Here is a 255,901-nt window from a genome sequence, read left to right as displayed (position 1 = left end):
GACCCAGGGAGAAAAAAAATAAGGACATAGGACAATATGATAGCATTTTGTCCTTAAAATGCGTATAGTTTTGGCCAGATTATTTGACCAAAGCTGAAAACCAGCTAGGGGTTGTAATTCCCTTTTCAAATATATATGATTTTCTAAACAAACTTACTCTTTCTCAGGAAGTAGACTGTCTAGATTACATTTTTTTCTTAAAGTAAGTATTTCTGGTGGAAAACACCACAACCAATCCATATAGAAAAATAGTTTCAAATTCACTATCCTAGGAGAAAAACTAGAATTGTAATTAAAAGTTTTATGGTTCAGCTGTTAAAAGAACAGTACCACAATCACATGGCTAATGTCAAATAAACTATTACCTCCTCTAGAAGCAGTGTCAAAAGGAATTTATAGTTCAAAGTTACTCAGGGTATCGTTCTAAATAACAAATATGTTTGGAAAAAAAACACTGCTAATCTCAAAACAGAAAGAAAAATTGAATTTCTCAAATACATTTTCTGCTATTGCTTACTTACCATAACACACCATTATTCAGTATGCAGTTGCTAGGCTTACAAAACTGGGCTAACAGATGAAAGAGAATGATGATGATAAAGCAATACATGAAAGGCTTGATTTTTTCCTGTTGTAACAGGAAAAATTATTTACAGGCATTTACTCTGGGGACAATTTACATAGGATCAGTTCCGAATCTTGCTTTTTCCCCCCTCTCTTGGTAGGGAGTCTTTTTTGACATTGTAGAGGCCAAACAGACACAAGGCCAGTGGATGAGGCCAAAGTCAAAGAGGAAGCAGTAGGTAATGATTTTGCAGAATGTCTTTACCTAGAATCTTTCACCAGGGTTCACCCTGCCCAGGTCGCCAAAGTTTGTGAGGATGATGATAAAGAGCACGGACCTGCACACGCCACCAGGATGGTTAGCCACTCGGAGGAAATCTGCTGTTTGCAGTACATTCATATACTGATAAACAAAAGCAGGCAGAAGACCAAGGATGAGCCATGGTTGCAGTCGCGATATCTCTGGGGTCCCTTTGTTCCATGTACCCTGACACTTCATCCAGCAACATTTGGAAATAGGAGAGTGAATAACAAGTCCCTGGGCTGAACCAGCATAGCTGTTTTTATAATCTCACATCTCCTGAACAGAACTCACATTTCTTCTGCAAAGGGAAAGAAGACAATCTTGCCTTTACCGGGATGCCTGTATGTATTTTTCTGAAAGCATATACTGCATAGCAGATTTTTCATCTGTAATAATCAATGGCCTAATATTTTTGTGTAGACTAAAAAGAAATCAATAGCCAAGGTTTTACTGGAAAAAATATCTAGCCCACATTTATATGGCAGCAGAATATATTAAAAGGCAGTATATTTGTGAAGCGAAACAACCACAGGTAAAATGTTCCTGGTCTAGCAGCTGACACAGATTGTAGTCTAAGGGAAAGTTTTATGGTTTATTAAGTCCTTGCACAGTGGGGACTCACAAAGCAAATATCAACACAATCTTTGCTGAGAACCAATCTTTTTTCACTCTCAACAACTCTTAAAATCTGTGGTCTCATTAGCTTGCATGCAGCAGGCTTCTTTCTTGTATGACTTTATTTATTTAAGCAGAACATTGTTTTCTAGTGCCAAGATACTGGGTATTGTCCAAACTGCTGGGTTCTGCTGAAGCTGTGTGACCTCTTCACAGGCACTTGTCTCCATATCTAGCTGGTACAGTGATTGATAGTCACTCTCTCATCACAAGCAGACTATCACCCACAGATGAATGATCACAGCCAGGTCTCCTTAACATACTCCAAGGTTACCTTGGCATTTAGATGAAACTTAAAATCCTTAGCAGTCCAAAATAACCTTCGACACTGGCTGTGGAGGAGTGACATTCTACAAGTCTTTCCTGTAAGTGCATTGAAGAGGGTACTATAGGATGTTGCCAGGACCCTTATCAACATGAGTGCTTATTCACTCCAGTGTTGATAGACATTATCGATAGCTCCTTCTAAGCAGCCTGCATTTCATATTTACAGCTAATGCATTCATAATGGAGCTATCAAATATTTTATTGTTACTTTTATTTACTTTCATACCAGTTTGGATAAAACTTGGGATTTTCCCCTGCAGCTTCCATCCCTTCTTTTACCAAATTCCTTTCTGCTTCAGAATATTTTAACTTTCTGTGGTTCTGAACTGAAGCTAGTGAGACTTGCTGATCTGGCAAGCGAACAGACTAGTGCTGCATTTCTAGATATGGACAGAACATCTCACACTATGGCAGTCTTCAAGAGAGTGCTCCTCACTCCCAGACCTCTTGAGTTTCTGCAGTCACTCACAGCCCTACCCAGGAATTTGCTTTCCTGTTAGGAAATTCTTCACAGTTTTTGATGTTGGGGATGATTCACAGACGGCATTGCTTGGCCTTGACATCAGAATGTAGCAGCTTCAGCAGACCATTGCCACTGGAGCTAATTTAAAAGGCACAAGGCAATTATGGTTTGCCTACATGTCTGCACACTTACTTCTATGCTCATTTGAAGAGTGTTTGTAATACAAGATCGCTATGAGAAGATATTTCTCTATTTCACATATACTTGGCTATTTCAGATTAACTTGCAACCCCCTGGAATAGCATTCCTAGATAAAATATGGTCTTTGAAGATGCTCATGGTGCCCACAACCCAGTAGGTCTTCAGAAATTACTAAATGGGTGAAGACTGCATGGGTTATTTCAGAAACTGGGTAGCAGGCAGGGTCTCTGTGAAAGAGAGAGATGTCTTCTAGTAACTGTTGTCACAGGGAAGTAGTGGCTTTTCTGTAGTTTATCTCTCTTTATAGAGGTGCAGGAAGATCACACAAATCCACACCCAGTTAGGTTAGCTTCATAAAACCCTTATCCTTAAACAGGGAAACCATTCTGGTTTCTCTGCTTCCATGCTCTTCTGCAAAGTAAAAGATTTACCCTGGAGGAACCACTGGACAACAGAAGTAACAACTGTACATACAGCTGGAAAAAACATCCTATTTTTCTAACTGGAGTATGGTCATAAAAATATCTACAAGCAAGTCATACTTTATAGTATGATGTTGATATAAAACCCTAACTTTTTAACACTGAAAAAAAAGGAGTGAAAATGGTATGGAAGAAAAACCGTATATCATCAACACTGCCCCCCCAACCCCCCGAAAAGTCACTAGCAATAATCATGATCATAATTTCCTTCTTCCTTTACATTAATATTTGTCTTTTTTGGCTATCATATGCTTACTAAACCCCCAAATTTAACAGCACATACAAAGAACATCTGGGACATCCCCTTCTCTGAGGATTGTCTCACAAAGAAGTAGGTGAAGTGATTATTAAGACCTTACTAGAGGTTCTTCCATTTAAGGCTGTAAACAGTAGAGTTGACTGCAATTGTAGGAGGTACATGCTTCATTGCTATGACAGATTCACTACAAATGTTAATTACTCCCAGTCTGCTAACAGAGCATGCATGTATGCAACTGATCAGATGGGAGCCTGCTCTCCTACTATTTAGCCTACTTCACACACACCAATTAGTTTCTAAAAATATTCTCTCATGTAAACCATGTTCTCTCATGGATTTTGCTCCTGAAAATGTAGCATTCTCCTTATTCCCAGGCCTGCTGTGATTTTCGTCTAGCTTAACTTGATAAAGCAATCTCCAGACTAGTTTCAGACTAGGGACTAGAATAGTTTTAGATTTATTGACACCATTGTTATTAAGCTAGACAATAAAAGGACAATGAGGGGTGGTAGCACTGTGTTATTAAAATTATTTCAGCTTCTTTTCTTATGGCCTTGGATTTTGTTGCTGAAGTCAGGATATGGACAAAAGACAAAAATCTTAAAAATAAAGAACAGCAACTGTTTTAAACAAATATTAATAATATCTTTTATCTGTCCAGCCACTTCCTGGAGGAGTTTATAAATTAACATTCTTGGTTTCCTGAGTCAGGAGGCTGACAAGGAAATGCAGGTCCTTGAATCTATGAGGTGCTGGTTCACATTCAGTCTAAGAATGGTAAAACTTAAAATTATCCCCATAGAACACTGTTCATATTAAATGACCTTGTTGAGGTACCCCCTCAAAAAAAAAAAAAGTTTCCACAAGGTAGAAATGCCAAGCTTCTCATCACAACTGGCATGCTTTAACCCCTTTTAGAAGAGATCTGATTAAAATTAAATCTAGAGATATCCCCAGCTAGAAGCTGAGACACACTGCTGGAGAAGCTTATTCTCTAGATCAATATAAAATTAGCAGTTTCTTGGCTTCTAATTGTTGAGTGTGTACTCCCTCTGAAGTCAGTAATAAAGTACATATTGACTACAACAACACAGAGCTAACTGGACTACAGCACTGCTCTTTAGCAAATACTACTCATACGTTATAAAACAACAAAGGATAATTTTACAGCTCAGACCTGGACTAGGACACAGAAAAACTAGATTAATCTCCTGTTCTACCTTAAAGTTCCTGTGTGACTGAAAAAAAGTCATGCCATCCTTCTGTATCAGAGCTGCCAGTTCAAAACCAGAGCAAAGCAGCCTTCCATCTCTTGCTTTGTGTCTCGGTCTAGATGGGTTAAGGAAGATTTATTCTGATCTCCTACATTCCTGAACACCATAGATGTAGGAACATAGCATAATTGTGAAGTGCTCTTACATACACTGAACACCACGGACACAAGCCTAAAACCGATGAGAACAATACCAAGTAAGGGGCTGTTTGAGCTCATGCTAACAGGGCAGCTATCAGACATGTAGCTCTTGGAGCCACTTCATTGCAAACAGTTGCACAGAAACCCCCAACTGAAACACCTATGAAAGAGGAGTGCTGAGCTGGGACAGCAGAAAACTTCAAACATGCTGCCATGAGTTTACCAACTATTTCCCCTCTGTGCTGCAGCACTGACATATCCTTTGTTAAAGGCCTGACATCATTCATCTCTAAGTACAAATGTCTTACAAGTCAATTCTGTGGTTAATGCAAGCTGACAAAAGGAGGTTTATATACTGTGCAACAATACTCGCTGCCACTCACTCAAACAGAAGATATTTCAAGGGCAGCCTGCTCCTGTGTGACACAACTACTGCTTTGCCAAACAGAACAGATGAATTGCACCAGTAACAATGTTTCCTGCTTTAAGTCCCTCAGCTAGGCCATTAACTTCTACCTTGTGGCACATTCGAAGATTAGTCTGTATCTTAGCCTGCAGTGGTCCAGCTGATTTAAACACAAACACTGTAGAGACTAGAGAGCCTGAAGGAGGTGGGAGAGGAAAGCCAGTGGGCTTTGAAGGAAGTGCAGCCTGCTATTATCTGCAAAAACTGAACAAAAAATAGATAAAACTAAATGAGCTTTATTAAAAGTAAAATAATGGCATTTGCAAATGAAATTAAATCTAAGATAATCATTCTAATAGCGGGGTCTCTGGTGAGCAATAATGCTTATTTTTTCTTGTATTTGATGAAGGCATCTATTAATTAAAAATATTTATACAAGGTAGGGGCTTGACAGGAATACTCCCGTGCAGCCATTAAGGGAGCTGCTTCTGTTAATCAGCTATTTTAGAAGAAAATGCCTCTACTCTATACAACGAAGGCAACACTGTACTTCAGTAAGTCCTATTTAAGACCTGTGCTTCCTTAAATATCCTCTGTGGCTGGAATTGGATGGATAGGCTGCTTTCTACAAATGATATAATACACTTCCCTTCCCATTGTTTAGTTAGCTTGTACTGAAAATAAACCTGCATCTTATTCTCCCCTTCTCTTTTACCCCCTTTTTATTGTTAACCTTTTTTGCATTGTTGAACATCTGAGTACAAAAGCAGATGATCTGATATGTGTGAATGTATTGTACAAATGAGGAGCACAAAGCTAAACACACATTCAATAGTGGGTATGAAAATATTATCGGACTTTGAGGCAGGGACAAACCAAGACCATGTGTCATTAATGAGACTATTCAAAGTAATTTTTATGAAGTTGTGATTCTATTGTCATCCAGTACTTAGAAGGAAAATTTGAAAAAGAATCATTAATCGTTAGGCAGTTCTCTGGGGCACTAACTCTTTCAGGATTTTCCTCTTTGTTTCCCCACCCTCCTTTATTACCTTTCTTTTTTCCTCTCATCTTTTCAACACAAGCAGTGTTACAAAGACAGAGAGGATTAGAAGTTGTCCCTGACAAGTTTCATTGTAAGGTTGTTGGTTTGGTTTTCCTGCATTTATTAGTTTGAATTCTGTATAAGGCACCTGTTGGCTGTTGAGAACAAATCAACAGGAAGGTTACACATGGGTTTGTGTAGCATGCTTGCCCTTTTTAAGCTTGTTGGGAACTCACGGCTTTGCTATACAGGAATAAAGGCTGCAAAGAAGGCCAACCATGCTGTTTAACTATATTGCATTATGTGAATTTTGTGTGAACTGTGTAGGTTCCTCAAACAGAAGTTAATCTTAAAGTCCTATTGCTAATATTGTCATAATTAACTCAGGCTAGTGATGGTAGGAGACTCAATTCACAATACCAGTTAACCAAGCTGTAGTTAAACTTATCTACCACAGCTATTGCTGTGTTGCATGGAGAGAAATGAGCACTGTGAAAGGGCACTTAGAGAAATAAACAGGGAAGGTGATGTATGGATGTAGCTTTCTGAAAGCTCTGATAGAAAGGCCTGGCTTTGCAGTCCATCACACTTGGTAAGCCAAGGATGAGTGTCATAAAAGCAAGTAATGAATGTATTAAATTGCTAAAGAGTGGAACAGAGGACAGCCTAGCACTTTGACTTAATGATTTCTTTTGATTATGCTACCACTATGATATAACACTGTGGCCAGCCATGTGGGAACAACAGAGTAAATGCTCCAAGCCCCCTCCCTTTTTTAATCCATCTGTGGTGCAGTCAAAGGAAGGCACAGAGCTGAAGCGAACTCTGGAGTAAGGAACACTTTTTTAAAGAAAGGGAAATATAATAAAATACGTTTTAACACATGATTTGATAGACATTATGGCTCATGAGAATTTCCAGTTCCCCATACCCTTTAAAAACTACAGTTGGACTTTACAAATGAGATCTGTTTCTCAGAAACATTGCCCATTTCTTTAATGCTGCAGTATATACATCAGACTACTGCACTTACCTGGGAGATGAAACACAAACTCAATGCCCTGCTTGGGATGGGGAAGGAAAGTGATGCAACTGTCCCAAATGCAAAAGCCTTTCTCACCTGGCAGTTGGCTCCACAGGCACTCACTGCGCCTCCTCCAGGAGCGGTACCTCTCCTATGAAAGAATTCAGCACTGATGAGGCCAGAAAGAGGGAGCAAGGGGTAGCAAGCTCCAGTCCCTGTCTTAAGTCTTGCTTATGCATGTTGAATGAATGTAGATAAGAATCTAGACTTTCCCTCACTTTCTGAATTGACCCAAAAAACCCCCTTCTTCCCTTCTTCTGTATGATCCCCAGAAGCTGGATTTTTCATTTTTTTTTTTAATTTTTATTTTTATTAAATATACTTGCTAGTTATATCTCCTTTATTTTTTCATTAGTAAAATATACTTTTACAGGTAGCTCTATATTTCTGTTTTCATCAGATTGGGTGTTCAATTACATATTTATTTTCATTATACTGTTATTTTTTAATCAACCCTGCAACTTGGAACTGCAGCCGTTACCAAAGTCAAAGCACAGCCAGAACATGCTTTCTTGCACAAAGTGGAAGCATTAAAAGTTGTGAGTTAAATTCATTCCACACTGAAGCTCATGGAAAAGCTTCCACTGGCTTCAGTAAAGGTAAGACTTCTTCATTTCAATACATGAAGAGATAAATGTTACAATCTAATCTACCTTAATTTTACTTAACATTCGAATTACAAGTAATTACAAATGTCAGGCAAAGAACCCTCAGTTTCTCACCCAGAAGGACCATTTAAAATGTTGGTCAGTAAGGTTCTTTTTTCCATAAAAAAAGGAACTTCCCCATTTCCAATTTTACAGATGTTGAATGTACTGGTGTGGTAGGAATATGTATTTTTCAGATTCAAGAGAATATTCCAGTAATAATCAAGTAAGAACTCTTAAACTTTTAGCATTTGCCCATCATTAACATATAGCATGAATTGGCCTATTCCCCAGACACTTCATCCAACAATAAATTCTGATGATAGCGACATATTGAGCAGCAAAGCAGAATAGACAATAGAAATATAATGAACTGCCAATCTGTCTAAGCGGACTAGTGTTATTAATGTTTTTTTCAGTTCCATTGATGAGCACCATGCTGCAAGTAATATGCAGTACCAGCTCATGTAATTTGTCATTTTTCTGACAAAGTTAATGAATCTATGTAAGTTTTCCCCCCAGGTAAGAGCATGTGACCCAGCGTTTAGGCATGACATTGCTTTGATAAACTTGCAATATAAAGAGGATGGTGACACAACAGGCAAAAGCCTCATTGTGAAGGCAGAAACAGAGACAACTGTAGTCTGTCAGCACAGGTGAAAGAAGGGAGTTTGAAGAACAGAATAATAGTGATAAGCACCATAATTTTATTTCATTAGCCAGAGAAGACTGAGGCTTGTTGCTGGCCATTTTACAATTCTCTCACTTGACTTGTTTACTGATGGAAATGTTTGCCAAGGAACTTTGGAAAAATAGTGACATATGAACAATCTGTTGCGGCATATTGTAGTGGTGTTGTTTGTGCTGCTATAGTTACTAAGCTTTTAGCATTTTTGTAATTTGTCTTGAAAAAGCTGGAACTTGGCATGAAGTTTTTGGGTGCCTCTATCTTCAAGTCAGATGGTTTTTGTATTTTTTGTTACATTTCTGTAGATTTTTCTTTCCTATGTGAAGAAAAGCCCGAAGATATGCTGTGTCAAGGCAAAGGAAAAAGTGTGCTCAGTTGAAGAAAGAAGCAGAAGGTGGGAAAAAACCAAAATGCATTGCAAGATGATGAGAAACAGGTGCAAACTTCTTTTCAAGGTGAGAAGAGTGTTTACAGGATATTCACACGTCTTATGTAACTGCAAAAATCAGTCGGGCTATGCAAAACAGCCATTGGGATTTTTACGTTCTTTTGGTTTCAAGATCCTACAACAATGATTCACTTCAATGCTAGTCTTTTGCACAGGACAGAAACTTGACTCAGATCCCTGGGTTTCAGTGTGCTCATTCAATGGACTCCATAAGGATTAAATCAGCACACTGAGGGAAGTATAAACTTCATGTATGTTAAGTATGGACACAAAATGGGTGCAAGAAACTGCAAAGGCAGAGAGATGTACAAGCAATTTAAGAGAAAATGAACTACGCCATCAGCAATACCACCAAAACAGACTGAACAAAGGAAAAGCATGATTCTCCAGCTTCTGTTTAAGAATGCCTTAGTTCTGCTGGTCTAACACTGATCTGTAAGATACATTTCCATGGCACAATAAGCCTAGATCAGAACCTGTTCAAGTACTTAAACTCCACATGTCTCTGCTGCAATAGGACAGAGAACCACCTACCAGAAACGTGGACTGTACAAGCACAGCAGACATCTGTTGGAAAAAAAGTCTAGAGAGGAATTGAAGAACAGGGAAAGAGCAAAAGACAACAAAACCCAAACAAAATTATTGGTGAGTAATCCAACAATAAGGAGAAGAGAATACCATATTAAAACTGGCCATGAGGGAAGCTGGGAAGTGATAAGTGTGGCCAAAATACTGCTTTATGTTATTCCATTTGGGAATCTTTCCCATCATTTCCTAGGGCTCTATATATGGGTAGTTCCCATTACTGCTAAAAACTTTATGAAATATTAAGTTTCAGTGCGAAGAATAAGTCTGTTGTCCCCCTCCTCAAACCACAGCCCACACAGAACAACATACGGTCCTTCCAGGCATCATCCTAAACACAGAGATATGTAAGATTAATAAGGCATTTAGCTAGTGTTATGAAGTCTTCACTGCTCAAATGCAATGTTTTATTACGATTCTGCAACAGTTTTGACACTTTGAACTTTCCATAATTTTTTTTTGAGGGAGAAGGAGGCTGAAAGAGGAGTGCTGTTGAAGAACTTGGTAACAGTAATGCTTATTCTGTACAACTTGGGGAAGAAAATGTATAGATGGTTCTGTTTGCTTTTAACATTTTGGTTTTCATAGTAGTTTAACAAGTGGATGCATAGAGAAGTTAATTACGGCAGCTTTAAAATTGTCAAAAATAACTGAAAAATTATACAGGGTGTGCTTAACCAAAGAATTTATTAACTCAAGATAATGTAGCTAGAGGTTTGGTGTGTTTAAATGGGATTAGGTATGTATGTGTATCATGAGGTATAACCTACCAACATTTGCATGGGGAGAGTAATATCCTTTATTATATTGCCTGAATTATATATCCGTATCTATATATAGTTTACAATGAGATATCAATGCACATATTAGAAACAATTATGAACCAAAGCAACAATGGCTATCCCAGACCTCACCAATGGTTATTGGAAAGAAAATTCCCCCTCTGGGAAGTTTATTCCACAGTATATTTTCTAATTTACTCTTCAGGAGCTCACATCAGCCACTGTTGCGTGCCAGAATACCTATTTATCAGCCTCTAGTACTATCCTGCAACATGACTTCTGTGTTCTGATGTTTTCCCCATCAGTCCCTGTCCTGCTGTCTCATGCCGTGAAACACAAATTACCCATAAAAATGATAATTCTCTTATTAGTTTTAAAGGTCAAATCAAATGATGTGGAAAATATGCAGTGGTGTGACACATAATTTAGATAATTGCCACAAAAACACTGCACTAAAGCTGTGTGAAAAAAAAATAAAAAATAAAAAAAATAATCAGGCTTCACTGACGAAAAGCCAATCAGCCAGATTTGCAGTGAAAGTAAAGTGGAACTGCACCACTGGCGCATGAACAACACTAGCAACCTGATGCTCCCCATTAAATTTGGTTCTGAATTTGCTTTTTCCCCACAAAGACACATGCATTCAATGAGAGAGGGAAAATATTTCCCACCAATCCTGGATTTTAAACTGATCATCTCTAGATATGGAATGTAGTTTTAAAGGTCATTATATAAGCACACTACCCTTGCATGAGGGGGCTGACATGAAGACAACATTACCAGTCCTACCTGATGTCCCAAATGGTGTCTCATATTTGAGCTAACAAGGTGTGAGCAGAGTCAGTACTGGGGAGCCACCAGTCCCCAGCATCCCCTTTGCAGATGTTACTTTTCCCTCACCCAGGCACTCAAGAGAAGCAGGTAAAGGACTTAAACTGACTTTTGGATGAAGGGGATATCAGCACTGCCCTTCTCCAGGGTTTGCTGTTATGGGCACAGTCCATGGATCCTGTTTCTCCTCAGGACACAATTCATGTGGGGATAAAGCAAGGGCTTCAAATACACAGGCTCCAACACCATAGATCCCAATGGAGAACTCACAAAAGCTAAGCAGCAGCCAATATGCTTGTATATGGAAGAATGAAACTCAGCTTGTAGCTTAATAGCCATTTCCTAAAAGTCCTCAATTACAGAAAACAGACCCTGGATAAAAAAAAAAAAGTTTGAATCCATTAAAGAAAAAGCAAAGCCAGAACTACCTCATAAAGTCTGAACTATTTAAAAGAAAACTTAGGATTGAAATAAGTAAAAAAAAAAGGGAAATAAGCTTGACATTCATTTTTCTTAGAGTGCATCCATCCCTCCTGTCTGCCTAGCACATCAGTCATTACAGTAGGCTTTCTATCTGGTGCATCTGACAGCTGACACGATGCTTGTTCCTGCGATGAAGACAGCAAGTTGTCCCCCTTTGTGTCAATGAAGTATTAACTCCAACTATACCGTTGGTTACTATGACTCAGTTTATTAGTGTATCCTCCTGAGTTCTTATATCTCAATTTATGTGTGCTGGTTTAAGCACGCACACATCTATTTTGCCTTTCTTTTTAATATTACAAAGCCAGTCTTTGATTAATTAAGGTTGATCTTACCTTAAAATAATTAAGCTGACAATAGGTGTCTACACATTAGAAAAATTGAGTAGGATATTGAGAATAAGGTGTTTTATTACATTATGTCTCCATTTTGGATTTATAACTCAGTTCATTTCATATCTTATATATTTATCATCTAGGTTCTTAATAGAAGTTTTTAATCAGCAGAAGTGAGAGAGATCACTTATTCATTTGACATAGCACAAATTAATAAAAATGCAATGAATGAGCAAATCCAAATGGTCTTTCAGATCATAAACCTTGCTGCTTCTGAAGTGCAAAGCTCTGTTAGGAAATAGAAGAGGTAAAATTCTTTTAGCTATCAATGGGCATTTATATAATTCACTGCATATATTAAAGGAATCCCCACAAGGTATCTGTTCAAGGTCGAGTTATTTTACATTTCCATAATATTAAGAAGAGGAGAAAAATACGATGACACACTGAAAGAGGGCAACAGGTAATTCGGTAAGAAATATTTGTGATCAAGGCATTTGCAAAGCTTAAAACTAAGTTTAGAAGTGAGCAATACCGTTCACTTTTTTTTAGGATCAGATTAACAGGAGCCTCAAAAATAAAGTTGAGCCATATCATGGTAAGTCAGTTTGCACATGAATATCAGACACACAACAGGTGGAAAAAATTCAGACAATACCGATCATTCACTAGAAAATCCTTACAGTTCTTAAATACTACCAGAAATGCACACACATAATTAATAAGTGTGTGAATTTCTTTTTCTCTAAGCCTTCAGACATATCAACATGTATGCAACTAAAGCTTATTAAAGCTTAGGAAATAAACAGCCAAGTAATACATATTCAAATACCTGATATTTTTACTCCAATTCTTTTCAATCCCTGCCTTTTGTTTTTCCTACCTACTTGCTATAACTTGTCTCTGACAGCAGATTTGAAGTGTGAGAGCTGTCATTTCTGATGTTAATATCCAGCACAACCTGGCCTGCAGATGTTAGAATAATAAATCACAGTCTGAAGGGACAGTTTAAGCGAGGGAAATATTCTTTGTCATGAAACAGTTGAACGTCTAGTGGTACCTGGGCAAACTTTCCTGCATGGACCACAAGCATACCATGACACAGTTTTGGAGGGCCCGTGCTGGGAGTGAAGATCTTAGTGCTTCTCCCAGTATGTATTTCCCCACTTTCCTTGGCTGACGCCACACATGTTGATAAGGTGCTTCTGTCATGCTAAAACTGTCCTATTAACACGGGAATTGAGACCAGCTATCATTTTAAATCCAGCACTGTCTGAATTTAAATACATCCATTTTCTAGAATTTGAGAAGAATAGTATTTACAATAATTATTATTAACTTTTTATTAGGAGTAGGCTTTTCAGACACTGAGGCCAACTTACAGACTTCTGTCGCAGATAGCAGGTGTAAATTAGTCATGCTTTTTAAAATACCTGTTACAATGCTGAAGTGGCATGGAGCAGCTTTAGTACGAGTCTTGATCACAGTATGCTTCAGTAATTGTGATAACTACTGCATCTGATGTTATTCCAGCCCAGCCAAGGAATGGGAGGTGTGGGCGAGAGGTTTCCTCATAGCTCAACTTAGGACACAGAGCTGCATCTGAGAATTGGTAAGACACTGATCTTGTAACCTTACTGCCAAGTCTTGGTAAATGTCACCCTATTAAAGAACTGCTCCTTGGTTCCATATCCTGATTTCTCCCACTATCATGGAGGTGACAAAGATCAGTAGATGACAGATTATAAGGTCAAACATTTGCCTTTGGTTTCTACTGTGATTATGGGTGAATAGACACCTGTCATTTTTTATTTCCCACTGTCTTTCTTCTCTGACATATACTGCTTATTATGCTAGACTGTAGGGTTTCAAGGACAGTTATTGTTTTTGTGTGCTATGCCAAAAAACATGGCTCTAATACTTGTTGAGGATTATTAAACACTAACGCAAAAATAAACACACACTTTCTGGACAGTAGACAAAAACATTGAGAACTGTGAGGTCCAACTTCAGACTTGTGAATGTAACATGATACAGGTCCAGAACATCAAATTAATAGTAAATTTAATAGTAAATAGGGGTTGTCATGGTTTAACACCAGCAAGTAACTGAGTACCATGCAGCCACTCGCTTACCCCTGACCCCCTCCTGGTGGGATGGGGAGGAAAATCAGAAAAAAGTAAAACCTGTGGGGTTGAGAAAAGAACAGTTTAAGAAAGTGAAAAACTTGGCTGCCCCAGCCAACTCCCTCCTGGTTTATATGCTGAGCACGATATTCTATGATACAGAATATCCCTTTGGTTCATTCCGGTCAGCTGTCTTGGCTATGCTCCCTCCCAGCTTCTTGTGCACCTCCTCACTGGTAGAGCATGAGAAACTGAAAGGTCCCTGACTTAAGGTAAGCACAGCTTATCGACAACTAAAACATCAGTGTGTTATCAATGTTATTCTCATACTAAATCCAAAACACAGCACTGCACCAGCTACTAAGAAGAAAATTAATTCTATTCCAGCCAAAACCACGATGGGGGTCCACCTGAGAATTCTTGTTCACAGCCCTGAACTTCAGGCGGCTGTGCAAGTCCAGTTGAAAGCCTTATAAATTTCACACTTATTGTCCTTTCCTTCTTTATGTTTTGGAGACAGTGTAGAGAGTTATAAATGGGATAGAGAAGACACACTTAAAACAAGTTGTTGCTTAAAACAGTGGGAAGAAGTTACATTTCTACCAAATCTCAAGATCAGGCAAGATGTATTTTTCATTTGTAGCTTGGTTCAGTATGGGGGCACACAAATGCTGTAATCTGTCTGTCATCTAATAGCCCCAGACTGGATTTAGATGAGTGAAAAACACATTTCTGAGAAATGTCAGATGAGAAAACACACTGAAAGAAGATGACAGACCTATTCTGCAAAATGGGAAGATTATGTACACCAGCTTAAACATCATTACTGATTACCGCCATCAGATACGAACAAGATTTTACCTGAAAGACTAGTATTGAACAAAAAAAAAAAACCACCCCAAAACCAAAACCCAAAAATAAAGTTATAGACTACTTTTACAACAATTTTCTCAGAAGCTAAGGATCAGGATTCCACACTGAAATAACCACCATTGGCTTATCACAATTTATATTGGTGTTTTCTCAGTAACACATGAAAGCACAGTAGTGGTATAAGCCTGTCAATTTTGTACTAAATAAAAATATTAAAAGTGTAATATACGGGTGCATAATCTGTCTTTTCTTAAGGCAGTATTTTAAAAAGTTTTTTTTTCCATTGCTGTATATCTTGCTTTATGTAAAGCTGCTCTGCATTATACAGGCTACTAAGAGAGGAACTTGTTTATCTCTCTCCAAGGCTGATCGCCCAGCTGAACGGCAGTTCTCCTTGCACCTCTTAAAGTGGCCCACATCAAACTAAATTATGATCTCTTCCCCCAAGACCCCACTTCCCTGCAGGACTGCAGGCAACCAAAGCATTTCCAACATGAGAAGGGATCTTGTGTTCATCTGCCATAAGCTCTTATGTTGGGAATGGGATATCTGGAACAACAGTCAGCTATATCTATAAGGTAACTCTTCCCACTCTGAGACAGTAGGATTGAGGAGCCTGCACTGGGGTTTGACATGTGGAGACCCCTGTTAGCTCTAGATTTGATTTTGATGAGTGAAAAAGATTTTTCTGAGAAATGTCAGATGGGAAAACATGCTGAAAATGTGGAAAAGAAACCCAGCTGCTATTATCCAGCCATTGAAATGTTGCTAAATGAACATTTCAATGCAGACATATTGAATTTAGGCTTGAGGAACAGCCTAAATCTGTGTAGCCACGGACCCTCCTGAAAAACAGCAACAAAATGCTCCTGAATGTGAATTCCCTACTCAGCCATACAAGTGTATCATCATTTGGAGGCTGCGGGTGTGATACTGATATTATTTGAACTGCTTTCAATGGCGCAACAGCAGTGACTTGTCTACCTAAGGCTGGTCTTGACAGTAGCTGCTGAGACATCAGAGTCAGGCCAAGAAAAACATAATTATGGATTATTCTGACAGCTAGTCTGTCAGCAAATTATTACCTAACCTACAATTACACATGGCCCATTCCCAGGAAATTAGTAAGACTGAAAACAGATCATAACTGAATGTATTCCAGTGCAAGAGCAGCCAATTTACTGACCCTCCACCTGCAGAAGACACCTGATGGCAACTTTACTTACGCTTGAACAGACTGACAGGAGGTAGTAGTAGGAGTTTCAGATCTGGCATAAACAGTAGCTCGTCTCATAGGTTTCAACTGCTCATCTAGAAGATGAAGGTAACAAGTCCTGAAGTGAATTCTGTAAGATGTTTATCTTCTAAGGGCAGTGGGTGGGTTTTGGTTGTTGGGCTGGTTGTTTTTCGGTTTTTTTTTGTGTGTGTGTGTGTAAACCTCTTGGTGGTTTGGAAATGTTACAATCTTTTTTCTTTTTACTCAAAAGGGAACCAAACAAAAAGATCCCAAAATAATCCAATGAATGGAATGAAGCCCTCTGAAGAACATTCACAGCCATATTTCAAGAGCTGTTGTCAGGATTTTTGTAAGATGTTTGGAAGTGTTTCTCTCAAACAAGCTTCATTTACACCAAGGTACAAACGAATAGAGAATTCAGATCAAATGACACCGCACTGATTTGGTGGGGTTTCATCACATACTCACTAGGAAGACTGTTCTGAGCCTTCTGTCACTATGTTTTAGAAGTCCTGCTGCACCTTGCTTATGTCAGTAGAAGTTAAATGTACCAATTGAGGACAGTATATCATCTGCACAAGAACTTACTTAGAAATGGAGCGTGCATTTGTTCTGTAAATTTTTTTCATCCAACTAACTTTTATTTCTCATCAGAATTTTTTTCCAGCAGATTTTCCAGCCTGTTACAGAATGGATGTTATGACACACAGAAAAATCCAGTCTGCTCTTGTCTGTACAGAACAGAATATTTCTCTCTGGCTTAACCTTTCAGTGATCACCAAAAAGAGAAGCAAATTATTTCTGCAGGAGTTCTGAAGCAATTTATGCAATATTTTGCTCATGAAGACTTACTGTTATTTCTCAGCAGTCATAATAGTAAAGTATATACGGAATACCTTATTGCTTTTTAGCATTCATAGGGTTTGCAGCAGCTATTTAGAAACTGCCAATTGCAGTGGCCAGATAGAGGCAAAGCTGCTGCAGCTCCATGTTCCCAGGTCCTGTGAGTAGTGAGGCTGAGCATCGATTCCAAATAGGTACCCACACAAACACAAGTATACAACAAATATATACACAGACACATGGCTAGCTACATGGCTTATTGCAGACAGAAATACTAAGCACTTGTGCAAAACCAGCACCAACAGCATAATCTTGTCTTCCTCTCTGGCTGAGCAGGATAAAAGCCTGTTAGTGGAAAGTATACATACACACACATATAAACATTAATATACACACACAACACAGATGCCCTAAGTAACTGGCCACAGACAGTCTTGAGCTTGCCCTTGCTCTCCCCAGCTGCAGGCACCTCAGGACCAGCAGCCCCACTCCAGCCAGTCCACAAAGGCTCTTGTACACACACTAGACATCCCTCCAGCAACTGGTCTTAAGTACTCAGCCTATCACTAATTGGCCCTGAATCCTCTCATCTCTATTTGCCTCATGCAGAGACACACACACGCAAATGGATCCCACTCAACTGACCCCTGAAGACTTAGAGACCTTATGGCCTTATAGTAGTTGCCTTTGGGCTTCTGGGTTCCTACCATAGCCAACTTGCAGGCCCTCTGGTCTCTCTGCTATCTCACCCTACTTACAGTTGCCTTGATACCTGGCTCCCAAGCCTCTTATTCTACTCACTGGTAGTCCAATTGTATACTTGCCAGCAATTGCACACCAATGTACACACTGGTTGTTACTCCTTTTCCTGGCACCACAGGCACATGAGCCCCTATGATCCATGGTCCAACTCCAGCAACATACAAATGTGCTCAGAACAGAGTCCCTCACCCAGCAGGACAGTTAGAAATTGAGCTTACTGAGAACACAGGACAAACTGCAGTGATCAGGAGACTGGTCCCTTTTATAGCCTCTCTAGTTTTCCATGCTTGTTCATTCCCAAACCACCTTGATCCCTCTCCTTTCCCTCCCTTTGTCTCCTCTCCTAAGCCAATAAATCTAAACATCCCAAGATATTTATCCTTGCACACATAATGAGGCCCATGCCTTTGGCGGTAACCCTCCATCATCCATAAGGTGCTCTGGACACCATCTCCTGTTGACACACAGTGCTGGTGGCCCTTCAGCCCCTGGGGCTGAGGTTCCTCTGGGACAGCCTCAGCAGGGTCTGGGTCTCTGACTGGGATATTGGGGTCCCCCCAAATACTATGGTGCCCTGTGCTCCCTCATGTTTGGGGGAATGAGCCTTTATCACATAACCTAACAAAATATGTAATATCAACATCCTGAGTCACTACAACGGAGAGCAGAAAACTTACTGGAAAGGTACAGAACTGTGCTCAGTGAAGCCTGGGCATAACACCAGATTCAAGACTACCCACTGCTCTGTTTTTCCTGTAGAATATGGAATCCCGTAGTTACTCAGAGGCACAGTGAATTAAGAAGTTACATTGTACTTCAGAAACACAAATATGCATAGAGCTCAGCAACACATTTGCCATGCAACCAATTTAATTTACAAGTTAATACAATATGTTTTTGTTCTGCATTCTAATTTTGCTGTTATATGCTAGTTCTTTCAGGCTGTGAGCTTTATACGGGACTGCAAATGTATCTGAAATCAGTATATTTATATATTTCACACATGATATTACTAGAAAAGAAGCAGTTATTTTGGCATATTATAACTTTTAAGGTATAGAACATTTATATATATCTGAAAACAAAAATATACATAAATACAACTGAAATTCAAAGGTCTTTGGATCATTTGAAGCTGACAGTTTATAAGGTGGCAAGGCTGAGACAGTATGAGTATGCCAGTTTTGTGGCTGATTGTACAGAAAAGGTTAATTTCAAACTTGGATCATACAGTTTCCATGCAGATCTGTTTCTTTCCAATCACTTTCTGATGATTTACTGTAAATGAACAACCTGGCATAAAAATGGCTCACTCAGGATGTGAGGCACCAGCTCAGCTGCTGAAAAATGTCAAAGCAATAAACTTTACAGCCTAAATGTCCAAGAACTTGGTATCAAAGTGGTAACAAAACCAACAGGGTGGTTTGAAGAGGAGCCTGTCCCTGAGTAATAGGAACAGAAACTCTCTTGGATGACCGGGTATCTTGCTGTCTGCAGCACTGAAGTGGAAGTAGTCTTCAGTAGTTAAAAAGCTCAGAAGGAAGAGGTGGGAAAAAGGGGTGGGGGGGAGAGGGGGGAAAGGAAAAAAAGCTGTCTTATTTAGAAGGGCCAAATATCCTGCACAGACTAGACAGTCTCACTATGGGCCATTAAAGACAGGAATTCACAGAGCAGCATGTATCATTCTTTCTTATTTCCACAGTTTTAATTTAAAAGATAAGTGGCAGCCTGCACACACCCTTATGGTAAGTCCCTCATTTCTGGAGATTCCTGAATTAGTCCTCATTAACTTTTTTAGTTAGGATCTTGTGTTTAGTTAGGATCTCATGTACTGTTTTGAAACAAATCTCCCAATTGTCCTTATGCGCTTTACTTTCCTTTGTGACACAGGGTTGTCTCAAAGTGCATGAACTGGATCCCTTTTGGATGTGCTGGAGTAGAAGATAATGTACAAGAACGTGCCCAATACACTCCAGCTAATGGCAATGGCCAATTCACAGAGCCATACTAACACCAGTTAAAAAATAACCCAGCTCCAATGTCACATACATATTGAGGGAGCATCCTCAGCACCAGCTGTTTTGCTCTGCACATCCCAGCCCTGTTTGGCTGCCTCACTACTTGGTGTGGACTTAGTACAGCCAGTGGCTATGTGGCTGCTCCGTTAAAGGAAATGAATGGGAAACAGAGTGGCATGCTGTGGGCAAGGCTGAAATATTCCTTTGTACTTCCAGGCATAGACAAAATGGTGAAGTGAATAAGCCACACAAATTCCAGCATTGCTGGGCAGCAAATGCTTGTAGCTCTGAAGCAGTTGCTCTTAAGCATGTGCACTGGAGAATTGAGGTCTTTCCATACCAACATGTGCTTTCTTGTGCCCTGATATAATACTCATCACAGCAAGCACTGTGCTTGGACAGCAGAATTTTTTGAGTACCACTAGAATAAAGTGGTTTTTTTCCTAGCCTTATGCTTTTCATCTAAGTATGAAACATACTTATGCTATTCTTTTTCCATAGTAGCTACTGCGTTTGCTCCAAAACACAGGCACAATCAACCTAGGCAAGCGAGACTCTCTACCTAGGCACTACCATCGCATAGAAAGCAAATGCAAACATCAAGAAAGCATATAGTGCCTACCGTATTTTAGTCAAGAGTGACTAAACCAGAAGTTCTAAGAACAGTGTGTAAAATTAAGACTACATAGAATCAGAATGAAACTGAGAACCTTTGGCTCCTGTAAGGCTAACACATGGAGTCAAAGCTATCACATAACAGAAACTAAACACCTTGGAGTTTCCCGACAGAGCTGTATGAAAATTGACTCAGCATCAACTTCTCTTTACCAGAAAGAGAAAGAGATGCCAGACACACTAGGCTATGTCCTGGTGGAAGTCAGGGTGATGACCCATGTGAACTCATCTCCTGAGAGCCAGTCAACAACAGATCTTAGAAGAGAGGACGGTTTATGGGAAAGAGCAGCAGTGCCACAGCAAAGAAAAGCAGCTGCAAGAAGCAGCAATGAAAGGAAAAGGTAGGAGTTCAGAGCTTCTTTGGTGTGTAACAGTGTTGACACAAGAAAGAGATACAAATAAAGACTGAAAACCAAAATGACATTTTTAAAGGTCTGACTAGGTACTCCTGACATTGAAGTAAAGCAGTGGAGATTCACTCTGCTTAGGAGTGCAGACGTGGACCCCAAACTTGGCATTAAAAATGCGTTAGCATTATTCTGGTATTCTTGCCTAGCCTATGTCAGAGAGCACACACGAGAAAAGGGCAGCATTTACACTAGATCCCAAAGGGGAAACTGTAAAGGTGGTGGAAAGGCAGGGTTAGGAAAGGCAGCGTACCACAAACAAGGCTGCAAACACCTTTTTCCTCCTTTCTCTAGGTCCAGTTGAACAGCCAGCTCTTCCCCAATGCAAGATAAAGATTTACCATCTAGCCCAGAGAGAGCAGGGTCAGCATTATTCAACCAGGCTGAGCTGCAGTTCTTGCTGTAATTTGGGCATCTGTTGAAATGCTGTTATGCATTGTAACATGTAATTCAATCACAGAACTCATGACACTTGGCATCTCACTCTGTGTTAGCAAATGCTGTACCCTTTGACAAATTCTGGCTGTGATTGACTTGGAAGTCAGTACAGACACCAAAAGTAATGGATAAGCACAGAAATGACTGGCCTGATTTTCACAACCACAGAGCACCCAGCACTCTAAAAGCTCAGGGGATTAAGTGTTAAAGTTTTTGTTCAGTCTGTTGTAAAGAAAACAGATGCAAATTTACATTCAGCTGAACATCTCAAAAGTTTGAGATGGCTTAGTATGATTGTAATATGCACCCATATCTTCTTTGAAGACAAGAGATGAATCATCTGCAAAATTAGTTGCAGATGGAGGTTCAGGTCTTGGGATGCTTGAGAAATTCCAGGCTGTTTGGAAGGGTTTCAATTTGCATCCACAGCCAGTTCAAAATGAAAGATGAACCAAACCAGCTTATACACATTGCAAGAGACTGTGAGGATCTCCTTTGTCTATTCCCTGGAGGAAACTTCTGGCATAATAAAAGGCTGCTAAAAAAGAATAATAATATTTCCTTTCATATATTTTACCCACATTGTAAAAATCTTTTTACTGTTATCCTGTATTGCTGTTGTGTGCCTGCCGTAATTGAACAGCCTAATACAAGAAGAAATATTATACAATCTGAACACAAACATAATGGGTATTGAAAAAAAATCCCTGGCAACAGCTAGAAGTTAAATAAACAAACACAAAAATTATCTTGCCTAGGCATAGCATTTCTATTAAAGAAGGCAAATAGATGAAATGCCTTTGTGTTGGAAAGCAGGGCATTTTTATATATATTCATATATATTCATTTCTATCTAGTTGCACATTTTTTTTGTTAAAAAACAATTGTGATTTTAGAGCATGGACATCTACCACTGCATTAGACTGTGTGCTAGACAGAAAACCTTTGCTACTCAAAGCTATCACAAAGGTACGGAAAAGAAAAAGTGAAGCAAAATGCAAGGCAGGGTTTCTTGTGATTGACACAATCACACAAATATGATTTTTGCAAGAAATATTTTAAGATTTTTCAGGTTAATTCTGCAGATTGCATGTGGAAGTTAAACCTAGATGGTAAAGTGCTTAGAAGAGTAACTAAGGGGTTGAGATGTAGAGCCACTGGAAACAGTCAGACTGTATTAATAGTGGTTGTAGATTTGATAGTGTGGTTTTGTTTTAAAATCTACTCGTACCAAACAATATTAAAGATACTTCATATATCGTTGTCTTCGCTTTTACTGATTTAGACAACCATAAATTAACTGGGTTCTTTTCCCAGTTCCAAGGACAAGCTGATGAGGAACAAGTTGTAAATCATGCAGCAATTTTAATTAAAACCCCCAGATGTTGAAAAACAGGATTAAGAGAAAAAAACCATCACTGATAGGAAGTTCCAAACTAACAAGGAAGCACAGAGATTAAAAATGTTATTAGCATACAAACCCGAATCTTCCAACAATTTCAATGGGAATGCATAGCACTGAATCTGGAATCTTCTAATTGCTGCTAATATATCCATGCCCAGTATTGTAACTCCAAACAAGTAGTAGTATCTTTTACTTTCACCACATCTGGGTGACTGTCAGCTTCCTATTGTTCCTGCTTAATCTTTTATGTATTTCTTTCATATACATACACAATAACATATATAAAAAAATATTAGATTTTTTCTTTCTACCACCCCCAGGCCACAGCAAGTATACACTTTGCTGACTTTACAAGCATGATAACCCTTAACAATAACTTGGAATGAAAGAGATTAAATTGTATGTGATCATAGTATCAGTTCTAAACATGTCAGGGCTCTAGGCACTTAGCTATATGAATCTTTTGGAGTATTAATAAATGCCCTTTTCAAAATATACTGGAGAAAAATGCTAATGAAAAATATTTTTTGTCAGGCAGTAAAACATTCCAGTATTTCTTAATTGATACGTATATTCTCACAACAGTCCACCTGACACAGCATAAGTTTTGAGAGTAAAAGATTTTCTCTTTCTGACTATTTTTCAGCATTTCCTCTGTTATTTTGGGGTATTTTTGGCTTATGTTGTTAAATTGATTTCTGCAAGAGAAATAGCGGATGGTATGAAAACAAACTAATCAAGCCCCATAGCTGTTCATCAACAAGTGCATATCTTGATGTACTACTTTACATAAAAAAGACTTTTCTGACCATGGCTGGCCCACTGTGTCCAATGCAGTCCATGTGGAACCAAGCTCCCTCACTGGATCAGCTAATCAGAATCGAAAAGGCAAACGGCTTCTGCTAAATTGACAAATTCATTCGTACCAGTCAACATTTGTTTAAATTCCTAAACACATCAAAGGCTCTACAATAGTGTCACTACCACAAGAAAGCTGTAAAAGAGTGGATGCATATGTAAAAGAACTATTCAAGGAATACTAGATAGAGCTAATAAACAGTAAACACAAGGAGAGTTATGCTAGAATGCTAATGCAGATTCAGGGGGAATCACCTTTTAATAATACCAGCATGAGTATCTGTATTCATGTGTTTTTCACCAGTCGAATGGGACCTGGAGTAACACTGAATCTTGCTGTGACACCACAGGGCAGAAGTTCTCATGCCTTTTTCGGGACCATCTGCACCAGTGACTGTTGTCCCCTTTCTGAAGGACACAGTTTTCATTCACATCAAAAACATCACTGACTTTCTTCTACACTAGGATGCTCATTACCCAAAAAAACTATTAACACACATGAATACTTGATAAAGCACTACAACAAGCACCTGAGGACTCTGGACCATGCAGCAGTCTTTCTAGAGAGATGATTTTATGGTCCGAGTTCAGAAAGAAATCCAGACTTAGGGACACTTCTTGATGACAGCTTTTACAAGTAAAGGGCTCTAGTTTAAGATTATTTTCTCTGATCCACTATTCAATAGTTACAGCTGCCATGAAATCATCTCAGAACAGCCAGTCTGTTAAGTAAGAAGGGCCCAAGCCATGCGGGCATTTTCTGCTTAGTCAGGCTTTCATTTGGCACTGAATTTCTGTAAGTCTGTGCATTTGTAATACATCAAAATAAAAGCCTTATCTTTCATACCTTAAGAAGATTAATACAGTAAGTGTATTACGTTGTCCATTGGACAATAATTAGTGCCACCTTCTGGAAGCACAGTGCTGAGTGCTATGGAAAACAGAGTATAGTTCTAGCTCAGCAAGTCACCTACAATGGATTTTACTTAATACTGCTCGATTAATGCCCAAGAACCTAATACTTAGTGAAGAAGTGCAGTAAAGACCGTGATAGGTGCCCTCCTGGGTTTTGGCGGTGGTCGTTTCTTTTATTCTCCCAGATTTTCTAAAGCTTAGTTTCTGTTACAAATCCATGGCCAGGTTGATTAGAGATTTCACAAAGACCAGGAATACAGTCTTTGCAAATGCTGGCCAGGTGACTGGGACTGAAAAGACTTACTAGCTGTAGCTTTAATTCCTTTTGGACTGTTATGCATGTTTTTCTTCTTCTGGCAGGGGTTAGTTTGGTTTGTTTGCATAGAGGATTTTCAGTGGAGGTATTAGAGGGGAGATCTGAGCAGCACTGTACTTGGAGTTAAAAAAATAATATAGTAGTCAAGACCAATCTAGTATCATTACAGCATCACAAGATGGATTGAGATGACTGAGTTTACCTTAATCAAGGTAAACTGAAAGTAATGCTAGAAGATAGCAGAGTGAACAGCCACTGATGGTGATCAGGTGCCAAGTGCAATGCATGTTTATGGGTATGAGTGTTCAGTTAAATTTGAGTTCCTTTTAGAAGGCCAAAAAGGGGAAGCCAAAAGTGGAAAAATGTCATAAAATTGGTGATTCTATTCAGGCTTTCATAATGTCTTTGTTATCATGGTGTCTGAGGGTTTACCTTCTTTCTTAGATGTAGGTGGCAAAAGTAAAGCCAGACAGAATCATAGTTGTGTAACCCAAAGGCTGATTCTAAGCTTATTTAGGACCATATTGGCACACAACAGCAAGGAACATTTGAAATCTAGCTATAAAGACAAAGGTATGAGGGTTTTGAGTGAATGTCACAATCTCCTTTGACATGGAGATGTCCAGAAGCCTTTAGGAAATACCTAAGAACTGGAAATATCAAGAACTGGAACAGCTGGGATCAGGTTTCCTTTAAGACTGCTTCATCTAAGTCCAAGCAGTCATGAAGAAGCATCCAGAAAAGTAGTCCAGTGAGAAATTCACTTCTCTCTGTGGTCAGCTGAGATGTGGACTTATTACTTCTATTGATATTAGCCAGAACCTGACAAATGGGTACTTGAGGACCAAAGTGGTGGATTCACTGGCAGAAGGAATACATGTTGATTGGTCCATGAAGGACAGATGGAGGGAAGATTGTTCAAGAAAACAGTCTATTCAGGAAATTCTGCTGAAAACACCTATACATTACTATTTGGGTCACTGGAGATCTGAATCCATACTAGTATCTATCTGTTTAGATTTTTACTTTGTGCATGGATTATTTGAACATTCCAAGTCATCCTTGTGTCCCATGAGAAGAACTAGGGATAATACAAATGAAAAGAGAGTCAGTCCTGGGGTGATAGCAGTTCAATGCACAGGAGTCATTTGTATTACCATGGCATCCTTCTTGCTCAAGCAATGACACAGCACAAATGTAATTTATTTAGAGACTCTGGAAGTGTAGCCTTGTGATATCTCTGACCCAAGGAACCTTACTATAGATCCCAAAGATGTAGAGGGACTGGCCAAAGGCAAGGCTGCATGGGGGGGCCCAGATGAATGTATGTTTCTCCTCTTCCTCCCCACCCATGGCTTGCTCACTGCTCTCCACAAAACAGGCTGTTTTCTTCTTTCCTCTACAGAAGCAGGTGATACGGTGGAGGAAGTGTCAGGAATAACAAGCAATACTGCAGGATAAGTAGTAAACCCCTACAGAATATATAATCCTTTATGAAGAACTCTCTGGAAATACCATAAAAATATCTGTTTATTTATTGGTGTTGAGGGGAGGCACAGATCATAAGCTTCCTATCAGTCAGTAACAGTCAGTATGGACAAGCTGTAATTTGCTCTGAGACTTGGAGAAAAAAAATACCTTTCATTCAGGGTACTAACATATCTATGCACAGAATATGTTTTTGCTTATGAAGTGTTAATGTTAAAATGACTTCACGCCTGAGTAAATTGGATAGCATATTTCTATGAAATAGATATATTTCTATAGATGTGCTTTTAAGCACCTGTTTGAAGGAGCTAGTTTTAGTCCATCCATTGCATAGTAAAGTAAACCCTAAATGAAGATAAAAGAAAGAAAGATAAGTACCATGGGCTTGAATTCCGACTTAGTTCTTTGAAGCTCCATAAATCTTTAGACTGTCAAGGCTTATGCAAGACATACCTGTATCTGAGCAGCAAAGATTAAGGTATAAGATCAATAAATGAAACACATTTTGATTACATGTTTTTCCCTTTCTCAAATGATAGCTAATAAGACCTGGAAAGAATTAAGAGTATGTCTGCAAAAAACAAACTCCAGAGATACAATCTGTTCAAGTTAGAGGTTGGTTAAATGTGTTACTATTTGGTGGAAGGCACTGGAATGTTTCCAGTTCTCTGTAACTTGTGGGAAAAAAATTAAGAACAATCCAGAAACTGATACTAGTATTATCCATGTACATACACAAGGAAAACAATACAGGGGCTGATCCAGAACTCACTGGAGGCACAGTACTGTAGTGATTTAGACTCAAGCCAAGTAAAAGAGCTTCTTTCACAGTTTTGCTCCGATATTTAACAGCTGCATCAGGAGCATCATCATCATCTGCCAAAATGACATTTCATTTTTTCATGGATAATTCCATCCAAGGTGGATGGTATGAAAGAGGTGTAATGTATCATGCAGAAGGTGGTGAGAGTGCACATCCAGGTGATTGACATCAACAGAACAGTGTACCCTATTTACATTGTCAGCCTTTAGAGTCCAACATACACCTACAGTAGTGCCAGACTGTAAGAAGCTTGGTATGCCCGATTTGAGGAAAGCTTTTTAAGACTGCAGTTCAGTACTTGAATAGGTGCCAAGATTTTGCATTCTGATGCACAAAAAAGATCCAGAGTCTGTTAAAATGAAGAACTTGTTAAAGAGCACCATAAAGAGCTTGATGGAAGCACAGCCTGGACTGTGGCAGCAATGAAACAGATATAAAATTGCATTATACCAGAAGGATTCAGCATTAGCAGATTAATGGCCACTTGATAGTTATAAGTTTGTAGCAACATCTGTAAGGTTCAATGATATTTTCTGGCAAATAACACCACCAGAACCAGTATTCAACATGGGGAAGAAGAATTAGTTAAACAAGAGCTTGAAAAGGGATAGGTTGCCTGTGCCATGTCTTGGAACTTTCCAATCTTGTCTTTAGCAATAAAACCAGGAGACCTGTAGAGTGCAAACAGACAGCTGCTTAAACCAAAAAAAGCCTCTAGAACAGCTGCAATCTAACATTAAAACACATAGATGCTGTTGTTTTAAAAATACTTTTTTCTGCATTTACAAAGTTATGTTTTTAAGGTAAACCTATTTATCCTTTATCTTGTCTAGCAAAAAATCTGACATTAAGTAACCTGGCATGCATGAAGCAGTCTGTAGTTTTGTGGGTGGCAAATCTGTTCACTGACAAACTTCTAGAAAATCTGTCACCCAGCAGGCTCTGGAGGTCCCAAAAAGCAGCAGGACAATCTGCTACAGACCTGCTTGGGCCTTAGCTCTAGGTAGATAACACACATGGCCATATTGCAGGGGGTTGTTCTCTCTTGGCAAGCAGTGGCTAGGCATCTTTGGCAAATGGTAAGCAAGCAGGGAAGAAAATTAGAGGATACAAGGAGCACCATCAAAATAGACTTATTGGCAAATGCCTGTTGCAAGACAAATAACTATAGAGAGGCAGGAGCCTCAGAAACACCTGCGTTCACCAACTGTCTTCCCAATCATCATAAACTGTCCATTTCCATGCCTGCAGCTCTGCATCAGATTATGCAAAGTTTATTCTAATATATTGAGTGTTTGTCACCCCCATGTTATTACTGATACAAGCTAAAAAAAAAAAAAAAAGTCAAATTGTACCACTTAATTATGTTAAAATAGGCCTGGTTTAGTTTTAAAAAAATAAATTTTGCAATATAAACAGGCTTAGTTCTTTTATCAAAGCTCTCTTTTTGTCTATGCCAATCAATTTTGGACAGAAAATACTTAAAGTGTGCCTCTGGGATACAAGGAGTTGATCAACTCAATAGAACCCAAGGCTATTGATGATAAATACAGCAGCACTACGATCATGCTAAATGATTAAAAATGTGCATTTATGAGTTCACATGAAAAATAGGAAACTCATAGAAGTCCTCATAGCCTAAGGAGCAATGAAAAGGCATCACCACAAGAAAAAAAAACCCTCTGTGTATCCTAAGCTGGCTGTACAATTTTGATTTAACACTGAAGGTTAATCCATCCTAGACTACTATCAAACAGTAGTGACACCATTAATCATTCTTTTGACTGGAAGTAATGACAAGATCTCTGGTGCTATATGGGAAACAGGGATTTTTATTCCTCAAAAGATAGAGAGATTTGGAACATTTCTTCAGTCCAAATTGGAGAGAAAAATACAAAAATTATATCAAAAGTATATAAAGGAGACATTTAGAAAAGTTATTCTTTAGACATTCAGGCCATATAAACTTCTCTTTTACTATATAAAAAAGTCACAGCTGAAATGAAGCTAGGATGCAAAAACCCCAAATCAGAACAAATGGCAACACCAACAATAAAATTATAAGCATTAAAAGAAGTATTTAATTTGAAAAGATGCAAATACATTATAAATCAGGGTTCTCAAAAATGTCATCTCCTCTTCTTTCTTCCTAAAATAATTCTTGCAAAATTTTGCAATGCCTTTTGCTTTGGATAGAATTTCAGCAAAATGACTCCCTCAGCATTTTCCCCGATTTGAGGACTGCCAGTAAATTACAGATAAAGTACCCCAGGTTTCACAGGGGATAAAAGCACCTACTGCTTATGAATCTGCAATCCCCTTCTGCCTTGAGAGCCTCCCAGAAACTGCATTTCTTCATCACATCAAAATATAGCCAACCCCAGCCCATTCCCATTTCTACTACTGCTAACCAGCAACATAAGCCTGTAAAGCAGGAGAAAACAGACAAATGGCATATTTCCCTTTGATCTGTACTGTTGAGGCCTGTTCTTCATTTGCACAGTGGCAGCATTACAGCTGCAGCAGCACAGAAGGTAGAAGCAGAGACCTTGCTTGTTCACAGGGCTCCTACCTGCACGAAGCACTGTGTGACTTCATTTGCTCTTTCATTATTTCCAGCTTATACAAGATAAAGTTTATCTCCTGCCCTCCTCCCCCAGGAGGCTTATTTGCTCACCAGGCATTTACTTAAAAAATGCTTTGCTAATTTCCATGTATGTTGCTGCTTGGTGCAGGAAAAATGGATTCTTTTTATAGATTTATTTAATTCACAGATGCTATTTTAATTGGTCTCCCATGCAATTGTCTCTCACTGGGAATCTGAATGGCTCTGGGGAACTGGCAGTGACTTGCAGAGCTTTTCCAGGTCAGTGATTCAGATGTAACCAGAGTCACTGGTGCCTGAGAATTAATGTGGAGAAAACTATTTGACTGCCTGTGTGAAATAAAGTAGTGCTTTCAGTCCAGTTGTAGTTTGACAGATTATCAGCAAAACCAATGGGTACTTTTTTGGGCCTTTTTGGAAAAGGAGCCACAACATTATCTTCTGTAAATTATCTTGCACATTAGGGCTGAAGGTAACCATCAGACTTGTAAGCATGAAACCTTTGTTTTATCAGTACACCTTTTTCGTGATTAATTATGGAGATTTATGTTTTTTTCTAAATTCTGTCAATTTGGTAGTCTGGGGACCGTTTGCCACGCTCTGCTTTAGACTGAGACGACTCTATCTCTTTAAGCTTTATTATCCAGGGGAGGGAGGAAAGGAGAAAAAGAAAGAGAGGGAGGGAGATGCTTGTCCTGCATTACTCTTTACAGAGCCCAACTTAAAGAATTTTGAACATCTCTCTGCACTGGTTGGAGGGACTGCCTTGGGCATGTAACCTCTAGAAAGTTAAAATTTGTTTTTGTAACCTTCCCCCTTGTGCCCCTGCACACACACTGCAAGTAGTGGGCTAGATCGTCAAAAAATGTCAGACCACATAACTCAGGTAAAAACCACTTTGGCAGAGCAGTTCAGGCTTTACCCCTCATCAAATTTTCTATCCAGCAGTCCTAACTGGACATTTTGCTTACAATTTCTGGCAAAAAAATGAACAGTTTTCCACCTCACACTTCTGTTTTATCAGCATATGCTTGTTTCTTAAACTCTCATTCATCATACTGTAAGACTTCCTCAAGGACTGGCTTTTAAAACAGCAACACCATTAAAAGAGGTCTTGTTTCTCTTTTTCACCACAAAAGGGAGAAGTTACAAAGCAAACTCATGTCTGTAGTGAAATTCTGTTCTTGTAGACCACAACATCCTGCAATGTTCAAGAAACAGATGCACTGATTCAGCTACAACTAATGTATAAAACTATGATGAATAGAAGATGCATATGTTCCCCAAATTCCTATACAACCTTTTTCATTCTCTCATTAATTCCTACTAAGAAAAATTAACTGACAGGGAGTTCAGTTTCTTCATAGTTACTTTGCCTGACTCTCAGTAACGTACAAACACAGGGATATTTAGGTTGTTTTTCTTGTGAGGTCTGTAATGAATTACCACTGGTAACAAACTAACGAGGCTGTCAAAAGCTACAACAAAACAGTTCTGCAATTTATATGAGCAGGATACGATCTATCCAAAACATGCAAAAAGGTAGGCAAAATTCAGCTTTCCTCAGAGTTATATGAAGAAGAAGAGGTATGAACATCTTTCTTCAGTGTCATGTAAGGAAAAAAGGAAAATGAGAAATGAAAGATTTCTCAGGGGAAAGAAGAAAAGATGCAGAAAGAAACTTAATGACACATTTTGTCTATAGTGGCGCAAGTGGGAAGCAATACACAGCTAAAGCCCAGTTAGTAGAGGAATTTCCTGATTTTTTTTTTTTTTTTTAAATATATCCCCTTTCCTTGTCATAACTTACTCAATAGTACTTTGTGCCAGGAAACAAAAATATTCTATGCCTAAAAGATTTCTTCTCTGCTTTGCATACTTCAGAGATCTGGAAGAGAAGTTCAAATTCAATTTATAGTTTATGGCACCCATAAGAAGTTTAGAAATTCAGACCCACTGAATAGAAAGAAACCCAAACTTCTGTTACTTCATGCTTAAGGACAGTTGATTTTCTGCCTTTTTTCCTCCTGCTATTCAATGGTCATTTTGCAGTTAGCTTTATTAACTTCTGAAAGTGTCAATGGCTGGAAACAGCTGTTTGAAATCTATGACAGTCCCCAGTCCCATAAAAGAATTTAAATAGGTAAACTGCTGTGCAGTAATTCAGAAATTACTAGGTGTAATACATCATCTTCTATTACAGCTGTCAGTTCTGGAGGGTCTTGGTTCAGTGCCAAAAGCCAGTCAGGCTGTACAGGAGACTCCACACCACAAAGCCTCCTGTCAGTACAGCTCCAAAAAACACTAGTGACTGTCCCTGCGTGGCCTAGGCTTTGATGTTCTGTCTGAGCACAGAAAAAAAAAAAAAAAAAAAAAAAAAATCAGAAAAAGAGCAATTGCTCTATTGCTCTTTTAATTACCAAAAATGAGGTAGGTAGGATAAGTACGTGATTCCCAGTCACAAGAACAAGTATTACATTGATAACCAGGATGCAATCAGATCCTGAACTGCTGAAAGTTATCATGGATCAGTTAATGATGCAGTTATTTAAGCAGAGGGCCTAGCCTTCTTTTGTTAACCTAGTGAACTGTATATATGCCTTGTCACTCTGCCATGGAAGCATATATGATAACAAAATAGTTCTGTGCCAAGGTACGCATACACACAGTTCTCAATGTCCACAATTATCCCTAAAGTGTGGAAGAACCTCTGGTCAAACATGCGTCAGTTCTGGCTTAATGAAGCTGTCTACTTGCTCCTGGGGAGACTAGATGTAAAGCACAGAGGTGACAGAAGGTACAGAGTTATCCACAGCATACCCTAGGGATCCTTAGAGTAGCATATGGCAAAATACTCTAAAAGCAAAGGGATCAGGTAAATAGAAAGCTAGTTCTGAAAACTGGTTGGAAGACGACCAAGGAAGAGAAGGTGGGATTGCAGCAACACTTGGCCTAGACACCTCAGCAATGTGATTTGCAAGAGGAAACAGCTTATATTGGGACTGAGGTACTCATTCCTGCCTCCTCCCTTCTCTCCAAGCTCCCTGGTGCTGCTGAGCTCAGCTGCTGCAGCTCATAGCTCTCTTACAAAGGTAACACTGCTTTACTCTCTTCCTGTATACCAGATAATGATGCAAAACAGTTCAGCACTTGTTACCCAAGTAACTGAGTCATCCCAGCAAGGCAGACAGCTACTGAGTAGAATTTGTAACAGTCACCAAAATGTTAGCAGTCCCCGTTTGCAAATGGGATATGCTAGACACACTGCAGTTGGTGAGGGGCCAGAAGCACACGCTGCTGAATGATATGGATCTGTAAGCTGAAAACATAGGGGGGAATGAGTAATTCATAGGGAATGAGCTGGCCCTTAAAGACAAGTTAGGAGCTGATAGTTGGACTGAGGTCCCAAAAGGCTTGGGGGTTTCACCAGCACCAGACCACAACCAAAACTAGTTCTGAGGAAAAGCAGCCAAGGCAGTTGCTGTTGCTGCTTCACTCTGTGACCCCAAGAAGCAGCTCAGGTGATGCAGCATGCAGCTAGGAAGAGGCATTGGATCTGAGGATCTGTTGCTACCTTTTACACAGCAATGGTCTTCATAGCTATTAATTTCCACTTATAAAACCAGCAGCATCATAATTAACCAACACATAGACACAGGTAATGAAATGGATTAACTAATCTCTAGTTCTATGAGTTTTCAATGTGCAGCAGCCAAACAAACTTCTGCATAAAATAAATGTTATTCTCAAGAAGAGATGGAGCTAGCAAGGAAGGAATAGGTTCATGTTTCGACCCACTGAAAGAAAAAGCCCATAGTAATGACAGGAATCAGGGTTATTGGATAATTTGAGTAATTATGCAATTGCCCGACTGCTTCTCTGTAATCTCTGTAAAGTATCCATTTTCTGGCTGGAAGAAGCTTGAGGCTGAACTTCATAGGGAGTAGAGAGCACAGGGAAGACAGAATAAAAAAATAAAGAAATTAACAGCCTGCGAGGCTAAAGGAATGAGATACTTATCTGTTGCTTTTCACAGTGTACACGTGCACAAGGACGGATTCTGACTGCTCTCACGGAAGCAAAGTATGTGCTAATCTGTGCATCAGCTTATACATACTTATATAAAACCGTGAGCGCTCAAGTCTTCCTCACATAGATGTGCTTGTGCTTGTGCACCTCTTCCAGAGCACTAAGGTATACAGTGTACATGTCACCATGACCTATCTGTTGCATAAGACATGTTTTACTGTGTGTGACTTCACACTTAACCAAATGCTCTTGTTGATCAGAAACATCAAAACAGTGGAGAACAGCGTATATCAGAGTTAGAAGGGACTTAATGGCTATCAGGCTATTCAGGTACTTTGATTTTTTTTTTTTTTTTTTTTTTTAATGCTGTAAAATATTAACCTATGTTTTAAAGAACCTCTTGTGCTGTATCCTACTGCCACTAATTCTATGCTTTTTCCAAGAACTGGGAAACAGGCTGTTGCTGAACTTCCTTGGCATTCACTGCAAACAGTGCCATGTTGACAGAAGAAAATCTCAAGTGGCAGCTAGAAAAGTTCAATGCCTAACAGTGTTACGTTCTAGAAGCAGCAGCTTCCTCACAATTTGAAACAATGACTGCTTCCAGGAACAGAGCTACTTCTTATAGATTGATTTTAAACAATACTGCTAATCATGTCTTATCTTGATGCTAACAGAGGCCATTTTGGTGAAATATTTGGTTTCTCATTGTTTCACAGGGTTTTGAACTGTTCATCATAAAAATAAGAAATGCTATATAAAGAAGCTTTTGAGATTACAGATAATTCAAATCTTCACTTTTATGCTTACTTGTATGACAAGCTCTTGACTTTTCTCGGCAAGAGGGTAGAAGTTGGCTTCACCTTGAGACAGGGGTCAAAGTCAACTTCTAGCTGGCTACTGTAATTGCTGTGCTGAGAACCAGTGTGTATTTAATAAGCAACAAAAAAAATCCTTTTTTTGGCCAAAACCTCAGTCTCCTATAATGACTGTGACAGCAGTGAGGTAAAGCAATTCAGTTTTAGCCCTTGTCTTTGAGGCTCCTTACAAGTGTCAGGGGGAAAATGGATTCAGCTTTACTGTATTTGATTATGCTAATTGTCAAACACAGCCTTATCACCTAAGGACCCTTTGTAATAATAAGAGAGACATAAGCACTTTCAGAGGGGATCTTACCCTATATTAGGGTGGAGCACATCATTCTCTGGAAGCATTTACCTCTCTGCATAAATCAGTTTAAACTAGCTCCTGAATTTAGGTAAAATGAATACCACACTGTTTTCATACTCCTCATATAGACCGTACTTTGCTGGAAAACTAACCGCCACAATTACTTGAAGTGGTGAGATGACCTCAGATCTGGTCACAACTGCTGGACATCTCAGTCCTCCTATATATTAAGGGAAATTTCTCTCGGGTCAGTGGATTAAGAGAATTTTAAATAAATGCTCAGTGAGTTATAGATTCTAGTAGGTATAAATTTAAAAGATTATAAATCATGCTTGTTAAATAGTTGAATTTTTTTTTAAAACATTTCATCCAGTCCTCTATAAGCCACTTAAAATTTCTTCTAATTTAAGTATATGCAAGCTTCACTTGATTACCCTTGTTCTTCATTCAAATGAAATATTACTCAAAGTGTGAATATTTTCAGCATAGTGAAAACAATTTGGGGTAGAAACTCTAGCCGTAACAGAGTCTACAGCAGATTCCTTAGGAAAATATAAATCTAACACAACTAAATTCATTGCACAGATGACACAGATGAAGCATGCACACATTCGAGGGACAGATGTTCCCTGTACTACAGAGTATCCTATGAGGTTGTTGTTAGCTGAGGATAACAGGCATAATTTTTGCTATTTCAGGAGAAAGCAATGGATATTTTACATGTAGATGCTTTGGAAATGTGCCTGAGTGACATGCAAGACGTCCGGCTAAAGTCCCAGCAGAGAGAAAAAATTAAATGCGAACAGATGGACTAATTCAACATTTTCAAGCAGTGAAATCCAAACGTGAAAGAAACCTGGCTGGCTACAGATGACAAGGCCTGTCTCAGTTCAATCTTCAAGCTATAATAGCAGGCTCTTGATTTTTATTTTTTTTTCCTCCATCAGTTTAATCTTCTTCAGGAAGCTGGCATTTCAGTAGGTTTGAAGCAGTCAAATAATATTCCCTCTCCTGGGACTTTAGTTTCAAATCAAAATCCAATGTACCACTCACTAAACTTGTTGCTCTCAGTCTATTCAAGAAAAAACCAAGCCAATCTGCACAGTTTGTTATTTATGTGTGCCAATATCATCTGTTTGGAAAAGGTCAGGGTAGAAGAAAAAGTTTTCATAGGTCAGCCTTGAAGTACTCTACCAGAGGTACATGCAGATACTTAAATAACTCTTTTCAGTATTGCCAGCTTTCAACGTAATCCACTACTGTAATTTCAACGTAATCCACAATGATGATCCACTACTTCTATGAGCACTACCTTTGGATAAACCATTAAAAATGTTTATTTTAAATTAAAAACAGAGAAAATGAGCAAGAATACCCATGAAGCTGACTCTTGCTTGCCCAAGTCCGCCACCACACTAACTTCAATTATTTCGAATCTACCAATAGCATGGTGCACTATATAAGGTGAGTTGTGGCACTGGGCAACAGTAAGAACATAGACAAAATATGTGATTTCTTTGATGATTTTTTTTTAAATGGGAATGAACTTTTTGAGTTTTTTGTTAGCTAGGAAAAAATAAAAGATCTGAGAAATCTGAAGCACCTTACTATTTCTACGTGAGATAAGCAACAACATCAAAAAAGTCATGCAAGAAAAACCTTTACAGTAATATTTTTTGACTTGTAATATTTTGAAACCCATTTAAAATCTAAGTACAATTTTTTTAAGAGAATAAATGATATTAATCACCACCTTCAGACAGCAATCCTGTTAATTTTTTAGTTCACTTAAAAATGCAAAGCACTGAATCCAGACAGAGCACTTTTGTTTTCTTCAGTCTTTCAACACTATTACTAAAATAAAACCTACAGTTATTGCCACAAAAAGTTTTTTTGAGAAAAGTCAGGTGGGCAGTGCAGGAAAGGAAGAACACACAGTAGAGGTATAACATTTTAAGGTTATGACAGAACTCATAATTAAACTTTGATTACCTGAATTCCATCAGGCATCTTGGAGCTTACTGCCTTTTCAGCAAGATAAATTAATTCTTAATGTCATACCATTATATTTCATCTGAAGTTTATAATCTATTCATAGGGGCTCTGTTGCCATTATGGAGTGTTAACACAAGCCTAAAAAGGAAAAGGATCCATATTGGTTTACCCATAATGTAGTTGTTCATTATTTATATAGCTTTCCAATGATACATGTGGTTCTGTACTTTTTCCTTTGGTTTGGATTATGTAACCAAAACAGTATCCACACGTTCTTTCCCTCACAACTACTGAAACACTAACTCCCACCTCCTGGATTAATACTGAGGTCAGCAAACTATCAGTGGGCAGGCTGAAGGCAACTCAGAGTCTCTAGAGAAAAAACTGTTAAACAGCCCTTCTCTATACATTGTGGTCAGCAATGGCCAGTGTCAAAGGCAATTAGGGATCCTTTTACTTTCCTCACTCTAGCTCTGTCTGTCTAATGGCTAGTGGAAGAAATTTGTAATTGACCTGGACAGAAATCTATGATAAATGACCTGTGCAGGAAACTAACCTGTGTTCTACGTTCCCTCATTCAACTATGCATATATGCAAGTTCATCACCTTTAAGAAAAAGAAAGCAAACTGATTTTGAAGTTAAAGGGGACTGAGTATATGGTGAGATGCTCTGCTGAGCTTCTTGTTATCCTACTTGGTACGTAGGCCAGATAATTTCTTGGAAGGAGCTCAGCTTCACTCCTTAGCCTATCAAGGAAAATCACTGTGAAAGGATATGATGTTTTGGTGAAATTTAAGTCTATTTTTATATCAAGGGAGAAGAAAACCCCGGGAACTACTGGCAGAACTACAGGTATATAACTAAACTGTTGAGTATAAAATAAATACATGAAATAATAAAAAAAGTGAGGCAGAACAGCAATAAAATAGAAGATGATGATAGTAGCAAAGATTTTGCTATACTAGGAAACACAAAAATATAACAGAACCAGAACTATACTGTAACAGTAATGTAATTACATTTACTGCAAAGTGCATCCCAATCTAGCAATTGAATTGTAATTCTTGCCAATGAAGTTTAGATTGAATTGTTGTTGATGAAACGTACTAGTTAAAGAACTGAAGTATTAAAAATGGTGAAAATACCACAGCAATATCACATAAAAGGTCTCCTTGACCAAAGTGTTCCATAGGATCACATTGCAATTCCCAGCTGAAGTCATCAGAGTATTAGAATTAGCCCTAGAGAGCTGCCATTTTAGTTCCATAAATAAAACCACAATCCACTGTCATCCACAAGTTACCAGCACCTTGAAATTCTGGAAATATAGCAAAAGTAAAAAATACACTATACCTCTGACCATTGTTCAAGGTGTTTTACATTTAGATTGGTTTTCAGGCAAGTGATACAAAGGAAATCAAAGCACAAGTATACGTTGTTTAGATGAGCAGTCTTTAAAGTCCTCTTACTCTGGGCTTCCCATCATAAACTGTCCTAAGTTCCTGGAATCTATGACATAGCACTTAGCCAAGAGGGGCAAGCTCCCTCCTCAGGTATCCTTTGCAGCACAGAAGATTTCTTTAGAGCAGGGAGGGAATTTCTCTCCAGAGAAGCTTCAAATTGGCTCTAGGGTCCCTTCAGTCAGGTTATTACAACTTGGCAATAACACAGACTTTTGGCATTCCAGTTCTGTGTAAGCCAGGAAGGGGACAAGCCCTGCAGAAGCATTCCCTGGCTTTGCTTCTTTCCCTGTCAAAATACTGTTTTCACAGCCCTTGATCAATGCACCACAATTGGATCTTTCTCCTCTACATCTGCCCTTGGCTGTTCTGCTGTTCACAGTTCCTTATAAGAAACATGGCTGAGCAGAGTAAAAGAAGAGAAGAAAATGAACTGACTATTAAATTAATCTCTAAATAAAAGAGACCAAATAGACGGATTGGCTAAAATAAATTTTACTTAGATTTCAAAAGCAGGACCATATATGCTTTCAATAACCTTTCAGTTCTATTGATTTGGGTCTGCTTATCTTAGATCCCTCTCTCTTTTACTACTCACATAAGAAAGCCTCTTCTGCTGACAAGACTTCTGTTTATCTTTAATAAAATATTAGTAATTAAAAGCCAGAAAAATAGGAAAGAGTATGCCCTTCCTTTGTTGGAACCTTGCAGTGTTAAAATTGTTTAATTTCATTTTGATTATGTAGCAATGGAAGTAGTTGCAAAATAAATTTGCTTTGCAAGCAAGCTAGTAAATACAGTATTGAGGTCTATAGTGAGGGGAGGACCATATCTGCAGGCAAAGTGGTCTCAGATGTTCTATTCAGACTGATGGCCTTAGTTTTCACTAAACTTCACTTTGCAAAAAAGAAACACAGAATTTAAGATGGGTTATCACTCAGCAGATTTAATTGAAAGATGGTGCATTTCTGTTTGGGTTAGCTGCATGTTTCCTTAGAAGCAGCAGCATGGGAAAAAACAAGTAGGAAAATTTGTCTATATAGATATTACTCTTCCATGAATTGAAAAGGAAGCAGTTGCCTGTCTTCTGATACTATTCCTTATTTGACAGTTGTCTCGTACATTATGAATTACAGACCTCCTGAAAACTAAGAAAAGAGACAGAACATACAATCTGCACATGTCCACAGACAACTTGCACCAGAGGTCTCATTAACTTATGCTTTGGCAAGCCTTTAGCACAATTGATGGTGTAATTGTGTTCATTGCCAGGCAGAACAACTCAGAAAAGACAGTTCGGCTAAACCCAAAGGCCATCTACTTAGGTATGAAAGATATCTAGATGGGACAAAAGAGAGCTATGTAGTAACTCTGGCTCAGGTTGTTAAGCATCCTGAATATGTTTGTTACCTCCATGCTCTAGTGATTACACACTTAACTGCAATTTATTAATAATTTTGAACAGTTTTTCAGTATTGATGTGATAAGCTTACCTTACAAAATGTTAGGGGGTTGATAAGCAGGTGGGTAGAGTTTTGCAATGAGGAATTACCTGATTTAGCCAAAATCACTTTAGTTTACTGTGCACGAGGAGGGGAGAAGAAATCTGGTTTACCCAACACAAAAGAAACACCCTTACAGCGATAAGCAAAACTAAAATTTGAAAACTCACCTTTAAATATCAGGTCTAAATGGAACACTTGGTTACAATTCTATACTCTTAAGAGAAAGAAAAGAGAATCGCAAAGAAAGCTGGTTCATCTAAAAGAAACCCAAGCATTAGTTTGAGAATGACAAAACATCCCTCTATAAACAAACTATTTGGACTTTTGTACTTTTCTTTTCCTTGCTTCCTTTCCTAAAATTAAGAGGCCAGTAGAATAACAATACTGTCACCAGACTACTCACTTCAAGAAGTTTTGATCAAGAAAAACCCTTAATTTGTTGTAGTCACTGGCATCTTTCACTGGGCTGTACAGAAACTCCTGCTGCCTGGAACATGCCAGATACATTCACTCAGATATTTGTGCTTTCACTAAGAACATATTATACCAGCATCATTATACATTTTCAACTGTCCTACTAGCAAAGTAGTTAAAGATAAATCAGTGGAGCTATAAAAACCCAAGGGAGTTAAAATTGCAAAGCTCACAAATAGTAGATTACATTCAGTAAAATCACAATCAAACATCACTATGCCCCTGATTTCAAACAGCCCTGTTCCAGCTGTGCTCATTACTCACTATTCATCACTGTCTCCCTTCTTTGAAGATTTTAGGGACTGAAATTCTTGCACTGGTATTTATAACATCAATAAAGAATACTAAGGAGAACACTGAGTCCTGAGCACTGTTAGGCCAAAATCCATGTAGATGAAGCATTTCTGCCTACAGATTATCCTGTCTGTACATTATTGAAGATAGCACAACAATTTTTCAAAGCTCCAGTGCTTAGCATTGAATATCACTTTGTAATATCTTAGATCACGATCAATAATCTTCTATATTGCTTCCAAAGTATGCTTTACCACACCTACCCTTAGGTGAGTCATTAGAACTACAGCATGAGTCCTTTGGCTCAGATTCATGGACACCCAGGAAAACTCACAATTCAAACTAGGTGTCTAGTAATCCTGTACAAAGCACAGGGAGAACTGAGCAGCTAAAAATGGACTAATAAGTCACCACAGTGGAGGAGGAAAAGGTTGCAGATTGCTTCCCAAGCCATATAATAAAACAAAAAGAGAAATAAGCGCTTAAAATTCAATTGCACTGTCCTCCCTGCACCCCTACCCTGATACACTTACACATAGCCTGAAGTAGATGTGCGTGTTGGACTGAGTCCCACAGATCCTTCTTGCACTTAAATGTTCCAGACAGCCATTTCTCTTTTAAGCACCATTTACTGTACTGTGCTCAGGTTTTGAGACCAATGCTGTGTTTACTCCTACTCCTTCCATCTTCACATCTGCAGGTGAATTTGATGAGCTGGTTATAAGCTGAAATGGGCAATTCCCTCAAGAACTGAGAAATGCAAGTTTGAATCTCTTTCAGCTGAAGAGGTTATTGATCCAGGCCTCCTACTTCATAATCAAGTGGACTGATCCAATATTACACACAAGGTGGGTGACCTGTGCCTTAGCCCCTCCCCCTCTTTTTTTTTTTTTTTTTTTTTTTTTTTTAAAAAAAAAGGCAATACAAACAGCTTTGCCCCCTGTGTATGAATCAGTGTTATCCGCACCCTGCAATTCCAGACAGCTCCACCTTCGGCTTACTGGGACAGAAGGACAACTAAGTTTGTGACTATCAAATTGGTTCTAACACAAGATATGTAATCTGGCCATGCTGCCTGTGAATTTTTACAGGCCTATAGTTTAGGTAGAAACCAGAGCAGGAAATCGTATTTCTACCTAAACTGCACTATCATGACCAATGCACATGTTTTTGGATTGCCTCAAAGCAAAAAACCCCTCACAAACTGCAGACCTACAAAATCTTATTTCTGACTCTCAGCTGGATTTGAAATTACCTTATAGAAAAAATTAAGACTGATGGATACTAGCCATTAATCCTTTTCAGCACAGAAAGTACTTTTCTCCTATTGTCAGGAAAAATTAACCTTCCTTTGAAAGAAGGAAGGACTTGAATATCAATCTGCTGTCAATCAGTCATGGGCATTAAAAACCAGCAGCAGCTACTCCTCCCTGTGCTTGAACTCTGTCCATTGGACATTTTTCCCCAGTGTGTGCATTGACAGGTCTTCATTAGGTAATTTATTATTAGAAACTAATGGCTGTATAGCAGCCCTTTACTTCTACTTTTCGACCGTCTGATCCAGGACAGTGTTAATTACCACAAAATAACCAGCTACACAAAAACCTCAGGACCAAAAAAAAGTGGATAGGTGATAGAACGAGCAAGAGCAGAGCATCTTCATATACTTCCACTGCATGTGGAAAAGAGCAGAGGGACTAATCTAATGGCAAACAACAATTCATCAATGTTTCTTCTCGTTCTGAAGTTTGTGTTGTATGCTTTCAGATGGATGTTATAACCAGTCACAGTCTAGAAGGTGAAAGGCTGTGTGTCAGCAGAACCTTGACAAAAAGATAAGGACCACCATCTAATTAGGATCATCCAGTTGCATCCCAAATTTCTGTGAAAACACTTCAGAAATAATCCAGTAACTCACCTACCAGGACTCCTCTGAGCCTAGGTGTTGTTTATATATATCATGCAATGAGTGAAGAACCTATGATTTGCCAGAAAAGAGGCCTGTAAGAAATCTTTGCCCTTCACGAAAATATAAAAAAGGGGAAAAAAAAAAAAAAAAGAACAAAAAGGGAAGGTAACACCTATGAGAGAGAGAGTTTGTACAAACAGTTTGTACATACAGCTTCTGCCAGGAAGGGTATGTTATCCTGCTCAGAGGTTTTCAAGAATAGGATGAACAAGCTTCTAGCAGGAATAAGAGACAGGCAGAGAATGGTCAAATGACCTTCTGATGCCCTAACGATCATGTTTCCTATGGCAAAAGTGACAGTTTTCTGACCTGGCCAGTAAACAAAGGAAAAATATACGTGCTTTCCCTTCTCTTTTGTCTTTCAGGCAGAGCAGGCTGCTTCTCTAGATAAACACAGATGGAGAAACTGCCCTTGTATACAGAGTTTGCCATCTAGAGAGGGCTGAGGGTGGGAGGACGGATGTATTACCTTCCCCATTTCATACACTGGCTGTTAGATGGAAAGAACAGAAGCCTTAGGTAGAAGAAATTTTAAGCTCTTATTTACAGCTGAAGCCTTGATATCCTCTTGACCCTACTGGCCTAAAGCTAGACAGTGGCTTAAATACATTCTTGAATCAGGAACTGACAGAACAAATGACTCATTTAACTAAAGGGAATCTATGGTACAGTCAGAACTGGAAACTATGCACACAAGTAGTTGGACTGTGAATCAGTTACAAATTTATCCTTTCCTCTCTCTAGCAGTGCAGCAGGGAAACACTTGATGTTTATCTGATTTAACACAAGCCATGCTAAATACTGTATATAAAATGGAACATTTAAATGGTGGATGGGGAAGAGGAGGCAGAGAAAAAGGCTGGGAGGGAGAAGAATTAGGGATGACATTTTATGTCTTTTAAAAGTCTGACCTTTTGGAAATATCACTGTGTACATTTTAAATATTAATAAAGGCACTAGCTGTTAGAAGGCACAGGGCTGTTGTCGGGGAGTGACCTTTTATTGAAGTAAAAGAAAATTGACAGTTTTATTAGCCATAGAGTACTGCAAACAGGCTACAGGAAAAAAGTAAGCAAAAAAGCTGTCATTGTAATTAACTGCATTTTGTAAATTAATCTAAGGGTGTGTCTGTGTCTAAATATTGCTGCAGGTCCCTCTATATCTTAGCCTAGACTTACCAAACAGCTTCAGAGTGTAAAAGAATAGCCTTTCCCATTTCAGTTCTTTACAGAAGTTGTTCCTAGAGAAAACCACCATTACACTGGGACAAAAATTAACGGGATCTTCATGATCATCCCTTCTGCGTGCCATCACAGGCATGCCCCCTTAGCAGCTCTGAGAAAAGCTGAACTAGAACCCCTTTTCAGGCATCACCAACAGAAGAACTGGAACAAGAATCAGACAGCTATTACCTCAGACCTATTTTTGCTTCTCAGGACTAATTAGCCTAATTAAAAGATCCTTGCTCAAATGATCTAGACTTATTCAGACCAGAACTTTGTTGCTACATGACTAATAAAGCAGCAATCACTTTACTGCTTCATCTCAAACCATTTTTTTTCATTAGAACTAAGACAGCTGAATTAACTTCTTGTCTTCATTTTGCTGGTCATAATCTCAAGGATTCAGCTATCTGTGGTCCAAGGCCAGCTGATACAGTACAGCTGTGTAACCTTGACTCAGAGTTCTGAGAAAATTGCTAAGTTGTGAGAATGAGCTGTGAAAAACAAACAGGGTAAAGCAATCCAAGATAAGAAAAGTAAAATTGTAGGCAAAGGTAAGATTGTTCAGATAGGAGAGTTAGAAGCTCAAGGACTTGAGAGAAAAAAGCCACCAACATGAAAATGTATAAAGCCCTGAAGGTAAGAAAAAACAAAAATAAACCCACAGCAAAAATAGGCTTGGAACTTGACAGTACATCATCAAGGATTTCTGTTCCAAAGAAGAACAGAGGTCACTCCATCCCCACCTGACTGATGACTGCCTAGCCACTTCCTTTTATCTGGTAACAAGTTTATGAAGAGTTAATTCAAACACTTTAACTCCTAGTATGAATGAGGGAACAGAGCAAAAAAAGAAAAAGAAAAAAAGGACAGCCCTTGCTTGTCCTTCAGATAACCTTTACTGACAAACAAGGTGCTACGTAACATTTTTGCACTTCACTACCATTTACTTAATGTGATAAGATAAGGTCTTTCATACCTTTCAGCTCCATTCACTGTTTCTTTCATTATTTATGTTTAATTCACACTACAGAAAAAGCAAGGTTTAGAAATTGTATCTAGTGTAGTCATAAAGGGCAAAATTTGCCTTCCTTTATGTCACATTCTGTGTAAGGCATTTCATTGTGTAGGATTTAGAGTTGATGTGCACCCCATAAAGCTAACTAAGCCTGTTCTTGGGTGCAGTCCTACCACTAAGGGTAGTGGGAAAGATAAGGACTTGGAAATCGGGAGCGGCACAAGATTCACTTTAAAGGAAAACAAATCAGTCTTCATCTTTTTTCACTCCCAGACACCTAAGGACCAGCACAATCACCACAAAGCAGCTTTGCTGGTGTAAGCAATGGATCTATAATCTATTAATCTATAGATCCTGGGTTTTCCTACCACTGAAAACACACTGCATATATGCCTAAAAAAAGATAAACAGAACTACAGAAAATAACTTTTTTTTTTTTTTTTTAACAGACTTATAATTTCTTTTCTATTCTCATTCTTTCATTTGAAGTCGCATTCTTTGGCTGGAAGAACATAGGCTACATTTATTTGGAGAAACAAACAAGAAAAGAAAAGTTAAGCCTAAACAGATACTTATTCAGAATTCACACTGAGACATCAATGTGAGATTGAGTACAAGCTAAAAATATGGTCAGGAAGTCATGGGTAAATCAAATGGGAGAGAAGAGACAGTAAAGTGATTGTAAGGAGATTTATAAGTCTGTTACCTGGAAAAATAATTCAGGTAAACTGCTACTTTTTTTTTTTTTTTTTTTTTTTTTTTTAATTACAGCAAGGTACTTTAGACACTAAGAATGTTAACAGTAACATAGAAACACTGCAGAAGAGCCTGCATCTAACCTATCTATTTCTATGTAGAGGTGCCAAATTTCTCCTTCATCTTTTCTCATTGTATTGACAAAGTTTAAGATGCCATGAGGGCATTCCTGTATTACAATAGTATGCAATACCCATGAAAGCCAGACATGTCACTCCACTAAAACTGGGGGCACAACTAGCCCATCTCAAGGAAAGGAGACCCAGCACACAGGACTGAAATGCAGCTGTTGAACAGGGCACAGAAAGTCATACAGCCTTCTGGCACAAAAGCTTCAATGGAAAGTGGAGTTAATGATTGTGATGCCTACTGATGTCAATGGAAACCATCCTCTTTGACTGTAAACTCTAAACATACAAACCCTTCCTCCTCACACCCTCACTAATATCAACCCTGAAGTTCTGGATAATTCAGGTGTGATCACAGCATTGACATATCTCAGAAAAGAAAAATCATTTTTTAAATGATACTAATTGTGAACTAGAGGTTAATATGCCATTCTGTAGCAGTATTGCTAAACTTCTGTTGAATAAAATCTTTATCCTCTCTCAATGCAGTAAAGTGTTCAAAGAGTCACTGAATTTGCAAAACTCCAATGTGAATGATAGAGCTATTTAGGGATGCAAGGGAAAAATAATCTAGAGAGAAAACTGCTACAGTAGATTTTGTGATAACAGGAATGAAAACCTTCAAAGTCAAGTTGTTATAACAAGTTTCCTTGTTTAACTTATGTGACCTCAAAAAGAAAGATGCCTCATCCTCAGAGGTCTTGAAGACACTGAGTAGGTTGGGGACCATCCTTTTGCAGAAGGGATTAAACTTCTTCGGTTCAGAACAGCTACAGTTCAATCATTTCAACAACATTCACATAGTCTGTCAGTAACTAAGACTGATTACTTTGAGCTATGGACAGGGAAACTTATCTTCTGAGCAGCTTCCATCCTAATCTATATATTTATCTTAAGTAATAATAGAAAACAACACATTAATATTCTTTGATACTGCATTTTCCCTTGGTATCAGGAAAACTATTGAGTTTTCTGTTTTCCTGTTGGGCAGGTGCAGGGAATGACCAGAGGACATTCTAATGGGTAAATCAATTTCTCTCTTTTGCTTTCAAGAAATATTTTGCTTCTCTACCCTCTCTGGTGTTTGTAGCTGTCTTGAAGTTGAAAAGCAGGTTTCTGCTGAACTACAGCCTAAGGAAATTCCTCAGTATATATGAAAAGTGAAGTTATTCTCTAGGGATACGGCTAGAGCTTTCAGCTTTTTGCCCAGAGATCTAAAGGTATGAAACATCACACAGATATGAAACATTCAACAGATACTCCAGCAGAGAATAAGAAACCATTATATCCAGCCTATGGTAGAGTACCTTTTTAATTCACTCTTGTCTACAAAAACACTTCCTGTGAATCTATTTATGCTGGTGCAGAGATCCTGCACTTGTCCTATACACCACTAAACCCTCAGGGTTACTTAGGCAACCAGAAGTCAAAAATTTTATCTCTGGGATGCTCAGCAGCCAGTATAAATCAGAATTACAATTCCAATGAAAGTGAAACTTTGGACCAAAATACATCATATCCCTCAAAACTATGCTGAGATACCTAAGGAATATGATAAGAAAATACGCATATGCCTAAAATAGTACACAACAAAAGACCATAATTATCTGTTAAAGCAAAATGTCCTTTTGGAAAAAGTAATAACTGGCACATTCACACAGCTAGTTATGTTAGCAGCTTAGCCCATCAAAGGACAAGGAGGGTGAAGATCTGGGGAAAATGTATTTTCCCCACAAGTTCTGAAGTATTGTTCACAGTAGAAGAAGAAAGTTGTGGGGGTATTTTTTGTTTGTTTGTTCCCCGCCCCCCCCCCCCCCCCAAAAAAAAAACAAACAACAAACCACCAAACCAACCCAAAACAGCTAGTATTGAAATAGGTCTTTGCAATAATAATTTCTTCATATTTCTGTTTCAGCTAAAACATTATCTATTTTCAGCAGAACTCTTAATATTTGTATTGGCAATCTTTTTCCTTTTGAACTGCTAGGAAGTTACACTATACCAAACAACTGTCACGGGAGACAGAAAAATGTAATCCAGATAAACAGGAAGAGAGTAGAAAGCCTGGACTCGAAAGAAAGGAAAGGGTAAGTCTTTTTATTACCTTTAAAGAAATCACAGTTAATATTTACAGAGCATGTTACATCTGGAGGGATGTGAAGGTGTTTTAGCATGGACTTGAGATACTAGAAATATCCAGGCCAACATTTTGAAGTCATTTTGAATTGGCTTTTTAATCAACAGTCTGTCCTGGTTTTGCACATACATTTCCCTAAAGTGTTCCCTACCTCTACCAGAACATGGCGCAAGCAGCTTGTGCTTGCACTAGAGAGGAGTGGGAAAATCCATTTTAAGCATATGGTAGGCTGAGTTGGCTCCATGACAAATAAACTGTGTGTTATCAGCTAAAGGCAAGGATGAAGAAAAAACAAAAAGATGTTACTCAGGCCCATTGGCTTAAGAAGTTATGGCCAGCTGTTACCAGTCATAGTTTATTTACTTATCTATCTTTAAATTTTCTACAATTCTGTGTGCAGTGAGTAAGAGCCTTAAATCCCCAGCACTTTCAGTATAGTGCCTTTCATTATAATGAAAATTCCCAGTCCTGGCCAGAGACAGTGTTAGCTGTTTCTTCTCTCCTAAAACACAAGTCTCCACTGAGGTTAACAGGCTCTGCAATACCCAGAAGAGCTACCACATAACTCATTTTCTTGTCTTTCAGCATTAGACTAGATTCCTTTCATTTTCTATATTCATTTTATAGACTATCACTACGTACAAAGATTATTGCTTAAATCACAGTTCGCTTTGATTTAGTGGAAGAAAGATAGTCCAGTGACTTGGACTACAGATTTTCTATATGATTGAGGTATCGAGAGTCTGGGGCCCTCATTTATCTTCATTTTTCTTTAAGATAACAACAGGCATACTTCAACTAGGTCTATAATGCTTCAAGGCTCCTTTTATATGCAGTAGAGAGCAGGCTGAACCATCTTACGGTAGTGGTCTCCCTCCGACAATACTGGGAATAGACTTTGATGTCTTTAAAGTTAAATGAGAAGCCAAAGCTTCACCTCTGAGGCTATAATAATACTTTCCTACATTTGAGGATATTACTTTAGAGATTACAACACATTCAGACACTATGGTCTTACAGGAATGTTGATAGTGGTAAAACAAGCCTTATAAACACTGTTCATTATCATCTAAATCTACATGAAGCTTTCTTCTGAATTGCAAATATGCTAGTTGACTCATTTCATAAACTTTTGAGTAGGACCACCCTGGAACAACATAACACCTTTTGACTGAAAGCTGTTAAGATAAACACACCAGTTTTACCCATGCAGTGATTTAAATCTTTATATAGGTAGAATTTCCATTTAAAGATATTGCGACCAGTCTCAATGGTGCGTTAGCAGCTTCAGTTTTGAATATCACAGTTCTGGGTTTGTTTACTTGGAGACATGTACTGCTCAACTGGAGAGAATGCAGAGAACAATTAGGAAAATAATCAGAGAGCTAGAAAACATGAGCTACAGAACTGGCTTTGATGAACCTCAAGAAAAAAAAAGAAGAAATTGAGGGAGAACATGGTAGCACTCTTCAAGCAAAGAACACCTGCCAAAGGAGTCTAGACTCATGGATCAGAGAAGAAGGAAGAGACTTACAGCAGAGAAGATTCCTTTCCAAAGTCTAAGATGCACGCTCCTCTTACCAACTCATTCAGAAACATATTCTTCCACTATTCAAAATCCTTTAGTGTGTTTTTACTGAAAGTATTTTTATTAATGTGAAACATATGTAATTGCAAAAAGATAGTTACAAACTGAAACTCAAGTTCATTTTCTCTGGCTAGGTAAGGCTGGAGGGCAGTGCCCAGCGGTCCTGTGCAATCACAAAGGCACAAAACTTCAAACCAATTAACTCCTGTGTGTAATGGTCATCTAGTGACTAAAAAGCTGTCTAGAGGCTTCATGTAGAAACCTGAAATCAGCTGTTATAAAACCCCAAGATTTCATTTTAGTATAAATAAAACATACATCTGGATTTCTGCTGAATTCTTTATTCACACTCCTACGCTATGATTGTTCCCAAGCAGTTTTCTCTTTCCCTGGGAGGTGTAAGAAAGTAGCTTAGCTAAGCCTAATAATAACATAGTTTATTTTATAGAAAGAGAGGTTGAGTCTCTGTCAGCCCAAATGCTTTATCTTTGGCCTATTAGAACAGAGGGAATAGAAAACAATTTAGAGAAATCCTGAGGACAGGCTGCATCTGTGGAGGACTGACATGCTGACTAAAGCCCAGGCATAGGGGTGGATGTTCAGTTCCTAGTTCAATGACAGACTTGATGGTTTGTTAATACGTGACCAGATGGTATATTCCAGACAGCTGCAGATGAGTGGGTGCAGAAGAGAGTGAAACCTGTGCTAGTGCAGAGCTGATCTGTAAGCAACACCTACTGAAGGGTATGGGAAAATGCATTCAGATTTAGCTTTAGCGGCCACAAGGACCACAAAACAGCCAATGTGGGTCACAAGAAGAGGCATGCATCTGCCACTATGTAATACATGGGTATTCGCTCCCCTCCCAGAGCCCTGTATCACCGTCTACAAAACAATGAAAATACCTTTGCAAACTTTTTGGCCAGTAAACATTATAAACATGTTCTGCAGTTAGCCATAATATAATTGCATCTATCAGTTTGGTCCCAGTTTTAATTGCACCACCATAAATAGGTAATATAATCATTATTAACACTTTTGCTAAACCAGATTTCTGGAGCCTTTATTTACACAAGTGCTATAGTTCCCAAAATTCTCCATGCCTCCTCCCTGAGAGTGCTGCATTTGGAAATCATGAGTGGGAGTTTAAAATCAGTTCAGCATACAGCTCACACTGTTCCCATCTCTGACATCCATGTGTGGTTTGGACAATCTGGAGCTTTCTTTGAAAGGCCTCACTGTCTACTTTGCAAAATGAAGTTCTACATTTGCTGCTCTGAGGCTGTGCAAGTTGCAGCACTTTAAGATGTCACTACTTGATAAACAATGGCGTTTATAAAACAGTCTGATGGATAAATAGATACATATAGGATCAAATGTTTGCCACACAAACAATCAAATTGATGAACATGAAGAAAGTGATTATAGAACTATAACTGTTCTATTATTAACCACAATCTGCATATCTTCCTCCAATTAATGCCTAGAAAGGAGATGCAAGTCAGTTGAAACCTAATTACTGGCATAACACTTTGTTGATTAAAAATGCAGTAACAGTCATTGCTTCTACTTCATTTATACAAGGCCCATAATAATAAGCCAAAGGATGTCAGTCAGTCACTGCTTTCCTGCCAGAAGTTTCTGCCATAGCAATAGCTTCTAGTGTAAATGCACTCCTTTACCCATGTCACTCAGCTCAGTAATTGCCTTGCCACTCACATAAAGAAAACAATTTCCGGCTTTGATGGGATTTTGTCAGTGATGTGAAACTGCTACTGCAATCTCTGCAGCTAGGTGTTAGATGGGTTACTTTGGTGGATCATAACATGAAACTAATCTTCAAGGAAGCAGGTGGAAAGAGAGACAGACTTACGGGTTGGTAGGTGCTAAGAAAATGGTGCTGAGTGATTAACAAAAGGGAAGTGTTAGATGAGGTGAAACAGAGACAAGAAGAAAGCAGAAGCAAAGAGAAGAAAGTTACTTTGCCATTTTCCTCCCATCAAGAACATCTTTCAGTTCAACACAACTTTCAGAAGCTCTTATAAAACCACATACGTTTATTTTACGTGCCATAGGTAGCTGACCAGCAGTCTGTAATTTCAGCTTGCAGGCTTTGTATTTGGGCCTCCCCACAAGATGTATATCACCATCACTTCATCACTCCCAGGCTAAAGATGCAGAGAGTTTTCCTTTCAACGTGACATGCATCCTCATTTCACAACCTCATTCCCAGAATGACGTCCCCCAGTGTTAGACATTTTGTCCTTCTTCTCATCTAAGGTGAGCCCAGAGTCCAGCTTCAGGTTTCTGTATGACACCTGAGGTCCCCTCCCAAGCTCCCCATGCACTCACGTGACTATGCATGACCCCAGCTTGACTTAGCAGAAGGACATACGCAAGGAAAAGGTTCTAGGATAGCAAGTGGTGGCTAGCTTTGTCTGCTTCCTGTCATAGCCACCACCTGTGGCAACAGAGACAAGAATTTCTTCTCACCCTGTTCTTTTACATTCTAGGTGGATTTATACTGAGGTTTTCATCAACAGGCATAAGGTAGGTATAATTTATCTTTATCTCTGACGAGGATTCAAAACTCATTCACAAATATAGTTTCCAGGTAGCAAGATGAGGACAGAGTAAATTGAAAGGTTCCTTTTTCATGGTTTACAGAAAAGTGCATATAAAACATGAAATCATTTCAAGGCTCCTTTGGGATGGAAAGCCATAGCAGGAAAAGGGTAATGAGACTTAAGATTAAAGGAAAATAATAATCATCCTGCAGCATCAGAGAAAATCTCTCATCTTATACCTCAAATCTTCCCTTGCAGGCATAAAGGACATAAGTTTGAAACTTCCAAGTTGTCCATGAATAGACACAACAGTTATACTTCTACATTTGCAAAGAGGCCAGGGTATAAATAAAGTATTATGTACAATTACAAAAATGATTACCATTTACACAGTTTTTCACTACAAAAATAAAGCCTCAACTTATTTGGATTCCAGAAACACTAAGGATCTCTATCAGAGTCTGTCTGATGGTCAGACAGAGACATACACATTCCAATAGGAGACTTATAACATCTGATAGGAAAAATATGCTGACCAAACCAGTCTATTTTAGTTGCTTCCAATGAAGCTTTGGGTTTATTTCATATCTATTGCTTTAATGTTCAATATTGCTATAACTGTCTTCATGTGCGTTGTATTTCTGAGTGCAAACCTAGAGAGGTACAAATTATGCAGGTAAGGCCTTAAATGCGCCAAGGTCCCCACCTCTTCATAGCATGGTCTATATCTTAACCATGGCATGTACCTTTAGCAAGTAAAAGTATATTAAGTTATCAGGGAAAAAAAAAACAACCCTTCCATTCTTAGCTCAAATGGTTCTACTTCAATTGCAGTATGTTTCTGAACGGTAGTATTAACATACTTTCAAAACTGCTCTTGCAGTTCAAAGAGGTAAAAAAGCCTGTTTTATTCAGGGTAAAACCAAATCTGATCTTTTGAGTGGTTACAGCTCTTTTTTTCACACAGAAAGCCTTGGATGTGCACAAACCACGAACTCAGGGAAACTTCTTGGTGTCAGCTAAAGCTCACTCGTTCTTCCTCTACACCAAAGAAAGTACAGAAACTACTCTTACCTTCAGAAAACGCATTACAACTCCCAGTGTACATCTTCAGGAGTATTCGAAACCACCAAAGCAGTCAGGCATTAAGTCCTTGCCAATTCTAAAATAGTAAAAAGCAGCAATAGTCAGGAATTCTTATTTTTTCTTTTCAAAAAAAATATAATACAGTTTTTAAAAATAAAAACATGCAGGAATAATACCATTATGGTTTTTATCTTTGGAAAAAACCCAAACAAACTTAAAAATCCCCTCCTTGGCAGGTAGCCTGGCTTTGTATTGATCATTTCTTGTTCTTTGCACATGGTTAAAGGTTATTTTTAATGCTGGCTACACACTAAATAAGGAGGGAGGTACACAAAGGATACATCCAAAATAACCCAAAGTTTGGCTTTACTGTAAATGAGATCACCAGCAGTACCCCAGAGTTGATTTATCCCTATTTTGGTAGTTCATCTTTCTTTAGCACAGCATTTTTCAAACCTGAAAAATAAGCACAAATTCTATAAGCTTAAAATACAACCTAAGCAAAAATATTTAACAAAATACAAGGAACTGTTGAGGAAGAGTTTAAAGTTCAATCACAAATTCAGGACAGTTTCCCACACATACTCCTTTCTTTGAATTTTCAATAACTCTTTCACACCCTATTCACATTCTCTCCAGGTTTTCCCAGCTTTGTACTCTTTTCCTCATATTTATTTTTCCTTCCAATAAAAAGCCACTTTGCCATTTTCTTCTTTGAGAATTAAAAGAAAAAAAAAGTTCTGTAGAATCACTATGCAGATAAACTGCTGCATATTTTAAAGAGGAAATTGCATATTCAGTACATTGAAAGGCAGAATCAAGTGTACAACATTGCTTTTGATAAAAGCAGAAGAGGTTCCCCAGCATATTTTTCAAGGTGTAGGGATTTGTCCAGTACCTGTTTGTGCTGAATGAACTTGTAAAGAGCCACAAAGCAACCATTATAGTTGATAAACATCAGGATAACATTCTGCAAGACCTATCTCATAGCATTTTTGATTTCACTCTACATACTCTTTATTGCTCTTGTACCTTTGAAGTGCACAAAACAGGGCAAGCTCTACTCAAGAAAACAACACATTTGGAAAAAAATTACAAAACTCACACCCAAACCCTTTATACTTTTATTACAAAAAGTAAACCATAGGGTCAGCCTAAGAAAAAACCCTATTATCTACATGGCAAAAAAGGCAGCAACAAATAAAACCAACAAAGATTACCTCAAGAGCCTTAGCCCACACCCCCCTAATTGTTTCACCTTTACCTCCTCTTCTGAACTCAGTTAATCTCCCCTTTGTGCTTTTTCCTGTTGCTGAGATCCCCATTTGATAATCACCTGTGTCTCCAGAGTAGGCTGGCTAATTTGGCTCTGACAGCTATTAGTAGCCAGGCAACACCCGGCACTAGATTTTACACAAGTGTCTGTATTTACTCATTTATCCTTTCCCTTTTTTTTTTTTTTTTTTTTTTTTTTTGGGGGGGGGGGTGGAGTGGGGGGGTGGGGTGATCGTAAAGTCAGCATGCTGCAGACATGAACAGAAGGAAGCACCTCAAAGAGAAGAGTGAACATCTCTCACATTTAATTCATATTACATTTATGAATATTCATAAAAGGAACATTTAGGCCAAGATAGAGAATGGTATTTCAGAGAGAAAAAACAAATGCAGCTGCTGATTAGCTTTGGAAAGACACACATGAAAACTGTCACAGCTCTGACTAATTGCGAGAAATGGTGTTTCAGGTGCACCAAAAGCCATTTGTAAAGCAACATAATACAAGTCCTGGGGTAACTGTTAGGCAGAACAAACCCTAAAATGACTAGCACGTGGCAAAATGGCTTGCATGGTCACTGGAAAAGTGCCATGAAGCCAAAGACATAAATGTTGCACAAGCAGATTTACCAGATTAACAAAACATTACATAAACACTTCTAAATGCAATTCAGCTGACATTCTAAAAGCAGGAAAAGCTGAACACTCCAGCTGCCCTCTCCACAAAGCATAGCTGTCATGCTTCACATTAAAGATACCTCATTAACACTTATGTCAACATGTAACAACCATGCCAACGCTGCAGGAGGGCAAAAGACCCTAAGTGAGTAAAGAAACAGTTTCTTCAGAGAGGGGTTTGAAACTTTGTTTGCATTCAATAGCAACAAGAAAACTCTTGGGTATTAAACTTAATGGAATGCCAGGATGATAGCTTCCTCAGAAAGCCAGCCCTATGGAGGGGGAATTCTGCTGAACTGGCCCTTTGGCTTTGGTAGCCAAGAGGAAAAACCGCAAGTGACGTCTAGAACAAGAAGCTGTTAGAGACACTAGGTTTCTTAAATATTTGGGACTTTTTTTGCTGCATCTGTAGTTGCTTCCAAGGTTGTAATCAAGAGCTCAATCCTTTGTTGCTATACAATCACTTTCTTGCTTAAGTTTACTTTCTTATGTGAACTTGCCTGGTGTTGAGTGACCCAGTGGTGGCTCTGGCAAGCTGAGATATGTAGTTTCTCCAAAGGACAACAATATCCAGTAAAGAAGATCCCACAAATACTCTGCAGAATGTCCCATCAAGAAGACTGAGTGCTCTGAAGACATGTTATCAAGGTACAGGACACAGAAAAAGCTATCCTCTGACAGAACTGATCATTGACCTGCAAGCAGGTGAAGAGATAGTTTATGACATGAGAGAATCCCTTGTCACATCTTGACATAACAGAACCCAGGATCAGCGATCTGTAAGCTTATAAGAAAATATGACTTTCATCCAGCAAGCTGAATTTCAAAGAACATTTGCATATTCTCTAATCTCTAGCTCTTAAGGCTATATTGGCAGTACTGTGTGTGTTGGTTTAAAGAGCTGCATGATTATTAGCAGCTGTACCTGATTATGTGCCAATTAATACAGGAGCTCCCACAGAGTTAATATGAAGGTTTTTCTTTCCTCTGCTGTTCATTTTTATCTATGACTTTGAGAAAAACCTATTAATCACCCCATGCATGTTCTCTCTGTGCTAATACAGTCATTTATTATGGTTATTAGGCTGCTATAAATCCCAGGGAACTTTGACAGATCTTACAATTTTAGATAGGGGATGTATAAGAAACATTTGGTAAATCATTTGTAGGAGCTAAATGTCCTGCTTCTAAACCACATACCCCAAGAAGCACCAGGTTTACCACTTGTGTTGCATTCTCCAGAATGCTACTCAAAATACCTCTCTGTCTCTCTGGTTTCCTGCATCAGTGTCCATCCTGGTGGACATTAATAACCAGAGGTACATACACGTACATACACAGCTGGCTTGTGATATGAGCTATTCTATATTTAAAATCATAGCTTTCGCCATTGTTACTCTCAGTTTGGGTGACTTTATGCTCTCTCTTTACAAAGCTTTTTTACCAGGGCAGTGATTTGTGGTTCACATAAGCTACCAGGCTCCTGCAATATGACCTTATATTACAGATAACATAATTTAACATGCTTACTGATTACAGCACGATTCTATGAAATAGGATGAAAAGTTTTGCTAGTCTGTGAAGCCATTTTGCTACTCTTGAAGCATAAATGAGTTTATTTTGTCATCTTCTAAAGATCAGCCATATCGTCTGCAGCACACATGCACAATGTATTTGCCATTAATCCCATGGTTAATAATCTGTCTAGTGGTAGCATCCATGGTGCAGAACCCAAGCAGAGGAAAAAAAAAAAGAGTTGAATTTAATACAGTAGTAAGATATTTGTTTTTACAGGTGACACACCCATGGCCAGCTGTTCCCAAATGTGGCATTAGTCAATGAAGTGCAGAAAACAGCCAGACTACACAATTCAAAAATAATAACCCTTTTGTAAGATGCCCTGTGTCTACAAGTGAATATATTAGTGTTATTAATAATAGCCTGATATTAATGCAAAGCTGTGGTGTCACCTGCCACAGAACAATGGCTGTGTGTTTAACTCCATCAGCTATTACATTACAAGGATGCCTGAAGCCTTATGCTGACAGTAAGTGAAGCAAGTACAGGATTTAATGCATTTAACTGATTTTAAAAAAAATATTAAAAAATCATACCTTTAATTTAATATATGCATGTTCTTCACTGTGGCAATTACCCACAAGTCCACAAAAGAACAGTCTGGGCTTCAGGCTATCAGACAGTTTATTCAGGATTATTCTTATGGATGATAGCACTTCATGGTTTCCAAAACAGGCCTGTTCATTACATTGCTTTCTGCTAACAGGATTTCTGCAAGATGCCCCTCTCAAGTATTTTTTTGAGGGGTGACGGTGTCTGTGAACCATGAAAAATACCAGAAAACTGACACAAAAGTGATTTCAGCATCATAGGTAAAGCAAATATGCAAAAAGTGCATTTTTTTTCTGACACTGTCTGCAGTCCTTTAATCAAGGAAAACATTTGCTCAGCACAGAATGAATGAATGGAAGCTGAATGGGGAAAAAGACCCACTCAGAATTATTAACCAATTTTCCAGCTTAATTTTTAACACAAAGTGAAAATAAATAATTATCACCTCATGTAAATCCATGAACTCAGTTATTCTCACTTAAGTAGGGTTACATGCTGGCCAAAAATTATGCCTCTTATGTTTATCTGGATCTGTAGCCTTCCAGAAATCTACTCCTGATTTCTGAATAGGCTGTGTACTCTGGTGTGCTGAGAGCATCCAGATGCTCCAGTTGGATCATCCTCAACAATTAGAAAATAGGCCCTTTGTCAGAGTAGGCCAAATCCCAGTCTCAGGTCACTGTGTTGCTAACTCATGAGATGTCTGAAAAGTTGAGCTGGAGTGCAAAATCTACACATTTAAATGCCAATGGCACACTTATTTACTGTTTTAAGGCTCAAAACCTTAAGCAGTAAGGAATTTGCCCCCTTACTCTGTCATTGTCATGTAAGTTTTGTGTTTCTTCAGGGAGCTTGTCAAGCCAGCTGGTTTCCAGGGGCCATGCCCCAGTTTATCTTACTTTATTGTGCACTATGCTGAGAAGATAAGGGAACAGTTCACAACAGCATCAGAAACACCACATTTGTTAAGCCTATTTGCTGCCACAATCTTGTTGCCATTGGCTTTTTCCTGTGCAGTTCTACAGAACTCATAAAACTGTTCTTAAATATTTACCCATTTTATTTGCCTACTTATCCTCTTAGCTCATTTTATTCTAAAATAATCAATAGCATATTTACCTGGTAAAACATTTCCTCAAACATTTTCTAACTGGCCAGTAAAAGATCAATCTTGAAAGGTTTGCTTTCTGCATTACAGCTCTAACTAATGGTTTGCTTATTCAGAAAAAAAAACATGCAGAAATGTTTGGTCTTATCTAGCAAGTGAGGTTGTAAAAGATTGTGCTTTTAAAAATTGTGGCTGGAAGTTGAAATGGCTCAGGAGTGTTCCACTGAAACACATTTATGCTTGAAAAGACTCTTGGAATGAAAAGCTGTGCTTTTTCAAAAATGTTTGGGTTTCATTTAGGAAGATCAAAATATTTTGCCTCAGGTGGTATTGCAATATTTGGTTTGTGAGACAGAGTCAGAATACTAGTATCATTACAGTACTAACTTGCAACTCTGGCAAAACACGTCCACTTGCAGAGAGGAGCTACACTTCCCACAGGTCACTGCAACAATTCAGTAACGTAAGCCAGGATAAAATGTTTCAGGGTGGTTCTGCAAACAGAAAATAATTTTTATTTGAAAAACATTAAATCACTTCATGATGTTAAAGTTCTGAACGGTAGTATTTAGACATTCCCATCTGCAGGTTTTTTGAACTTTGGTTCTGGATTTAAGTTTAATGGTTGTCATGTTTTAGACTGGATTTCTTTTCAAATACAATAATCTTCCACAGTAAAACAAATCATAATTTTTTAGAATTTTTAGTCTCTGAATCTGTTTTTTATAATCTAATAAACTAAATTAGCCCAAACATAAGGTAAACTGGTTTGACTGTCTCTAATACATATTCACACTGCTTTAACAAACCCAGTGGGATTAAGTGCAATGTTTTGTTGTGAGAAAAAAAGAATCTGCCCGTTGTTTTACCTGGCAAGAGTCTTCCAATTTCTAAATAACATCGTATTCCGCAAAAGCATGTGCTTCGTTGCCTAGTATTTATTTACATTTCATGAAGGATATGTGACCAGAAAGGAAAACCTGTTGTTCGCACTGCAGTGTCATTACTGAGGTGAGAGGGGTTGTTCAGCCAGTGCTTTGAACTTCCTTTCTACAGAAAAGAACTCTACTAATAAAAATAGCATATTCAAAGACACAGTTAAAGACCTGTGCTTAAGCTGCCCAAGAAGTTTTTACTGAGCACCTCAGCTCTATAAACACTGAGAGAAAGCAGGAGAGAAGGAATAAAGCTAGTTACTCCCAAGTCTGCCACACCAAATACCTCAATAGCAGCAGATGCCGTTACCTGGGATTTGTTAGTTATTAAACACTAAAAAAAGCCATAGCACACAAAAATGGCACAACCTGCTGCTTTAGTGTGTGAAGATATGACCCAAGAGGAGTGGTGAAGGCTCCAGAGGGGGCGAGGCAGTGTGAGGTGATGCGAGGGGAAGGGGCGGTGGCCATTTTCTGCCGGGCCAGCAGCCCTTCACACCAAGGCACCCTTGAGCCCCTGGCACGGCGACTGCCCCCTCCCTTCCTTCTGCTGTCCCCGTTTCATTTCCCCTGCTTGCTCTGATACCTCGAGGTCAATGGCAGGCAGTAAAATACCTCAAGGAACTGGCAAAAACCTCCTCCTGGGCTGAGAACGTGACCCCCGTGAGGGGCCGGTCACTGCTGGGCGCTGAGGGGAGCTGGGCTGGGTCAGAGGAACTCGTTCCCCTCAGGGGCTGCGAGATGGAGGCCAAAGCTTTAGAAGAGGTCGAGGACATTGTGAGCGCTCAGTTCTAGCTGTCTGACCTGGGGCACCCTGAAAAGTGCAGAACAGCTATGCTCTGAAGAAATGGCTTTATAAACAGTCTTGAATGAAGGGCTTTGAAATTTAGGCAATCAGAAGAATTTTTTTTTTTGTAGAAATGAAGTACATCTCTGTATCCCTCCTGCTTGCCTCTGTGAGTTGCTAATGCTACTGAGCGTTCACCTCAGTTCCCGTGTTTTGTAATTGTTCTTCGATGGCTGCCTCTCTGAGGTGCTGGCTTTCATGGATTAAGCAGAGGATTGCTGTGCTTTGTTTCTGCTGAGAAATAAATCCTTTTTCTCCTCGTTCAGGCTGGACTGCTGTCTGTAGATAGCATATTGTGGGAATAATCTGGGGTTAAAGCTCCTGATGAAACAGAAACAACCTGTCAGGCCCAGCATCCCTGTTATACAAGCAAACATCTCATTTCCCTCTATTGACTGTAGCACATCTTATCCAGAGCTAGGATACCTGAAAGTCCTGTGCAGGACCTGACCACAATGGGACACTTAAGGGATTTCATCCAAAAGAGCCGAAGTTTTGATTTTAGGGGAGATCAGTTGGACTGCAATTCAATCCTTTTGTAGGTGTTCTGATCCAGAATGAAAGCTGGTGTTATTTATTTTACCTCATTTCATTCTGCTTCACTTCCCAAGCCACAGCCAGTTAAATTCAGAATATAAGTCTATATGGAAAATTATAATTGACAGCATCAAGCAATAGGGCAGGGCAGATAATCACAATGATTTCTTCTATGACTTTTGGGGTTTCCTTTCTCTTTTTTTTTTTTCTTTAATTTTATTTCAAATACCATCTGAACATTTGATTTCTATCCTTCCCAATGCATCTTTTGCCTGTTACTCTCTTATTAGCTTTGCCACTCTTGATTTTGAGCCACCCGCTCCAGCACGCTAGGCTCTCCAAAATGATTTCTACGTTTTTCACACTGTAGTATCGCTGTTACCAGCAACAGCCTCGTCATTTACTCTGCACTAAAAGATGGGAAAGCTTCAGCCCCTGGGTAAGCTGCTTTCTCACTGGAATAACTAGTGCCACTAACACAATAAAATTTTATATCATTTTTATTGGATCTTTCCTACAGAATTATAGGAGTGCTGGCTTGCAGAGCAGATGTGTGAAGTTCCAGACAGAATTGCATCTGTTTCCTTTTGTCACAAATTGTTTTGTATTGTCCCCTGTTGACTAGGAAATTTAACATACTGTCACTGTACATCACATTTGTAATAAAATCATTGTTAAACATAAAGACATTATCCTCTTCTACCATCTTCTTTTTCCATTTTTTTTTTTAATAACAAACTGATTTTATTTCCTCTACATCTCTTTCCTTCTCACCCTCCAAAATAGATTTTTCTTCTGGCCCCATATGCCCTGGAGCTGGGCCAGCTCCAGAAGTTTAACGCTGGCTTTTACAGCAGTCCTGAGTGAAATGGAGTACAGGGAAGGTGGTGAAGTGTCAGTAAGAACCTGCTGCTTCCCACTAAATCAAAAAACTATTTGGCACTATATTTCTTGATGACTTTTTTTACCCGAAAACTGCTGCCTACTAGCAGAAGAGAAGTAAATCATCATCCAGACCCAGATAAGGAATTAAGAGCAGAGCTCTGTCTCCAAGCTGCAGGAAGTTGCCAGCAGCTGTTAATCCCCAGGCTGGGGTGATGCCCTGCTCTCACTGCAGCTGTGAGAGCTTTGCAACCTTGTACTTCCCTGGGTCACCGCAGACACTCTGGTTTTCAGGCTGCTGAATAAACCAGCTCCTGGCTGCTGCTGAACACAGAAAACAACGACGTCTGAGACTGCATTGCCATTCATAAGCAAAGACAACTAACTTTGCTCATTTCTGTAGCAGAGGGAAGATGACATGTTAACCTAACACAAATCCTCCAAGGTAACATACTTATCTTTGAGAAATACATGTTTTCTGATGGATGAGGCCACACCAGCTGCAGCTACTTCACTTCTTGGAGTACAGCTGCACAGTGCAGTCTGCATCTCAGAAAGCAGGAAAGCAAGAATCTCTGCCTGCACTACCTTGCATAGACATGGTGCAAAACGCTACAGCATTGCTTATGGCCATGGCTGTACAGTGTTCCCGGCCACAGTGTCACTTGCTTCTACACTCAGAGAAGCACTGCTGCACCACTCAAATATTTGGATACGGTGCCAAGTGGGGAATGCAGCCAACACAGACAATAACAAGGGGAAGCTGATGGGATTATGCCTGAAAATCACATCAGTAATAAAAATAGCAGGGGTAGTTGCAAGCCCTTTAAGGGGCTCTGTCTTATTTGCATTTTCTTATGCTGCTCAGAAAACTTAATGAAGTTTAGCTTCTGTCATTAAGATAAACCAGCTCTGTGGTGGTGCTGTCAGCTGTACTAATTAAAAGTCAGCCTCCAAGTGCTTAAAGCTTGTCTACACTTGAAAATTAATTCGGTTTGAGGTAGCATATAAATTTAAATTGCAACCGCTATTCCACCTAAATTAAGATACTTATTTTGGAATGAGTGTCTTGAACTTGAATCAAATTGAAACAGATAGAGCAGTTGCTTCTTTGCCCTGTCCTGAACTCAGGCATCTCTGCATGGGAAATGATTCAGGGATATCTCTTGCTAAGTATCCCCATGCACAGACAAATCTTCAGATGTCTGAACAGCAGCAGCCTTCCTTTCTGCATGCTTCTCTCTGCATTGTGCCTCACCAGCTGAGCTAAAACTGCAAGCAACAGATGATACTTTTCTGCAAACAATGTGCTGTGCTAAATTGATATAGATTAGTTATTAAATTTTTAAGGACCTGTAGTGATTCTGCAAGGTTGCTGTTACAGCATAAAGCCTAAATAAGAAAAATTTAAACCTGGACTAATATCTTTCTAATAAAACTAAAATATCTTTTTAATAATTTATAAACAAGCAAGTTCAGAATAGAGGGAGAAAAAAATAGACTGCAAACATTTGGGATCATTTTTCTTTATGTGCGTTGTAGGAACACAGCTATCAACCAGTTTAAGAAATGGCTAGAAAATGAACGCTAGGGATTATAAAAAATTTCTGTTACTTTCAAGGGTGTTTTTGCAATTAAATTCCAAGAGCCCACAATATCCAAGACATCTGGAAATGTCAGAGTACCTGAAGAGCACAGAAGTTCTAGGTCTTCCTTCTTTTCCTATCCTGCTCTCCCAGCCATGTGTTTAAGCCTGTATGCTTTCCTAACGCTTGCTAGCAGAAAAGAAATAGCAGCTTAACAATGTCAGTGCTGGGGAAACATATCTAAGAGAAGGGCTAGAGAGGACATGGAGCAGAGCATCACAACATACACAGCTGAAACCTCATCATTTAAACTGGGTGATGCACACAGGGTAGAAAGATGCTGTTTGAAGGAAATGCTGCCCTCACTCCATTGAACATAAGCGAGAAAAAATAAATGGTATTTTAGGTGCTTTTCTCCAGGCTACTTTGTAATGGGCTCACAGAGCATAGGTCCAGGTTGGCCCTTAGGTTTTTGGCGTCTCCAGCTGGGAAAGCCAATGAGACCGGGAGTTTTATTCAGGGCCTTAAATGAAGAATCACTCTTTACCTGTATGAGGGAAGGGATCATAGCACTTCCCTCATCCATTTTAAGCAGACATTTTGGAGAATGTTGAAGGAAAGTGGTAAATGGAGAGCCATGTCTTGCAAAAAAACGTTCTTCACATGAAAAGAAACAATTGACAGTCCTTGCAATGTGTCTGACCATTCTGCTTCACCTGTCTGACCAGGTGAAAATAACAGCATTTCCCCCCTGCTATATGGAAAAAGTACAGTGCAAATGGAAATGGACTTTCCTTGCTGTTAAATACAAAACACTTTAATCATCATCTACTGTCTACAAAATCGCAGCCTGATTTCCTGCTTGGCTGCCACCTGTTCATAGTGGGAGTCCTCCAGCATTTTTTTGTTAGAGGTCGACAATGGATTCTCCCCCTGAACAATGGGCTGATGGTTCAAACAATGCCACATTGCTTTGATGCAAATGGAAACCTCTGCTCTGGAGGGGACACTGGTAAAACAAGGGCTGCCTTCCACTCAGTTATGGTGCAATATTCCCAAAGTAGTAAAGAGATATCGAATACTAATAAACAAAGCCCTAGAAACACCACAGTAAGACAATCTGCTTCATAAAACCCCTTCCTTTCTTTTGTTCTGTCCTTCTCTTTATTTTATTATGCTTTTCTTGAATACGATGTTTATTACCCTGAATGGTCTTGTATGGGCAGTGCCTGGGTGAGCAAGAGGTAGAGGGTTACTGGTACCAGCACAGTAGGACTGCTGGACATCCAGTGAGTTGCTGTATCCCAGGGAAGGACATCATCCTTCTATGAAGTTAGGAAATCTCAGGTGGTGGTTGTCCTTACTCAAAATGCAGCCACAAAAGTTTCCTATGTTGTGAAACTAATTAGTGGGTGGAGGAACACCACGTACTATTGCCTGGAGGAAAATATCCAAGAGGACTCCTACACATGCATACCAGTACATGTGTGTGTACATGTATGGTATGTGCAAGGACCTGTGCAAACACACACACAGAGCAGGACCACACAGTTGCTTTCCAACCTGGCTTGCAGGAAAATACAGCACACAACTGGTAGTGGTCATCCAGCTGGGATAAGGTGTTCTTCCTGCTGGTATTTAACCGCTTGCCTCAAAAATAACCACTTGGCAGTGGAAATGCTCCACAGCTAGAAACCTCAAAGAAGTCAAAGCAAATAAACAATCCCCAAATTAGGTTTAAGCTAGAAAATTATAATAAAAAAATTGAATAATACATCATTTGAAAGCATACTGAAATTGGCTGGTGTCTAAGAGAGCTTTTGGTAGATCAGCACTTCTCTGCTGCACTTCAGAAATCAAGGAGAGAAACAGAAACCGCCTTAGATGAAGCAATAAATAATGACACTTTCAACACATAATTTGCATTTGAATTAACTTGGCTGGCTAAATTGATTCATCGATTATGAAAGGAGAATTTTACTGTCTATCTTCAGGCTCCCTTCTGTGCTAAGTTAAATGGGCATTGAGGCAGGGACTACTGACTTCATAGAAGTCGCTACTATATTGGTTTCCTCACAATTATTATCTAGTTCACACTTAAAATTTGGAAGCCTAATGCTGACAGGAAGAATTGTCCCAGGGCCTTGTCTTCTCTCCACTGTTCATATTGGTGAGGGTATATGGCTATGATGGCACTTGTGGGTAATATAGGACTCATTCAAAGGTTTTTGTCTGAAACAGTTTTCCAGGCCTCTATCCCTGGGAAGGTTAAATCATGTAGCCAAGGTTATGCTATATTAACTATCAATTTAAAAGGCTGGGAAGGCTGAGAGGTGATTTCTTTGCAACAGCATTTGAATTGCTCCCTTGAGAAAATTTCAACTAATCTTAAAATAGATGGTTGATGCAATGTATGACAATAGGTTATTAATTATATAGCCTATGCATCAAGAGCTATCTGGAGGAAGACATAAGCTTGGAGACTTTCACAGCAGTCAATATATTACATTTTTCTTAATGATGCATAAACGTTATGTTTGCAATTACACACAAGTTATATTTTCATGAACTGCACCATCAGGATTTTCAAAATCATGCTCAAAAATGTCAAAAGCTTTAAAGAAAGGGAAAAAAGAAGTATTGTCATCTCCCCTTTTCAAATAAACTGGCAAAGGAGGGAACCTATCTTGTAATTCAAATGGTGTTGAGGGTAGGGTCACATCCCCCTGACCACAGAGCTTCAGAAAAGGTACACCACAGCAAACACAGTCTGCCCCAGGCTTCCCAAGGGACACGCTGCGGGCTAAGGGACAGGATCTGAGCAGCAATGTTTTGATGGGAGAACAGTTCACCAGCAAAACGTATTTAAATTACTGACACTCGCTGCTGGTGTCTGGAGAAAACTTGTTCTGGTTGGGGAACAGGAACAAGCAAGTGATGGATGGCTACTTGGCAGCACTGCCCTTTGCTAGTGAATCTTTTAACGCTTTCTTTGGAGTCACAGATAGGAAGGAGAGGCTTGTACCTGGTACCTCAACTCATACAGCTGGGTCGGGACAGGATGTATTTTGGCAGAACAGTGATATTCTCCCAGAACAGCTATGTTGTAAAGCAGAAGGTGTGCCTGTAGCTCACAACTTTCCAGGCTTTGTGCCCCACATCCTGGTCTATCTCCTTCTTCACCCCAGGGAATCATAACACATTCCAGCATCACATCCACCCACCCCTGCCCCCATTTCCGCTCCCCCCCCCCCCCCTTCTTCTTTAATGTTTTCATAATGGAGAGAAAAACCAAAATGATGGCAGTCCTTGTGGTGCCAGGATATTACTCTATCAGCCCGTAGAGCTTCCCCACTCCAAAGTAGCATGAGGAGGAGGAAGGCAGAAAACGGGAGGGCAATAACTCAGTGCTACACTCCTTGCAACAGGACTATGATCCACTGTCTTGAAAGCTCTGGCACCAAGGGCAAACAGAAACAATTAAGCTCGCTCTTTAGTCTGCCATGACAAAGCAAGCTGCATGAATCAATGTCTACTAAAGCCACCCAAACAGCTTCCACTGTCCTTCCTCACTGCTTATTGATTTCTTTCATGCAGAAAGCAAACCACATTGCAGCGACAAACCACACTGCTGCAGAAAGTTCAAAGGGACTGTCTCCTTCCCTGTCTGCTTATGACACCGAGAACATGGAACCAGGCTTTGTGACAGTCTGTCCATGCTGCCTGTGTCGCTTCAATACCAAACAGCTTATTGTCTACATATTTTTTCAGCGTTAAACATAAGAAACAAGATGTCTTGTCCTGTAAATCACATCCTTCAAGATCTAAATCCATTTACAGAATTGCTAAGTTTTCTTCCTTTGCTTTTAGTTCTTGAGGAGATTAAAAAAAATTACATCTAACTAGAGTGAATTTGAACACCGTAACAGGATGGGACTTAAAATATTGATTTTCTTATTAGTGGAAAGTTACAGCACAAAGCATCCACTGTGTGCACAGCAAGGATAGATTGACATCCTCTAGAGCAGCTAATACCTTGGAACCTTACAGGATAACTTTTAAAAGTATTCACTAAATGAGAAGCATAGAAATTACCTGGGTGAATACAATTAAGCTGCCTGAAATGACTGGCAAATGATTGACTCTTGCAATAGCCATCTTTAAGCTAAGAGCAAACTCCGACTGCACTGGGGTGGAAAATGAGCAGAGCAGATTGCCACTAAAGGGAGCATCACCTTTCCAGCCGGAGGCTGATGGTGATAAGAGGGATGTTTAGACACATCATAGCTAAAAGTCTGTGTTTTTAAGTTTTTGTGAGCTGATACAAATCAGATAGCCCTTTAGGGAAGCATTCTGAAGTATTGGGCAATTCAATATCAAAGGTAAGAAAGAATAAAAGTATCTCACAAATCACAATTATGACGATAGGCATTCTTCAAGATTCATTCAAATTTTCAAAGATTCAATATGTAATAATATATAAGGTTATTTATGCATTCCTTGAGCCTTATAATTGAGGGGAAAAATTCTGCATTTCCTACGTTAATGCGAGTAAGATAGCTTCCTTCCATATCAGAAGCATTTCAGAAAATTAATTTTGTATCTCTGAAAAGGTCATTTATTTGGGGTGAGTGACAGGTGCCATAAAATTACTTGTATGTCAGTCCAGCTCAGCTGATCACAAAGCAAATCAGTTCAGCCTGGTAAAGTATAATTACCTGCTGGACCAGGGTAAGTTGTTTTGCATTAATTATTAACAATGCCACAGAAGCACATCATCGAACAGCACTTTTGATTAGTGTGAGCTTGTACACAGGTTTTCTTCCTAAGTGCTTCCTTCTGCTGGAGTGTTCAGTGTGATCATTATAGTATAATAATATTATTATTATTAGTGCTGTAATAGCAATTAACTTCCAATTATGAATGAACAAATCACAAGGTGTAGTGCTAGATTAGCAGGACCAAGTTTTAGCTGGATGGAAAAAAGGTTCAAGGGGTTATGTTTCTAGGAGCTGGGACGTTGTATGGGCTCCCATGACTTGAATTTGGGACCTTCACTCCTTTCTTTCTATTGCCTCGATAACTTTTTTTTTTTCAAATGTATACAGAATATGCATATTCTGGGTGAATTGTTTCACGAGCTGTAATCACCCATGGTTATAAAACCCCTCAGCACACAGTGCTACACTGTCAGTCTCACTGAAAGGACTTAAAAGTTGCATCACATCAATTTATGGATGAAACATATGTCTTTGCTCTTAAAATAAGTTTTTGTTGTTTAATTCTTTTATTACATATACTTCCCAACAAACTGATGTGCTACACTAGGGGCTAATTAACATTTTTCTAGCTTTGATTTTTCTCCTCACTTTCTGGTACTGTGTAGTTCAGGGAATGCTGGAAATTTTAACCCAGGCATTTTTAATCTGTTTCATCAAATACGAACAATAAAAGCTTGTAAATGGGATACACATTCAATATATAAGTCATTTCAATGCATATTTATGTACTTACATGATGTTTATAAAACCCTGAGACAAAAAAGAAAGGCTAGAGGGTGTAAAATAATTGATGGCAGCCAGCCAAAAACTTCAGATTAGGCTAATATTTTCAATACATGCAGAACAGTCAATCACAAAGTTGAGAAGATGTGAAGTAACTGATTATTGCGGGAGAATTTAGAGCATGCCTTGCAGGTAAAGTGCCTACTAGCCAGCAGCACAACTGTGCAGTTGCATAGTAATGCTTATGTCAGTTTTATTTTTATATGTGGTGGCAGAAGCGTTCTGGTATAATAAAAAGAAAATTAAGTTATGATTTAATAAGAATAACAAAAATAATGATAAATCAGAAAGACAGAAACATTACACAACACAGTTAACAACTTAAGAAGGCTGACCTCATTGGACTCATTGCTAAACCACCTAGCAGGCAAATCTGACAGCGCGCATCCACCTACAATTTCCCTGATGCCCTTCCAGAGCATCAGAAACTACCAGGATTCGCAGGAGTTCTCTAATCATATAAGCTGCCTGAATGTTATTCAGCCTAAGTCGTATTTAAAGAACAAAGAATATAATTCTGTGCAATGCAGAATGTGATTTGTCTTATTTTGCAAGGTTCCTGCTGAAGTCCTGGCTCTCGAGGTAGCATAGTCAAAATCAATTCGCACCTCCATTCATCGTGCCTCAGGGATGAATGGATGCAGTCTTTGTGTCACATCTGTAAGAGCTGCTTCCATTATTCTTCAATCCCCCCAAAACAAGTACAATTCAATTGATTTTCTCCATGCCTCTGAGAAGGTTACAAGGGCCAAAGCTGGGCGAAATGAAAGAGAGCACACACTCCCAGTAGAGCTCTGAAAGCACTAGGAATGGGGAGAAGCTTGAGTTAATAGAGGATGCTCATATGCAGGGGTCCCTGGAGGCTGGGAGCTGCAAGATCATCTTCCTAAAACTGGCAATAGTAATGCCAAAGGAATGTGCTTTTAGTTTCGCAGTCTTTACTCATTTATGACAATGGTGTTTCCCTGTACTTACTTATTTTTACTGTTTAATTGACACAGTGCATAGCAGACTTCTTCAGGAACCGTTTTCTTTTTTCACTTATCATTAGATGCTCCTAAACTACCGAGAGATCTTGCATGACCCCAGGATCCTTTTATTTTTACCCTCTTTACTGGATACAATGAACATTTTCCTTAATATAATTTTACCATCAGAACTAATGGGTTCACCAGAAATTTCATGCTATGGGGAAAACTCCACTTTTGATTATTTTCATTTTTCTATCAAGAGAATCTAAATGAAAAATAGCACTTTCAATCCAGGCTTTGAAGCGAAGCATTTTAAATTTAATACTATTGCTCTTTGGAGGGGGAAAAAAACCCAGAGCAAACACGTCTTGCTTTTCTGAATCATGTTGTTTTACAGTTTAGATCTCAGCATTTACTGTGCATGGAACAAAACACCATTACTCTTCTTATTTATATGACAGCCTGTCATCAGAATATGAATATACCCACATGGACCCAATTGACTGTTTGTACAAGGACTACGTGTTCCCAAATATTCTGCTTATTTGGTCAATATAGGAATATAGGAATAGAAAAGAAAGAATCATCACCTTTCTCATTATGTAAGCTGTTATAAAATTTCTAAAGCCTTTTAGATAAATAAAGCATTTCATACATACAATAAGCAACAGGAAGCAGAAATACTGTTGACCTGGGAATGTATAGACTGAATAATTTCATAAAAAAACCCCAGAATGAACTTCATGAACCGTTTCTGCAATAGATGCTTTTAGCTGTTCAGTGCCATGATGTACAAGGCTTAAGGGGTTTCACCTGCAACATCTATAGCTAGACTTGCATATACATTTTGAGCCTTGAACACAGTTAAAAAAGCTCAAAAAATACAGATCACATCATTTTAAGTTTTATCACTCCAGCTGAAGACAACAGTAGCCTCCAATCTAGCTGCTTCTGTCCTTAAAAAATAAGCTCTATGGGTTTATTCTAGTCTTTCCAAGCTCTGTGATCAAGGCCAGAAACCATAATATTCCTCAGAATGCAACATTGGGTTTTCTTCTTCCCTTCTGAAAACATAATTTGAGCAGGAACAAAATGCCTTAGGAGTTAATTGTGAAGCAAAAAACCCCACCATAGCTCATCAGGTATGTAGGCTGATATCCCTCTGACAGTTCATTCCCATCTCCCTCATTCTCCCTTTGTGAAACCAGCACTCTTCATGCTCTCAAATTAAATTAGACTTGACGATCTCCTAGTCTGACATTGAGAGCACAAATGCTCCAGGCTCAGGATGGTGTTGACCTGCCAAGGGAAAGATCCTAAAAAAACATATGGAGGGTTCATTGGGTATTGGAAGGCCAAACTCAGCCTATTCATTTTCCATATTGGTTTTCAAACTTTTCCTAATCTATACTTCTGCAAATATTTTTTCACAACAGAAACTCCAGCTTGGGCGTGCGTGTGAGAAGATGATAGAACATTTCACAGGTGTTAGTAGAATAATTTCACAGATGACATTGGAAAAAACCCAAATGTTTCTTAGATGTTTTGAAGAGTTCTCTCCAAATTTTTTTCCAGCAGTGGTAGGGCTCTAATTATTTCTGTACCACCCATCTGGATTTTAAGACGACTGAGTTAAACATTTTATGATCTTTTAAAGAAAAAAAGCAAGTGATAGCCTGAGCTCTTCTATGAAAGAGCACTAGTATCCAGTCAGAAGCACCATCATCCAAACGTGGAGAGGGGAGGAGAGAGGTATTACCACAGGGTCCCTACCTACAGATCTCCCAGAACAACTTGCACTCTTCAAACAAATAACATGCAATGAGACAAGGGCTAAGTTCACAATTACCTGCATATTTTATACGGAGTCATAATTAGCTGCCACATATATACTTAATTTTAAACCAGCTATGAATAGATAAATGCCAGGGACTGCCATCTGCTCCCTAAGCCATAATTAACCGCCTGATTATGAAATACATATATATTTATCTAATTAGTTTTAATAGCACTGCTTTTGCTGGCACTGTACCAAAAATAAGGTGAAGAAGCAGGTCCTACAGCTTGACAGAGAGAGGCTGGAGATGTGAACAGCTCTCATGGGGAGCTGCTCCAGAGGCTGGCACGGCGCCCGTGGGGGTGCGAGAAGGGTGTGAAGGGGCACACAAAACAGGGAGCTTCTGCTCACCAGATGGTTTTGCAAGACAACCCCCAGGGCACTGCTAAGCCAGCCCCTCTTTGCCTGTCCCAGTGTGAGGCACGGCGCAAAGTTTGTCTTGGATCTGGTGCTGTGGGCGACAATTAAATGGTGCGAAGCCAGGACAAAGGGTGCACAGACAGGCAAAGCCTTGCCCCACCACACATGGACACTAACCAAACGCTGCTTCTTGAAGCAATCCAAGATTACTGATTATATGAGCTCATATAATTCTATTTGCAACATAGTCTAGAAAGACTTTCTATGGAGATTGGGATAGTTAGCTATTTTATTCAGAAAAACCCCACAACTAAATACATATTTTTTCCCAGTTTGCTGTACAGTATAACCAGTGTTACATCTGTGCTTAATTTCAGGGTGAGTAGCATTAATGCTTTGCCACAGGACAGATTTTTGTCATAAATTCCACGTTTTGATTGCAACTCAGACACTTCCTGCAGGATAAATACATTTAGGGCCAGATTGTAAAAGTATTTCAGATGCCAAAGGGTACATTTGACATTGATTTCCAGGGAAGCTGGGAATCCAAAGGCATCAAAATCCAGTCATTCAGCCCAGCCCCACTGAATCACTCACTGATTTTCCAAGGGCTACCTGAATTCCAACTTTAGATTAGGAAACACTGTCATTACAGTTAGCATGGCATTTCTCATACCAATCTACTCATGGAGAGTGTCCACCAAAGGAACAGAAAAGATGGCCTGCAGCTTCCCCATCCCTCTTCACACCCTTCGCGATTTTGCAGGATCCTGCAAGATCCTATCTGTCAGGTTTTCTCCTGCATGCCAACAGCACGCATTATTTACACCTCCTCTGGATGTTTGCCATCTCTCTATTTAAAGCCCACACATCCTTCCTGGAAGCAGTAAGGTCCATCCATAAGTTAGGAAGTTAATGTGAAGCCCCCAAAGATGCACTGCTGTGGCTCTGGGCTGCTCTGTGCTTATCTCACACCAGACCTTTGATGACTGGACTTTATTCCCACAGGGGTATACCCACACATTGTACCAAGCTGCCGTAGCAGCTTGCAGACTTTCCATAGCCCTCCCTGACCATGACCAAAATCCCTGCCCGGCTCTGCTTCTGCCTCAGCTGCCCCATTTGCACCACCTCAATGTCAGGACCCATCACCTGCTCCCATGCCATTTATATGAGTGAAGAGTCCGTCATCCCAGGCAATGATTTCACCAAATCCATCATCAAAGCCTGGTAAATGAAGTGTGACAGACTCATTCTCACTTAATGCCTGCAGTGGTGCCAGATGACAGCGAGGACACTGATGTGACTATCCCACAACAGAGCAGGTACATTAATTTAATGACACATATGACTGTCTCTCTTTTTCAGCTTTCTCCCTTTCTTCCACCCCCCGCCCAGGGATAACTAGCTGTGGATGCCATTTCTTCCAGCCTGTGGGGTAAAAAAAATAAAAAAAATTAATCTCTCTGTCTCTCTCTCTCCCCTCTCCCTCAGAAGTCCCTTTATTTCAGCTGGTGGGCTAAAATCCCCCAAGCCCCAGAAAGCCTGCATAGCCATGTCTTTTCACATTGGTGAAGGTGGAAAAACTCTTGCCTGCAGCTTCCCTGCTTTTCTGGGAGCTGAAGGCCCTTGCAAGTCTGGATGAAATACTATTGCTCCAGTATTTTGATTATATGCCATACAAAGCTGGCTATATTGCAAATGATGAGTGGGAGGAGACGGAGATCACAGCTCTTTTTTGGAGGAGATGAGCGAATGTAATATTTCAAATGGGACCAATAAAATCAGACAGCCCTTTTAAGAGTCTGTTTCTTGAATGCTGCTCACAGCCTCCCTCAGACTCATAAGATGACAACAACTGCTTGAATAACAGAATAAAACTTCCAGTTTTTCCAGTAAATAACCTGGGACAAGCTTAATCCTTACCTCTCCTGCAGAACCCACCAGCAGGCAAGCCAAGCAAGATGTTTTTTTCCCATAAGATTAAGACATGCAGTGAGCTAAAAAAACTTAATTACAGAAAAACTGTGCCATCACCCTGGGCCTGCGTCTCTGCTGAGAAACATACAGAGCCCTGTTCCTTTGGCCGCAAGCATCCTGCTCCCCGTTCTAATCTTTATTCATGAAATTAGGGTCCCATTCTGTAAGACCATTAGCTAAAGCAACTGTATTGCTCTAACAGCTTTGCTTCTGTGACTCCTTACATCTGACTCCTGATGGCCTCTCTCCAGAAAACCACTTAAGTATATTCCTCTGTAGTCAAGGGAATATCCTCTTTGTGGCTTCCCGGGAATTTCTCACACACTGGGATTCACAAGCACACTGTCGAATCAGGGCCTTCTGCTTATCTGTCCAATTAACAGCATTAAAGCTCCTTAATTATAAGCAAAACCAGGCAGACATTTTATGCCATTTGTTGGAGCAATTTTGCATGTTCTGTGAAAACAATTATCACCGCTTTCTTAAATAAATACGTATACACATACAATAATTATTAAAACCATCCTTCTATTTCAGCAACATTTTTCTGGCCCCATGACATCAGAAGTTTTGGTTTATGAGGATCAGGGATACTGGGACCTGCCCTACGCTTGCTATTACAGAGTGATGTTCAAGTGACAGGAACACTCTTCACAATTGTCTTGGATAATAAGATTGAAGCAAACACCTCGGAACAAGAAGGACCGCTTTCCCTCCACTAATTTATATTTTATCATAGATTTCAATTATGCTGGCCACCGAAGCGTGCAGAATTCACACGCCTCTTGCTGTTGCCTCTATAAACAAGCAGAGCCAAAGCTGCGTGTTCCCATGATCCCAACAGCCAAGCTTCCGCAGCTGTGCAAAATGTTCAGGCTTCTTCCACACACCCTGGCACTGAGTCGCTTTGCTTTCTCTGCCAGATCGGATGGAGTCCTCTACTCTGCCTACTCATTTTTCCATGTGACCTGCGATCATCTGCCTTATGAAGCCATGTTACTGTTACCTTGAGACAGGCCAGAAATTTTCTGTGCTGACCAACGTTTAGCATTCCTATTTGCCTCTTTTGAAGCAGATCTGAGCATACATTTCCCTAGGGAGAACAACTAACCCTCCCTCTCTACGCATACCTCAAATAAACACTCAGCTTCCTCCCAGACTTGAGATTTTTTTTTTTACTCTAATCCATCTCTAAGTTTCATTTTCACAGTCTCCAGGCTTCTCTAAATGGAAAAGCCCAGAGAGGGTGGAAGCACCGACATTTAAATGACCAGAGTAGCAAAAAGCTAATGATACATTAATAACAAACTGTGAGCTTTGCCATGCTCAAAGAGCTTGCTGTGAAGGCAAGAGCAAATGCCTTTTCCTCCCTTGCTTGCTGCAGGCACAGCGCCACAGCACTGAGCAAACGCCATCCAACTCCCCCTCCGCAGGCCAGTCCCGTGGTGATTTTCAATTGCCTTTTTGTCGCCTCCTTTAATCCAGAAGCTGGCTTTTTGACAGTCAACAAACATCTAAGTGCTCTCGGAGAGCTCTCCTAACAAGGGTCTTTCTTAGGCAAAAATTGGATGACAGCGTGACGCCTTCACCTGTCAGCCTCCCTGACACCAACCACTTTTCTCATTGATCGAGCACTTCTCTGGCAAGACTTAACCAGGGGCCAAGCAGCTTTGATCTACGTGCAGGGGGCAGTGCAATAAGGCTTAGTAAAAACAACTCAACTTGATGCTTCTCTGGAGCTGTGGAGGAAGTCTGGTGCAATATTTTATTCCCTGAACCTATTAATAAACCAAAGTTAGAGCCAAGATGTTCTCTGGAGCAAGGCACCGAAGCAAGGCAGGTTCAGTGAGTTGAAGCTGCGCAGATGCAAGGTCATCACGCAATGTGCCACAGACAGCAGACTCTTGCTGGAAAGCTCCAGTTATTCTTAAAACTCTATGATAAAGACTAAAACTAGGAATGACAGACTAAAATGTGTTGTCTTTCCTCCACAATCACAAACAGCTCTCACTTGCATATGAGAGAGATCAGATGAGTACAGCAGCCTTGGTGCTGTTAAAACTCAGCACCACACAAATTTGGTTTAGAGCCTTGTAAAGTGGCTCGAGGCCATAGGAGAAAAGGGAAAGTGCATTTGATGGCTGGGTCAGAGAGGCCAGTGGGAAGCCATGCACCCTACTGCTGAGCAATTCCACCAGTACTGCCACTGCAATAAAACTGGTCGCACAGCAGCAAGAATTAACTGAGATTTTCCTCTGTAGCAAGTGAAAAGCTTTGCCTGAAGATGACAATTGGGTGCAATGTAAGAGGGAGAACCTATTTTGTAGAATTGCAGCTCTTAGCTTTTCTTCGCTCTTCAATTGATCTCCCCCTGTGCTGCTCTGTTCGTATGCCTCCACACTCAGCTATTATTAATTCTGTAAAGCTGTTAGGAACCCATTCACATGGGAAATGGTGAAAGCAATAATCATCCTCATCTAAATTTAGGAACTTGAGACAAAACCAAAACAAACCCCAAATACAGTTGTCCAAATAAGAGTGTTAGAAAAAAACCCAGACAAACCTACAGGGCAAAGCCCTCACTGGAACCAGATTCATACATATCAAACCAAAAGGTAGTTTACTGAAACATTTTGATTTTGTATTTTCGTTATCTCATAAAAGATGAGGAAAAATCCCAGCCTGTGAAGCCTCAGCTCTAGGTGAGTGAGAGCCTGAAGGAAGTCACCTTCATTCCCAAGGCCAGTCACCTTTTACCCAAAGGGAGAAAAACTCTTGACATCTTTTGAAGGACAGAGCATGCTGCAGATACAACCTCCCTGTTCACAGTAGAGAGGAGGCCAAGGCAGACAGGTGTTTATATACACCTTTGGTCCACTGATGTTTTTCTGCATAACAATGGAAATGAAGGGTTTTTACTCAGACAGGCTTCTGCAAACAGCTGAAGGACTTTACTAATTCAAAGAGTACCATTCATCCATGCTGGTTTGTGCATTGGGTTTCTATCAAGTTACAACACACTCCTTTCAGAAATGAAGTTATTGCAGCTATCCAGCAACCAAAATATGATATCAGCTCTTAAACAACCTCTTATGCTTGGACCGCTGCAACTTGCTTATCCTATATTCTGGTTTAATGAAAACTGCTAATAACTCTCCAGATAATGATGAGCAACACCTCCCTCCACAACAGTAACAAAGGATTTTGCTAAGCTGGGAATGTCAAGGGAGGGCTTTTAATACCGATATTTGAACAGCATTAAAGGCCAAGGTCTTTCTCAAACATCTTCATCAAGTCAGGAGTTACAGAACTCATACCCTTCCTGCTCAGAAAGGGGGCCTGTGTGTCATATGGGCTGGTTGTATATTTTAAAAGCCAGGGTCCTTTTTGTTCTTAGATAATGAAATTTGTTTCTTTAGACAAGTTATTATTAAAACAAGTTTTCCATAGAATTTGAACAGGGCTGGAGACAATTTCAGGAAAAGCACAGCATTCATGTTGGGTGTAGAAAGGGCACAGCATGTAAAGCAGCCATCTGCAGTACTTTATCTCCTCATCAAATCTATAAACTGAGGGACTGTATTTTAGAAAAGAATTGTTTGAGAAAGGGTTACACCTCAGGAAACTCAGCTGTGTTACTCATAAAGATCCAGTTTTTTTTTTCCAGAGTGGATTTAGTGCAGAAATCTTGTTTTGCACAAGAAAGGTCACACTGGTTAAAACATACAAAAAACTCCTAACAATACCCAAGCATTTAGTCTTTGAGATTGTAATATGGGAGAGATTCCTAGTTCCTGCTGGTCGGTTGTCCTCACTGTCCCAAAACTCAGCCGACCTGGGCTCACGGCTGTGTAGGAATGCTGCTGAGCCTGGCTGTAAAGGGCAGCAGCCGGGATAAATGCACCGCGAGACAGTGCTGGGGCCTTGTTGTTCCTTCCCAACACAGACAACCTGGTGGTCTCTAGATACAGTGGGAAGTTTCCCAGTTACATGGGTTTCTCCTCTGAAAAAGTGCACTCAACAGAAATAACCTCTGGGAAATAATTGTGGAATTTATTTTATTGCAGTCACTTTGATCTTAATATCAAAATAACCTGGCGGAGTAAAAAAGCTACAATAAACTGAGGACAAAGTGGGTTTTGACTTTGCAAAAACTCTTCATCTGTTTGCCTTACTTCACGGCAAAACAGAAGGTTAACATCTATGAATTTCTTCAAGGAGAGAAAATCTTTTCTTAGCCCTCTCTTAATGCCATCACCTTCCCATAGCTACAGGTTAAATGAAGGTCAGTGACCTGTGTAATCAGAAGGTGTAATTTACAGAAGATGTAACTACTCCACACTGTATCAGTAAATGCTGAACCTGATTTCTCTCTGCCACCAAGACGAGTGCCATTTTGCATCTTTTATTGCCCATGAAATAGCTATGTTGTCTTAACCCCACAGAGGCAGCAGCCAGTCTTCCTCCCAGACCTCACACAAAGACAGAGGTGTCGTCCCTTTGGGTTTGGAGAGGTACAACTCCAAAATGCCCCTCGCCAGCATCCACCAGCTCTGTCACTGTAGCCCAGGTTTCCTGGCTTGGCCCTAATCATAGAATGGTTTGGGTTTGAGGGAACATTAAAGATCATCTGGTTCCAGCCCCCCTGCCACAGGCAGGGACACCTTCCACCAGCCCAGGCTGCTCCCAGCCCCATCCAGCCTGGCCTTGAACGCTGCCAGGGATGGGGCAGCCACAGCTTCTCTGGGCAGCCTGTGCCAGTGCCTCGCCACCCTCACAGTAAAGAATTTCTTTTTTATATCTAATCTAAACCTGCTCTTTTTTAGTTTGAAACCATTCCCCCTTATCCTATCACTACAGGCCTTACTAAGTAGTAAAAGTACTAATAACAAGTTGTTCAAGGCAACTACACAAGCCACTTTCTCACAGTGCAAAAATACCTCCCAGGAAATAAATAAATATATATATATAATATATATAAAAGTTGCAGGATCAAAAGCATAAAAAAGACTTTAACATAACACAACCTCCCATCCAGAAAGCCCTGGCTTGCAAGGAGCATGGAGAGTGCATACCAGTACACATGCCTTGCTTCTCCCACCACCTCTGAGCTCAGCATCAGGTGTGGAAAAAAGAAAAACAGTGGGGAAAAGTGGTTATTTTGGGAAGCACAGCTTGCATTTTGCCCAGGGCCCTGCTTCACAGGGAGTGGCTTTGCCAGAAGACAGCCGACCCAGCTCCTAAACACTCTTCACTTCTAAAGCACCTCTCATCAGTCATGAGAGCTCTACAACTAGTTTTGCTATATGAAACATTCCCAAGGACACACATACAATGCTCCCATGCAGTCAGAGGCGAGTAGCAGCAGAGATTTCCTACTGTCCCGCAGAGGAGAGAGGCTGGCCCAGGCAAAGAGAGCACCCAAGTGTGTCCCATGTGGGCAAGGGACACTAATCCCAGCAGGCGAACGGCTCCCAGTCATCCCAAGGCTGGACCACTCAAAACCTCAGTTGCAGAGAATGGCATCTTAAACTGCTTCTAAAAGGAATGACCCCACTTGGCACAGAAATCCAGCACACAGCATCTCTGGGCTTCACCCGGTCATGAAAGATGAGTCCAGCCAGCCTGTGCATTTCTACCTTGCAATATTCAGACAATGTACTCACAGCTGGGATTGAAACCTTATCCATGAAAGGTATTTTTTGGTCCTTTGCAGCCTTTGAGAAAGGACCATCTCACAGTCTCTGTGGTTGGAGAGTGCTGGTGGAGGCAAGCGCATCCTTCTGCTCTCCTACAGCTTGCAGCCAGGCAGATCAAGGGTCTCGCCCTCAGACAGAGGTCTGGCAGTCTGCAGCTGGCAGAACTGGAGGCAAAAGCAGCCTTTCCCTTGTAAAATTAGAGCTGCCTGTGATGCTATAGAGCAGTATGGCTCCTGAAAAAAGGGTGGAGGTGTGATGACATACCTCTGCTCCACATGCACAGACCTGGTATGATAGTTTTCACACAAAATGGTAATCAGAGGACAGATTTGTTGATTCCCATTCTTTTATACCAACCTGAAGTCCAGAACTAGGCCCTACCATTCCTTTAAAAGACAAACATACCATCTCCACAAGCACTTGCTCCAAGTTGCAGTCATCTGGCGATGCATACCTTGGATGGGAATCACCCCACTGGGGTGGCTGTCTTGTCATGACTTCTGTTAACAGCATATGACAGCACCAACAAATAATCCCCCTTTAAGCAGTCCTAAGGTTACCAAAGTCAAACCTAAAAAAAAAAAATAAATGCAATGCTGGAATTATGTTTGACCTGGATGTGTTTATCCCACTCAAACCCAACAGTTTTTAATTGGCTCACCCCTTGGTGATTTCATCCCAGCAAGGGCATGCCAGCACCTCCATCCTCTGACCCAGCTTTCCCCACCGGCAGGTACAGCAGAATGAGGCAATGCCATACAGCTCCTGCTACTCCCCATGTCCAGCCGCCACAGTACTGTCCCTCTCCCCAATTCCATATTTCCATCTTCTGCATTCACCCTCAGCCTGCTTCCCCCTCCTCACCCAGGCAAGAGGGAAATAAATACCTTTTACCGGTTTACTATACAGACCAACTATGCTCTCTCATCCTTGTCTTGCTCTCCAAGACAGCAAGGACATCTCCAAAGAGCACAGCCCAAGGGCAGATTTTGGGCATGTAAAATGCCAGGTCAGACATGGAGAGCTATAAAAAGCGGTGAAGTCCAGGGCAGAGGCAGGTGACTCCCAGCTAAGTCAGGCAATATCAAGTTTAGCTACTTGTTGCATGAAATAAAAAAATACGGGAAGGAAACTCACTTTTTTGACCAAACTTTGTCATTTTGCATTTGGTTTGAGAGCACCACATTGAATTTTAAAATGCCATGATGAGAAAGACTAAAAAAAAAATTAAAAATAAATTTGAGTGATTTAGCCATAGGGGCTATTTCAATTTTCCCCGGGCCAGCTTGCTCACTCCTCTGAGTCAATGCAGATCAAAAGAATAATTTATAAACTTTAATGAGGATATTGATTTGCAAGGTCCCTTCAATTCATGTGAGCAAGGAGGGGGGTGACAGGGAAAGGAGCCCCGCGGGCTGCAGCCGGAGCCTTGTTACAGGTTATACACCTTGGTGGGGCACAGAGAGCCCCGCTGGCACGGGGAAGGTGCGTGATGCACCAGCCTGGGCAGTGGCCTCGCCCCACCGCCCTCAGCAAGGATAGACATCAGTGTTTCCAAACAATTCACCGTCTAATTTCTACTTATGCAAAAGAGCCGTCCCATACCACAAATCATCAAGCAATTAACATGCAACACTTCAGCAAGACTCTCCGTTTCTTGTTGTTGAACTATCTTCAATGCCATTAATGAGAGCTAATTAAATCAATCAAGTCACCACCGTACTCAAACATGACTGTAGTTACTGAACCTGTATCAGATTGGGAGTGTTTTCTCAGACACTGTAAATATCAAGATGCACATTTATCATGCTGTCCTTCCAGCATACATCTGTTCTCACTGCTGCGTGTTTCATTTATCATATGTTGTCACCATCCCTACCCCCAATACATCTAGGTGTCAATTAATTCTTCCCTGGGAGGCTCAAGTGCATCGTACTGAATAATCTCTATCTTAATATCTATCCACAAGCTTCTTTTATAGGGGAGCAGCAACGCACAGCCACGTCCCCTAAATTACAGGACTGTGACCATAACCTCTCCATTTCTGTATTGCGGGTTATTAAAACCTCAAACCTCCACCTTCACACACTCAGGTATTTTTCAGGGGAAGCAACGGACGTTTTGACTCCCTTCCCCCCTCTCAGGGTTTGGCAGGGGATTTGCAGCACAATCCAACAAAAACTTTTCTGAGAAGTGTCTCCAGGAAAACCCTTCAAGTGGGTAATTGCTGTGGACCTTCAAAACGCTTTTTATAATTGATGAGTATTCAAAGACCAGATTTATCTCAACATTTGCAGTATTAGGCAATGGCATTTCTGCTATACCACCAGCCCACGTGCCTACCGCTCCGTTACCATGAACGTGCAGGGGGATGATAGTCTTTTTCTAAATAGGAGCATCGTCTCTCATTATTTTATAACATTTGGTCTCTATTTATGTTTCTGCTCTGTCTGGCTAACTCTCCTTTTTATTTACAAATCAGCTGTATTACTACACTTTAATTTCAACACAGGTTGTTTATTTTAGAGATGAATCAGTTGGCAAAGGGAAAAAAACCCACCCCAACAGAAAGCAGGACCAGCTCTGACACCAGATATATATTTGTCTGTACTCAGTAGTAGACTTAAAATTAATTACTTTTTTTTACTTCACAAACATACCTGGTGGCATTTTCCATGTTTTAATTATAAAAATACTGACTCACAAAGTCAAAGAGGGAACAGCTAACTAATGCAGCATTAATTTCTTGCAAGCCCCTTGGCCATGGAAGCGCATCCCCTGCCCTGCCACTGTGGAGAGGAGAGACGGGACAAAGTCCCTGCATGTGCCAGAGGCAGAAGGACATGGGGGAAACACATAGGAGCCCACGCACAGCAGCAAGGTCCCTGTGAAGAGCTACACTGAGAATCTGGTGCGGGGGGAGACTGCAAACAAAATGCTACCCCAAAACACCAAAGAAGAGCAATTAGAAAAATAACACCTTGTTAGAGATAGTGGCAGTGAGTTCCAAGCCAGAAACGTCAGCAAGGGGCACAACTGCCTAGATGAATTTACAGGTGGTTTTGCCCTGGCTCTGCAGTCACACAAGGGACAATGGGCAGGTAACCCTTGCGCCTTGATTTCTGCAAACCTGGTGCCTTGAGGAAAAAGCAGAGTAATTCTTCAAATAAACTGCTGTATACTGGTGTGAGATAGACTCGGCCTGAACAGGGGATCAGTTCTTATCCTTCAATCTTAAAGGCTTTCAGAGTGTCATCTGAACACAGCCAAAGACACCCTAGGAATAATAATGATTTGGGTCATTATTATTATTAGTTATAGTTGTATGTAAGTTCCCAGAGATTAATGCTGGGGGATCCCTTTTCACCCATCACCCAGCTGTAGAAGGATCCAAGAGCTGAAATCAAGGCTTTCTGATGGCAGAACAGATGACAGCACAGATGACAGCGTATCATTAGGCATCACCATACACAAAAGCAAGCAGCGTTTTCAGTCTTTTTGACCTGTCTAGGTACAATGAACAAGAATTTCTTTCCTTCCTTCCCCCAAAACCATTTTTTTCTACCACCAAGCGAAAGAAGTTAAAGGTGCTGCAGAAGAGACAAGCAGAACACATGCCTGCTTTGGCATTGCTACCTGCAGAACAGCAGCTAAGCCTGCACTAGGAAAATGTTCAGGAGAGCTGATCATGAAATAGAAAAATCTCAAAGAAAAGGTGGAAACCCCAAGAGATTTTCAATATTTGGTTATTTTGGGTTTTGCATTTTGTTGACACGCTCCTCCCAATGTCTGATGATTTTTTTTTTTTTTTTTTTTTTTTTGCCAGACACCCATTTTCTATTGTGAAAGTTGTGTGGGGAAAAAAATCTCACTTGTTGCAGGTGATCACAGAGACATGGTGTCTGAAAATCAAGTCACAGGTAGCGCTGTATCTCACAGAGAAACTTCACTCCTGACCCGTGCCATGCTAGTGAGCTTGTCAAGCCCTAATACAAGTTCCCCCTGCTGCTTTGTGTCCTGCTGCAATCTTAAGGCCGTGGCAGAGTTGTTTATTGAATAAATATTTGGCTGTGAGTCTCTCCAACTTCAGAGAGGTTCAAGGAAATTCTTTCCTTAGAGGAAAGAGTCTGATTAAATTCTTGGTTTAATGCACCTAATATCATTTAGTCAAGTAAATTCATGTGACTAAAAGGATTCTGGCAGTTAAAGGCATTTCATCAAGCGCATACATGATATTCTGGTAACAAAGTGATTTTTGTCAACAAAATACTGCCTGGCACACATACAGAAGTTTGTTTAGCAGTGAGTGAGTACACAGTAAAGGCAGGAATCAGATCCTGAAGATTATGCAGTTATAAAAAGACAAGAAGGAGAGAGAATTATCTGTTTGGTGCCAGACTGTGGGAAGTAGTTTACATGAAAGGAGAGGCAGTTTACAAGGCAACATCAGCTTCCTATGGGCCTTTAACGCTACTACAAATCAAATCACCGACAGAGCCACGGCCACATTGCATGGGTGTTTCGTTTCCTACTCTGCTTTTGATCCTACTGTTGGTAGATCTGTTTAATGTGTTAATTGCGAACTCCTCTGGTCTTTAGCCAACATTTCCTCTGTTTATTGGTGCGGCTGGCATCAGAAGCATGCAAATAAGGTGACTGAGTTCTTTTTGCCTTTCTCGTACTGTCACACCTTCATCTAGTCTGCTTTGAAAAAGCACCAGTGGCTAAACTTCAGTCCCAAGCATGCAAACCTGTGCACAGTGTAAGCAAAATCCCAGTCGGCCCAGCACACGGGGTCTGACCGTTGTGGGAGGACTATCGCAGCCCCCCGTGCTGCTGGGTGCTGCTTCTGGAAGCCCAGACAAAGCCCAACACTGCACTATACGCAGGGCAGTAGCTCAGCACTCCTGGCTCCTGACTGTCCCAAGGCTGCGCTGTGCAGCTCAGGCTCCCACCCTGATATACAATCACTGAAGGGATTGATTTACTCTTCTGATCAACTTTAATGAGGTGCTTTGTTAAGTCAGAGCCTAAATCTCACCCTAAGACTGGGGAAGCCATCAATACCACCTCAGGGAACTCAAACTGCACTGCCATCAGGGCCGGGGGGCAGGGGGAGGGGGGGAGATCAGGATCTATAACAATATTAGTATTTGCAATTATCTAACAGAAAACCTGTCCATTATTATATTTTGCTGTCTTGGTGCAAGGGATGTCTCATGAACACATTGATAAATGGCTGGGGTTTAGGTATAGGAGACGAATTTGGAGGAGGCAAAGCAAGAACTACAGGCTGAAGGTCTGTGGCCACAGGTAGGTCAGAGACAGTGGGGAGCTGGGTGCTGTGTGGAGTAACTCACGAGTACAGGGAAAGAAGAAGAAGAAGCAGAGAGGAAGGATACAGCCGCTCAGTGCTAAGGAGGCAGAGCTGCAAGGGGCAACACATGCAGGAGCAAGGAAAGGCATTTCCTACAGTGCAAATGAAGTGCAAGCACCTCGATACAAACACACAAAAAGGAGGAATGAAGTTAACAGCAGAGAACAGAGCTATTAAACATCATCTGTCCTTGGGAGATGCTGACAGGCAGAGGAAGAAGGAAATCTCAGACCAGCTTTATTTATTTGGTGGAAGTGCTTCTGACTTCCCAGCTATGCAAGAGCCACAGCAGGAGCCCCCCAGCTGGGGAGAGGCCACGTAGCTCACGCTGGTATTCGAACACCCGAGTTGAAATGAAGCAGCTTGTCCTGAGCCTTCCGGGTAGGACAGAAACTTTTTTCTTTCCTGCTCCTGGAGGACAACAGAGCAGCTAGGGAAAGGCTTCCAGAGTGCACAGAAACAAGAAAACACCCTTCAGTAGGTCTCAAAATCTTATCTGTGACATGAAAAGGCATGGAGGCTCCTACAGGCATTAGGAGCCAGGTTTTGTCTGCCTCCTGCTGAGCGACAGCCTGCCATGCCCCCGGCTCTTGCCATTTTCTTCTGCGCCTTGCAGTACCATACAGCAGTTTTTAGAGTCACCACCACACCTCTCCCAGCAATCCCTCTCTTTAGTTACTGTGTTGGGTTCTTCACCGTTATAGTAACTTAGAAGCCTTTGAGCTGTACTTACAGTTAGGAGTTTACAAGGGGAGTTGAAGTGCTCTGGTAGGAGAAGCTTAACCAAAAAGCCCAGGTTTTCATACTGGTACACTCAGAGATACATGTGGCAGCAAGGTGTAAGTACCTTGGTAATTATCATCCAGGAAAGAAATTAAATTAGTGTCATCCTTCTCCCTCTGTGCTACTACTTCAGCTGAAGGGGTAATAAAGAAAAATATCATAAACTAGCCACAGGCCACCAGAGTCATTTGTCTGCTATCAGTCTCCAGTGTGGTTTAGTGAGGTAGAAAAGTAGATACAGGAGGGATGTTTTGACCCTCTCTAGATTAGGGAAGCCCCTGCCAAAGTCCCACCTCATCCTTATGGGCTACCCTGGCTCCATCCTGCTTCCACCATGTCACCCACGTGGGTCCCTGGCTTGGGCCCTGCACAGGCGTTTCACCTCCTGGTGCCCTGGGAGGGCAGCGGCTCATGAGCCAGCACTGCTCATGGGGCAGGAAAGTCCCCGGGACTTGCAAGAAAGGGAAACTGTTCAATTCTGTGCTTAGTGCTGAACCTGAGCGTCTTCAGGTTTAATCTGTCTGCCACAAAATGGAAGAGGTTTAACATCCATCGGGAGTTTTTTGCAGACTTACGCCCAAACATTTTCTTTACAAAAATAAAGGGTTTGCCCTTACTCTGCTTGCTAACATTTGCATTCTCTACACCAATAACTGAAAGCTGAATCCCCACCACAAAACACCTTGAAATTTATGACTATTGTCATCAACAGGAACTGCAAAATGAAAACCCAAGGCCCTTCCTCCCATCGGTTTTGCCATGCACAAGCCCAGCTCTACCTAAATCATGCAAAAAACATAAAAAGGAGCCGCATGCACCAACCCATAAATCCCAGCTGTCCTGTCTCCCCAGCTTAATACCAAGTGATAAAGATGTCCCAGAGTTTATATGGTTCCCGGTACACACACCCCCCTCACCACACCCTTCCCCGACCTGCTGATCATACACATAAATAAAAACCCCATGATCTCATTCGAGTCCCTTAAGCAGCAAAAGCGAGTTCTAGGAGCCCCAGCTCATCTAGCTGGAGTGACTCATAGTGATTTTTGATTGAAGCTGACTATTAGTGGATACAATTAAGATGCCGTTTCAGTTTAAAGATGAATTGGCCACGCAGCGACAAATTGTGAGTGCTTATTGCTGCCACGCTGAGGCAGGTAATCGGGGAATAAAGTTGTAATTGTGGCACCTCTTGTTTTGCTTCTGCTGGAGCGCAGAATGCGAGATTCAATTTAACAAACAATTTGCCACACAGCTCATCCCTGCTGGGTGGGAAAGCAAAGCTTGCTGGCAAGACTCCCTTCAGTTTTGCTCCTTTTTAAACCTGTTATAAGCAAAACTGGCACTTGCTTTAACCTTTGCACCAAAGCAGAAAGGAAGAGGAGAAACCCAGGAGCATCGCTGATGGTGCTTTGAGAGCCTATCTTGGGCTTCATCCAGAGATGATTAAAAACCCAACAAACCCACACACAGTGGAAAGTGTCATTGTTCTTTCGATGCCTTTTGGGTCTTCTCTGGAGAAACCAGGCGGCCACCAGGCCAGCATGTTGGAGCAGCAAATGTCAACAGGGAGAGATTGATACATGCTGGGAGTTGCTCTTCCTCTGCAGGAGATCCAGGCTGGAGACCCTGGGTGATCTTTAAGCCAATTGTCCTTTTTCCCCCAAGGAGGGAAGGATGAACTGAAGGAGCAGTTATGTACAGATTTAGCAGCTCCTCAGCAGCCTGCATCTGTCCTGCTGCAAGGGAAGGAGTGCAGAGACACCGTGCAGGGCCGTAGGAAGTCACATTGAAAGGACTCGAAAAAGACATTAGGGCCAAAGATTTCCTGGACCAGACTCGTGGAGCAGGGCTTTCTTGGCTTCATTTACCTCTCTTTGGGATCCATCCTTGCATACAACCACTGCCTCTGAGTTTCTAGTCCAGACTCAGCTCCAACAAAGCCAATTCCATGGATACGTTTCAGTCAGCCCTTACACATCCTTTCTGCTTCACTGCTGGCAGTGATTCATAATCAAGCAAGTCACTTAAACTTATTTAAAATCCCAGATCTCAGGGATTCTTTAAGGCTAAACGTGTGCTTACATGTTTTGGGATATCAGAGCCAACCAGGACCAGTTGCTCTTGTTAGTTCTTCAGGATGTAGACATTGGCACCACCTTTTTTTTTTTCCCCTCAAAGGGAGGACAAAGATAATTGCTCTTTAGTTGCTAGTCCAACCTAGCTCAGAAAATGAGGACATCAGCTGTCACAGAGAGGTCCCTCTTTTGATCAGTTTGTCTTTGTAAGTGACTTCATTTCTCCTCCTTGCAAACATACATGAACCAGAAAACATTAAAAACACAGGGGAACATTTAGTGGTTGGCAATTAGAAAGGCTCTAACAGAAATCTTAAAGGGGGGAAAAAAACCTACTTTTCTGAAGTAGTGTTGGTCATGGTCTTTGGAGAAGACATTTTCTTGCCTACAAGCATGATACAGGACTCAGTGTCAGTTGGATCTTGCTCTTCACTCATCAGCCTAGGAAAAGTCCTGAGGCAGCCAACAGCAAAATTCAACGGGACTTTAGGCAGGTGCAACTCAAAGAGGAGAAAAGCTCATCTAATTAGAATCTAATGTGAATCTAATTAGATTAAAGTTTGGTGTTTGAATGGAAAGCAGCTGTCAATGCCAGGAGCTGTGGGCTCTGGCAAAGCAAGAAGCAGAGATGCACAACCAAATGCTTCATAATACACACATCAGCAGCGCTAGGTACTTGAAGGAGGATGAGGGTTTTTTTTGTAAAGAGAATGATCTGCACATTGGTGAATGCTCCTCCCCAACACCTCCCTGCCACCAGCCATCCTGGCCTTGTTCCAGAGCTTTCCATTGCTCACATGTCTTGCAGGAGACTAAGCACTGGCTGAGATATGGGATCCTTTACAGGGCTATTGTTCTGAGGCAAGATGATGCCTTTTTATCAACCCTTATTAAATAACCACCATTGCACCGTAAGATTTAGTTTGTTGCTGTGTTGTCACAGAGCTGAGGCAGATAGCCTCCACTGGAGTAGCACAATGTGCTACAGGAAAACAAGACTGAACTTACTCGTAAGTTGCTCTCTCACTTCTCCCAGCTGGATAATAATCTTATTCCTTCAGACAAGTTGTTCGCAGGTTTCCATTTAAAGGAGTAGAGAATGAAGAGCTAAGCAGTGTTTGGACCGATCCCAGTGCATATATTGAATGTAAAGCTTTTGAGCTGGTCAAGTAAGAGTTGCAGGTATGCTGATTTTGGTACCAAGGCTGCCCCTTGAGCTAGCCCCCACAGCTCAAGCCCTGAGCACTGCAGGATGGAGCTGCTGGGGCTATTTAGCAGCTGGACAAAGTAAGGAAAAAATAGGTGCTTGGTTTGTAAGCCCTGCCTGTTCCTTGACAGCAGGACCAGGTCCCTGGCCAAAGCGTGGGAGCTGTGAGCTTAGGTCATTGAGGAAGGGGACAGATGCGGCAATTCATAACATCCCATTCAGACTGCCCCAGACATCCAATGCAGGCACAGATTACAAGGAAAAGAGGTATGTGTGTCCCTAAAAGTACCTATCTTGGATGCCTCAAGTTGGTTAGAGACAGACACTGCAAATATCTTTCTGTTCTGACAAAAGTGGGTCATGTTAACTGCTCTGCTGTACAGCCAGGCAGGGAAAGGTCAAATGCCTCACCTTGCAAATGCTTACATGAGCGCTTAATCTCTCTCCTGCGAGCAGTCTAGCCAGCTTCAATACAACTGTAGATATTTCATAAAGAAGAGGAAAGATGTCTAACCTGCTGTCTGCCTCTGAGGGGATCTGGGGGGGGACAGAGATCCCAGTCCCCCACCCGAGCCAGTCCCTCAGTTTGTTCCAGCCTCCTGCAGCACAACTCCAGCGTCAAGCCTGATAAGAACATCACCACCCCAGTACTTTTACTTATACAAAGCCGTGGCAGGGCTGGGCTGAGCCCCTCCAGATTTAACACACAGAAGGCTACTCGCATTTTCCGGCAGCTGCTATTATCTCAGGCCCCAGACCGTGATTAATGCTCCCTGAGCCAATAAACCAGCAGCTCTACTACCAGAAAGGGAAAGATGCTACCCACTCCCCAGACAACCACATAATAATAATAAAAAAAAACCCACCAAAAAACTTACCCCCTTTGGGCTTGCTCACTGCAATATAGGTGAGTCTTCAGGCTCTGCTGAGATGCCACACTCACCCCACCCAGGGAGAAATCCGCAGCCACCCCAGCCCACCACCTGTAGCCACTTGAGTCTCCAAACAAGGCAGATCAGGCAGCCCTGAGCCCCTCCTCAGCTCCACCTGCCCCCAGCTGCTGGGGCATTTGGAAGCCTCTCCTCATCACCAGTGAGCAGGAACTCGCGCAGCCTTGGAAGGTAACACCTCAAATCAGCCACCATTTCTGGAAACAGTAGGTGACCTCTCCAAGGACGCTCCCACCTGGCCTGCCCCTTCAAGACACATGGGGTCACAGGGGGAGCCCCAGGGCTGAGCCTCCAAAAAGCTGTGGAGAATCACTAAAAATGGAACTTGTGCCCTGGCTGGAGCTGAGAAAAAGCAGTTCCTAAGTCAAGCTGCTCAGGTTCCTTGTGTCATGGAAACATGAGCCCTGCTGAACCATAATCACTGTTCTGATCTTCCTGGGACAGGGGACAAAGTTACACAGAAAATGGTATCTACAAACGTCTCTATTTGGAAACAAATACGTATGTTACTCCACTAAATTAACTCAGCTAAAGAGATGGAAATTAGATCATTTAAAAGCAAAGAGCTCTCCCATATTGTTTCAGCAGAATCATCTTTTTTTACATAGCCAGGCAAGGGGCTCATTCTGGGGGAAAACAAACACATCTTTTATGATTATAGCCATTCAAAGCTGTTTCTTGCACTCTGAATTGTCTGACATGAAGGATCAACGGTGTCCTCAGATGATGATTTAATTAAAAACTCCTCCTTTCTTCAAGTTGGGATCTGCAAAAATGCTCTGAATGGCTGATGGATGATTTGCTATTACCTTGCCTGCTTTCTTTTTAATATTTTTTTTCAGAATTTTAATTGCTGCCATTTGAGGATTATTGATTAACTGTAATTGCTCCTTTTCTCAGGCATCTCCCTCGTTATCTCCAGCTATGTGGTTATGCAAAAGACAAAAGCGGAGCGCTTCAAAACTGTAATGGGTTTCCTTGTCCTTGTTAATGAAAATACAGATAGCTTGATTACGTGTGTGTTCAACTCCTATGCCTGGACCCTGCACTGGCTTAAACTTGAAAGTGGATCAGCCTGCAAATTCTTCTTGCTTAAGGAAAGCATTCAAAAAGCACCAAAAAACTTTTTTATAGTCCAGTCACATTAGACAGAACCTACACCAGTGAACTCTTTACAGCACAGGAAACTCCCAAGTGCAAAGAGAAATCCCGCTCTGCCTTCCAGCCCAGGCAAAGGGAAGAAAGTTCCTCCTCCTGCCTGTTTCTTCACATTTCAGGTACATTCAAGAGTTCACATTTCAAAATACAGGGCCAAATGCATTATTTCACATCAGCCATCAACTGCAATAGGCAGAAAGCAGCTCTTTGCTGCAGGTTTAAGGTGATGCTCTAATTTTAGTCTGAGGATTATGGTCTCTGACTACAGTGTTATTGGGAGGCAGCAAATGATCCTGTTAGAGCTGGTCTGCTAAGGCTGGTGTACCTTAATACACAGATAGTGCGGTTCAACAAAAATCCTACCCTGCATCATTAATTCAAGAGTAATTATTTTTAGAAGCTGATCATCAGCTACGTGGAAGTTCATTACCAGAATTTGTCTAGAGATAAGTTTTAGATGCTGAGCAGCTGTCCACAAGACTTAAAAAACTTTATGAAACACAGTAGTAGAAATTTGAGAAATTATTTCCTTTAATTTTTTTGTCCAGGGATGCCTGTGTCCTGTTGCTGACCTGCAGCCCAGGGGGCAAGCCAACCCCATGCTCAGCTCTACCCTGGCCCCACCACTGCAACCGGGTACAATCCCCCTCATCCACAGACTGTGTGAGCGTCCCACAGATCTAGAAAAAATAGAGACAAGAAGTTGCAGCAGTCAGAGGCTGCAGAAGCTTCGGCACCTGCACCCCGCAATGGGCTCACCAACCCAGTAAACTCTTCCATGGTATGACAGGCAAGCAGACCACTTGTAAAGGATACTGCTGGAGTGTAAATTGAAGGGCAGCAGGGAGACATATGAAGGGAATCGTGGATATCTGATCCGGTTTGAAAAGACAGCTTGGGTAGGCAGCTAATTGGGAGCCTAGGGAAACAGCTTCCCGGGCTGCACACAGCAAGCAGCTTGTGGAGAGGGGAGCTATAGGTTTTCTGCATGAAGGACTTGACTGCTAAGTCAAGTATGGTATTGATGGTAAATGCATTTCATCACTAAATTTTTGTACATATATAAAAATACAGCAGAGAAAAACCAAAAACAAGGTATGCCAAATTTTCTGTGCCTTTTTTCACTTTTCTAGGGAAAATTTTCTTCCAATACACAGGGGGAGACAGCACAGGTGGGAATGCTTTCACTTAAATAGCAGTAGGCTGAAGCAATTCCTTATGTTTTGTTCAACAAAAAATAAAATACTGAGACTTATTTAGGAAAAATTATGGTCAAGACAATGTGTTGGGTTTTTTTCCTATCAATGTGGCTTGTTTTTTTTCTTTTATTTATGCACATGAAAACAATTCTTATAGTTCTGCATCTTTAAGGAGAGGCAGTTATTCTATATAAAAAGATGAAGATTCATCAATAATTTATTATTAAATCTCTGCTCTGCTGTGAGTAGTGGACAGTCTTCAGGCACATGCTGGGAACTTCAGCTGCTTTTAAACTTGAGTTCTTCTTTTAGTCTCACAAAGCAAAACCGACATCAAAACAAAGATAAGGAAAGGAATCAAGAGGATCTTCTGGGTAGAGAAGACAACCTAAAGAGTTGGACAGTCAAGTCAATGCAAGTCATGTGTGTGTGTGAGAGAACCAGGATTTTAAAAATTAAGGGGGAGAGATCCCACTTTTTATGATAAAGCGATTTTGGAAAGCTGTAACAGAGCAAAATGTGGCACTTAAATAGAAGAGAGAAGACCAAGGTTGGAAAGAAACAATAAAGGATTTCACAGGCGAATTCCCTCTTGGAGGCTTATCATAAATGTTATTCCTGTCCAATTGTAGGAAGTTTCTTGCAGTGCTTTGGCAAGTCCTCTCTTTTCTTGTTGTCATCAAAATACGTTTCAATGGATTTTTGTCATGTGATTCAAGGAGATTAGTAGTAGAAATTTTTCAAAAGCACCTTATTTTAACAAAACATTTCCATTAAACTCAAAATTTTGGCCTGCACCTTGCTCCTTTGGAAGGCAATGGCGTTTTTACTTTTGGCTTCAGTCAGACCAGAGTTGGGCTGGTGGGGAAGAGGATGGACAGCGTACAGGTGTGTTGTGGACATCTGTATATTGAAAGCAGAGAAGACAAAATTCAGTCCTGTGACTGCCATTAGGGACTATGGGGAACCTGAGCTGGTCCCGGTGGTCCCACAAGCAGGGACAGAAAGGGGCTTATTCACATTATCTCGATGTGTCCAAATTAAGAGCCCAACATTAACATAGGAAAGAAGAGCGATACAGAGTATTTGCACTGGAAAACTGACTGTATTAGCAGGCATTTATATTTGATGTATAAATTTAAATGACGTGAATACCCATCTAAGTGTGGAACCCGTGCCTGATGTAACAGTTAAAGCAAGGCAAGGCATTTGACCATCTGACTAAGCAATCTGAAGGCACATTCCCTGCTAACTGAAGTCATACGTCAAACCTTGACTTGTTTCCCCAATCTCATGGGAAAAAAAAAGCATCTTGTGCCGAGAGAGCAGGCAGACTGCAGCCACTAGGTGGGATAACTGCCTAGCGGGCAAGGCGCCCGGGAGAGAACGGCGCCGCAGAGCAGCACCCAGCCTTTGGCTGGCATTGCTTGGCAGGGCTGGGCAAGCAAAGCACCACACTACGTGTTAAACCTGCCTCGGTCAGGGAGCAGATTTAGGAGAGTACAACATCTCCTTAATATTCATATTTGTTCTCTGTAATTGCTCTGTTCACATTCAAGTGGTTTTATAACTTGACTATTGCGGAGCTCCATAATTGAACTTGCCACATTTGCAAACATCCTAACAGGGTTGTTTCAGAACCTTGCAGAAACTGTAATACCATAGTAAAGGAAATGGACAAAACTCTTGAAATCAAATGGTCTGGCTTAATTTACATCAGAAGGAATTTGTCCTGGAGATTTTTGTGCCATGTTTTATGGAGGGAGGAAAAAAAAAAGTGATAGTTCCGCTTTAATATTTACGACACATCTTTCATGCATCTTTAACAGCATTGTTTATAAAAAATGCATTAACAGTTCTGTTTTGCTTCAGGCGGGGGGATCCTTTACAGGATAGATAGCTTGATTTGGATCTTAATGATGACAATGTTCCACCTCTGTTCCATGAATTAATGCATCTGGGAGATGAACTCCAGAGCAAAGACATGAGTGGGAGCTTGGCCTTTGCACATGAATATTCTTAAGGAAAAAGCACGAGCTTTTTCTCCTTACAGCTTAAAGCAGCTCAGAAGGCTCCCAAAAACAGCAGGAGAGAAGTTGACCATGCAGTAGGAACAAAGAGATAAAATCAGTATTAATAATTAACACCGTTGCCCACCGCTCCCCAATTCATGTAAGCGTGTGGTTTTCCTCATTCTGTTTTTGTTGTCTTTCCCTTATTTCTCTTTGAACTAGTATGCCTCTTAAAAGAGGGTAGGGATTTTGTTGTCCCAGACCCACTTCCAGACCAAATGATTGATTACCATCTCATTTAGCCTCTCCTAGGAATCAATACGATGCTGCAAACCTTGCTTCCATTGTGAAGTTACCATAAAAAATATCCATATGGGTATTCCAATGGGAATAGTTAGAGTCCCAGTATGAACAGGTTTGCACAGAGGCTTGCACGTGACTTTGCCAGGTAACAGAAAACAATTTCTGCAGGTGAACAAGTTAGCAACAAGTTGGGTATAAATCTATATACACATAGTATTTTGAAAACAGTGAAGATGCTTATTTGGCAGGAGGAGACTGCAAATGCCTCTTACATGAGTTAAGGATCAGGAATCTGCAATCCTTAAGAAAATGTAGGACTGAAATATTAATGAATCCCAGGCAAATCCTAAACAAGAGGTACAATACCAAGACGAGCAAGTTTCTTCCACTCAAAATCCTCTTCCACCAAAGCAGTCTGAGGATATAGGGTTGCTTAAGAAGCCAGGCTGGTGTGAATAGATCACTTTTACAACTAAATTAATGATGAAAAGTATTTTTGGGCATCATAGCATTGATTTCCCTTCCAACGAGAGCCTCGCCTGCCTCCAAAACTGTAACAGAAAAGTCCGTTGATCAACATGGAAAGAATATTCTGGGTGATCCAATTAACCGTTCAATGTGCAGGAGAAAGAATTTGATTTCTTAGCATTTTCAAAAGGATTTAGAATTACAAAACTAAATCAGAATAATTTTTATGTATGAAGTGATAAAGACGGGAGATATCCTACCGATACTGGATTGCCAACATCCTAGCTAGAAAACAACCATATATTAACAAATTTCAGCCTAAACAGCCACAATAAGCAAAAGCATAAAAGGAAAAAATTGTCATACGGTTTCAGAAACTGCTACTGGCAATGGGTACTGCAATTTCTCACTTCTAACAATCAGACATTCTAAGGGAGCTTGTGCTTTGGAAACTACCACCTCTAGGTCTTACACTGTGACAAGCCAGGCTCTGCTAAAAATAGCAACCAACAAGGAAAAGAAACCAAACATTTTTGTCAATGGTGTCATTTTTTACAAATAGGGCATCGCTGGAAATGCATTTTGTGCCACCTTTTAAAAAGTCCTTTGCCTCCCACTAATTTCAGCTGAAAATCCACCCAATCCGGTGTGCTGTCAGTCACCATGAAGGGGCTCCATGTCTCCAGACTCATGTGGGCTTGTAATTAAATGAAATGCTGCAGTTGTTGCTGAGCACTGGACACAACTCAGTGTCTCCGTGCCTCCTCCAGGTATGTCCACTTCTGTTCCTCCCTGCACCCCTGATCAAAGTGCTCAGGATAAGAGCTCAGGGTTTCCTTGGTTTTAGGAGATCTAACAGCAAAGTGTGGCAGCAAGGCCCTTTGACAGGCTGAGAAGTCACGTCTCATAGGTCTCGGAGGAAATCAGCCTCTGACATGAGACCAGAGCCCTTGGTTTTTGACATCGCACTTCCACCGTGAGTGCATCTATTATTCTTCTGTGGGCACCGAAAGATATGTCAGTCACATGGCTAAAGGACAGAGGAGAGCTATGGGAATGAAAACCCTCTAGAGTGACATGGTTTCATGCTGTTTCTTTAAATTTTTGTCTGGCAAGTGAAATATATTTCACCAGAAGGTGGGAAAGGACTTGGAACAAAATTGATCTTGGCTGAGCAAACATTTGACAACGTTCTGTGGGAAACAACCATCTGTCTTGGGAGATATCAACTCCAGGAGATACTGATGGCACTAAAAATATCTGCCTTAGTCCACAATCCCACAGCATTCAGTTTTCAAGCACGGAGAGCCTCAATTCTTCAGCAGTAAACCTTTATTTTTATTTCTGGAGTGTGGACTTACCAGGTGTGCAGTGAAAGGCTTGGGTTTGTTCAAGATGCAGCCACACATATTTTGGCACCTGGACTGAGTGGAAATTATAAAAGAGCTGCAGAGAATTAATATGGATTAAATGGAAAAAGGGCTTTGTGCTCTGCTTCACAAGTACAGACCGTACACAAGAGATGGATGTCTCTATCTCAGAAGAGCTCCTTGGAGCAGTTTGGCAGACTAGTTTCTTCTGAGATATACGAGAGGAGAAGAAAAAAAATAAGTTATCTTCAAAAGAAACTTTAAAAACATACCATGAATTCAAAACAGTTCTTTACTCCTCACTGCCAAAGAGGCTAATGTATTTATTGAAACTGAGAAGCATCCCCCACCCCACGGATCATTAAGATTTAGATCATTCACCTTCCATACGTGGATAAAAATCAAGACAATCCAAAGCTGTTCCAGGGAGATGTGAGGATGGGGCAGCCTAAATTCACCGATGGATGTGCTGCATAAGAGTTGCCATAGCCACCTTCATACCTTTGATTTGCTGGTTTCCTGCTGTCCGGGCAGGTGCTTTTCCATGGGCCTGTGAAGGAAGTAAAAGTTATTTTTACTACAGACTGGAGGTCTTGCTACCAGGACATATTCCTGGTCCTTTGGAAAAGGCAGCCTCTTGGCCCTCAGGGGTCTCTGTGGGATATCAGAGACAAAAGGATTACAGGTGAAAGCCTTGACCTGCTGTCTCATATCTGCCCCAGCGCCTCTTGCTCTCTCCACCTGCGATCGGCACAAACTCCATGCAAGAGCTACACCAACATCCACACCTTCTCACAAGGAGCTTCATTTGCAGCAAGAACAAGATACTCACTCCTTTCACAGCAACAACTAGTGTTTTTCTCTTTTGAGCCCTACCCCATGGTATTTCCATCTCTGGGGATATTCATTAGGCTATTTCTCATTTTCCTGTGGTTTTCCTCTTTGGGGGAGGTTTTTTTAATTGTGTTTGAGATGGGTTTATGGTTGCACAGAAGAGCCGATAACAAGTGCCACACATTCGTGTCAAGAACAGGAACAAATGATGCTTCCTGCTGACATTCCCCTGCCACCAGCAACTATCTACCAGTGAACCCCAGAGCTGGATGGGCTTTTTGCATGTTTAGTCTCTACTAAAGAGGACTTCTTTTCCGTGGCCAACATAATAACCCCATGGGAACCCATGCGGCTTACCTTGCAGGAGAATGGCTGTTCAGCATAGCCAAATGACCAAAAGGCAGGGACATGAAAAGGGGTAGGCTTACCACAGCATAACTTTTTGGCATGATGAAGGCAGCTAAGATAAGCTAGACTGGCATCAGACTTGAGGAATAATAAATAATAATAATTCAATAATAATTCAAGAACAATAAAACCGATAATAATAACAATAATGACAACAACAACAATAATAATAACAACACAATGATGACAATGATGCGTGTTGAAGACCTATGGCTGAGTCTTCCTCAAAAGCTGACTCAGATGATATAAAATAGAGCAGGAAATAATATTAAAACCAATCAAATACTGCAGTGATGGAGGAGAAAGTTGCAACGACTGCTTCATCCAGATATACCCAGGTGGATAAAGAGAAGGGGGTGTCCTAGCAGCACAGGGTGTTTCACGGGACAGATGCAACAGAAAAGGAGAATTCCCACTTCTGCATTAGTTGAGAATGAAACTACTTTAGAAAACAGTAGTTTCATGGCCCTGGAATAGTGAATATTACATGTGTAGGGGGAAAGGGAGCAGGGTTTTGTTTACTGGGCAACTGGAGCAGAGCAGAGCTCTCTGGGGAGCCAGAGCGATGTTGGATTACAGCCAGGAAAGAAGTGAAAACACCTGAAAGAGGAGGGCAAGCAGGAGAAGGGATTTCTCCCTGCACATACAGTGAGAGAAGGAGCTGAGACAGAAGGCTGATAGGATGCACACTTCTTTAATGATTTTTTTTTTTCTTAGTTGGGTTTGTTTGCATGACAGCTCTGAAATAGGATAAAGTACAGAGAAGGGCAATGCTGCATAATGTGAACAAGAAAAGAGAACTGTTCAGCTTTTTCATCTAAATGCATGAAAATCTCTGTGAGGTCTGTGTGGGGTGGAGGAGGGGGGGCATGTATTTAAAAAAAAATTATGCTGAAGTAAATGATGACTCCAGTGAGAGAACAGACTCAATCTGAAGGCTCATAAGCACTGCTGAAATTATGAACTGTGCTAATAGTCCCAGGCTGTGTTTCAGAATACTGAATGGGGCATTGACTCAACAAACACGTCAGCAGGACAGAATTTAACACCAGAAAGCCCTCTGTAGTTCTTCAGAAGTGTTCAGCTGTGGTCACGGGGACCTGACTGAAGGGATGGGATGGATGATACTGCTGTAGTATGGACCTGCCCATCCACAGGTAGCTCCTGAACCCACCAAGGAGGGTGTCCACTTATGGTGACATGTCAAACTGCCTTTGTAAAAGTCACTGCACTCATCCTGCTGATCCTCTCTGCCTCCTTCATCCCAGTCTTTTCCTTCACACCAGCACCTTGCACCACTCTGCAAGGGAAGGATGAAGCCTCTTGCAAATTGGACTTGTGAGGAAAAAGAAGAGGAATGGAAAAGCCAAGAGATTCAGGACTGGACATATCCATGGAGGGGACAGACACCCCAGAGTGAAGAGACTTGCAGGTTTGGTGGTGGAAGCAAAGAGCACGTGCTTTGCTTCCTGCTTAGTGGTGACACAAAAATCTCAATCTGTCACACACTGCCAGGGATGGCTGCCACCCGCGTTCTGGCTGCCTTCCTCTATGCTTCATTGAACAGGGGCCATCTGTGTGCTAAGGCGACCTTTGAGGGTGACAAATATGAAGAAAACACTTGAGAGACACTGGACTGCTGCTCAAGGCCGGAAGATATTGGTGGCACCTTACCAACGGGAGATCTTGCTGGCTTTGTATCATCTTTCCCAGATGTCCAAACCCAAACAGGTTCCCTTTTAGCATCTGAGAGAAGACCATCATATCTCACAAAACACAGGCTGGCCTGAAAACTAAAGAAATGAAAATCAGGCCGTTATAAATAATAACCGGTGACTCCAGATCAAGCCCCTTACCCCCAGACCTCCAAAACTCAAATCCAGATGAAGCCAATTAATGTAAAAGAACTGCATATGGTCACTAATAATACATACACTTCAGCTGTCCTGTGCAAGCCAAAGCACTTCTGCCACATCATCTAATGCTTTATATCTGTGCACTCTCTAATCAGTAATGATTTATTTATGTACAGTTATGGTGTGCCCTGAAACACATAGCTTACTAATTAACTCATAGCCACCTGGAATGGTAATTAGCACAACAAAATCTGGAGCAAATCCGTAAGGCTGATCATGGGATCTACATGCTTGAATCACTGAAAATAGCCAGCCTCGATGGTTTTATCCCACGTAAGGACAGAACGTGCATTTCAAGTTGAGTGCCGAAAGGCTGTCCTGTGCTAATGACAGATCTGAAAAATCAGGCTCCACTGGTGCGGGGAGCTGCAGGCGTGATGTCCCTGGCCTTCAAGTCTGCACAGTAGCACAAGGGTGTGACTTTCAATACCATATTAAAGAACTGGAACTGGAGCAAGCACTGAAAGTCTTTTATCCCATGGAAGCATCGCTGCCCAGTGCTGTCCCTAAAACAACTTTATCCTGCCAACAGACCACGGACTGGAGCTTTTGTGATGGAGAACTACAGATCTGCATGGGACCATTGCACAGGAACCAAAGCAAAGACGATTTGGTCGAAAGACTTCATACTTTGTGTGGATGTGCAAAAGAACTACTAAGCTGATACAAAGCCTTCTGACATTGCAACCGTTGGGTTTGAGGCTCCTGGTATTTTAGTACTTACTGCCTTGACTCTTTTGCTGCCACAAGGAGTTACAATGACTGGGCATTGCTCGTGAAACTCCATGCTGTGCATTTGCTGCTGAACAGTTAATTTAATCCTGCTGGAATGGCAGAGGTGAGCTACAAAGGATGAACTGTTTCCTATCTGCATTTAAGCTCCTTCGTGCCTTCTAAAGGACTCTGCCTAAAATCAGTGAAAACCTGCCCGCTCCTATGCCTAATTGCCATAAATGTGTGAAAACAGAAACCAGCATAGTTAGTAATTATCTCTTCATTATGCCAATGTGCTTCTGATAGCATAATCATGATCAGAAACACATGATTCTCCTCATCATTTTCTGTTTGGAAATTTAGCTTCTTTTTCTGTTAATAAGGATTTAAAAAAAAAAAAAAACCACAATAAAACCAACAAGAAACATCCTTTGAAGCCTGTATCTGTCCACACAGCAGTCACTAACAAAACATCCCCTGACCTGAAGAATCAGACTCTGCAGCAGCAAACAGCAGCAGAAAAAGCAGGCACATAAAAATGCTAGAGAGAAGGGCACATAAAACTCATCTAAAGCTGAGTTTGAAAAAGAATTTGGTGCCTGTCACAGGTGGCTCAGCTTGCACATCATCTAGGGGCAATTTTCATTAGGATTAATCAGCCAGCAGTTTCCCTCCTCGTGGTCTTTTAACCATTTATTGCTTACAGTGCAGTTTAGGAGGCTCTGCAATAGACACTAAAGCATTTAGGAGAGGCAGCAGAAGTCACTCCAAGGGAATAAGTTAAAGCTCAGCATGTGCCCTTTGGCTAGAAGTCACAAAGCATCCCTGGAAACATTGAGCAGAACCCTGAGATGGAAGGCAGAAGACAAGAGCGCACCTTTCCCGCTCCCTACCAAGGAGGCTGCCAACACCCAACCTTGATCTGTGCATTACATGCAATGTAAACGCAGCCATTCCTGCTAATCTTATGGTAAGTCTGATTTCAAATTCTCTCTGTGCCTGCATAGCCTTTATATCCACTCCTCTCTCTTCTCGTCTCCTTGTCTTTAAGGACTGCCTGCCCTTGGCACGTCTCTTCCTTCTTTCACTATCTGTCAAAAAACGTTCACATTCTTCCTCATAACTGTGCTGATACAGTCTTCTGTCCCATCACCTCCAGCTGTCCAGTCATTAGATGCTTTTTGAGAAATAAAATAAATAAAGTTAATAAAACTTATGATCTTGAGAAAACATTTGCTTTGGATATTGCACAGAGAATTTAAGAAGCTAGGATCTCCCAGTTTTAGGAACCAAGGGATTGTTTTACATAGTATACTGCCTTTTTTGCAGAGCTGATCAGAAAACACTGGTCTGAAATATTTATTCCAGAACTAGTGAGTACTGGCAGCTGTGCCTGAGATTTTGAAAAGGACAAAGGATGCTTCTAATTAGAGTCCAGTTTATTTAGTAAGGCAGCATAGGATTTAGGAATAAGCCCGGATTAATTTGTTCATTATGCCATTTTACAGGACAGCAAAGCCAGTGGCTGACTGTCACCTTCAAGAGACTGAGCCATGACTTCTGTACAAAAAAGCAGTGTGGCTGGGGGAGGTGAGAACAGCTGTGCACCCATTTGCCAGTGGCTTGAGGACTGGCCACCTCTTAGGTAAAGATGAGCAGCCACAGTGGTTTAACCCTGACTCTATACAGCTCCTCATTTCTCTGGCAAATTGAGTTGACTTTCAGGACAATTAAACTATTTGTGCCCCCATCCATTCTGGCTGGTGCTGTTAAATTCCGACGCAAAATGAGTCCAATTTGAAACAACAGCATTGGTAATAGTGCAGCTCCTTGTAATGAGATCCTCTCATCTCATTTGATGAGTTAACAGTGAGCAATCACAATAGTTAGCAATGCAGACTAAGCCTGCCTACTGACATCTGAGCTAGCAGAAGGGGAGGGAGCTTGCACATCAGCGTTGAATTTATGGGCTCCCTCAAAACTGAAGTCAACCCCTTCCTGCACAAGGACCAGCAGTCCCAAAATAGTGTCAAGTTTGCCACCTCTCAGCCAGAAAAATCTCCCTATGGGCAACCACAAACCTTTGCAAATGAGTGTGAATCCAAGCCCAAAGCTGTCACAAAAACGCGTCTAGAAGTAACCCTTCTGTTCATCGTCTGCTATAGCAAGGGCATGCTGCCTTGTTCTGAGTGGCAGTCCCTACCTTGTGCCTGGAGTCCAGCAAGCTGCAGTTTCATTTGTTGCAGTCTAGTAATGAGCACACCTGCTTTTGGCTTTCAGGAAAGTCCAGCTCTGCTTTTCTTTCCGCCCCCCACCCCCCACGCCCCACCCCCCCCAAAAAAAAAAAAAATCCCAGTATGGTCAGCAGTTCCTCCAGATTAGTCTCAGAAAGCTGAACACCACCACACACACAGATATAAGGACCTCTACAAACATTTCTGCATGCCATGCTGAGTGCTATGTGTGTTTCGTCCACCTTGCCTTTTCTCACTGAAATTCAGAATGCGTCACCTTTCTTAGAAAAATCAGACCAATCTCATACAGAGAAACCTGACCAAAACTGGGCATGTCACTGCATATGCATTTTTCCCAGAGGGGAGGATGTGAAGGCAAACAAAATACGGCAGATGCTAGTTATGGTGTTTAACGTGCTGCTGGAAGGTGCTCAGATCCTATAGCGATGAGAGCTCAGAATTCTATAGTGCAGAAGCCAAACACTTCAAGATGAGCTTTTCATGTTGCTCTGTTTTGAAATACTTCAAGATGATGTGGCACAGAAATAATTTAGGCAAGAACAGATTTTCCTAAGCAAGACAGAATGATAAACCATTACGCTTTGTGATATACAGCTGAAATTACTTTACCTGAAAAGGCAATATCTCATCTGAAACACTATCAAAATCATTTCATTTTTCCATCAAAATGTGGAGAAGCTGAAGAACATTAAAGCAAAATTTCTTTGGATTGAAATACAGGCTGTCCTGCATGTACAGAGCTTCGGAAATCACCAGTTGTCTTCATCTTTTCCAATAATTTTGAATTAACTAAGCAACTACATCACTTGGTTTTTAAACAGCAGTGACAGACGTGGTTAAGTTCTCAGACGTATTACAAAATATCTGAAGCGAATGAAAAGGGAAAAACCAAACCCAAACCCAACCAGCTCACAGTTTGTGCCTGTTGCGTTATGTTACCATTTGACTTTTGGATGTTGGAGTTTGCTTTATCAGGAGTTGACACTATCTACTTGACTAAGCTCAAATACACAAAAATGTAATAAAACCACCAAAAATGTCATGCCTGTGAGCTTCAAAGCAGCATAAGGCTTGACTAATTTAACACCCTTTTTACTCTTAAAGGAACTGCTTACCCATTGATTCATCTTCTGTTCACCCAGGATCATCCTGTCACTGTTGCTTAAAGCTGTAGAGCATTTTTCTCTGTGCAGTAAAGAAAAAGAGGAAAAAAAAAATTACAGACATAATAAAAAATTTCATGGCCTCTGCTTAAGGCTTCAGAGCTACCTTGTGGTCTTTGTAGAAAAGCTCATTAAAAATGCATTGAGCTGGAGAGAGAGCAATTGCCTGCCTGTGCAGAAAAGGTTTGCAAAGGTGTGGGGCAGTTAAACGAGAGAAAAGTCCTCTCCTAGGGAAAGCAGTGACAGAGGCTGCTTTGCTCTTCTTGACTCATGGTTTTGATTCAAGCACAATGTCACAACTGATATGCATCTGATCACTTTTCCCAGCCAGGGCTGTTACATCCCCAGGGAGAGAAATCCCACCCTGGGAGGTGGGCATTGGTGGCTTGGTGCCTCTTGCACAGTGTCTTGCTAGAGAAAACCACAACAATCTCCCTGGCAAATGTGGAGCCATATCTAACCTGTGACAGGAAAATCCTGAAGTTGTGTCAAGGACAGTCAGTGACGTGGCTGGAGTGGGTGTCCCCAGGGCTCGCCGAGGGCCTTCCTGCAATAAACCCCATCTTCTGTGAATAATGCCGTGAGCTGTGGGAAAATCGTCCCTAAGGAAAGAGCCCACATCACCTTGAAATCCCATTCTTGTTGTAGCAACATACCCCGCACCAAAGTGTAATTCCAGAATAGATACAATTCAGTGCCACCAGCTGCTGATGTTAAAAAACCCCAAACCAGCAGACCCCAAAACATAACAAAACAAGTTGCCAAAGCCCAGGATGTTATTCAGATACAATAAGATTTTTTTAAAAAAATTGCTCATTACGCATCTTCTCTTACTGGACCCTTTAGATGTTGAATGTTCCAGCTTTTCTCTGGAAGCAGGGAAACAAGAAAACTTGTCCTGCTTTCCTTTTTCTTTCTTTTACTGAAGGAAGTGTGCCTTCTTTCCAAGGCAAATATTTCATAAGTTATTTTGGAAATCAGCAGCAGATCTGCAGTAGCATTCAGGTTCCTTCTTCATGTGGAATTTAGGATTACAGGGACCCAGGTATAACTTCATTAAAAAATATCAAAGAGAGTAGAAATAAGCAGTCAAAATTATCATGCAAAGTGGGAGCTGTATTTTTCCATGGGCAAGTATTAATTCTAAGACAAGAAGTACCCTTAATAAAACAGCTTTCCCTTATAACCAAAGATATTATTAAAACAAGAAGCTCTATGAAAACAATCCCCACCAAATATACCTGACAAAATATCTCCGTTTTCTTTTTTCCCTTACTTTTTTTTTTTTCTTTTTTCCCCTTTAAGGGAATCCTTTCTTCTTCTATTCTTTTGTTGTCACATCTGTGAGGATATTTGTGTTGTTCCTTTCAATATATTTCAGGTAGCCTGGCAGCACGTGTATTGTAAATCAAATTAAGATCCAGACAGAAGACATGAAGGGCTAAAAAACGTTACAGAAATCAGGGAAGGAGTGGGAGAGAAGCTGGGCTCAGAGCTGGTGCCTGGGGTCAGCTCTGTGGGTGCAAGGTGGGGTCTTTGCTGGTCCCCTACCTTGCGTGGGGTCAGGCTCATCACTCCCTGCATCATGAGCAGCTCTGTCCACCTGCCCTGTCACCCATCCAGAGCCTCTGGGCCTGGCCTGGCCAGGAAAATGAAACATAAGGAATAAAAGCAGCAAAGCAGGGGGTGAGCACTGCAACAGTGCAGAGGAAGGGGCTGCGGGAATCTCGCCCCATCTGTGATTCTTGCGAATGGCTGTACCTTGCTCTGGGAAGGAAATTGCGGGTATTTCATGGCAAAATCACCTTTTTGGAGGAAAGGGCAACACATCTCCTTATGCCAATTCAGTAGGAATAGCTCCTTAACATGGGAAATGTTAAAATAAGCATTTTTCTATCTGTTCGTTCCTTGTGACACCAAATATAATTTAATTTCTAAGAATACACAATGAGGACAGGTACATTTGCAGGCATGTGAAAGTCTGTGCATCAGTTTCTCAGCCTGCAATGCCCAAACGCAGCCAACAGACTGAGCGGCTCAGAGGCTGGAGAGGATTAACACATCAGGAGCAAAACGTAGCGAAAAAGCGTTTTTTTCCCCTCCTGTCCATGCCGCATTCCCGAGTGCCCAGAGAAGGGGAGCACATTTAAGAGACTGCATTGTACCAAGTGTCATATGGCATCGTTACATTTCAGATGTGCCAGAAGATAATTTAGATAAAGACCAACAGGCACAAGGACACAGAAGCATTATCAGCCACGACTCCAAGGATGACAGGTTGTTACCACAATTTCCTAAGAGGCTGCAGCTGTGAACTCCCTTTTTCTCTTATTTTTCACCCTCCCACTCAGCAACCTTCAGAAACTGGAGTTTAAGTCTCTTTTAAGTTGATGTGCTACAAAGGAACCAAAAGAAAGCCTCAAGGGGAAGATATTGGCTTTAGCGATTTGATCCAGCTTTTTACGTTGCTATTCTATGCCCCGTTCTGAGAAAAAGAAATCCCTTTATCCTCTGATTCCCTACCTAATCAAAACTAGGCTATTTTATCCAAATAGCCGAGCCATGTTGCTTAACGCCTGCATTGATTTCAGCCCCTGGAGAGGCAGATCTGAAAGATTTTCCTTGAAGGACTAGTCAGAAAGGAGAGTAATTTCTGCTGCTGCAGTTACGAAGCTCTACCTTTGTCACAAAATATTACTCTTCCCATCAGGAAAACAAATGGTGCAGCAGCGGGTGGAGGGACCGCAGGCGACGATGGGTGCTGGGTGCGGGCAGCAGCCCCGCGGTGCCCCGAGCAGTGGCTCAGCACCTTCCAGCACGGCGCACGGCCAAAGCGGGGTGCTGCAACCCAGCTCAGCTTTCGAGGGGGCTGTGCATTTTGCCTGCGTGGGGAAAGCATCAGGGGATGACGGCCTGTGGCACAGTTGCTGCTGGAGCAGGGAAGCGTGGCGTTTCTCAGGGCAAGTCTAGTGTTAGATACAGCTTCCTCAGGAGGCAGATGCCTTCACCGCATTTCTCGTATCCCCAAGGAGGGAGAGAAGAAAAACTACAGCGCCAGGGTGTCTGGTGTGATACAGAGCACATCATATGCAAGTACCGGGCATCTTCAGAGCCCCACCCCAGCTCTAGCGGACTCTGCTGTGGCTGCAGCTGCCCCTGCAGAGACAGGGGACCTGACCCTGACCCCAACCCTAACCTTAACCCAGCCTGCCCCCGTGGATGGAGATGTCAGGCAATGGACAAGCAGGGTTTTCCACAGCTCACAAAACCAGAAAATCATAAAAGGTTTCAGGGTTCTTCCACCTCCACAATCCCTTTGGCTCCCAAAATCATGCAGATGAAACCCAGCTGTCATTACACAGCTGGGTCCCTAGCAGCAGCAGAGGGGAAGAGAGTGGATTTCAAAATAGTTTCAACTACAAGATGAAGCTGTTTGATTCAGTCAGATGAACTCTAGGATTCGCTGTGCAAATGGAATACTGTGCCTGGGTTTTGTTTCTTTGCTTTCTAATACTTTTCTTTCTTTACATTTCTAACATTTCCTCACATGCTGCTCTGTCTTGGCCTTTACTGAAAGAAAAACATATGCTGCAGAAGTGTTATCCAGTCTTCAACCCAACACAAACTCTAAAAATATTCTTAACCTCATTCCTGCAATCTCAAATACTCATAACAGCAAATATAGCTAGATCCACTCTACCAGCACCCGGCCTACTAAAGCCAATATACACTTCTATCAAGCCCTAACCCAGACCACTAGTCTCCATGAATTCCAGATTAAGGTCAGGCCAATACCTGATCCTGCGCCCTGCCTTCACTCTTATGACTCCCAATACCTGCAAAATGAAATGTATCACCACCAATCCCCCATACCGGGAAGAAGGTTCTCCACTAAGCAGTACTCACCTGCTTCTACTTTCCCCTCTGTCTCCACTTAAATCTAACATTGACCTTTGCTTTAGTACATCAAGGTGAACTGCAATGTGCTCACACCAGCATGCTAACTCCTTCTGAACACTGCCTCACGCCAACATATCTTCACGTGCTGACCCCAAATGAAGCAGAAATAATGCGGATTTTTTTCTTTTTTGCAGCAGAGCATCCCAGAAGACCTTGTGCAAGGTGCATGGCCCAAGGAGATGACGTTGCATTGCCATCCCCTGTTGCTGTTACTCATGCTTTATTAAAGGCAGGCAGGACCCTGAGGTTTTCTCCAAGCAGAGATGCAAAGATGAATTTACTGCTTCAAGAAACAGAACTGGTGGTGCAGAAAGCCACCAATTACTGGATTATGATTTGCTTTGCAGCTTTTCTGGCCAAGCCTTCCATGGAGGCATTGATACTTAGGCTTTTCTCTTTTGTTCTTTAGGGGGGGGTTTTTTGGTTGGTTGGTTTTTCTTTAAAATTCATTTGTTTATAAAAAAAGTCATATGGTCCTGCCTCCTATTTTCTCATCTGAAAGTTTATTTAAAGGAATCTTCTCCTTTTCGTCTTTAGTTAACCCCAAAGGAATGAGAAGTGTCTGATAATATTATCAAACACTTTGTCCAGTCAAAACATTGACAATTGGTCAAATTTTAAGCAAAATGCATCAAGCCTGTCCTGACAGTCATTTTTATGAGCTGGGTTTGCTTCCAGTTTCAGGTGGTTATCAGCATCTCTAGGGCTTGATCCAGGGCTCTGAGCATTATGGTAGTTGTTAGTGAGCCCAGGAGCTTTGAATCTGGCACATTTTGCCCCAGAAGACTGTTGCAAATCCATGCACACAGCTGCAAACCTGCCCCAGGTGCTGCAGCTGCATACTGCCTAGGAATAACTCAAAAACTTGCCAGGAAAAGAGAGAAACACATTTAGGGGTACCTGCATAAGTGATGTGGAAACCTCAGCTGATCTCAAAGGGAGCACGATCAGACCTGAGGATGGTTGCATGAGGTGATACGTGATTCTTTGCTTTCCTGCATTTCCCTCATTTCTAGAAGAGCCCTCCCTCCTTTATCATTTACAAGCTGGCTATTAAATTGTAAGGCTGGAAAAACGTTCAATGTTCTCCACTTCCCTCATTGAAATTACACAGAAATGCCATGGCTGCCCACTGCTGAAGCCTGCATAGCGGCTCCAGCCAGAAGAGTTGGACACCTGCAAGAGGAAGGTCTGTTTCCTCAGAGTGAGGAAATCACTCCTATGTATTGTTCAACAGCCAGGCTAACTCCGAGCCAGGACAACGCATTCGGGATCTGCTGGTGAAGGCAGAGGTTGCTTCTCAGCCCATCCCTGTACTCTGACGCACCAAGAAGTCACCTATTGTGACTTTTTGCAACAGCAGCGACATTTCTGTGAAAGAAAAAAAAGAGGTCAGCCAAAAGGCAAGGGATTCCTTGCCTTCCTCCAAACACCCTCAGCTTGAGAAGGAAACTAAGTCACTGGCTGAAAATTCTGCGGACAGCCCAGGCAAGCATCCAGCAGCCTTTTGGTCTGGATCACCACAGCCCCAGAGCAGATTCCCTTAAGGGAAACTGATCCACTCTCACCTTCAGTTGTTTCTGGCAGTGCCAACAATGTCTTTGTCAAACACTAGGCTAAAACTATCCCTCAACACCTGCACCTGTAGTCTTTTATTCCTCAAGAAAAAAAAAAATCTTTTTAATATTGTTTAATTGCATGCATAGACAAAAGAAAGCAAAAACAACAGGGAAGCAAAAGCATTACTGAAGATGATTAGAAAGGAATCTGAGTTAATGAGCTTGTAGCTTACCTTATTTTCTCTGTTTGGCATCTTAGTAATACAACAGATCCTTTTTGCTTTAAAACACCAAATTTCCAAAGTTCATGTTATGTACTGATGTGTATCTGCTGGAAGGTGTTTTGTATCTGGGAAGCAGAGCTACCACTGGGGTTGCTATGGCAAACAAGCTTTGCTATCGGTCAGGAAAAGCAAATGCTGTATAAACACCCAGTAATTACTCAGAGAAGTAAGATTGCTAGTGCAAGATCAAAACTTGAAGTAGCTTCACCCAGTGTAATAGAGCCAAACCCCCTTTCTACAGTTAATGGAGATCTGTGACTGCAGCATATGCAAACTGCAGGTTTTTTTCAGGAGCTACTTTTCTACGCTAAAATGCTAACTGTGCTTTCACTCACATTGGTGTAAATACCAACCAATTTGAGTGACTTCAGCGATATTATCCCGGCTGCCTTAACCTGGACTGCAATCATTCTCTTCACTGCAGGCCACCCCATCACAGCTGCATGCTCACATAACCTTCCTGGAGGTTACCGGACTCAAACATGTGCCTTATGCTTTTAAAAGGTGTTTGACCAAATGGTCTTTACCCACTGCAACAAAGCCGCTCTGGAGTTTTGAAGACACTCAACTTTCCAGCCAGGCACTTAGATGACCTTTTTATTCAAATAGGTGGCTCACACCAGCATGGCATATACGAGACTGCTGAGTAAAACCAGTTTTCTGCTCTGTTTGGGAGGGTTTTCCTTCATCACATCTTATCTGAACAGAGTAACTGTACGTCACACAACCACTCTGCCTGTGGTTCATGGGGCAGAAGCAAATCAGTGTGCTGCATTTCTGAACAAAAAATGACTAAACGACAGCTGTTCAAACGGAATGGCAAGTGGCAAAATCCTCATCCACTAGAGCAGTTCTGACAGGTCCCTGTGGGCTGTATATTGGCCCCACGATGCTCAGTATCTCTGTCCATGATTTAGGGGGAAAAAAGAACACAGCAAAATAACTACTAGTGATGTGTCACACATGATGTATGACACACATGCACACAGTGACACGGAAATTAGTAGGACAATAAATAACGCAGCACAGTCAAGTAAACCCAGTGAAAGGCAGCTGCTAGTGAAGACACTTTACGTTGCTCCCTTGAATTTATAGTTAAAGGGAGATACTGTGGATTTGCAGCCAGGTAGCTGCGGAGAGACGCTCCTTCTCCTGTCTGCTGGTTCTTCTCATCAAACAAGGGCTGCTGAAAAGGTCCACTGTGGGTGCTGTGCTTACCTCCTATCCCATGGCCTGGAGGCACTAACACCAAGTGTGAACTTCAGAGCATCCAGCTGGGAGAAGGGGATGAAGTCAGGAGACCGGTGGGTGGTATACAAGAGAGAGGAAAGCCTGGGAAGAGAGGAGAGACTTTTCAAAGCTTTGTCAGAAAGTCAGAGGAGTGTCTAAAGACACTAAAGCAAATGGTGTTGTTAGGTTAGGGAGTTGTTTATTTGTATTCATGAACAAACAAATGCAGATTTTTGCCCATCATCTTTTTAAATTATTTTTTTTTCTATAGTTAGGAATATATGTGCAATTAATTTCTTTAGCTCATTCCTGGCTGTCAGAAGTCCCTTCCAATTGATGTGCCTGCATCCAACCATTACAGAACACAGCTTATTCCATGAAATCTTCCACTTAAACCTCCCAGTCTGCTGCAGACTATCCAATATGCAAAACCAAACTCTCTTGACCTTCATGAACTGACGGGCACATTCTCACTAAAGTTACATGAAAAGTTAATTTTTGTCTTCCTGCTGGCTGTTGTTTCTCACTGTAGAATAAACGCTGTCTCAGTTTCTTAGCAAAACAGATTTATTTCTGATACTGTTGCCATAAACTTTAACCATTAAAGTAGGAAAGAATCTAATAAACCAAAGTGTCATAGACTTGTTACCTCATGACAGTTATGCCTCAGCACCATACAGTCACTAAAGTATTTCTCATCACTACATAATTTTCAGGCTACTTCTCCCCATTTCGTAGATGACAAAACAGAAAACTGACCAGCTTGTGTAGCTGCATAAATGGCTGTACACCTAGTGTCCCATAAAAAATCTGCTGAAATCCCTTCTGAAAGGGTGGTGAAGGGCTGGAACAGGCTGCCCAGGGCAGTGGTGGAATCACCATCCCTGGAGGTGTTTAAAGAATGCATAGGAGCGGTGCTTAGGGACGTGGTTTAGTGATGGGATTGGGGTCCTGGGTTAATGGTTGGACTTGATGATCTCAAAGGTCTTTTCCAACCTAAATGATTCTACGAACTTCATGTGGCACTTTCTGTGCTACAAATGGAAAGGATGTAATCCTTTCTAATCAAGCCAGTACAATTGCCATCAGGGTTAAAACAAGATAAAGGCTTTCCCTGCGTTCTTGGTCATCGTAATTGAAAAGCCTGCTCCCAGGGATCAGGAGAAGGTATGTCCATCTGCCTGCTCACAAACATTTATAATCTGTCCCTTGCAAATTTTTTTCTGAGCACACCAAACAGCTACAAATCAATGGTCCATTTATGATCCATTTCTGCAGTCAGAAATGCAAAGTTCAGACTGTTTATAATTCAGAAAAGGGAGAGCACACCCATGAGCAAGACAGCACGTACACGTGTCCAAAGAGAATATGCAGTAATGCACAGACTTGCAGAAATCAAGGGAAAACGAGTCTGCAACCTGCAACCATATTTGCTGGATGTAACTTCCAATTTTGCTCATCCAACTTCTTGAGGCCCTTCTGTTTGTGATTACATAGACATTTATTCAGGGAAACAAGGGCTGTTTTATGGAAGAAGGAACACGGTTGTAAACATCCAGGATGCTCTGAATGGTATGTCCATAGCTGACAAGAGGTAGTCAGAGCATCTAAGTTCTGGAAACTCTTACAGTGTGGCTTACAGAGGTGTCCTCTTGTGTGGCACAGAAGCCCTCACTCCCAAACTGGCCTTGGGTTCAGCTCTTTGCCCTGAGCATTATGGAGCACACCACGTCCTTGAGTCCCCTGCACTGTGCAGCACAAGGCCCCTTTGGGGCTTACAAAAAGCCAACATCAACAAAGTTTAGCCTTGCCAAAATCAAAGTTTGTTTTCTCATTGTCCAGGCACAGTTTGAGCCTTCCATCCCATTTTCCAGGTACGCTCCTCTCGAGCTCTTTGAGCTTCGCAGCTTCAAAGGACAAAACTTCGAAACCCTTCCCTGCATGTCTTTCGGCTGGTCTTAAAGTGCAAATGTATTATACAACCCCACCATGTGCTGAGGGACCCTCTACATTATTTAAAGGCTGTCAGTCAGGTGTGAACCTTTCCATTGATTTACCATTCACTTCTCATCCTCTCCTGGATGCATTAGGCAGCTGCAACCTGCAGCTGTATTGAAGAATTCCATTTGTTTGAATCTGACTTAACACTGCTCACTTTTGCAGCCCATATAATTCTCCTTACTGTGGTTTGTGTGACATTAATGACAAAATAAATAATTCAGCATGGTTTTCACCCAAATGTAGCCCTGTCAGAGAGTAATATACAATCTTTGCTAGCTTATTTAACAAAACAAGCCACTGAATGGTCCCTTTAAAGGTAGAAACTCTCATTTTAATGGAATTGGTGGCAAAACTGCCCTGAGACCTGATGATAATTAACAGGCACAATCTCCTGTTTCTGCCAACCCGCCTTCTCATTTAGCTCTCACATTTATGCTCTGCACCCACCCAGCAGGTCTGCGCCTTCCTACCCTGCATATTTTAGGCTGACTTTTTATGTAGCTGCACTTAGCTTGAAGGGACCATGAACTGAAGCTGAACAGCACCAGGGATTCTGCACAGGGTAATTATGAGAAAAGAGAACACTTACTTCACTAATGAGACCTGGCAGTGAGACTTGGTGAATGAAACCACTCCTGTCCTGGCTCTCAGGGTGGTGGGTTCAGTGATGAGCGAAGCCACCCCAAGCATTTCAGGGAGGCTGCTGGGCTACAGAAGCATTTTAACAAGACCACTGTTAAAACAAAGAGAAGAAGAGAAAAAAAGCAGTCATATTTTAGACATTGATAACATTTCCACTAACTTCACTGAGACCTAGGATATGCCTTTCACTACCCACTCCCCCAGTCCCTCTGCTGGGTATTTTCATTTCTCATACACTCATTCCTACTTGCTCTGTGTTCATTAATACTGTCCCTGAGCTGCTGTGCTAAAATTGGTGTCAATAGTTGTATAATTTCTGCATAAAGGAACGCTCCTACCAAGGAAAACTTCGCACCTTACAGTGCTGCTGCCCCTTAGAAGTGTACTGCCTCCAAAATGATCTCAGGGCTGCATTTGGATCAAGACCTTTATTTCTTAATGACTTTATGTTCATCTCCTGTTTTGTGTTTGGTTGTTTGGGTTTTTTTGGGGTTGTTTTTTTTTTTTTTTTTCCCCAGGCATATTGCTTAATTTGTCTGTAAGCAACACATTCAGAGATGGCAAATAGATCATGCCAAATTATTCTCCCCTAGAGCAGGGTCAATTTGATATTCAGATTGGCTTTTCATTTATCCTGGGTCTGCAAAGTGATTTTGCTTTCTTTCAGCTTCTATTTACCTAAACTATCGGTATCTGATTTTTGATTTTGCAGAATTGAACTGTCTCAACTGCTATCCAGGGTGTTTTTCCTCCTGCCCATGGAGTCTGTTTTTCCTGTTATTCAATTGTTGTTTGGAAAGATCATCGTGTGCGTTAGGTAGTTGATGAAATAAAGCCTAATGAATTCTCATGGAGAGAGAAATCATTAAAGCTTGTGATTTCAAAACCATGAATGGCCCATTTCCTTCAAAATAAGATAATAATGAATAGATGATACATTTTGAAGTATACTTTAAGTAAAATTGTTAATGGTTTCCTTGGAGCTGGAAATTGTGTGCCAGGAAAGGGATGCATCTGCCCTCCAAAGCAACTGTGATTAAGAGGGAGTCAGAGACAAGTTTGAGATTTTCTTCCCAAACCCAAGACAGCTATGACACACCAACCAGAAAGTTTCTCACAGCCCAGGTCCCCTTGCAGCCCACACTTCCCTTGGAAAACCCTTCACAGCCCCACTCCAGCCATGCTTTAGCCTCTTTCTTGTTCTTCCAGCACAGAACCTAATCCTAACAATAACCGTGACTCAACTGTAACCATACAGGAGCTCCTGTACGTTATTCCTATTTGCAGGAATAGCCTGGTTTAGAGTCCTGATTGGCTAAAAAACAGGATTAGTTGAGAGGCTATAGATTTATTAAGCTAAACCCTAGAATTTAATATGAAAAGTCTCACATTGAGGCTAGCTGCTCAGTATAGACTTTGGTTGCAACAGTGACACCAGCACAACTGGGAAGGAGCAAAGAAAGGGTCCCAGAAAAGTCCAACAGCATCAACAGAATGATATGCAAATACCAAATGGAAGATAACTTATTAAGTGAGATGCAGATCAGGTAGTGGGAGAAAGCACTGCTTCATTCTTTCAGTGATTTAATTTACTGAGCTAAAGTTTCCCAAGGAAACCCCACACGCTTAAGGTACACACAGTTAACTTACTCACATCCTCCCCTTTGCAAATGAGCTTACATGATTATAGGGTTCAAAACTCATTTTCCTTAGTATTGTTCTAAAACAACCAAACTCATGGATTGGATGAACATGCATAAGTGAGATTGTCATGAAGTAGAGGACAATCACTGACACAGCAATGGTCTGCAAAATGTTCCCCATCCAGAGGACACTGGTACCTGAGAAATATCAGACTTGGCTGACCAGCCATACTCCAATTTAAGCTCAGAGCAAATGCTCTTAAATTTCAGGGCTGGAGTCTGTGCTGCATGTATCCTTCCTACCAGGCAAATATATCAGCCCAATACATCAGGTAGAGAAAGAGGCAAAACTTAAACCGACACCACAGGGACATCAGCCCTGGTCTCATAATTTGCCGCGTATGGAAACAAAAAATTGGAGTGGCCTCTTTGTATAAATGATTCAAGAAACACATTGCAGTCGGGCAGAGAACAGCTGACAGCAGAGTGGAGCTCCTGCAAAGGGCTGTATTCCTGCCTGTGCGTATGGTTTGCAGTCTGATTTGCTCAGTACCATCTTCAGTTTAACTGTCCGTTTAGTTTGAATTGCATGCAGTACTTACGGAAGCATATGTGGGACTCACACAAATACAAATGAATTACTTAGGTCTGGAGTTACGACAATGACACCAGGAAATGAATTCCCAGGGGCTTTAAAAGAGAAGAAAAAAAAATTAGAAAGATAAAAATCACTGTCACCTTTTATTTGAGTTCCTGATATTTTCAGCTTCTAAAAACATTGCCTTAGTTAACTTTCTGCACTAAATTTTTTTATGATAGGAATAAAGTTCTTTTCATTACAAATAAAAAAGCATACTCCCTGGCATAGCAGCCCTGCTATCACGTTTAAGGCACCTCCCAGGACAGAGCTATTCCAGATTAAAGAGTATTTTCATTTGAACCAAAGGCTGGATCGCACGTCTCATTTCTATATGCCACAGCAAAAAGGAGCAGCCCGCTGGGATCCTTTAGAAGCAACACTGTGCTGCTGAGTGGATCGACTGCATTCAGCAACGCAGCAATCCCCAGTGATCACATAAAATGCAGCCTAGAAAACACTGACTGGTGCCTGTTCTTATCACAAAACACAGAAGCGGGTGCCTTCCACTTGCACCTTGGTCCTCCTGAGGAAAGGGCTGTGAAGAAGAGGGAGGGAAAGGTGGAGCTCCCCGCAGGCACCAGCTCCTTGGAGCAGTACCTATTTTGCTCTTGTAAAGCAATTGCTGTGGGATTTTGAAGGCTGATATCTGCCGTGCTTTAAGCCTGACAATGAGAAGCATTTTGTTGCTTTGCTCCCTGCTCTTCCACCTGGCTGAGACCTCAGCACCCCACATTTTCCTCATCATGCCTTGCTTTCCCTTGTCTGCTGGCTTTGGGGCTGGGGAGGAGTGCTGATGATTCTTCTCAAGCCCTTGTGCCAGCTTCATCACAAAGGTCAAGTGATCTCGTGTAAAGGTTTGGCTGCTCTGAGAAGACAATCTTTGAAACCAGCATCCCTGGCACCGGCTGAGCAATTAAGCGCTCACAGCCCAACCCACCGCCCTGTCCTGCAGTGCCGCAGTGGCAAGCAGGGCACAGCCTCCTCGCTCACTGGCATAGTCAGGAATCTTGCTGCCAAGCCCATGCACAGCCTCCTCCCACACCTTTGAGATACTCTGGGTGGTTTGTCAGCAAAGCAGAACACTAGCATGAATAACACGCTGATACTGTCAAGGACAGTGAAGAGCAATCAGCACAGTCAGCCCTGCTCTAAATGCTACCAGAATATTTATAACCTGAGTGTTTTGCCCAGGGAGCTGCAGCCTAATTTAGGCTCCTGTTTCCTGCTTACTTTCCTCTCCCCAAACACATGATGGTTTTCTATCATTAATCTCCAGAGTCTCATACTTCCAGCGTCCTGAACTTTTATTTCTGTTTCCCATAGATACAACCTCTCCTCCTGCCACATGGAGCAGCTGACCTCGTCACCTTTGCTGACAACACTCACAGCTTCACAGGATCAGGCCCATTACAATGAATAAATCATTCCCAGCTGTCTGTGCACACACTTGAACAAGATTAGGAGAAGTGGTTTCACACAATAGGCTACCCATCCCCAGCTGTATCCTCCCATCTTGATTTAAGAGTGGCTCCTTTCAGATTTATTCCTGCTCCTTCACAGTCATTTTTGTGAGAGCAGCAGCCAGTCCTGCTCCGCACAAGCAATTGTGCTGCTCCTTTTATCCTCCCTGAGTTCAGCCAGTGCAGCTCTGTGCACTGGCACAGATATTAAATGCAAGGGGACTTTAGGAAATTAATTGGCATCGATGAAGCCATGGGTAAGGACTCTCAGCAAAATCAAAACCAGATTTGAAGTGACGTGAAAGTCCCAGCAGGAGCAGGCACAGGCATGGAGAAGTTGCACAGCTCTTACCATGCCCATTTAACTTGATGCAGCCTCTGCTCCAGCCACCAGAAGGGAAGGGAGGGAAGGAGCGCACAGCTCAGCTGCCCACCCCACTTATGGCACCTTGCTCAGTCTGTGCGATGGATGCCTCCAAAAACGGCCCGTGTCCCTCTGACATAGCCTCTGGCTGCGTGGCCTCTGCACATTTTAAGGCTCACCTTCCCTTTGGAGGGTGTTTTCATGCCCTGTTTTTGTTACAGCCTCAAGAAACACTGTGTCTGCCTGACCCTGAAAGATGAGATGGCTGGGCTTCTTCCAGTTTGCACCGTGAGAGAGGCACAGCTCCTTTCCTGTGCACGGGAGTAAACATCTTCCTTCCTTCAGCCAGTGATGCACATCATACAGAGGAGCAGCGGATTAAGGACTTCACCAGTTCAACCATATAATTGCTATTCGTGCTAATGGGAAACATATTTATTTCAAAGATGCTCTTTTAGACAGATTTCTTGCATTAACTAAAGGTAGGTGAAATGTTGCAGGGCAGCATTTTATTCACAAAGGAAAAAATATGCAGAGCTAACTGACAGAAAGCACTGACCATCACTGACATTGGAATGGGAAAAACGATCAAAATATTTCAATTTGTATTTCAAATTATAACTCAAGCCTAAGTAAAAGGTATTGAAAAGCCCTCGATACTACCAACAAAAATCAAACCTAAAAGGAAAGGACTTTCACTTTTGCTAGCTAACAAATAATTCAATTATTCACCCAGCACTAACATGAGGGCAGAGAACTGGAGCGTTTCCTGCCATCAGCATGGGGGAGATTTAGATGGGTAATTCCATTAGCACCACGGAAGTCCCTTCATATAAATCTTTGTGGCATTAATGAGGAAATGAGGCATCAATAATACAAGAAGTTTGGGAACAGTTCCTTGGCTTCACTTCTGGATCTCAAGCAAGGACATCTCAGGTTTCCCACACCTCTGCCAGAGCACGGCTTATACATCCTTAAATCTTCACAGGCTCCGGGCTTGGGCTCCACTGCAGTGTTTTAGAGCTCTCACAGTGGCCCTGGAAGCAGGGAAATGCAATCCATTGCAAGTAACAAGAAACACAAGTGCTTTTTCCTTATCATTCACAAATTTGGATGCCCTTAAAAGCTGTGTGCTAAATGACACGGTAAAGGAAGAGAAAGAGTTAAACCATTCAGGAGTGAGCAGATTTGCTCCGTGCAGCAAATGCACAAAGCACTCGACTCTGTAACATCCTCACCAAGTAATTGTGCAAGGCTCTGGTGTCGCAGCTATTGTTTCTTCTCCTTATCGGCACTGCACACTGCCGAGGGCTCTCCAGCTCTTCCCCAGAGGGCTCCCCCCGGGATGTTCGGGATGTTCGCACACAGGCAGAGCCCCATTAAGATGAAAGTGCTCCCAGCCTCTGTCCGTCTTCCTGCACACTGCCTCTGCAGAATCACACCATATGGAGCAAAGGAACAGGTTTTGCTTGTAAGTTAGAAAAATAGCACTGCTGCTGGGGAAAAAAAAAGAAAGAAGAAGAAGAAAAAAAAAAAAAAGAAAAACAGAAAAACCCTGGCTGCTATTCCAGTGGCGGTTCTTCCCAGGAAAGCTCAGTCCCTAGGCCTGCTTGACCTAAAGATAGGACCCATCAGGTAAATCACTTTGTTTTCCAGCAGCTGCTGCTACATAATGACACCAAGCTTCATTACAATTGAAATCACAAGTTATTCCAAAATACTCGTCTTATTAAAAAAAATAATATCTCTCTCTCCAGCACCTAAAAGGGGGAAAACAGCAACTGCCTGGAGAACAGACACCCACCTTTCTGAGATGTCTGTGCGGCAAGGCCACAAGGAGCACCGCCTGGGGGGAGATGGGCGTTCAGCAGGCTGCAGCTGGATGAAGGGACAGGGACCTGCCTGGGTGCCCTCTCAGCTGGGGCTAACGGGACGGCACCACAGAACCCTGCACAGCTTTCCCTCCACCAAAACATGGAAGGATTTTTTTCCCTGTTCTGAAGGGAAAGAATTTATCTGAAATGTTGTGGTGGGTATAAGAGCTTTCGGTTCTACAACGTACTCTCTTTTTAAGGTTCTGAAGAAGATAGCCCAAAATAGCAAAACCTGTCTATTTTGTAATTCATTTGGGTTTTCGATCCTCTTCCTTCTGGCCTACCAATGCTCCTCACTCTGACTGTCACTGTTTCAAATGAACTTCTGTTTGTGCTTGAACCCTTCAGTAGCACTTTGAGGGAAGATACACCTGGCCACCCGGATCACAGATTCATGCATCTACGTTATCAACATACCAGCATTTTTCTGCTAGGCTGCTCTTTTTAAACTTCGATGCTCTTCTCAGTGCAAGATGCAAGAGCAGTTAGCAAAGGAAAATCTCTCTTACCCTTGACTAAATCCTAAACCTTTCTTGCTGGTTAGATACCAGTCCACATCCCAGCCTGGCAGGCACAACTTCTCCCATGTTGCACTAAGGTCACTGGCCTAAGCCAAGCAACAGGGAGAAAAGTTGATATGATACACTCCTACTCAGCTGAGTTTGGAAGGTGGAGACACAGCATGTATTGTTATTTTTGCCTTCCCAGTGCTACTACTTGAAAAGAAAAGCTTTGCAGAAAGTTTAACCTTGGCAAGAGTCCCAGAAGATGCAACTGAAGATTTCATGGTCCATTTTTCCACCTCTGAGCCAGGCCTTTACACACACAGATTAATAAAAGTCCTCGTGCAGCAACTATACAGCCTTTCCTTCACACAGGCAACATGCAAACACATACATGTGGCTGCATCTGTCCTGGCCCCAGCTTGGTTGAAGACTTGGTTAGGCCTGGTTTGAGCAGTGCAACACCTCTCACTAAACATCTGGAACTCAGCTAAAGCAGAGGCAGTTGCAGCAGCTTATGCCACCTGAGAGCCTGCTCTCCCACTGTATTTATCCCACTCTGGCTTTACAAACCATTTTACAAACTGTGTTGGCAGCTCAGGAATTTAATTGCAAATCTCATGATATTGGGTGGTGGGTTTAATGAAAACTCCAGCTCCTGGGAATGCAGGAATCCCAGCTTTCATTTAAAACCAATTAAGTCTTCTAATTGCAGCAGCAACCTGAGAACACCCAGCAAGAAAGTCCTAAAGGATGGAAATCTGAAGGTAAATAAAAAGACCCTCTTCCTTCCCTGCACAATTTTTAATAAAATGCTCTCAGGATTTCCAAACAAATGACGACTCATATGTACAAAGCTTCATTTTAGAAATACTAATATTAACATAGTAGAATGGGCTAACAGGGAAAGAAGATAAAAATTGCTTTAAGCATTAGTAATGACTTATTTTTATACTAATAATAAGATTAAAGCACTTCCACTGTAGCTTGGAAGAGGTAAAACACATACATCGGTAGCAGCCCTTAGAAATAGGGTGTCACAACGCAGTTTAACAGCCAGGCAGAATTACCAGTTGCGTCCCTTTAACATTTATATAACACCAGGATGTGAATTCAGCAGGGTTCAGGGATTACAGGACAGCTCTGGGGCATCTGGAATAGAAAAAAAACACAGCTAAACTTTAAAAGAAAACTAAAGCACCTTGAGTTATGTCAAGTTTAGCTCTGAAAATTAGCATCACACCCTTTCCTAAATCTTGGAGCCTAGGAGCTGGTAGAGGAATAAAGCCTGCGGTATTTATGATTTAATGGGAAAGGGTATGTCTGTTTTCACAAATCCAGCTGGCTTGTAGGGGAAGGGAATAAGAATGGCCAGAATCTCGCAGTCTAACTGTAAATGAGGATTCTTTCTTCCCACTATTTTCTGGTTATTAAATTCAAGTTGAAAAAGAAGTTTTCCTTATGTTTACACACTCACACAGTTAATTGGAAGTAAAAGTATGTCTGTTTATGGCCAGAAGTGCTACTCCTGTTTGGGAGAAACAGGTTATTGAGCAAAATTCATGTAATTGGTTTCCATAGCCCAAAGCAAATCAGGAATAATTTCTTATAGCAGAGAAGCAGATTTATACTGAAGTGTCCCTTGAAATTTCTCATTCAAAGGCTGATGGTTCTAATGACTGCCTTCAAATTGCTATCAGTAAAAGTCTACGCAAAAATGAAATTCAGTGTGCAATTTGGCAAACAGCTGTATGTTCACAGCCTTTAGCGACTAATCTAATCTGGGCTCTAATTTCTCTTTGTGCAGATTTGTAACGTATACAGGCTTGAACTTAATAAGGCCATTAGCACAAGTAGATTTACTCAGGCCCATAAGTGCTTGCAGAATGAGATCCTGCTTATATTCAGCTGGCACTAGGCCAGCCCCATCCCTAACAGCATCGTACAGGCAAAAAGGCTACTTGCGTTTTTGCCTTTCCCAGCAGGTCTCTTACCGACCCCCATGGCAAAGGCATCCCATGAGCTTGAAAGCAAACTACCCCAGTGCAGAGACACAAACCAGGTGCCAGCTAAGCCTGCTCCATGCCTGGATGTCTGCACCGAGCCAAAATGGGGACCTGTTCCCAAAGCATGGGAGAATCTCCCTTTCCCAGACCAACTGGCATTTGTTCCGATCTCTTCCCCGCCAATGCAGAGCCGATGGGATGGTGGTGCAGAGGTAAGTGAATCACCCGCTATTTCATTCCCCCTTTGCTTGTGGATGAGCCTTCTGAATTCAGAGTGGGGGACTGCCTCTGATTAAATTGAATCAAATGCGCGTGTTTACGAGAACGTTTTGACCGACAAATCATTTTCCCTGTCAGACTGAGATACGACAATGATGATAACTCAAATTTTTGGAGTCAAATGGCTTTGGAAAGCTTTCCTGCCATTACACTCTGAATGTCAATGGGTCCAGCTAAGTGCAGGTGAAGACTGATGGCAGCACTTTCTGCATCTCCTTTTCCCATCAGAGCACTCTGTGTAACATCGGCTGGCAGGTCTGCCCCCAAAAAAGGATGAAAGAAGATGCCAGGTATTATTCTTACCATTTGCACTATATTGAATTTGTCTTTGCTTTTCCCATTAAAAACAGGTTGCACAGGATACTGCTATGAGTTAAGCACTGAACTGGTTTCCTCTGAAATAAGAGATGTCCCTGAAATACTGAGGTGTCTAAACAGCTAAAATATCTTTCCAAAGCAAGTAATAACACTACCATCAAAAGAAACCTCAGAACAACATCATAACAAACACCCCAAAACTTATTTTAGAGTCACAACTCATTTAAGTAACCGATTGAATACAGACCTTGACTTTGAGTCTGATTTTCAACCTGTTACTTCTGGGACTTGAGCCCCGAATTCCTCTGGTACCCTTGCAGGAAAGCCCAGGAGCTTGCCACTGCTGTCTCATTTAGCCTGTACAGCCCAGAGATCTGTACAGTTTTGATTTACATTTTGAAGCCTTGCATTGCAAACGTAAAAGCTAGAACTGGCTGGTTTCACTGTGAACCCTTTGGTCCATCTTCAAATTTGAAATAATGTGCCAGGTATGCTTAGCACAGAGCAACAAAACAGGTGAGAAGAGCTCAGATGCTGTCTGTCAAACTACCATCCATCACTCCGTACCTTTGCCTTCCTATTTCTAGAAGCCTGGCGGTACTGCCTCCTTCCCCAGCTCCCTCTCTGTTTAAAATTTCCTTTCCAGGGGGGGATATCAAGAGGTAGAAATGAAGAAAGCAATGAAGAAAGCAGAAAGGGAGAAGAAGCAAAGGCACAGCACAGATCCCACCTGTGCTTTGGACCCTTGTGCTGTTCTGCATGACGGGAGGAGGAAGGGAGAGAACAGGGAAGAAAACCTGGGAAATAGCATGAAGCAGAATAACTGGCTGGAAAAAAGTACAGCTGCTGGATGTGCTGGGTGAGAAAGGAATGAGAGCAGACTGAAAACTATCCCCAGAAGAACAGGTCCTGGAGGAATTTATTGGAAACGTGAACAAACTAAATATTGGTAAGAAAACAGTGTAAGTAAAGCAACAGGGTAAACAGGCAGTGCTACAACAAAAGAGCACACATGATTCCCCATATTAAAAAATTACAACATTTTTGCTGAAGTAGCAAAGAATACTGACAATTTCAATTGAGAGCAATGCTCACTGAAACCACTGGAAGCTTTTGCACTGTCTTAAATAGACACTATACCAGATCCTCAGCCCTTGAGCAAATAATTGTGGGATGAGCCAGGTGTGCAAACAGCCATAGGATGCTCTTATGCTGTTTTAGAAATGCAAAAATAATCCCCGACGTGGAATTTAAGATGCATCATTCATGCCTAGAAATCACCATGTTTAGTCACATGAAGAAAACTGCCCTAAACCTATGTTGTAGTCATGAAATTAAAACTTAGAATCAATACCTGTACAAACAATAAGACTTGTTGCAGGGATGGAAAATGGAGAAATCCAGGTATCTGGATCTCTCTGGCACCGTGGGGATGGAGGGCAGGGGGCACCTTGCTTTTGTTATATCTCCAGCACACATCTGTACAAAACAGGCATCTGATAGATCAGCTGCTTGACAACTGCTGACAGCTGGGTCAGGAAAATCTGGTAAAATTTTAAAAAGTCTGAGCAGATGAGGTATCAGTACAGTGCTGTATTGGTGAAGGATGAAAACACGCAGGAGACACTGTTGTTATTCAGTAGCCATCAGTTAGCAAAACATCCCTGCTTTGGTTTGACTGTGTACAAGCACAACCTTTCATGAGTAACCTTCCTCAGGTACCTTCTATCTAAGGTGACCAGGAATTTTTTCTCACTTCATCATAGCACCTATCTTTATGTGCAGCAAGAAAGGTCTACGTTGGAGCCGGCTGGCATTGGCTCCATGGGAAATGGGGGAAGCTTCCAGCAGCTCCTCACAGAAGCCACCCCTGTAGCCCCCCGATACCAAAACCTTGCCACACAAACCCAGTACATGGACCATGAACTCAAGTAGCTGCGTGGACCCCATCCAGAAACACTGCCACCGTCACCCTGATCACCTCCCCCCAGCACCATACACTTCACTGCCTGCTCTTGAGAAAGCTTTGGGGGTACATGCTACCCACGCCCCTGTAGAAAAAGCAGAAATAGAAACCAGATCCCAGGTTGAATGTTTTCCATCATTGCTGTTGCAGTCTTATTTAGTGAAGAGTTTTAAAAAAATCTTGCCTGCCTTGAGATTTCACCACCAATAAATGCATTTGCAACAATCAGAGAAAACCCCAAGTGCTTCCAGAGCCAGAGAGATTGATAGACTTTTCCATGGTCTGTAGGACCTTAGCCCTCATTAAGGTCAAGCCAAATTACCTTACGAACCTGCAGCTCCTTGATTCTGAACTGATAGATTATGCAGCCGTTAACCAGCTCCAGGTCTGGCCTTTGCTTTTGACATTCAGAAGGTAAATTTACTCCATGCTGGTTTTCTTAATAAGTTTCTCAAATACGTTGATAGTGAAAAAAAAATAAAATAAAGAAATCAATCTCATTCCCTACTAAGGACTGATGATTCCTCATGTTTCATGAAAGATTGAACACACTTTTAAATAAATTTGTTTGTAATGCACCAATCTCATTTTGCCTAGTCCCAAGGAAGCAGATTTCTATTTGATGGGCTAGAAGACACAGGAGATTATTTATCACTGTACGTCTGGGTCTGTAGTTAGTTGCAGAGCCATAAATTTGGAAGACAGCACAGTAACTGATCTTTAGTTAATTTCCTGGAAAATCTGAAAACTTTGTTCTGGGTGATCACTGACAAAGATATAATAACAATAAAATAACCTGAGATGGCCAAATCCAATTTAATAGTTTCCATAAAGATCATTTTTATCAGAGCCCTGCAGGACTTCATTCACTGATACGATACCGCTCCCTCCATATAACTATGATAGCGAAAATTCACTTTTATACCCTGATCAGATTTTTTTGGCTAGGACTCCTCTAGCTATGTTTAGCTCTCAGATGCTTGTCTTTAGTAAGAACTACCTGTATATCCAAGGGCTGAATTTCACCCAGTGATGATGTTCAGCAAGGTTTAATTTTGACAGATGATCAAAGGCTATAGCCTTATCACTCGGTGACCACTTCAGTTCCCAATGGATGGTGGGTATGCTCTTGAAATAAAGATCTGACTTTCCATTACTGTCATAAAGAAAGCTGTAGAACCTCCCTTTCTTCATTCGTCTTAATTATAAACATATCTTCTAGCTAATGAAAAAAAAGAAAACTCCTTTTCATAAGTGATTAATGAACCTGCAGATTCTCCTACAGATGTAGTCAATAGCCTTCCTGCCTAAAGTCCTGCTTCAAGCACTTATTTACATATCTACATTAGCCGGCAATGAGGTACAGCTTTGGTCATTTCCATCACCTTCCCATCTAAACACCACCAAAATCTTAAATTAGTCTGCAAACCATCAGGTCCTAGGCTTGCAGCACTGGTCTATAAGGGCATGATTTTGAGGCAGCTGTTGAGAAAGCCTTTGCTGTAAATCCCCAAAATACACGTGAATGATGGCTCAGGAGAGATCCATGTCCATTGAACTGCTTCCCCACTGGCCAGAAAAGGAAGAAGGCCCGCTAAAGGATCAAGTTTGCATGCAATGCCTGTTGAACACCGATACAAGAAATAAGAATGAATTACAGCTTTCCCTATTATAGCCCCCAAAAGCTCTGTTAACCACCCACTTCTCTTTATTTAGTACTATTTTGCATAAATACATGGAGCTATCAGGTGACTCAAATCCCGTACCCTGGTTTGGCATACTTGATTCCATTTAAATAGGAAAATACAGTCTACAAAAAGGACTCATTTGTAAATTTGGGTTAGATAAGTGCATATAGCAAGCTCAACATGTAGAAGATTGTTGTTTTAAAATATTTTATTTAAAAAGAAAATATCCACAGTGTTGTCCTGCATACTTGTGCATAAGTCACAACAAACTAGGCACCATGTGGCAGGGCATGCTTCACTACTGAGTGGGTCAGTGAAGATCTTCGGTTTAATTTGCTGCCATTTGTATTACCAAATGTTGTGATTTTTACATTAAACCTAAAGTATCCGACACAAATTTTCTGCAGGACATAATAGAAAATATTTTTTAAATATGTCATATCATGGATTAAATTATTTTATATGAAGAACTCAAAAATAGTATTTCAATTTTTCATTTCTTAACAAACATTTCTTGTTCTTTTTGACTTCAAGAAATAAAAATGCAAGTGAGACCTTTATATTAATCCCAGCTGTTTCCTCTTCATGGGAAATTTTCATAATAATAAGTGAAACATTATCATTTGGTTCTTGCCCTACCACAATTAGTTTTTTCCTTATTAGAAAGCTCTAGCCTCATGAGGCCCTTATTGTCTTCTAAAAATACATCTCACCCAACTCACTGTAGGGAAAACTTCAGGCATTTAAAGCTAAAAACAGAAGACAAAGAACAACAACAGGAGTGAAAAGAAAAAAAAAAAAAAGGTTGCCATTCTGTCTTTTTTGTTTGTTTGGATTTTGTTGGGTTTTTTGTTGGGTTTTTTGTTGTTTTATGGTTGGGAACTGGTGTACGGCAGTGACTACTTGTGTGCAATCTTCCATCACTTGAGCTCAAATAGCCACAGCTCTAGCAGCCACTCAGCTGATGAGTTCTACGGCTGTGTATATTATATATCTGTATCTATCTATATGTGTCTATAAATATCTCCAAGTTTGCACTACCTGTGTGCAAGGCAGAAGCAGATTTTCAAGACCTTAGCAGGCAGCGTGAGGGACATGTTTCCAGAGGAGGTCCACTTCTGTTGAGGGAACTCCATAAACAATAGATTTTCTTTTTTAGCACTCAGCAATACTCTCTGGGATCTTTATGGCCAGTCTGTCAAAGCTGTTTAGCACCCAAAATAGTCAGTTTGCCTAGAAGCTCCGCCACTAATTTTGTGGCTAAATGAGATCTGACCTCAATCATGTGAGTGAGCTCTTTGGAAAAGTCTGGCCACAAAGCTGTCATCTAAACTGACTGCTCCTCAGGCAAGCAGTAAATATCTTCTGACATTGTCCTCTTACGTTTTTTGTCCTAACATATGCAGTCTGCTTATTTATAGAACGTGTGAACTTCATATACATTGGGCTAAATCCCTCCAGGACAGTTTCACTTGGTTTTGCGGGGTGCAGCCAGCAGTTCCTCCCAGCCTCCAAAAGCAAAGGCTTGCTCTGCTCACCTGCCACGCAGAGGAGAGCAACAGAACCCAGCTAAACCCACATGCAAGAATATTTCTGGGAACAGTAACAACTAACAAGAATAAGAGTAGGAGCGAAGAAGCTGGTTAGCACTTTGGGAGCTCCGGGCCCACGTGGCACACAGAAAGGGGAGGAAAGAGAATATCCCAACGCATCAGCAGCAGAAACCATCCTTCAGCCGCCTACGAGGACTGTGTCATTTGGAAAGTTGTGCAATGTGTTCCTGCCTTGTGCAAGGGCTGAACAGCCCAGCCTAGCCACAAAATACAGGATATTTAATGTTGGAAACACAGGCCCTAAATCCTACCCTTTCACAATCAAATAAAGTTCTACCAATGCTCAAATAGCAAAAAAACCCAACAACCACCAAACAAAAAACTACCCACACCACAAAACAGTTTTGCCCACTTTGGTTTAGTGGAACTAACAAATAAATTAGCAGAAACCTAAGATAATACTATTACATTTAGATACTAGTAAGATAAAATAATGTTTCTCCTTTTGGAAATACTTGCCATTTCTTTTTGTATTCTATATGCAATAGCATAAATGAGTAGAGACAAAATTAACACAAAAATGCATCAGCCTCCATGCAAGGATGGACACGCTACTTTTTGCAGGTGCAAAAAATTGAGCTGAGATGTTTAACTACAGGACAACAGTAGCCATCATCATGCAAGCCTCCCTCCTTACCAGATGTAGGCAGGAAGAAAATTCCCTTCATCTAAGGCCATTCTGGTGGGCCCTGAACTCTCAGGCAGATCAATTATCACATAAATAAATATCACATAAATAAGCCTTAATTGGTATTCCCAAATGCTTTGAAATCATATTGCCTGCTGCTGGTGCTCCGAAAGGTATGCCTCTGGAGATATAAGGGGGGAAAAAATAATCAAAGATCATTTGCAATTAGATGCAACAAAACCATATCCAACTGGTACGTGTCAGGGGTAAAAACAGCGTCAGCCAAAATGGCAAATGCCTTTTGGTTTGTCAGGAATTGAACATATAGCACCAAGCAAGCTATTATTACAGACTCTGGTCAGCGAAGCAGACAATCATTTGCCTTGTTATCTTGCTGCCTGCCCATGTGAACAGCATCAAACATCTATTAAAAGACACCCTGCTCCCCCCAAAGGGAACACCAGTGGTGAGTATCTGAAAATCTTCTCGTTAACAAGCTAACCTTTGAGACTACTGAGAAGACAAGGAAGTATTTACCAGCCACTGTATCAATAATTATGGAAAGGAAAATCATAGCTCATTGTCTATGCCAGTGGGGGGAGAAATAAATAATGCAGGCATGGTTCACACTGTGCCTATGGCAAGCAGCCCTTCCATGGCATCTTCCAGCCACGGGCAACAGCTGCCAAAAAGGCAATTATCCATGGAGATGCTCCCCTGGGGCTGTTCAATACAGGCATTTGGAAATTACCCCAAAGCCTTTCTGTGGTAATAGGAGGCTCTGTGGCACACAACCCTCAGGGACTCCTAAACACCCTGGTAAAAAGTAGCCTGAAAGACCACACGCATGGATGGGCAGTGGTATTGTACATTGGGACTGAAGCACTCTAACACAATGATTTTTGTTCCCTGGACCTGTGAGGTTTCCCTGAGGCCCTTGAAACACAGGGACTGGGACCTGGTTTTAAGCAGAATATCAGATTGTAGCTCGATTCAGTGTTGCTGATATTTTCCCCTCTTATGTCACTCAAGAGGCCTTAAATACATAATTATGCTTCAACATACAGCCATGCAACCTTGTCATGAGTATAGATCCTGCTCCCATTTAAAGCCTAACTCTATTTCATCTCCAGCCGCATTGCAAGGAAGGAGGAAGGTACACCTCAGCCTGCACCAGACTCCCTGGGGGTTGCTATCCTGCTCAGGCACAGCCTTTGCATCAAACTACCAGTTATCTTTTCAATTAATTGTAGGTATCATAGTGGTTGACAGGACAGCCTTACTACCAAGGGATAATTTAATATGACTAAACTGTAATCAAAGTGTTAATAGCCTCAGAATTTAATCTGTGAGGAAGAAATAGGATTTATAAAAGGGAAAGGACGACCAAGGCTAAGATGAATAACGTTAGTTGTAATATTACAGCTAGTTGTAATGGTATAATTAGTTGTGATACCCAGAAATAAAAATTACACTGCTTTGAGTTCGAGGATGTGTGCCAAAAAGGAGCCGTTAGTCACAGAGATGAGGAACAGTTACGCAGCCCATTATCTCATAAACCGCAAGGCCCAGAAATGAATCCTACATGTCACAGGAAAATTGAGACTCTGCATTTTACAAGAATACATAGCTTTTAATTTTAGCCCTTAAACCAGACCCTTTCCGATTATTGGCAGGCCGTGCTTTCCCATTTTCTCCCTGAATGGAGTCTGGAGATAGCTATCCTCGGAAGCCCTCCCGGCTGCTAACAACCCCCCTTGGCTGAGCTTCACGTTTCCTTCGGGCTTGGTCCCAAATTGTCCCTCCTGGCCAGGCTGTGGCAGAGCAAGCTCAGCCCTGGCATCCCAGCCCACTCCCTTCCTCCACCCCCGTCACAGTTTTGTGGAGGAAAAAAAATCACATCCCAAACCAAAACACAACAAAAGCCAGCTTTTTTCTGCTTTTTCCTTGCAGGGCAAGGATGCCAGGTGATGGTTTGGCTTGCCTCCATCAACAGGTGCTGCTTCCTCACGGGGTTAGAGCCAGCCCCTGCTGCTCCCTGGATCTGTGTTCAGGGCTGAACCGCTTAATCTAGTTACACACTTTTAAACCCGAGGTGCCGAAGACATCAATAAAGCTAGTATTCAGCAACATAATGTGTAACCAAGAAGCTATACAAAAGCAAAAAGTTACATGACTAAGAATCACTTTCTGTGGTTTTTTTTTAAACTTTCTGTGTTTTTTTGTAAACTATGATTGCAGCCAGTTTTTACCATCTCATTACTCACTTGTACGACAGACACAGAAGCAATTGCTTGAGCTGGTAGGCATTTTCTGAAAAATTACTCTGAATGACCTCTATATTATAAAAGTTATTTTAAAACAATTTCCTGCTTTTAGGTAGTGGTAAAGAAATTAAATGCTTTTTCAGGTTGTGCTTACCCTTTTCTTCATTTCCTCCTACATACTTTCTTTTCTTCCTCTTCTTTCAGTGCCAAAAAGAAAAAAGTGTGCTTATGAGGGAGGAAAACTGGGAAAGAAAAGATAACTCTCTCCAGGGAAACAGGCAGGAAGAAGAGAATAGAAATAAAGTTGTGATTTTTTTTTTTTCCTTTAAAAGGGAAATCACCTGGGATTGAAATAACTGAAACTTTTGTCCTCTTCTCACATACACACATCCACCCCACCCCCTTTTCTTCCTGGTCCTGGCTGACTCGCACCTTCTGGCAGGCACGTAGGTGCTTGTTTTGCTGCTGAGGGCTGTTGCTCCACAGGACAAAGTCACCAGGAATGACGGTCCCAGGAGATGTTCTTTGTAGGGATAAAGCGAGCACCAAACTGTTGCTCCGCTGCCCCTTCCCTTGCACACACAATCACTTTTCCATAGCAGTGCTGCAGCCTTGCTGATACTATACTCGGTGGTTTATATATTGGGAAAGACACTACTTAATACATCTGGGGAAGCACTTCCCCATATACGCACAGGAGCCCTGGCGCAGAGGCAATTAAACACTCCAGGCTGCACATGCTCACACAATTACCTTTTGTGACTGTCACTAAATAAATGCTGCACCGAGCCAATAAATCTTACAATGGCCTCATTTTTCTAGCAAAGCCGCCTCAGGCAAGGCCTGTGTGGCCCAGAAAGGAAAAAGGTTAACTTTTTCTGAAATTCCCTAATCCTGCTTATCTGCTTCTTCTCCCTAAACATCTGCCAGCTTCAGACACCTGTTATAAATATCACTTTGTCTTGCAGTGGTTCCTGCTGTCTATCAGCAAAGCGAGCAATTAGTATTGTCAGCAGATCATTCATTAAGTGAACTATTCAGTTTCAGCTACCCTAAGACTAATTGTGTATTTAACTCCTACCTAGCAAGATCAAATCAATCAAAAAAGCCCCCACAACCAAACCAACCTAAACCAAAAAAACATGGGTATATATCAAAGATAAATAGGTAATAAATGAAAACCTTAATTAAAAACTTATCTGAATACTAACAAACATGAAGCAAAGCGGAGGAGATAATTTCACGAGGTCATTCTGAGCATCGTTGTGCTTTCTGCCCAGTTTAACCCTGGCGCTATTAAGTATGTGGTGAAAGTGTCAGAGTAAATTTTTAGCATCACAAGCAAGACTCTCCCTCTCCCCCTGGCAGAGACACCCCGCAGGCAGTTCAATGCCACTTCGAGGGTGAAGAGTGACCACCAAAAAAAAGGCATTTTTCTGCACATTTTTCCCTGTGAATTTGGAGCTGCAGCTACTGACCTTACTGGCAAGGAGGCAATTTTACTGCTGGTTGTTCTTGTTATCTGTGCAGAAGCATCACAGCTATTAACGGGCAACAGGAGCTAGTTCCCTCTTGTGTGCCATCAGCAGAGGTAAATAACATCTCTGCATCTCTGCAGTAAAACCAGAGAGTAATTAGGGGGAACCGCTCAGGCCATTAAGTTGATGGGCTGATATCTCTTCCTACCCTTGGAGGTTCAGGCCCTGTGCTGTACTCAGTTCCCACTATGGCTTTTCATGCTGTTAGGCCAACAAGAACATGAGACAAAGAAAGCAAAAGTGCTATGGCTACATTTAAACTATGCTCAGGTACACCGCTTCCAACAACATTCAGGCCAAACAGACACACCAAAGAGTTAATCTCTATTGAGGTCAAGAACGAAAAAGAGAAAAAAGTCAATAAATCAGTCTTATCAGATGGATAGACCCAATCCTGATACGATCCATTGGGCAAGTGTCGTGGGCAGGAAAGCTCATGGGCTCAGTCTGCAGAAGGTCTGCAAACACCGCCAGCTCCAGGTCCTGTCAAGAAACCTGAAACAGCAAATCACCCCAAGACATGCCAGCCAGGTACTGCTGTCCTGCCACAAGCACCAGGCTAACGTACCTGCAACAAAGTGGAGACCTTGGTGGTGGGCACAGACAGGAAAAGGATGAACTCTAGGAAGCCCTGTTGATTTTCCTACTCTCCTGCTCCCTTGCCCTATGCCATATTTAAGCCATCATCTGCCAGTTCCTCTCACCCGAGGGCTCCTTTCCCTGCCTGAATTATCTTTTCTCCATTAGCTCCCTCCTACATAAGTCACCTGGAAAAAGTGCCTTGGTGCAGTGCTGAATCTCCACAGTGAAAATAACATCCCTCAGGGTCCTTAACAGAGGCTTCATTCCCTGCAAGTGTTGGGAGCTGCCATTTCTTCCTCCAGGTTTTTCATACCTCCTTGCCTAACTATGCCATGCTGTTTTGTTCACCACGGTAACTCAGGATACAATACACAAGCAGTGAGCTTTCCTGGTACTTCTGTTATCTGGCAGGAGTTTCTTTACATTCAAATGCAAAGCTGTACCCCAACCACAGGTGTGCATTGATGGGAGTGGGAACTATGTGTCACCCTGTGCTCTTCCATCAGTGCAAGTAAACATCAGCTTGGTTACAGCAACGGGGCTTCTTTGAAAAAAAAAAACACCTCGACAATTTACTGTAATAGCTTCTAATTTAGAACAAAGTTTCAAGTCACCAGCTTGTTTCTGGAAAAAATAAAAGTGACCTACAAGCAGTGTACAATGAGAGCTTTCACAATGCTGAAAGTGTGTGTTGGCTCCACCTTTCCTACTTATGCCAGTTTTTCTCGCAGAGCCAGGGAGGATGCACAGGACTCCCTCTGGTCATAGCTGATTGTAAGGCTAGAAGTGGATGGTGTTTGCACAGGAGGTTACACCACTTTCAACAATATCAAGAACAAACAGATATATCAAAAAGTTAATCTCTATTGAGACTAAGAATGACAAAGAGAAAAAAAACAATAAATCTGTCTTATCAGACTGACAGACCCAATCTTGATGCCGGATAGCCTCTGAACCTTCATCACCAATGATGGTGTACAGCACTGTGGGGTGATTCAGACCCAGATTGTCAGACACAGGTTTGGCTCTGAGCATCCACCTGTTTCTCAGTCTCTCAGTTGCATTTGCAATGGTAATTGTTACAAAACTCTTAAACTGTGCTGTGCAGGCCATGGGTGCTCCTGGAGGAACTGCAGACTGCCATGTTCTCTAGATTGGAAAGTGGCATATGGTGTGCCTGATGTGCCGCCTTTGTCCTAACCACCCCATCCTTTCCTTTTAGTGCTAATGATAACACAAGCAATTTTTTTTTTTTTTCATGCATATGGATTGGGTATTCCAGCCTTTTGAGTACCCCCTACTTTCCCCGCCCCTCTACTTCCCTGCCCTGGATCCTGGATCTGATGCTTGTCATCGTGCCAGCCTGCAGCCAGACAGAAGCCAGCCCTATGTCGACGTCTCTTTTTCATATGCTGACTCCCTTTGCATGGGGCTGGAAACTGCCAGCAAAGCGCAGCAAGGAGGGCAGAGGCATTAGCATCCTCTACACATCTGTCCCACTGCCCAGCTCTCAGCTGCAGGTGATGCTGAAGCCAAAAGACCTAATGAAGCAGAGATGAACAGCTATACTCCTGACATAAAAGGCACGGCAAGCTTTCATCTTCTGAGAGGTTAAAAATAAACAGTTTAGCTTTCAGCAAAGTGGTCTGATTAGAGGCTAAGAAAACTACACTGATTTCCATGGAAATGGAATATTTTGTTGCTGTTACTTGAGCCTGTTGAAATGTATTAAGAACACAAAAGAGTACAATTTCAAAATCTGGAGAGTGCTAGTGTATTTTAAAATTTTAAATTAAATTGATTTCTTTTAAAAGAAATCTGGCTGATTTTAGTTTCTTAATTAGTTCATTACCACTGGAAATGAAGCATGCTTTTGTAAGGTTATAGCAGGATATTATAGAAATATAGAAACAGCTGCAACCCACAATATAAGAGATACAGACATAGGCAATATCTGTACAAACAAATCAGGGACTTAAGATCCTCTATGTCCTTTAGTTCTTCTTTAAAAACAGCACTGTTCTTTAAATCATAAATCTTGCTAAATTTAAACCAGCTACAAAACAAATACTGGTTTCTATGGAAGAAGGATCAATCCTGAAATTGTGTTCTCTTCCTTTAAAGTGTAAGAACACATCATAAGAATAATGCCTCCCTGTGCATACTCTGGAAGCAAAATAACTCAATTAGTTAGAGTTTTCATCTCATTACTGTGGTACATATCTCCATAGGGAGGTTTCTTTCAAATGAGCAGTGTCCTATTTCAGTTTAACTCAGACAGGCACAAAATAATCACTCAAAACGGGGCACCATTGTCATGACCTTCAATGTGAAAAATACTAAATACAGGTACGAATGAAACGCTGCTCTTTGCAATTGTTGTCTTTATAGACATGCCCCAGGGTAGGGTCGGCTCCAGCATTTCAACACGTAGCAATGGGACGTTGCCACAGCAAGGCCCAACTGAAATACGTTTTCTAACAAACAAATGTAAAAAAAAAAATAAATCCAAAATCTTTCCTCTTAGTTAAAATAATGCATTGTGATGATAACAAGAACAAAAATTCCATTTCTTCCTCCATTTCCTCAAAGTGAATTTTCAACAGAAACAGCAAACTCTTTAGGTTTTGATTTTGACTGTGTGACACATTTTTGACAGAAATTTTATCGTATTGTAATTCTAGGTGACAGAGCAACTTGGGCTCCTAACCAAAAGGCTGCTGTACTTTTTACCCATATATTATGTTTTCCTATGTGCTTGCAATTGGCATGTGCTCTGGTTACAGTAGTGATGACCCAGGAAAGAAACTAGAGCCGGGAAAGCCGGCTTGGAAAGTCCACAAACCACAGACAAGCTCAGCTTGATTTAGGACAGCTTTCCATTGCAGACTAGTTGCATTAGATATTGATCAGTATAAATAATCAGTGATACTGTGGCTCAAGGGGCTTTTTCCCCCCCTTTTAATATAATGGCCTCATGAAACTGATCCTGCTGTTCCCTTTGCGTTACACTGAAGACCCTGTCCAGCTAAGATTTAATACACATTCAGTATAAAAATTTATCCATAAAAACATTTAGGAGTAGATGCACAAAGTGATGCGGGTGCTGAAATACATGATTTCCAGTGCCCGCTGATTTTTATAGCCCCAACCCAGGTATCAGAGCTCTTTATTGAGCATACATTGAACAAACCACAAAAGACAGCAGCTATGGCAGCTACTCAGCAAGAAACACTGATGAGGAGAGTGGGACATAAGTCCCATTACTGGATGTAATTAGGTGGCTGTGGCTCATGAGAAATCAGAGAGAGCCTATTAACTGAGGAGCCTGGTGAGTACGAGAGATGGGGGAATTTTTTGCAAACAATGACCTGGGTAAGGATGTATTTACCCTATTATGGCCATTAGAGAATTCTGCCTTTTCTCTTCTGCTTACAGACACTTTTTGCTATTTCCTGATGATTCTCTCTTCTCAAATAGGCTAATACTACACTTTCATAGGCTGGGTCAGCTAGAAGTTCCTTAGTGTTCAATACTCACAGACACATAGATTCCCTGTGCAAACTTAATTGCATTAAGGACTAGATTCTAGAGCAGCAGATGAATGCTTAGGCAAGTTGTTAGGGTGAAATACGGAGACCTCATCCACAGATGAAAGGAAGAACACTGTGTAGCAATGACAGAAAAAGGAACTCAACAGCTATATTTTCTTTCATTGTGCTGGACCAGGCAAAAAAAAAAAAAAAAAAAAAAAAAAAATTGAATAGGTATATTCAGTTCACCTTTTTAGTAATTTTGCTTTTAACAATATCTGAATTTGTATTCAACCAGCAGACCCTATTAAGTGAAGTATTTTTTGGACACCTGGCGATTTTGACTGTGTATGTATCCTTCTGTTCCTGGCCAAATACATTTCTGTTTCACTGCTTGCAGGAAGATCACCTGAGGAGAGCAGAGCAGAGCCTGCCAGCCTCGTGCTTTCCCCAAACAAAACATTAGGTATGCATCAGCAACTTTTATGTACAGTCCTTCTTTGCATACTATTTCCCCCTTTATATCACCTGTACAGACCATACTGCATTTTACTTAGCTAGTTTGGGCTTTGCCATCCCTTGTGCTACCCACTTTGTGGAGCTTTAACTGAGTGTGTTGGCTGTTCCCATGCAGTTTTTACCATTGCAGTTGGACATCCTCATTTCACTGTTGCAATCAAGCTGAAAGACATTGCCATTTGGATGGTGCCAAAAAAGGCACCTCCTTGCAACTTTAAACAGATATTTGGGAAAATTGTAATGATCCATGTAGGCATAACCTCCAGCACATGACAGATTAACCAGCAAACCACTCCTCTGTTATGTTGGGTTTTTTTAAAAGCTAAAACCCTTTTGAAATGAGCCCATGCTTATTTCTTCCAAAGTAATGATAATTGATTCAGACCATCTCGAAATGAATTCAAGCTCAATAAGGGTCGCGGTCTGATGAAGAGGTGCACCTTCCTTGTGCAGAGGAATCCAGCTTGCTTAGGAGCTTGCAGAAGCCATGGATCTGCAGGTAGGAGGTTAAATTCCAACAGCCTGATTCAGCAATAAAGCAATAAATACAAAATCCTCCTCAGACCTTTGAGACGCAGGCACTTCAGAGGCACCGAGAACAGATTAGCTCCCTTCATTGTGGGCTCTTTTTGTAACAGAAAACTCAAATCCCACTATTTTGCCTGAATCAGCTTCTGGTTTTGACTGCAGTTACGTGTAGCACAGAGCTGTTTACATATTTATTTAGTACAGCTGAGGGACCAGCAAGCTCTAGTTAAAAGTGTGCCGCAGGTTTGTGGGGGTGCTCAGACATGCACAGCACCAGCAGGGTCCCATGGCAGGGACTAGTTTGCAGCTCTCCTGCTCCCTCCTTCCTACCCCTGAGGTAGGAAGGGGCTCAGCGATGGATGATCCTGCTGGGACAATGGGCAAAACTGGCATTCCCTGACTTTTCTTCAAGCATTAGGGAGGCAGGAGGGAAAGGGCTTCTCTTAGCTAGCAAATAATGTCTGTCCCTGCCACCAGCATTGCTTTTAGCCCACTTTTTCTCAAAAATAGGAGTGAATTTAGCTTCCTGTTTCTTACCATTCTCATGTGAAAGCAAACTACAAATAAGTAGTATTTAGGTCAGCAGGATCACATTTAGAAGCCATAAATCAAATCCAACAGACCTTGAACACTCATTTGTAGCTTACAGACCACGACTTTAAGTGTCCTGTGAATCCTGATGTTGAACTGCTGGATTGTGTTTCCACGGCATGTAGAAGGCTAATCAGCAAACTCCCCCAGCCCCGGAGGGGTCTGTCATCTGCCACAATCACATGCAGCGTGCTGACACACATTCAGCAACAAATAGCACATGCAGCATTTTCTTCACAAAACCTCAGCGTCTGACAAATAAAATTGTATTAAGTAAAAGATAGCACCGAGTTGCTGTATCCCTGTATGCAGGATTTCTGGTCTTCTGCACGTAAGACTGGCTTTGTGTCTCACATCCCCCTGTTTTGTCCTTATTACACATAAGCATTTTATTTGCCTGGCTGCATTACCCTTCCCTTTGAATCCCTCAGTTCTCTTATGTGATGCTTTGTGCCACTCACGAAGATGAAGTCTGGTGAGTATCTTTTCACTTAAGACAAGGATTTCCCCTTCTTCCCCTTCCTGCACATGATCAGATTTTCAAAACAGAAATAAAATTAGCACCTGCGTGAAAGACAAAATAGTATCCACATGTGGGAAACAGCGATTCTCATGAACAAAAGAATGAGAAACTAGTCACGCTCCCTTAAAAGGTGGTGAAATATTTGTCCTTTGGTTAGCAGAGGAGGAGATAGGTTTGAAACACGTTACTGGTGAATCCACTAAAATAAACTGTCCAAGGAAGTCCACCAGCACACAAACACGTTCAGGAGTAAGTATTACCCAAAAGTTGCAATGCGCTTACATGCATAACATTTTGCATAGTCAACATATGCAGGAGTCGCTCCCATTCGAAGTCAGGCGAATCATGACCTGTAGGATCTTTCTTTTTCATGTTATGCTTCGCCTTCTGCACAGTACTATTTATGTCTGCGTTTTTCTTGGTGCAGACTGCTTGGCAGTTTAAAGAGAACAGTAACTGCTATTTAAATGAAAAGGGGGAAAAAGAAAAAAAAAAAAAAACAACACAAAAACCCCAAACCACCCTGCCTCTTTTTTGCACAATTGTCTCCCTTTAAAAGAAAAAAGATGATGAAATTTGATTAATTTCTCTGTTCGAAGGAGAGGAGCTGTGGGTCTCAGCTGATGCGGCTCTTCTGACACAGTAAAGCTGCACTGATGTGTCTGTGAGAGCTGCCTCCGGCTCTTCACTGCTGGTTTTACAAAGATTATATCACTGATGGCTACGCTGTGTGGGAAAGCAATACAGCTCTGGGTGCAGCCAGGTAGGGCTGCAATTCCCTTTATCACTGTAGCAACAGTCCCTCATTTTTCCAGTTGTTCATTTACTGTTACAGGGAGGGACAAGGATGACTCTCACAACGTCTCACAGGAGAGCTTTCCCTTGTCTGCCTGCCGATCAAAAGAGGGATTTGTAGCTGCGTGGGGTTCATCAGGATCCTATGCTGCAGCGAGCAGCAGCCTGGCTGAGCTACAGGTAAGAGAAACATGTTTATTTAGCCATCCACAACTTGAAAGCGCTCAGCCTGTTGGGAAAGGGCAAGTACACATGCAGTGCAGTCCAGGCAGGAGTAAGATCCACTTTAGAAGCACATGGGAAAGAGGAATATTTTATTCTTGGGAGCTACCTTGAAATTTTACAAAACTTCCCTGCTTTACACTGCCTGAAATACAAGAGGTGTGGAGATCAAGTAACAGAGACACCATGTGATGGGGAGTCATAGAGATGACGGGCGATACCCTGCTGCCAGACAAGGCAGGCAGAGGAATAAACTGTAAAAACAGCACTCCCTGCAAATGAACACGTATGGAAAACTGGTGGTTCAGTCCTTGCTGCCCTTCCCCATGCTGGAACATGGCAGTGGGGTCAGAAATTATGAGCCTGTCTGAGGACCCTATTCCCCACACCCATCTCACCAGTATCTTTAAAATAACGGAAAAAAAGGAGAAGAAAAAAAAAAAAAAAGAAACGAAAAGAAAAGAAAAAAAAGCCCCCTGATACGTTCTGTGGGATAATATACAGGAGAACAGCAAATACAGCCCAACTCTGGACAGCAAGTATAAGAAAGGGAAATACACCCTGGCTTTCCTGTAAGCCTGCCCAGGGCTCACCAGCTGGGGAGCTGCAGAGGTTTGGGAGGGCAGAAAGTGGATCCCCAGGCATCCCCTATGAAGTCACTACACCTGCCTTCTTGGAAGAGAAGAGTGGACTTTTATCGCATAGAGATGTAGGCGATTTTCTTTTCCCTTCATGTAGAATTAGATAGTTTAGGCCCTTGCCTTAATACATTATTGCCCTTCCTGATAGTAAGTCTGGTAGAAGTTACATGGATTTTTCACTGACCAGTATCAGGTCAAAGTTGGCTCATTGTGTCCCTGGCTCTGGAAAAAACTTCTGTTATCAGCAAAGCAGCAAGCACTGACCTCTCAAAGAGAGTTTCCAAGGAGTCTTACATCCCTCAAAGGACAGCTGGAAAATTGTGTTTGGAAAGGCTACATTTTTTAGGTGTTGCAGATAATTTAGCTGAGCTATGGTTGAGGCCGCATTAAGGGGGGCTGGCGGTACACGAGAAACAGGTTGCAGAGCACATGTGAATGGAGAAACACGGTGAAATACCGACTCTGTTGTCTGTAATTGCGTAAGCGGCTTCTCAAAAGGATGGAAGAGAAACATCCCAGGAAATTGACTGTCTGAGGTTATGGAGATTACAAGTATTTTCAGAAATCAGCACCAGTGCCAGAAAATAAAGTGGAAAACCTCCCCCATGGAAACTAGAGAAGGCAGAGTCGGGAACACTGGAGTGGGGAGAAAATAGACTGATGAGAAGGCAAGATAGACGGTAGGGGAAGAGTCCTTTTGTAAAACAATCTGCTGTGGGGAATGTGAAAATTAAGTTGTCTCTTCGAAGAGAGGAATCCCACCCAAAGCTGCTTTTCTGAGGAAGGGGATTATCTTGGCTTGGCTCCCTACCGCTTTTAAACACACAAGGGAATTTAATTAAGCATTGCTACCTTCCTAATTGTTAAGGCTATTCTCCGAGGCTCCCAAGACTTTCCAGGCTCTACAGTGCTGGTCTGGAGATGGGATTTCTCAATTAACAGTAAGATACAGCAAGCAGTAAGGTCTGGGACTCAGTGCCCTAGTAAAAAAGCAACTCCATCAGTTTATGAAACGTTGACGTAATTCTGCTGAGATGGAGCCAGCTGGGGGATTTATTTTGCCTGTTCTGTTCCTGCAAATTCACATGGATGAGCCGAGTCTTTGCTCTGTGCCACAAGCCATCCTGTGGTGCTATTGTGTGCTCTGCTCTGGAGGGAGTGCATTTCACAGCTCTGCATCCCTCATATCTCAGCCTAAAAGTGGGAGGGTACAGTCAGCCAGCTCACAGGTTAGCAGCTTTCAGATCCTCTGATGGAAAAAGCCACTGTATTATTAATTAGAACAGGTTTGGCCCTGAATGTGGGTTTGCAATCTGTTCAGAATCCCCCAAAAACCTGATGTTTGGGGCACCACCGATCTGTTTCTGGGACTTGCAAGTATACATCTCAATAATTAGAAAGCATCTGATTTTTCACAGGTGTGACTTCAAGTTAAAGAAAGCTGACAGAGCAAATGCTCAGAGCTTCCAGGGCCTGATAAAAAGAGTCCAACCTTGAAATTATATAAAGAAGGGGAAACGAAAAACAATTAAACCCCCTTAAGGCCCATTGCAAGCTTTTGCATTTTTCTTCTCAGAAGATGAGCCAAGTGAGCAATACAAAGTGACCACAGATCTGAGATGAGGAAAATAATAAAATACTCCTATGGCAAGAAGCAAGCCTCACCCTCCCTCCTCAGCTTTGACTGTCCTTCTGACTCTCGGGTATTTAATTTGTCATCAGAATCCTCAACTTCTGGGTCCAGATAGCAAACAGATGTCAGGGGTATCATCGCATGTGATATCTTCTGCCACAGCAATGACTCTCCCTGGGCAGTGCATTTGCCTGGGGGACAAAACAAAGCATGGAGATGTCCTACCACACAACCAAATGGGGTAAGCAGGCTATTTGTGTCTGGGCACCCGATGCCACCTTGCACAGGGGAGGGCTGTTAGCCAAACCACTGCATAGGAGTGTGGTACCTGAACCCAAAAGCAAGCTCAGAGCAGAGAAGAGGTCCCTGGCATTTGTCTGCCAGCTGATGCTCATGTGTGACATGTCTCAGCAGTGTGTGCTTCACCAAGTGGGGCCAGCAGGACCACATGGCACATGCTGCAGATGTCACAACCTGCACCGCTGGTACACCTCAGCCCCAGTGCCCAGAGGCAGAAACACTAACACTACCCAACAGGACCGCTGCTGGGTCTCTGACTTCAACACAGCCTCACTAGCTGGCATCTTTATTTTTCTAAACCACTGGACTATTCTGGCTGAGCCCTCCTCTACCTCCTTCTTCCTCTAAAATGACCCAACAACCTGAAGGAAACATTTGGAATTGAAATTTCTGCCTGAACAGTAGACTTGTTACAAGATAAATAGTAAGGGATGGGGAGTGTTAGACAGCTACAGGTATCACTACAAGCCCTTCTGATAACAACAACAGATTCAGACCAACGTATCACGTCTTACATATGTATCTATATTAAAAGCTTGGATCTCTTCTGGGATTTGGCAGGAGATCTGAAGTTGTATTAATGTCTTTTTCTTGCCTTGTCAATAAAAAAACAACCCACCATTAAGCAAGGTCCTAAGCTGTCATGAATTCTTACTAGACATACTGTAATTGCTATTCCAAAAGGAGCAAAGTGCAGAGACTACAACTGTAGAAAAATAAAAGAGAAGCTATTATGGAGATTTAAAGCAAACAATACCTGTGTTATATCCTCTCCCTTCCAGATGGCTCATGCCTGAATGGCTTTCTGCTATTGCTTTTTTTGTTTTGTTTTTATTTGATCTGAGTAACATATTGATTTTTTTATGGCATGACGTGATGAAATCTGAACTGACCTTACATTTCACTAATGTACAGCTCCCTTGAGCCAATATCAATTTTCTGTATGATGGCTTTGCGAGGGCAGAGGTCAGCTGGGGGACTTTCCCTTTAGCTCTGTCACAACCTCTTGAGTTTTCAGGAAATTTCTAAATAAATCAGACATTCGCATTTCAAGCAACGAGCCAGATTCTGAAGGGTTTCTCCTGTACCATGAAAAGCAATTTTTACTTGAATGATATTTCTATCAAAACTGATCAAGGATGATCCGATCCAGTCCTTCAATAGGAGTAGAGTAGATATGAAATCTGTTGAGTGTGCACTGGCTGTTTTTCAGAGTTTGGAAAGACGTTACGGTCTATACACATGCAACTCATACCCCGTGGCTACACTCACTCAGCCATTGCCCCTGCCTTTGGCTTCATTTGGGACTCAGTTTCCCCATGAACGCAGCCTACCCAAAGGCCAGTGAGATAACCTCTTTCAGCACAACAACCTGCCATATAGACACTGTTTCAGGGGAAGACCCTATCACACATGGTGTATCTCAGCTGGCTGACCTTCCTTGCTAACTCTATTTCTCCACTTTTTGGAATAGCTTTGGCTAACCTGAAAAATAAGGGTCATGATCTTTCTTCCCTCCTGGACTCCTCCCTTTTTGGGCAAGAAGGGACTACAACTTGGGACTTCTTGGGAGAGGGTTTGCCGCCGTGACAAACCCTCCTGGGCCCTGAGAGTGTGGCTGTGTTTCCCAGAAGCCACCCAGGAGGAAAGCCCACCTCAGGGGCACTTCTGGCACGTTAGTGTTACCACAGGACCAGGCTACACTGTCAGCTCATTGGCAACTGCAAGCAACTTCCCTGGAAGGATGTCAGCCCAGCACCAGAAATCACAAATATATTTCCATATGTTGTCAGGATGAATTTAATTTATCAGTGTCTGCAGCAATGTGAATTTGAACTTGCTGATCAACTAGGCAGAAAAAGCTATAATTTTACAGATACAGGACAGACTAGTCGGTGAAATTCACTAATTACTATATTATTATGTTTTATTGAGTCTGTTTGGACTCCCGCACTTCCCTGTAGCCTTAGCTGAGCCCACCCAAATTCTATTATCTGAGGTGGCTTTACCACACAGCATCTGCCAGATCATCCCTAATACTGCACAAAGCTATCAACTTGACAGGCGCTCCCCCCTGCCTGCCCCCTTTTTTTTCTTTTTGGCTCAGAGTACGACGCAAGGCAAGCTGAAGCCTTTCTTGCTTCTGCCTCTGATGAAGCAGAAATCATCCTTTGGAGGCAGGGCTCTGAAACTGTATTAAACCAGGGCAGGGGGGAAACGCAGATGAGCTCTTTAGCTGGGCTGTCAACAGTGCCTCCCACCCCCACTAAAACTTCCCCCTTTCTTTGCAACTGACAGCTCCTTCCCACCATTTATCTGTATTTATATTGGGTTAAATGAGTGTATACATGAAGCACATCTGGCACGCAGCCAGATCAGAGCCTTGGACTTGCATGCAGTTACAGATGCAAAATACCATGTTTCTCCCTGAGGGTGACCCAAGGTGGCCCCAGCAGAGCCAGCCTTGGGTTACATTTGCACTGGGGCAGGCAAGCTATCATGCTTTCTGTCCCAAAACCACGAGGCTGAAACCTCCAGGTAATCACAACAACATTTTCCTCCAGAACCACAAGGTCCAGAGGAGGCTGTTTATCCAGTAAGATGCTACAGGACAGTGTAAGGGTACATCAGGTCCAGCAGTCACCCTTTACTTGGCCAATACTCTTAGTCTCCTTGCATAATTCATCTTTAAGTCAGTCTAAGAAGAAAGTGAGTCTAAGAAGATGGAGCGTAGCACACACTGCCTGCGGTCCCTGTGGCCTTCCCAGAGAGGATGCTCAGAGGAGATACTCAGAAATACTCCTATGAGGACAGCTGGGGTGAAAACACTTGTATTTCTCTCCACCTCAAGTTTAAGAAATTAAAAATATCAAAATTAAGTCCTCAAAAGTAGGGAGAAAAATCTACACAATAAAGCCCGTATATTCCTGGGTTTTTTCTCCTCCTCCTCTCTAATTACTCAGCTCTAAAATGTCATGGAAACATTTTTTCCCCACAGCCATAGTTATTAGGTAAGACATTTGAAGCTGAAGTATTACCTTAAAAAGAACAGAGCAGTGGGACTGACCTTGATCCTAGGCTTAAACTATCCTAAATTTAAATGCCACTTCTCTAAGAGATCTGAAATGCATTGCTCTGGCTCTGGGAAGTTAAAAGGAAAAAAAAGTAACTTTCTACTTCTCTTGCAAACCGTGAGGATTAAGACGCTAGGGATTATGGGTCTTTCAGTTCTTCAGCAATGTCTTTCTTCATCAGCAAGATCTGGCAAGATTAGGTGACTAATTTACTTGCTGATGTGAGAAATGTTCAGGTTCAGAGGACTTTTCTTGTCCTTACCTGAACTCTCACCAAAGAGGAATTTTTCAACTGAGTAATGACTGATACAAAGCCAAGTATAGGTCTCAAGGGAACAACATTTCGGGTTTTAGTTCTCAACAGTCACATTTAATTCCACAGTGAAAGATGCCATGACACCAGAAGAAGGAAGTGGGTTACTGAGATTGAAAACAAGCTGAAAATTTGTCATAAAGAACAGCTTAAAAGGGTGGGTAAAAAAGCCAACACGTTATAAAGCAGAAACAAACCCAGCAGCTAAGAAAAGGGAAGAAAAAAAAATAATAAAGTCACAGATTTGTGAGATTCATTCCTCTGACAAATTTTCTACTTCCATCCACTGCAATTAATTTTGGGTCAGATGGTTTGCATCAGGCTTATTTCTCTTGATCCCCGAGAGTCTTAAAGTTTTAAGGCTGCGTAATGATCTTCAGCCCCCTTGAGGCTTTAACACAGTTATGAGAGCCCTCTTTGGGAAAGCAGCGTGGTTTTCATCACCAGCTTGACTGCTTCCAATCTGCAGAGATTACTTAAAATCAGACACCTGGAACCTCTCAGGGGCTTCTTGACTGACAGCCTCTTCCAAACTTCAGCATTGGTCAGCTCAAGAACGCTTCTCTTACAGGATTTCCCATGGAAAGTCTTAACTGCAGGTAACATCTTGAAAGCCATAGAGGATGTCTGAAACCAAGAAATATCCCTTTCTCCCACATCACGTTCAAGCATCTATGCTGAGCAGGAAACTAATGACCCTTCTTGAATAATAGCTTCTCTAGAGGGGAAGTAATTAGTCATACTCTCTAATATTGCAAATGTAATAACTTTGATAAGAAACAATATAGGAACATTGCTCCAAAGCATTTCCTTGTAATATCCCGAGGTACTGGACTGGCTTCTGGGTGTTTCTTAGCTTTCTACCCTGTGTGTAATGGATGAACCACCCACAAATACCACCAAGCAAGTGACAGCTATTTTATTGTATGGGTGAAAGTGCTCCACGGGAAGCAGAAGGACATGGTAGAAGTTGCCACTTTCTGCGTGCACCCCCATCACCGTTGCTGCTCTCTTCTTCAGCCTTGTTCGCTGGATCTTTTTCAAGCATATTCTTGAAAAGCACCTCAAAATTAATTTTGCACAACACAGGTAAAACTTTTGGAGGTCCTGCAATGATGTCAGGGGGCCAGTACTCCTTTGCAAAACAGATTTGGGCCGACATCCAAGGGGATGTTTAGGTGCCAAACACCCATTTGGTGGAAGCCGTAGGCAAGGTTCTCAGTGCCTGAGGCTGCGAGTGCAGTGATAGCCCCGAGCACTCACGGGGCTCCCAAAGGCTCACAGACGTGGGCTAACTGTCGCTGCGATGTTCTCAGCCAGCATGGTGCTGCAGCGTGGTGGATGAACTGCTCGCAAGGCACCCGGGGCCATTTTGCATCACTCCTCTCTGAAACCAGACTTTTATCCAACCCCAAATGCTCACTCTGCTAAAATGAATCATGCTCCCATTCCTTCTCTATTGTTGTCAGAGCTCATTTCCCCTATTGTTCTTCTGTAAATTAGGGTAATTCATACAAAAATGAAATTTTTTACGAAGGCCTTGGCAAACCTAAATGCTATTGAAAAGAGCATGAGGGATGCCAGCCCTCCTAAAAAGAGAAGATTTCACTGTAAATTCTTTTGGCCAAGTTTCTTAATTAATTTTGAAGTGAGCTCTTTAGAAACACAGTCTCTGTGTTTTAGTCCACCTTAATTTTATATAAAAAAATAAATACACAAAACTTGTTAAATTCCTCTTTTTCCTTGCTTATTTTTCTCTAATTGTTAATAATTTTAATTAACAGCAGAATTTCTCAACAGCATGTCATCCCCTTCTTTTTCATTATGGGTGTTAATTGCAGACTCAAATAAAAAGTGAAGAAGAAATCGAGGTAAACATCAAAAGAAGCACCACACTGTCGGATGTGTAGAAGAACAATTACTTGCACAGTTGCTTTATTAGGGTTTTGGCTGATTTATAAGAAAGTTTTAAAACTGTTTTTTTATATCAACTTGCCTATAAGTATTTTTTTTAAATAATATATACATGTCAAGCTATTTTCCTTTTTTTTCCAAATAAATTCTTTTTACTTAGATGTACCTTGTTCAGAACAGCTCACAGTCAGACCCAAAGTACATTCAGAACCTAAAACCTGGTCTACATTTTTACTTTCTATTCTGATTTGGGAAGATTTTATTACTAAGTGGCACTATTCTCACCAAATATTGAAGGCTTCTAAAATCTTGACCTCATGAATGTCAGTTACCTCTACATACATCCACAATTACAGTTACATATATGTTGTATGTACATATGGGCACAGCAACACTTTCCACTGATAATATTCCAGAACCAACATACATTATTGAAATATAGAAGTATAAAAGTGAAGAATACAGAATTACAGAATTTATCTCAAAAAAGTGAAATCTTTGGGAAGTTTGGGAACCATTATGCCTTTCAGCTGGGGAGGCCTCAGAAACACAGGGTACTTTGGATAAGAAAAGGAGGCAGGTGACATCTCTGAAGGCCAGCTCTAGCATCCAATCCTATTTCCCAGCAGCAACAATTTCATATCACTTAGAGGTCAAAAGCATCAGGCAAAATAAAATTCCCTGAGGGCTTCCCAGTGCACAGGGAGGTCAGTAGGTAGCTGTTTCCCAACAGAAAGCAGGCATTTTAGCACTCGGTTCAAGGGCGAGATGGTACCCAGGGCTGCTTTAGAGCATACACAGAAAGGGCAACAGCACTGCTAATAATCACTAACACTTTCTCTTCTGCCCAGGAATTAAACACAGTTTCAATCCCTGAAAACTTAACCAGCAAGGATGAGGAGGTTGCCAGTCCATGGCAATAGGAGCTACAACCTTTTTAGTTGTTGCAGCTAAATCCCCAGGCAGGTTTAGCGGCACGTCTGAGCCCTCAACACTTGCTGCTCACAGCCCCACAGATGGACACAGTGGAAATCAGTGTGACAGAGAAGTGGAGCAGACAGCTCGAGGTGGAAATCACTCCAATTTTCCCAGTTTCACCTGCCAGAGCTTGTGAGTCAAACCACCCACTCCTGTCCTCACCCATGGCAAAACCAGGACCACAGCATCACTTGGCTGCTGGTCTGATCTGCCTTCAAGGTGCACTATCCCCAATGTCATCCTCCCCTGCTTTCCCCCAAAGCTCAAGAGCCCCTTAGCTACACCCCTGGCCAAGCACCTCTATCCTACTAGTGCTGCTCAGGACACGTTTAACATGTGCCCCCCTGAAGCCCTAAGCCCTTGGGTTCAGGTGGGATCTGTCCAGCCATGGGGATGCAGAAGGGCACTTTTCTCTCCCTGGCTGCCAGAGAGCATGGGAAGGATGACCAGGGGCTGTAATTGACAATTGTCATTAACATAGAAGGACAAAGCCTATGGCACCTAAAGATATATCTTTAGATAATAAAGAAAACAGACAGACATCTGGTAGATTATAACATGTCCCTTTTCTGCCCAGCACCGACCCATGAAGCGCATGAATATTTATAAAGAGCTCTGTCCGAACGATATGGTCATCTCTATTTTATAGCTTCCATATGTGCTCCTATTGCCTTATGTCACACTGTCCTTACTAGTTATGACAGTTATCATAGAATTAAGACTTTATTCTTACTTGCAGGTGAGATTTTCTCTCAATAACAACTAGTTATTCCCTTGTCTGTAATCTCAATCCTTTTCATTCCTCTTTGAAATCCTTCCAGTTCTCATTGTGAATCAGTTTTCCTCCACGTCCTGCTGCAAAACAAACATGCACAAGTCCCAGCCTGAGAAACACAAGCTGCTTCCAGACAGTCCTGAGTGATTTCCCAGCACGGGGACTGAAGTGCGGCGCAAGCTGTCACTTCCAAGGCCGCTGTGCCCACTTCCACACAGCTCCTTGGAAAAAGCTACCTTCCGCTGCTGAGGTTTAGGGCCCCTCGAACATTCAGACATCCTTTAGCATCCGGCATTTTCACATGTGTTAGAGATCCTGCATGGCAAATTCAGACTCAAGCTACAGGGAAATTACATGTCTCTCTAGGCACCTCTGAATTTCCCCTAAAAAATTCATCGCTTTCCATTTTCAAGGTTAAGTTTCTCAGGAATCTGTATATGTTCTCTGTTCTTTCTGTTTGGTTTTTTTTTGGTACATCCTGGTTTGTGTTATTCAACATCAATATCAACTTACATTTTAGTACAATTTTGGCCACATTAATGAAGGATTTATATATATATATATAAACAACACAAAAAGCAGACTAAAGGCTACTTCTCCCCTGCCTCCACATCCCAGCCCAGCATAACTCTCCATCCCAAAGAGAAACAACGCAATAATTTACTGGGCAATCCCTCAGGAAAGGTTCATTTGATTTAACTATAATATTTCACAGGTCTTTACAATTTAAGCCCTCAAGAAAAGCCTCAGGAGGAACGCTGCTGCATGTAACCTCAATGCTTCACTTTCCTAAAGAAGTCCTTGTCCACCCATTAGATACTCACTTCATATTGGTTTGGTCCCTGATTACCCCTTCATAGCTGGCACGCTCTCCTTCCCCTCCACAGTTCATGTAACAGCAGATCGCTTATCCCCCCCCCAGCTCCTTTACCATCTCCTTCTCTCCTTCAGCCGGTGAAAAGACAAAATACTATTTTTGGAGGCAGTTTGAATGGGCATAGAGGGTCTGTACCAGATCGGGTGTTTGAGGCACAGCCTGACATCTCTGGGTGCCACTCGGAGCACAAGGATGAAATTTTGCATTTTGCTCACCCTTGTTTCACTCTGCTTTTTGAAACTCCGGCTTTCTATTCTGTTCCTTCCCCTGTTTTCCTATTAACTTTCCTCAATTCCCAGCACTTGCTTTCTCATTCAACTCTTGCATGCTCCCTTGTGAAGTGTCACTCTCCTCCCTTGTGGATTTTCTTCTTCTTTAGGGTTTATTTTATTTTTCTCTGCCCAACCCCCACCCCGCCCCTTTCCATTTTTCCTAAAGGAACGAAGACCTGTTCTGCTTTAATTACTGCTCCAGTTAACATCCTCCAGCCTTTTCCCAACCCCTTTCATTTTCACTGCTTCCTCCCAGTGGACCTGGCCCACTCAATTTTATAATTCCCTAAAATTTACTTTCTTAACTGTAGTGCTATGTGCATAATTCATCCATAAATTGAATTTGTTTCCTACTGGGAAAATCATAAAATCTTCTGTAGCATTTCCCCCCCCCATCCCTTGTTATTCTTTCCTTCCTGGTAATTATACACATAAAGATACATATTTGGGGCAGGAAAGTAGAAGACAGCAGATCATGCTTCAAACCCACATTTGCCTCCCCTTACAGAGACTTTACCCTCTCCCCAGAACCAAATACACTCTCATCAATTCAACAGGGCTGATGTTTCTAAGCAAAATAAAGCAGCCATTGCTTTGCAGAAATATATAAGTTAGCAGAGCCAGATTATGAGCTGATGTAAATCAGAACAGATCTATTGTCTTCAGAGAAAATGCATCACTTTCTAGCTAAAAATTACATTTTAAGAAGATCACTGGAGTATGCAGATACAGCACAGCTGAGTATAAAGACTACCTTTAAATCTGTTGTGGATTTTTGTGTTTTTCTTTCTCCTAAAATTATGAGCTAACTGACTTATCGCATTATTTTTTGAGCCATTAATAGCGTGGATTCTAATTTAGAAGCAAAGCTAACACACAGGAAAACCAAGTGGCACAGATGACAAAATTATCACACCTTCCCTGGTACTGGCAAGCAGAATGAGGGCTGAGTGCTTGCACATGTGGCTTACTTGCATTAGTGTGAAAACCAGTGCTTTGGGGAAAAAATACTGTATTTTATTATTCAGATTGGATCCTTTTTTCATGTCAATTCATAACATGACATCCATTTTTGTGAGTCTTTCCTGTCAGGACTGAAACATGCTCACATGTATCTTTGATATGGTTTTATTTTTTCAAATTGTCACAGGACAAACAGCGATGAATACCATCCATACAAATGTGCTGCGTTTATATGTGCTTACTTCACAGTAAGTGAGAAGACGGAGAAAACCAAACCAAACAGAAAATATACAGAGCATGACTATTTGTAACATATATGCAAAGAGCTTCATATAGCAGACACACCCCCCCAGGCTCCTTGCTGCGCCTGTAATACAAATAAGAAATAAATAAAGTACCTCATAAACCAGCTTGTTGGATTTTATTGCGAGAAATCCATCAGGCGTCATATTACCATGCAAATCCTCTAATTGCATTGTCTGACAACAGCATTTCAAATACACAATAAAAAATAATAATAAAAAAACCCCAAACAAACCTAACAACCTGGCAATGAATTCATTCTTTCATGCGTTTCACCGGCTCCCACTAATAGTAGTGGGAGTTTCACTGCAGGGGCCTGTCAAGGTGAGAATGGACCGACCACCCACCTCCCCTGCTCAGCAGACTGAGTTGTGAATTGCTGCATATAAATTCTTTTTCTCTGAGCTATCAAAGCAGGAAGCCAGGAATAAAAGATATTTTAAAAACCCAACCACCCAAGAATCAGGACACTTCCATAAAATAAAGGTGCAGAATTATGTATCTGCTTGCTCTTTGACAGCCTCCTGAATGAGAGAGACCAAACCCCCCCACTTTCCTATGCCCCGTGGCTCTCAGGAGGTGCCCGTCAGCCCACATCTGGGCGGCAGGACAGAGTTGTAGCTCGTGAGTGGAATACTGGAAAGTATTACAAAATTTGTATTCATTGCTTTTTATAGAAAAAATGTAATTTCCCCAAAAATGTAATTTCCTGATGAAAAATTTCAAATCCTTTCCTCCAGTACAAACTTTCATAAAACAGCTCTCTCCTGAATTCTGCATTTAAATCTGAATCTGTCAACTCCAAATAGCTTCAGAGATAAAGGCTATTTGTGCTCTTTTCTCCTTTCTTTCTATCCAGAAGTCTTCATAATGCCTTTCCTTTTTAAAAGCAAAATAAAGAATGCCTGTCAACATGAAACCCCATCACTTAAATATTACATAAACTATCAACCCCAGAGGTCCTCTGCCTTTTAAAAAAAGTTAGTATTACTTTTTCATGTTTTAGAGTTTTCCTATCCTCTGCCATTACTTGAGACACCCAGAAGAATATGGACAAGGTTCAGTCTAATGAAAGAAGCTTTTAATTTCACTGAATCTCATAGTTCAAGATGACAGGAAGAGTCAATCCTACACTACTTTTCCCTTTCCACACCATAAAAGCAGCTAAAAAGTGGGGTTGGTTTCCAAGAATACAGCTTCTGGTGCTAAGTGCCAACATCGATTATAATTGGTAACAAAGATTTCATGAGCCTACAAACACCATGGGAAATAATCCACTAGCTGCACTGACAGGCTCTTCTTCAAATGGCTTGCCCCAAGCAACCTTTGCATGGATCTCCCTGCTGCCATGGTATCTTAGACCTTGCAGTCTCTGGCACGTATATCTTCACCACAGTGCTACAGGTCAGGGAAGTAACATTCTCTGCATTCTGCAAAGATGAAAGGGAGGTGCACCAGCAATTATCTGCCTCATGCTTTTGGAAAATCCTACTAGGAATTTAGGCATCAAAAGCAGTGACTCCTCTGTCTCTCAGAACTTTGGCCTCCACCACCAGAACAGAAGGTATGGAGACTGAGCTTGGCTGAAGGGGGCATAGGGGGGTGTCACACAACCACTCTTATCCCCTCCACCTCCTGCAACTAGCCCCGGCCACAGATCTGGAGAACAGACGTGTGTCTCATTCCTTGGGCCTCAGCCGTGGGTATCAGTCTTCCGACAGAGCATTTCCACCTGAGCAAGACTAGGAGGAGAGCTGGCCCTAGGAGAAGTCCACAGCCTTCCTCCTTCCTCCGAGCACCTACCCTGAACAAGCTGTGGCGTGGCTGCCACCACCACCACCACCACCTTGGCTGCTTCCCTTCCTCCCTGTGATCCAAACTGGCAGAGCTCCCCTGCCCCTGTCCTATTAGTGCTGTATGCAGAGCCTTCGTTAATAGTTCATATTTGCCAACTCCTGCAGATCTATATAAACAAAAAAGAGCTTTTTAATCCCATGCTGCTGAATAAACAGAGACAGCAGAGGAAAAAAAGTCTTGCTGCCCCCCCTTGAGTGCCTGCGGAGCTAGAGACCATGCAGAGAGGTTTGGCTGTCAAGTGCATCACAGGGTTAAGCTGCATTTTCAATTTATCCTTTCAGTAGTGGCAGGAAGATAAAAGACAAAGTTATAATGTCATGTAAGATATAAGAAAGTTAAATGGTGCATAAACAAATGTGGTGCTATGTTTGACCTGTGGGGGAGGGGAAGAGCCGGATATACTGCATGCTGTACATCTTCTAGGAGACAAATGAATTGGTGATTGAAAACTTACTCATATACTTCTTAGGCTTCTGCCATTCGCTAAATGGTAGGTAATAAACCTTATTGGATTTCATATTTTGTGGGAAATGACTCTTTCATAGCTTTGTCCCTTTAATGGGTACTCATTTAAGAAAGTACTATATAGGTTTTATTGCATCAAAAGGAATAAAAGATTTTAAATGATTCTTAATGCTCTCTCAAAGTGCTAGAGTCAAGCTAAATTCACATCTAGAACCAGAATCTTTCATAAGCTTTTTAATGTACAGAAAGAAAACCTCGAGGATAGAAATATTTTATTTTAGTAAGCCTTAAGTCTCCTTTCTTCTTTGATTTACACAGGTAGCCTCTTTCACCTCTCCTCGGTTTTCCTTGTCTTCAAGTTTCTCTTAAGCCTCCTTACTGTCCTCCTCTTCCCCCACCCCCGACTGCTCTTGCCTTCTAGCCAGTATACCAGCTCCTGCAATGAACGTACTTTTCTTCCCCTCCCATTTCAGAGCTGTCTCTCGGAGCTTACTATTTGTGTATTCTCATGTATTGTTTTCCCCCACAGGCCTTTTATTGACACGAACGGGAATCATAAAAAAAACACAGCCTTGTTTTGTGGCATTATTGTTCCTGAACAATGGAAACGCCATAAAAGCAAGAAAAACCTTCTTGCTCCCCTGCTTTCTGAGGCTCACAACTAAGTTCCCTGAAGCAAGCCAAACTGACAACCTCACAAAGGTGTCCCACAGATCTAAAGACATGGTCTGCTCTAATACTGCTGACTACAAAGACACTCCTAGCGTCCAGAATTTATTTGCGTGTTTGTTACAATCTCATTTTTTGTAAATATATTTTGCACAGGCACCTACTTTCTGCACTTCCTTCCCTGCCATGCCTGGGATGCTGGGAAAGACCAGGTATCCAACATGGATGTACCCTCCCCAGGTGGTGTCTGCTCCTCTTAGGCTATCCCTTTCTAACCTGATGCCATTTGTAATTCACTCCTAATTCCTTCTGCAAGTTTTCCTGCAGAAAATTCAATCCCTCATGTTGGCAACAACTCCACCTTCCTCATGCATTCACTAACCTCTGGGAGCAGATCATGGCATGTCGATCAGCCAGTACCTCTGAGACACACAACCTTGGGTAGTGCACAGCTGAGGAAAGTGAGGTCTTTCTGTTAATTTCAATTTCTCAGGCCTGTGATGTAATCTTAAAATATGCTCGGTGCCTATGAAATGGGTTAATCAGAAGTGAGCATGCCTTGTAGGACTGAGACTAGTCATAGAAAGATCTTTGAACATGCACAACGTCCCTGGGATTTAATCATACAAAATAGCATTTTTCTGTTTCAAGATATGGGTATACAACCAAGAGCAATTTAGTCACTAAGGTGCAGCAAGTTACCATCTGTTAGATGAGCCTTATCTGTTAACTGAGCTGTCTCTGGAGTTTGCTCCAGTTAAGGAATAAAACATCTTTGCTTAAACCACTGTGAAATGCAACAAGTTCAGAGCACACACCTCTGCCTGTATATACCAACTTCACAGCTGAGTGGTTTTAAATGGCTCACATAAGCAGCTAGCAGTCAGCCTCCAACTAGGTGATGAAACTGCTGATTTCTGTTCTTGTTCAAATCTTTTAATTCCAATTCAGTAATAAACTTCCCTTTCAATGACTCAAGGAATGATTTGCTTTGTCTCGCATATCTCAGCATCTAAAGAAACTTTGACAAAGAGCATACCTAGAGTTTCTGATATAAATATATAATAAATCTAATGTTGTCAAGCATGGTGGCATTTTTATTCTATTTTCAAAGAGAATTTAATCTAACTTCCCAGGGGATTCTTCTCTTGTGTCATAACAAAGTCTGGCTTGTAATGGATTTCCCATTTTTCTTTCTATCTTGAATAATGACAAAATTGCTGCGCAGAGAAGTAGCGTTCTACAATATGTCACAAAATGCAAGGAGGAAGTGACAGTTGCCTTTGAACGGCTGGGCTCAGCCCAAGCCCTAGTTTCTAGAATGAGAGACACTAAGTTATTTAATATCATCTCACAGTCAGTCTCCAGCCACACTTGGAGCACAGGGAAAGTCTGTATGTAGTATGAAAGAAAACAGACGAGGGGGAAATACTGAAAAAAACAAATAAATCAATAAACAGCACTTAAAGGCCAAACTTTCAAGTGATGTCATGTTGATATCAAACAGCCAAGAATTTGGTTCATAAATATCCTTCTCTACATGTCATTCTAAATAAAAGGCTTTTTATATTAAATTTATGGCAAGTAATAGGATGTAATGGAATTCATGTATCCTTTGGGGAAAAAGGCCTCTATTACACTGCATTGTAAACCCTTATGTATCAAAGGACTAAAAGCCACTTCTCTCTTCAGTGCCACAATTTTCTCAACAAATTCTAGAATCCTTTCATTGCTATTGAACATCCTCATAAAAGACTAATATCTTCTACTGTACTTTGGATGACTGGATCTATTTTGCTAGCTCACAAATTGCACTGAACTTCCCTGGCAGAAAGAGCTGGAGCTCAGTGTACACAAAGTTATATTTGCCACAACAACAAAAAAAAACCCAACCATTTTTCTAGTACATTTTGAACTGCAGACATCAGGCAAAAAGTTCAGAGCACAGTAGTACAGTAATTAGTGGGTGAGCAACCTCGTGCTTATGGTACCTTGTGTTCTGTAACATTTATTGTAGTGAAAAGTCGTCATGGGAACCTGGACGTAATACTCCTGCTCATGTCCTGATTGTGTTTCACTATGAAATTGCACAAATTCTGATTTGCTGTGTTGGCCATACCCTTCAAAGGCACAGACCTTTTATTTAAGAGAGGTCTCTCCCTAACAAGCCTGGTCAAGACCAGAGGTCCTTTATACGTTACTCCTGGAGGCTGCCGTCTTTTCTCCCTGCTTAGCATTGATGATACCTGCTGGTCTTCTCTGTAGCTGGTCTCAAAGCATTCTGCAAGGAGGTTGGGATGAAGAGGCTGACCCACAAACAGATGACTTGCCCATGCTCTGCCACATGTTGATGACCAAAAGAGATGCAGAACCCAAGCCTCTCAAGGACTTAGACATCTGCCCCAAAGCCCATACAGACAATGACAGGGACTTTCTCCAATGGCCTTTAATTAAATATCTCACTTTAAAAATTTCTAGCCTGTGTATCCCATTAATCAGGTCATGCATTGCACAGCTCTCCTGTCTTCTCTCTCCTCCACACGATTCAGCCCTACCCACCTGGTGTGTGAGCTCAGGGGCCCTGCAGGATGCCCCTGCTCTGCACACTGGGAGGACAGAGACTCCCATCAGAGATCTGCCACAAGGTGGACGGTGCTGAGGCTCAGCAGCTTCACAGCTGAGCTGCTCTTGATGCTGTCACAGAAAGCAGGAGAGGGAGTTGTGTAATTGTTCTGAAAGCCTGCCAAGCAGCTCGTTTACAGAATTAAACAGTCTGTAGTATAATTAACACAGGGAGAACTGTACAGCCTTTGTTACGCACCACACAAGGTAGCTCCTTTCTTCATACTAACAGGACAGGAGGAAAGAGACTGTGCAGACAAGGCAACCACTGAACACACCTGGACCTCTGTTCTGCCCCATGCCTCCTGTTATTCAGAAGCATTTGTGTCCTTGTATAGATACACAAAGTCTGGGCAGATAACTCGTGGGGCTCTAAAATGTAAAGAAGGAACTGGGACCGCAAAGCCAGTCACTGCAAGACCCAACTTCAAGACGTCTCAGTACAGCTGTAGCAGTTTAAGAGCCCAGCCTCCCCTTCACCATACCATCCACCATCCTCCCCCTTCAAGCAGCACTGAGCCGCCAATTACAGCAGCTCTGGGCTAGATTTAAATACTCTCAGTTTTTAGCATCTCCTTCTGTAATGTTTGTGGCAGATTTTTTTTCTGTACCAAGGAGCACAGAGTTCTTCTGAAAATCCAGCTATCAAGCTGGTTTCTTGTTCCCAGGAGCTACAAGATCTGATATAAAAAGTAAGAAGGAACTTTCCACAGCTCTTGGCAAACACTGGGTCACTCTGAGCTCATCCATACACATCGTCCCTCTGCAGAGAAGAGCTATCAGGAGGAGGAGGAAGGGAAGCCAGCATTATTGAAAGGGCATCCCATCGATGTTTGTGGTCCACAACAGTGCAGTGAACAGAACAGTTTCTCTTCATATAGCCTCACATTCACCGCACCACAGTAAATTCTTTCCCTTTTCCCGCTCCAGCTACTGTGTCTCCCTGCTAGCTGCTCATCTCCCTTTTCCACCCCTTTGCTGGGAAGCCAGTCCAGCCACAGTCTCATGCTGGGCCAGCTCAGCAGCAGGGAAGAATCTCCTCTTGCCAGGGGCTGCTGGAAGATGCTGCTGCAAGTGGTTTCAAGCCCCCCTCCTCCTCCTCCTATCCCTCCCCACACCCCCCCCCCCCCACACCCCCCAATCTCTCTTTTTATTTTTGAGAGGCTGAAACATCACAGTATAAAGGGACTGCAGCTGTGTTGGGGAAAAGAAACCAGTCACGCCTCAGCAATTTATGGACAATTTCCCATTAATAAGAGATAATGGAGTGCAGCTCAATGGATTTGCAGTTGTACACTCGCTCTTTGAGAACATGGAGGGGAATCTGACAGCAGTTTGTTCCTCTCAGAAATGGCATTACCACAATTTTGTATATCCCATTATACACAGGGAGATTTGGACAGTTTGAAATGGTTTAACAGCCTGTTCAGAAAAGCGCAGGTGTATCAAGTTATTGAAATGACCTCACATTCTGTTACTGTGAGGGAAACATCTGATATAAATTAGCCATGGGCTTACACCTCCCACCTGCATGCACCCAGCGGGCCAGGGCACTGTGCAGGGGCAAAGGTCTTTGTGAATATGGGACCAAATTCAATTCTCCTTGCACAGGAGACAAGGGAAACAACATGACAAGGGATGCTCAAGGAGGCTTTTTAAGCTGCATGTTCCATGGCAGGTCAGATTGCTTGACTTCCATACATCCCATACAATCTTTAGGGGAAGGCTAGCCTGATCGCAGGCTCTTGCTGCCCTATCTTCATGATGGCGTGAAGTTTTACTGCCACTTTATGCTGCAAACAAACAGGAACAGCAAGACTCAATTACTGCAGGGAAGCAGAGTTCTCAGCTGGGAGAAACATGGGTGTGCAGAGTCCAAAACAATCAGTTTGTACAGTGTTCTCCTGTATGTTATCACTGAGTGCTTGATTCACCATACCCAGTCCTATAGAACCAGGGACCAATGCTGCCAGATAAATCTGCTTGCCTATGTAAAAGGTTATTCCTCTTCAGAGTTTCTCTAGAGCTGTATACACAGTCCTGGAGAGTCACACTGGTTAATGGTGCAGACAGTTCCTCTCAATTTCAATTTGTTGTCCTCCAGTATAATTGACTCCCTCTTAATGCCTTATGAGCAAGGGCAGGCAGAAGAGCACCTTCCCTGTCACTCATATTTCTACACAGACCCTCGGATACATCTCCTGCTTAAAACTGACTTTTCCATCACTAAGGTTAGAAACAAGCAGAAAATTTACATTTAAAATTCACATCTCCAGATCCTCGCTCATTCTGTAGTACTGTGCTATATTGGAGATAATATAGCTTGAGTTCCCAATGAAGCTATATCATCAGTTATTTAAAAGGGTGTGATTATACCTCATGTTTTATTCTAGTCTCTCACTGTAGTAACATTCTGTTTGCTGCAGCTACATGACTGCTAAAACATTTCAAGCATCACTCCAAAGTGACAGCACTGAAGCACAAGACCCTTTTTTCCTGCATACTGATAAAGCACTTGGTTATGGAGACAAAAGTCCAACACAGAGGACTATCCAAAAGAAATGAGCCCCTGTTTCCCCGCCGCCCTGGACTTATTGCATTGACAGATAACAGTAGTTCACCCATTAAATTTGTAATGAACTGCAAGAAATTAGTTTCAAGTCACAACCTTCTACAGTGAATCTAAATTTTGCCAAAGTTGGCAGGCCAAAGTTTTTGCCAGAATCTTTAAAGTCAATTACTATTTTCTAGTTTAAAATAACAAATAAATAAGAATAAAAAAGAAAAGAAGGAAAAGAAACCATGGGTACACCAGTACTAAGGAAGAGCACCAGCTCCCTATAGGACTTCCTTGAGAAATAAACCAGAAGCAACCAAAACAGCATCTTTTCAGATCCAGGTATAAGTGGAGATGCATGCACATGGTCATGCAAACCTTTAATTTGAAATCTCAAAGCTCAGGACAGATTCTCTTCACAATTTCCCAACACGATCTAAGTTCACAGCACAGCCTGAAATGAGTCACATTTTACACGGTGTCTGGTTTTAGCGTAGGTCTCTCACAGTTATATGTTTTTTCTGAAGGACACAGACCATGGGCTATACCACAAACACCCAAGTGCATCTCCTGTGACATCTCATCCTTAAACCACAACACTTTCCTAGACAGAAACACTACCTTCCACTGGAAAAGTTAATGACCATAAATATGTCCATTTTCTCCAAACTGACAAGATCTCCTCCTCCTTTTTCCTACCTCCTGAGGCCAAGGCAGACACTGTCCAGCCACTCAGTGGGAGACTGATTGAGCCTTCCTAAGTCTTCGTTTTCAAAAAAGACAAAGGACAACAGTATTATCTTTCATGGTGTTGTGTTTTAACCCTGGCCACCAACCAAGCACGACACAGCCACTCGCTCACTCCCTTATCAGTGGGATGAGGGAGAGGATCGGAGAGTAAAAGCAAGAAAACTTATGGGTTGAGACAAACACAGCTTAATAGATAAAGTAAAACAAGGAGTTCATTCACCAATTCCCATCAGCAGGCAGGTGTTCAGACATCCCCAGGACAGCAGGGCTCCATCACTTGTGATGGTTACTTGGGAAGACAAATGCCATAATGCCAAATGTCACCCCCTTCCCCTTCTTCCCCCAGTTTATATACTCAGCATGACATCCCATGGTATGGAATATCCCTTTGGCTAGTTCGGGACAGCTGTCCTGGCTGTGTCCCCTCCCAATTTCTTGTGCCACTCCAGCCCTCTCGCTGGCAGGGCCCAAGAAACTGAAAAGTCCTTGACTTCGTATAGATATTACCCGGCAATAACCAAAAAAAGTCAGTGTGCTATCAACATTGTTCTCACACCAAATCCAAAACACAGCACTGCACCAGCTACTAAGAAGAAAATTTACTCTATCCCAGATGAAACCAGGACACATGGATTATACAAAGGAGTCTGGTGATCCACCCCAGGGCTCCTCCATCCCTTTGGAGACCTGACCCCTGTATTAGCCTTTCTTCGGCCACCCACCCACCAGCCCAGCCCATCCTTTTCCCATGCAGAAAGGGCACTTAAAAGTAGACCAGGATTCTAGGGCTCCCCAGTAATGCAGATGCAACAGTCCTGTTTCTTTCAGATCTAAAAATACCTAGCATACACCATTGCACAGAATTAAGCCCAGACAGGTTAAAGTTCACTGGGGAAAAAGATGGTTTTTGCATTTCATAACTTCCCTAAGACGTCTCATTTACTTCAAAAATAGCCAGAATTTCAGGAGGCACCTTTTTAGTTTAAGTAGCTCAGCTGAAAACCAGCTCTCTTAATGAAAAACAATAGCAAATTACTTAGTTATTATTAATGTCATGCACAGAGGCGATTATTTCCCAACTGAGACTTTTATTTAAGAAAATAATCATATAGATTATTTTGGAAAGATGAGAAGTCTCTTTCTTGGCCTCCCTTTCTCTCGCTGTGTTTTTAATTTGCATAAACATGACATTAAGAACTGAATCACTTGAAAAAACAATTACTCCATCAACAAAACCTGACAGTGCAGAATTCAATGGCACCACAGAGATCATCCTGGTAAAAAAAGGTAATTTTTCCCCTTTACTGACATTAAAACACCTCTTGCTTTTTACAGGACTGCAGTTCAGATTTATGTTTTAGAAACCTTTCATAATTGAACATGTGTAAACATCATTATTTTTAGATGCACTGTGGCAGATAGTGAAGAAGTAAAAATCTCACACTGAGCACCTTGACAGGGCTGTTCAACCCAAGCTGGGGGAAGAGAGGAAGGTTTATGCAAGATGTTGCCATGTTGAGAAGAGAAAAAGTAGACACCTTCCTATTATCATGCTGTGCTTGTCTCTGGGAGCTTTTGTTGCATTAAAAACTTGTTAATTGCTGCCTTAGTAACAAAGGAACAACATGCTGTGGTGGGACTATTAGGAGTCTACATTGGCTTGTTCACCCTTAGAAATGCAGAGAGGTTTAATTGGCTATGTATTCTTAGAAAATGCAATAAACTGGGATAATCAATTGGTGTCAGCATCTAATAATGGAGATTCTTTACAAAATGGAAGAGAAAACCCAAACCCTAGTTAATCAAAAGCTATAGCATCCAGGGCTGTAAAGAGTGAACTGTGTGTAGAATTTATGAAGTTGTGCACAGCCAAAAACAAACAAGAAGAATTTTAAAAGGCCATCATCACTTCATCTATCTGATGAGGCTATGCCTTCAGCTCATCAGAAAGGAGGTCTGCAGACTCACATGCTAAATAACTAATTGTAAGTCAGTTTACTCAGAACACCCACTGCTCTATTGTATCAGCTTGCTAATAAATAATTTCCCTACTACAGCAATGCAAGGACTGAAATACTTTTTCAGTCCTCCTTGGCAAAACAGTAGTTCCCTGTAGATCCCTTTTACCTAATGCAATATATTCAGAACCAATGTCCTTAAGAAACAGCACACAACATACTCAAAAAGCTTCAGACCTAAGTATCTTTATCTTTTACAGCATGGTTTCACGAAAAGAAATCAAATGGCTCGTGCCTATATGGTGAGTTTGCATGAGGTCTGAAGTCTCCAGAGCTTTCCCCATAAACGTTTGACTCTGCTACCCTTTATCAACTCCAAATAGTACGTACCAATGCTGGTTTCCTGGAGCTCGGTTTCGGCAGAGCTCCATTTCCAAGTGGGCAGTTAAACCGGTCTTTAGGCACCTATGTCTTCTGGGAGGCTGCCTGTCTGTTGGCAGCCTGGCACTGCCGGGCTGGGAGAATTTAGTTCTTATTCAACTGCCTACATTGGAGTAGAAAGTTCTGGGGGGACACAGAGTAGAACCATAACAGAAGGAATAAAAACCTTTAACCTATTGGACATAATTCTCAAATTTACTAAGCCAGCATCACAGAACAACTGACTTAAAAAAAATATAAAAAATATTCAACCACTGCACTCGCTGCATGGGATTGTGGTTAATGGTTCCTTTTAGCTTATTCATGAATTACGTTTTGGCATCCAGAGTTGAGTGGACAACACTGGGTTTGCCTTGCAAACACCAAGTAGCCTCCTTCTCATCTTTACTAACGTATTATCTCACAATATTACAATTGCAAAGCAAGAGTTCCCAGAATTAGAGTGAGATAATCAGCATAATTTGTTTCACTGTTTTTTAAAAAGTATATTGGTTTTACATTTTTAAAGTAACCAATAGCCTTTTCAACAAGAGACAGCAGACAACAGATCTTGTGGCCTTTCCCTCACCCTTGCAGTAAGCGTCCTCAAACAGAGAACTGTCAGATGGACTCAAAATTAATCCTCATCTTAAACAAATACCCTTTGTTTATTGACAAGTGGACTCTTTCCTTGTTTGTGTATACTCCCCAGCGTTTGGCATGCAGCAGGGAAGCAGAAAGGGATAAAGATGACCACAAGAACCAGCTTTTCTTTTTCCACAACACAGACCCTTTGTGCAAAGTAAATGCCAACTGTAACAACAGTTGTGATCACAGCTTGTTTGCGAACCCCCTTCTCCCCTCCGAGGCCCCGTGGGGTTGAAAGCCAAGCTGCAATATAGGTAGCGTTAGCTGGGTTGATCTGGAGAGACTCCAGCAGGACCAAAGGTACTTGCCTATGAAAAGGAGTCCAGATCTTTGGTGGGAAGAAAAAGGCAGTTCAGCAGGCTACAGATTTACCCTGCGGACCTTGGGCCTGGTACCTCCCGTGCATTACTGAATAGAAGGAACATTTTCTGTTTGCGTCCTCATATTAATTCAAATCAGTAATGAAGTTGGGAGCATCACAAGGTTTTAGCAGTATATGGGATTAGACCAGGCTTAGATAACTGAATAAATGAACTGACTTAATTAGCTCTCCTGAAACAAATTATTATACAGTGCTCATTTCCAACTCTCACATGAACTCCAAAGAGTTCTAGAAATGCATTAATTCCTTGAATAATAAATCTTATATTTTTGCATACCTACTGCAATTATGATGGATAATGAGATTTTAATTAATCAGACCCAGATTTTTTTAATGCTGTTGAAGAATGTAGCTACATTAAAGGCCTATTTATTTGCTAAATCTTGGAGAAAAAAAAAAAGAATGGAAAGCAACAAGAATAACAAGAAAAAATTTATATGTTAAACTAACATATATCTAACAGGCTTCTTAACAACATCCATCCTGCAAACATCCTTATCTTGAATATGAACTCTGTAAACTGTCAGATCCTGGTCAATGTATTAACTTCAGTACCTCTCTAAAGGCAAAACACAGTTATTAAATATTATGCCACCCAGAATACACTCTTGGTTTTATGCAAATAAGATATTTTCAGCTATAATTAGAACACTACGTACAAAGATTATTTTCTTGCTCATATATTCTATGCTTCCAGGACCTTATGAGGGAGAGCCACTTGTTATTATTAACATGGCAAAGCAGCCATTAAACATTTCTCTCATGGTTTTCATTTTTTTCCAAACCCTTCTGAGGAGATAGCTGAAGATCTCTCTCATGCAAAGGTAGTAGCATTACAGATGTCATTAATTATAAATCAATTTCTAATATGACTGAGAGCACAAAGATTGTAGGGGGTCTTGTTAACATGAGATTAAAATTTTCTTCAAGTGTAATTATTTTGCAAGAGAGTCTCGGGCTGGATTTATGACAACGTATTGCACCTCTGCACTTACTACATTGACAAGAGACATTTTTGTTCATCACAGGGAGATTATCAATGCACACCACTTACCCTGCAGAAACTAGCACTTGGAAGGAAAAACCTGAAGGAGAAGGAACTAATACTAATGCCAGGTTTCTCACAGGTCCCCTTTCTTCTTAGCTCCTTTTTGATAAAAGGAAAGTTGTCGCTGGAGGTGGCTGAGCAAGTCAAGTGAACATCACCCTGCCAGTGCAAGGTCAACGCTTGCATGTGTTTGGAATGGGGAAAAGGGTAGCGCTTCCAGTTTAAACAAAATTGAATTTGAAGTCTTAATGTGAAATTAAGGTTTCAAATATTTTTCCCTTCTTCAGTGAACCTGAACAGCTGGATTTGACATGGGAAATAGGTTTGGGTTTCCCCTCCCTTTCTGCTCCTTGAAAGAACTCTGAACCATTTCCTCTGAAAAGCCACTTTCCTTGGAAAAATGAGGTCAAAGAAATTTTTTATTAAACCTAGCAATTGGTAGTAGGCTTCCTTTCCCTCTGTTTGAACTGTTAACCATTGCACTTAAAAAAATGTAATCCTTACTGAGCCACAGAGAAGGGAAGGGGTTTAGCAGACCCCTCCATGGCTATGGCTCAGCTGCAAGAGTCTGATCTCAAACTTTGAATTTACAGAAGTAGTTAGGTGCAGAAGTCCCTCTGGCTTGAGGAATTGGAAAACCAGGTACTTTCAGCCTAGAGAGGATTTTGCAATCTGCACCTTTTGGGCTCTTGCATAACTAAAAATCCGGGCCCTGCGAGCGTGTGCCTCTTAGAAGACAGCCAGATGTGTTCACCTTGGCATTTCTGTGGGGAGAGCTTAGGTTAAAGGACAGATTTTCCTCTGTTCCTCATTTCCACAGAACTGCTCACAAATGAGAGCCAGCTCCTAGCTGCACTGAGCAGGTCCCTGATTTGAAAAGCAACCACCAAGCCCTGAGTTGCTGTCAGATTTCTGACTGATCTTCTGCATTGCTTCTGGTTCGGCAAATATTGTGCCCCATGCCAGAAAACCCGTGTCAACAAAAGGCCAGAACAACAGGGATACAGAGAATGCTAAATGCCATTTGACCCACAGCAACTGAGGACACAGTGGTCAAATATTGCTAGGAAATTTTGTTCTGTATTTGCAGAAATAGTTTTTGCTCGTGTCTCTATGGGAAGAAACTTGCTATTTATTATTAGCATCAGTGCTGCTGCAACCCACCTTGTTAATTCAAAGACTCATTTATAAGCTGCTTTGATACGTTGCACACAGCTCTGAGTACTGAAATGCTTTTTTGCACAGTTTCCCCCACTCTCCAAGTTTGGTTGCCCTCCCCACCACCAATCTAAATTTGCTTTTATGTGCTAGGAAAACAAACAAAAAAAAAGTGTGAATTTGCCACTTCTGAACATCTTGTCCTCTTAATTTGTACAGTGCTGGTTTGTTCAGCACAGAAACAGTACTAGGAGCAGAATAAATTTAGCTGCAAGGCAGTGGGGGACTGCAGAGCCAGAGAGGGTAAGCAGAGAAGGGCTCTGCAACAGTGCTGCTCTTCTCCCCTTGCCCTGTGAGCAGGTTTCATCACGTCCCTGCCCTCTTCCTGCAACTTTGTCTCTGCCAGCTGCAGACATTCAGGTTGGAAATGCCACATCCGTGCACATCTTCCGCACCTTTTTCCTCTTCCCACTTTCCTCATAAATTTGCCTTTCTTCAAATCAGCTTCAGTTTATGATTCCTCCTGCTCCCCCCTCCTTCCAGCTCTCATTTCCCTGGACACCACATTCCTTCTCAGGGTCTCTCACCCTCCTTTCGCACCCCGTGCCCTCCTCCCAGTTCATCCTCTCCCTTCCCTGCTCCTCCCTGGGCACAGCTCCCTTGCTCTTCCACTTGGTTTTCTCCTCCAGACTCTTTCTTTCCCCTGTATTGCTCCATCCAGGTTGTCTCCCCAGAGTCCCCCACTTCTCCCTTGCTACGTATTGCTCATGCTTTACGCAGGAGACAGCCAAGGAGGTCGTTGAGCCTTAAGACCAGCGTTATTGAAAATATAAAATGAATATATATGCCAGAGCCCCTCAGGAAAAAAAAGTGGGGACTGAACTGAAATGGAAAATTAAATGAAAGCAGAGAGCAAATCTCTGTGCTTCTGGGCCTAAAGACTACTCGGGGGAGCCTTGGCAAGCTGCTCTAGGCAACATACAGGCAGCTTGGAGAAAATGAGTAACAGCAAATCCACAAGTTAACCTAGGCAACTTCTTGAACCTCTTGCCCATTCAATTTGAACCAACATTATGGTTGGACTAAATAGCAAGTTTTCCTCTTTTGAAATACAAAGGGCAACTGGAAACCTGATGTGATTTCAGAATATCAGGTCTTAACATTCAGTAATATAATCAGTTGATGGCCTTTGAAAAGGAGAGGAGGAATGGCCAGCTTCATCTTTACTTCATTTATTTTATGTAACAACTTCCTCAGCTGAGATGAAGACAGAAATGAACAGATCAGACATTAGCCCAAGAGTATCAAGTCTCCTTACACTTATGGAATAGAAATGGGCATGCAAACCGTGATATCTTCAGCTAGAAATTTAACACCAGCTACAAAGAGAAAGCAGACCAGAATCTGCACCAATAAAAGGCATCTTGCAGTAGCTGATGATCAGCACCATAATCTGGGGTGCTTAATTTTTTTATTGGAGTGAGAACCTGCCTGTTCTTCAGGGTCTGTGGAAAAGCAAGGATTGTCACACTTGTATCAACAAATAAAGCTGTTAATTTAGCACCAGTGATACCAGAGCACAGACCTTCACCCCAACAACAGGAGTGACCGTCTGCCTACCACCTCCTGCCAAGTAGATCTTAGATCACCCTCCAGTGCTCTCCAGAGCCTGAGATGCTATGTGCAATAAGCAGGTTTTGCAATCAGTCGGAGTGGCCTGAGGATTGCAGTAATTCATGCCTCCTCCAGGAAGCCCCCGCACGGGGTCGGTTGCACCAGGAAGCCTCGGTGCCAGCCTCAGTAAGGGACGGGTGCTGGAGCTGTGGTGCCAGTGCAGCCTGACGGCTGGAGTTGTCTCCAGGATGTTTTTCCCTAAGCTTTACAGGATAGCTGAGGAATATCAAAGGAAGACTGCATGCCAAGGAAAAAATGCTTTCGATAGCATGGCTGAAGGCTATCCAGAGCAACCCCAGAAAGTCCCAGCCAGAAACCTTTTATTTCACTAGCACAATTATGGCCTAATGAATCAGTACGATTACCGGGCATATATTATTAAAACCACTTCTGAATCTGTGCAAAAATATACACATTTTCTCAGAGCGTGTCTACAGCAAGAGTTGTGAGGGAACAAATGCATTTGTGTTATCAAGCTTCTCTCATGGCAGTGAATGGTACTGGGCTTGGAACAAAGGCATTTTCTTTTTATGTTTCAATCATCTCCAGCACCTGTGTGAATAACATAGCCCCCAGCTATAATTCTTTGCTTTAGCCAATTCTGCAAGAGCTGGAAGAGTCTCTCCCTGAAACAAGTCCAGCATGTGGACAATAGAGTTTTATTGCCAAGTACCACAAATATATTCTATTTGGATACTTGCAAAATAATGTCTATCCGGAGATCTCTGTTACCGCTTCGAGAGAACTTGTACATAACTGTTCACATAGGGGCCACTTTGCTTGTAAAGCAACCTCTTGGTCAATCTCTCTTTCTCCTTCTAAGAGATGCAATGTCTCCTGGTCCCACCAACCTCATGCAGATGGGTAAGAAGGTTAACCTACCAGCTAAAAGCATTTGCTCATCACGCAAGACCTGCTCCAGAAACTTCTATACCCAGCCATGCTCCCTGACAAGCTGTGTCCCCTCATACCCCTCCTGAGGAAGGCATCTTCTCAATCACAAAGGAACAATTAATGACTGCTGTGAGGTGGAATATGACCGATACTGAATAAACCCAGGTATAGGAGTTCTGGTCTATAGCAGATTGATGACATGATACAATTTTAAAATTTTCTCTATAGAGACAAACATATGCACAAACCATGTTTATTTCACTCTATCAAATATAATTTTAACAAACATGACACAATTTTTACTGTGTAACAGAATGTCTCTGTTACAATATTATAAGTTTCAGTGCTTTGTAATTGTATTTCAATAGGCACAAGAAGTATTTCAACGCACAGCGAATGCATTTCATTAAATAGTATAAATTTACACTCTGTTGTAAATGAATGTTCATTTTACATTGTAATTTTTTTTTACTGCAGAATGTTGCCATTTTAGCATTCACTGTAATCACTCCACTGTGTTGCAAGCAAATGTCATTTATGTGATATGTAAAAATTCAGAGAATTCAGTTTAAGAGATCTCAGTCTGAACTATAAATACATGCAAGCCACGTAACACAAATAAACTTACTCCAGATGGTTGCTTACAGCAGATAAAATCAGATCTCACCATCCTAAGAAATTAAATTCCCAGTACAAATATAGGCAATTCAGTACCCTTTCTGCTGACCAAGATGGCCAGAAAATTAGCACCAATCCAAACATAATAAATGTAATGAAGTTTTTGCCACTAATAAGAGACCAAATGTAATGTTTTCTAGATGGTTTAACAGCTTTTCTGTCTGAATGTTTTTGGGAATCCACATGGATTCCCCCAGCTATCTGCCCCAGAAAATACTTTACGTGTAAATATCTAGAAACAGAAAACTATTGATACAATAAAACAAACTGTTCTAAAAGCAACAATGCTTTATTTGCTCCTCTACCATTACAGCTGCCGGGAGTACTTACAGTACAGCCCAAGAGCATTAACAAACAGCCAAGCTATTTCTCCTGTTGATAGCCACCTTATTGCTTTCAGCAGCTAGCAAATTAAACCTTCAAAATAATTCTCATGTGCACTGACTGTAAAGTGAATTTAAATTAAAGTAATACATTACAAGAAAAGTGAGTACCTAGCCAGAGTTCTCAGCAGCCTCTTTCTTCCTCCAAAACCATCCTCAATGCACACAAATATAGTTACACAGTTCACACCTGCCAACATACATCTGCACATACCATATGGTGCAGGACACACCTTATCCCAGCACTCACACACATATGTGTTTGCAAACACTTCCTGCCACTGGGAGACAGATAAATCCAGCCAAGTGCTACTAAAACCAAACAAGAAATGCCTCTCTGCCCATTTCTCCTCTGTCAGGCACCCACATGTCCTCCCCAGGGCAGGTCAAGCACAGAGCAGCTTTAAAACGGCAATATTCCCTCCAGCCACACTGAGCAGATGAAGGCCTGTGCCTGTCCCTTTACAGATGGATATGAAGCCAAAGAAATTAAGTTACTCACTCAACATCACAGAACAAACCTACATCAGGACAAAGACTTGAAGAGAAATCTTGCATAGCCCTGCTGGTATCCCTCTCATTGTATTTACCTATAATCTATAGTTAGCTCCCAAGCTTAAAGTCTGGTCCTGGGAGCAGTCTGCAAGGTTGTCTCATACCTTTCACTTGCTGGCTGCAGTGTAGAGCTTAGAAATTACACTGAGAAGGTTTTAATTGACCTGTTTTCCTGAGGTGGTGCAAAAAGGATGGAGGTGAACTGATAGATCTGAAGTGCTCCAAAACAGGCTACAGCCTCCAGCACAGCTTCTTTGCTCTCAGGTTGCTGGAGAGATCCAAGCCTCTGCACGTCCAAACATCCCGATGTGAGTGAGCTGAAGTACATTTCTGAAAGGCAGTTATTCTGATGAAAGTCATCTTAGATGAGAATTAGGGAACTCACTTGTTACCAATTTATTTATTAAATAATAAATTATTTGAAATCCTGTTCCTTTTGGTTCTGTGCAGATACTCGGTTCCAGCTTCTTCTGCAGCTCTTGACTGAAGATTTTAGCTTACACTCAAGAACAACCCTAAAAATATCTGCTCTTATTCTAGGTCAAACTTAGTTAAAGTTAGCTACGTGCAGGTAACTCCCCGCAAGTGTCTTAACAGGATCATCACAGCAAAAATGGCCCTTTAAGTCAGGTACTAGACACTGTCAGGCTGGGAAATGGATAGAAGATTTTAAATAGGCAGAAAACCTGACTGCATCAACGCTGTGAAATCCAACAGGCATTTAGTACAAACACACAGCACAAAGTAGAAGAGAAAGTCAGTAGCAAAATGAGAGCAGCTCTTCTCATGGCAGGTATCATTCTTCCAGAGGATCACAGAAATACCAAAAGAGACATTTTCCTGTGTGGCTGCCCAGCCCCTTGCAGAGCAGGGCAAACACCATTAAGCCTGCTTTACAGTGGAGATGCCATGAGGCTCTGCAAAGCAGCCCCAGAGCCATTCAGCAATTTGCTGGAGATAGATACACAACCTACAACTCCCAGGACCCTACCTGTTAGAGAGCCACCTGGTCGGTGTCTCCAGATGTTCTCAATTGAGTCTGTGCTGGCTAGGGACACTCAGCTGGGAAAAGCTTGGGGCTTTTCCACCACAGCTGGGTCAGGATGTTATGCTTAGTGCACTTGCACCAGCTCTGTATCGGCAGTAAAGGCCAACTATTATAACACTCTATTACTGATGCTCACGCTTTTCCCATCCTACAAAAGCGTGTCTCACCTCATCCTCATTTACACCCCAACTGAGCATGGCTTCAATTATCAGCTCTTTTGGTCTGAGAAGTGCAGGGTAACTAAGCAGCTTTCTTCTGCAACCTCAGACACTTCAGAGGATTGGAATTTAGCACCGCAAACCTTAACAAAATCAGGTCTAGCTTAATTAATTTTTAATATCCCTTCAATGTCAGATAAGGAATTCCTTCATCACAGCCAATGCAAGTCCTCAAGACTCCTTTTCATACAAAGTTGTATGTCATGACTCTACTTACCCTTACGGACTAACACATACAAAGCATCAGCTCATTTATTCCTCTGTGCAGTGCAGCTTTGATTACCACAATCTGTTCTATACATTCTTGAGAAATGTCTGGTAACTGCTGGTATTAGCTCATACTTCCTTCTGGATTATTCCTCAGCATTTTAAAGCTGACCATGGTGTTACTTGGTACAAGATTGGATTTTCTGGCATTGCATTTCCTAATTCAGCCTTCCAGGTTGGAAGTTTCCAACTACAGTCCCTTGGAAGCCTGTCAGTTGTGTATGCATCTGGTATTAGGGCAGTTTAGGTACCCTTCTATTGAAAGAGACCGATCTCGCTGGACAGGAACGGCGTTATCTGCACTGCAGGTCACCGAGTACTCTGTGTTTCCTGCTAATTAAATTCACTGCTGGAAGCTCCTTACATCTCCATGTGATACGTAACTACAGAGCTGGATGTTGCCCCTAACTGCTTTCTGTAACAAGGTTATAAAAGTCACGCTGTTACGTCCAGATATGTCAGGGCCCTGACAAAAGTACGTGATTGTAAGTGACATTAATACCACACAGTATTGTACTAAAATTGGACATCAATGAGGACATTTCAGTCCCCTTTTGGTATATTCTTATTGTGGTCTTTTAGAGCTGTACATACACAGGAGCATTAAGGACTGTTAAAATAAAACTCAAAGTAAGGTTGGGGTTATATGTATATATATAATCTAAATGATGTGTTAAGTTTCAGACAGAAGGTAGGCTGTAAGAGCGAGATTATTAATTGCCAGTTACACAATTTCTCTTACAGCATAATACTCTGTTTTCTTCAACTGAACACTGAAGGAAACTGAATGAATGAGTACATACCAATGCAGCTTTCCTTGCAATGACCGATTGCTGCGTTACTTAGCAAGGAGCTAAGTGTCAAGTAATCACTATATACAGAACAAACCAGTTGCCTTTCCCTTGCTAAGAACGAACTACTGCAGAGTTTGACATTTGAGCAAAATGGATAAGAGGGACAGAGCTGAAACTGCACAAAACCATCCCAGATATCACTGTTTTTACTCTCAACCATGAATGAGCTAGGGAAAAAAGGCAAGTTAAACCAGCCTGAAACAAGCCTCTTGGCACCAGCATTGTTGCTATTTACATCTAAAAAACACATTCCTTGGGAACCTGACTCCTGTGGAAGCCGTCCCTGGGCACAGTCTCCTGTGCTACTGGGCAAAAGATGAGAATTAAGTCTTGGATGATTCACCCAGGCCAAGCAGCAAAAAAGTGTTCCTAATAATCACATTACCAATGGGTACATTCTGCCACTACTTGTAGTTTTGCAGACTCACCAGATGTCAGGCAGAATTCATCTACGCAGGTTTTAATACATGAACTAGAAGTCTGGGTGTGCTATATGTAGGAATAGATGCTACTAGATGACGCAGTATTGCCTAAAATCAGTCAGGGAAATTGTTCCTTAGAAGTGCTTATTGCCCACTTCTGAAAATAGAGCACCAGCTACCAGTCCAGGTGGAGCTACCCCCATTGCGAAGGGTAGAAGTGCCATGCTTAATGACCCTTGCAAAGCAAACCTATGTGGTACAGGTTTGTCTAAGACCAATAGCAATTGATTATTAGTTAATTAATCAGTTAATCACATTCCAATATGCATTTGGCCTCGAAAATACTCACTAGTCCTACATATGTAACATGTTTACATTAACATTTTGGAAAGCTTAGGAGCTTCCAAGTTCTTTTATGTTTGCATACAGCAGAGATCTCTAGGAAAATCTGATCAGGAAGCATAGCATAACTACATTATTGTAACAGACACCTCAATGAAAACAGCCTTAGAGCTAGACAACTACAATCACTTTACACACAACTTGCTTGCTGCTATCTCATTATATTCTTCATCTATTGCAGAGTCAAGAATAAAATCCAATTTTGCCAAACGTTTCAAGCAAAAAATAAAGAACAGGGAACAGTCCTTTCCCAAATGGCTTTTTATTTAGACATGCCCTTATCCAGGACCAGGGTAATAAAACATTTTATCCCTTTCCAACAGCCAGATCTCAACAGAATCGAAACCATCAGCAGCACATCTCTAAAATGTGCCACTGAACAAAGCTTGTCTGGCTCAGGAGCCATAGCTCACACATTATTACATCAAGTTTTTCAGCTTACAGACAGAAGAAAAGATTAGTTATCCTGTTACTTTGCATGTCTCCTAGTCCTTTATGTTTCCACCAGGAATCCAGGTAGGACTTCAACGGGTTTGGTTTGTCTGAAGCATATTTTCAAAGGCGGCATTCAGTCTCATTCTGATCATGAGAATGAGGCAAAGGGGGGAACATTCACATGACTCACTGAGTGCTTCTGTTTCAAATGCATAGCAGAAACTTGTTAAATGATTTCTGAGATGGCAAAAAAGAAAACTCTGGGGGATCAAGGCATTGTTTGTTGTTCTGTGCCTGGAACATCTAAGAATTCCCTGTAATGGAATAGAAGGCCATGGGGAGCTGCAGATATTCCTAGCAGCATCTCTGCAGCAAAGGCAGTCCCTTCTGGCAACTCCCAACATGACAGCTGTGTCACAGAGGCCTCGATGACACTAAAGCATTAAGATCCCAGCTGAGCTGCACTGGCATTCGCCAGTACACGAGGTGAGAGAATACCCAGCTGCATAGCACATACTTAGAAGATAGTTGTAAAAACACCAAGTACTTAACTCTACCAGCAGCTTAGCACCATTTCTTAGACCACTACTGGTTTCTTATCATAATATAAAAGATAATAACTGCTTGTATTCAGGTGTAAAGAGACTATGTTAGGGCTTCTGTCAGAGACATGTCACCTTGGCTCTGACATGATGGGCATTGTGCTGATACGAAGGTAGAGCATCCCCGTTTCAAGAGTCTCTGCAAGTCAGAAAGCACCATTTTACTGGGGACAAATTACATACAATTTCACACATTCTTACATTTTGTTACTGGCAGTATAAACCCCTACCACCCCAAAAAAAGTAAGAAAGATTTCCGTGTGTGAAGAGTCATATGAGAATGAAAAGCTCAAAAGACCAGCATTAGAGGTTTGTGGGAACATGTTTACTGAGCTGGTTGCCGATTCTTATTTGCAATTCAAGAAGTCTGTGATTGATCATGCCATTGTTTCTTCTTCTCTGACTGAAGTCTTTTCTACCCTCAGGGAAATAGAAAAGAACAATTAGTGACTAATGACTTAAGGTATAAAACTCTGGTGTTTGGTGGATATTTTAACTAATGCTGGCATTCATTCAATGATACCAAATAAAGAATTAGACAGACCGATTTCCCTCACACTATTCCAATCAGCATCAATTGCAGTCTGAGTCTCAGGCTGAAGATTGTATTTGCAAATTAGATTTTGGGGGGTGGGGGAAATAAATCTGTTAGTCCATGGTTTGATCAGAAGTTTGAAAGCTAGTCTTATAATGAAAGGGTGAAATCTTGGCTGCAAAGTCAACATGAGCCTCATCCAACATTTCTCACAGCTCTTTTAATAGCATAAATGTTTCAAGCTAGTACATCTGGGTCTCTGAAACAGTGGCAGCAGTATTTAAAATATTCTCGAAGCCAGCTACTTGGATGGGCTTGAATTGGTGACAATAATTGCAAAGATTAGCTTCTCAGGCCAAATAGAAACAAGCCAGGGCCACGCAGGCAAGCTTAGTTCTCCCACAGGAAACACGTGAGCAAAGCAGGATGCCAGGGGTCCAAAGCTGGAGGGCATACCAGCACATGTGCCGAGTGGCAGAAAATTAACAATTTTGATACTGCAGCTACTCCAAAACACATATCACTGAATACATAAAGGCAAGGAGTACAATAGTAGAAATCAGTGCAAAACTAGAATATATCTGGCATGTTTTGGACACCAGTTAATCAATATTTGTTCCCCAAATTATAACTGCTGAACCAAAACTTCATTTAGGCCACAGAAGGTAACACAAGGGACGCATCAAGCAGCATTCAGCAAAGTACCACGTACCAGACCTTTCCCATTAACAGGATTCTGCAAACAGATCATTTTAGGCAGGTCACAGAAGGGCAAGTTACCAGCTGTTTGCATTTACTTTTTTCTTGTTACATTTCTAAACAAACTTTTACTTAAGACAAATCCGACTGAATTTAGATACAATGCTGCCTCTTGCTTTAGCCATTTTAATCAATTTGATAAGCAAGCCAGATTGTATGCAATGCTTCCAACAATTAACTTGCAAGAAATCCTGTGATGAACCTTAGTCTCTTTTCTCGCTGATTTTATTATGCTCACAGATCTTTACACTTGTTCATGTACAATTTGAAAATAAAACACTGCCAGGCTAGCAGACAAATCAGTGACCTAAATGTTCCAGAAAATAAAATGATGTATGTCTTAGCTGTCCTGCAACGCTTGCAGAAGCAGGAAGGAGTACCACCAAATAACTTGAATTCAATAATTCCCCCGAAGCATCAGTTCACCTAACCGTAGGAAATTCTGAAGCAGCTAGTAAGAAAAAAATACATCTCTCTGGCAGCTGACTACAAAAGGAGAAAGTGAGATTCTCAGGAAAAAGAAAACACTGAAAAAAAAGATTAATACACTAGAAGATACATATGAAAAGAAAGGGCAGAAGATTTCTTCTCTGCCAAACAGTACCCGGGGCAAGAGGGTGACAGATCCATCCTGTGCTAATGCTTCCTTTCCGCTTTGATCACCACCACCTTTATTTTTTTATTTATTTTAAATACTGGCTTTGAAGTTGTCAGTTATGGGTATGAAATAAAAGGATGTGTTACAAAACATCTCCGATTAGTCATTTGGTCTGACCAGCTGAGCTTCTTTTAAAATTCTGTGAGAGAAGCTGAGCAGGCCCTCAAGCACAGGATGCTTGTGGCCTTACTGGAGCCCGATCAAATCATTATCTTCATATTGGAGGATGCAGTCTTGCAACCCTGCTGCTAAAATGGTGCTTTGATAATACCTTGTGGAAAATTGGCAAGAGCAACCATTTAATGTCACATTTCTGCTTTTACTGTACAGCTCTTATTACTTTATATGCATTAAAAATGCATGGCTACTCATAAATCTTTGATTACAGTACAGACTAGACCTGTTAGATTCTTCACCTCCCTTCCAGGATAAAATCTACGGAATGCATATATGCCATACAGGACATGGGATATTTTGCAAATTTGAACACAGGCATTCATTCAATGGAAAGCAGCAGCTGCTCCCAGGAACAGTACCAAAAACAGGAAGGCAGACTTCAGCCTTTTTAGCAAATAATTATGTTGGAATTGTGACAGGCAGCCTCGGTGTTACAGGATGGTGTGTTTGGAGGCTGAGGTGCTTTCTTTTCTCATTGTCCACCCCCTCACATTCCTGCTGTGAAACAGAGCATGATTGGAGATTCTTACCAGATGAGCTGATATCATTATTTTTTACAGCTCCAGGCAAGAAAAATACCCCATGAAAGGGACATACCTGTCAGGAGAGCTGAGTTTCCTAAAAGTGAAACAGTGGCCTACAGAGCTACCTAGCACTTGGAAGGAATTGCTCATAAAAGATGCATTCAGTACATTCATTCATCCAACCTCCTACCAACGGCTACTCTTGACAAAGCCACCCCTGTATTGCCCTATATGAAAGCATTCTCCACCTTACCCCTTCAGCCCTACTCCTATCTTCTGCTGCTGCTACCCACTTCCATGTAGCCATCACAGCTCTGTGCTGTTCCCATTGCCACCCAGCCCTCAGCAACCAAGCACTACCATCACGCCACTCCTAGCAAGGCCAGTCAGCCTGTATTAAACTTGCTGCAGAGACAAGAGCACCCTGAGGAACCCTTCCTTACTCCCTGGGAAGCGAGAGGTGCACATCATCCCAAGGCCCATGAACCTGCAGAGTCATCCTAAAACCCACTGTTTCATAACTGAGAGAATGAGGCAATTTGCAAAGAAGAGGAAAAAGCAAAAGTAAGTATGAACTTAAAAAGCAAAGAACGTGGAAGCATACATTGCACTGCCTGAAAGAGAACCCATTGTACTTCTTGCCATGACACCCATTGCCTCGAGACTTACCACAATAAAGTAGCTATGCTGTCTTCCAGTGTAAAGCTGATTTTGGAAGAAGACATTTTTTCTCTGCCTATATTTATCTTTTTTTCCAACAGAGGTAGCTTGACTGGATTTTGAAGTCTGAAATCACAAGACAAAGGGCCACCACGACTTAAAGGAAGGGGTGAGGTGAAGTGAGATTTGCACCTGGGCCAATTAACCATTAGTCTGCAGCAGGTTCTGGTAGAAATGCCCCCGCTCTGCTCTTAACCCTTGCAGTACTGGCACTCTCCCAGGTCTGCCTGGTGTCACTTACAGTGTCCTTGCTGACTGCTTCACCACCCTAACACACACACACTCTGCTGCATTTCATGCTTTGAAATAACCTACTAGTGCTTAGGTATTGTACAGATTATAGTTAGCAGGCTCTACTGTTCTTCAGCCTCCTTTTGTTTTCAACCCAGTATCAAGACAGCTGCTTTTTGGAGCTGTCTGTTCCCTGTGTCAGGAGATTATGAAGAAAATGTGTTATTTCCATGAGGGCTGACAGCCATTTTCTCCGTTTATACTTACCCGTGTTTTTTTCCCCCCTGATGTAGTACATTATATGAGCTCCTCTCTCAGTTTCACTTTTTTACAGTCATGTCTTAATATCCTTAAGAAAATGCATGCATTATTTAGCATACTGTAGAGTGAGGATAGACCAGGTGTGAATCATTTCACATCGCAGAAAAATAAATTCTCTTTTCTGTATAATTATAAAATCTGCTTCTACAGAGAGTGCTTCTCTACAGGTAGGCTACAACACTCAGTTACCTTATGCCACTTGATAGAAATCCAAAGGTGACTACACTAGGATTTCCATTGAAAGGCAGAGTACTTAGAAATAGTAGTCAAGGTTAGGGGAAACAGTCCTATGTGAAGCTTGGCTTCTTCAACAGAAGACCAGTATTTTTCAATAGAGCTGAATATTGAGAAAAAGAGAAACTTTGCTTCCAGATCAAACATTATCTGAGGAACATCAGTTATCGAAGAAGGAGAAATACACAATTTTATCAGAAGTGATAATGTGTTTTAAAGTGACAACTATTTCCTGTTTTGGATTTGGTGAAACATAGCAGGTACAGAAACCATCTGAGGCATAGGTGATACTATGCAATGTTACATTGCAGGCACAGTATCCCCCCAGCTGGGTCAAATTCACCTTATGTGACTTTCTTTCTCACAAAGGCATTGGAGCTTTCCCCTTAAAAATCCACTTCTTCATATTTTCCTTTAATTTTCTTCCCAATTAGTTTTTTCAATAGAGTTAAACTGGAGGCTAATCTCTTTGACTTGAGGGTTGTCTACATGAGGGTACTTGAGATAAATAAATTCAGACCAATTAAGGGTTTAAATTCAAGGCAGAGGAATCAACCTGCTTGAGCCCACCTTACAGATACCTGTTCACAGCAGCCTGACCACAATTAAGCAAAGTGTTTCTGCAGTGAACAATGTAGGCTGTGTATCTAGGCCACATCCAGTTTGTCTGGGTGCATTAGCCGTCAAATTTTCACAAAACCTGCAATAGCACGTTTGCTCAGGACAACCTCCTCATGACAGCACAAAAACCCACCTAGTACTGGTTTGTGCACTCAATGCAGGCACACATGTCAAATACTTCTATACCTAAATCAAACTGTGATGCCTTTAGTTCCCCATGGACATCTACATGGAGCATTAACATGGCTTACCACAGCACAAGGCTTAGCTCAGACAAAGCACCCCTGAGCAGCCAGGCTATGCTCTCACGTGTCACTACTAAATGTGATCAGGAGCAGCTGGGTTGCAAACTGCTGCTTGCCATTCTCCTGACTCAGGCTGTGAGTGCAAACTGATCTGGAAGTTCACTGTCCTCCCTCAGATGAATAGGGCCAACAAGGGACAGATTGAAGATATTGGTCCATTTTCCTTGTCCACAAAGAAACCTCACTGCCATGTCGAAACTTGCAAAATGCCACTCCCATTATTTGCACACAGGAACCTAAATGACATGCACTATCTAAAGCTCTTCCTCACACTTTTGCTTTTGAGACATTCCAGCACCAGAGATGACCTTATAAAGTGTCTTTCAACCAACTCCCCTTTTTCCCTTTACTGGGGAGGCCTCATCCTGACCCACTGGATCTGCTCTTTGCAGACCACCTTGTTACAAACAGCCCAACAACTGTGTCTATACCTGGGGAACTTGGCTTTCAGCCTGTGCCCACAGCACTGCTTCCCTGCTAGTGCTGAGCCATGCAGACAAAATGATCAGACTGCTTTCGAATCCTGTCCTTCCCAAGTGAGCATCTTTGCTGCCAGGTTACAAAATCACACACCAACATGTGTCCTATTTTTGGCCCAGTGTACAGCAGCTGGGTTTGCACAAGAGGACAGAGCCAGAGCCTGCACACAGCCTGGGTACCTGGCTCACAGGCGGAAGGCAAGGGACTGAATTTCCTCTAGACACAAAGGGAAACTGGACTTAAGTCCTCTACCTCCTTGGAAAGAACACTGACCTCTGGGATATTTTTAACTGGAAAGTACTGCCTCCTCCATCTCCTTCAGCAAATAATAATACAGTTCTATGTAATAATTTAGTGTAGTAATAGAGAATTTTAAAAATGCCAACAACTGTTCATGCAAGACCTCCTAAAATGAAATTTTGTGCTTTTAAAAATCAACAATCCACAAGTTAAATGAGAGGTTAGTGCACTTCCCTTTGAACAGTTGAGTCTGCTACATAAGCAAGTGCTTTGTGTCAGTTTTTTGTACCAGTGTAAACATACGGGATCAGACACAGATGAGGAGTCCTGAACTTTTCTGCAGACAGATGAACGAATTCAAGCTGAAGCGGCAGCACGGATCTGGCACTAGCCCGTCCAAAAATATTAAAGAAACCCCTTTTCTCCATTTAGCACTATGTGGAACAGTTTATATGTTCATTGATGAGCTCCTAGGCTAGCGGAAGTTTTACAAGAGCTATATCTCTTTATTTTTACAGTGAAAAGGGTGTAGGAGTTTTGAATATTAGCATGATATTATCTCCCTTTTTGCTTTCACTGCATTCAGCAAGGCTGGCTCCACTAAATAACACATAAATCTTAACTGTCTGTAATCTGTAATAGGAAGATGTTTTTGAAAGAGGGTTTATTGGCAGACTATTATCCATTTTGTACCACCTCATCTTGCCTTGTTCTGTTTGTTTTTTCTTTTTGTGGTTGTTTTTTTTTTTTTTTTTTCCTTCTACGAAGGAAAGAGTTCCTCTCTCTCTCTCTTACCCCGTCCCCTCTTTTCCCAATCTTATTCTTGTGGCTAATATATAAGTGCACTGATACAATGTAGTTTTTCATTTTGGCAGCTTTTTAAAAATGGATTCCATAGCATGATCAGACCAGTGACAAATGACCCAGTACTTCCACTTGGAATACTAACGCCGAATTATCTGGCTTCCTGGGGTCTGATGGAGATGCAGTGAAATTAAAAAAAATTACTGCACAAGAGCAGTGGTGACTGATGTAGGGTCTGCCTGCTGAGCTTTTGACCTCAACCGTTTCTACAGTAACTGTGCAATGTATTGTGCTTTCTATTCTCAGACTCACATTGGAAGCCAATTAAATTAAAAGGCTATTCATTTCGTTATATTTGTCTCCAGGATGCTCAAATAGAAATGCAAACGATTCCTGTTCAGAGTTCCCTGCATCAGAGAAACCGATATTGCACTGCTAATTTGTGATAACAATATAAACCAATATGCAATCTGCACTGATTTAAAAGATGTGCATAGGATGTACACTGAACTTACAAAACACTGATTAGGGAGATAATGAAATGAAATCTTCCGAAGGGCACTTGTTTCAAACTCTCAAGGCAGCTCTTTTTCTTGGTTTAATCAGATAGCTAATCATTGTAACGCACACTTTCCAAGAGCCAGATTCATCAATACTAGGAAACATGGATTTGTCCTATTGAACAGTTACAGTCTCAGGAAAGCTTGGTGAAAATAAAATCTGTAAAAAGGTGGTCATAAGCACTTTTCTGCTTTAAAAAAGGCAATGGAGGAAACAAGAGAATATTTCCTATTTGAAATAAAGCAAGAATCATTTGACAACTAATCCACCAATTTGAACAATAAACATATTGCCAAATATGCTGTTCTCTTAAGAACTGGTCTTATCTCCAGCTCAGTGAGAAATTAACATTTTTGTCAAATCATAGGCAAGTAAATGATATGGAACATTATTCTACTGCCTGTATTTTTATTCTAAATTAAGCTTCTGTTATAGTTCCCTATGTCACTCACAGCCATAGCAATTTCTGATCTGGAGGAACGACCTTCACACTGAAAGGAAGAGAGAGGACTTGAACACCATCCTGCAGGATACAAAATAACAGCCTGCAACATGCCATTTGTAGACCATTTTTGCAGGCTAGCAACCACAAATTGAAACTTGCCTATCATCAATGGCAGAACAAATTTTAGGGCTTTTATAATGGTTGTGATACTGAAGGCCTGTTGATAGAGTAGATGTGGGCTTTTAATGGAGGCAGCAGTCCTCATAGCAGTTTATCTACACATGGCTGGCAGGATATAATAAGCTAAACAAGGTTGAAATGACAAAAATGTCTCCAGGCTTCTGAAAACCTGGAGCACTATTTCTAGGAAAACCTGGCAGTTTAGACAAAATTGACAAAACACTTAACTTCCTTTTCAGATAGATGAAATCATTCTGGGCCAGAATCATTCACTTGCAGTGCTGAAACTCATGGACCTTCCACTAGGGGTGAACTTGAAGACAATTCTCTGGTTTGAGAACATGAACTTGCTTCCCCCTGATTCGGTTAAATTAGATTTGTTTTCTTCCCCTCTGCCTCTCAATAAAAGTTCAATCAGTTGTTGAAGTACTCAGGACAGAAAAACTTTAAGTGAAAAATTTAAAATAAATAAAAAAAAAGGTTTCTTAAAATGGCTTGGAAATAGAAGCAAATACGAAAATTTCATGAAGGTCTCACGAGCATGTCTAGTCATCCTCTACTACAATAACTAGAAGGCACTCAATAAAATGAAAAGCAGCTGATTTAGACATGACTGAAGGAAAGGTTCATTTCTATTAGCCTGAGGAATCTATGCCACAAAGTAGCAAACAGGTCAGCTGTTTAACTGGCTTCCAAAGAGCGTGAGAAAAAACCCACAGTGTGTTGCAAACTAAAACACCCAGAGGGGGTTTTGTATGTGTGCACACACGTGTATGTGCTTCATAGAACAGGTGGAACAGCAGAAAACAAGCTCTGTACAATAAGGGCCAGAAACTCTGTGCAGGCACATTTTTCTATAAATTGTCCTGCTGTAAAGTTTCTGGAACAATCTTCTGACATGGCTGGAATGGGCCCTGCTGAAAGAGAAGATACTCTATTAGAAAATCCATAGGGCTATCTGATATGAAGCTTCCAGTCTTTCTGTATCCTTTGTTCCTTAATTTCCTTGCTTTGACCTAGTTTTCCTTATTATTGTAATTCCTTTGCAGAACATTAACTCTGAATTTGATGTAACAGTAATGGGGAAAAACTTTTTCTTCCTACCCCAGTTTGGCAACTTGGATGATGAGGTGTCCAAGAAGGAAGCTCTGTCTTTGATAATTTGTTTTTGTTTGGTTCTCTAAGTACAACAACCACTTTCTACAAAAAACACTAATAGCTTTTCAAAGCTTTTATCTTTCTGTATGACATCTTCCAGATTAAGCCTTTTCTTAAATGTGAGTGGATTTGAAAAATAGGACAGGAAGAGTCCATTCTGGAATTTTCTATTCATTTTTCTTAAATGAAAAAAAAAAAATGTTTCAAAAGACTGATTGTTCTTTTTCAAAAAGGAGTTATTTTTGGTGATTAGAAAAGCCTGGAGGGAGAAACTCTCAGGGGAACTCACTGCTGCAGTGTCATTGTGGACAAAGACTCAGATTTGAAGGACTTGATTTTGCAGAAGCAATAACATTCAGTTACAATAGCCAACGATAAAAAGAAGTATAACCGAAGGGAAAGAAAACTAGTTTCATGTAAGGACTTAACATTAAAATGTGTTCAGGAAAAGACCCGATCAGGACAGATTACCTCATTTTTCTTTTTATGAAGTGCTCTGCACAAACATTTCAGGCATGTTGTACTGTCCAGTGGTACGAGAAGTACTAGATCTGGAAGTTTATTCCTGTGAAAGTAACAGAGAAAATACACTTTTAAATATGAAATGTGTCTGGCTGTCTTGATGACTGTGGATATTGACAGTGTTACCAGGTACTTTACCATGCACACACTCTGTTATTCCACTTTTGTATTTTAATTAGTACAGGAAATGAAGTACTTGTTGCATAAGAGTATTGAAAGAAAGGAGAAAAGGAAAAATAGATATGATTTTCTTTGCAAACATGAATATTTTTTTAAATGTAGCTCTTTCCAAAAATAAAAAGCATTATAAAGAAAACAATTTTTGGTGAAGAATAAATCAGTAGGAGTTCTTCCTGACACACTCCAGTAGAGTGGCTAATGTGCCTCAACTGTGAACAGACATTCAGTGTGAGATGCCAACCGCTCTACCGTAACCCACTCAAAATTCCAACATCACGGACATGGGGTTCCCAGCACTGGCAGTCTCCCTCCACTCAACCACTTCTGCTATGTCTCAGAACTTGCGAATGTGGGCACAGCCAAGAGTAAGGAGTTTCCATGATAGGGGCAGACAGGAGAGAAAGCTGAAGACAGGATGGCCCAGCCCAGCCCCACAGAATTTAAACAAGAAATCAGAAATTTAAATCAGAAAATCCACAAGACAAACCTGTGCTTATTCCTTAGGTCTGGGTTTGTTGAGTTTTCCCCTGCTCCTTTAATTCATCACTGCTGAACAGCTTGAAACTCACAGTATTATAGGGATTTTATCCTTGTTATCCAGGTAATATTAGGATATTTAGAGAAACATCTTGACTCAAAATTAAGTTGGCTCAAATCTCTAGGTATGTTTTTCTGCCCTGATCCTGATTTCCACTGCAGCAAAACCATACCCAGATGAAGAGGAGACCAACAGTGAGAAGCACACTTTCTCCATGGTTTGTTACATCCATTGAGAATGAGGCGGAGATCAGTTCTTCCCCACGTGCTCCCCAGGATGCTCCACCACCTTTTTATATTTGGCATAAAAGCAACTGTGAACATCAGGACCTGAACTGTGGGATGAGGGGCAGCAATCAGAGGGTTGCAATGTACTCAGGGAGGGGAGGATGTAAGATCCTTAAAAACCACCAGGAGAGAAGCACATTACAGCATGGTAAACATATGCTGAAGGACAACTATTCCTGTGGATGCTTCCCCCTACCAAAACCCCCCTGAAAAACACCTACCTTTTATTCACTGAAACACAGTACCCCCTTTTAGGCACTGTTGATTCACACACAACATACACAAGATGGTGCCGAGAGAGAAAACCTATTTCTCACTAAGAGTAAATTCAGCAGGCTATGCTGTCCAAAGCACCAACCTTCAGTGATACAGAAGTAGGACATCTCTAAAAATAAGACTTCTTGTAAGGAAGATTAAAAAAAAAAAAAAAAAAAAAAAGAACCAGAATCACATTTTCCATAAAGGCTTACTTACTTACTTACATAAAGAAAAAAAAAAAATCCTCTGGGACTTAAACCAGAACCTTATAACGAGCCCCTTCTTATTTAAAGTCATGGCACTTTCCAAAGAAATCTGTGGAAATAAAAGGAGTGTCACTATAGAAGAAGTAATTTTGTTAGTTCATTTATATAATTAGAGGTTTAAGCCATGAGGATCAGCCATGTTCTGGCTTGAAAGGCCAAACGTAAAACGCTCTTGAGTATTCAGATTTTAAGAATAAGGCCCAAAAAAGTTTCAAAATTAGAGGGTATTTTGACCTTAGTTTAAAATCTTTTTCAAGTAAGTCTAAGTGAATTAAACATAATTTTTCATGACTGATTAGAGTATACATTTAACCATCAGTTGCATCTCACATTCTGCTACCTACCAGCTGGAACATTGATGAGACTTTTTATAATTTTGTTATAGCTACCTTGTGGAACAATTTAATCATATAAAATCTTATAATGCAGATGCACAAGTAAAACAATACCAGCTGCTGGCTTCTGGTTTTATCATGCTGCTTTACCCCTTTCCTTCTCCCCGTGCCGTAGAGCACCCCCCCCTTCACAAGGTCTGCCTTTGAAGGATGCTATCTGCAGGAACAAGCTGATTTTTTCATGCCTAACATCCAAGATGCGGAGTCCCTGAAGGAGCAGTAAAGATGCAGGGCTTCACAGGCCCAGATCTTACTGAGGGAACCTCCTGAGCAAAGAGATTATCTGATAATGCAGACACTTCTTTTTTTTTTCCCCCACCCAAAAGAGAAGTTAACACTGAGAGGACAATGCCCACCTATTTAACTGCTTGAAATGATTCTCAAAGAAGAATTCTGCAAGGCTCTGGCACAGGGCTGCCCTATCTAGACAAAGAACAGGACAAGTCTTGTATAAATTAAGGATTTTGATTTTCAGGATAAAATTGCTTAAATGTCATCTTTGTCGTTGGCTTTACAGCAAAACAATGGCAGATGAAAAAGCGTTGCAAACAAGTAAGGTGACAGCTCATCAACATGCAGCACTTCCTACTATGCAGCACACTTAGAAGTGCATCACATTTGAATGGTACCATTTATCTTTATAACATTTTCTTGCTAGACTGTATTTCATTTCTTTCTTTTTCTGACCTCCAACTCCTCTGCCAGAGGTGGTACAGAAAATATGCAGTAGCAATGGGAAGGAGAGCAGAGGCAGAGAAGTATCAATTTATACCACAGACTTTGTGACTAATCGCTGAGTAGCATCTCTTCAGAATTAACATAATCTCTGAAAGGTTCCCATATGTTTGAGGCTGACTGTGTGCATTTATGCTAATCAGCTTCAAATTATAATCAAGATATTAGAACACAACTTGGCTAAGCAAACACCAGAGAAGATCAGCAAATATGCATCAGTGAGAAGAAAACAGAGCTTTGGAGGGGAGAATCTGATTCCTATCAGCTTCTGGCTGGTAAGCCCACAGCCCAGGGAGGCAAAGAGTCCTTGCAGAGGGACCACTGAGGGCACTAGGCTGATGGGACCTCTCCCTCATGCCTGAGTAGTGTAGTAGCCAGGCTGCGTCTCTCCTGTTTCTTTCCAACAACTGCAAAAAATTACCTGCAATGCAGAATGGCTGTTATCTAGATAAAGTCCCCTTGCCACGACTGGTGAAAGGATTTATTTTTTTTCTTCTTGCAAGCCCCCAGAATGAACCATACAAGTAGCCTCACACAGCAGCAACGTGCTGAGTGATTCAACTTTTCTGCACAGGAACAACAGGTCAGGGTGCTTCAGTCCTAACAGGCTGGCATCAATTTGTCTCCTCCTCCTCTATGCCTGAAGACTTCTCTTTCACAGGACTCCTCCAGCAACCCCGCTAAGTGCAGCCCATCCTGCCAAGGGCATGCAACAACATAAATTGAGTGCACACTCTGCACGCTGTCTGGGCTCCGTTTGCAGCAGCTACATGCAGGCTTTCTCACACACACATATGCATACTTTACATGACGCAAACAGAGTTGGTAATTTAAACCTCATATTTTCTTCTTGCTCTCCACTTGGTCCCTTTCTTTGGTACATCCTGGAGGTCTCCACAGAGGAAAGAGCAGGTGTGGAAGTAGCTAACAAGATATTCAGTAAGACCAGATTTTGATAGACACAACAAGCCAAATCACCCCCAAACTTCTGTTTCTCGGTGTCCAGCTTTAAGGATCACTTTATTTACAGCTAGAAAAATTACCTGCAGCAGTATTGTTGGGGAACTAAAGCCTACAGTAACATTTAACTTCCATTTCAGCTACTCTACATTGAATATTCCCTTTGGAAATTCAGAGTGCAGCTACGTTGTCTGTTACAGGTGTTACATAAAGAAAATCAGAATGAGGTATTTGGGCACTGACCTGCTTCATTCTATTTTTTGGCATTCTCTCCTTCCCACCCCCAACACATATTTGTGAAGCATGAAATACATTCACCCTTCCTGACTCGGTTCTATTCTTTTTCAATCCTGACAGAACACCTGAGGTTAGCAAGTGAACTGTGCTAGGCTGGGTCATGTTTTCAAATGAAGAAAAAAACCTGCAAGCCTGAGGTAGATTGATAAAATTTTGGTTTCATAGCTGACAATCATTTTTCATCATTGTTTCAAGCATGAAAGATTTAGCAATGGTTGCGTAAAACTTCAGTGGCACAAACCTTTGATGTTCTGTCAAGCAGCTTTGCTTTTCTCAGTCATACACACTGCAGCCACAAATTACTCCCTGGCAATCCTAGGTGAGGATTATGAAGATTATTAGAAAAACCTGAGGTTTAAAGAGTTATTAAAAGTACCTTTGCATTTCAGCAACACACGAACAAGCAATTGTGTTCTTCACAAAAAGCCTGACTTATTTTAATGTGCTGCTGATTTTTCTCTCTCAACTGATCTCTTTGGCTGGGCATTTTCACCTCAAGTTCCAAGTAATCAAACTGTCATGAGCATTGCCTACTAAGAGAAAGCACTGAAACAAACAATAAAAGAGCATTAGCAATCTGCTTGTGAGCTGCAAGCACACGCACAGAAGCTGAGCAGAGCACATGTTATTCTGAAAGGCCAGTTGTGCTACTTAGAGTGTGAACTCCGCAGGAAAAAGCTACACAGCAATATAGAATTAGAATACAGAATTCTGTTTTATTTTCAACTTCCACCTTCAGGAATGATGGATGTACCATCTATTTCACTATTAATAGAACAAAGCAAAGCTATACACTCTGAATTCAGGACAATTTTTTGCTCTGGCTTGAGCTCCATGGAGCTGTCCAGAGGTTTCTTGTTTTTAAATTCAATTAAATTAAATTAAACAAGTAAAATGCAACTGGCCCATCACCACCAAAGCTGGTGCTTAAAAATCCACATCTTGTCCAGTAAAGTCTTTCACCTAAATAATGTGTACTCTTACCTTTTTTTTGTTTGGTTGTTTTTTTTTTTTTACTTGCAGTTTTACTTCATCAACAGCATCTGAGGATCACTGTGTTCTGTATTTTGCTGTGATACTGCACCTGTGGAATGGAGGTACTGTAGACACTTGGCACATGCATTTGCTAACTACTGTTGCAGATCTGGGGATGCAGGTCCCTCAGATTTTTGCTTCATGACCACAAGTGTTTTTTACCATCCAAAGAGGCTTTAGCTGTAAGATAGGGAAAACAGCACTTTTCTAAACAATTAATCTGCCCCAGGTAAAGTATCTGTGTAAAGGTTACACAAGGAGGGAAGGTTAAAGAATATCAGCATCTTCCTCAGAGCCTTGGAAGTTAGTACTAATAATCATTATTAAGATCTTTAAATTTGAGAATGATGCTTAGGTTCTATTGCACACATTTTACAAGAAACTGCCCTTTTTGAAGAAGCTTTACTGCAATCGAGGAGGAGCACAGCAGTTTAATGAAGGGATGGGAGGGAAGTAAAAGTAACAGCAGTAATAAGTCAAAGAAATAGGCTTTGTTGCCTGTACAAGATTTGCACGAGTGTTTCATGCATATAGTCATGTCCAGGCGGAGAGGTATTCAGATCCCCAAATGCTGGGTTTATCCAGTGATGGTAGGACTGGGTAATTCAATCCAAATACCTCAAACTTCATTGCTCTCAAGATTTAAAGTGACCTCTTCAGAGACTAGACAGTGAGGAAAGATCAAATCAAACAAACATTATCTCACACCTTAAGAAGTCGATGAGACTATACATGCACCAATTATGTGATTACTTCTTGGTGTGCTAGTACTCTTGCTTCTTTCTCAGTATTTAATTATCAAATACCCAAATGAACTCCTTAGGATAAAGCTATAACTCAAAAATTATTCACTGAAAAGAGCTGTTGAATAACATGTGACACACACACACAAATCCATTTGTAGATAATCCCCAATCAGCAAAATTCATTGACTAAATTATAAGTCTTTAATTATTCACTCATCTCTCACCACACAACTTTCCCCCTCTCCCCCTTGACAAATTTCTAAAATGATCAAAATGCTGATTACAGCCCAACAGTTTATACAGCCTCTCGTCTTTATGTCTCCCTTTGAGTTTGTTCCCTCCAGTCCTTTAGTAAGCAAACCCTTCTGGTTCAGTAATTTGGCGAACCAGTAAAATTTTTACTTGCAATTATATAACTGCTGCAAGGCACTCCAGTCAGCAGGAATGCCATCCAGGAGATTCACAGCCATAAAAATGCATAAACAGCCATCGTTCCCTACCATAGGACTTTTATTGGGTATGCAGTCCATAGTTCTGAATGCTTTGATTTATTGGAGTGAGAAGCAATGTGAAAACACTGCCAGGCTTCCAGAGCCACTGAGATATTAGGCTGCTCCATTCACATACATCATGCTCACAAAAAGCAGAGGAATCTGGTAAGCTATAAATTAGAAGATCCTGGAGGTATGGGGCGGAGGAGGAATCATGAGGGTAAACTTAGCTTGTGATTAGCTTTAAATCCTGAGAAACATTAAAGAAATTCTGGGAGTTTCATGACTTACACCTTCCCTTTACTACTGTTCCTTTATTTATTTCCAGCAGAAGTGCAGACCCACACTGGCTTGCAGCCGCTTGTGCCAGCAGTATCTGCCTGTTCTGTTGAGCTCTTTCTGTCACAGGTCTTATTTGGAAATAACTTATTAAAGTCTTAGACGTGATGCATTTTTAATTCTGCTGTGAAGGCCTTAGAGAAGATGCTGCTTTGGCTAACAAGGCTTTCCACCCAGCTATGGCCCTGTACTGCTCTCCTTTCTTCCCTTCACAGCCACTGTAATCCCTCACTTTCTGAGGGATCCCTTTTGCACAAGAGATAGGAGCTCTTTTTTCCCACCCAGTCTGCACAGTGCCTGGCTTATACTATTAATGTAACAGCTCTCTAACTATTAAAGGGCAAACTGCAGCTACAAAATTAATTCTGCACAGATTTCTAAACCTGAATTAGCCTTCAGTTGCTCGTGACAATTTGTGTTAGATCCCATGCATGTTTCAAGGCTTTGTAGACCACTTTCAGCGCTAACCAGCCCTATAAATTACATCACAACTGATACCCTATTTCTGGAGTATAAGATTCTGTATGATATGTATCTTCCTCAACCCTAATCCTGTTTGCAGGTGATCTCCCACTGCATTGATTCATTGCAATCAGCCTGAAAAAACAGCCAGCCCTCATTTTTGCTCACATCCTGCACACAAGCATGGAACAACTGAAATTCCCTGCTTTCTGGTCCCCATCCTTGTAAGCTTCGCAGCCAGGTGTGAAATTTCCTTTTAGCTTACCAGTAACTGAATGGACCAGAACAGCTGGTCCCCTTGCAGTAGCACTGAAAGCTAATGGTACCAGAGATGCCAAACCAAAGTCAGAGTTTAGAGCCAGGATGCTCTACTATACCAGCTGCTTACACAAGCTTGTACAGCAAGGCAGGCTTTAAGAAAAAAAGATCAAAATCCCTACCAGTAAAGCATCATTTTACCTCATTTGCTTCTGATTTGTTTTAAGGTTTCTCCAGCAAACATTATAGACTATTTAATCCTGTTTTTTTTTTCAGCTACAGAATATTCTTACAGCATTTTTTTTCTGATGGTAATTTTTTACAGAAATATCACCATTCTTTCAGCTCCTCAGACAAAAGGGACCTTTTAAAGAGTACATTGGACTAGACCTCCATACTGCAAAGTTGTTCTTTTAAGGTACTTCTTGGGGCTCGCTCTGGGTTGATGAGGGAAGGGAAGGCAGGTGAGCCTGCATTTTTGGAAGGGGCAATTGACTGCAGCCCTTAACTAGTCATTTTGCAGCTAACCCTCTGTAAGGCAGCTCTCTTCCACATGGTAAACAGGCTTATTTATTTTTCTCACATCTCATGCGTAATGCTTTCAATGTAGCCTAAGTAGACGAGCAACCAGCTTCTGTCCTTGGATACCAGCCCAGTTCTCCTTGACTTCACCAGCATGTGTGGACTATCTGAAGAAAGAATCCAGCTCAGTATGGTATTTACACTACAAGCTAGTCATCAAAACAGCCACCAGCTCCTGTTTCATGAGCAAAGATATAAATTCCAGGTCATTACATAAACTGACTTTATGGTGCTTTTGCAGAGGCCATTAACTCAGCTACAGCCTTCTGCTCACCCTTCAGAGGAGGAACAGGGCCGATATCTTCTCAAACAGCAACACCCTACTCTCCTTTCCTGTAGAGGTGCTGGTACAAACCAGGAGAAACATTGCACATCTCACTTACTGCGTGGTCCCCAGTGGGAACTTGACCTAAATTCTGTGGCACACCAGGAAAACCAATCTGAGATCTTGCAGCTAATCCAAAAAACATGAAAAGGTTGGAGAGTGCCTCCTTGTGAGTAAGACTGTGCTACGTAGCAGAGTCATTTCCAGGACTGTCTCAGATGTCCTGTGCCTCATTTCTCCATCTGTAAAATAGGGCTAAGAGTCCTCCCTCACACACAGGTGATAATGTGATGAAAGATGCTCAAAGATCAAGTATAGTCTATAAAACTTTGTCAAGTTTAATTTGGTATAAACTGGCAGCAACTTTAAAGTTTCAAAGGCAATTCAATTCAGTTTTTTAGTGCTGTTTCGAAACATTAACGTCTACTCTGCTACTGCAGTTTGTTTTGCAGATCCACAGCTGTCAAACAGAAGTCATTAGAGGAAGGGGGAAGAAGCTGGAGGTTTTGTAAAAAATTATTAGGAGCAAATTAATCCATGTTGGCTATGAATTTTGCATCAGTAGATTTCAGTGCAAATCTAATTGTAGTAAACAGTGTATATTCCCTCTAGCTCTAGCTGTTGTTTTGAGCTGTCTTCAGATGCACTGGCCTCCCTGAATTGCTTTATAGGCCATCCACATTGCAGAGATTTTCTTTGCAGTTGATACCCCAAGGCTGGTATCTTCAGGCTAAAAGCTGACAGGGTGTAGAGCTTATGCATACCACCTCAGTGGAGCTGTGCTGATTGACAGCTGAGGGTCTGATTTATAATTAAAGAGTAGAAAAATTGGCTTCTGAAAAAAAGTTCTGGGATGAAGGTGGAGTCTCCTATGAGCTCGATGGCTCTGGGTTTCAGAAAACAGCTTTTAAAATTTTCTGTGCAGGGAAATAGCCTGTGCCTGTGAGAGGTACCTGCTTCCATCACCTAACCAGTCACAACTCATTGCCTACACGGCTGTACCAACAAACTGATCTCAGGGTGATCCTACACATGAAATCAGTAAAATATTCCAAGCTGAAATTAATTCTAGGTCATTTACCTAATCCAGTTAAAGAACAGCTCCAGAAACAATTTCATGAGTGCAGCCAAGGGAGCAGGAGTGTGTGAACATCCCTAAAACTATGGAGACTGCCTTTTAGGAAAATAGACACTTTTGGTGGCTTTCCCAGCAACCAGCCCTCACTGAAATCATCCTCACCTGCTACCATCAAAAAGCAATCGATAACAACCCTCAGCCTAGTAGTCATCAGTTTAAAAGGAGAAAAAAAAAAAAAAAAAAAAAGAGGCATAATAGAGGCCCTCCTCATGACACAGTCTTCAGGGCTTCATGTCCATTGCTAATAGCCAATAAAACATTTATTCCTGAAAGTCATTGTGCCATTTCCACTGTCCCTCATACTGCTGGTTGGTGGAATGCTGAAGACCTCTTCTTGCCAGAGCTTTAAACAATGCACAGGCATTGCATTGTTTAAATGCAATTACTCCAACTTAGTAACTCTCAGTTACTAAGTTACTTAGTAAATCACTCCAACTTAGATTTGATGCTTTTCCTCACGATTAAATGGGCTACTCGCAGACAGACTACTCACTAACTTCAAAGCTCCCTGTCTTAGCGAACAAGAAACAAATTGCTTCCCCAGTGACTCCCCTCAAGGGAGTAACGCAGGACGAACCTGTGATATTTGCATTAATTCATCTTTAAACATAAAGCAGAATAGATTCTGTTTCTTTAATATATTTTCACATTATTTAAATGGAATTGTTTTAAAAGCCAGTAACGTGCTTGCTTTGGGGATATTTTGCATTTATATTTACCTTTTGGTTGGCAGTTCATCTTATGGGAAGATCTGTTGGAACTAAAGCAGTTAAGGCTTACAAAGATTTTAGAAAGGATTTACATCTGAGGCCACTTTCATCCTGATTTTCAGTAATGTAACTTTTCTCAGTTTAGTGACATTTAAGGATATTGGAAATCTTTCAGTGACAGAGCGCACCAGCGATCTCAGCTGCCTGAGGAAAGCAGGGCTTTACTGCGCTTGTCCTGATACCTGCTGCCTATAAAGTGGTTTTATCAGCAGATATCAAAGCACTTTGCAGAGGTGATCAATTTCATCCTCCCATTTTTGCAGTGGGGGAAAGAAACATGCAGGAGTGAACAATATTGTTTGAAGGCCAGCAGAAGAAGGGTTAATATTTTTTCTTGTTTGCTCACAACAAAAACTATAGATTACAAGATGCTGCTTGCTCTGTCCTCTCCAGTTACATCAAAGTACTTTGAGACCATTATTAGGGCATTCCTGCGCTACCTAGTCTTGTTTTAGGATTCACTGTCCAGTTACCTTCACTTCCCTCTGCTGCTGCGGGAACTCTGCAGCAGGGCAGGTATAAAAAGGGACCACATATAACTCAGTGCTCAGTCAGCATCTTTTACTTCAATCTGACAGTAAAAGTGGACTTTAGTAAAATGCTGTCAATGGAAGAACCTGAGGCACGATTCAATTCTGATTGGAAGAGCGCATGTATGACCGAATCTGTAAGGTTGTGTAAGTTCAGACATCCATCAAAGTGAAGAAAAACCTTTCTGGGGCTCAGCCGCCAGCTCTTCTTCAGCCCAAAGAGCGTCCAGGCTCTAGGCACTTTCTAACAGGATTGCTGTCCTGAGAAAACGGAGCTGTTGTGCTTTCATTGCTGACCTAATCCACAGCAGCAACACTGACACACAGTGCCAGCAATGACACCCCATTGCCTGAACAGCTGCATCACTCCTAGCCTTTGTTTTATCTTCTGATTAGCTGCAAGAAATTAGCTGTCACACAGAAATCAGACTGACTCACATTGCATTGTCTGGGAACAGTATCTATGCAAAGATACTCTTAAGGCAAACAGGAGGTTCTGTATTTTTTTTAATAACAGTTCACAGCTGAATATTATGAAGTGCTGGGGGGAAACATCAACACCTTGATCATTAGGTAAATGCTTTTGAGCTCTTTACTGGCTTTAAGATTTACTGTTTAGCCACTCTAATTCCTATCATGTGCAAATGTTTCCTATATTAACAGGAGAAGAGTGATTTGTGGCCAGTGAATGGGAAACAGAACATCAATTTAACGGGGCCATTTGGGGTTAGCACAAAATGACAGAACAGCAGGAAGCAGTTAAAAGCTTCCCCCTCAGCAATCAAAGCTCTGCAATTTTGAGTCTTTTCCTCCAATCAAGTAGTGTATTGATGAGAAACCAGTTCTGATAATGACCTTTGAAAGACCTCATTCTGGCCTTCGGGGGTAATGCATTTCTCTAACTATGGTGTCCTAACAGGAGCTCAGCAAAAGCACATCATCTACACAATCACTTGAGCAGCATGACAAATGGCAGAAACCAAGGATAGGAGGCTTCTTTGCCCTTAACTTGGCTGAGGTTGTTTTTTTTTTGAAAGGTCCTGATCTCACCCTGACTATGCTGGTGTTGCTTTTTCTATACACATCATCCTCTCTCCTTACCTGCCTGTCTGAGCTCATTGAAATTACGGATAGACTATCCTTACTAATTCATCAGTCCTACTGTAACCCAATGCGCTAGTTCTTTCCTGTGTTGCATATTTTTAAATTTCATTCTATAAGCCTGACTCCCAGATCAAGTCACACTCACATTTTGTTCCAAGCTTTAGTTCAATTAATTTCACTTTTTTTGGCAGTGCTGAAAAGAAACTCTCCCTCTGAATGCCAGCTTTCCTAGGTGGGAAACAGTAGGTGTTTGCTCTCAGCCCTGCTAACGTTGGGAGTCATATTTCATTACATCATATTTCATTACATGAAAATACACCTTCAAACAGCGACAAGCCTGCCAGTGCAGACTGCATTACAGGAAAATGCTAGGAAGGAATCAGAACACCACAGTATCTTTCAGCTGATTTTAGTGACCATTCCACAACTCGCCTTTAAAGCTGTAGTTTTCAGATTTAAGCCTCTGCCTTTTCCCAGTACCCCAGAGCTAGTGATACCCATGATCACAGTGACTGCCTTGTTGGGGAGTTCTGCTTGTAAAATGGGAACAAAAGTGGCTGCCATAAGCTGGTAGAACCTTTTAAGTATCTCATGTTGCACTTCAGTAATTTTTATAACTCCTAATACCAGCTCAGAAATGCTGTGAAATGCTGACCCAGTGTGAACTCACTCTGTCAGTTCATATTTGTTTGAAATATTGGCAGGCTTTATGCCAGATCTGGGATCATCCACCCCCATCCCCCCACAGCTGGCAGAAAAGGGACACAGAAATCACAGAACTTGCCAAGGCCATCCTGCGTGCCCCAGCTAATTCACCAGAAAGGCATCAGGTTGAGCCCATGCCCAATTCACATCACATCAGTATATCTGAGAAGAGAACATAGCACCCTGCTACTGCCATCCTTGGAAACAAAAGTGGGGGTGCAGGGAAAGCTTCTACTCCTAACTCCGTCTCGGGACTCCTGCTCCTTGCCATCTTATTACGAGCCAACAAAGACTGTGTGCAGATGGGTAAAGGAGATTGCTTGATATGGCAGTTACAGGTTATATTTGAAAATCATTTTCCTAAGCCAGTTTAGCCACCCTGCTCATGCCCTGGCAGTGGGGAGGAAAACCAGCTTATGTAGCATATATTGTAAAGAAATTACTATATGAAGTATGGAGGACAAAGGCAAAAACATGTATGGGCTTTATTCTAAGGTAGTAAATCAACTTATCCCTTTGGAGTTTCTAGGAAAGTCTTAAGCATAAGCAACTTCTAAAAATCATTTAAATAGTTGTCTTGACTGTATTCTTACCTTATGCTGGTTGATTTGGCTCCGACGATGCCTGAAGAGTTCTCCTGAAGCCAGTTTACTGTCTATTGTCTGTGCCTTATGAGAGTTGGTATTTCTGATTATATGCTTTTCCTCTGTATCCTACATCTCTGACCTTCATTTCTTTCCCTCAGCATCGCTTCTCCCTAAGCGCTAATGGTGTCTGATGCCAGTACTACTACTAGCATGCCCTCATCAATAAGAAAAAGCACGAACATGTCACACCTTAGTTTAAGAGTGCAACTAAAAGACAACTGCCTCAACAGCTGGATGTGTCTTTATATTTTGTTACCCCCATGTTCTGGAAGTTCTGCAGGATTTAGTATTTCTAAGCTAAATACAGTTCCTTGGTTATTTAGTTCATAAGAAGTCCTACTAGATAAACAAACCAGACAATGCCAAGCTCCAGCTCTCTATGATTTTATTACATCACAACTTCCTAAGAAAAGGCATTAGAGAAGAAAGCAGATGTTTCCATGTATGCTTTTAAGGTAGATGTGAGTCCTGTCCCCCACCACCTCTCCTGAGCCCACTGGGACTGTTGACTTTGTAAATACAGAAGCATGAATTAGCCTTTGCAGAATCACAATTCTCACACCCTACAATAAAGCAAACTAATGCTCATCTTCCCTTTTAAACAAAACCAGCAATTGCCTGGAGAAAGTGGTGCTAGGAAACACTGAAATACATGCACTCACATGCACACACAGAGAAGATTTACCCTGCCCTCTCCTGCCATGCTAGGTCAGTGTTCAGCTCACCGAGATGTCCCACTATCACTCAGCCAGTCCTTTCCACCAGGCCCTCCCAGCCCCCTCAGTCTCAGCACACAGGGCATCGATGGGCTTCAATCACATGGAATCCTGCGGCACAGAGCAGGAATAGGCAGCTCAGGGCAAAGGAGAGCTGGAGACTCTTCCAGAATAATACACTGCAAAATGGGATTCACAGCTGTGAAAGATCACAATCATGTGCCATTCAGTGGCTCAGCTATAACATTCTGTCACTGAGACCATTATGATACAGGATCCCAGTTCTTTGGCTCATGAAATCAGCTTCTTTACAACAGCCTTGCATCCAGAAGCTTCCACTGCTGCCTTCATGCAGTGGTCCCTCATTGCATTTTATGCCTTCCAATTCCACATGGCTGCTGAATTATTAGACATGATGTTCAGCATCTGATTGCTGTCAGCATAAGGCTGCACAAGGTGTTTCCCCCTCAGGGAAATGGAAACTTTTCCTCTGTACTTAACCACAGCATCACCACTGAAGGCATCTTCCCATGTAAGCCCTTGTCTGTTTTTAGGCTAAAACCAGCCACAGCTATTCTTGAAATGCTGATGCTCCCCAAGTAGCACTTAATGCGACTGTAAAGCTTTAAAATTAGGTCTAGAAAATTGCATCTGCTAGGATCTGTTCAAATGTAAACCCCATTGGACCAGGATGGAGGATCCCTGAAGGCCAACTATATTATCTTTGTGTATAGAAAACAATTAGAAAGCTAACTTTAAAATGCTGCAATTAGAGGCTTAATATAAATACATTTCTGATGCTATCAACAAGCTTGCAGATTTCAAGAAGCTCTTTCAAAAGGGCCTTCAAGCAGAATAGCTGGTTTTGTTTTTCCTTCATGCTGAACAGACTACGGGCAATTTACACACACTTTCTAATCTTAAAAATACTTTATCCATACTATGCATCTTATGTGCTATGAATTCCATACAGACTGTAAAAATCTACATAAAGCCTTATACAGATTTACTGCTCTGCCTTTAGATTCATGGCTGAAGATAAAGCATGCTAGTAGAAAACCTCAGGGGCAGGCACATAAAATCTGATGAGCAGGAGTTTTGTAAGATTTAATAGAAAGGTTTCTACCTATATTTTAGATAATCAGATTACAGTAGGATTTCAAAATTAATTTCCCTTTCTTGGGCAGTTTTATGTTTTGTTTTGGAAATAATCACACAAATTGAACACTGCAAATGAAAATCTTTGGTTTATTAAGGTCACTAGGGCAACTCCTACAGATTTCAATCGGGCTAGGGCCTCACTTTATGGGGAATTCTTGGGAAGAAAATAAAATCAGACTTCTGCAAATGGAGCAGCATGCCAAAAAGCTTTTTTTTTTAAATTTTATTTTGATTATGGTCATACTGCCATGTGAGAAAGCAGCTCCTTTCATTGCCTTCAGGAAATCAGCAGGTATTCCTGCTCCCACTGATTGCTTGCAAGCATGGTAGAATAGGCTGGCTTAAAAGCCGCTGCTTTTTCACAGTGGCCAAATACTGCTGGTGAGCTGAAGTTCCCATCTCACTCTTGTTCCAGGATCTCAGCTTCCACTGAGTACGGAGCTTAGGAGGTCCAAAAAGACCCTCCTGTTTACAGCAGTACCAGTCAGCTTCCTTAAGGAGATACAGGGCTGTCCTGGACTGTAGGATAAATAGGCTTGCCTACTACAGGCTAAGAAATCTTGGGTTCCTGCTCCTGAGAGTCGAGCACTCAGAAGTGTTTTAGATGGGACCTTGCTTTCATGACAGGCAGTGGCTGTCAGCTCTGGAGGAATTTCCAACTAAGTGGGAACCGAGCCCTTCTCCATCAAGCAGAATTTTACCTGTGAGATGAACAACTGAATTCAGCTCTTGGTGTCTTCTTCCTCCCAAACCTAGAAACATCCTATCACGTTTTTCCTTCCACTTCAAACTCCTTTTTTTATCTGGTGTGAACACACACATGCTTCTCTGCCATCACTGAACACAGCGCAAGGGACTGACACAGCTCTACATAACAACCATTTCCAAAGCAAGTGTCCTGGTACTTCTGACAGACTTCAGCCAGAAACAGAGATGAACATCCCTTCCTGCACCAAATCACACTGATACCTACCACACATTTAAGAGCTGGTATCACTAGTACAGAGCAAGGCATAGGGCAGTTCCTGTATGAAGCCAGTTCCAAACTAATGAGAGGCACTGGACATGGAAAAGAATTTGGATTAAAAATGTAGCAATGTGGTACCAAGTATTGCAGTAAGAATTCTAGAAAAACAACTTACCAAAAGTGACAAGTTTGATGCCTGTAAACATGCTTTAATCAGAATTTTGGATGAAGTCTTAAGGCACTGTCTTTACTGGGGAACACTTCGTCAATTTTCCATGTCTTTGTATCACAGTGTGGAGTATTTATTAGCTAGTAATATCTGAAAGGTCTCGGAGATAGGCATGACAGAAGTGGGGCTTCAGCTTCACTGACCACAGAAGTATTTAAAATGACGTTTCAAATCTACTGGAAGAAAACTGTTGAGTAAGAAAATAGTCAGAATTCTGGATAATATTACATATTTAACTTTTCAGCAGAGAACAACCTCTTGGCACTAACCATGTCCTTTATTCTGATAGATCAGAGACTGAAAACCATGGCCTTTCCTGTGTCAACTGTCTTTTAGAATTAACACAAGACCCTCCTCCTTCATCTCCACATGCTTAATAATATTAATAGAACATTAAAATATTAATACTAGTAGACAAGGTCTTTCATAAAGCACAAATGAATTCATTCACTCTAGCTCATTAGCTTAATCGTCAACCTTTTTACAATGTAACTGATTAACATTTTCATTGTTCTTGTTTTATCCTTAGACTTTTACTTCTTCAGGGATCAAAAGATCTCTGAATACATAAGCTCAACAACTATCTGTGCACAACTGTACCACAATAGACGTCACTGAAAGAGATAACTAAGCAAAGGCTCATGCTTCAAAGATACTGCAGGAAACAACCATTTAAGAACCATTTTTATTTGTATGTTTAATGCGATTATACACATTCATGAGTCCAACAAGATCTGCACTGTGACATTAAAGATACAGTACAATAACATTCAACATGAGGTACTTCATATTTATATATATCTGTCCTTTATAAATAACGCTGTAAGCCTGCTAAGGTCAAACACTGCTCCAGCACAAATGGGTGCTGGGACCTGAAGTTAGCTGTTTGTCACAACAAATTAAAAAAAAAAAATCCCAAACCAGTTCAGTGCAATATGTATGTAGAAATTAAAATGTTTACTTAAATACTATTTTAGATATGCAGAAAGTATATTACATTATACTCTCTTATCATATATTCTCCCCACCAGGAAAATCAAAATACAAGTAGCAAGGATGGCCAGGTACAGTTTAAGACAGAATCTATGAACGGATCTCTATTGACATTATGCTTACATTCCAGGTTGATATGGCTGATGCTTGCAAAACTTCAATCAATGTATTCCAGCTTGGATGCTACTGCTAAACCAACCAAGTCGACATTTAGACACCTATTTAAGTGCCCTGATGTCCTAAGGTGACTGATCCTTGCCACCTTCTCACACACCGATACCGGTTAGCATCAAGCTGTGCTCAGACTGAAGTCGCACTGTCAGCATCAAAATGTGTTTTGGGGTGCTTACGTTTGTTCATCCATACTGAAAAACTTTACATGCACTGGCTTGTAAAGCGTGGAATGGACTCAGAGGAATTAGGTTGCTTTCATCCTACCTCGTCAAGAAGATTTCATAAAAGTAGCAAATAAAAACAATAATTAAGTAACAGCTCATTTTCTACATATTACAACTACACAGTATTATGATCTCCTAACTTCCTTTCTAGCCACTGAATGTAGTAGATACCTCATCATTATTTGCAGATAAGTAAAAATAAAATAAAGTGAGAACTCAAGTCTAGTTATACCAATGCAGTAATGATCTGTCCCACCAGCTGACACACCTGATTTTTTTCCAAACAACTCAGAATGCAGCTTGCTACTGCAAGCAACTTGTCAATCTGATCATCACTCAAGAGTAATTACATCTACATCAACTGCTTGCTGTAAGAAAACTTAATCAGCTGATTAGCATCTTTCTCTGCTTTCAAATGTATTTAAATAAATAGAACTGCTGCTCAGCTGTCTAAAAGTAGATGACCATTACCTCATCACAATCTTAGATTCCTTTTTGCAGTCTCTTCAGCAACTCTTCCTCCAGTCCATACAATTTATACTTTTGTCTATTTTAGGCTGGAGATCTAAATATAATTAACTGCAGGTTCTTTAAATCACTCTTTGGGAGTTTTCCATGGAGCATTCTGCTTAGATTTCACTAACAGTTGGATTATGTATATCTGTTAGAAAAAAATCAAAACATATTTCTACATATTTTGAGGGTATTTACATTTCAGACAGAACACTGCTTACACACACACGTATGTATGTATGTATACAGAATGTTAAACACTAAGATGGGTGAAAAGCATTGATCTTGCAGGGGCAGTCTTTTACCCGGCTCTTCTTTTATTACCTAGAGAGATCTGGGCTTTGGCCATATACTGTTTGATGTCTACACTCCAGTTTTCCTTACTTCAGATGGTACTTTGGACACTGTAAAGATGTATTGGCACTTTACAATGGCCAGATGCCAAGATTCCAACCGTCAAGAAACACTTAGAGTAATAGTATTAAACTGGTAAGAAATCATATGGCAAAAACATTTTTATTACAAAACTGACAAGTGAATTCAGGGTTGTGCTACATTAATGTGCTGATATACCGTAACATTAATTTTCAGTCTGCCTAAAGAATCATTTGGTCCTCTCATTTCCTTAAAAACATATGCAACAAACAGAACCCACTTCACAGGTGGAATAAGAATAAGATGCTTTACAATAGGTAGTGTGTCTCTGAGAAGCAACTGTCCCAATGCAATAGTGAAGGATTTTCTTATGTTCAAATAGTACCTGTATTTCTTTCTTATACTGGTTTCCTTCCCTAATAAAAGGAGTTATGATCCCTAACGGTTTTCCAAAAATGATACTGACATATAACAGGAAGTTTGGGAAAAAAAATTAGACAAGGAAAAGGTCTGTACCACAAAATCCTCTGACTGATGTGTAATCGTAAGCAGTTCAAGAGATCCAACATTAATACATTAGAGAAGACTTCCTCCTCCTCACTATCATCTGATGATATACACCAAGTGTAATATGACCACAGTTGGGAATCTTGTGTCTTTGTCTAAACTTCCACTGATAATGTAAGGTAATAAAAGAAGAAATCTCGTATTACAGGAAAAAGCCCAAGTCAGGATTGGTACATTCCTTTGTTCCTCTATAATCTGCCTCTACCATGTTTAGGAGGAAGAAAAAAAAACCACCCAAAACAAACAAAAAATTATCCTGCATTGGATGACAGGTACTAATTCCCACTTATTTAGCAAGGGTTCAAAGAAAAGCCATTTAAATAGCAAATGAACTTCAATGTAGCAAAAACTAGGTCACGGGAGTAGAGTTTCAAGAGCTGCGTATACAAATGGAACATGTGCAAGTACTTTCTTGCCTTCATGGTGGGATCCCTAGAAAATAGAACTCTGAGGGTAACCTGCCAAGCCCATATCCCCTCCTCACTGTGAACATGTCCACCCACTGAGGACATGGTCAGCACACTGCGTAGCTTCCTGAAAGCTGCTTCCTTCTCTCCATCTTCCCCTGTAGCTATCCCCAACAGCTGGCCACAGGGGAATCTCACAGGATGAAGGCTTAAACCCATGCTTTTTCTGCTTACATCTGAAACACTTCTTTCAGCCCCCATTATCAAAAGCAGCTCAGTTTACTGTAATCTCTTAAGTCTGAAAAATACATAGAAGACAGAGCTATAAAATAAGGCTCTTTGCTTTCTACCCCTACCTCCCCAAATAACTACAAGCAGAAAACAAGAAATGGAGAAAATGAAGACAGCATCAGACAAGAAGAGGGGACATCCTCTGGTGATTCACAGGTGCATCAAAGAAAGGGTCAGCACCACCAGCAAACAGGCACCCCTTTAACAAAGCCTGTAAAACTTGCTTGTTCCTAAGAGCTTCCAGTTTAAACATTACACTTAAACTTTATCACCAACGATGCTACAAGTACAGCAAGCCAGTAACTTGCCCACAGCATTTAGTTACATATTACCTGTACTGGTCACATATCTGTAGATAAAAAGCTAAGCGGCAGTAGGCCTGAGCCAGACAGGTTCTTCATAGCAAAATGCTTCATCTCCACACACTTCTATTCAAGCATAAAATATGAGTTCAGGAATTTGCCCTCCCTGTACCCCAGTGCCATTTGTACTGTCCGAAGAGCACTGAAACTGAACAGTCACCTTCCCACACTGAACTTCTGTCATTCCTTCTTGTCCAAAATAGCTGAGTTCGTTACCATCCAGAATCACACTAGCTGTGTAGAAGGTGTCGGGCTCAATCTGCACCGGATATTCAAACCACACAGGAAAAGTGTTACTAGAACCATCTGAGAAATATTTACTCAAGTTCTGGCCTAAGATAACTCCTTGTCGTTTGAGTTCAATCTTGGCACTGTACTCTGCTGATCCACAGCTGGAGCCGTACAGCCCGAAGCCAGCAATAAACACTCTCTTATCAACAGCAAACTGGATGCTGTCACAGCGGCCCCTGTAGCGCCACTGGTTGCTGCGGTAAGCACAGGACTGGAAACGGTGGCATCGCTGAGGAACAAGCCCTTTCCGGGGCTTGCTTACAAACTGTAACTCTGGCTTTTTGGCAGCCGTATACCAGAGGAAGATATCATTGGTTTCGTTCAGAGTCAGAATCCCAGACTGAGCAGCACCATTTGCGAAGTCGTCGAGTGCCATGGTAGGGATGCGTATCAAGTACAGAGCCTTCCCGAGGACTTTGCGCTTGTTCTCTATGGTAGCTGTTAGCTCTTGTCGCTGACATTCCACTTCAGCCCAGTTCAGAGCTGCTTCGAAAACAACAATTTCTTTGGCATTCAGAGTCTCCCTTCGGAGAATGCTTTCAAGTGTCTGAAAATCAATGTCACAGAATCCCTCAGACTTCAAAGCTAGCTCAGCTTGGGCATCAATCACTTCCCAACAGCGCTGGGTCAGGTCAGGTTCCTCGAATAAGCAGCTCTGGGAAAGCAGCACACAGGCATTCTTTGCACTTAGGCTTGTCTCTAGAAAGTTGACGCAGGCGCGGGCAAGATGAGGGACGATATACTTCTTGGCAGCATAAAGAGTGGCCAGTACGGTATCTGCAGCCAAATCAATTTCATCGCAATATATGTATCTGAAATAAAACACATGCATGTAACATTGCTGCTTAACGCAAAAACGTGATTTGTTAACTACATCTGAAAATTATAAACAAAGAATATTTAAATGGCTCTACATTAAAACTAAGCACTGCTTTTGGGGAACATTGATTAAATCCAGAATGAAAAGTATAAACTAAATTCATTACTCATGTAAGACCACGGAAGAGAACAGGCTTAAATCCAAGCAAAACTTTGCATTTGGGGTACACGCTATGCAGAGAAAGATTACATTTACAACTACAGCCCTTCCAGCTCTGCGTTCCCTCCATACATGCTTTGGCTAATGAGAGGCTACCTGCCCCAGGCAGTAGCTCCTCAAGGGCTAACAGAACAGTCTGGAACATGTCTTACAAAGAGCACTTGGACTGGATACTCCGTGAATGGTGATTTGACACGTATATACAAATACAGGAATGAAAACAAGTTTATTGGGAATAACTTAGTCTAAGAGGACAAATGCTTTCAAAGTATATCAGGTGCTATCCATTTTCGTAACTACTGGGGTGTGTTTTTTTAGGGGGGGTGGCTTTTTTGGTGTGTCATCATGGCGTCCCACACACCCCCCCCACCCCCACCCCTTTTTAACAGACTGATGAAGCATATAGAAAAAGTTAAAAGCACAATTTAATTCTCAGGTTTCTTAATGCTTACAGCATCCTAGCTTCACTAGCACAGTGTTTTTTCCTCAGTCTCATTGCATAAGGAGAAAAAAAGCTTTACTGCTATGCTGGTGCGGTGGAAGAGATGAAGGTGAAATTCTGTTTATGTGACAAAACTGCTGGGATTCACTGCTCAGAGAAATGAAGCATTGTACAGTTTGTTCTTTTTAATATCTCATGCTTCAGGGCCCCATTTGCAGCTGGTGAATGCAATGTGCTAAAACCATGCCAAATGCAATTTTACTCTTCATAGGGATAAGCAAGTCTTGATGGTTATGGTTGATAAAAGTATCTTCCTCCAGTAAAGATGAAGTTGTATGTGACCCTGTACTAATTAAAAAATTCTAGTTAGCAGGTTTCCCAACACAATGAATTTTTTGCAGAACAGATGTGCTTGTAAAGTGGAATTAGTACCTAGACTGTCTGATTATAGTTCAAAATATGTTTATTTGTATTTTGCAGGTGTACGGTACTATCTTCCAAATCACACTTTAAAAAGATGTCCTGAGCAGATACTGCTCAAGCAATATAATAAAATCTAAGAGCTTACAGAGAAAAAGAACACTTACACAGACCCCAAACCTTTTTTTTTTTTTCTCACCTTTATTACTTTGTTTCAGCTGGTCTATTTATAACAACAAAAAGCAGATCTATGTATCACTGGTTACAGGCTTAGCTCCTTTACTGTCCAAAAAATTTTCAATGTATCAATTCATTCGTTTTTATGATTCTGTTCATTGCTCTCCAACTCTTTTCTCCCTTCGATTACTTCTATTTGCCTGCTAGTACAGCAGAGAATGATGACATCTGTTTTAAATTGAAATAGTACAAAAGTCGCTAGTTTAATATTCATGAAAGTGAAGAACCAATATCACTGATTTACAACAGACACAGCACAGATCGGCTGCCAGCAATATTCCACACTTCTCACTCTGCCAATGCACTTCGACTCTGGTCTGCAATTACTGATATTCCAGTTTCACCCTGTTCTTGAACAGAGAATTCTGCTAGACCAGAGGGTTTGACGTTTGGTAAAAACATTCATCCTGGGATGAGACCAGAGTTCTGACTTGAACTGTTGAGATTAAGATAAGATACAATACATTAAAGATACCAATTCAGTGTGTCAGCTAGGCTATTAATTTAACCCTATTTTTAAAACTGTAGATAACAGCCAAAGCAATTTTACTGAGAGAGTAATTAGTATCTACCATTCAAGGTATTCTTTTCTGTGTTACACCTGGCAATACCTTGTCTGATGTTTGTTGCCAGAATGCCCATTACATAGCAGAAGATAAAAAATGTTTAGCTGTAAGAATTCACTGTCCAGGGGAAAACCAAAAACAACCCTACCACCCTCTTCTAAAAACCAAACACACCGCTCCCTCCCCCCCAAAAAAAAACCCAAAAAAACCCAACCAAACAAAACCCAACCGCAAGAAACTACAAAACCAAACTCAATCTATTTTCTGACAAAGCTTTGATGCGTCCATCCTGACTGCAGAAAGTAGTGTACGAAGGGATATGAAAAGGAGCTGCTTTGGGATAGGTAAAGACTTTTCCTTCTGAAGCAACACCATCATGAACCTTCTGCCACCCACTGCTCACCAGCTGCAAGCAACACTCATGGGGATGATTTCCCACTGGGAGAGGAGTGAAGGGGATCGTGGCTCCCCCCATGCTCCACCCAGTGCAGCACATGCACTGGATCCTGCGATAAGGGGAATGCTGCACTGCTGAGCAACATCCCTTTCCCTTCCCTGCACTGTCATGGCTGCAGTCCTGGTGTTCGCAGACACAGGAGCACTTTGCATGTTCAAGCCCATTGCACCAGTGGAAGTTAGCACTGGCAAGGTTAGCTCAAGACCCACACAAAAAAAGTTTGTGGTCTTTTGATTCTTTACATAAAAGCTGAGAAGGTGAAGAATCCCATGGTCCTGGCCATGCTCTCAAAGATAGTCTCCTAAATTGCCATGGGCTAAACAATATGCCAAGACCTAGATGTCAGTATTAATACTCTCTTTTCTAGGTTTGCTCTCAGAACACATTTCTTAATGATAAATTAAGAAAGCATTCAGTTTTTATATGGCAAAACATGTTTAGCCACAGTGAAATAGATTTGCTGTTCAAAAAGAAAGGGCAGCCAGGGGAATCCAAGTATCTTGTATTTATGCCTTGTAAAATTCTGCGTGAAAGTAAAGCACAAGCCTGAGCTCTGCAGAAAACACAAAACCATAAAGCCCCAAAGCAAGGATCCACAATGCCTACATAAAGTCTTATCTTAACTTTACATTCCAGGTCTATAGAACATCTGTGTGACTACAGCTTCTCCTGGCAGTTACTGATATTTGCACAGAACATTTCTGATGTTCATGATAACCTATAAAAACTCTACATACAACTTTGAATGTTCATCTACAGTGCCACTGTAATGTAAAAGAAAGAAGGAATTCATTCTGTCGTCACAAGCTAGTCAAAACAATCTATGAAATACAACAAATTGCTAGCTAGTGATTACACCATTACATGTAAGAAAATCTGCAGCCTATTAAAAGGTTCACTATCAGGTACTAATGTATATTATCAGAAAGCAACAGCAGTTACTAACGCTGAAGGGAAAAAACCCTCAAAGCCATAGCATTTCCATAATAGGGCATTTCTCTAATAATCAGTGCTTATGGATACATTCAAGGACAATTCAGCAGCAGAGCTGTTTCATTATGCTCCTTCAGGAAAAGCTAGCATTTCTTACACAGTTTGCAAGAAGAAAAGTAACGATCATGTAAACTGACTGTTTTTCCTCCGTTAGGATAAAAAAAACCCTATTCATGTAATCAGCCTTTTTATCACTTTCCAAATGCATCCATATGATAGATGAGGAGAAATTTCATTTTCAGAGGCTGTATTCAATGACTTAGGGTTGTTTTTCTAACACAAGACCTGCATATTGCAAGTTTATAAAAGAGCTGGAACGATATCAATATACAAATGCAGCAATGCTGGGTTTGGGGGGTTTTGTGTGCGTGTTTTTAACTTTTCACTATGCTTGCAAAGAAGAACAGGGCTTTTTTGTTACAGCTGACAATTCTTTTTAGTAACTCCATTCCTTTGTGTAACTTGTAGTGACAAATCAGATCAATAGGCATTACAGTATACAATGTACCCAAAGATCCCCTGTCAAAGTCATTATTTATAACTGCCTACATTAGTCTAACATATGCGTGCCCAGGAAGTAGAGGGGGAGAGCAAAATGAGGTAAAAGTTTAAAATACTTGAAACACAAAAAGAGGAATATTTTAAGCAACTGCTTTCTTTCTGTTTATACAGAAGTTTAATACTTTAACTATGACATTACCAGTGTATGTATACATCAGAAAGGAAAACATATCCAGCAGATGAATGATGCTTACTTCAGCATTGCGAGAAAAGCAGCAGGCTCAACATCTGGTATACGGATTTCATCTTTGTCCTCAGCAAGCTCTCCGTAAAACATCGCGTGGAATACAGAGCTCCCAACAGCCAGGACATACTGTTGAGAAAGGGAAATCTTATTTCATGCTTCAAACTGAAAGCACTGCCAACAAAAACAATGTGGGAGAGTGGGCTTCACTGACAGACTCTATAGACACACTTCAGTAAGAAATGAAGTCAAAGTTAAGAACAGACTTACACATTTTCCCTGCATTTTACTCTCATGGGCATACATGCATTAGCTACTGGAAAATGTTCATATCCATCACAGAAGTTAACTATTTCTAGAAAATCTCAAGAGTAATATTAATCAACAGCACAAAGCAGTATTCCTAACTTTACGATTGCCTTAGCACAAGTGTACTGTTTAACTGAAAACACAAAGAAAAGCAAGGGACAGACTATTCCACTGCATGTAGGCTTTTAAAATACAGAATTATGCCTGTCCCAGAAGAGCCAAGTCTCCCATGCTACGTCCTGGTATAACCATGTTCGCTCTCTGGCTATCCCCACCCGAGCTGATAATGCAGCTGTTGCTTACTTTGTGTCCTGGCAGCCGCTGGGTCCCACCTGGTGGCCCGACCACAAAATGAACATCCGCCATCAAGTCATTGTTGAACATCACTGCATTTCTACAAACAGAGGTAATGTGTTAATTTACGGCGCCCAGGAACTCTGTGCTTGCCCCACACCCAAGAAATTTAATTTCTTAACAACTTAAAGTTGCATGTTAGTAAAGAGAAGCGTGTCACGCTTTGTTTTAAGCTACTTTACAAATCATCACACTAATATACCAGAGCATAAACTAAGGGTGCGTGCGTGTGCAATAAAAGAAACCCCAAACTTATGAGAAGTTTTCAAGAAGTAGAAATTAAAGTTGAGAGTATGTATCACTGAAAATCCTCACTAAGGTCTAAAAGCAAATCTTTACGAGCATGCTACAGCTTCCAGCAACAATTTTATTTACTCAAGACAAACAGCTGCACTGTCTGGAAAAAGATACTAAAATTTCCATTACCATAACACTTGTTTCACGGGGAAGGGGGGCGGGGGGGTGGGGAGGTGGGAGTTTAAGAAAAAAAGAGAGAACTGTGTTTCCTTCAATAAATAAATTAAAAACTAAATATATGCACTACAAACACTTTGCTACTTTTCATCACTCATTCAAACAGCAAAAATAAACTGCCCTGAACCTACCTCTCTCTGATGGTTGGATAAAGTCCTTGCCAATTAGGTGCCGGAATAGTGTTGTTGTTATTGAGATTTTGCTGGTGGTACTGCTGGACAGCAGTTGTATTAGTGTTGGCTGGTTTCTTTCGGGGAAAAATATCAGCAGCCATCTTCTTCTTCTTTTTGGTCTTCAAGGTAATGATTTCATAGCAAACTGGAGGCAATTTGCTGTTGCTACTGCTGCTGTTATTCCCCTTCTTAGAGCTCTTCTTGGACCTGTTCTTGACCGTCTCTGGAAGCATCAAGAAGAAGGTGAGACATTTCATGTTCTTTCCTTTCTCATCTACCATGAGTATACTTGTCTGTAAAGCTAAACAGCCTAACTCGCTAGGAACATTAAGAAATGCACGTGGAAGCTGTTAACAGAGCAGCAGAGCTCAGAGTTTGCTTCTTTTCCAGCAAGGCAAGGTGACCTTTCCAGTGCACCGAGTAAGAAACTGGCTTTAAGTTTGATCCAGTACTTGAATCGTTAAAAACATCCCCATCATTCCTGCCAGTTTTATTTCTTTCCCGATTTCCCGATAAGGAATTGCCAGAAAGCACTGCAGCCTGCGAAGAGGGTACGTGTGTGGCTGCAGCACCGGCTTTCTGAAGGGGGCTAGCAAGATGCGCTCGGTAGCCCTGCTCGCCTGCTCCGCAAGCTGAACTTGTGCGTTGAAGGGAAGGGAACAGAGTAGGTATTGCAGCCCTGCAGATGGAGTCTGCCGGCGTTCGGAGCCAATAGCTGAAGTCACCGATAACGATTGGACTCAGCCGCACAGTGACACCTATTGTAACGTACGCTGCTCTGACATTAAAGCGACAGCAGTCACACTCCTCATTCCATACGCAGAGCTAAGCAATAAAGTAATAAATGGCGTGCACAGTTGCGTAAGCACACGACTGGCCAGAAGCATGTGTGTTTTAGCTCTCCTTGATGCTGCTTGAATTTTCACCGGGGAAGCAATAAAAAGTTGCAATCGAGTAGAAAGACGTATTTGAGCCTAAATATTTCCGTGGGAGCTATTTCCACACACAGTCGGTATTCGCATGACTTCATTTGCCTCGAGTATTCCCACAAATCCCTACCGTAACAGTTGTGCAGCAAAAGCACACTGTAGATACCAGAACCAAAATTAAAGCAATCAACTAGCAGCAGCAAAGACAGCGATGCAGTTAAACAATCCCTTTCAGCTCAGCTTCTACTCCAGTGTAACATGAATAGAGATGAGGTCACAGCTTTAGCTTTAACTCCTTGTGTTTCTAGATAATGTAATAGCCTTTGACAGGGGTTCCAAATCACTAAGCAGTGCTAATTAAGCCAGCTTACACCAGACATGGTAGCACCACATCAGAAGAAAACTTCTAGATGTGCAATCAGATTAAAGCAATCAGAGTGAATATACTTAATCAATATTTCAAAGCATTAAATGAAAAAGTCTGAATGATTTACAACAGTCTCAGGCAGAAATCACTCCTTGAGATGCAAACACACTGATTTTATTCACAAATACTTCCTGAAATAAACAGGATATAAGCTATGCCAACCAAACCATTTAAATAGGAAAGATGACTAGTTTTCAGGCATTAGTTTACTTAGAACTTAAATTTAGATCAGATTTCCTTAACGGTAGGTCAAAAGTATTAAAAAACCCATGCAAGTATAGCCACTTAAACAAAAGCAGGGAAATAAAAAATGTAAGATATTAGGTATCAACATTACACACCTTCAAATAACGGGGATATAATTAAACACAATTTCATAATTATTTTCAAGTTTTAAAGAAAAACATCCTCATCTTTCAAAGCAGATTTAGATCTTTTTAGCCTTAATTAGTTTTGCTGGACAAAAGTACAACAGTGAAATTAAAGTGATCAAGGAACGGTGGAGAAAAGGCTGACCTTGCTGAAATCCCTGACAGAAATCTGCCACTGACTTGAACCTGAAGCACAGAAATATTACTCAGGCTATTTATTGAAACAGCATCACAAGTGCTTGAATCACAGTTGTGGCTTTGTAACACAATCTCAGAACGTCTTTAAACCTGAAACTGTGCAGGTAATTTAAAAAATTATCTGGTCTCCTTGGGAGACAGTCCATATTAAGCACCAACTAAACACCCTGGCAGTTGGCCATCTAGAGACTGCTGCAGTGGTTTGGGATGATACCATTTCCAGACACACGTCTGTCCTCTCTGAAGTCACTACTCACAGAAGGGGAAAAAGAAGAAAATGTGTCCATGCCTCAATGCTACACTGCACAACCCAACATCTTGGTGCAAAATCTCCTTCACCAGTAATTTAAAAGATGGTATGTTACACCTACTGTGGCTGAAAAGCAGAGATACACTCCTAAATACAGTGAGAGGCAGGGTTATGTAATTAAAAAAAAAAATCTAGCAAGCTCTTCTTTCTCTTCTCCACCCCCTTCCCCCATTTTTTTTTTTTTTTTTTAGTTTTTATCTGCAACAGATTGTTTTGGAAGGGAAGCTAACAACCTCAGCCATACTGAACTGCAGAGAGGTAAAAGAACGGGTAACGGAGAAGAAACTCATCTCACAGATACAATGTTTGTAACTGCTCACAGCTGAGGGTTTCTAACAGACACAGGAGGTATTCTCAGCACAAAATTTGAATTTGTTGAGTTTTCATGTTTTTTTCCCCTCTTTATATAATTTTCCAGCCCTCCTAGTTACAAAAATAACCCTTTTGTCACTGCACAGGGCAGACATTTAAAAAGGAAGAAGTTTTAAAAAAACTTTTAAAGATAAAGAAAAACCATGCACCCTTCAGAAAATCTGGTTCTCAGCACTGCAGTTGACAGAAGGTAAAAGATAACAAGGGTTTGGAGATTCATACGAGAGATTTGATTTTCATCCCATAAATCTATTTTATAGACTACCAAAACACATAAAAATCAAGGTCCTCGCACATTTTTTCAAACCACTTGACCAGTACAAATCCAAAGATTACACACATGCACCCCAGATAAGGTCACTGGGAGGATACAGAAGAGAAAGAGAATGACAAACAGACTGGCTGGTCAACTCACTGTGGGAAAGACAGATTGTAAACATGAACCTGTAGAAGTCCACCATACCTCTGACTTGTGTAGAACAATGCACGTATAGCATGACGTGCTTTCCTGCGAAAGGAAGGGAGGGAGAAGCTACAGCTGAAGCATGTTCTGCCTGAATCCAGCTCCAGCAGCCAGACAGACGCACACACCCCAGTAGACAAGAAGTATCTACGTGACAGGCTAAAAGTCCACCCCAGTAAATAAAAAGCCTAATTGCCATATTGCCTGTTCTTAGGCCATCCACAAAAATCTACTCTGCTGTAACTGGAAAATAGTGCCCATTCCAAAACAGACTCCAAAAGTTCCTACGAAAAACTACAAACCTATTACAGCTTTATAACACCTTCCATTGCTCAGAAACTGTCTCATTAGATGCATGTGAAATGGCAAAAAATCACCCAAAGAATTAGTGCTAGTTGCACTCACTCCATTTAGGCAACCACTTCCATTTATTATCCTATGGTTTTCTTCTTTTACCGTACACACACTTTAATGAACTTACAAATCAATGAGTTAGCAGTCAGGAAAAGCAATTGCCCCCCTGCTGAAAGACTAGTGAAAACCTCAAGTTCAAATCAGTCTGTCTCAGGAAAAGGATCAAGGAAATCAACCTTCTCTCACCCAAAGATCAATCCATTTCTGAAAGCTTATTACGTGTTCCTCACCTTCTTTGGCAATTCTCATTTTTCTTCATTAATTATACATAAGCAGAACCAAACTTGATATATACAACTTAGAAAAGGGAAATACAGTTCTTCAAAGGCACATTAATCTTTATTTGATAAGCAAAGCAGTCAAACCAGAAATATTTTAACTTAAAGGGTATAGGAAATTCCACGCTCAAATCTGAACACTGGCCTAACAAAAATCTAAAATGCCAGAGATGAAGAATTAAGCAAAGGACTATATTCTGAGGCTAAATACCATACATCAAGTTACATGCCCCTTTTAAATTTCTAGGAGTAAGTTACAAGCCCTTGGAAATCAGCTCCTGGCTAAGTATTGTGAAAAACTGAAGCATCAATTTTGCTGTTGAAATCCAAATGTGTGCAATATACCTGCAATCAGTTTGATTTATCCCTTAAGACAGCAATATACCTTGACGCTATTATGAGGGTTGGAACAGGAGTTGTACCAACTCTTGGTACAACGTTTAATACTATGTTACTACTATAATTATGCCTTTGTAAAGGTAACTTCCAATTGGAAATTAAATGATTTCTCGGGGTTGATGAGCATACTCTTCCTCATATTACATCAGTCTCTCCTGCTGCAATAGCAAGTATAACCATTTTCCTATTTTTTTTTTCCTTCTTATTCTAATAAGTTGTGGGTTTCTGTATCCCTCATTTACAGGTCCATTCTTCATGCAGTAACATGAACTGGACAATTACATAAAAACCCAGCTTTCATCAAAATCTCCAGTTTTCCATTATAACCAGATACTGAATAAAGGCATGAATTCCAAGTAGGCAATGAGAAAATACATATATTTTGTTTTGTAAAGTTGCGAAGCCTCTCACTTGACAGATATTATGTCTATGTATTATTAACATTCTTTGTTTAGATTCTGAAATTCCTCTTACATGGAAACAAATTTCATACCATGTATCATAATTAACCAAAATAAACACACAACATTACTTGTTCAACAGCTCTACCTGTCCACTGCTAATTTTCATTGCATTTAAGTTGACTTTAGGCACTCATTTAAAAATTTTTAAGAAGTTCAAAGAACAAATAAACAAAACAAAACACTCAAGAAACCCAACCCACACACCTGAGGAGCCTAGTTCTGTTTACCTATCTATGAATTGTTTAGTCATTGGGAAGAATCCTTCCCAATCACCATTCCAACCCTTCTGGTTTGTAAAAACGCTCATTTGGAAAGGGGACTGACAGCTCTACTCTTGCTTTCCTCAAATAAAAAATGCATTACAGTTGACAAAATCTTCCAACCTCCTCTCTCCTAAGTTTCTGATTGGCAGCACTGAAAGTAATCAAGATTGCATCCACTTCTGTCTGTTGCATGGGCAACTTGGCCCTGAAGTCTTACTAAGTAAGGTCTTCTACTGGGGGGGGGGGGGGGGGGGAGCAGTGTGGGGAAGGGGACAACAAAAAGCAGGAAGAAGGATGGGCAAAATTGTAAAGACTCTCAGAGAAACCAGTATACAGGGTAAAAAAATAGAGAGCATTTATTTCCCAGAATAGCCAAGAGCTGGGTAAGAGCAGAACAGCATCAAAGTAGAACTGCATTTTGAACCAACACTAGAAGCTTTCAACCAAAGTCCAAAATAGCTGAACTGTATTTTGCTATAGGTCTTACACTACACTAGCAACTTAGTTGTTGGCAAATCCTCTTCTCAACTGCTTAAGTTTTTAAAGTATGAGGATTTAAACACTTTGCATAATAATATCCACTGAGATAGTTTTTGCTTTTTTTTTCCTAAATGCCCTTAACTCTTTAAAACAAGAGCAGAAAGCCCTGAACGGCCCAGTCAACAGGTAAATACAAACTTACACAAATTAGAAGCTTAAAGAATGATTATTCAGATGTATTTTACTCTTTCATTATTGTGTTATTTGCCAGCATATACGCTGCGTCTCTGCATGGCACTTCTTTTTGGTATCCCTACCAAAGCAGCCTTAATCTTTTTAATATGTCCTTTTTGTATCTGCAATCATTTTCATTTTGGGTTTTTTGGGTTTTTTTTTTTGTGGTTTTTTTTTTTTTTACAGCAATATCTTTTTTGAGACAAAGTAATCAAAACAAAACATCATATTTAAGAATAACATTTAGCCTTATGTTTACTTGCGAATAAACATCCACTTTCCTTCTGTGTGGATTTCAATTGGCTCTCCACCACACTATTCCTACACGAAGTGCAACGTCTCCCACTGTCAGTTTTTTCCTATTTCCTTCTTGCTCTGCTGCTTGAAGTCCGCATTTTAACCCCAAACACAATGTATCACAAAAAACTTCTCTAGGCTGTTGGAGTTTTGTTTCTAAAGGTTCTGTTCCCAGCTGGGTCAAAACAAATACAGCTAGTATATTAAAGTGAAAAAGAAAAAAAAAGTTTAGAATTCTTTGTTTTTCATTATGATTTCAATACTATGCTTGCTGCATGAATGACAGTCCATATAAACCATAACTGCATTAAGAAAGGTTTATATTTACACAACCTACAGTGAACATATTTGATCCAGTTACAGTGAATTATCACCCAAACCTTCTGTTCTGAGCACATGGAAAGAAATAATGTGAAATGCTTCACTACAACACAAAATATATTTTACCAGCCTGCTGAGACATATTGCCCAATATCATAGTTCAGGAACTGCAGGTAGAAAATATCCCAGAGCAGAATTTGCAATTTATTCAATAAACATTAATTTGCTACTTGATAGTTCAAAGTAAAACCAAGGATTATAAATGAACTGAGATGAGAAAACCTGCAACTGCAAAATGAGAATGCAATTCAAGGTTACAGGAGATAAAACTTTTTCTACAAATTTTAAGCTGACAAATTACGCATTTCTTCCCCATCACTACTACCCTAGCTTGTTCATTTCACTTCATGTTGAGTCTTGCTCTTGACAGCCTGTGGGGTTAAAAAATAAGGTCTTGCTTTTTTTATTTATTTCTAAAGATGATATTGCAAAGCCAAAAGCATTCAACCCTTTTCCTAAGACAGAGGTCAACTTCAACTCTACTCCACCTCTTACCAAAACTGACTTACAAAGGAAAGATCAGATAGCTCAGGAAATTGGTAATGAGATACAGTGGTTTTCATCTCTAGGTCACTAATTCTAAATTGACCAAGGTCAACAGTAATCAAAAGTCATTAGCATTTAATGATCATTCAGTGCCCTGTGAGAAAGAAGCTAGTGATCTTAGTGCACTTCAGAAAAACCACCACTACAATTAGTACTCACATGCTGCCTATTTCAAGGGAGAGATCAGGATCGGATGACTACAGGCAGAACTTCCTATCTTACAGACAGATCTTGCCTATATAGACAAACCTTTATACGAATTTTAACTCGGCTCAGAAACTATTCCTTTTAAATTGAATAGCTAAATTAATATAGGGTCTATAAAGGGCAGATTGTAAGGTGACTGGGCCTGCTCCTTTACAACAGTGGTTCCCAAACGTCCTTGTCCCCCTACACACAATAGGTCTGCAAAAAGCCAATGCTAACGCAGATAAAAGACACTTCCTCAGCGAGCCATCACTTGTGAGAACTGATGGCACTATAAGAGTAACTACTCCATGAGTATCCACAAGGGGACTGCATTAGTTGATTATATTGGCATATAATTGTTCAAGGACTACATTTTTCATGTGCACATAACCTACATTCACCACGTCAAACCACAGCATTGAAGGACCCTGGGGACAAAAAAAGGGGCGAGGATATTGCTGTGACCCACAATATACTTGTTCTGGGGCCTGCAAACTCCTGGGACTGCCAAGCTACAGCACCTTCCAACAAGGTTGCGAAAAACAGAAGGGACTTTTGAAAAGCTTGGTTAGCTGTTTGTAATGTCAATGTCATTAGGGTCAGTCATGGGAAAACTACATCATGCCAATCCGTAGTTTTACACCTAGTGAAGTTTAGGGAACATGTGGCTTAAAAACCCAGAGCCCATCAGCATATGTGTTTACAGTGGAAAAACATACATGGAACCAGTCAGTATTTAAAATGGGGAACAACTGGTACAGCTTCTTATTCCCACTGCATTTTAGCTGAAGATTACTTCAGTTACTGAAAGAGAAACAGGTCAGTACATTGGCAAACCAAGCATTCGATAAGAAACGCTTTGTCAAACACGGTGGCTCACTTCTCAGAAGCAAGAATCAAAACCCATGAGTAACAACTCTTGCAGTGTTTTGACAACTGTTTAATAACCCCAGTTTTTAGATATGAGAGACTGATGACTGCTAACCTGAGCTGCATCCAAATAGTTCAAGGAACGGAACCAAACATTATATGCATTAAACTGCACTGAATTAATCTGCCTTTGCCACACATCAGAAGCCGTGGATCTTGTTACTTGCCCTTAACTTTGTTTCCAGACTCTCACAGCACAGGCAGCCTCTGTTTGAAAGGCGGTTCCACAGGGGTATAAAGATGTCAAATTTTCATCTTATCAACTGTTTTAGAAAATCAGATCTACTTTCCTTCGCAGCAAATATTTCAGTGACACTTGCCTATCAGATGTTACACTTTAGAATTTCGATCTGTTTCTCTTCCTCTTTACAAGTGAATGGCAGCTACTTTACAGTAATGATTTTTCAAGACTAACATACACATACTCCTCAAATTCTGGTTTCAGAATATATTTTTAAGCATCAAGATGTATTTGTCTAGTGATGTTAGGATATCCTAAATGCCTGTTCTCCTTCACAATAACTGTTTCAGAGACCCCACGACATGTCAGAACTGCAGTAGAAAAGAAGAAAGAAATCAAGGAAGGAGCAAGTGAATAAACATAGGAGCATAATTAAGGGGCTGTGCAAGGTAAACATACATATGCATTAGCTTTCTGTATTACAAAGTTTTATATAGTATGAAAACCTTCACTTTTTCTTGGTAGACAGAGTAGTATCACCTTGGTCTGACAGGAGAGCATCACCAAAACAAAAATCAAATTGCACTATGAAATCGAATGCACCTAGCTGCACTTTCTACATGTTTATGTGTGTATTATTACCCTACCATCACATAGTATTCCTTTGAGCTATGTTCCTTGACAGAAACTGAGCAAGCTGTCTAACAGGACAGAGATTTCTTTCATCTCTGAGTTGAACTGTATGCTTAGGACACCAAAGGCAGGCAAAACACTGCAACAAAGGGATAGTGTAAGCCACTGCACACATTTCCATTGTAAATAACACACAAGGTGACATGCTGTTACATAGCGTGTGGCATATTATGTATTAGATTTCAAAGGGGTTGTGTTCTATCAACTATGGCAAGCCTACATACAAAATCTCACACCTATCAGGCACAAGCAAACACGCTACCTGACTGAAGAGTTGCTTTCTTTTCCAACTCTCAGAAAACCCTTGCAACCAAGCAAACTTTGAGCAAACACGGAGGCAGCAAAGCTGTATTTCCAGAGAACGTAGTTTTTTGAAGAAAATGACTCCTTTAAATTGCTTTGGATGGATGTGAAGAGGAGAAACTGCAGCTAGGGTGGATACAGAATGTAACCTGGTACACAAATACCCTGTTCACAGGAGGGTGTCATCAGCAAGTCACTCAGCCCTGTACTGAAGTGGTACATGACCCTCTAGTGAAATATTTATTCAGGATATCAGATAATCTCAGGATACAGGTAACAGGGCTGGACAAGGTGATGTCTCAAGATGCCTCCCAAATCTGTTTTCCGCAATTCTACACCCTACTTACCCAGGACAGCCAGCAGACATTCACAGATCACCAACCAGTTCACCAGTGTTTTAAAATGCAAGCACTTTCAGACTCACTTGCTTCTCTTTAGCTTTCCGAGTTATCAACTCGGACAGGGCAGCAGGATCAGAAAACAGACAAGCCAGGCTCAGAAAAGAGCAAGTTTGCAAATCTGAATTAAGTGACCTTTTACGTAAGCTTTCCCACCCCTCTCTGTTTTCTGACATACATACATATAACGTGGTTATGTAATTAAGGCACAGGACTGGAATCCAACTTCATGGCAGAAAACAGAATTGAAGACAACTTCCACCACACAAAGCTTTTAATCTTTTCTTTCCAAGATTCCCATCTCTTATTTCCTTCTTTTGCTTTATCTATCAGCTCTTTGAAACTGTTGCTTATCACTTATTTGTATAGTGCTTCACAAAATAGGGCTTCCACGCCAGCTGAGGTACCTAAACACTCGCCAACAAGGCCAGCAAGGTTCAAGTAGTTAGTAGAGAGTGCTATATAGGAGAACTCTTATCAAAGAAAACCAATGCATGGGGCTGAATTACATTCTGCTGCAAAACTAGCATCATTTGCGCAAGTTCACCCAACAGATGAAGACCTAAATTTCTTCTGACAACATAACACACAGCCTATCATTATCTGACCTCTGTTTTAATTGAGCTAGCACTGATACTTTCATCATAAGCATAACGACTGTTTGGTAACTGCAAAAAAAAAAAAAAAAAAAAAATTGCTCAGAAGCTCTAACAAGCAAGTGTCCAAATAATCAAAACTACTGTTGCAACTTCCATCTTTTTTTCTCAGCTTTAAAGGGTGGCCTAAAGAAATTGCATACTGATTCTGAAGGGTGCTTCCTTCAGGGCAGAGCTGAGGATCACTGGAGGGGAAACACAAGGGAAGTTATTGTGCAGTTAGCTGCACAGTGTACTTACCATGGGGGATTTAAAAAACAAAACAAAACCCCACCAAACCCTGCACTCTACATTCAACTTTGTCAATCCTGCAGAATTTACTCAAATTAATAAGGCTCTAAGAGATTTTATTTGAAAAGTTAAATTACCCAATAAACCCAAAATACTACGCGTTGTGACACACTGCACATACTTTCTGTAGGAAACTGTGAGACCGGTACTTTCCCATCAATGAAAGTTATTTTGAGCCTGACTAGCAGAAAACTTAAAGTAGCTCTAACATAGTATTGCATACCTATAACCCAACATCACCTCTCTCTAGAAAAAACATTCAAAAAGCCCAGGACACCGATTGAAGTCTGACAGATTAGACACTGAAAACAAAGACTAACAACAATGCAGAAAACCCGCACCAGCACTCCTCAGATGAGACACGGTCAGTCTGGTTTAATTAGGTATGTTAGTAAGCATCATTTCAGGAACATATAAATACCGTAACTTCAATTCCAGCTTTTTTTCATTTTAAGTGAGAACAACCCGCTAGTCCCTCCTGGGTTTAAATGCGTGACCACTCAGGAAACAGTATAGGAAAATGGACTGATAAACGTGAAGGTTGCTACAGGTGGACTTCCTCGAAGCAAACAGGGAAAAAGTAAACTGTAAAGGTGTGGGCCCTTAACTACTCGCCTTCAGATACACGAGGAAGTTCGCCCAGGAACACGGGGAAGGGCAGTTAGTATTTACGTCAAACCGCATACAATTATTAATTGTTCCTCTAGGAAGTTTATTGAATCGATAATTAAAGTACTTCTTTAAAAGAAGCACTGCTTTAAGCAGAAAAACAAAAACTCACACCAAAGCCCAACTTTCAGGTCTACCCAGGTCTGATTTTCGCCCAGCGGCAGCGCTGCCCCACGCAGCCCCGCGGGCAGCCCCGACCCGGGGCTCAGCACAGCCGGGTCCGCGCCCGGTGCCCCCGCCCCGCCCGGCGCCTCCCGCCGCCCCGCTCCCCGCACCGCTCCGGCACAAAAGGCAGCTGCACAGGCGCGGGGCGGGGGGTGCACGGCCGCAACACGCCAAACGGCCGCGGGCACAACGGATGACTTGGAGCCGGCAAAGCCCGTTCCCCAAAGGGCTCTTTGTGCCGGGCGCCGGGGCGGCGGCAGCCAGGCCGGCCGCGGGGGGACCGCTCCCCCGCCTCGCTCTTCCCAAGTTTGGCGGCGGCAGCGCCCGGCGGTGCCGGCGCTCAGGTGCGGCCGCTCCGCCCCGTCCCTCGGGCAGGCGTCCCCGCAGGACGGCCAGGGACCAACGGCCGCCCGCCCGCGGCTCCCCCGCTGCCGCCGCCGCCCCAGCCCGGCCCGCCCGCCGCCCCAACGCGCCCCTTCGCCCGGCGCCGCGGCGGCTCCCTCACCCGCCGCAGGACGGCCCCGGCCCCGCAACGCCTGGGGCCCAGCGGGGCCACCCGCCGCCGCCTCAGCGCCGCGCCCGCCCCGAGCGCCCGGTACCGGCCGCCGCGCGCCCGCGGCCCCGCCCGCGCCCCGCACTGACCTGAGGGCGCCCCCGCTCCCGGGGCGGCGCGGCCCCTCGCATCGGCACGCGCAGCCCCGCCTCGCACGACGCGCCCGCTCGCCCCGCGCGCACGCGCACGGCCCCGCGCTGCTTTCCCCGCGGGCGCGAGCGCGCAGCCCGGGCGGGCGGGGCGGCGGGCACGCGCGTGGGCTGATCCCGCCGCGCCGCGGCCTCGGCCCGGGCCCGCACCTGAGGGGCGGCGGGGCCCGCGCTGTCCCCGGCCGCCGCGCGGCGTTGGCTGCCCCTCAGGAACGAGGCCGCGCCGTGCGGGCGGGCAGCGCGGGCCCTCGCCCCGGGGAGGCCGGTCAGGGCCTGGCCCCGCGGCCCACGCAGGTGCCGGGGTGCAGCCGGCGCCCGCCCGCAGCAAAGGGTTCAGTTTTCACCACCAGAAGTGGGGCTTTGGCAGGGGACACACTACCAGCGCCTTTTTTTTTTTTTTTTTTTTTTTAATTAAAAATCGCATTAATGCCTGAAATAGAAGCACGTGCTTGGCGGGTAGCATCCAACCTGCCTGAGGCGGCACCTCAAAAAAAGTGATTTCTGTGAAGGAAAGAGCGCACTGTTCCCTATAGACAACAGCTTTTTTGACTTGCAGTTACAACGACTATCATTTTTCCACATAAAACATTGTTTTTGTTCATCTGCTCTCCCTCCACCTCTAAGCAAAGAAAGAAAAATAAACCCTACGGCAACATCTCTGGCCGTAGCGTCTGTGTCTTATCCCAGGGCAAGCAACAGGCAGCCTGAGGGGATGAACCACCCTTCCCTCTCACATTTTTTAGTTTTGTTTTTTTTTCTCCAAATAAACTCAATCGTACAATAAGAAATTAATGCCACACATCCTTCCTTGCATGAGCTGTTCCTGTCCACTGCTCCTAAGGTTGCCAGGTTCAAAAAAAAAAAAGTGCAAAATACTTTTTATTTTTGAGCTGCTAAAGAAATAATCGACAGGAATAGAGGGATTTCCAGGATCAGCGCCCAGTTTATCCAGGAGCTTCATAAATAAGGGATTTCTCATAATGTACCCCGTCTATCTAACCACGTGGGAAATTAAAATGCATTGCTATCATTTATTTTTAAAAGCGTAGCAAAAGGCTTTATTTGAAGCTTTAGGGTGGGTTGTTTTTTTTTATTTCCCCTGAAGAAACAATTATTTCTGGAATCACTGTGGTGTTACAGCTTTAGTCTCCCATGAACATTCATTTATCTATATTATATACATATGTTATTTTAGCAGATACCTTCACAATGTGAAATTAGGCATATCTGTGGATAATCAGTACTTTGCTTTTCCCATTTTAATGTTTTAACTATTAAAATAGATAAGAAACTAAATAGCAATAATAATGACTGTATATAAGCACGCACACTTTATATAGCTCCTACGGATTTTACTAGCAGAGTACATGCCTTAAATTATAGTGTTTAAATGATGATTTAATTGGGACTTGGGAAGCCAACAAGATATTCTTGTCTGAAGTAAACTTAAACACACTGTAGATAACCACTGTAATTTCCATCTGAAGGTAAAAAGCTCTTTTGCAGCTGGGCTAATTTGGGTGGGCAAGCAGTGAGGAGAATCCCTTGCCTCCAATTTAGAGGAGGTTATTTTGCAACCTGAATTTGAAATCCCACAGTGGGAAAACATTTTCTGGCCATAACCCCAGCACATCCAGGGGGTAGAAGATCAAGTCCTGCAATATTCTCCACATGTGCACTCCTGATTGAGAGGCAACAGGGGCTGCCCAAATTAGGACCACCACTAAATAACATTTGCTTTGCTTTTTTTTTTTTTTTTTTTTTTTGGCTCCTTGCAGCTTTCCTGCATTTCCAGCTGAGCTTGTTCAGCTGTGCACAGGGGCTTGGCCCATGACTATCTAGGATCCCCCAAAGAGCTCCACGCTCTGATTTAATACAGATATCAACACCAGATTAAACTGAAGCCATCACCACCACCACCACCCTGCAGCAGGCTTTGCATACCCAGCTGAAGCTGCTCCATTACAGCCAGTAGCACAGGAGGCTGTACACAGTACTGGAGCACCAGTCCCACCCCACCCTCAGCTCTCTTCACTCGTAGGGACCTACAAACACGGGATGACAGGTTATACCTTGTGTGCATGGTCCAGCTCAAACACATGCTCACAGCGCTGCTTCTTGGCACCAAAGCGCTGATGTTCAGAGCTACAGTCTCTCCTCTTGCTCCTGCAATTGCACACCCAGTATTTGTTACCTGCTTTGAAGCATACAGACATGCTGTTACCGGTCTGAGTTAAACAGACCTCTGTGTAGCTCGCTGTGTTTAGTCACATAGCACTGCCGTTTACTGACAAGTCTCAGCTCAACTCCAGAGCAAACAAGCCTCCAGATAAGCCAGACCTGGCCAGAGCTGCAGTTACAGCCGATATTTTTTTAGGAAAGATTCCTTCACTGAAAGGGTGGTCAAGCATTAGAAGCTTTAGAAGCATTAGGCTGCCCAGGCAGGTGGTGGAGTCACTGTCCCTGGAGGTGTTTAAAAAAAACACATAGTTGTGATGCTTAGGGATGTTGTTTAGTGGTGGGCTTGGAGTCCTGGGTTAACAGCTGGACTTCACGATCTCAAAGGTCTTTTCCCAACCTAAGTGATTCTATGATTCTCTACTGGGACACCAAAACCATCTTGCAACAGGCAACAAAAAGGGCAAAGCTCCTGCTGAGTGTTGATTGCTGTCACTCACCCTCCAGGGTGACTATATATGTATAAAATGTGTAAAAAAGCTCATGAGGAAGAGGAGCCATAGCCCAACAGCAGCTTCAGAGAGGGTCTTGGGGGTGTGCCTTCATGGCTTTGGGGTCTTGCCTGCTCCCAGCCCAGGTTTCTGGGCCAGCTCCAGCATTGCCCATTACAAACCAAGGGCTGTGCTACTGGGGATGGTAAAGCTGAACTGGCCGCGTGTTGGGGAGAGCTGATCAGAGTATTTTAGTTGGTGTCTGCAAAGGCATTTAATTGGGATAGGTTCTGCTCTGTGGCGGTGGTAAAATAAAGCCAGATATGAGTCACATTCAGACTTATCTGTTCTCACATCACAGGCATATTTTCCAGGTATTGAGCAGCACTTTCCCAAAGACTTACTAACTTGAAAAGCCATTTAAATATTCATTTTCCAGTTCAACTTGCATGCTGGGTACGTTCTTCCAAGTGCTCCAGGGTATAATTAGTTTCTCCAAAAGCATCTTCCCACCAGGCATTTTGCTAGTGCTGACCACATTTTCCCTTCCACATCTCCCCTCCTCCCCAACCTCTTAAAGCTTCGCTGAATTTCTATGCACAGCCTCCCGCAAAGGTTATCATCTTATGTTTAATAGGGGGGAAAAAGACAGTGCAAGAGATTTACTGCAAATGGAAGCCATTACTGGAGCAGTTGTCAAATGAAAGAACAATATAATAATGTCTAGCCATAAAGATATGAAGAGTTGCCTGTCAGAGACAAACACCTGACTTGTAAAATTAGCCTGGGCAGCTGCTGCAAGCTTTTGGCAGGCAGGACAAGATCCTCACAACACATGGTTAAACACCCAGGTGTTTTGTGGCTATACAGGCTCAGAACTGGGCACCCAAGCTGGGACCAGCCAGAGGGAGATGCATCAGCATCCCAAGACCACAGGAGGTTTGTGTGAAGCAGAGCCAGGGGTCCAGCTCAGCACCATCCCAAGGGTCCTCAAGGGGTTACCACATCCCCTGGGTTTATTCAGGTGCTGGATGTCTCCCAAAGCTAAACGTGTCATCTGCCGCACAGCTGTAGCTCACTGAGGCAGCCAACCCCAACTTTTGGGTTAAGTATTATGTAACTAATACCAGATGGTGTTGAATTCTTTCTGCCCCTTGAGCCATAAGGTCAGGTCATACAGGCTATGAAACCACCACTAGAAGCTTGTTATTTCTAAGTCTAGTGTACTGGCACAAACATTTTTCCTCATCTCTCCCAGTTCTGCCCTCCTGCCAAGAACTGGGGCAGAAACCCCTTCAGGCTTAACCAAATGGCTGTGAACCTTTCCAAGATAAAAATGCATGGACAAGTGGATACCAGTGCCCATCACAAGGGAGGGAAACATTATATTAGCAGAGGAATCTTTGATTTGTGTCTGAGAACCAACATCTCCTATCAAGGACCATCCAGCTTCTCTCTCCACATACACCAGCACCTCTCCATCACACAGGTGCTGGACCTCAGCTCTCCCCTCCCCCCAGAAAAATCCCCAAATCACTTACTTTCAGCAGCACAGTCAGTTCTCACACCTCCTTTCCTCCAGATGCACACATCTGATATATCAAGGCTACACCAACACCCAGCTCCTCATCTCCATTTCAAGAGCTTGTGCTCCTCCTGCAACCTTTTATAGCTGGATCACATCATCATTAGGCCCCAGGTGCAACAGTCCCAGGTGCCTTGTAACCCTTCCTTGCTTGCTTCAGGAGGGCCAGTGATACCAGTAGCAGCTCCAGGGGCTGCCTCTATGTTTTGTGAGTGCAGTGCTACTTGTTTTGGTGTCTGGATGTGAAAGTGTTGGCCACCATGATTTGTAAGCCAGTTTAAGATATGGAAAAAAGCATGGCAGGAGCCTTCCTAGCGCTGGCTGCTAACTGAGGTGGTCAGCCTAGACCAAATGCAGAGAAAATCCCATCACAAGCTTGCTAGCAATACATGCTTTTAACAGCCTGAAGATTGATTCCTGCTGTCTTTAGGCATAGCTTAAGAAGGAGCTGAAGCCCCTGTGGTATCTGAGGGAGTATCTGCTCTTCTGAAACACTCCCGAATAAGGCATTTGATGCAATCCAAAGGATCCAAAACCCCAAAAAGCTGCTCTTCAGCATTGTCTTTTGGAGGCAGAGCTCAAGAGTTATCTCAGAGAGAACTTTAATGTCCCCAGATACTGAAAGGTATAGAGGAAAGCTGTCCTTAACTTGAAACTTTGGCGCTACTATTCAAATTACAGAGAGACAGTATTGCCTGAATGCTGGGTGAAGAAGCTTCTGCTTGCATCAGTAAATATATAAACAAAAAAATGAGCCATGTTTTATTTTGCAGTCGAGAGGGAGGAACCACAGTTCGTGGTCATGTTTTTTTTTCTTCCTAACAGGGTTGTCCACCAGAAAAGGGAAAGGTGGAAAGCTGAGGCTTTTCTGTTAAAGATGGGCTGCAGCTGGCGGTGGCGATGGCTGTGGCAGACCAGTGGTTTTTCTCCTGACCTTGGGAACACAAAGAATTAAAAAACCTCCTCCATCAGGGAGGTGTTGCCTGGGTTTTTGGCTCTGCATGCCCGTGTGCTGGCACCAGGCTGGACATGGGTGCAATGATGCAGCTGCGAGCAGAGTCCTGCCCAATACATGGGTGCCCCCATCTCAGTAAACTGTGTTCGTGGAATGCCAGGAGGCTCTGCCCCATGCACTAGGGAAGCAAGCATTCCTCAGCCAGGACTCTTGGCTTTGCATAGGGCAAGGTATAGGATGAGCACTATACCTTCTGCATGCATGTGCCTGCTGTATCTACCAGCGTGAAGTTAGGAAAAAAATATCCAGCAAACACTAACAAGCCAATAGATGACTCTGAATAGTCTGTTCCATTGCTCAACTAGTCAAGCCTCCCCAAATCTGCAGTATTAAAGACTGCCCCAAAGTCCTCAGAGAGACTCGTATGAACTGGGACGGTCCCTGCAAGCAGCTGCTTGTGGGATGTGATGGAAGAGCGGCACGCACTCCCCCAGTTTCTGGCTAGGCCATCAGCCCCCAGCATGAGGAAGTGCTAACACCAGGCAACTTTGCACAGAGGCTTAACTTGCTTCTGAGCTCTGATGGTGAAATAAGGTGGTTTTAATAGAAAAATTAGAAAGGAAAATGGTTATTGAATTTTACTACAAAACCCCAAGGCAGAATAAGGAGTAGGATGCAAAAATGTTTGAAGAATTTAAACCTGCAGTATGGAAGGGCAGAGTGTTAATAACAGCAGCCTTAATTACCCTAACTTACAGTGGGCGTACCCTGTAATAATTTTCAAGTATCGTTCAAGTGATCATAACAGGTTTGACCCACCGCTTCTTAAATAAACTGCTGCAATTATTAATATGCATGTATGATCAGGAGCTGCCGGAAACAACATCTCGAGTCTGTTATTGTGGAGCAAAAGACATGGGTACAAATCTTGCCCTTGATAATTTTTTGTGCATGGGTTATGGACCAAGCAGGAGGTAGACGGTGTGCAAAAGGATGCAAGCAGCATCTACACAGCACGCTGGGAGCATGTGGGCAGGGGGTGTGTATGAATCTTTGCATCCTTCAGAGTGACTGAAGAGATCAAACGCCCTGTTTCTGCTCCAGAGACATTAGCTTAGTCTTCCCTGTCCATCCCCTTTGTGCATGTGTTTTGATGACAGTGTATGAATGGGGTGGATAATCCAACCTCAGCTCCATGGGGAGAGCTGGTCACAGCGATACTCACCAGCTTTGCCTCCCACTGACTAAGTATGTATTTTTTAATCCTGTCCTTTCAGTGCCCAGAAGAAGGGGACAGGCTCTCTCTGCTCCTTGCCTCTACACAGCAGAGGGCATGGATTAGCCCTGAGTGAAGCATCTTGAGAGCCGCGACCATCTGGCTGTCATTAGTTTGATTTGATTTGATGGAAATGGACAAATGTAACAATTAGTATAGCAAAGCCTCCTAATTAAAAAAAGAAAAAAGAAAAAGAAAAAAGATGACGGTGATTGAGGATGGATGGGTTTTTAATTTTGTGCATGAATGAAAGAACACGTTAATTAAAATCCAGGGTTTATTTATTTGTTAGTCTCATTTTGTAGCAAGCTGCTTCAAGGTCCCTGAACCTGGCTGACAGATCACATCTTTGTACCACAGCCCTTGAAATCCTCCATGCTGGATTTCTTCTCTCCTCTCCTCCCCCCTTGTCTCCTCTCCTCCTCTTCTCCTTCTCCGTATCCTCTCCTCGTCCCCTTCTCTCACCTCTGCTCCTGCATTTCCTCCCTGACAGCCCACAGCCCCTCACCGGAGGGTGGGTGGTTGCCTACAGTAGGAATAGCATGAGGACAGTAAGGTACAGGGAAGAGCCTGGCACCATGGGGTATTTCAGGACTGTTTTATTGAAGTGCCACCATTTCAACTGCAAGTGGAATGGAAGCAGGAGGCATTCAGCCCTCAACATCAACTGGCATTGGAGATGTCTAGGTTAGTGACTTAACTTTGAAGCTCAATAGGTATTCTAGAAGAAGTTTCAGATGGGAACTAAATATACTGCAGGATAGTGACTACAGTTCCCCAAATGCAGAAAGAATGCCAGCAACAAATCCATCCATGATTTATTCCCTGATGGCAGAGGATGCGTTGACCTGATTCGGGAAGCCACTGGATGGCAAATGCTTTGGATGTGATGGTCCCATCATAGCACCATCACATGGCAGATGACGGTGCCACCAGCCTGCTGGGTCTCGGTGGGAAGAGGGGTAACCACCCCAGTGTGAGGTGGGCATAGCATTGCTGTTCTAATAGGGTTTTTTCTCTGAAATGCTTTTGTTCTAAATTAATACTGTGCGTGAGGAAAGCTGGCTGGCCAGCAGGTAACCTAGTAAACTGGTGAAGTGCACATCAGTCCCAGTCAAACCCTGTGTGTTTGTAGGAGTCACGACTGGGAAGAATAGTCTTGTTCTGTGAATAAATAATTGCTCATAGGAAAGCTTCTCCCAGCAGGGTCACATTAGTACCCTGAGAAGTGACAGAGTCCAAAAATTCAGCATTTGTAAGAATACCAGTGTGACAAGCACAATGCGATTATGAGGCAAAACCCCCCGTTGTTTCAGTGTGCATTGGCTGGGATTTGTGCCTGCCCCTGTTCTGCCTGGCAAAATGCGTATTCATGGCTGAAACAGTGCAGGTTTGGGCAGTAGTTACCCAAAAGCCTAACTGGAGGTGTGCCCACATGCTGTATTTTAACCTTTTTTTCCCCTCTTCAAATTATCTTTAGGAAATACCTACATGAAACTTTTTTTTTTCATTTTGTTTCAGCTTTTCATTTTGAAACTACATTTTTTCTGTTGATTTCATAATAAAAACTACAGAAAGAGTTTTAAAAGGCCACATAGCAAAGAGGATTAAAGAACCTGAAAATGAAACCAAACAGCTTAGGGATTTTTTTTTTTCCCTCTGGTCCCCTTTGGTTCAGCCAGTGAACCAAAAAAACCCCATTATTCATAAAGCTGAAATGAGTTGTATAAGCATTCAAGAATTAAATGCAATTAAATATGTGTATGCAGCCTAACAGCAAGGTGATTTCTTTGCAAGTTGTCTGGCTGTGTATTAAGAGTTGCAGTTGGTGGGCTTGTCACCAAGTTACATTATTTCCCCCGAGATCAAAACAAATCAACATTTCCCCACTTGGTGTTTTTGAAGACGATGTTTCAGTAACAGCTGAACAGCAGGGTCTGGAAGTGAACTGGATTATAGACAGAAGGAATATTAAAGTGGAAGAAAAATTCAAAGACTACATGAACTCAAGGAGAGGAAATGGAAGAAATTATTTATATATTTTTAAAAATTATTTAGGTTTTAATGATACAGTTTGTGATTTCTCACGTAGGTCACAAATTTAACACAACTGTGCCAGTACCCCTGCAAATTACCAACCCTGAAGTAATTTGATAAAATCAGACTATAATGTGATCAAGGAGATAGGTAAAAAAAAGAAGAGCAGGGGTTTCAGTAGTAAGGGGACCAACATTTAAACATACCAGATTTTCTGTTCTGGAAGAAAAAATCACAAGAAAAATATAACTGCAGGCTCTTAGGATGGGATATCTTGCAGTGTATACAGTACTCACATTTAGGAAATAACCAGGGCATTATATTGCTGGTTATTCTTTGATTATACACACTTCCATGCAAGGTCAACATTTTTTTTTTTGTGTGTGTGTACAATGTTCTGGGAGCTCTTTTGCTGTTTCTTTCCTCTGTCAGTCTGTGGCTTTCTCCTCCTGACAGCTGCCGGCTTCACTAAATGAAGGACGGATTTTTCTGCAGTGAAAGATGCTTTTTTCTTTAGGGGGGAAAAAGGGGGTGGTGGTGGGAGATATAATTGTACTCATCACCTGCAGGCAGATATATTGCAATTTTGATTTTCAAGGATATGATGAAACATCTAGTTTGCTCATCCGGGTTTAGTGGAAGAAATTGAGCTGGTTTTCTGCAGGGGCATGAGAAACTGTATAAATAAGGATCCCCTCTGGCTGGACTGATACCCACAGGGGACAGGCCTCCCAACATCCCTCCTTGGTAAGGACGGTCTCCCATCACTTACCCTACCCGGTCCCTGTAAGCGATATGCCCCCAGGATTGTACAGGACTGGTAACTGCTGGAGACGATGGGGTAGGCTCTTCGCTGGTGCAAACAGTGGGGTCTCTCTTGGTTTTTAGGGTGATGACTGCTCACACCACACACACACTCAGCCCTGTTTGACCTCATGGTGAGCAGTACAGGTCTTAGGGTAGGGTTAGGGGCAGGGTTAGATAGCTTGGGGATGCTGCACTGATAACGTAAGCCTGATTTATTTTTTAACAATAAAATGTTGTATGCAGGAGTTTTTGCAATCCTTAATGCTCCTGCTTGCAAATCTCTTTGTCAGAATTAATGTGAGATGCAAATATCATTTAATTTGATCAAATAAGCAATAAAACCTGGCTGGCTCAGCTGGCACAAGCACCCTCCAGCCAGAGCAGCTGTACTGCTTTACACCTGTGGAGGTTTTGGCCCAAGTTTTGCTATAGCTGAGCTCCAGCCAGTAAAACCAACATTGATTTTCAATTCTCCAAGTAAAAAAGAGAATTGATTTTTTTTTTTTTTTTTTCCTGCAGGCAGGTGGAAGAATGTTACCACCAGCACAGCTTTTCTTAGCATGAAACTGGGCTAATCAACCTGCAACGGCCTGCATGGTAAAGAATGTGCATTCATGGAAATGAGTATTTGTTTTGCTTTGTTTTTAATAAAATAATAATAAAAATATATGGTTCTTCAATAAATTATTATTTGTAATCAGAACTTTATAGTTGGAGAGAGACAAACCAGGAAAACATCCAACAAAGGGCAAGGAATGTCCTAAATAGGTATAAAAACACCGATAGCAGTTTGGAAACTCTCATCCCAAGTCAGGGGGCTCTTGGTTTTGGCCCCCCATCATCCCACGTGCATCTCTGCTTGCTGCCAGGTGACCTCCACGTGAGCACACCACAGATTTCAAGACAATGCTTCTTAATCTACGGAGACATACATTAGAAAAACTGATGGGGGGGAAGGGACAACCACATGGTTTTGGGGTGACCCACATAAGTATGTCAAAAATTGCTAGAGAAAATGAGAAGGAAGAGAGCTGGGTTTCTTGTCAGTGCACTTTCAGGTGTTAAGTACTCATAGCTGGAGCTGTTTAAAAACAGCGGGTCACTACCAGCCTCCAACAAGCAACATGTGGCTGTGCTGTAGGAACCATCCATTCCTCTTGAAAACAATGGTGGCTGTTTATAAGAATCAAATTAAGCATTTGCTATGGGTAAGTGTGCTGACAAAAGGAGCAAATCTGTGAGTAAAAAACCCGCACATTCAATGGAAATGTTTCCTTATACATAGAAATGCCACTGAAACAGGTGTTTTGCTTGCATTTTTTTTTTTTTTTTGAAAAAGGCTGTATTTCAGGCTAGTTTCCCCACTGTATCTGCATGCTACAGGCATGCCCCACCTGGGAACACATGGGAAAGGAGTTACCTGCCATTCCTTGTTTCTGTCAGAAGTACCTTGAATATTTTAATGCTTAAAGATAACCAAGATCCAGGACAATGGCAGGAAATACCAGATGAGGGCATCAGCATCTCTAGACTTATGTTTTTGATATTATAAACCATTCTGTTTAATTAAAGACCCTCGAGCTCCCTGCATGAGCCTATTTGTAGATGGTGGGGGAAGGATAAGCTCCTCTAGCAATTTTGTGCATCTCTTTCACTTTCCTCAAGATTTCTCCACACGTATGCATCCCACCATGTGTTGAAGTAGCCTTTATTGATCTCTTCTGACAGTGGGGTCTTAGTAATTTATTGCAAAGGGTGTAATAAATAATAGTAATGAATGTCATCAACTAGCATCTGCTGCACAGGAACCATGCCTGCAGCCATCAGCTTCAGACTGAAACATAGACTCATAGAATGGTTTGGGTTGGAAGGGACTTTAAATATCATTTAGTTCCAACCTCCCTGCCATGGGCAGAGACACCTGCCACTAGACCGTGTTGCTTCAAGCCCAATCCAGCCTGGTTTTGAACGCTTCCAGGGATGGGGCATCCACAGCTTCTCTATGCAACCTGTTCCAGTGCCTCTTATAGATGTAATCAAAACATCTTTGATGATTCACTTCCCATCATTCCTCTACAGTATTCAGGATATAAATAGCTGTGGTTTAGGTACAAAAAACTTGCAAACCATCCTCCCGGTAGCCTTCTATGCAACAGGACAACTCCAGCAGGGTTAATGGCTGCTGTTGCAGGGTATGAAGGGAATATCAATCATAGTTCGTTTGTCATCAGGTATCTGGGGTGGACACATGCTCTGCAGAGCAGGACTGACAGACTTGTCAGGATGTGTGGGGTTCAGTTACCAGGAGGGACCATTTCATCCATAAGTGAGACATTTAGGGCGAACACGGAGGATAACCACGTAATGAGATGTGAAGTATTTCTTAGCTGGTCACCCAGGGACAAGCAGCATTAGAAATGGAGCTGGAGCTTTCCTTGGCCAAATACTAATTAGAAGGAATGAAGAAAAATAAATGTGCAGTGAAAAGCCTTTCTAAAATGGTGATGTAGCCTGCCTAATCTTTATAAATGCACTGGCTAAAAACCCCTGATCTCCTCTAAGTGGGTAATAATGGAAAAGCACCAGAGGTTTCAAATGGAGGTCAGGTGAGTTCTAGTTAATGCAAACATTAACTCCATTCCAGCTGGGAGCCTTTCATGAAACATCTCCCATTAAATATGGCAGTCACAGGGCTCAGCAGAAGCTTTGCCATCTCAGTTCCTTCAAACGTGAGCCCATGCATGCAATACGAAGCCTGGCTCCCTTTAGACAACCCTTAAAACATCTGCAGCAATTGCATAGTCCTGTTGGCCAAGTCCTTTGCTAAAAAGCTTGCTGCTGTGGAAGTTCTGGGAAGGATAAAAGGTGGCACCAAGATTCTGCTGCTTTCCAGGCAATAGCTGCATATCTGGGACTGCTAGAAAAAAGCCCAAGGCTTCGTGGAGGGTCAAAACATATGCCAATAACTGCTGACTGGTAATAGTTATGAGAGCCAGCTATCCATTGTATCACCTAGTCCCAGGTATGCAAAACACAACTACAACACTAATTAAGTCATGCTCTTAAGTTGAAGACATCATACTGCAAAAGATCATGATCATTGTAGTGCTGGTATTCAGTGTCTCATTATTTTCATGTATTCTCGTCCTCCATGGTTTTGGCAGATTGAGCCTTTGGAAGGAAAAAACCCCACACCTAGGACTTGAATCCTAGGTGTAACGGATATGCTCTGCATGGCTTAAGCAGAACCCAGGTGCAGCAAGCCAGTTTATCCCAGTCCCCAGGAGCTGAGCTGACTGGAAACACTGGGGTCATACAGGGGATGCACGGCGGTCACAGGGATGCACACTGCTGGCCAGATTCCTAAATGTTTGTGCTGTGCTTTCAGCTTTTAATTGCCGATGATTTGAAGAAAACTGCTGGATAAGGTAGCTTAAAGATTCACCTTTTCTGGGGAAAAAAATAACTAAAAATAACAAAATAATCCAGATAATAGCAGTGTTCAGGAAGAGTACAAGATGCAGCCTCATGACCTCTGAGATGGAGCATCTGAGAGAGAGAAAGCACAAAGCAGCATGGGCTATGTTGATGGTGTGGGCTGTGCTTGTTTCATCCTAGCCTTTAACACGGACATCCCATTGTCACCTGCCATCCAGGTGTCTTCTCGCAGTGCTGACTCTCTCCCAAGACACTGGGAACGGCCATGGGCATCGAGTGAATGCTTGCAATGTGCCCAATGAGTGTTCATCAGCAGAAGATTAATGCAAAGGAGAAATCTGCAGAGAGATTAGCGAACCGATTCAGACACCAGACAAGGCGACTTCAGTCGCTCTGTAAGGAATACATTTGTACATAAGCTAACAACTCTGCTACAGTTTCATACGTCATTAGGCTAATGTTCTGTTTAAATAGAGTTATCAATCATTTTGTTATTAAACTCCTTTGTGCCTGGCAACAAATTGATGGGAAACGAAAGCATTAGTAGGTTGTCTGAGGATTATAAAACGGTACTTGTAAAGCTCCCACTGCTTCTGCGGAAGGTGAAAAAGCGCAGTGAAGCTAATTGATCGTGCCAAAACAAGCCTCCAAAAGTGCTGCAACTTAAACAGAAATAACAGAGTTGCCTTTTATTTGTTCTGACATGCTTCAGCCTTCCAAGCAAACATTTGGGTCACAATTTCAGCCTGTTTTCCACAAGTCCTGAAACTTTGTGGTTTAAAAAAAAAAAAAAAAAAAAAAGGAAAAAGAAAAAAATAAAAGGAAAGCTGCATCTCATGAAACCTGTAGTTCCAGCAGATTGTACCTTGAGGAAGATGTGAACTGACACTAGACTCCTTATTTCAGAATTAAAATGCTATACTCTTGCTGAGAAGTTATTACATACCTAAGGAAAAAAGAAATCATAATTTGCTCTTGTAGGTCTTTATTCTAGTGATCAGTTGCTGAGAGGTACTGTAATAGTGCCCTGCTTAATTCTTTTTTGAAGTTTGTCACTTAAACTATGAGTAAAACTCTTCCATCTCACAATTACACTGTTAAGTTTCACTTCTATATTATGGTCACGGATTTTTCAGGGAAACCACATTTTGTGCATCACATCCTGCATGAAACACATTTTTACTTTTCCCAGGAAGCAGTTAAAAATCATGTTTATTAGCCCTGTCAACAGCAGCTGTTGAAATGCTATAGCTGTACTTGTTCTTCATTCCCACAGCTGTAGCTCCTCAAGGAGAACAATGAAAGGTCAAAGGCAGTGGCAGCCGATTTTCCTACACCAAGGTCTAAGTCTTTCTCCAAACTTCATCAACTTCAATACGAAAGCACAATCCCGAGTGGCACAGAGCAGGCAGAGACATCAGTTGTTCATTCTTTCTTCCAACAGAAGAAGAGGTGCCTTTGAGTCACACTGGTAAGAGCCAAATTCAGAAAGAGGGAAGAAGAGATGTCTCTTCACATGATGGGGAGAAGATCTGGAGCTTCCCTGCCCACAGACACTGAGATGCAGGTGCTCGCTTAGACTCAGGAGCAGCACTTGGAAATCCCATTAGGGTTAATGGAGAGGCAAAACACGTCAGGCTATGAACCTCTTAGGGGCTGGGGGAAGAGAGCTCCATTCCTGCCTACAGGCTCCAGTGCCAGGATGAACTGCAGGGTGGGGAGAAGCTCCTATGTTTTTGTGCCAAGCAAATTTTGAACACCCACCTTCTGTTATTGATGCTTATTGGTCCAAAAGCCAGTTGCATCTTCTCCCTGCCTATCAAGGGGCTTTTCTACTTAAACAGATTGAATTATAAATGTGAAATTGGGAAGAAAAAGGCTTTTGAAGCTTGATTGCCTTGCTCCAGGACCATGCCAGCAGGTGAGGAGCAACAGCAGACTCTTGTCTGCTTCCTAAGCCCCACCAAATGACTATCTTTTGCCCTCAGCTCTGATTCTGCTGCAAAGCCCGTGGCAGCAGCCACCTGGCAGTGCCTGCAGAGGGTTATGGCTGGTCACCTTGCTGTGACATACTTCAGACAGTGGCCTTGCAGAGGAAACAGACCTTTGCTTCACACCAAGAGAACAAAAGAGCAAACTGAAAGGCTCTGCAAAGCAATGCGGGGAATATAAGTCTTCTGACCATCTACTGTATGCTCTACAGACAAAATAGCTCCCTAAAACTTTAAATGTTATAAAAATGCCAAAAGCAGAAAAAAAGAAAAGACAACTATTGCACCATTATCCGTAACATTTTATGTCTCCAAATCCTATGTATATGAATTTTTCATTTTTTTCTTTAATAAGTACTGGCACATCAGAGTATCGTAAAAGAGAAAGAGAGCACAAGGGATAAATACATTGCTGGGGAGAGGAATAAGCAGTAGCAAGTAAGCCCACAATCTGGAAAGTGAGCTTTTTTTCAGATATTTGAGGCTGGAAACAATTTTTCTTTTAGTTTCGTGTCTGAAGTCAACAGCCTTAATTCTTCCTTCATTACAAATTAGACAAATAACCGTAACTAAGTCAATTTAGTTGGAGACTAAATAATGAAAGAGAATAATCCCAAATTAAGGTTTCCATTCATAACATTACTTCAGAGCAGTTAAGGTGGCTTGGGTGCTTATTTTTGCATTTCTATGTCCTAACATCTTCGTGCTTCTCTTTAAAATGTTAGTAACTTAGATTTAGATTTGAACTTAAATTCCTGAGTGTGCATTTTCTTGGGGCTGGAGCATCCCCATGGTGTGCTTTACCCATAAACTCAAACCTAATTCCCCCCTCTTGTTGTTTTCTAGAGCTGTAGCCAAATAGATGACATTAATAATACATGTTCAGGCTGCATGCTGTGTGCTGCCGTCGCATCCTCACTGAGAATCTGTTCCTTTTAATGCAAATAAGTCCAATAACAAATTGATATATTTTCCCATTTGTTTTGGTTTGGAGAGGAATACGGATTAGAGCTGACTTTTCAGCACGTGAAGGAAGCAGATGCAGGAACATTCACGGGAGCACATGGGACACTGGCTGGTTTAATCCGCCACAAAGTCACCGCTACTCATTTCCTCTGAAATATTTATCGGCTGCTGTGCTGGCAGCGCTGTCACTGTCTCCACACCAAGCTCAGTCCTGCCCCGAACTCCTCCTCGAGGAGGTGGCAGTGCCCTCCAAGCATCGACAGAGCAATTTCATAAAGTGGTGCCAGGGGCGAGCTGTGTCTGACACCGAAGCAGATGTGAAGTTATGGCCTTTTTTTCTTGTGGAATCTTAAATCTCAAATATAATTAGTTAAAAGCCTTTCTAATAACATCATCCTCCTGATGGGGTGCCTTTCTGGAAAGTCAAGGTAAAACTTTGGCTGGTAAGGGGCTGATGGTACAAGCCAGAGCAAAGCGAAGGGCGGGCAGATGCGACGGCGAGGCAGTGAAGCCCTCGCCCTTTCCCAGCTGCGCCCAAGCACCGCAGCCCGCACCGCTCCTGCTCTTCCACGCCCGGGCTTCTTCCATGCTTTCCCAGCCACAGAGCAACACCGTGACGGGCATAAAGATTTACAGACCTGATTTTGAACCCACTTGATGTGTGACACAGGCATTAAATCCATCATTCTGGAAACAAGAGCAAGGCTTTCGGCTCCGTGGCCGCCTTGTGTTGCTGCCTGTGCCAGCAGTGCTTTCACAATTCAACACTGCTCAAAGTCTTAGCTTACAGTAGAAAGGCAGGCATACACCACGGCTCTGCGGGCTGCTTTTAGCCAGCCACTTGAACTCCTGACACACTGGCACTACTATTTTTGTTAAAAACATGAAAGATGGTAATTGTAGAGCAGGGCCTGGGGCTAGTCTGCAAAGATCCCTACAATCACTTGCAGGTGACTTATCTCTGTAATGTGGTGAGTTGAACTTCTGGTGTATGGGCTTTCTATTAAAGATAGATGAGAAAAAGGTCCTTCAGAGGACTGCCAGTAACTAGCTGTCCAAATGGGCAGCCGTCTAGTGAGCCAAGCTCCTCTCCATGGAAAAGCCTTTTTTCTGTCTAGACACTTCCTTTGTGCTCATTCCCTGCTCCCATGCCTGCACCTCAAGAGCATGGAGATTTCCAGGCAAAGGGATCTTAATAAGCAGGATACCTTTAGAAGCCTGTTCAGAGGACAGAAAGCTCCAGCAGCCCAGGCAAGCACCAGGGCATCAACCAGAGCAGGAGAAACCCCCCAGGGCACCTGCATCCGTTACCCCAAGCTGCAGAACATTTGAAGTAGGAGAAGAGAAAGGAGAAGCTGTTAGAGCTTTGCTACCCTTTATAGCATAATTTAGGGTTGGTTAGAGCAGAAAGGTAGGTAAAACACGCACGAGATCCTGCAGCTTTGCAGTACCAGAGCAAGCTCTAAAATATAATGATACAATGTAAAATGAAGGTGTTTTCCACAGAGCAAGCCTGAGAGCAAGAGCTCCCGAGTTTCTGGGGAGGGCTGAAACCATGGGAGATCTCAAGTTGAAAAAGGGTGTAGCAGTAGCACCCTGGAAATGCGGAGATATTGTTGGGGCTGCGACATGGGATGGACCCTTCTCAGTGCCTCGAGGGCAGCAGCCCTTTGGGGCATATGAACAAACAGAGATTTCTGATCCTCTGAAATTATGCCACTGCTTGCAAGCTTAACAGAACAGAATTAAGACAAATACCTAAACATCACAAAGATGCTGCAGCAGCTCCAAAGAGAACTAGAGAAATCTGGTGTAATAGGAACCCTCCACCACCACCATTTCATGCGCTAAAGCCTCAGAATCAGCACAACTGCTTTAGCAGCGCCAAGGACAAATCCAAGAGCAAAAAGCAAAACAAAAGAATCTCTTCTAGTTTGTATCATAAAAAGTGTCTGAAACAGTAAGCCATGCTACCCAAATGCATATTAAAGTATTTTTTAAAATACTGTGACCTCAAAAGAATTATAGAAAATAAAGGACAGTGAAATTCACTGCCTAATGAAGTCATTGCTACAGATACCTTACAGCACACAAACCCAATTGCCTCATGTTCATTGTGCTTAATTTGTAAGGCAATGTCCGTTTTCAACTATGAGTAGTCTAAAATTAACTCCATCCTTAGCCTTTGACACCAACTGCATTAGACTTTTTTCAACAGCAAGGTTAACCATAAAGAGACACCCCAAAGAATCACATTTAAAATGCCTGCAAATCAGTCATAGTCAAGCATAACTTTATAAAAACATCTGATTGCTGAGCTGCTGCTTGCATAAATGAAAAGTTAAGAGACAGAATAAACAGCACAAGGCACATCTGTAGTGTTATGAGAAGAACTGACCTCTTTGGGGACTCGGGGCTTGTATCTTGTTGCAAATCGCATTCTGCGTGCTGACGCCCAGAGCCTTTAGAGCTGGAGGTAATGCTGGAGGAAATGCCAGTACCACGGCATTTCACACAGCAGACAACTGGGTCGAAGCATCTATGTGCTCTGCAAAATGCAATCAGATATGATAATTTGATGAGGTTACACCTTGCACTCACCCAGCACTGTTAGGAGCTCTTGCACAGAAGCTGCCTGCCCAAAGCAGCTGGGACTGGCCTGGCTTATCCAGTACTTAGGAAAGCTGCATTTCTGGCAAGCCCCATGTAAATAAGGCATCATTCCTAGCTGATAATCTAAAAACCTGAAATGTACCACATATCAGAGAGCACCAGGCATGTTGCAGTGAGCCATCCTCGCTATGGATTAGGTCCAGGAATAACATATGAGGGTTCCCAGGCTGTCTTCAGGGTGTCCTCAGAAATTCATCGCTGATGAAGGTTGGGCTTGACGGCAGGGAAGCAAACCAAGCTCCCATTGCCTGCTCTGCTGCGGAAACCTGCTGTATGGAGTCTGCAAACTCTAAAGAAAATCATTATTAAAGTAGAAATATATTACAACACCTCTAGGCAACTTGTGGAGGCCTCTCAAACAACACCGAAGTGAGTGGGAAAACCGAGATCCTTATTTTTATGACGCCTGTGAGACAGAAAAAAATTAATCAGTAACCATCCCTCTGCTCATCCTGCTGTCACCAGGGTCTTCCATACATCCAGTGCTGCCCTGGGAGCCCCCAGCAGCTCCAGCTGGTGATAGAAGCTGCCAGCAAGAATGAAGAAATTGCTCATCCAACTGAACGTTTTAGCAAAGGGAGATGGTGGTTTGGCTATGAAAAATGTAGCCCTGGGCTGGGAAGAGTTAAACACCTCAAGTCTGCACAACAGCACAGGATTTTCCAATTCTTTGCTGGTTGGTTTGTGGTTTGGTTGGTTTTTTCCCCTCCCCTTTGAACAGGTTTGTTTGTTTCCCTGGGAGGCTAGCAGTCACACACAATAGGCAGATTTTTCAATTAAGCCATTTTTTTCCACTTTTAGTCTTCAATGGAGCCCAGGTGCCAATTGTTTGCTGCTTAGTTTTTGCCTTCCCCTTCCTGCCTACGGTTTAACCCCTTGCTCTCTTTCCTGCTTTTGGGGATGGTGTTTGATCAAATACACTCCTAATGCAGGTGGCAGATAAAGGATTACCAAACGGCTTGTTAATGCTCTGTATCAGGTATGAGTGACATTAAACAAGGCAGTATATGAACCTTCCATCTATGAATTTGCAACATAAAGTCAAATATTAACTAGTTATTTACCTTTCCTTTGAAGCCCTCTTTATAGCACATGTATTTATTTAGGGAAAACATTTTGCTTTTATTAAAAGAAAATAAAGATCACCAACAGGCAGCTTAGGCAATCCTCTCTTCTGATGTATTTAAGGCTAACAAAGACATTGTAATGGTTTTTCTTTTGAATCCCTCATCAACCCATCGGTTACTGGGGAGGCACCTCAGCAAGTTTTAACGCACCGCTGCCATCCCACACTCATCGAGAGTGACCTCGCCGACTGCCCAAGCCTCCATAAACCATACATAAACATTTTACACACAGATCGGGGATTAAGTGAGGCCCAGGCTGGGGCTCAGCTCAGATGCGGTGTCACTGTTAGAGGTATTAAACCGTTCCATATATCAGATTGATTCTGGTTGTCATGTAGCCACTGTGTTGCTGTCAACATGCTCCGTTGCGGCTTACCCTGCCATTGTGATCAAGTGCTTGAGGTTCTGCCTCATGTATTAAACATCAAACTAGGTGAGCAGATAAAATCCTCTCTCTGCCATGCGCTTCACCCGTGTGTTGCTTTGCATCGTTATCAGAGAAGGGAAAAAAAGACATTGCTGATTTTAACACCCTTACGTCAGAGTTGCATCTTGGTGAAGAGCACCTGCATCACATCACCTGCAGCTATCAGCTGTCATGTCAGTGGGACAATTTCAGCAGGGGAAGACTGGGGAAAAAGAGAGAAAATGGGACATTTCATTAGAAAACAGCAAAGAACATGAGGATAAATGTAAAACTATACACCAAAGAGTTGAAAGAGCACATTTTTAATAAGAACAAGACATCCAGCCTGTGATGATGAGGAACTTGCTCTCTCTCCAGATCCTCACAATACCAAAACCCATCAAAAAAACATCTGTGGCAACTGGATACTCCTTTCAGCCTTGCAGAGGGCCTTCTCCAGCGCCATGCACCAGGCATCGCTCTGCCTGTACCACGCAGGGCTGAGCCACGTGTTGCCATCTGCATTTAAAAAAAATAATAACTTACACACAGGAGAAATAATTCACTATCAAAATTTAAAAAAGAATCCCCAAAGATATGGGAGAAGTGAGCATAAATGTCCAATAAAGCAAGACTGAGCTCTCCAGGAGAGAGATCATACTATGGAGCAGGAGTGGTATGATGAGAGGGAAGAAATATAGATGGACAAAGCTAATACTCTTTAGGGGGATTTACACACAATGTTTACATCCCAAACAGCATTTGTAAGTGAAGATTTAGTGATTTATCATATCCTGATTCACTCCTCACCTGCAAAAGTGTTAGGCAGAACCAGAGTGTGTCTCTGACCATGCTATTTGCTAGAACCCATCACCTGCAAACCCAGAACAGCTTCACCCTTGGCAAACACTGGCCCCTTGGGGCTTTCTGAAGAGCTGAAGGTTCAGGAGGAGACCTCACAGGGGAACAGTTTCAAATATCAAAGGAGGGATTTAAAATTACATAAGGCCATGAAAGCTGATAGGACCTGGAAGAAATTAAGGAGCAGGCGTCTCAGCAGAGGATCTTTGGCCAGTGAAGCCAGATAAGCCTCCAAATCAGTTAACAGAGGAGACAGGAGTGAAGCCCAGCAGGAGATGCTGGTGACATGATCTCCTGCCCCAGCTGAGGGGGTCCCCAGAGAATCCAAAAGGACATGCCCCTGGGACCAGCAGGCAGGATCTGACTGGGACCTCAGCACCTGTCTTGGGCCAAACCTGCCCTTAATTTTGCATGAACCACACAGAAAATTGGTGTATTTATGATTAGTGCTCTCTAGGTAGACTTGATTGAAATCAGCACTGGGTTCCAAAACTGAAGCAGGAGGTGTGGGTAGACAGATCCTTCTTCAAGACTCAGCTCCAATACCAAGCTAAACCCCTGGCATTCGTATGCATTTGCAGGGATTATTAGATCAAGTAAAAGAATATTTCAGGCATTTCTTCAGTTCATCATTTAGGAACTTATTTGTAATAAGCTTCTTCCCCAGGAGATGTTTCAATTATACCTGTGCACACAAAGGAGAAAAAAATTAATACAGTGTTAAGATAGCTTAGCACAGAGAGCTGTGTGCACAGGCTGAGCTGCTCCAGTTCTGCTGTGGTTGCTGCTCAGGGAGCGACAGCAGAGTAACAACCCGGAGACAGCTATTGCCAGGGGGGGGAGGGGGGAACCCATCCTGGGAAAAAAGCTTTTAAATGGAAAACATAAAATTCCAAGAAAGCCACTGAAGTTATGGAGACACTTAAAACTAGGTATTAATAATACTTCAAGGGTGAAGTTGTGCTGTTTCCAACAACAACTACAATCTCCACCTTGCAAACTGGCCCAGTGGGGACAGGTGGTGTCCCGCTGCGACACAACTGTGTTGTAGGATGGGGTTCCTCACTCCCTGACTGAAGAGCTGCCGGTGCCATCAAGGGATACGCTCACACTGGGTCCTCCATGGGAGCTCCCAGTGACAGGAATTTTCTCCTTAAAAGAGCACTGTCAAGATAAATAATAAAATACCCCCCCCTACACACAACTCCGGTGCCATAAGAATAAGGTATATAGAGGTGAGAATTGCCCTCTGGCTTTGTTTTCCATACAGCTTTCAGGCTGACTTTGGCTGACCTGCTTTGCCTTCAGGCTCCTGCCTGCTTCCAGGCATTACACAGCAGTAGTGATTAATTACAGCACATTGCAACTGAGATTTAAGTAGCTTCTGTTGAATTTTTGAGCTTTTATTTACTCAGCATGATCAACTTGTATAATCCACATACTTGGGAACTATCAGCAAAATGGTTCATAAAAATATTAAGGGCTCCACTTCCCAATGCTGTTGGTGGGACAGCTGTGGGAACTGAACTGGTACCAGGGTACAACTAACCCAGTGTAAATTTAGGTTGTTATGTTTTCAAGCAAAAAAGGGGGTGCACAATAGCTTTGGATCTTCAGTGGCCAAAGTATTTTTGAAATAGGCTAACATATGCAGTCTTTCTGAAGACTACATCCACATATGGATTGGGAATCAATTTAATGCACAGTGCTTTATGCAATTATACCTACAGATGCCTAAGTGAGAATTTAAATTAGCATTAACTTGATAGCTTTTGCTAAAGGCAGACAAATGTGAACAGGCACTGGGCAGATTTTCCTGTAAGGCTCTGCCGATCTCCATCAGTTCCCAAGGCGCTGCTCCAAATGTAAACCCTGGTGATCTTTTCAGCAATTAGGCCCACTCCAGCAAGAGCCTCTGTGCCCCAGTGGATACCAAATGAGACCTCATCTCCCCACAAATCACATCTCTGCAGTGCAAAGTATCACCGTTTCATCAACGGATGGAACGATGCTCAAATATAAGGACCCCATAGGTTCACGAGGATAATCCTTAACCAGAAATTCTTGTGAAACCATATATACTGGTCTAGGGACCTAGACATTATATGCAAGCCAATCAAAACCATTTTGGAATACATTATTGACAGAAACCTGTGGAAAGATTCACCCATAGCCTCCAGCAAACACGGTATTTTGCTTCTGAGAACTGTCAAACTCGCTGCAGAGGCTTTTTGTGGTTGGTCTAACATTGAGAAAGTACCAATGACAGTGCAACTAAGGCAGCAATATCAGCAACCTGATCTACAATTATTTTAATGGAGAACTTGCATGCAAATTCACAGCCATCCAGATATATTTATTAGGAGATGCTCACCTTCATATCTAGCACCAACTTAATTCACCCAGAAAACTTTCGAGAAACTATGGGGCTTTGAGGGTGTTCCTCAAAGCTGACATGACAAGCTATATTTGCAATCATATATTTTCATATGCTTTCATAGTATGTGTATGATTATACTATTAGTATACAGGAGTTAGAAGAGCAAAGTGTGCTACTCTGTGCCAGAAAGGTTCCAGAAGAGCCTGGATTACTCTGAAAATTGCAAGAGTCCAGATCCAAGGAGCACTGAACATGGTTCCAGCTATGCTGAGTGTGGAGGTGAGCTGTGGCTTTGTGTGTTTTCCTCTGACATGGCAAATCCTGATGTAACACATGGGCAATAGCAGGACAACCAGCATCCCATGGTGCTTCTGCATTGAGCCACAACAACTCATCACTTGCCTGTAATGCTTCTTGGATGGGCAACATCTGAAAGCCAAGATGATTAAAGGACTGTATAGGATATCTCTTTTAAACACCAAGGTCTGCAGACATGGCTTGCTGCAGTTCAGTGCTACCTATACCCCAAAAGCAACCTTTCTCTATGATCTCAATAAACCACTGAACTTTTCAGCTACTCAGTCAAAGGGAATTTCTGATTTCTCCAAGCCAAGCAGTGTTTTTGTCTGTGTTAGCTACAGAAGACCATGGAGCAGAGAGGTTTTTACCCTATTACTAATGAATGTTAGGAGGGCTGGCTTCGGGAAGAGTTTGCAGCAAATACGCAGCATAAAACTGATTCAGAAGCAGCCAGATACCCTAATTTTATGAAAAACCAAACTCAAAACACAGAATCAGCTGTGGTAGGGAAGTCATCAGCTAGGGAGAGCACCATTTTTTTGCTGCAGAAGCAACAGCAGACACTGATCCTTCCCTCCTGGAAGCAGGTGAGCAAACAGAGATATGCCAGGGCACTGTGCCCCAAGGGGCACCTCCCTAGAGTTGGTGGGGCAGGCAGATTGACAGAAGATTGGACATTGCCTGTAAAACTGCAGATTTCAGTTCCCCCCCCTTTGCTCCAAGGAAGCATCTTCTGATGAGTTTATTACATCCACAGCTGCACACGTTGTCACCTGGGTAATTGCTGCTCGGAGTAGTTTCTCTCTTCAGTAGCTTTCAGAACTGACACTGAAAGGCTGATAGGTTTTTTAAAATACCTGGGAAACCTTTCTGGACCTCTCATCTTTCTGGGAAAAGGCACGTTTAGATGAACACACACCATTGCTTCCATAATCTGGAGGCTGAGTTTCCTTGTTGGCACAGATAGAATGAGACACGATTGCTTTGCATGAAAAACAGGGTGTAAGCAATTTTAAGAGGAGAGGCATTAAGACAAGCCTTACTGCTGTGTCCAGAGAGGGGTCAGAGGGGATTCCCTCCTTTCCTGGGATCTGCTGCAGGATTCTTTATGGCTGTAGGATGCTCTGCAGTTCAGGTGGGTCAGGCTGTAGCTCCCAGACTCCTGCAGAGAAGTTCAAGCAGCAATAGTACAGCCCTGTGTCCTTCAGCAAGACTCTCATCTCAGGGCATGAAAGTTCACATCCCAAAAAGCACAACAGTAAATTCTCAAGCTCACTGAAATGCTTCATGCCTCTTCATTTTCCCGTGAATGACATGACCTTGGAGCGCTGCTTTTGTAGTTTGGTTTTCTTTTTTGTTGGTTGAACAAAGGAACAGCTGCTGAGGGTTTTTTTTGTTGTCCTTTCTTGCAAGAATTTGTGTGCTGAGTATTTAGGACATGCTCTTTGAAAAAAAAATAAAATACTGTTATTAAGGCATTTCGCAAGCAGACACCCAGTGTCTCAGCACCTCTCCGTGCAGGTAGTCCCCATACTCTGGGACTTGCTACACTGCCACCCACCACGGCAGCTTCTCCTGGGTGTCAGCACAGCAGAATTATAAACCCCAGTGCCGTTTGGGTTTGCAGCTACAGGGTGACTTTGATTCACATCACGCTGTGACCAGGCAGGTGGGATGGTGATGGCTGGGCAGCGTCAGGGAGACAGATGCTTGTTGCAGGAAGGTGCTGCAGTGGGCAGCTGGATAGGCATACCTTGCCCAGGCCCTGAAAGGCTGCAGCTCAGAAATGACCCAATTTCCTTAACAGTGACATTGTGCGACAGCACAAGCAATAGCTCACTTCAGTGCTCCCTCAGCTCATGCTAGTTTTTCTGAATATTTCATGTCTTTCATCACTAACTTCCAGATAGGAAAGCATTAGCAGCAAAATGGACTTTTACCTGTTGACCCTGATCTTGACTCAACCTCACCTTTTTCCTTTGCCCTTCCACCCACCTCACCCTCTCTAAGGTGACTTGCTTAAGAACATATTCCTATAGCAGGAGAAAGTGAGGATCCTGAAGATACAGAAAGCCTCGTGCTACAGAACTTCAGCTAAGACAAATTAAAACTCTTCTCCACATCCAGGAGGGTTCATAACTGAAATTTCAATGCCACATGGTTTATCGCTAGCTAGAAGGAGGTATGTGCCCACAAAGCAACTCCTGGAAATTCCAGCTAGTTTCAAAAGCAGACAAGCTTGTTCCTTTGTAATGACAATTAATTACAAGAAGATACTTTTCTACAAGTTGTACTACCTCTGTGGCCAACAGGTCTCCAAGTAACAAGCCACCAACCTCAGCCTAACCTGTGCTACCTAAATATGAAGTCCCTGGTCTTGGCTAGATGTCCCAGACCTCTTCAGCTGCCAGCACAACTCACCCACAGCAGCTAGGCAAGAAGTTTGGTCTGAAAGGCTCTTGATACCAGACTATTGCTGTTTGCTCATGTTCCTGCTGTTCTCCAGGTCTGTAACTAAAAGCAACCACCATCCAACAAGCTGTAGTTGCAGCTACAAAACATGTTGACTCCGTTGGAGGAAAGCAATCAGCCAGAGCTTGCACATAAAGGACATCTATACCCTGAACTCGTATACAGCTTTGAAATCAGGACTCAAAAAAACCTGTGGTCAAAACACAAGTTCTGCCAATTATAGAAAAAAAATAATTATAAAATTATTATTATAATGGGAACGTAGAAAAGAAAAAAATTAAAAGTTCAGGAACCCAAAAGATCTAATAATCTTGGTTTTGATATATAAAATACTAATTTGTAACAATAAAGCAAAAAAATTTGATTTGACTTGATAAGATTCTTCGACACTTCCTTTAATTGTAGTGTTATTATAACTAATAGAGTGGAAAAAATATAAGGCAATACAATCATTTCCTTACTGGATGTGCTGTCAGGGCTGTAACAAAAACCAAACCAGGCACAATGGCCTGGAGCGACCCAGGGGCTGACAGCATCTCCCCAGGTGCTCAGCCTTCACAGGCACCCTGTGAACCCTTTGGCTCCAACAGCTACTTGTGTGTATTAAAACATCTCTCATGTATTTATGCAAGGTGAAACAGCAGCCAAAATGAAACAGATCAAGAAAATGCCATTGACGAGATAAATTCAGAGCATCAAACACACCCCGTGGTCTGACTATCTTTTCTGAGTCTCCACAGTCTTGCTCTTGGCCCAGCTTGCATTTACTCACATTAAGGATTTTATGCTCAGGTTTTTTAATGCATATTCTTTGTTAGCTGTTTTCTGCCAAACATGCCTGTTTCAGAACCATTCCAGGCTTTTCTATGTTACATGGCATCTGCAGCAGAAACGACAGAGGAGGCTGGGACCCACTCACACCACTCCACGCTCCCTTGCCTCAGCCGTTTTGCATCACTGTCCCCTACTGACAGGGCCTGAAACACACTTTAGACTTACCACAGTTCTTGGGGTGTCTTATCTGGAGTGACACAAAGCAGAAAGAAGCTGAGGATGACTAGAAAACAGCAATCAAGTCCATGGACAATTTGCCAGCCTGAGTATGGTGCAAGATCCCTAAGGCACTCCAAAAGCACAAGCAACCTAACATAACCTGGGCTGGGGTTAAAACCCTCACACCTTTCATTCAGGTATTTCCCTTCCGTTTTTTTGGCACCATGTTTGCAGCTGTGGGAATTGCGTTGTGCTTAGCAGTGTAGTGGATAGCGAGGCAAACACCATCCCATCGGGGGACCCTCTGAGCTCTGCACCTCTACTTGTCCCCTCTAAAGTGGGGAAGGTGGTACCAGGCTCTCCTGCAACGTGCCGAGTGGTGCTGAGCAGCGTGGTGGGGAACCAGCCATCTGTGTGTGCCCAGGCTCCCAGGGGTTTTGCTGCGCTGAGCAGCTGCTTCTCCAGAACGGGGTAAAACTAATTTTGAAACGTAGGTTTCAAGATATTCAAACTGCTCTTCATTTCCTATACTCTCATTTCTCCAAAGTTTTTGTGGGTATTTTGGATAAATTAAAGCTGATCCTGATTTGAGTGACAGCTTAAGTCGCTTGGGAGATTTAATTTAAACAAAATCCACTTCCATTTTGTTTATCTCAGAAATGTCTGCAGCAGTTGGGGAGGATTTACACTCCAGTCAATAAAGGTTGGAATAAAGCCTCCTGCTACTCAAAGGGTGCCAGACCAGGCTGTAACTGAGCACAAGCCAGGGATGGGGCCCCCACAAGGGCTGCAAGAGGAAAATCCCCCGCAGTGAGCTGCAGGCCACATTCTTCTGTTTGCTGCATTCCCATGGTTAGCTCCGTCGGCTGTGATGCACGTGACCAGAGCTGATACATGTGGGCATTAAAGGAAGAGGAAAGAAAAAAGCAATTTGCAAGAGGTGATGTTGCTGACGCTCTCCCTGAGTCAGCACTGAAGAGTGCTGCTCCCCCACCACTGGACTGCTGACCAGTTCATTAGTATGGTAACATCACAGCGCACCATTAGACCTCAAGTTACCTCACCCTGCAATTATAAAAATGAGAGACTACTGATTTGGGTCTGCTCTCTTTGTTACCCTTCATTTCCATTTGATATACACCACTAAGAGCTGGGAAATGGCAGACTGGAATTTTGAGGCAGTGGATGAAGCTGCTCTTTGCTTCTGCATGCAGAGGGCTGCGCCGGGCACGGGGCTTGCCCAGACGACATGGGTTTCGCTCGACTATAATGCACAGCACCCCATTACAAGAAAACATTTTCACCGCCTTTGATCAAAGCGGAAAGCCAAGGACAGTTTGTGAGGTGAGGGGAGAAGCATTTCCCGGCTGGCTGTGGAAGCCCACAAGCCTGGCGGGACCTTTGCCTCCTAGATGCTGCCGTGCCTGCTGCAGGAGCTGGAGGCTGCAGCACAGCCCTGCCTCAGCCCCTGACAAAAAGAGGGCCTCATGTCTCGGTGTGGGGCACAGAAAAGCTCGAAATCCTTTGGAGAAAGAAAGAAAAAAAAAATAAAAGAGGCAGAATGAGAGATAGGCACAACAGGTGTTACCTGCGAGCAGAGTCAGAGCTCCCACTCTTCTCACAAGGTGAAAAAGATGTTTCTATATTTAACTCACTCACTGAGTGGAAAACGTGCCCCTGACCCATCCTTATTTACACAGGACATCCTATCGAGGGAGTCCAAACACAGTGCTGAAAATAGGATGGATGATTAGAATGCTGACATCGCACCCCATTTGTATCTCTAAAGGCCGAGGATAATTTTCTGCATTTCATAATTGCTCCATCTAACCCTTTCCGCCTTTTGAGGAGAGCATTTGCTCTTTCTGCTTTGGCCTCAGCTTTATTTAGAAAGCTTTTTATTGATTCTGAACTTTCTGTTCACTCTAGATGAGCATCACTAAGGCAGAGAAATTGGTCAGCAGTGGTTTTTTCCCTGCTGTATTTTTTTTTTTCCAGTTTTGACTAAGTTGTTTGTATGTACAGGATGAAAACATAAGACTTGCTGCCTCACATACAATGCCGGTACCTCTGATCTGATTCAAACAAACACAAACACCAAGAAATAAGTCCTGGCAACCTCCTGCACGGTGCAATGTTATGCATCTTTAGAATAAGACCCCAGCTAGACTTGGCTTTGCTGGGTCCACAGGCAAACTCAGCTCCCCTGAACAGCAGCTTTTGGTAAGACACTGTTGTGGGTCTAAGATCATTGCTGATGAAGTCACCTGGTGCTATCCTGATGTAAGATATGATTGTCCACCTCTGTATTTCCAACTGCCCTCCCTTGGATAGCTACCCCGCACTTCTGGGTGACACCTTTGACCAAAGTCCATGTAGTTATTGTAAAACACCATGCCAGGTGGATTTACAGACACACAGTTACACTGACAAGGTCTTACCAGTTTTAAGCACCTTTTGCTCTTTCCAGCCAAGGTTTACCCTTGGGACCAAGCACACCCCACTGCAGCACCTCAGTCTGGGCTGTGAAGGGCAAAGGGGGTCTCTGTGACCTCCATTCCTGTAGTTGCATACCCTAGAAGAGACCTTCCTAGGAGGTGACCAGGCCAGGATGGAGTGCCAACCTCAGCTATGAGCTTCCTTGTTTATGGTCATTTATGTCACAGCCTTGATGTTATTAAATGGGGCTTCTTGTCCGTGAATAGTAACAGCACTCCTTGAACTGACTGTAGGCTGTGCCCGGGAGCAGCTTTGCTTTACAGGACAGGCTTTCTGCCTGCTGCTGTGCCTCCAGATGTTTATAACAACTCACACGTACATTTCTATAGCCACTCAAGTCACTGTTACTTGGTTCACACTTATTTTCATTGGGAGCATCTTGCCATCATGGGACCACTTTGGCCCTCGAGTTAGACTTTCCCATTAGGGTAGAAGACCGGCAGAGGAACAGCACCAGAGCTCCCACACGTCCCGAGCAGCTGGCATGGAACTTGAACCGAGTCACATTGGACTTACTGAATCCATTTGTATTTCCCCCTCCCAATGAGTCTATATTCAGCCAATCTCTCTATATGCAGGTACACAAATTAGACTGGTAAACTTTACAGAAACTCTTTGTCCATACGGTTTACTTAATAACAAAAAGTTAAGGTACTGGTTGCAACTTAGACATAGCTTTGTTTTATCCAGCTCTTCAACAGGCAAGAGGGCAAGAGGTTTGCTTCCCTGCTTCAGACAAGCTTTTCACACACTCTCCTCCCCACAACCCAAACCTGAAGGATAAGATCTCAGTAAGGAACTATTTACAGAAGGATTTGGGAGTTTATGTGCAGTTGTTTTGTCACTAGTGAACAAACAAAGCACTGGGTCTGTTCCTGATCAGCAGGGTTTAGTTTTTAAGAGGCTGTTCTGGGAGGATAGAAAGCTCACGGCTGGCACGAGGCAGAAAGAGCTCTGCAGATCTTTACCAAAAGCAGATACTTTCCAAAGGCTTTAAGAGCTGAAGCTGCTTAAGCATGCATGTAGCCCTACATACCAATCTCTAACAAAGCCAAAAGCAGATGCCTCGGGAAAAATATATGACTAGAGCAAACATATAGCTATGCTTCTTCCACATACTCCTCCAGCCTCCAGCTCTTTGCTGTTTATAGAGTTCACGAGAGGACATTTCTCTGTCTTGTGCTGGAAAAAGCCACGAGTGCAATTGGTGCCCACCCTCGCCATGTTGCCATACAGACAAAGGTAGGTTTTGTGTCTCCTCAGTGTGACTGAAGAAGCAAGACCTGGCCAGAGTGGAGGAACCACCGAGGGGGGGGGGGGGGGGGGGGGGGGGGTCTATATGCATCAGGAATTGCAGGCTCCAGACAAGCTGGGCTGAACTGAAGTTATAATGGAAACTCTGATTATACACACACACCCCCCACCCCCCAACTGTGTAACTGGGGGTTAGTGGTACAGCTTTCTCTCACAGACCAATGCCCTTTGAAGACAACTGCCTGAAGAAGCTTTGTTTTGGTACTTGACAAGCTAGCATTTTGCGCATACAGCCAGGATACTCCTTGTTGTTCAAAGCACACAAAATAGAGGTGGGTTTTGCATATTCATCATTCATTCATTCATCACCCCCCTCCATTTTCATCCTTGGCAGTCTGGGGTTTCGCAGATGCAGCCAGAAGATTCCCTTTCCTTTGGCACCTGTGAGAAAGCACCTTCACTCAGGAAGGATTTCGAGCTCTTACCTCCGCTTCCTTTAAATGCCCCAGCGAAGGACAGGGTCTCTCTGCCAGCAAGACCACGGCAGCAGTAATGAATTAAAGACCTCACAGTCATGTCAACACAAGCCCCAAGATGCACTGCAAAAACTGGACTGGCAAATTGCTACTACCTCTGCATTAAAAGAGTGCTTTTAGCTTTCATATTAGAACATCATAAAAGCTTTGCTTTATCATCTGAGTAATTAAAATACATGAAGCACAGAAACTAACGACAAACATCCAAATAAAACCTCTCAGCCAGTAACCTCAAGCTCAGGAGCAAGCAGTTTCTTACACAAACCTGCAAAGCCCAGTGCCCAGGAGCATCCCACGAGGCGCTGTTATCACCGGGAAGGTCACCTTCGCAGCCGGGGCTTTGCAACCCGAATATTGCACATCAGCAAAAGCTGCATTTGTTGGAAGGTAAAAAAGCAGTGCCACAACGGGAAGATAAAGTTATCTCATCTTCCTTTAGCAGGAAGGACCCCACAATTGTCACTCTATGGCAAAGAACACCCTCAAGATGTGCTGACAGTTTTGGCCATCTGTGTGAAACCATTCCAAGCATCAAATAAAGATATTTTTTACTTTAATAGCGAGTTTAAATGAGTACCATTTATCAGCTTTCTTCCAGTGTTGCACTGCTTTCAGTCATGGCATTGCCCAAGGAATTACAACACAAAATATTTGCTTTGTTTAACCAGTCTTTACATAATTATTTAATTTCTTCACAGAAACAAAACCTTACTGGGAATGCTGATAGTGCCTGAACTTAAGCATTTACAGGAGCAGTTCAACACTTGTTAAAAAAAAATAATAATCAAGGTCTTCTGAACTCAGCTTTGTGTCAATAATGAAAACATTTTTATCTGTTAGCAACATGCTTTCTTCTTCCTTTCTGGTTAAAGCTGGGAAAGGATTTTTTTCCTCTTGCCCCTCTGCAGTAGCTTTATCTTCAAGTGGAGTAAATAAGCATCGCCAGGTAATGGCAGCAAGGATTCATTGCACATGCTGGCCTCTTGTTTTGCATTTCAGCCTAGCATCCCATTCCCTCTGCAGTCCTAACGTGCACATAGTTGCATTCTGCAAAAAGCACTGGGAGACCTTGAATTAACACACCATGAAAGTCAGGATTAGAAGGTGGTCATTAACAATAGCTGCATGCTCTGAAAGTTTCTCATTTGATGGAGTGGTAAGAGATTATTTACACTGTAACATTAAGAAACCTGGCATCCAAATGTCTCATCAGCTTAAGATGTGCCCTTTACTTCCTGTTACCTTGCTGAAACCTCATGTCAAACCTGCATGGACTCTGCTTGCATCAAAAATGAATCACTTCTAGCTGCTGGAAGCAGATTTTTCCTGACTAGATTTATGTGTCTGGGTAATGGGGTGTAATAGAAAGGTGGTTAGGATTCTCACGTCAGCTTAGATGAAAGGATTAGCACTTTAAAAGAGCAAATTAATCTTTGTGAGACCCCAAAACACCCCCTGACTCCTGCCATAGAAACCTGCTACATCTAAATTACTTCCTTTAACACACATAAAACTTAAGTGCCTTAATTTGGGTTCTAAATTGGAACTATGGAACTAAAGCCACGTGTCCCTTTCTTTTAACAGGTATGACTCAGACATGGACCTGTAGATCATCTCCACAAAACCACAGACCTTGTGCTTAACTAGGCATTGAGAACATGAAGCCATGTACAAGACACACTTTGGTGCCTTTCAGAAATACTGAAGCAATTTTTGTGGCGGGGTATTGCCCAGATGAGACCGTGACAGAGCATCGCCTCCACCTGCCCTCTGTCCCTGTCCACCAGGACACAGAGTACTGACTCACTTGACCCTGTGTCAAGCAATTTATTTCTTAAATGCATTAGTAATTTCATTAACTTCGATGCTTTGGGGATTTTTTTTTTTTTAAACCCGGTCTAAAGCCAAGAAGGGCTTATAGAGAATATAATTACTCTCTACTCATACAGGAAGATGAATAGGCCAAAGGGGACCGTTCTGATCCTCTTGTCTGATCTCTTGCCATCTCCCAACAAGGTCTGAGCAGGCTGCAGTAAATAAAGGCTAATCTTAAACCCCTAAGAACGTCTGACCCTAACAAGACAGGACCTTAACAAGAGGTCACCTCCTTTCT

General features: G+C 41.8%; 2 protein-coding genes and 1 long non-coding RNA gene across 6 annotated transcripts; 1 reads left to right on the top strand and 2 right to left on the bottom strand.

Annotated features, from left to right (window-relative positions):
• Positions 1 to 89,895: 89,895 nt before the first annotated feature.
• On the bottom strand, positions 89,896 to 200,693 carry LOC308071802 (uncharacterized protein). Its single transcript, XM_080407767.1, has 6 exons — positions 183,983 to 200,693; positions 113,417 to 113,560; positions 110,815 to 110,928; positions 103,746 to 103,815; positions 97,005 to 97,053; positions 89,896 to 96,711 (listed from the first exon to the last, which is right to left on the bottom strand). Exons 2-6 carry the CDS (start codon positions 113,515 to 113,517, stop codon positions 96,671 to 96,673), a joined length of 375 nt encoding a protein of 124 aa, XP_080263893.1. The 5' UTR covers positions 113,518 to 113,560; positions 183,983 to 200,693; the 3' UTR covers positions 89,896 to 96,670.
• Positions 200,694 to 200,820: 127 nt separating this feature from the next.
• Positions 200,821 to 248,820, bottom strand: BTBD3 (BTB domain containing 3). Of its 4 annotated transcripts, none has more exons than XM_080407746.1 (5): positions 240,686 to 248,820; positions 210,519 to 210,783; positions 209,863 to 209,953; positions 209,261 to 209,379; positions 200,821 to 205,163 (listed from the first exon to the last, which is right to left on the bottom strand). In XM_080407746.1, exons 2-5 carry the CDS (start codon positions 210,659 to 210,661, stop codon positions 204,131 to 204,133), a joined length of 1,386 nt encoding a protein of 461 aa, XP_080263872.1. In that variant the 5' UTR covers positions 210,662 to 210,783; positions 240,686 to 248,820; the 3' UTR covers positions 200,821 to 204,130. The 4 variants fall into 4 exon arrangements, with proteins under 4 accessions (XP_080263872.1, XP_080263873.1, XP_080263874.1 ...); XM_080407747.1 differs by lacking the exon at positions 240,686 to 248,820 and adding an exon at positions 222,504 to 222,600; XM_080407748.1 differs by lacking the exon at positions 240,686 to 248,820 and adding an exon at positions 222,367 to 222,490.
• LOC308071805 lies at positions 210,701 to 215,329 on the top strand. Its single transcript, XR_013931307.1, has 2 exons — positions 210,701 to 210,803; positions 214,966 to 215,329. It is a non-coding gene; the product is annotated as an uncharacterized lncRNA (long non-coding RNA).
• Positions 248,821 to 255,901: the final 7,081 nt, after the last annotated feature.

The sequence above is a fragment of the Falco punctatus genome, assembly GCF_963210335.1.
Source record: "Falco punctatus genome assembly, chromosome: 12".
NCBI classification, from domain to species: Eukaryota; Metazoa; Chordata; class Aves; order Falconiformes; family Falconidae; genus Falco; species Falco punctatus.
Note: the sequence above shows the minus strand (reverse complement) of the source record. Positions and strands in the feature narration are given on the sequence as shown.

Excerpts from the sequence above, each read along its gene's own strand:
- LOC308071802 (XM_080407767.1), bottom strand. The coding sequence starts at position 113,517 with ATGCTTGGGGTGGCTTCGCTCATCACTGAACCCACCACCCTGAGAGCC. Across the intron at positions 97,054-103,745 it reads AACAGAAGATGAATCAATGG|GCCCATGGAAAAGCACCTGC; the intron begins GTAAGCAGTTCC and ends CTTCCTTCACAG. Across the intron at positions 96,712-97,004 it reads AGGAAACCAGCAAATCAAAG|AAGAAACTAGTCTGCCAAAC; the intron begins GTATGAAGGTGG and ends CGTATATCTCAG.
- BTBD3 (XM_080407745.1), bottom strand. The coding sequence starts at position 210,841 with ATGGTAGATGAGAAAGGAAAGAACATGAAATGTCTCACCTTCTTCTTG. Across the intron at positions 209,954-210,518 it reads TATCCAACCATCAGAGAGAG|AAATGCAGTGATGTTCAACA; the intron begins GTAGGTTCAGGG and ends CTCTGTTTGTAG. Across the intron at positions 209,380-209,862 it reads AGCGGCTGCCAGGACACAAA|TATGTCCTGGCTGTTGGGAG; the intron begins GTAAGCAACAGC and ends CTTTCTCAACAG.